Below are 288358 nucleotides of genomic sequence, written 5' to 3' on the forward strand. Positions count from 1 at the left end.
GCTAATAATAGGTGATATCTAACGTATACAGAGAAGGGTAGCACGGGTGGACGCAGGTCTGTTTGACCCATGGGAGTCATAGAGATCGTGAAGAAGCAGAACTGGCAGGCTCTTGAAGAAAGACCAAAACTATCGCTGGTGGACTACTTAAAAAGTTTCAAGAACCGGCCTTAAATTAGGACTCTAGGAATATAGTGCCCTTACGAATCGTGAGGACAAGATTAGATTGACTGCACCAGACGCCAATGCATTTGAGCAGTGGCTCTTTCCACTTCCATACGTGAATGGAACTGGAAGAAGCCATAATAACTGTTACAATGGCAATTACCGTCTCACATGCAGCCAACAGTGATTTGCAGAGTATGGGTGTAGATGTAGATGTGTATGTAGAGTCAACAACTTATCCCCTCATTCACTCTTCCGAACTCCATGTATGGTTGCTCTGTGGGATAGCAGGCAGTGTTAACACTCTTGGAAGAAAAATTATAGCGGTGAAGTGTCCAGCGACCGCTGTATAAATCAAACTATACTAAGCGAAGAAACTGAGTACTATAATCCAGCAGGTATTTACTGAAATGTTACATAAAATGCACACTGAAGCAAGACAGGAAAAACAGATTGGAAAATTCTGAAATATGGTGTAACAAACAGGTGATAAACATTCTACCGAGAAATAAACCGCGTACCGAGGAGATGCCAAGTTAAGGAGAAAAAATATTTAAGAAATTACCTTGCCAAGAAATGCAAACGTGATTAAGGAGATACCTGACGAGTTTTCGCAGAAGTAGTTTTACAGATTAAGAACTAGGAATCAATACAAAGTTTGGTGCGAGCATTGCATATGACACGCAGCACTGAGTGAAATATATGAGTTGAGATGATTGATACTGGATAGAGAGCTATAAAGGACAGTGGAAAGGAGACCAAGTTTTGTTTTGAGAAGTAAATGTGTCTCTCTCTTTTAATTATCTTTTCTAAGAGCTAATATCAACATTTTCATATTCAGAAAAGTATTACGGGGTAATTTTCAACTTGCTGTGTATACCAGCTAGACGCTAATTACTTTTCTTGTTACTACTGACTTCATGGTTTTTAATAGCACAACTCTTGTAAGTCTGACAGCGAAATGAAAGATTAAATAATGCAAAATATGCTAAACTCTACTAATTATTCGCTTCCAGTAGGAAACTGTAGTGACATTGCCAATCGAAACGTAAAAAAAGTTTTAGAAACAACGCCAAGGGAACGTGGAACTGCTAGGCAAGGTTCAGGGAAAACATCTTTCACCATTTAATTTACACACTCAGTTTAAACAAGACCAAAAATTTTTAATAAGAAAACATCTCCGGTGCTTTAAGAAATATAATAACAAAGCTTGAAGGACTTAAATAAAAAACATGTAGCTCAAACTACAGGCCTAGTCAAGAGCTGGGGGAAGATTTAAAAGTGACCAATTCTTAAAAGACGTGTTAACTATTTAAGGAAAAAAATTCGCTTTTAACTCGACTTTGCAAATGTGTATCAGATCCTTTGTAGCATCAATATTCGATAGCTTTATGTGTATTCCGTATAAGTTCTCTGATGGCAATGTACACTAGCGTACCTGCATAGTCAAGATACTTGGTTGAGTAAATAAGTAATGATTATGTCAAGAATTTTGACGTTTTAAGAAATTTATTGTAACTGTACCTCTCCTTTTATATGATACTCTGTGAATGAAAAAATTTTGGCAGTAAAACATTCTGCAGTTTTTATTAATTTTGTGGAGCATGAAGTTTGGTTAGTTTTATGTACAGTAGTAAATGATTTGGGCCACATAATTTTTCGTCTTGAAGTTTCCTAAAGTGTGTTCATAACGAAAACTTTTCATTAAATAAGAAGATGCCATTAAAGTAACCAATGACAAAAATATAATGTTCTTATTGTTGTGACTTGGCAAGACAGCCAAGTCACTGGGAGGTAGCCGAAAGGCACGCGTTTAAGCTCACGCAGGCTGGCGTGAGGTCTGGAACAGGTAAAGTAATTATACTATCAAGAAAAGTACGTAGCTTCAGGAATACTTAACTTTAATCCATAATTGGTGAACATCGGTCTAACTGTACATCCATCCCAAGATAAATAACAAATGATAATGGCGCCTTGCTAGGTCGTAGCAAATGACGTAGTTGAAGGCTATGCTAACTATCGTCTCGGCAAATGAGAGCGTAATTTGTCAGTGAACCATTGCTAGCAAAGTCGGCTGTACAACTGGGGCGAGTGCTAGGAAGACTCTCTAGACCTGCCGTGTGGCGGCGCTCGGTCTGCAATCACTGACAGTGGCGACACGCGGGTCCGACGTATACTAGCGGACCGCGGCCGATTTTAAGGCTACCACCTAGCAAGTGTGGTGTCTGGCGGTGACACCACACTTATAGCTGCCTATAAGTAAAAATTATAAAACGACAGCAGTATTATTTCACTTCCAACAGGTTTGTAAACTTGTTTGTTCCTTCGTATATGTTGTTTTAAAGTAGTTTCTCAAGTTGTGTAGTCAAGTCCAATGAGAGACTAGTTGCTAGGTCCTCTTCTTAACTGTTGAACTAATTTTGCATTATTCATTGTACTTAAAGTTGGTACTACACATATTTGTCATTTTCTTAATTTTGTGTGATACTGGCAGATTAAAACTGTGTGCCGGACCGAGACTCGAACTCGGGACCTTTGCCTTTCGCGGGCAAGTGCTCTACCTGAGCAACCCAAGCATGACTCACGCCCCGTCCTTACAGCTGCCAGAAGTAAAGCTGGGAGGACGGGGCGTGAGACGTGCTTGGGTAGCTCAGGTAGAGCACTTGCCCGCGAAAGGCAAAGGTCCCGAGTTCGATTCTCGGTCCGGCACACAGTTTTAATCTGCCAGGAAGTTTCATATCAGCGCACACTCCGCTGCAGAGTAAAAACCTCATTTTGTGTGATACTGTTTACAACTGATTATGGTTCTTCAAACCATACCAGTTTAATGGACTCCACAAGCTACTTGTATGATAAATGAAAGTAAAGCTCCTTCTGAGCAAGGGTAGCAATCAGTACAATCATTTATTCTGAACCAAAACTTTCCTTATAAATAATAATTGTACTGCCCCTTTGTATAGAGTAACTTCATGTACAAATTTCTGAAGCCTGTAGTAATCACCACTGTTTCAAATCACGATCTTTTTTGTAGTAGTTCATCCCAATTCCAGACTTTGTTAGTAGGTTCATATGCCCTTCTGTATTTGTTCATTATATTGTATACTAGTTTTTGCCAGTAGTAAGTGTTATTGTGAGACAGTGTGTACTGTTGCATTTATTGGCCGTTCTATTTTCTGCATAAGAGTTAGCTGTTGTGTTGATTTCCAGGATAAGTTACTGTATAATACTGAGAGTAAATTTAAAAGAGATTAGTAGGTCGGCCGGAGTGGCCGTGCGGTTCTGGGCGCTACCGTGTGGAACCGAGCGATCGCTACGGTCGCAGGTTCGAATCCTGCCTCGGGCATGGATGTGTGTGATGTCCTTAGGTTAGTAAGGTTTAAGTAGTTCTAAGTTCTAGGGGACTGATAACCTCAGCAGTTAAGTCCCATAGTGCCCAGAGACATTTTTGAGATTAGTAGGATATCAAGTGAGGTTAGTATTCTTAGGTAAAGTTCATTTCCGCTTTGCCACAAAACTTGATACGGCATTGTATAATTAGGATGGTGACCCCATCTATATATAATTACAGTTTGCTTTGGTCTTAGTGGAACGATATTTCAAAACCATTTTGCTTTGCTGTTGTTACTGTTTCGCTTATTTCACGGTTACGAAATTATAGTCCTGTTCCTTGTCATCAGGTACAGTCGCCATCAGGCGAAACCCTTCGCAAGAAGGTTAACATTATCGGCGATTGCCAATTTGGTAATTCCCAGTGAGGGCACAATGCTAAGAAAAATCTTACATTTTTCTCTCAGTTAAGCACGCAACAGAATTCTTTTTAAAGGTATTAACCATTCAGGAAAACAACCATTTAAGAGACCCAACCAATGTGTGCTATCAACTCAACTTGCAAACGAATATAAATTGCTTTACGTAATTACTGATTCGGTGAGCCATTTGCACAACCGTCGTTCCTTGATTGTCACAGGTTCGGGCGTCATTCCACCCCGTCAGAGCAGCATCGACTTCACGCTGGCAAAACTACAACACACTAAGGCGTGTGTTAACGCTCGGTTCCATACCACTTGTCCTGAAGTTGTATTAATAATAAACACACATGGGAGGGGAAAACAAGTCCAGTCCGAAGTACAGCAGTGCATTTGTGAAATCCTAGTCACTATGGAAGCACTGATCTATCATGGGCTCAAAAGGCAACAGGCAGAAAGCCAGACCCGCAACCCCAAACGACTGTATCGAAACAAAACACAAGAGAGAGATTACGGACAACCAGAACAACTCAAAGAGGTGACCAGCAGATGGAAGGTTAACCGAAACAACCGCCCAACTTGGTTGAAATGTGGGATTTAAGGATACACACCCACTACCTCAAAGATGTCAGGAAATATCTAGAATGGAACATCTGGTGGGCCTTCAGATTAATTGGATGAAAATGAAACAACTGCCATCAAGGCGCATTCTTTCGGTAATTAATGTAACCAAACAGCTAAACCATCAGTCAGAGTTTTGTAACAATACTGAGAATTTGTGGACGGGATCAGAACACAACAACCGTTCCACCAAATAACAGAAGTTAAAAAAGATCACTAAATGGTGGAAAATTGATGAGGGTGGAGCATGATCCCCTTTCACCCAACAGAAATACTTGTGGGCCTCTCGTTCTGCAAGGCCACTGGGCCTCTTCCTGTCCATTCTGGCAGGCGTATCCTAAATCATGCTGCCACTTCCGTTCGGCAAGACCCATTCCATCAGACTCTCTGACATCGATCACTCCGCCCGCCGTACTGCCTATCTCGCCCTCTCGCAGCCACCGTCGCTGAAATCGATCTGCCGCCGCGAGGCCAGCGCCTCCACGAGAACAAGGACATCTCAAGTGAACAAACAGAAAACAGGCAGTCCCTGGGACTTCAAAGGAAGTTGAGGCGCTTACATCAACCTCCCTGCCAAAACCGCAGAAACCGCCTGCCCTTTTTTATCTGTTGAGTATTCAGAGAGGAGGCTTGTCTTCCTTAACCTTCGAGACGTGAGCCCCGGACAGCTTACCTGGCTCAAGATGGTGCAGAAGCAAGCTGGCCAAACTCCATACTCACACGATCTCAAAGGGACACAACACTGAGAGTATTTACTTACTAGAACAGTCCTTCCTCGCTTTCTGATTAACACTAGGGTTGAGCACAAAAATCCGATCTCCCACCTTACCGTTAAATTCTCTATGCCCCTGATTATAACGATCGGCCAGCCTCTAATGGAGCCGCTGAGTATTTCGATGTGCCTTCCTCCAATTTTCCTGCAGAATCTTAGCGTCAATACGCTCCAGGAGCAAATTATTAACTGACCACAAACTGGCTAGAGATGAATTAACTTTGTAGCCCAACACAATGCAAGCAGAGGCAGCAGTCAATGGCTCATGTTGGGCGGTATTAAAGGCAGAAGCAAGCCACCCCACGGAGCGGTCCCACTTACTCTGCGAATCAATACGGAAGGCAGTAAGAGCCCCTTCCCAATTTCGGCTAACACTTTCCACAAGGGTTGGTTGAGGAGAATAGGGGGTAGCTGTCACACGATGGACAGCCTGCTCAAGACAAAATCTTCTAAAGCCCTTAGATTTAAAAGCTGGGGCACTATCAGGCACCAGATACCATCGCAGTCCAAAGATGGAAATTATTCCCGGCAGATATCCAATAGTAGTAGGAGCCATAACTCCACAACTAGGAGTTAACGAGCAGAAGCTTGAGGAGTCCACCACCCCGAGTACATACCAGTTACCATCGTAAGTGCAAGACAAAGGAGCAATGAGCCGCGGCGGCTCGGTTTGCTGGCCTAACTACCTCTGGCACCGGTACCGATAGTCACCTCCCTTGTGACTTATCTTTGGTTTTCCTGGTTGAGGTGTGAAGGCTCGGCGCGGCGGAGTGAACTGTGAACGGCATGTGACGGAAGGAGGGGCGCTGGAGCAGCAGGGGGGGGGAGGGGGGGGGTTCGGTTGGGCCGATTTGGGATGGACAACGCCTGTATCCAGCCGGGTCGCCAAGTGACTTGTTGAATGTGGGCAGCCGCTAAAGAAGGTGACGGGGGTCGCGCTCTGGAATTCTGGTGACGGGGGCCTCCTTTTGTTATTTGGAAAGGAGTTAAAAGTATAGTTGACTGCGGAGAGAGTACACAGTAACATACTGTCTATGGAACATCTGGCTCTGTGGTTTAACTGCTTAAAGGAAATTTGGCGCAATATTATTGTCTTGCACAGTGAACAATACGTATTTGTTCCTTCTGCAGTATGCCTTGGTTTGAGAGTGGCCAATGGTTCATAGTGAGTCTTCTTTGAAGTCACGTGGTCCTCTTAATTGGTAAACCGCTTTTGTGCACCCGCTTGGGGTGCGATGTTATGAACTGCAGTGATAATACAGGTGAGTGTGACTGTACTCGGTGGTAACGTCATGGTACTCGGTATGAATTTGAAATCTGAATGTGATTTAGTAAAGTGTATGCATTCTAACCTACGTTGATGTGTTGTAGTCATAACTGAATTACGTAGGGCTACTACTGAGTGAAATTTTCTGCCTTGCTTAAGGGTTTAACTGCAGCTTCTCTGTTTGTACCTGCACTTTGTCAGTACACGTATTGGCTTCTCATCTTGTCTAGACAGACGCGCATGTATTTATTGTGTACGACAAAGCCCATTCAATCTTAGCGAGTTTCGCCTGATCTGATTAAAAGTCTTGTGAAGGCGTACATATACATTAATAATACATACATACATATACACACGCATATTAGTTTATTTATTTAATTTTGGCTTTAAGTATTTGCTTTATCTAAGGTTACGAGTTGTATTTATCCTGCTAAAGCGTGTCTCATCATTTGTGAGTGTATATTTTGTTACTGTTTGACGGTGCTGCCTCGCATGTGATTTATGTTCACTGTTGATTGCAAACCACGCGAGTCTACCTTGGTGTTTGCAGCGGTGGCTTCTGGGCCGCTACCTTGGCGGCATCCTGCCCAACGCAAGGGGTCTAAGTTATTGCCGCGGCGTCGTCTGTCATACCAAGCAAAAGTTGAGTAATTGCCTTGTTCCTTGGAGCTGTACCTGGGTTGAGCGACTGCCGCCAGGGTTGTAGGCTGCGGAGTTTGGCGGGATTAACTCATGAACTTTGTAAATTACGATGCAAATTTCATTTTTACTGTTATAAACTCAGACGCTTTGTACTTATTGAATATTGTTTCGTTTTGCTTATATCGGTAAATCTCAGTAGTTTTTCACTTTATATGTCACTATGATTCTGATGGTTTTCATGTTATTGATCTGGTGAAAACGACGAACTATCTGATGCACGCGTTGTTCCTATCCTGAACACGTTGCCTGGGTTTCAACCAATATAATCGATGAACCACTTATCCATGGGATATGTTTTCCTAGTGAATTGTAGAAGACTTTTACCGAGGCTAAAATTTAGTTTGGCTCTTTTGCAGACTTCACACTCACTCACCACCCGCTGGACATCCTTCTATAAGAAAGGACAGTCTTGGCGCTTAATATTGGCGATGGTTTTGTAGACACCCAAGAGTCCCTCAAACTACCGTATGATGACAGTACTGGAACACAGGCTGGATGAGCTAACTGGGCAAACAGATCTGGAAACCACCTGAACTGCCTCATAACAACCATCCAGGTCTTCATGCATGAATTGACCGGCCACTTGTTACCCATTCAATAATTTATTCTAATTGGCCTTAATGCTGAGATCACTGTCTTGTCTTTGCCTGAGGATTCCAAAAAGTTCTAGGACTTCAGATAGAAACCACCCTACACAATCCTCTGGACCGGACTGCTGAGCCCCAACCTCAAACATCCGACTCAAGGCGTCGGCGACATGATTGTCGGTGACAGATATGCATCACCTTGAATTGTAAAGCCAAAAATTTGAATTGCCCAGCGAGCTATACGACCCGTCTTGATTATCAAAGTCAAAATTCGATATGCTCAAGGTAAAACCTAAACTTTCATAATGCGAAAAGAACCGCAAGCGCCTCCCTTTCGTAGACAGAATGCTTAAGCTCTGCCGGAGACAACCTTCTAGGTCCACAGGCCACTGGTCTACATTCTCCTTACTACTCTTGGAGGAGGGCTGCCACTACCCCTTAAGTAGAGGCCTCAGTTAGGACCGCAAAGGGCATATCGAACTTTGAGATAGCCAGGACGGGCTTCGAAGGATGCCTGGTGAGTTTGATCCCATCGGAAACTAACTCCTTTCCTGCATCACTCATTAAGAGGGGCGCACAGTTGCGTGAAGTTAAGCACATATTTGCGGAAGCTGATGGCCATCCCAATAAGTCTGGCAATTCCCTTTTATTAACAGGAAGGGGAAATTTTCACAGATCCTTCGTACGCTCCTGATATAGCCTAAGCCCTCTGGCAGAGAGTAAGTGGCGTAGGACGGAAATCTGACAGTGGGCCAAGGTAACCTTGGAAGATTTCACCGTAAAACGTACGTCCCTGAACCTCTCTACCACTACTTCAAAATGCCTCAAGTGTTCCTCAAAGTTGGGGCTGTAGATAACAAAATCGTCCAAATAGTTGTATACACGCTTAGATTTTAAGTCACTGTGCACCCTATCCAGCAACAAACCAAACGGAACTCTGTTAAATTCGAATAGATTCCAGTCAGTACATAATGCAGTAATGCGCTTGGAATCCTCTGTTGGGGAATTTGGTAACAGGCTTGGTTCAAATCCAAACCCAGAGAACCATGTGAAACAAAGATGAATATCAGCTGAAGGCACAGATTACAAGGCCACTTTTTGGTTCACCAATCTGTAATCAACTACTCTTAGGTACCAAGATCGTTGGTGATCCGTAGGGGGTGGTAGTAGGTCTTATGACATCTTCACACTACATAGTGTCAGTCAGGGTACCCACGCCGGCTCTTCATCCGGAGGGGGTAGGGGGGGGGGGGCTATCCTGTAGGGTGACTGGTGAACCGGAACATCGTCAGTCGACCGAATTTAGTGTTGGGTGTTGTTAGTCATAAGCCTATTGGTGAGGATTTCAGGAATTTATTGCGCTCGCACGAAAATTTATCCCTTTCCTGTCGCTCCAAGTAACTCAGCTCGTAACACTCATTAACAGGCAAAACACAACACATTGGCAATTAAATATGTCACGAGCATAAACCGATTCGCACACCAGAACAAAATTTACGACAAATAGAGCGTTGTTGATTATCCAACATTAATGCCGTGCGGGATATAAAATGACAGCCTGGGATCAAATAAACAGAAAAATTCGTATTCACTAAAAACTTAAGCGGCCAGGAAAGCTTCACAATACTCTAACTAACCAACCCGCTGACTAAAAGCGATTGATGGCTGCTAATAGATCGACACTTTCGAAAAGAAGTTTCTAAGGGAGCAAACTTGCGTAAATATCGATATTCAAGATACCAACAACAGTCCAGCAGCAATACTGGGCTCCCAGAATCAACATGGATTAAAACTGGTTCATGACTCAACTGAGCACACACACACACACACTACGCCTACAATTCAACATACCCCTAGGAAAGGGAGGTATGAACTCCTTTCTCTACTTCTGACACCATAAACTCTCTACCTCCCCTTTTCGTAAATTGGACATTCACGAAGAAAATGTCGCACATGCCAGCAACAAAAACAGACTTTAGATCGTTGTCGTCGGAGACTATCGAACTTAGGTTGCACCGAACTGCCGCTAGCTCCCAAACAACCGAAAAATTATTGAACTCATTGATTATCAGTGTGACTAAATCTCTCAATGCTCGAAACAAAAGCACGTAATTGGTCAAAGGTAGAAGGTTTGCTAGCAAAGACGATGGGAGGTCGACAATTTCACCCTTCGGAACTTGTATTTCTGAGGCCAAAACATCGGTTCGGATCCGTTCAGTTTATTTACTTAAGGGCACGTTACTTGATTGTACCTACCAATAATGCTTACACTCGAAGTCGTTCCAACAGTGGGACAGTTTGAAATTACTCCTTCAACCTCTTTGCCTCGCGCAAAATGTCGGAAAATATTTGACTCAATATCCCACTAGTTAACGGATACAATAACTGAAGAACACGATCATAAGACAAATTCAATGCATCAGCATGATTCAGATTTAATAGAAAGCCACAAAACTGCCTCGATGTGACTCAAGGAATCAGTGGAGAACTTACCAATTTCCTTCAATAAAAGTACCATTGAGTGCGGTAGTTTGCTGAAATTACTCATAGGAATACACTGAGGAGAAAGTAATACCTGACAAGGATTATTCAAACCACCTTGGGTGTTAGAAACGTGGTCCCGACTCTAACTTACTACACTCCTGGAAATTGAAATAAGAACACCGTGAATTCATTGTCCCAGGAAGGGGAAACTTTATTGACACATTCCTGGGGTCAGATACATCACATGATCACACTGACAGAACCACAGGCACATAGACACAGGCAACAGAGCATGCACAATGTCGGCACTAGTACAGTGTATATCCACCTTTCGCAGCAATGCAGGCTGCTATTCTCCCATGGAGACGATCGTAGAGATGCTGGATGTAGTCCTGTGGAACGGCTTGCCATGCCATTTCCACCTGACGCCTCAGTTGGACCAGCGTTCGTGCTGGACGTGCAGACCGCGTGAGACGACGCTTCATCCAGTCCCAAACATGCTCAATGGGGGACAGATCCGGAGATCTTGCTGGCCAGGGTAGTTGACTTACACCTTCTAGAGCACGTTGGGTGGCACGGGATACATGCGGACGTGCATTGTCCTGTTGGAACAGCAAGTTCCCTTGCCGGTCTAGGAATGGTAGAACGATGGGTTCGATGACGGTTTGGATGTACCGTGCACTATTCAGTGTCCCCTCGACGATCACCAGTGGTGTACGGCCAGTGTAGGAGATCGCTCCCCACACCATGATGCCGGGTGTTGGCCCTGTGCGCCTCGGTCGTATGCAGTCCTGATTGTGGCGCTCACCTGCACGGCGCCAAACACTCATACGACCATCATTGGCACCAAGGCAGAAGCGACTCTCATCGCTGAAGGCGACACGTCTCCATTCGTCCCTCCATTCACGCCTGTCGCGACACCACTGGAGGCGGGCTGCACGATGTTGGGGCGTGAGCGGAAGACGGCCTAACGGTGTGCGGGACCGTAGCCCAGCTTCATGGAGACGATTGCGAAAGGTCCTCGCCGATACCCCAGGAGCAACAGTGTCCCTAATTTGCTGGGAAGTGGCGGTGCGGTCCCCTACGGCACTGCGTAGGATCCTACGGTCTTGGCGTGCATCCGTGCGTCGCTGCGGTCCGGTCCCAGGTCGACGGGCACGTGCACCTTCCGCCGACCACTGGCGACAACATCGATGTACTGTGGAGACCTCACGACCCACGTGTTGAGCAATTCGGCGGTACGTCCACCCGGCCTCCCGCATGCCCACTATACACCCTCCCTCAAAGTCCATCAACTGCACATACGGTTCACGTCCACGCTGTCGCGGCATGCTACCAGTGTTAAAGACTGCGATGGAGCTCCGTATGCCACGGCAAACTGGCTCACACTGACGGCGGCGGTGCACAAATGCTGCGCAGCTAGCGCCATTCGACGGCCAACACCGCGGTTCCTGGTGTGTCCGCTGTGCCGTGCGTGTGATCATTGCTTGTACAGCCCTCTCGCAGTGTCCGGAGCAAGTATGGTGGGTCTGACACACCGGTGTCAATGTGTTCTTTTTTCCATTTCCAGGAGTGTACATCCACTAAAGCATGCCGATTTAGAAGACCTTGCAATTTAGCAACCGGACTCTGCAGTTGTTGACTAACTTGCTCTTGTTCAGAACCGGGTTAAGGATATCCAAGATCACTAACCCAATTTTTCCAACGCAACAGTTGTGTCTGAAGGTGAGAAAGTGGTTAACGAGTGTGAGGAGTGCCCTCAATAGAATAAATATTCTGTCCTAAACTGGGAAACACTGCATTATAATGTGACAGTGTGTCAGCACCTCACCAACAGTTTCACAAACAGATTTTGTTGACCGTTGCAACTAATGTGGCGTCTTGCGACAATCATCCTCATTTGATGTGTAGGTGTATTATCCTCTAATTCCTTTAGCATTACCTTTGTTACGGAATGAAGTATATGATGTTTTCACAGTCATCGCAAATAACGTGGTGGATTGTACGTGTGGAGGACAGGGCAGATGAGTTGGCGGGGTGTGATGGATGATATGAGACTGAAACAGAGTAGATTACTGTGAGTGGAACTTGACTTTGGCTTATAGTGTGAAAGAGTAAGGAAACGTGTTGAACGGAAGCCATGGTGTTTAGTTGCATACAGAGGCAAGAGGTCGAGCTGTTCTAAATGTATTTCATTGTCTATGTGAGGGAGTTGGATTTAGATTCCTTAGCAGACGTCATGGGGTCTGTGTAGATGTAGGTTTTGGGGGGTTTATTGGCATGAGCGAGGCGGCATGCGAAATAAGTAGGAAAACAATGGGTTTCTTGCATAGCATACTAGCTGAGTACCAAGCGCTTCCTGGGTACGTGTGTATTGAAATCTTCTCTTAGTCTTCCTCCTCTTTAACTCTCTCTGCTGAGGATCTCCTCATTCCTTACCTTATCAGTCCACGTCAATAGCACCACATCTCAAATGCTTCGATTCCGCTCTGTTCTGGTTGTCCCACAGTCCGTGTTTCATAACCATACAATTCTGTGCTCCAAACTTACATTCTCAGAAATTTCTTCCTCACATTAAGGTCTATATTTGATACTAGTAACCTTCTGTTGGCCAGAAATGATCTTTTTGCCAGTGCTAGTCTGCTTTTGATGTCCTCCTTGCTCCATCAGTCCTTGGTTATTTTGCTGCCTAGGTAAGAGAATTCCTTAACTTCATCTACTTCGTTACCATCAATCCTGATGCTGTCATTTCTGCTCTTCTCATTACTTTCGTCCTTCTTCGATTTACTCTCAGTCCATATTCTGTAGTTATTAGACTCTTCACTTTATTCAGCAGATTATGTAGCTCTTCTTTACTTTCACTCAGATAGCAGTGTTATCAGTGAATCGAATCATTGAATCCTTTCACCTTGAAATTTTAATTCCACTCCTGAACCTCTCTTTTATTTCTATCATTCCTTCTTCGATGTCAAGATTGAATAGTAGGGGTGAAAGACTACATCCCTCTCTTACACAGTTTTTCATACGAGCAATTGGTTCTTGGTCGTCCACACTTATATTCCGTCTTGGCTTGTATATTACGCGTCTCTCCCCATCATCGTTTATTGGAATTTCAGATTCGTTGCAGCATTTTCCTTCCAACCTCAAACCACAGGGTATTCTTAGTTCAGCAGTTGAAAGATTTGACTTCATTCTATTGGGCTGCTTGTTTTTTATTACGTTCGTAATGCTAATAGTCTCTCAACCTCCGCATTGAAATGAGGCAGTATTAGGATAGTAATCCCATAAGTCACTAGTTCCTCAAATATGGATTCCTCTTGAGCAGCACTGAAATGTAATACAACTTTCCAAAATTTTTATGCATATTTGGTCTCGATCCAGGTCAGCAAATGAATTTGTCGCCACTGAACATTCAGTCTTGCTATAAATTCTACACTTTCATTGAACTAAGCCATTATATCTTTGTTGTGATTAACTGTATGATTAAGTGCATGTTCAACACTTATCGTGGAAATTTTTTTATCAACGTTGAATTATCTGGTGACCTGTTTTTTATTTCTTCGATCAGACTTACTGTAAATGTTATGCACCGATTATGCAACATTTCATCTTCCCATGGTAATCCTTTTTCTCTCATCTCAAGCCAGTGCTTTTCAAAGCGGAATCCCATACATCTTCGACCGAAGAAATCAAGAATATTCTGAGTAAAAATACTAACTTTATTTGCAGGATACGTAACTTTGGTGACAAGCATACATATCTACCATGTTGGCCAACTCAAAGAGTCTGGTGTGATACGCATCTTTCCACTCAAATATTTTATTGACTGTATTTATTTCCATTAATATTGGATATAAAAATTGAAATATATGCGTAATTAATCTCGTTCGCATACATCATGTGCAATAAATTTGCCATGTGACACCTTTCCTGCACTTAAGCTACGGAAAAATGTGTTTTTAGCTCTGACCAATGCGTGTATATTCTTGATACAGCGGATTCTATTGATAGCCACCTTGTCTGCCACGCTTGAACTATTTTAACGGTTTCTGCCCATCGTTGATGGTTTTGTATAGCTCCTTATACAGAGAATGTCTGGAAGAGGAGCGACTAAACCAATCATATGTCTCTTTAATTAAAAACTCCAAATTTCTCGGTAAAAATTCTTTTGCAGCAGCTGAAACAGCCAGTTGCAAGGAATGGCGCAAGAAACGTACTAAAATCAGTTGTGGAACCTCTTCTTTCAATTTCGTAAATATTCCGTTATTTACTCCAACCATGAAAGAAGCAGTATCTGTACCGAAGCCAATTACATTTTCAAGTCACAAATCGAATCGTTGAAGTGTTTTCTTTGTAGTAGAGGCAATAGCTTCAGCATTACACTCGTGCGGTTCAGCAAGGTCAAGGTTTGTATATACTATTTTTTCGTGTAATTTACGGCAATAAGCTATAATCAATTACAAGTATTTATGTACAGGAATATCAGTAGATTCATCAGTTCATAAGATACATCTACATCTCCATGATTACTCTGCAATTCACATTTAAGTGCTTGGCAGAGGGTTCATCGAACCACAATCACACTATCTCTATACCATTCCACTTCCGAATAGCGCGCGGGAAAAACACACCTAAACCTTTCTGTTCGAGCTCTGATTTCTCTTATTTTGTTTTGATGATCATTCCTACCTATGTAGGAAGAGAAAGTTGGTGACTGAAATTTCGTAAATACACTCCTGGAAATTGAAATAAGAACACCGTGAATTCGTTGTCCCAGGAAGGGGAAACTTTATTGACACATTCCTGGGGTCAGATACATCACATGATCACACTGACAGAACCACAGGCACATAGACACAGGCAACAGAGCATGTACAATGTCGGCACTAGTGCAGTGTATATCCACCTTTCGCAGCAATGCAGGCTGCTATTCTCCCATGGAGACGATCGTAGACATGCTGGATGTAGTCCTGTGGAACGGCTTGCCATGCCATTTCCACCTGGCGCCTCAGTTGGACCAGCGTTCGTGCTGGACGTGCAGACCGCGTGAGACGACGCTTCATCCAGTCCCAAACATGCTCAATGGGGGACAGATCCGGAGATCTTGCTGGCCAGGGTAGTTGACTTACACCTTCTAGAGCACGTTGGGTGGCACGGGATACATGCGGACGTGCATTGTCCTGTTGGAACAGCAAGTTCCCTTGCCGGTCTAGGAATGGAAGAACGATGGGTTCGATGACGGTTTGGATGTACCGTGCACTATTCAGTGTCCCCTCGACGATCACCAGTGGTGTACGGCCAGTGTAGGAGATCGCTCCCCACACCATGATGCCGGGTGTTGGCCCTGTGTGCCTCGGTCGTATGCAGTCCTGATTGTGGCGCTCACCTGCACGGCGCCAAACACGCATACGACCATCATTGGCACCAAGGCAGAAGCGACTCTTATCGCTGAAGACGACACGTCCCTCCATTCACGCCTGTCGCGACACCACTGGAGGCGGGCTGCACGATATTGGGGCGTGAGCGGAAGACGGCCTAACGGTGTGCGGGACCGTAGCCCAGCTTCATGGAGACGGTTGCGAATGGTCCTCGCCGATACCCCAGGAGCAACAGTGTCGCTAATTTGCTGGGAAGTGGCGGTGCGGTCCCCTACGGCACTGCGTAGGATCCTACGGTCTTGGCGTGCATCCGTGCGTCGCTGCGGTCCGGTCCCAGGTCGACGGGCACGTGCACCTTCCGCCGACCACTGGCGACAACATCGATGTACTGTGGAGACCTCACGCCCCACGTGTTGAGCAATTCGGCGGTACGTCCACCCGGCCTCCCGCATGCCCACTATACGCCCTCGCTCAAAGTCCGTCAACTGCACATACGGTTCAAGTCCACGCTGTCGCGGCATGCTACCAGTGTTAAAGACTGCGATGGAGCTCCGTATGCCACTGCAAACTGGCTGACACTGACGGCGGCGGTGCACAAATGCTGCGCAGCTAGCGCCATTCGACGGTCAACACCGCGGTTCCTGGTGTGTCCGCTGTGCCGTGCGTGTGATCATTGCTTGTACAGCCCTCTCGCAGTGTCCGGAGCAAGTATGGTGGGTCTGACACACCGGTGTCAATGTGTTCTTTTTTCCATTTCCAGGAGTGTAGATCTCGCCGCGACGAAAAAGTCTTTGCTTTAATGACTTCCATCGCAACTCGCGTATCATATCTGCCACACTCTCTCCCCTATTACGTGATAATACAAAACGAGCTGCCCTTTTTTGCACCCTTTCGATGTCCTAAGTCAATCCCGCCTGATAAGGATCCCACACCGCGGAGCAATATTCTAACAGAGGACGTACGAGTGTAGTATAAGCTGTCTCTTTAGTGGACTTGTTGCATCTTCTAAGTGTCCTGCCAATGAAACGCAACCTTTGGCTCGCCTTCCCCACAATATTATCTATGTGGTCTTTTCAACTGAAGTTGTTCGTAATTTTAACACCCAGGTACTTAGTTGAATTGACAGCCTTGAGAATTGTACTATTTATCGAGTAATCGAATCCCAACGGATTTCTTGTGGAAGTCATGTGTATCACCTCACACTTTTCGTTATTTAGCGTCAACTGCCACCTGCCGCACCATACAGCAATCTTTTCTAAATCGCTTGCAACTGATACTGGTCTTCGGATGACCTTACTAGACGGTAAATTACAGCATCATCTGCGAACAACCTAAGAGAGCTGCCCAGATTGTCACCCAGGTCATTAATATAGATCAGGAACAGCAGAGGTCCCAGGACGCTTCCCTGGGGAACACCTGATACCACTTCAGTTTTACTCGATGATTTGCCGTCTATTACTACGAACTGCGACCTTCCTGACAGGAAATCACAAATCCAGTCGCACAACTGAGACGATACCCTATAGGCCCGCAGCTTGATTAGAAGTCGATGGTGAGGAACGGTGTCAAAAGCCTTCCGGAAATCTAGAAATACGGAATCAACTTGAGATCCCCTGTCGATAGCGGTCATTACTTCGTGCGAATAAAGAGCTATCTGCGTCGCACAAGAAAGATGTTTTCTGAAACCATGCTGATTACGTATCAATAGATCGTTCCCTTCGAGGTGATTCATAATGTTTGAATACAGTATATGCTCCAAAACCCTACTGCAAACCGACGTCAATGATATAGGTCTGTAGTTCGATGGATTAGTCGTACTACCCTTCTTGAACACTAGTGCGACCTGCGCAGTTTTCCAATCTGTAGGTACAGATCTATCGGTGAGCGAGCGGTTGTATATGATTGCTAAGTAGGGAGCTATTGTATCAGCGTAATCTGAAAGGAACCTAATCGGTATACAATCTGGACCTGAAGACTTGCCCGTATCAAGTGATTTGAGTTGCTTCGCAGCCCCAAAGGTATCTACTTCTAAGTAACTCATGATAGCTGCTGCTCGTGTTTCAAATTCTTCGTCTTCCCTGGTGAAGGAATTTCGGTAAACTGCGTTCAATAACTCCGCTTTAGCTAAATGGTAGATCTTTGCAGTCTTGTTTTAGAACGTCAGTGAAATGAAGTGCTAAAACGTTTTTTATAACTGAGTTGCACTTAGTTCGGTACAGCCGAACTTTTTCGGTATTTTTTTCATGACTGGAATTAATTACCTCTTCCAAATGGTCTACTACATGTATACTAGTATGTATGGCTGTGATTAATGCAAGTATTGCTTCTTTTTTTTTCTTATTCCCAATGGGCTGTGACTTAAACGCAGTTTTAGCCTGCATAGTTGCAACCTGCAACAATTTACTTAGTCAAAGAGTGGTCAAAGGCATTAATGAATGGCTAATTAGCAAACAAAAGGTTGCTTACCTTTTTATTTTATAGATGCTTCTTTGACATGCCATTAGACTTCAAATCTCCATAGGAACTCCTTAAAACTGTACCAAAAAATTTGCACTTTACTGCCTGACCCGTAGCACTTTCAATAACTTGAAGCCAATCTCTTAAATGTGGGTCTTGAGGCAAAGAATACAGAAACTTTTGAGTATATTGTGGTTTCGGCGTAATTGTACACGTATGAAGTCCTGAGATAATACCGTACACTGAGAGTAACAACTGTATAGTGCACACCACGAACGACGACAGCCGAATTACTTTTTCTGCGCATATGACGTGACTGACACTACACTGCGTGAGCCACCAAACGCTCAGTGATTTTTCTAAGCGACAGTGAAGTAAGTGAGCACCCATTGTTTGAAGCCGCTTGCTTCCTGCACCTGTGCAAGCCGCCTTCGCTCGTGAAATGAACTATAAGTAGGTGCTACAAAGTACTGCTCATTCTACAGGGAATCCTCGCATGTAGTCTAACGAGTGTGAAGGTTCGTTTCATGTCACATTGTAATGCATCAGTGTTGTCTTCGCAGCAAAAGTTAGATACTCCTGAAATCAAATAAAGTAGAAATAACACATTTCGAAACATATCATTTTCTTACTGACTGAGAGACTGCATTTTCAGTAACTGAAACTGAATTCTACTAAACCACTATAAAATCCAACAGCCACTAAAAACAATATTCCGCCACTAAAAGAAAGGTGTAAACCACCAGTTTTAGTGGAAAATCCACTAAGCTGGCAACACTGCTGTCGGGACAAGGCCGCGAATGTGAAAACTAGAGAGATTCGAGGTCACAGGGAAGGTTAGCAGCAATGGTTTTAAATGCGAAATACTAACGGCAGGAACAAAAAAAAATAATAAATAAATAAAAAAAACAACACGGAAACAGCAGTTTTGCACCAAATATCTACTATTTGTCAAAGAAAATAAAGTGAGTTCATATGTCATCCACTTCTGAGCTCAGTTGTAAGTTTCAAGTCTCTAGTTAATCGAGAAACTAATTTAAAATCAATTGTAAAATCTGTACCGAAAGTAACAGACAAGAAACCGACCTAATAAAAACGTGATAAAAAGTGATTGTTCTTTTATATACACACAAATTTACAGTGCAGCACCAGTTATTAAACTTTTAATACCTAAAAATTATTGATATTTGATGCTAAAAGAATGAAAATTCATATTTCAGTAAGTAAATATGTATATTTTGAACGTACTTTATTTTCAGAAACACTACATGTTAATCACATCTCCTTGAAATAAGATTTATTTGTCTATAAAAAAGGTGTCAACCCCAGTCAAGGTTCATGTACAATGGAAAAGATTGAAAAAGTGTGTAAATAAAAACACTCAAACCCAGTGAGTGGGTGAAAACCTAAATAAAAACACTCAAACCCAGTGACTGGGTGAAAACCATCATAAAACGGCCGCAACCGACGCAGATTGTTTCAGTCTGTTGTCTCATACTGAATGAAACTACTCAAACACGGTGAGTGAGTGAAAACAGTCGTATAACTGACATGCGCGCTGAGACTAGTCTCATTTGGTTGTTTCATTGGACTGAAAAAAACCGACTGAGTGAAAAAACAATCAACTGATCAATCGATTGTTAAAAACAGTCGATTGTCCAATCATTGTCTCTCGCTGACCCTCCCCCTCCCTCTGTCCGTTTCCTCTTCCTCCTCTTCCCTTCTGCTCCTCCCCTCTCCATCCCCCTCTAATTCATCTCCTCTTCCTCTCCCTTTTTATCCATCTTCTCCTTCCCCACTCTCTATCCATCTCCTTCTCCCACAACTCTCTGTACATTTCCTCCTCCATCCTTTCTCCGTCCGTCTCGTCCTCTCCCCTCTCTTTGACCATTTCTGCCTCTTCCCTTTCTATGTCTGTTTCTCCTCCTCTATATCCATTTCTCCTCCCTCTCTCCGCCTATCTCTTCCTGATCTTGTCTCTGTCTACCTTCTCCACATTCTTTTCTTCGACCATCCACTCTCCTTTCTCTGTACATTTTCCTCTCCCTTCTCTCTGTCCATCTCCTCCTATCTGTGCCAGTCTCATCGTTCCCCTCGCAGTCTGTCCATCTTCTCCTCCTCCTTCTCTCTCAACATTATCACGCTTCCCCTCCTCCCCCCCCTTAAACATACAGTATTTTTTTCCAGATTCTTCCTAACATGCTTATAAAATTTGGTTAAAATAGTTGCAGCGGTTTATAATGAGCTTTTACATGTATTTAACATAACTGAATCTCTAGCGAATTTCACCCAACAGTTTTATTTTCACACAACTCAATGTTTATCACGTCATATCTCCTAAACTACGGGCTGTACTATGTTATGATTTCGCAGGTGCATTTCGAGTTACATGTGGTTACTGTCTGCAAAATGTGTTGTGAGCAGAGTTAGTAGTAAAGAAGCAGTAAATTAAAACGTCGTGTATGATGCGGCAGTCATATCTCCTGACCTATGTGTCGTACAATGACATACCTTTGTAGGTACATTCCGCGATTTACATGGATACTGTCTGTGAAACGTGTTGCGAATATAGTAGAAAAGAAGTAATGAACTACAACGTGTTGTCTGATACGGCAGTCATACTGCATTAACATTCTGTGGGTTGTCAGCGAGAAAATGTTTCGTAAAGCCTTGAAATTATGTGTGACGTTTGTTGCAAGTTACTAATTGCTCCAATTCTCAAACACTGGATGACAAAATTGTGAGTATTGGTGCATCATCGGCTGCACTGCTTTTTCATCCTTATTTCTATCCTTTTGATAGGTAGATTGTCCTCACCCCGTTTTTTTCCAGACAGCAAGTGATATGTGTATGAGGTTTGGTTGAAACTAGAGGAGATGCCGAACAATTATACATATACATTCATTTTTATAATATGTATAGATGTGGAGTTTTTATGTGAGTGAGGAAGGCTGAGAATTTGATGGGTCCGTAAGGGATCCATGTCGACGAAGATAAACAGATGCAGAAAGCGAGGTGGAACGCATCTCATTCAATGAGATGGAGGGAGCAACACAGCAGAGCAGATAACTATACTACATTGGTGTAGGAGAAAATATATCAGATTAAAATTTTGAAGGTATGGAGAATAGTGGAGGGGGGCCGCCGCAGAGTTAAGTCGGTTAATAGTTCCAATGGTTATAGTGTGTTCGGAAAAAGAAAAAGAAAATTGATGATGTGTCAGATGACGATCACTTTGGCACCAGAGAAGCAATTCTGACGTTGCGGTTGATAATGGAAGCAATACTTCAGAGAAACCAAGACACGTTCATAGGATTTGTCGACCTGGATAAAGCGTTCCACAATGTAAAATGGTGCGTGAACAACCAAGAACGAAATGCTCGAATTAAAAAAGAGGGTAAAACAGAGATGTTGTCTTTCGCCCCTACTGTCCAATCTGGACATCGAAGAAGCAGTGATGTAAATAAATCGAAGAAAGACGAAAGTAATGAGAAATAGCAGAAATGAGAACAAGGAAAAACTTAACATCAGGATTGATGACCACAAAGTAGATGAAGTTAAGGAATTCTACTACCTAGGCAGCAAAATAACCAATGACGGACGGAGCAAGAGGGACATCAAAAGAAGACTAGCACAAGAAATAAGGACTTTCCTCACCAACAAAAGCCTACTATTATCAAACATAGGTCTCAATTCGAGGAAAAAATTTCTAAGAACGTACGTCTGGAGCAAAGAATTGTATGGTAGTGAAACATGGACTGTGGGAAAAACGGAACAAAAGAGAATCGAAGCAGTTGAGATGTGATGCTACAGAGGAAAGGAATATGTGGAAAACACTGACAAGGAGAAGGGACAGGATGGTAGGAGATGTGTCAAGACATCAGGGAATGACTTCCGTGGTACTAGAGGGGGCTGTAGAGAGCAAAAACTGTAGAGGAAGGCACAAATTGGAATACATCCAGCATATAATTGAGGATGTAGGTTGCAAAAGCTACTCTGAGAGATGAAGAGTTTGGCACAGGAGAAGAATTTGTGGCGGGTCGCATCAAACCAGACAGAAGAATGATGGCTCAAAAAAAACTTGTTGATTGTGGTGTTTCAGTTGGACGGTTAACTCACGAGGGTTTCGTGCTAATTACCATTAGAGCGCTACTCCGAAGAATTTGAGCAAGTTATTTAGTAGCAGTGTGCCTTTATACGAGTTGATGGCATCACGTAGGTCACCAGAAGTACAGAGCAAAATGTCGAAGCTGTCGATACACAATTTGAGGGAAAACTGAGTCAGAGACTGCTGCAAAGTCTGTAATCGGTGGAGGTACTATGCTGTTAGGATACTTTAGACCAAGCGATCCTGGCGTTTTGTTGCAGCACGTGGTACGCCTTACCTGCACACCCACTGTATGTTTCTTCTTTCGTGGAGCCTTCTTCACAGTCGTGAAGTGACGATATGAACAGTTCCATCTCTCGGCACACCTACTGTGATCCATATTTGTTAGCTTCACCATCCTCTTTCTTGGTGACTGAAATACTGAGTGCCAAATGGCCACTACGTGCAGTCATAACCTGTGTGTTCTTGGTCTTTTCCTACGCAGACTGTTGTTGCCACGTTGCTGTATCAGTGTTTCTAGTCGATGCATCGTTTTTTTGCGAAAGTCGAAGATCTATTCAGTTACAGATTCTAGTGTAGTCAAATACGTCTGTGTACATTACTGAATACCTTAACTTCTATAGGTAAAAACAATATCTGTCTTAATACAAACCATACATGGGGCTGGGAACCTCTAGTGTATAGGTCTCTAGTATGTAAGTGAAAACAATTACTTCTTTCTCAGCATAAACCATGTGTTGCCTGGAGGTCTCTAGAGTATATTGTGGGTTACTGGAAATCGGGGTATTGTATTGGAATGTGAGAGTATACATGTTATCCAAATGTAAATGATGCATTGGTACCACATGTTACTTAGACTTTTAAGCTATGATTGTAGACAATGTTTTCTTACATTAAGTGTAGCTGAAAAAATAGATGGAGTAACTTTTACAATACCTTACAAGCAACAGTGAGACTTCCCTGCACTCTGCTACGTTTTCTGCTTTCTTTGACATTTTTGCAGCATTTAACAAGACAGTCAGCGTTTATTGAAGATAAACATTATAGTTAAATTTAGCCTCAAAATAATATTCTTCAGAAAATATATTTTCCAATAAAAGAACTGTCTGTTCTTATCCAGGAAAAAAATTACAACCCCCAAAGAAACATGTTCTGAGGAAACACAGTTATAAGAATAGCTACATGGAAGAGTATTGTTGTTTTAGAAGCTGTTTATTGAGCATTGCGTGAGGATAGAATCTTAGCTCAACATTTCAGTTGCTCCTAATACTAGCCAGCAGGTACACCAACCTCTGTTTACCCATTATCAAACTGACATCAAGCAGGAACTGAAGTTAAAACTTTATCTTGCTTTTAAAAACTACTATATTCAAACGGATTTAGCAACAATGTACTTACACAATATGTTTTCTTATTCTTAGGGATGCGGAATTAATAGCAACTCTATATATTTCCTTAGGATGTTTGTAACAGTAAGTCAGAGAAAGGGCAAGAATTGGAACAAGTCAGTAAAAAGTGTTATGGTTTTATTCATATTTGTTTGATGTATGCAAATTCTCAATACAAAATAACAAGCGGATGCATGTCATTGCATCCATCTAGATTATCCTTGTACTCTTTAACCCATTCATCTAATTATTATAGCAGATAAAACCTAGATTTACGAAAGTTTCATGAAGGCGTTTTGCGATGTAAATGGAAGGTAACATTTACAGTGGCACACGCAGTGAAGTTTACAAGAAAAGAAAAAGGTTCATCACGTATGAGACACAGGGATTTATTAAAAACGAGAAAAGTCTTTTGCCTGGAGACGAAACTTCTATGTAATGCTTCGACTATGATCGTACAAAGCGTGCACCGTATATTAACGGGAATTTAAAAAAAATTCTTGCTTTTCTTATAGTGAACGTGGATCCAGTTCAGTCATGTGATTATTGCACTAAAGAGATGAAGAAAGAGTGAGATCCGAATATAACAAAAATAAAATGTAGCATTAAACTATGCACCCATTTCAACATACAGCACTAGTAGTAAATGCCATTTCCATACCATTATTTATAACAATTAGTCAAACTGAACTGAAAACGAGTATCTTCTGTAGTCCACACAGTGAAATGACCGCATATATAATGTACAAAACCATGCTTGTGGCTCCACTATAATTCAAGTACATGTACTTGGATTGAAAATTATTGTGTTTTCATGTTTTTATTCCCAGATTTACTAAAAAAACAAGATTTCTCTGTGCTTTCCGACTTGGGCAAAGATTAGCATTTGGAGTGTGTATGTATTGCATTCACTCTGTAGACATTAGGTTAGATTAGATTAAGATTTGTATATAGAGCTATTACAGAAAGGGTTTCAGTGAATTAATTCCCTTTAGTGTTAAATACTAAGGCTCTTTTACCAGAAGAAGTCTTTGATCTTAAAGCATTCACAGCACATGTTCACTGAATCAACTATTCATAAGTGGTTCACTCAATTTCTGATAAACAAAGACAGAAAGGGAGAGAGAGAGGGGGGAGAGGGAGGGAGGAGAGAGAGAATTAGAAAGAGAGAGAGGGAGAGAGAGAGAGAGAGAGAGAGAGAGAGAGAGAGAGAGAGAGAGAGAGAGAGCAAGGGGCAGTGCGAGTAAACAGCTGTAAAGCAAATAGGAACTATAATTTGTGAATTGCAAAAAAGTAATTATTTGATTCCTAGCTGCATTTTCAATAAGTTTCATATTGTGTAAATTTCATATTTGTTGCAGGACGTTGTTCTTGTGACAAGGACACCTTGTAACCATCATATCTCTTTTGCTTCCCATTAAATAATTATTGTGACTGATGTTTAAACATATTTCATAAAATTAAAATCATAATTACATTTGTGCACTGGTAGAATGAATTAAGTCCATTTCAAACAAATTTGCATTGATTTAGATTTGAGATTTTTGAACTCTTAAATTGTATTGTTGTTGCTGTTTTTGTTATTGTTATTGTAAGAGCTTATCCCTTACTTGATCCATTCTAAATTACATAAAATTAAGTGAAAGAAGACAAAGGCAGTGAAATAAGAGAAAAAAATGATACTAAGAAAAAAACATTTTTACGATAACTATCCAATACAGGGCAGCCTACGCACAACCAGTACGAAATACACACTCAAAATTGTGCACTCTATGGTGACTAAAAGAAACGGGCAAATACTGAAGAGAAACAAGGAAACGTTATGTTAAAAGAACAACTTAAACTTTTTTGCATAAATATTTAATGGACTCTTAAAATTCAGGTAGAGTTCAATCACATTTCTTTATGCAGAATGAATGACTCATATACATTGTATATGGAATTCACTTTCTTTGATAAGCATGATCTATTTATAATATTTTACAGTATATACAAATTAACATCTATAGCACAAAATACTTCAGTAAAGGCTTTGTCATTTATCAGAATATGTATATACATTTATAGGTGTGAAAGCACCATGTGCTGTAAGCACCATACTTTTACATTGACAAGCAATCTAGAGCCAGCGAACTTCTGTCTCTTTCTCCCCAATAAGTCACTGTCAATCAATGTAGACTTTCATACACAATGTTATGTGAAATTACAAAATGTACAACACGTAAGTCAATAGTGGAAATGTCTTAATAGGTACAGAGTATAACAGGAAAAATTCAGCTTCACTGTCGACTAAACAGCTAACAGAGAACATTTCAACACAGCAGGCCATATCATTATATTCCTTTCTATGAGCCAATAGAGCTGAAGGACAGATGTCAGTACACAACACTGACTTCTAATTAGTGTACAGAAATTATAGTGCCGATTCCAAATTATAATTGCAGGGTCACATGCAAAAGTAAAACGTTGTTACTGGCTTGAGGTATTTTTCAGTCATGAATACTTAAATCTTTAACATGAAGTTGTCTTTGGATGTATTTTCTGCAACTATTACTCTCCAAACCACTTACTTTCATCATGTATATGTCCCATCATGCTCTCCTTCTCGTTCTGCTACTACACACAACCATGAGCTACATTTCCCATCCCAGGAGTCTCGTGCTTTACGCTCATACAAGATAATTTTGAGCAAATGTTACCACTTTTCTCAGGAAATACGCAAAGATTAGAAAGAAGTAGCCTAAATCACTTATGTGCACGGTAGTACAATTATACAAGAAACAAAAATATGGAACTTATGAGAACCAAATTTCATTAGTAGTGCAATATGTCATTTAAAGCTGTGACTCAAGTACAAAGAAGTCATTGTTACATTTCTTGGTAGTGTAGTAGTAGTTAAAACTCTAATGTTTGCTTCAAGCATAAGGCACTCTCTGTGGTTACATTGGCTGTCAGAGCCACTATTTCATATCAAATACTGTATTAGAACTACTGGAATTAATTCTGGGACTGATTTAGATAAGAGGAAGACAGTATCACAAAAATAAAGTTTCAATCTGTTACAAGATGTGAAAGATGTACAGTTGTTTCCTAAAGTCTTTTAACCATAGTCAAATTATCAACATGGAGAGATTTATAGACAGTGATGTAGCACATACAGTATTTCAAATGCAAGTATCCATGTCGTGAAACTGTCACGTCTTTCAGTCTGCTACAGGATGCTGTATCTCTAACATATGACTTTTTTTCGAAAAAGTGAACGAAGGTTAATTTTTGTGTGATTTATAAATGAAAACACTGTAATGATCAAGTCATGAATAGCCAAAAATGATACTTCTTTGCAGAAGGCAAATCTCTTATTACAGTGTGTAGCTGTGAACTACACATTTGTTTCTTGATATCTATCTGTTTTGCAGTATTTAGCCTACTGTGCAATATTTTGTTAACTCAAAGGTTTTTGTTATTCAGTAGTTCATTCCGAGATGTCAACTTGTTCCGAAAGTCAGAACAATAATGAAGTCAGTTTCAAACGTTTTAACAGTACAAACAGAGTACAGGTGGTAATTTTGGGTCCTGAAAGCGTCAGGCAGTCATCAATATCACGCTGCCTTTAGAACGCGAGTGGTAATCGCCAGTTTCTCTGATACGGCTGTCACTTACAACCGGACCAACTTGCGGTACAATCAGTACACTGGACTAGCAACAGTACCCAGCTTTATCCCCCTTATGAACCGAAACGGAACAGAAATGACAAAACAGTCTCTCTACAATGAGAAAAATATTACGGCTGATGAATAACTAAATATTGTAGTATAGCAATTAATTGTAATAGGAATTTCAAATTATCTCTTGTAGGTGTCAATAAATACAAAATATTTCTTTGCTGCAGATTACTGACGCATAAAGATGCTTTTATTCAAGGTAATTTAAGAGGTTACTCAGTAAATATTTTTTCATTTATTTCTCTTTTATTTCATATAATTGTTATAAAAAGATTGAGGGTTGATGCTATGTTGACTTTAAACGATGCATGCAGAAGCAGATGGAGTGACGTTAGAGCTTTATCGTAGCACAATCAAATTTCGTAACGAGGTCAGTACCCATCATCTTTATCAGTCAGTTTCCAGCAATGTGCCCATTCCTTATTTTTGGTCCGTTAGTGAAGTCACATTTATACGTTGGAACAGATAAGTCAATAACGAGTGCGCACGAGACGATCAGTTGCAATACTCTGTACACTCCTGCAGAATGGCCGCAGACGCTGCCGCGCTCGGTCGGGCCGGGCCATCAGAGGTGCGCCAGTATCTCCATCTCGGTGTTGATGCCGCTGCCGCCGCTGTGCCCGCCCTGGCCGGAAGGCGAGGAGCCCGTGACGATGGGGGTGGAGCCGGACACGGTGACGATGACGGGGCTGTCGTCCGTCTGCACGATGGTCACCAGGTTGGCGAGGTCCTTGCCGCCGGGCGCCGCCGGGTCCAGCACGAAGCGCAGCTTCCCGCTGTCCGCGGACTCGCTCAGCGACAGCGAGGGGTCTCGCGAGTGGTCGACGTGCCCCAGGGCGCCGCCCCCGCCGCCCACCAGGCTGCCGCCTCCTCCCCCACCGCCCCCGCCGCCCCCGGGGTCGAGGGTCGGCCGGGTGGAGCTGGTCCGCGACCTGTAGCTCGGCGGCCGCGAATAGTCCGCCGCAGACGCCGCCTCCCGCCGCAATCCTAGAGGCGCCCTGTACCGAAACAAGACAACACTTACAGAATGTCTAAGGGTGAAAAAAGTGAAGCAGTGAATCTCATATTACTTCCGGGGCATTTTAAGTGCATTCTATGTGTACCGAATCGATGAGCAACCATTCACATCCTCATATTACAATGAATTCACAAATGTCATGGGATAGCGCTATGATGGTAGTGTAGTACACAAGTTCTGAAAGGGTAGTCATTTGCACTCAGGTGATTTATGTGAAAACTTTTCCGACATGACTATGGCCGCACGAAATCAACTAACAGACATTGAGGCCGCAATGGCAGTTGCACCTAGACACATGGGACAGTCTAGTTTGGATGTTGTTGTTGTTATTGTTGTTGTTGTTGTGGTCTTCAGTCCGGAGACTGGTTTGATGCAGCTCTCCATGCTACGCTATCCCTTGCAAGCTCCCTCATCTCCCAGTACTTACTGCAACATAAATCCTTCTCAATCTGTTTAGTGTATTCATCTCTTGTTCTCCCTTGACGATTTTTACCCTCCGCGCTGCCCTCCAATACTAAATTGGTGATCCCTTGATGCCTCAGAATATTTCCTACCAACCGATCCCTTCTTCTAGTCAAGTTGTGCTACAAATATCTCTACTCCCCAATTCTATTCAATACCTCCTCATTAGTTATGTGATCTACCCATCTAATCTTCAGCATTCTTCTGTAACACCACATTTAGAAAGCTTCTCTTCTCATTTTGTCTAAACTATTTATCGTCCACGTTTCACTTCCATACATGGCTACACTCCATACAAATACTTTCAGAAAAGACTTCCTGACACTTAAATCTATACTCGATGTTAACAAATTTCTCTTATTCAGAAACGCTTTCCTTGCCATTGCCTGTCTACTTTTTATATCCTCTCTACTTCGACCATCATCATTTTTCTCCCGAAATAGCGAAACTCTTTTACTACCTTAAGCGTCTCATTTCCTAATCTGATACCCTCAGCATCACCCTATTTAATTCGACTACATTCAATTATCCTCGTTCTGCTTTTATTGATGTCCATCTTATATCCTCCTTTCAAGACACTGTCCATTCCGTTCAATTGCTCTTTCAGGTCCTTTGCAGTGTCTGACAGAATTACAATGTCATCGGCAAACCCCAAAGATTTTATTTCTTCTCCATGGATTTTAATTCCTACTCTGAATTTTTCTTTTGTTTCCTTTACTATTTGCTCAATATACAGACTGAATAACATCGGGGAGAGCCTACAACCCTGTCTCACTCGCTTCCCAATCACTGCTTCCCTTTCATGCCCGTCGACTCTTATAACTGCCATCTGGTTTCTGTACAAATTGTAAATAGCCTTTCGCTCCCTGCATTTGAGCCGGCCGCGGTGGCCGTGCGGTTCTAGGCACTTCAGTCCGGAACCGCGTGACTGCTACGGTCGCAGGTTCGAATCCTGCCTCGGGCATGGTTGTGTGTGATGTGCTTAGGTTAGTTAGGTTTAAGTAGTTCTAAGTTCTATGGGACTGATGACCTCAGATGTTGAGTCCGATAGTGCTCAGAGCCATTTCAACCATTTCAACCTGCATTTGATCCCTGCCACCTTCAGAATTTGAAAGAGAGTATTCCAGTCAACATTGTCAAAAGCTTTCTCTAAGTCTACAAATGCTAGAAACGTAGGTTTGCCTTTCCTTAATCTATTTTCTAAGATAAGTCGTAGGGTCAGTATTGCCTCACGTGTTGCAACATTTCTACGGAATCCAAACTGATCTTCCCCGAGGTCGGCTTCTACCAGTTTTTACATTCGTCTGTAAAGAATTCACGTTAGTATTTTGCAGCCGTGGGTTATTAAACTGATAGCTCGGTAATGTTCACATCTGTCAACACCTGCTTTCTATGCGATTGGAATTATTATATTCTTCTTGAACTCTGAGGGCATTTCGCCTGTCTCATATATCTTGCTCACCAGATGGTAGAGTTTTGTCAGGACTGGCTCTCCCAAGCCTGTCAGTAGTTCTAATGGAATGTTGTCTCCTCCTGGGGCCTTGTTTCGACTTAGGTCTTTCAGTGCTCTGCCAAACTCTTCACGCAGTATCGTATCTCCCATTTCATCCTCTTCCATTTTCATAAAATTGTCCTCAAAAATTTCGTCCTTGTATAGACTCTCTACATGCTCCTTCCACCTTTCTGCTTTCCCTTCTTTGCTTAGAACTGGGTTTCCATCTCAGCTCTTCATATTCATGTAAGTTTGGATATCGTTAGGAAATAAAATGTTCCATCATCGACAGCCTCAAGACAATAGCAAACTTCAAGCGTTACCTGTCACCAAAGAGAATGCAGTAGTCGACGAGCTTCACGTAACGACCGAGAGCAGCAACAAAAATGGTTCAAATGGCTCTGAGCGCCATGGGACTTTAACATCTGAGGTAATCAGTCCCGTAGAACTTAGAACTACTTAAACCTAACTAACCTAAGGACATCACACACATCCATGCCCGAGGCAGGATTCGAACCTGCGACTGTAGCGGTCACGCGGTTCCAGACTGAAGCGCCTAGAACCGCTCGGCCACACCGGCCGACGAGCAGCAACATTTGCATACCGTTGTCAGTGCTGAGAGACAAGCAACATTGCGTGAAATAAATGCGGGCTGTGCGATGAAGGTTTCCATTAGAACAGTGCTGCGAAATTACCGGTGACCGACGAGAGCCGCTTTGCTAAAGGCATGTCATCGCCAGCAGCGCATCTCATGGGCTCGTAGCTATATCGATTAAATCCTAGAAGACTGGAAAACTGTGGGCTGGTCATATCAGTCCCGATTTCTGTTGGTAATAGCTGGTGGTGTGGCGCAGATCCCACGAACCCACGGATCGAAGGTGTCAACAACGTACGGTGCAAGCTGATGGTGGCCCCACAAGGTGTGGGCTGTGTCACCTGCCGCGAATTGCTCCGATTGGTTTGGAGAAAATTCCAGTCAGCACGACGGAAACTTTGGCTATTCAGATCGCCCGACGTGGATCCCACCGAACATTTATGGGACATAAACGAGTGTCAGTTCGTGCACAAAATCCTGTACCGGCAAAACTTTCGCAATTATGTACGGTTATAGAGGCAGTACGGTTCAATATTTACGCAAGGGACTTATAACGACTTGTTGAGTCTATGCCACATCGAGTTACTGCACCACGCCCACTAAAAGGAGGTCCGACACGGTAATGGGAGGTATTCCATGAATTTTGTCAAATCAGCGTAGTTCCAGAACGATTTTACGTACATAAATGTTTCAATGCGCAACCATTCACAGGAAAGACCTGCAATAGGGATTGATCTGACTGCAAAATAACTCCACAACCCTTAGGCCGTCCTCATACGGGCCAAGAAAGCGATAGTGAACGAAAACCGGGTCCAGATTTATGACGTCACTGCGTTAAATTCCACGGACCACAGCAGTGACAGACTGAACAAAACAAGTCAGATTTTTTCTTCGTAGAGAGGACTGTGCGCAGTCAGATGCAAGAACGCGTTCTACGTTCGCGTTCGATTTCGTTGGTTTGGATGAAGTTCGTATTTGGTCGGTTTTATATTATAACTTACTTACTATGATGTATTCTGTTTCAAGTCACGATCACGACAAGAAACTGACGAAAATGCGTCGTTATTGGTAAGATTTGTTGTAATTAAGTGATTGGAAAAATCGTACTGGAAGTTAAAGAATTTTCGTATTATAACTTCTCTGTCGAGGAAGTATGTCGTTTGAAGGAAACGGAACTTTAAAGATTTATCAGAAATGAGTCATTCCTGATGCAACCTATTATAATTGAATTTCTGTTAGTAGCAGCAATTAGAGCCTTCGTAACATCGTAACACAAGACACGGCAATGCGTTACACAGGTACAGCGTACTGTTGTGGACTTCAGGTGCGAAGCGGTAGTAGCGTTGTTCGTTTGCGTCCTTCTCTGTCAATTTCTTTATTCGCCTTCGCTTTTTCTATTCTGGGACTTTCTTAGTGATTCACGTGAGTTATGTTCTCTAATAACTGACTTCATGTATATACAGTATAAGAGCGCTCTCTCTGAGGCCTAAGTTTGCTATATTTTGTGAACATACCAAAGAAAATGGATTAAGTAATATGAGATTGTTTTCCACGTCTCTGCCTGATGCAATGGCAATTGAATATTTATTCACCCAGGAAGCAATACACGAAGTACACGAAATGTGACAGTAATATTGCAGCAAATAAATGTTGTTTTTTTTTTTTTTTTTTTTTTTTGTTTATCTAGAACAACGCTTGCACTACTTCCTGTACGATATTTCGCACTTTCTTGTTTCAAATCTTGTATTTCACGTGATCTAACAACTCTGCTGCTGAACAGAAACAATGATCTAGTAAAAACTACCTCAGAGTTTTACTGAAGAGCGAGATTTCATCTCATGTGGGATACTACTGCAGATTTGTATCACACTATATGTAACGACACTTTCACAAACTTATGTCCTTACTGATTACACATGACATTTTCGTTTTTGCCTTGTAAAATGTTCAAGGATATTGACGTTTTTACTTATGTGTACTACAGACAGAACAATGTGACTACCGGGCGCGGTGGCGCAGTGGTTAGCACACTGGACTGACATTCGGGAGGACGACGGTTCAATCCCGCGTCTCGCCACCCTGATTTAGGTTTTCCGTGATTTCCCTAAACCGCTCCAGGCAAATGCCGGTATGGTTTCTTTGAAAGGGCACGGTCGGCTTCTTTCCCCGTCCTTCCCTAGCCCGATGAGACCGATGATCTCCTCCCCAAATCAATCCAATCCAATACAATGTGACTAGCATTTGCGTGTTCTAATTGAGCTAACGCAAGAATTTTACACGAGTTCATCTTCGTAAACAAACTGAGTGTTTTGCAAGGCAGATACAGACGACATCTGCCGATGGAGAGCGCTGCAGTCGCAAACCATGATAAGGAAGACATTCTGTATGACGCAGCAATTCGTTTCTATCCGTGGACGAACAGTGAAGTAAACGATATAAACAACCTCTAACGTGCGTTTAGTGAGATTATTACAAAGTACATTGGTTGGAGAAAATATGGAAACAGCGCCAGAAACACAATCTTGAACATAAACGCAGATGCTAGCCCAGCCTTCACGTTGCGCTGTTCTAATAGACCACATGAGTGCGTTACGTCGAAGCTTGAGAACGTAATAATGGGCAAATTGCTTTTTCTCGTAGAACGAATGCTTCAGTAACCAAAGTAGCCAGAGGGTTTAGTGTTTCAAGAGGCACCACATCAAAGATTTTTACCACTTACAGCTAAGCTTATTATGTTCGAGTATAATGACTTTTCTGGAGACTAGAAATCTACTCTGTAGGACTCCGCATGGGTTTCGATCGTGTGAAACCCAGCTCACGCTATTCGTTCACGGGTTCCCAGGTAGATGCCGTGTTTCTTGACTTCCGCAAGGCGTTCGATACTGTTCCCCACAGTCGTTTAATGAACAAAGTAAGAGCATATGGACTATCAGACCAATCGTGTGATTGGATTGAAGAGTTCCTAGATAACAGAACGCAGCATGTCATTCTCAATGGAGAGAAGTCTTCCACAGTAAGAGTGATTTCAGGTGTGCCGCAGCGGAGTGTCATAGGACCGTTGCTATTCACAGTATAGATAAATGACTTTGTGGATACCATCGGAAGTTCACTGAGGCTTTCTGCGGATGATGCTGTAGTATATCGAGAGGTTGTAACAATGGAAAATTGTACTGAAATGCAGGAGGATCTGCAGCTAATTGACGCATGGTGCAGGGAATGGCAATTGAATCTCAATGTAGACAAGTGTAATGTGCTGCAAATACATAGAAAGAAAGGCCCTTTATCATTTACCTACAATATAGCAGGTCAGCAACTGGAAGCAGTTAATTCCATAAATTATCTGGGAGTACGCATTAGGAGTGATTTAAAATGGAATGATCATATAAAGTAGATCATCGGTAAAGCAGATGCCAGACTGAGATTCACTGGAAGAATCCTAAGGAAATGCAATCCGAAAACAAAGGAAGTAGGTTACAGTACACTTATTCGCCCACTGCTTGAATATTGCTCACCAGTGTGGGATCCGTGTCAGATATGGTTGATAGAAGAGATAGAGAAGATCCAACGGAGAACAGCGCGCTTCGTTACAGAATCATTTAGTAATCGCGAAAGCGTTACGGAGATGATAGATAAACTCCAGTGGAAGGCTCCGCAAGAGGGACGCTCAGTAGCTCAGTACGGGCTTTTGTTGAAGTTTCGAGAACTTACCTTCACCGAGGATTCAAGCAGTATGTTGCTCCCTCCTACGTATATCTCGCGAAGACACCATGAGGATAAAATCAGAGAGATTAGAGCCCACACAGAGGCATACCGACAATCTTTCTTTCCACGAACAATACGAGACTGGAATAGAACGGAGAACCGATAGAGGTACTCAAGGTACCCTCCGCCACACACCGTCAGGTGGCTTGCGGAGTATGGATGTAGATGTAGATGTAAGGTACAGCGCGGACGAAACTGCGTGTTGGGTGACCGTGACAATCAGTGAATTGGATTGTGAAGAATAATAAGTGGATGAGAGCCGCAAACGTCACTACTAAACTGAATGTAGCTCGTGAACGCTATCAGCACTAAAACTACGCATAGGGAGCACCATAAGCAGGTAACTGGAGAGCGAGCTGGAATTCTGAAACCACTCATCAGTGATGTAAATGTGCTTAACAGGAAAGTGTGGTGGCGAAGCCATGAAATGTGGATTTTGTACTGAAAGAAGAAAGTCATTTCGTCGGATGTGTCTTGTTTCGAACTGTTTCCTACTTCTAGCTGAGCTCACATCCCAAAAGTGGAACACTGCTGCGGCTCGGTGATAGTTTTGGGAACTATTACTGCGGTATTCCATGGGTCCCTTAGTTACCCTCGAAGGTCACATTAGAACCAAACGTTATGTGACCATTTTAGCTCTTTAGATCCATTCCATGGTACAATGTTTGTTCCCCAATGGTGATGCTACATTCCAAGACGACAGGGCCCGAGTTGACACTCTCATATCATCGAGGATTGATGCTTTGAGCACGAGGATAAATTACTAACTTACAAACTGAGGCAATCAGAAGTCAATTTAAGCGCACATGAGCTCAAAACAGTTTGAACAAGAATCAATAAAGCTTTTTACAGTTGCGCTCGCCATAAGGCTAGCATATTATAATATAAAATTACGAAGACTTCATTTAACAGAAGTAACAAATATTTGATAATTTAATTTGTCTAAAATAAAACTCTAATTTGCGTCGGTTACCCCTTCAGGTTCAGTATTTATTAGTCGAAATTTGTTCGATTCTGTAACTGATTTTTAAACGTTGGCGCATAGGAACGGGTATTTACGACGTCCTGATCAAGATTTTTAAATCAGATTTGTGTTGCTTTTTGGGGCTTCTGATGACGTCATTAATGAAAGTGGGTTGGTGGTACAGAGGGCTCTCGCTTATCCCAGTAATTCACGAGGCTCTAGGCACTCAGACAGCGATATCGCTGTCATCTCGAGGACTTTGTCCAGATTACTTTACGGCCGTTAACAACTGCAAGTCAGTTTAGTAAAGATGTAATGCATTATTATGCCGCAAGGGGCCAATTATCTGACGAGTGAGTGGCAATTAGCTCACAGTTTTCGCCACAAATTTAAATCTCGCTGTTAAATTGTGGTGGCAAAAATCAGTTCGCTACATTCTAAAGACTGACACTCGAGAGCAAGACGTCTAAAGAATCAATTTGTTGTGAAGCAAATAGAAACTTTTTCCTTGAAAGAGTGTGTTATATTAGATAAAAATATAATAGTCCCCATAAACCTCCCAAATGACTCATTACTTTTAAGGAAATAAAGACAGAAGTGAAAATTAGTTTCCTTCTACAGAATTTTCCACTCTGTCATTACTGCAGAGCTCAAAGTCAAAGTTAAAATATTGAAAATCATAGGAGAAACGTCACAAGAAGCGAAGTCCGCAGTATAAGCAATAATGGTCACGTACGCTCTGTGAGTTGTGCATAGGTCTTACAGCTGAGCTTAGATTCGTAGCATCAATTGCTTTGTTTACTTGGTTGCATCGATATGCTAACCAATTATTATTCGCACAACGGAGTACAATGAAATGTAGCAACAGTTTAATTACACTAAAAGTGCTGTAGCTTCTGTTTCCTACTAGCAAAGACACTCGTCATGCTTCTGTTATGACCAGTTGCTAAGAGTGTCAACACACCTTGTACCGGGTGATCAAAAAGTCAGTATAAATTTGAAAACTTAATAAACTACGGAATAATGTAGATAGAGAGGTAAAAATTGACGCACATGCTTGGAATGACATGGGGTTTTATTAGAACCACCCCATATTGCTAGGCGCGTGAAAAATCTCTTGCGCGCGTCGTTTGGTGATGATCGTGTGCTCAGCCGCCACTTTCGTCATGCTTAGCCTCCCAGGTCCCCACACCTCAGTCCGTGCGATTACTGGCTTTGGGGTTACCTGAAGTCGCAAGTGTATCGTGATCGACCGACATCTCTAGGAATGCTGAAAGACAACATCCGACGCCAATGCCTCACCATAACTCCGGACATCTTTTACAGTGCTGTTCACAACATTATTCCTCGACTACAGGTATTGTTGAAGAATGATGGTGGACATATTGAGCATTTCCTGTAAAGAACATCATCTTTGCTTTGTCTTACTTTGTTACGCTAATTATTGCTATTCTGATCAGATGAAGCGCCATCTGTCGCACCTTTTTTGAACTTTTGTATTTTTTTTTTTTTTGTTCTAATAAAACCCCATGTCATTCCAAGCATGTGTGCCAATTTGTAACTCTCTATCTACATTATTCCGTGATTTATTCAGTTTTCAAACTGATACTGACTTTTTGATCACCCTGTATTTCTGCCCTGATCACCGCTGTCATCAACTCTCAATATCACTGAGTCTTTGTAGTCTAGAGAGAAGGACGCATGATCGTTATCATTTCCACCATCGTTACATGATCTTGCCCCTATTTTTCAGGAAAAATGGTACATGAATCCCTTGAAAACCATAGAAGACCTGTTTTTACACATTACGAGATGAATGGAAGCTGTTCTGAATGCCAGTGGATTTCCTAAATAGTATTATAAGTGGTAATGTGTTTCAGTCGGAGTTTCCATATTTTTGCAAAGCCTGTGTACCCCCCTATACCCTGCACGGCTGCGCTGGAAAGCTGACTGACCTGAAGGTGGAGGAGACATGCGACCGGTAGGTCGGGGGCGGCGAGACGGCGTTGTGTCCCTGCGGCTGGCGGTCGAGCAGCAGCAGGCGCAGCCGGTACTCCTGCATGGAGGCCTGGTACGACGGCGGCGGCGGTCGGTACTGGAACTCCGGGTACATCATGGCTGCAACACACACGACGGGCGCCGCGTCAGTACCGCTGTGTCGTTGGCAAGTGTTACAGCAGCGCTCCCCTTAGGTCGAGGAGGCAAGAGTTCGAACAAGAGGTGAAACATCAGAGGAACAAGAAGCCACAGCCTCCGTATGTCCGTAATATATCTGGGAATGCAAGGAAAAGAGTACACAATGCCCCAAACTATGAGGGAAAGCTGCAGCTAAGGTAACACGTGAGCTGACGGCAGAATTTTGGTGATTTTTGTAGTAAAATGACTGAAATGCGGATGTAACAATTAAATAACAAAATCAGAGGATTGAGTACGGCTCATGAGCCGAGACATAGTCGCAACAAAAATCCGCTGGCGCCCAGGATGGTATTTTTTTATAGTTATTCCAGTTAAGAACCACAATGTTACAAACCAGGTAACTGATTTAGGTCTGTGATGCCTATCATCAGACTTTTAAAAAAAGAAAGAAAAAAATAAGGCAGAGAGTACTTGCCATACAGTATGCAGCTAACGAATTATGGCAATCAGAAACCAATATACTCGTACATGAGCTCAAAACAAAGAAGATTCAATAAAGCTTAAATTGATTTAAGTAGGATATCTAAGGTTGGGGAATTGCACTGGTTAGTAGACACTGCTAGTTCTGTGAAACCTCGTCGTCCCAGGACTGACAAATACTAATGGGTACCTACTAGAGGTTCGCCGAAGACATTGTAATTCTGAAACTTCTTGGCAGATTAAAACTGTGTGCCCGACCGAGACTCGAACTCGGGACCTTTGCCTTTCGCGGGCAAGTGCTCTACCATCTGAGCTACCCAAGCACGACTCACGCCCGGTACTCACAGCTTTACTTCTGCCAGTATCTCGTCTTCTACCTTCCAAACTTTACAGAAGCTTTCCTGCGAACCTTGCAGAACTAGCACTCCTGAAAGAAAGGATACTGCGGAGACATGGCTTAGCCACAGCCTGGAGGATGTTTCCAGAATGAGATTTTCACTCTGCAGCGGAGTGTGCGCTGATGTGAAACTTCCTGGCAGATTAAAACTGTGTGCCCGACCGAGACTCGAACTCGGGACCTTTGCCTTTCGCGGCACATCCCCCAGGCTGTGGCTAAGCCATGTCTCCGCAGTATCCTTTCTTTCAGGAGAGCTAGTTCTGCAAGGTTCGCAGAAGAGCTTCTGTAAAGTTTGGAAGGTAGGAGACGAGATACTGGCAGAAGTAAAGCTGTGAGTACCGGGCGTGAGCCGTGCTTCGCTAGCTCAGACGGTAGAGCACTTGCCCGCGAAAGGCAAAGGTCCCGAGTTCGAGTCTCGGTCGGGCACACAGTTTTAATATGCCAGGAAGTTTCATATCAGCGCACACTCGGCTGCAGAGTGAAAATCTCATTCTGGAAACATTGTAATTCTGTCAGAGACAGCAAAGGACCTGAAACAGCATCTGAACGGAATGGACAGTGTCTTGAAAGGAGGGTATAAGATGAACATCAGCAAAAGCAAAACGAGGATAATGAAATGTAGTCGAATTAAGTCGGGTGCTGCTGAGGGAATTAGATTAGGAAATGAGACACTTAAAGTAGTAAAGGAGTTTTGCTATTTGGGGAGCAAAATAACTGATGATGGACGAAGTAGAGAGGATATAAAATGTAGACTGCCAATGGCAAGGAAAGCATTTCTGAAGAAATTTCTTAACATCGAGTATTGATTTAAGTGTCAGGAATTCGTTTCTGAAAGTATTTGTATGGAGTGTAGCCATGTATGGAAGTGAAACATGGACGATAAACAGTTTGGACAAGAAGAGAATAGAAGCTTTCGAAATGTGGTGCTACAGAAGAATGCTGAAGATTAGATGGGTAGATCACATAACTAATGAGGAGGTATTGAATAGAATTGGGCAGAAGAGGAGCATGTGGCACAACTTGACTACAAGAAGGGATAGGTTGATAGGACATGTTCTGAGTCATCAAAGGATCACCAATTTACTATTGGAGGGCAGCGTGGAGGGTAAAAATCGTAGAGGGAGACCAAGAGATGAATACACTAAGCAGATTCAGAAGGATGTAGGCTGCAGTAGGTACTGGGAGATGAAGAAGCTTGCACAGGATAGAGTAGCATGGAGAGCTGCATCAAACCAGTCTCAGGACTGGACCACAACGACAACAACCTACTAGAGTCATTGTGGAGCTGCAGCAAACATTTTGCCTCTTATGGCGGGATCTATCATGCTTAAACATTTTGTGGAAAGTCTGTGAAACACCCTTTATACCTACCCTAATGACAAAAAATCTACTCCTTCCTTCATGTGTTTACCAGTATTACCAGTCGCTGTGTGTACTCGAGGTAGATTTGAAGAATCGTGTGCAGAGCTGTCTGCCGCCACTCACCTGCGTAGGGGTGGTGCGGCCGGCCGTAGGAGGGAGGCAGCCGCGGCACGAACCGCCTGTTGGGCTCTGCGCCCGCCGAGTCGCCGCCGCCCAGGCCCAGCATGGAGCGGCAGGAGGGCGCGTCGTGCGCAGTCAGCCGCCACGCCACGCCGCTCACCGTGATCAGCACCACGCCCACGCCTGCCGGCATCACCACGTCTCACTCTCAACTCGTCACGTGTTTGTAGCGCCGCCCCATACAGCTACACAAAGTGAAATTAAATATGACGTTTCTAACTCAGCGGACGTCTTCAGGACTGATCAGTTTCGAAGTCCTGAGGACGACCGCTGAAAACCAGCCGAAACTTCAACTCATTTTACTACTTTTTGCAGTATAACGCGGTCATATCCCACGCCCACACCTGGAGACATCAACAATGTCATTCTTTATTGCCGCACGGGTACAGTGCTGCACCACAAAATTACACAAAGTGCAATCAGAAATTACACTTCTAACCGAGCGGACGTCTACAGGACTGAACATTTACGGCGTCCTGAAGATGAGCACTGAAAACCATATTGCAATATCCCACACTCACAAATGACCGCACCAAAATGTGTCACTCTCAACTCATACGGCTTTAATGCCACACAACACATTTAAACCTAGGGAAATCAAAAATGACGTTGTTCGTAGATTTTCCCGGCGAATGAGATCCTTGAAGGTCTCTCGGGCATGCAGCCGGGTTGACTGGTCGTTGTAGAACGAATTTTCGACGGCGTAACGTGCCATCATCATCAGGTTACTCCTGTTGACTTGACGTCCTAGGCCGGCGGGTGGTGTGGTATATATACCTGTCGCCTCTCCCCTCCACTCACTCCGCGTATGGACCGAGGAATGTGCAGGCCGCGGTGGTGGGGGCAGCTTCCGCTGACGATCGAGGATGGGCGCCAGTACGCATGCCGCCTTCGGCGGGTGTGGTACCCCGTTTCCGCTGCTCCTGCAGAACTTTTATTCCTGGATTCCACGCTTGGCTGAGTTCAAACCCGCTCTCCTTGTTAATAAGGTTCTCGTGCAGTCGGATTTCAATTACTTCCTTGTATACACAGTCCCAAAAGCGGGATGTGTTGTGGAGGACTTTTGCGTTCTCGTATTTCATACGACGATTTGTCTCGAGGCAATGTGCTGCGATTGCAGATTTTGCATGCTGTTGGAGATCGGTGTGCCGTTTGTGTTCAGTACACCTTTTCTCGATCGTGCGAATGGTTTGCCCCACGTATACTTTCCCACACTCGTGCAGTATGAAAGAAGCTCCAGTCAACCCGGCTGCATACCCGAGAGACCTTCAAGAAAAATGACGTTTCTAACTCAACGGACGTCTTCAAGATCTAACATCTGCCGCATCCTGATGATGACCACTGAAAACAAGCCGAAACGTCAACTCATGCAACTACATTTTGCGGTATAACGCAGCGACATCCCACATCCAAACCTGGCAACATCGACATGTGTCACTCTTAACTCACTGTGTGCGCATAGTGCCACAACACGCAATTATACGACACGAATTAAAATGTCGTTTCTAATTCCGTGGACATCTGGAGGACCGAACAGTTACAACGTCCTAATAATTTACCGGTGTTTCAGATCACTCTGCTGTAGAATGCGGATGATGCTGTAGTATACTGAGAAGTTGCAGCATTAGAAAATTGTAGCGAAATGCAGGAAGATCTGCAGCGGATAGACACTTGGTGCAGGAAGTGGCAACTGACCCTTAACATAGACAAATATAATGTATTGCGAATACATACAAAGAAGGATCCTTTATTGTATGATTATATGATAGCGGAACAAACACTGGTAGCAGTTACTTCTGTAAAATATCTGGGAGTATGCGTGCGGAACGATTTGAAGTGGAATGATCATATAAAATTAATTGTTGGTAAGGCGGGTACCAGGTTGAGATTCATTGGGAGAGTCCTTAGAAAATGTAGTCCATCAACAAAGGAGGTGCCTTTCAAAACACTCGTTCGACCTATACTTGAGTATTGCTCATCAGTGTGGGATCCGTACCAGATCGGGTTGACGGAGGAGATAGAGAAGATCCAAAGAAGAGCGGCGCGTTTCGTCATAGGGTTATTTGGTAACCGTGATAGCGTTACGGAGATGTTTAACAAACTCAAGTGGCAGACTCTGCAAGAGAGGCGCTCTGCATCGCGGTGTAGCTTGCTCGCCAGGTTTCGAGAGAGTGCGTTTCTGGATGAGGTATCGAATATATTGCTTCCCCCTACTTATACCTCCCAAGGAGATCACGAATGAAAAATTAGAGAGATTCGAGCGCGCACGGAGGCTTTCAGACAGTCGTTCTTCCTGCGAACCATACGCGACTGTAACAGAAAAGGGAGGTAATGACAGTGGCACGTAAAGTGCCCTCCGCCACACACCGTTGGGTGTCTTGCGGAGTATAAATGTAGATGTAGATGAAGAATACTGAACGCCACTCCCCACGATCAGTTCTTCATACACGCCTGGCGACATCACCACGTCGGCCGCTGTGGTCGAGCGGCTCTAGGCGCTTCAGTCCGGAACCACGCGGCTGCTACGGTCGCGGGTTCGAATCCTGCCTAGGGCATGGATGTGTGTGATGTCCTTACGTTAGTTAGGTTTAAGTAGTTCTAAATCTAGGGGACTGATGACCTCAGATGTTAAGTCCCATAGTGCTTAGAGCCGATTGAACCATTTGAGTGTACATAGCGGGATTTGTACTTCACCAGCAGTGAGGCTAACGTGGACTATTATGGAACAGCTTGTACCAACACACATGAACTAGCCCAAAGATAAGTAGCTTTCTGTTCTGATAAACAAAGAACACTATTAATACAGTACAGGTGCATTGTAAAAAGCGGATACCGGCAACCAGACAACATTGCTCCCGCTGGCACAAGACCCTACAGTGTCAACGATGACGCAAAAGTTATTATGCCTCATCCCACATGTCTCTGTTTGGACTGGAATTTAAAGCTGTGATGGTTTCTCATTTTCTGCTCTGTTATGGCCACTAATCAGTTGACAAGGTCGTGCTCAGTCTTTCGTATTTTCGTGTGCAACTTCAATAAAAAAAGGATGCCTTTTCTTATTCATTCTCATGTATAGTTACCGTTCTTTGTTTAGTATCAAATGCAGGGAAATGTGCCAAAATATTAATTTAGAAAACGCAGTTATCGCATGAATTGCTATTGTATGCGAGCGGTGGCGCTCGTTACTGGCGCCAGTCTCTTGGATGTCCATTATCGATCCTTCGATGTTTCTTATCTTTGCTTGTCTTCTTGTTTTCCGCATTCGCAGGGCGAGTGGCACTTGACGTTTGCTCGGGCTACCTGCTGAGACACCGCGAGGTACGAGGTGGAAGCAGCCACGTATATGTGAAGTATATGTGAAGTTGATTGTACCCGGTCTGCCGGTTCAGGATGGGGGATATGTGCTGGCTGCCAGCCTGTCTGCTCTCCTGCTTTTGCTCGCCGTGCCTTGCGACCGCCTTGCTTGGGTTGCTGCCTGGTGTATCCTACACGAGCCATACCGCACGTCCAGCAGAAGTTAAGCAGCCTTGTGTTTCTTTTAAAGAAAAGGAGCAAATGTATAAGACTTTTTGTAACCAAGTTTGGTGCCCTCTGAAGTGTGGCCTTAGCGGTTACTCTGCCTTTGGGGAGAGCTAATTCTTTTAAATTTAAGTAGTTGGGGTTCCCTGTCCCTTATAATCTTTTGGGGGTTTTATTTGAATTTTCTCTTTGGTTCCTTCTTTGTGGTTGGTTAAATTTTTTCTTGTATAGCGGGAAGTGACTCCTGGTTAAAACTCGGAGAAGGTGTTTGATGTTACTGCCGCCTCCGGCATTCGTCTTTTCAATTAAGTCATCTACATCTACATCTATATCCATACTCCGCAAGCCACCTGACGGTGTGTGGCGAAGGGTACCTTGAGTACCTCTATCGGTTCTCCCCTCTATTCCAGTCTCGTATTGTTCGTGGAAAGAAGGATTGTCGGTATGCTTCTGTGTGGGCTCTAATATCTCTGATTTCATCCTCATGGACTCTTCGCGAGATATACGTAGGAGGGAGCAATATACTGCTTGACTCTTCAGTGAAGGTATGTTCTCGAAACTTCAAAAAAAGCCCGTGCCGAGCTACGGAGCGTCTCTCCTGCAGAGTCTTCCACTGCAGTTTATCAATCATCTCCGTAACGCTTTCGCGATTACTAAATGATCCTGTAACGAAGCGAGCTGCTATCCGTTGGATCTTCTCTATCTCTTCTATCAACCCTATCTGGTACGGATCCCACACTGCTGAGCAGTATTCAAGCAGTGGGCGAACAAGCGTACTGTAACCTACTTCCTTTGTTTTCGGATGGAATTTTCTTATGATTCTTCCAATGAATCTCAGTCTGGCATCTGCTTTACCAACGATCAACTTTATATGATCATTCCATTTTAAATCACTCCTAATGCGTACTCCCAGATAATTTACGGAATTAACTGCTTCCAGTTGCTCACTTGTTATATTGTAGCTAAATGATAAGGGATCTATCTTTCTATGTATTCGCAGCACATTACACTTGTCTACATTGAGATTTAATTGCCATTTCCTGCACCATGCGTCAATCCGCTGCAGATCGTCCTGCATTTCAGTACAATTTTCCACTGTTACAACCTCTTGATATACTACAGCATCATCCGCAAAAAGCCTCAGTGAACTTCCGATGTCATCCACAAGGTCGTTTATGTACACTCCTGGAAATTGAAATAAGAACACCGTGAATTCATTGTCCCAGGAAGGGGAAACTTTATTGACACATTCCTGGGGTCAGGTACATCACGTGATCACACTGACAGAACCACAGGCACATAGACACAGGCAACAGAGCATGCACAATGTCGGCACTAGTACAGTGTATATCCACCTTTCGCAGCAAAGCAGGCTGCTATTCTCCCATGGAGACGATCGTAGAGATGCTGGATGTAGTCCTGTGGAACGGCTTGCCATGCCATTTCCACCTGGCGCCTCAGTTGGACCAGCGTTCGTGCTGGACGTGCAGACCGCGTGAGACGACGCTTCATCCAGTCCCAAACATGCTCAATGGGGGACAGATCCGGAGATCTTGCTGGCCAGGCTAGTTGACTTACACCTTCTAGAGCACGTTGGGTGGCACGGGATACATGCGGACGTGCATTGTCCTGTTGGAACAGCAAGTTCCCTTGCCGGTCTAGGAATGGTAGAACGATGGGTTCGATGACGGTTTGGATGTACCGTGCACTATTCAGTGTCCCCTCGACGATCACCAGTGGTGTACGGCCAGTGTAGGAGATCGCTCCCCACACCATGATGCCGGGTGTTGGCCCTGTGTGCCTCGGTCGTATGCAGTCCTGATTGTGGCGCTCACCTGCACGGCGCCAAACACGCATACGACCATCATTGGCACCAAGGCAGAAGCGACTCTCATCGCTGAAGACGACACGTCTCCATTCGTCCCTCCATTCACGCCTGTCGCGACACCACTGGAGGCGGGCTGCACGATGTTGGGGCGTGAGCGGAAGACGGCCTAACGGTGTGCGGGACCGTAGCCCAGCTTCATGGAGACGGTTGCGAATGGTCCTCGCCGATACCCCAGGAGCAACAGTGTCCCTAATTTGCTGGGAAGTGGCGGTGCGGTCCCCTACGGCACTGCGTAGGATCCTACGGTCTTGGCGTGCATCCGTGCGTCGCTGCGGTCCTGTCCCAGGTCGACGGGCACGTGCACCTTCCGCCGACCACTGGCGACAACATCGATGTACTGTGGAGACCTCACGCCCCACGTGTTGAGCAATTCGGGGGTACGTCCACCCGGCCTCCCGCATGCCCACTATACGCCCTCGCTCAAAGTCCGTCAACTGCACATACGGTTCACGTCCACGCTGTCGCGGCATGCTACCAGTGTTAAAGACTGCGATGGAGCTCCGTATGCCACGGCAAACTGGCTGACACTGACGGCGGCGGTGCACAAATGCTGCGCAGCACCATTCGACGGCCAACACCGTGGTTCCTGGTGTGACCGCTGTGCCGTGCGTGTGTTCATTGCTTGTACAGCCCTCTCGCAGTGTCCGGAGCAAGTATGGTGGGTCTGACACACCGGTGTCAATGTGTTCTTTTTTCCATTTCCAGGAGTGTATATTGTGAATAGCAACGGTCCTATGACACTCCCCTGCGGCACACCTGAAATCACTCTTACTTCGGAAGACATCTCTCCATTGAGAATGACATGCTGCGTTCTGTTATCTAGGAACTCTTCAATCCAATCAACAATTGGTCTGATAGTCCATACTTACTTTGTTCATTAAACGACTATGGGGAACTGTACCGAACGCCTTGCGGAAGTCAAGAAACACGGCATCTACCTGTGAACCCGTGTCTATGGGCCTCTGAGTTTCGTGGACGAATAGCGCGAGCTAGGTTTCACACGACCATCTTTTTCGACAACCATGCTGATTCCTACAGAGTTGATTTCTAGACTCCAGAAAAGTCATTATGCTGGAACATAATACGTGTTCCAAAATTCTACAACTGATCGACGTTAGAGATATAGGTCTATAGTTATGCACATCTGTTCGACGTCCCTTCTTCAAAACGGGGATGACCTGTGCCCTTTTCCAATCCTTTGGAACGCTACGCTCTTCTAGAGACCTGCGGTACACCGCTGCAAGAAGGGGGGCAAGTTCCTTCGCGTACTCTGTGTAAAATCGAACTGGTATCCCATCAGGTCCAGCGGCCTTTCCTCTTTTGAGCGATTTTAATTGTTTCTCTATCCCTCTGTCGTATATTTCGATATCTACCATTTTGTCGTCTGTGCGACAATCTAGAGAAGGAACTGCAGTGCAGTCTTCGAGCGACTTGGTGTCACTCCTCGTTAATTAATGCTGGTTTATGTGTACTTAATTTTGAAGTGGTCATTTAAATTAATATTTTGGAGTACAGTATAGCACTAAGGCAACCTCATTGTATACCACCTTGTGCCCCTGTCTAGTACCTTAATTTTCAGTGGCACGAGTTAGCTCCACTACCGGTTTTACTGATGTGCTCCCTTCAAAATCTTGTCTTGTGTAAGTTTGCCCCATGTGTGTCCGGGAACACAGAGATGAGCTTTAGTGTGACTTAAGTGCTAGTCAGTTAATGGAATCTTCATTTTGGCTTGGCTTCCACGGAAGAGTTTGAGTGGAGCTTAGTGTGTTTAATTACTGTAAGTTTGTTTATTTAATGGGGAGCAAGACATTTAGAAACTGTTGGTATTATCTCCCCTAGTTGCTGGGTGTTGCTAATTCGTTCCAAATGGACCACTACTTATTGCATGGCAAAGTTGTTGATTAGTTGGTTACTGTGAGTACAAATTCACAGTATTTATTTGTTATTATATACTATGTATTTATATGTTATTTGTTAACATCGAGTATAGATTTAAGTGTTAGGAAGTCGTTTCTGAAAGTATTTGTATGGAGTGTAACCATGTATGGAAGTGAAACATGGACAATAAACAGTTTGGACAGGAAGAGAATAGAAGCTTTCGAAATGTGGTGCTACAGAAGAATGCTGAAGATTAGATGGGTAGACCACGTAACTAATGAGGAGGTACTGAATAGAATAGGGGAGAAGAGGAGTTTGTGGCACAACTTGACAAGAAGAAGGGACCGGTTGGTAGGGCATGTTCTGCGGCATCAAGGGATCACAAATTTAGCACTGTAGAGCAGCGTAGAGGGTAAAAATCGTATAGGGAGACCTAGAGATGTAGAGATGAATACATTAAGCAGATTCAGAAGGATGTAGGTTGCAGTAAGTACTGGGAGATGAAGAAGCTTGCACAGGATAGAGTAGCATAGAGAGCTGCATCAAACCAGTCTGAGGACTGAAGACCACAACAACACAACATTTGTTGCCGAAATTGTTAAAGTGTCTCTGCCGTGATTCAATCACTAGCTACGTGTTTGAGCTAAACTGATATAAACCTTACACTGCCTCCATAAAATTTGTTGCCAGCAGAAACCCTTAAGAGAACTAGGTTTTGTCATTGCTTAGGCTAACCTTTACTGGGAGCAATATTTCATGTAGTTAAATTTTGTCTCAAAACGCGTATTTCTCTGATGTAATAAACGAGTGATAAAAGAAAAAAGCAAAGGGGCCTGGTCCTTCCTATTGTGTCCGGTTTGTAACACGTATCAGTATGTTCTAATTGTGGTAAGTCATGTTCATTACTGGTAAAGGCAAACTCAAATTTGAAGCGACTACAGTTCCATTCTTGTCCCCCCGCCCCCCACCCCCTACCCCTGCCCACTCTTCCGGTAAACTAAAAGTTAAAATCATCCGTAAATTCAACCGCAGTATCTCATTTACTAAACAAGCTTCTACTGCCCTGCAGCGCTGACGTCCCTATTGTACAGACGAGGGATTCTTTGAAAAGACCGCACATTTCACTGTGCTTTCCCTCAAGACATGCGCTCGAGCGCGTCACTGAATACGGAAGCTCGTCCCCAGAAAACCGTCCCACAGTTCGCTGCGCCTGTAATTTGAGCGCAATGCCGGCCTGTGTAAACCCCGCAGCGAAATTCAGCGCCGGGCGCCCAGTAATTGCCGGACGGACGCCACAGTCGGGCAAAGGGCGACCGGAGAGTGAAAGCGCTCCGCCGACGCTGACGTCACCCCAGCCGAGCATAATAGCGTGCAATAACGAGGGAATTCCCGGAGGTTTTAAATCTTTCAATCCCTCGCAGCGGTTCTCAAACGGGGAAGGGGTGGGGTGGGGGCAGGAGAGTAGAGGGGGAAGGGTAAGGTCTTTTTCCCCGGAGATTCATCTTCAGTACTCGTGCAGAATGCCTTTCTCTTGTCTGTTCCATAATTTCGTCCCCCGCCGGCGTTCGCGAAATTTGATATTCCACAACGGCTTGCGGAGCGCGAGACGGCTCGGGCGAACCCTGCAGAAACTGGGCGGTAATTCTAAGGTGCAAGAGGAGTGTCCCTTTATGTACAAGCAGTGGGGCCACTTACAAAAGGCATTCACGTTTTATGGAGGCGCAGGTTCCCCGGTGTCTGTGTCGGCGTCCCCTGATGCCTTTGCCAAGACCTTCAGGAGGAGGTGTAGGTGTTGGCTGACGAAAAAGGCTCTGCGTCGGAGAGGGGTAGTGGTGGGAAGGAGGAGGAGGGCAGGGGGAGAAACAGAGCGAGGGGAGAATGGAAGGGGGTGAGCGTGCGGCGCGACGGACACAACGACTCGGGGGCGGAATGAGCTGTGGCGAGCTTCGGTCTCATCAAAAGTTTAGCGCGCCGCCTCCGCTTGATGAACGATTGTCCCGCTGCGAACGAACAGCGGGCTTGTTGCCTTTTTAATGCGGAGTTCCAGCGGGCGACGCTGGAGACAGCCTGCTGCCTTCCTGTCGTGCGGAAGCTGGATGAGAGGTGGCGCTGACGGGCCATGGGCGATGCAAAAGGCACAGCAAGTGCGAGAATAACAAGATTTTTGTTGACAATATCAAATTCAATGGTCTTCCACTGTCGGAGGCTATTACTTTGAAAATATTCTTATCCCGTAATATAAACACTGTGACCGAAACGGAATCGGAAGCTTCGAATCTAATACTCCAGTATTCATACGCCTGTTGAATATCTTGATTAATGTTAATCGTTATGCGAGCTTATTTTCACATAGAAAAAGAGTCAGTTCTACAAACCGTAAATGAGGCAAGTACGATATGTACACTACTGGCTATTAAAATCGCTACACCAAGAAGAAATGCAGATGATAAACGGGTATTCATTGGACAAATATATTATACTAGAACTGACATGTTATTACATTTACACGCAATTTGGGTGCATAGATCCTCAGCAATCAGTCCCAGACCAACCACCTCTGGCCGTAACAACGGCCCTGATACGTCTGGACATTGAGTCAAACAGAGTTTGGATGGCGTGTACAGGTACAGCTGCCCATGCAGCTTCAACACGATACCACAGTTCATAAAGAGTAATGACTGGCGTATTGTAACGAGCCAGTTACTCGGCAACCATTGACCAGACGTTTTCAATTGGTGAGAGATCTGGAGAATGTGCTGGCAGTCGAACATTTTCTGTATCCAGAAAGGCCCGTACAGGACCTGCAACATGAGGTCGTGCATTATCCTGCTGAAATGTAGGGTTTCGCAAGGATCGAATGAAGGGCAGAGCCACGAGTCGTAACACATCTGAAATGTAACGTCCACTGTTCAAAGTGACGTCAATGCGAACAAGAGGTGACCGAGACGTGTAACCAATGGCACCCCATACCATCACATCAGGTCATACGCCAGTATGGCGATGATGAATACACGCTTCCAATGCGCGTTCACCGCGATGTCGCCAAACACGGATTCTACCATCATGATGCTGTAAACAGAACCTGGATTCATCAGAGAAAATGACGTTTTGCCATTCGTGCCCCCAGGTTCGTCGTTGCGTACACCATTGCAGGCGCTCCTGTCTGGGATGCAGTGTCAAGGGTAACCGCAGCCATGGTCTCCGAGCTGATAGTCCATGCTGCTGTAAACGTCGTCGAACTGTTCGTGCAGATGGTTGTTGTCTTGCAAACGTCCCCATGTATTGACTCAGGGATCGAGACGTGACTGCACGACCCGTTACAGCCATGCGGATGAGATGCCCTTCATCTCGACTGCTAGTGATACGAGGCAGTTGGGATCCAGCACGGCGTTCCGTATTATCCTCTTGAACCCACCGATTCCATATTCTGCTAACAGTCATTGGATCTCGACCAACGCGAGCAGCAATGTCGCGACACGATAAACCGCAATCGCGATAGGCTACGATACGACCTTTATCAAAGTCGGAAACGTGCTGTTATGCATTTCTCCTCCTTACACGAGGCATCACAATAACGTTTCACCAGGCAACGTCGGTCAACTGCTGTTTGTGTATGAGAAATCGATTGGAAACTTTCCTCATGTCAGCGCTTTGTAGGTGTCGCCACCGACGCCAACCTTATGTGAATGCTGTGAAAAGCTAATCATTTGCATATCACAGCATCTTCTTCCTGTCGGTTAAATTTCACGTCTGTAGCACGTCATCTTCGTGGTGTAGCAATTTTAATGGCCAGTACCGACCGGTACTTGAAAAGACTGAAAGAAGTAAAGCAGAAAGGTTGCAATTACTTTCGGCTCTTCAGGGGTCAACCACTTCATCTTCTGGAATATTATTCACAAGAAATTCGTAACCTGGTCATTGTAGTTTATCTGAGACTCACAGAGGAAGGATTCACCAAGTTGAAAGACGTGGACTGTCTTCATTTTGAAAAGTATATGAATAACGCGATCGGTCAATCACGTTATGATATATGGTTAGTTAAACGCCGGACCTCCTTTTTAGAGACTTTCTGGTTCATTGGTGCCCAATAAAAGAATCCGATAAATCAGCATTTCTTATTACGCCTATGACGCACAAGTGCCGTCCGCCGTGGCACAGCGGTCCTAGGCGCTTCAGTCCGGAAGATCGCGGCCGCTACGGTCGCAGGTTCGAATCCTGCCTCAGGCATGGATGTGTGTGATGTCCCTAGGTAAGTTAGGTTTACGTAGTTCTATGTGGAGGGGACTGATGACCTCAGATGTTAAGTCCCCACAGTGCTTAGAGCCAAGGTCCAGGTAAATGATGCCTTTGTCGTGTTCATGTTCTTGTGTAAACCATTTGAAGTAATTTACATTTAGAATGCCAATTACGTCTTTGGCATCCACTTCTACCAACAGCTGTGTGTCGTTTACAAAATTTCCTATTAAATTCAGTTTTCTTTAGGCAGGTTTCTTCAGTGTTAAATAATATTTGTTCCAAATGATTTATGTATATCTCAGCTATAGTACCAGGTACACATGGCCCCCTCGCTAGGCCGTCTGACTGCTTATAAAAGTTGCCTTCAATGTAAATCCTACAGAACGTTGAAACCCTTTTCTCAGTTTTTTTTCTGTCTCACCGTTAATTCAGAGCTATGGATAAAAGAACTTCCGGAACTCGGTTTTTGCAAACGACATATTTTCATGCTGTGCGTTGTTGTGTTAGCTGGGGGAGTTTCATACAAATCGCTAGATACATAAAGCATGTCTGGGATAATTACATATCAGGCAGCAATTTTGATCAATTGACGCATCAGACATGTCCAGAAATTTCACGAGACAGTATTTGGAAGCTGTTTGCTTTCATTCCACAACTAATACAAGGAACCATCCCGCGATTCGCTTGAAGTGATGCAGGGAAACCACGGAACCTGGATGGCCAGACGGGGGATCGAATCGTCGGCCTCCCGAATACCTCTCTCAGCTTATTCTGTTCCAGTCGTTAATGACACGCAGTAAACTTCACTGTTAGTAACCGTGTGTCTGGGCCGAAATTTCTCTAATTTTAGTGTCCAGATCCTAATTTCTACGTTAAAGGGATTTTATGCGGCTCTAGAGTCATTTTGATAGCGAGCTCTCGAAAGTTTTCGAGTAATCTATTCGTGAAACTCATCGTCTTTCCTATGATGTCTGCCACTGACGTTCATTGCGCATTTCTGTGAAACTCTCGCGCAGGACTGAACGAAACCCTGAAGAACATAGCGCCTTTTTTCGGTGTCTTTTCTATCTCACCGGTTAATTCAACAAACAAAATATTATCCAAACCCGCCTTTTGTAAGCGACATTTTGCATACATGGATTGCGCTTATTAGACTACAACTGATAAATATGAAATTATCGTCCTACACACCTACATTTGAGGGTGGTAGCCCCCGCCTTCCCCCCACCCTCCACCCCTTAAATTGCTTTAGATCCTGCGAGGTATTCACCGTACCCTTCTACAGGTAGGCAAACGTTCCCTACAACCCGCATATACTGCTCTTACTGAGTGGTGGTGTGAACTATTACCCGCGAAAGTGTGAGACATCTGTCGTTCCTCTTCCTGTTTCTGAGTTATGATATTGGTACAATAGCTTTCCGCACATGTTTTCAGTAACATAAACAAGAATTTGAAAAAGTTCAAATCGTATTATTTATGTTACAGCCATTACGAAAACTTTGACGTACGGGCTTATTTTCACAGTACGTGTGATAATTCACAGATCAAAAGATTGTTTTGAAGAGCGAATCATAGTATATCAGCTGAAGATGCGATGTAGTACATAGATAAATAAAAGCACATAAACAAAGCTGTTTCCTACGTTATTTGAGCAACATTCACGAAATGATGTGACACAAACATATAAAGCAAGTCTGACAGTGAGTCATGAGTAAACGTGGTACGTGACGTCGTAGGAAAGAACGGGCTTCTGCTATTTCTGTCCGTTCGACATCGCGATTGTTAGAGAAGGAGCAAATGCTCGGATTACTCATCGGAAGGAGTGATCCTTGGTAAAGTGCAGATCATTTTGGATATTTGCCTTCATCATTTTACGGAGATCATGGAAAACCTGAAAACTGAAACTTCCTGGCAGATTAAAACTGTGTGCCCGACTGAGACTCGAACTCGGGACCTTTCGGGAGTGCTAGTTCTGCAAGGTTCGCAGGAGAGCTTCTGTAAAGTTTGGAATGTAGGAGACGAGATGCTGGCAGAAGTAAAGCTGTGAGTAGCGTACGTGAGTCGTGCTTCGGTAGCTCAGTTGGTAGAGCACTTGCCCGCGAAAGGCAAAGGTCCCGAGTTCGAGTCTCGGTCGGGCACACAGTTTTAATCTGCCAGGAAGATTCACATCAGCGCACACTCCGCTGCAGAGTGAAAATCTCATTCTTGAAACCTGAAAACTGTTTGTCGCATCCGATTCCAGTGCCTCATCCACTGCGCAACCTCGCTCGGCGCATCGTAGCAATGGTTAACGCAAAGAGAATAAGATATGCTAATTTATTTGACTACGGGCTTTTTTTTATCATGTTGACTTCGTTTCCGCTCGAACTTCTCAATCCCAGGCAAACTTGTTTCGAGGATCTCTTCCTTTCCGAATTAGTAATAGTCGACATGAAATAAAACGATATTACGAAATTTTGTTGCAGTTTCGAATATTTTTGTCATCAGCTGTAGCAGTCATGGAAATCATACCCATTGGTGACAAATGAAAATTTCTGCCAGACCGGACTCGAACCCACGGTTTCCCATGCCTGGTACATCTGATGTCAAAAATACTCGCAATGTCGACGGAATTTCGTAATATTACTACAGCTGCAAATCGTCACCAATGTCTTTGTTCCTTCAGACATGCATGCATGTTATTAGAATGCACGTCATGAGAAATAGGGCACAAGCTCTGCACGTTTGGACGAAGAAGGAAATCGGGAGTGCCCCATCAAGGAAACCATCCCGGCATTTGCCTGTACCGATTAAGGGAAATCATAGAGAACCTAAATCTGCATGGTCAGACGCGAATTTCAACCATCGTCCTCCCGACGACAACACAAGTCTTCTAACCACTGTGCCACCTCGTTCGCACAGAAATAAATGTGAAGCGGCAAAGGAGAGATACACAAAGGGGGGAAAAACTAGGCAACAGATAACAATAACGCTTGTCTTGCCGCTCGCAGCAGCTCCGAGCTCACACTGGCAGTAATAATTTCACGAGGAAATTTCCCTTTCAGTTTTAGCCGCTAAGCGCTGGCACGAGCTACACTGAGTAAGGAACACATGGCAGAAAATGAATTCATATTTTTACTGCATGCTACTGCCTACGTTGAAGAGGGAAACTTTGTCGAAATGAAATGGTGAAAAAATGTATGGAATTTTTAAGCGGAGTAAATGTTTCCGATATTTTAAAAAATACATCAAGGGTCCCCAAACTGCTTTGTGGGAAACATCTGCTGCTGGCATCTAGTTCCGAATATTGCGCTCATTGTCTCAACATGGGCTGAAACGAGAGCATGTAACAAAGAGCAATATGGCACCGATAATTAAATTTGAACGTAACATGCTCCAATAACAACACAGTGACATGAGCATCTTAGTTTTCATTCACTTTGTGACTGTAAATAAGACTCCGATTAGTTGCCGACATCTCAAATCAAACAGTTTAATGATGTCATGTTCATATTTGACATTTAACAGATAGAAAATTACAAGCAGACTTTACCTTGCATGCGTTCAATTTGAAACAGAGTTGTCATTATCAAAAGTATGATGGGTTAAACATACAACTGCTAAGAGTTTGTTTTGTGACCTGATTGTGGTTTAGAATATCGTAACTGGCACCACAATAAAGAGATTCACATATGGGCTGGGAGCGCATTAAGCAACATGACTTCGATAAAATACATTACAGCTGTAGAACACCACCCATCGGAAATATTTCACCTCGTAATGACGTATTTTTGGTAAGTTTAAATATGGCTACCTGCTAACTTTTTACAATTGTCTACATAACAGAGAATAATGTTTAGTTTATTAACAGACGTAGGTATGTAACTCCTTTGAACTAGATAACATAAAAGTATATAAATAAAAGTAGAAAGTGCCTAGAACGAGCTTTTTTACCATATTTTCTGTTTAGCTTATCTCCCTGTCAGCAAATTAAGATCAAAGATTTTACTATCGGCTTTATTCGCTAATTCACTAATTGATGAATAAGAGGGGAGGCAATTACTTACCCTAGAATGTAATTTCATGTGACGTTACTAAATGTAAGTAACTAAATGAGGCCAACTTACTGATTGGTAAAAGTGATGCGCTGCGTGTGTAAAAGCTAAAAATTTCACTGTGTATGTTATAAAAACCCACTAAAATTGTTAACAGCGCCTGAAGCGCCTGTTTCGCTGTTTTTCGTGAATACAGACTTCTTCTCCGAGCTCCTTGCTTAGGTTGCTTATTTTGCAATGCCAGCAACAGAATATTTAATGATACTTCTTCTTACCTTAAATGTCTACTTTGGAATAGTGACACAGAAGTTTGCATACCCACAGAACCGACACGTAATCGTGTACAAAACGAACAGTGAAAGATCATCGAAAGAAGAAAATTTCTGAAAGTCACTGGACTGAGGTGTAAGATACAGCCACTACATATCCATTAGAGAATGGAATAATTATTTAAACAAAAATAAGTTTTTTATATACCACGCATTTAAATCGGGCTAAAAAGTATAAAGTAATATCTCCTAATTTCAAAATGATTAATAACCTCAGAAAATTTCTGATTGTGAATATTTAATAGCTGTGGAAATACTGGCAAGGATGACAACGAAAAGTGTGGGACACATGCAATAGATAATAGCAATCAGGTCTCAATCAGTCTCATTCATGTCTCAATCAGTAAGTAGTGTAATAGTAAGGAGCTGAACTATTCATAAATCGCGGTTGGTCCCAGCGGAGGTTCGAGTTCTCCCTCGGGCATGGGAGTGTGTGTTTTTCCTTAGGATAATTTAGGTTAAGTAGTGTGTAAGCTTAGGGACTGATGACCTTAGCAGTTAAGTCCCATAAGATTTCACACACATTTGAACATTTTTTATTCATACATCAGTTATGCATTGGATGCACCCCATGTTTTTCGCCTTAAATATTAAAGGTATTTCCATAGCTATTAAAAATTCATAGTCACAAATTTTCTGGACTATTTGTTTGGGGTTAGGAATCTGTATGTGGCTAGGAGAAATTATTTTATAAACCTCCGAGTGCAGCTTTAAAACTTGAAATATTAAAAATTCATTCTCATTTAAATAATTATTTTCTGTTTTTTAATCATGGGAATGAAATTTGTCATTATATTTCAAACATTTTAAAGAGATTATAAAAGAGACTTGGGATGACTGCACGTTTATTTCAGTTTCTCTTCTCCTGACTCAACCAGTGTATGGCCTCCTCTTAAGTGAAAAGACCGTGAAGGTAAAAATCAGAGGGATTCAAGCTCACATGGAAGCTTACCAACTATCGTTTTTCCTGTGAACCATTCGCGACTGGAACAGGAAAATGCGGGAACTGAAGTGGTACACAAAGTATCCTCCACCACACACCAGACACGGAAATATGTTAATATTGCATTGCCATCCAATTCTGAACTACGTTTAAGGTTTAAAGTCTCTACCTCACCAGGAAGTCAGCCTGTAATAAATTGCAAAATCTGTACTGAACAGCCGGTCGTTGTGGCCAAGCGGTTCTAGGCGCTTCAGTCCAGAACCGCGCTGCTGCTACGGTCGAAGGTTCGAATCCTGCCTTGGGCATGGGTACCTGTGATAGTTAAACTTAAGTAGTTCTAAGTCTAGGGGACTGATGACCTCAGATGTTAAGTCCCATAGTGCTTAGAGCTATTTTAACCATTTGTACTGAACGGACAGACAAGAAAGCGACATCCACTCCCCTTTCCAACTAATTCTGCTCGGCCGTACCCGTCCGCCCTCAAGCCGTCTGGAACGCACATTGATACTACCTGCACAGCACGTCGGTCCTCCAGGGTAAATGTCAGGCGCTACCAACATTTTTCACCTCTATCTCCGCCCCTACCAAACACACCGACAAGAAAGCGAGTTGGTATTGCATCGTCATCCGGATCTGAGCTATGTTTAAAATTTCAAACTTCTTACTCATTAGGAAGTAAGCTGGAAATCAAGCGCAAAATTTGTAACAAACAGATAGACAAGAAATTGACCTAATACAGACAAACGTGGTAACAAGGGAAACATCGTTCCAAGCATCGTACAATATGCTTCATTTTTTAAGTCGCGTGATATGATCAAAACACGAGACTTGCTGCACTATCTATCTCGAATATCATTTCACTATATTTACGTAACAGGCTTCCGGGAAAACAATATCGCCTTTCTACCAGCGATTCTCGTTTGGATTTCGTATGACGCAGACAGAATTGTTAAGAAATTAGCCGCCCTATTACAACCACATCTAATTATGAATTTACTTGCGTCCTGAAGTGAGTCAGAAATGACAACAAGTTCCACTACCACAGTTATTTTTATTTGTTTATTTTCACAATGGTGATTTTGGCATGAGCGCAAATTTTCACTTATTTTACCAAACTAGTATGAAATGTTTTCCTGGTAAGTGCAGATGTTTCTTCAAATTTATTTATTTAGCCGAGCTCAAAGAACACTAAAACACAATATAATTTAAATCTACATTTTATGAGTCCACAGTTCTACCGGGCGGAAGCCGGAGAACTTTGACTGCAACCCTAACGGATAAACTTGCCGCCACCTAAGACACTACAATGATGCAATGAAAATGGCCTCTGTCAGTGCCAGCACTAGTAACAATCTGCAACAATACTGAGGGGTTTTCACCAAAGAAGGTTCCACCCCTAGTAGCAGAGTGGTCAGCGCGACGGAATGTCGTACCTAACGGCCCGGGTTCGATTCCCGGCTGGGTCGGAGATTTTTCTCCGCTCAGGGACTGGGTGTTGTGTTGTCTTCATCATCATCTTTTCATCCCAATCGACACGCAAGTCGCTGAAGTGGCGTCAACTCGAAAGACTTGCACCAGACGAACGGTCTACCCGACGGGAGGCCCTAGCCACACGGCATTTATTTACCAGAGAAGAAAGCACTGATATCTGACATTTGCATGAAACATAAAAAAATGGCTCTGAGGACTTAACAGCTGTGGGACTTAACAGCTGTGGTCATCAGTCCCCTAGAACTTAGAACTACTTAAACCTAACTATCACAGGTACCCATGCCCAAGGCATGGCTAACCTAAGGACATCACACACATCCATGCCCGAGGCAGGATTCGAACCTGCGACCGTAGCAGTCGCGCGGTTCCGGACTGCGCGCCTAGAACCACGAGACCACCGCGGCCGGCTGCATGAAACATAACTTTCTTATAAACTTTTTGATTAAGACCCCCAACAAACATGACTCAAATTTCGCTCGTGGCTTACCTTAATGAGAATGTAATTCTGCTTCAGCACATTACATGTAACAATTTACCTTTACACTCCTACCAGTTAAAAGAGCTCTTTGCATTAGAATGTGATTCTGCTCTCCTCACTGCAGTGAGTTACGAATTCCTTCAAACACTTTTGGATTCTTTCGTAAATCTCGACAATACTGTATAACTGTTGCTCTAGAGTCCAGTTCTTCAAACTTATCAAAGTTCGATATGACCGCAGGAAGAAAATTCCAGAGTATTGAGTTCAGGTGATCTTGGGGCCTAAAGTAAAACCCTGCACGACCAACCCACCTGGGATCATATTGGATCGTTACATGTACGCCAGAGCCAAATCATGCATATGTCACTTTCTCCAACAGTCGGGCATGGGTGAAATTAAGTCCAGTCGAATGTAAACTGTATCAGTGAGTTTATATTTCAAATACATTTGTACTAACTAGGACAACAGGTTGTATTTAGGTTACTGAAGGCTTTCTGTCACATTACTTTTCATTATTAATCGTGATACCAGGTGATTATAATAGAAGTGCACCTACTAACGGAGGTCCAGTGTGGACTGTAATTATCGTACGACAGTGAAACTTTGTAGATATCCTAATATGTGACTGTAGACCAGATTTACGCCGTAAAAAAATTAGTACCAATTTTGGCCATCAGGTGCAAATTTTGCGCTGTGAATATACGTAAGACGTGTAGAAACGTTTCCATATGTAATGGATTAATAGCGGGATGTCGGCGGTAACTGTAAAACAAGTGAGAAAGGAAAAAACACTGATTTTATTTATTAACCACTGCTCACACAATTTGTCAAGTATGAGCACTTAAGATGTCAACGAGATCCTGTATTGAGCACACACCAGCCGTCTGTGAGTGGGTCCACTTTAATCACAGCCATCCAGTACATCTTGTATACATCATGAATGACGTTACTTTCGCCTGGTAGAAGCTGTCGAAATTATAACTAGCAGATCTTAGCGGTATTCCACGGAAAAATAAAGCAAGAATATTACAAATCTACTGGTCCATGTAAGGTTAATAAAAAGTGAGAAATTACAACGAGTGTAACAACATAAAAATATAATTCTCGCTCAAGAAGAGATAGGACATTACTCAACGTTATTGCAGGAAAACACATTAGACTACAAAGAAGCAAACAATATGGAAAGAACTGAGGACGACGTGAGAGCAGCACTTTCTAAAACAAAAGTAAATAAAGCCTGAGAATCAGGAAATACACCAACTGAAGTATGGAGGAAGTATAGTGTTAAGTATGGAGGAAGTATAGTGATAAGATATTTACAGAAACTGTTTGGCAACACACAGGTGGAAGAAAATCCAGCTATGGAATGGAATTTGTCGATATATGAAAATGGCGGCTAAAGAGCAAGCCCAGTTATAAAGGAATAAGTGTTATCAGAGCGACAAGTAGGCTTTTCTCCAGGCTGTCGGCTCGGTGTCAGCTTTAACTGTAGAGCAAAACGGTTTTAGATAAATGCGATCGTGTGATGATAACATTCATTGTAGCAGACAGTTATTGGAAAAAATTTAGATAGCCTATAAAAACAATAGCACATACATGATCCCTGTATCCCTGTGGATCTGTAGAAAGCGTATGGCAATGTCCCTAGAATAAATTTTTGGGGAGCAGTGAGAAGGGTTAATCTCTGAGAAAAATGTATCAGCCTGCTTAAGAAGTTATTCAAGAACCCAATGGAATGTCCCCTATATTGTTTAACTGTTATTTAGAACAAGTGGTGAATGGCTGGTGTAGAATGCTCGGGCATGGGACTGAAAGTTGGTAGCGATACTCTGCACTCTCTTTTATTTGCGGATGACCAGGTAATAGTCTCTGAAGGCGAAGAAGAAGTGGATTACCTGCTAAGAAAGCTTAACGACGAATATGGAAAATGGGGTTTTGGAATAAATGTGAAGAAAACGCAGTGTATTTGCGTGCGACAGGATTGGGTGAAAATGTGTGTGAAATCTTATGGGACTTAACTGCTGAGGTCATCAGTCCCTAAGCTTACACACTACTTAACCTAAAGTATCCTAAGGACAAACACACACACCCATGCCCGAGGGAGAACACGAACCTCCGTCGGGACCAGCCGCACAGTCCATGTCTGCAGCCCCTAGCCCCCACACAGGATTGGGTGCAAATTCACACGGAGGAGGGAGAAATAAAATCCTGCAGAAGCTACAAATATCTGGGAACAAAATAGATAACTTCGATGTATGTGAGAAGGATGTTAGTACCAAAAGAGCAGTGAGGTAGAGAGCTAGAAGCTTTACATGGGATAATATGGAATAATAACTTTGAGTAGGACTCTAAGAAAAGAATATGATGGAGAACATAGTTTTATGTGGGGCTGAGATCTCGCCACAGACAAGGAAAGCTGGGGTCAAAGACGAGTGGAAATGGACTCTATGAGAAGATGCCTGCAGTTAACGTGGAAGTACTAAATGAGGAAGTATGAAGGCGAACGAAGACAACGTACTCCATAACAAAACCTTTGGAGAATAGAGCGGTTTAATGGAATAGGCACGTACAGACGTACAGAGAATGATTAAGCACAGGTAGCCACGGAAGATTTTAAATTGGGAGCCGCTAGGAAGAAGAAAGATAGGTAGGTCAGCGCTAAAATTGGAAAAATACATAGAGGAAGCAATGGGAGACAAAAATGTAGGACTGGAACCAGAGTGGCCTATGAAGGTCGAAAACGGCCAACTAGTGGGGGAAGGGGGGGGGGAGCGGAAGAAGAAGAGGAATAGGGAGATGAAAGAGGAGAAAAGAAATGGAGAGAACACAGAAGAAGAAACAAGTAAACGTGGCTCTGCCGGAACACACCTGGAGGAATTAGCGGCCGGAGCGCTCGCATATTTAGGCTGCCTCGCTGAACGCTTCGGAGGGAAGGCGCGGAGGAGGAACTGCGCCTGAAGCTAGGCTCCCCGCGCCGCCACTGCCAGGCTTGGCAACGCAGCGGCTGAGCTTGGATTACACTGCGGCGGCGCGTCGCACCGCGCCGAACCGACGGACCTTCTTTCGCCTTTTTGCCCAGTTTAGAGGAGCGTGTCGAATTTCTGCCCCTCCTTCCCCCACACCCCTCTCCCGCTTTTCGCCTTTTCGCCACACAGTGGACGCAGAAAAAGAAATCCTGTCAGAAGGACTGCAGCGCGAGAGGAATCGAAGACTCACTGGCCCGCCACCAATACTAGCTGCGGACTCCCCCTGTGGCACAATGGACAGAAAACCTGCAGTCAGCGGCCAGGTCAATATGGACAGTATACAACCTCAGGCTGCGCAAAGATGTACCAGGAAAGCAATTTTTTTTTAATATTATAAGTTATCTTCTACAAATTATACATGAAGAAAAGGACTGCTGTAATAGGAACTATTCGAATGAAGCAGTCCAATTCTTATGACAATACCTCATATTTAGAAAGATGGGGTTTTCTCTGTCTGGTCATCCTGATTATAAATCCAGTCATGGATCACAAAAACTTTACTAACCAAGTAATTAAATTCGACCGTCCGGGACTATCCTCAGGCCTGAGGGAACCCGTACATTACGTACCTAGTGCCATCGCATATACAGCTGGTATAGTCACATTAATCAGCCATACAAGTCTCGTCAAAAAATTTAAAAATTTTCTGAGTCCCACAGAAAAAGAAATTACGTTTTGTGACGAAGCTTGTATGGTTGATTAATGGGACTGTACCACCTATATACGCAATGACACGAATTATGTAACGTACTTGATCCGTTCAGGTCTTAAGATGGTCATAGCCAACCCAAATTAATCACCTGGTTACTAAAATTTTTGTGATCCGTTACCTGGATTTATAGCACAACAAATATTTCCTGGATCGCTGTGAAACGTTGTTGCTAATATGTCGCAATTCGTGAATCCTTACTTAGGTATTTTCCGAAATTATTTCTGACAAATGCCACTACCGCCCACCTGTCCTGTAATCGTAAGCAAAAAATTCCTCATATATTTGATGTGTCTGTATATTTGAGCTATTTATTTCCATTTTGTTATGATGACAAAACATTTATTATCTTCTGATGATTAATTAATAGAAATCTGCTCCTTCCGAAAGCAGTCCAATGGCCAGACCATTTCCCATCTCTCCAGAGTTGTGCAAGAGTTCTGGGGTATTTCCAGCACGAATACAGAATTTGTCAACTGCAGTTGGCTTAAGACACCCTGTATTTTATCTTTCGGTTTCATTCAAGGCATTATCCACAGTTTTTTGTATGTTTTGACGTCTTCCAAAGAGAAAAAACTTATTCTACCGTCGAAAAGCAGGATGCAACGACTGATGTACAATGTTAGGATTGCTGGGAGGAATGCTGTGAAGTAATTCGCTGCCAAGGAGATTAAAACAATACATACGTCTTTCCACAGTTCTGTTCACATTTAGGTTATCGCGGCGGACTGACAATCCAATATATTTTCGGCTTGCAGCCATAGACGTTCCATTTCTTCAAATGATATTTCGGCCTTATAATTTGGCCATGTTTTGGGTGCGTCGATAGACTGAAACTGCAGCTATCGCCTCATTCTAGTACATTCTAGGGCCGCGCCAGTATGCGCGCGGCCACAGACCTATGTATGAACTGATTCTACGGTTATACTTTCGATCCCTGCTGGGATATCGATGCATTTCTAAGGGCTGTTCTGAACCAACGTCTTTGAGAGTTGACCAAAGAAAGCGCCTGATTTCGTGCTTTGCCCACGATAAAACCGCTACCTCTTTTAATTAAATCTTTCGCCAAACGCATTTTTTCACTGTTCCCCAGACTTTCGACGCCAGTTTCGAGGCAGTGCTCTGCGACAGCCGATTTATTTTGCAATGACAGCCGAGTGTATCTTCCGTGTACCATAGGTCTCTCATCGATCGTACATACGTCTGCCCGAAGTAAGGAAGGCCACATCCACCAGAAAGTTCGAAAATCACAGCCTTGTTGATCAGGAAGGATCACCCTCTCCAGACTTCAAGCATTTTCATTGACCGTTTCCTGCAACCGCTAATAGAGCTTCCGTAAGGCGCTGCTTCTCAATGTCGGAAAATACCAACCATCAGGGGAAAAACATGCCTGCCAGAACCCAGTCACAATTCTATTACGAACATTAGGGAAATAAAGTATGGTGACTTCCAGGCTGGGAAACACCTCCTTCCTCCAGATACTGACTCTGGTGAACACAGTGGCCACCTCAAGGGCATGAATGCGCAGACCGGAAATGATACATCATCATCAGTGTCCTGCCTAAAGGCAGATTTCACATGGTGGCTCTCCATGCTCTCCTGTCTTCTGCCATCCTCTGCAACTCCATGTAATTTCTTCTTTCCTCTACGTCGTCTATCATCTTATATCTCCTCCTTCCTCTCAATCTCCTCCCACAAACCATTACTTCCAAGCGTCTGTTAGCAAGCACTCCTATCTCAACGAATGCCCCATTCAGTTCTTCTTCCTTTCCCTTACAATAGGCAGCTGTATTCTACTCTCACCAATCCTTTCCGAAACTCTTTCTTCACTCCCTCCCTCCATCCAGCTCATCCTCTTCATTCTCCTCTACACGCATATCTCTACACTTTCTTCATCCTCGCGTCTCGCTGTTCACGTTTCTGCTTCATATAGTGCCACACTCCAAACAAAACACTTGCCAAACCTTTTTCTCACACCTTCATCTTCAGTGAGGTAACAAAAGTCATGCGACACCTCCTCGTATCATGTCAGACCTCCTTTTGCCCGGCGTAGTGCACCTACTCGACGTGGCAGGGATTCAACAAGTCGTTGAAATTCTCCTGCAGCAATATTCAGCAATGCTACCTCTATAGCCGTCAATAATTGCGCAACTGTTGCCAGTGCAAGATTTTGTGTGCACGAGATGACCTATCGATTACGTCCCACAAATGTTCGATGGGTTCATGTCGGGCGATCTGAGCGGCCAAATCATTCGCTCGAATTGTCCAGAATGTTCGCCAAACCAATCGCGCACGTTTGTAGTCCATTGACATGGCGTACTGACTTTCATTAAAAATTCCATCAGTGTTCGGGAACATAAAGTCCATGGATGACTGAAAGTTGTCTTCAAGAAGCCAACCATAGCCATTTCCAGTTCATTCCATGTAAACACAACACGCATCATTATGAAGCCACCACCAGCTTGCACAGTACCGTGGTAACAAACAGAGTCCATGGCTTAGTGGGTTCTGCGCCATACTCGAACCCTACCATCGCCTCACACCTTCCGAAAACGGTATTCACCTGACAAGGACACGGTATTGCAGTCGTCTAGGGACGACCCGATAGGGTCACGAGCCCAGGAGAGGTACTGCAGGCGATGTCGTGCTGTTAGCAAAGGCACTCGCGTCAGTCGTCTGCTCCCATAGTCCATTAACGCCAAATTTCGCCGCGCTGTTCCAACTGCTACGTTCGCCGCATGTCCCACATTAATATCTGTGGTTATATCATGCACTACTGCTTGTCTTTCAACAATGACATTTCTACGCAAACGCTGCTACTCTCATTCGTTAAATGAAGGTCGTCGGGTACCGGGTACTTCTTGCTTAGAGGTGTTTCCTAAAATATGGTATTCTGGGCAGACTCTCAACATTGTGCATCGCATTATACTGAATTCCCTGTGCGTCTAGCTCCAACTATCAATGTCTGTTAATTCCCGTCGTGCGGCCATAATTACGTCGGAAACTTTTTCACATGTATCACCTGAATACGAATGACAGTTCCGCCAATGCACTGTCCTTTTATACATTGTGCAAGCGATATTATTGTTGTTGTTGTGGTCTTCTGTCCTGAGACTGGTTTGATGCAGCTCTCCATGCTACTCTATCCTGTGCAAGCTTCTTCATCTCCCAGTACCTACTGCAGCCTACATCCTTCTGAATCTGCTTTGTGTATTCATCTCTTGGTCTGCCTCTACGATTTTTACCCTCCACGCTGCCCTCCAGTACTAAATAGGTGATCCCTCGATGTCTCAGAACATGTCCTACCAACCGATCCCTTCTTCTAGTCAAGTTGTGCCACAAGCTCCTCTTCTCCCCAATTCTATTCAATACCTCCTCATTAGTTATGTGATCTACCCATCTAGTCTTCAGCATTCTTCTGTAGCATCACATTTCGAAAGCTTCTATTCTCTTCTCGTCTAAACTATTTATCGTCCACGTTTCACTTCCATGCATGGCTATACTCCATACAAATACTTTCAGAAACTACTTCCTGACATTTAAACTCGATGTTAACAAATTTCTCTTCTTCACAAACGCTTACCTTGCCATTGCCAGTCTACATTTTATATCCTCTCTACTTCGATCATCATCAGTTATTTCGCTCCCCAAATAGCAAAACTGTTTTGCTACTTTAAGTGCTTCATTTCCTAATCTAATTCCCTCAGTATCACCCCACTTAATTCCACTACATTCCATTATTCTCGTTTTGCTTTCGTTGATGTTCATCTTGTACCCTCCTTTCAAGACACTGTCCATTCCATTCAACTCCTCTTCGAAGTCCTTTGCTGTCTCTGACAGAATTACAATGTCATCGGCAAACCCCAAAGTTTTTATTTCTTCTCCATGGATTTTAATACCTACTCCGAACTTTTCTTTTGTTTCCTTTATTGCTTGCTCAATATACAGATTGAATAACATCGGGGATAGGCTACAGCCCTGTCTCACTCCCTTCCCAACCACTGCTTCCCTTTCATACCCCTCGACTCTTATAACTGCCATCTGGTTTCTGTACAAATTGTAAATAGCCTTTCGCTCGCTGTATTTTACCCCTGCCACCTTCAGAATTTGAAAGAGAGTATTCCAATCAATACTGTCAAAAGCTTTCTCTAACAAATGCTAGAAACGTAGGTTTGCCTTTCCTTAATCTTTCTTCTAAGATAAGTCCTAGGGTCAGTATTGCCTCACGTGTTCCAACGTTTGTACGGAATCCAAACTGATCTTTCCGAGGTCAGCTTCTACCAGTTTTTCCATTCGTCTGTAAACAATTCGCGTTAGTATTTTACAGCTGTGACTTATTAAACTGATAGTTCGGTAATTTTCACATCTGTCAACACCTGCTTTCTTTGGGATTGGAATTATTATATTCTTCTTCAAGTCTGAGGGTATTTCGCCTGTCTCATACATCCTGCTCACCAGATGGTAGAGTTTTGTCAGGACTGGCACTCCCAAGGCTGTCAGTAGTTCTAATGGAATGTTGTCTACTCCGGGGGCCTTGTTTCGAGTCAGTTCTTTCAGTGCTCTGTTAAACTCTTCACGGTGTAAGCGATATTATAGGCGTCTGCATGTATAACGCTATCCGATGCCCCTGTTTTTTCACCTCTGTGTAGTTTGCCATCTCCATCCAGTGAACGCTTCCTTCGCGACGGCAATGCGAGTTTTCACCTCGTGATGAGAAATCGAGTCTTTATTAGTCGTACTTCCGAGATATCTAAATGCCTGACTTGGCTAATAATAACTTGCCCTATCCTAATATTTACAGGGATTGCGATAAATTGCTTTGACGGTTCTGTTTACCCACGCGCAGAAGTACTACATAACATTTAAATACGACAGAGAGTGCATCCGGAACACCAGCTTTATTATCCAAATCTTGTATTTTAGATTTATTTCAAAAATGAAGTTCAGTTTTCGCTGTTACGGTCATTCAGTGTACCTACTATCCGGTGGGGGTGTACAAAGTAAGAGGAAGACGAATGGACACCCTAAGTGGCTCCCAGTCCGCGAGGACGATCGAGTGCGGCCGTTTAATGACCCTTGGCGCTGCAGTTAAGCCGTCCGGGGCTGGGCGGTAATCCACGTTACGAGCGCCGCGCATGACTTAGGGCCGCCGACCACACCGCCAGTCCCGGGCCGCAGTTGCCGGCCAGCCGTAAATAATCCGAAGGCAATCGAGCCGGCCGCGACGGCGCGGCGGGCCTCCGCAGACAATCGATCCAGGATGACGGCTGCGCGGCCGGCCGCCTTTGTCTCTGGCCGAGCAGCGGGTCGCTAATTGGAAACGGCGCCCTATGATAATTAACCCATTACTGCCGGCCGGGGAGAGGGGCAATTTAACTCCTTTAATGAGGCAGGCGCGACTACCGCCGCCACCGTCACCGCCGCTTCCGAAACTGCGTACCTCCCGCCAGTAGCATCCAGTCTGCCTGCAGCGTCCCTCGTCCCTGTACACAGGGCCCCTTTCAATCTTACTGCGAGTTAAAGAGAAGACGGGCGCTGGAGACAGCCCGGGCAAACACAGGAGTGGATGATTCTATTTCGGAACTGTCTCCTTAATGCGGGGCCGCAACGCCTCCTACATCTACAAACACACAAAAATGGCTCTGAGCACTATGGGACTTAACATCTGTGGTCATCAGTCCCCTAGAACTTAGAACTACTTAAACCTAACTAACCTAAGGACATCACACACATCCATGCCCGAGGCAGGATTCGAACCTGCGACCGTGGCAGTCGCGCGGTTCCGGACTGGGCGCCTAGAACCGCTAGACCACCGCGGCCGGCCTACAAACACACAGGGTGAACCAGAACTCCGCAGACGGCCATCAGAAGTGGTAATATGCACCAAACGAAGACAAAAAGTCAAGTAAACATGGTACCTCGAGGGCTATGGCAACTTCTTCATCTTCGCTACTGTGAAACGTACAGGGTGATCAAAAAGTCAGTATAAATTTTAAAACTTAATAAACAACGGAACAATGTAGATAGAGAGGTAAAAATTGACACACATGCTTGGAATGACATGAACAAAAAAAAAAAAAAAAATCACAAAATGCCCGACAGATGGCGCTGGACAGCACAACTGCTACCGTGACGGGTGAGAGTTACGCCGATATGTTACAGAATCACATCATCCCCTGCCTGGCTGATAAACACCTGCTGGAACGCACGATGTTTATATAGGATGGCGCACCACCCCATATTGCTAGACGCGTGAAAGATCTCTTGCGCGCGTCGTTTGGTGATGATCGTGTGCTCGGCCGCAACTTTCGTCATGCTTGGCCTCCCAGGTCCCCAGACCTCAGTCCGTGCGATTATTGGCTTTGGGGTTACCTGAAGTCGCAAGTGTATCGTGATCGACCGACATCTCTAGGGATGCTGAAAGACAACATCCGACGCCAATGCCTCACCATAACTCCGGACATGCTTTACAGTGCTGTTCACATCATTATTCCTCGACTACAGCTATTGTTGAGGAATGATGGTGGACATATTGAGAATTTCCTGTAAAAAACATCATCTTTGCTTTTCTTGCTTTGTTATGCTAATTATTGCCATTCTGATCAGATGAAGCGCCATCTGTCGCACCTTTTTTGAACGTTTGTATTTTTTTTTTTTTTTTTTTTTGGTTCTAATAAAACCCCATGTCATTCCAAGCATGTGTATCAATTTGTACCTCTCTATCTACATTATTCCGTGATTTATTCAGTTTTCAAACTGATACTGACTTTTTGATCACCAGGTGTATTATCTAATGAACAAGTGCTCATTGCGGTTAAGGTATGAGTCCATATTTATCGGATGTTTTTTGTCGTTTTGGTCCACACTACCAACTCTCAAAATATGGAAGGCAAAAAGCTTTCAATAGAAGGGAGACATCTCTCAGTAGCGAAGATGAACAGCAGCTCATAGTTCATAATCTCTACAATGCTCGAAATCTGTATCCCCAGAGACTTCTTCCTGAAATTAAGGTCGATGTTTTATACTGTTACACTTCTTTTGGTCCGGAAGTGCTAGATAGCTTATTATGTCCTCCTTGCTTCGTCCATCTATTATTTTGCTTCCAAGATACCATAATTCGTTCATTTCTTCTGCTACAGTGTCCTCAGGCCTGACATTCACTTTATCGCTAATCTCATTTCTGCAGTTCCACAAATTATAAAAATATATATATGTATGTATGCTTCACATCTCCTCCTAAACCACTGGACCGATTTTAACCACACTTGATACACGTATCATTTACTGTTTGAAAAGAATCGCTGTGTGGGGTAAGAACCACCCACCTATCAAAGGTGGGGGGGGGGAGTGTAAATTAAAAGAAAGAGGGGAGAGGATGAAATGGACAGAAAAGGTAAAGAGGAGATGGACAGAGACAGGAGGAGGAAGAGACAGGCAGGCAGATGCGGAGGAGGAAATGAACAGAAAGAAGTGGGGGGAACGAGATGAACAGAGAGAGGGGAGGGAAGGAGATGAACACATTAAGGAAACGGGAGAAGATGAACAGGGAAGGAACAAATGGACAGAGAGGCGAGGAGGCGATGGACAGAGACAGGGCGAGGGGTTCAAAGAGAAGGGGAGGAGGAGATGGAATTAGAGGTGGGAGGAAGACACGGACAGAGGGCGGAGGAGGAGATGAACAGAGGGATGAAGGAAGACAAGATGGACAGGCAGAGAGGACGGTGGAGATGGACAGAAAGTGCGGGTAGAGGAGGTGAACAGAGAAAAAAGATGGTGAAATGGGAAGAGCGAGGTTGGGGTGGAGGAGATGGACCACAGGCGTGATGGATAGAGAGAGGAGGCAGGAAAAGTGGATAAAGAAGGGGTGGCGGGAAGAAAGAGAGGGTGGAGGAGATGAATAGAGAGCGTGGGAAGGAGGAGGTGGACAGAGAGAGAGGAGAGAGGAGGAGATGGATGGAAGACTGAAGTAAATAAATATCTGTGCAACACCGGATTTTTCAGGTAGTCCTTTTATATAGCAACATCCTTCGAACTTGTTGTGTAACCATTCTATTCTCGGAAAAATCCTTTATTGTCTTAGATAATGGTTCGTAATTTACTTAGAAATGGTTGTGTGAATAAAACCTTAACATAATTGACAACTGGAGCGTTTAATTTCAATGGGCATGGGTAGCTGCAACTAAACCACTCCCTGAGCAATCCAGCATACTGCTAACACTTCGTCAGGGATTTAGGCTAGAGACAAACTGCGAAGAGCCCCATTATGTTTTTGCACGGTTATTAAAGGATGCCCATACAGAAAGCAACTTTTGAGTGCAGAATAACATACAAATTTATGGATTAAATTAAATTACATGTTAATGCAATGCATGCTTCCTGTGATTATGTATGAAATATGATATTGCTCAAATGCTCTTCATTACTCTGAAGGTATATTCTCGTTCTTTCAATGAAATCTTACATGACTTTTTCGGTATACATACACCTCTAGTTTCGAAATTACACGCAGAATCTCGACCTAGAGTTTTGAAAGTGAACGTTGTTTGTCGGCGAACACACGAGATTTCCAATACTCCAACAGAAATAAATCACACAGTATTAACTCACTAGATCTCGGTGGCCAGTGTACGTCACCTTTGGAAGAAATTACCCGGCCAGGGAATCTCTCTCGTAACATGTCCGTTGTTCCAGTACGTATGTGACATTGCACCATCTTGTTCAAACCAAACGTGTGCAGTACTCACACTATCCATCTCAGTGCACAAAAACTCTGCTAACATATTGCGGTAGCGTTCGCCGTCCACTGTTAATGCGTTTCCGGCGTCATGTTCGAAGAAGTGGAGACCACGCCAGCCCCTTGAATGCTGATTGCCACGCCCCCATTCAGTGCGGTTGTAAGTGTCGTGGTACCCCACTGTCAGCTACTCTTCCCAACATTAACGTAAATACATCATCCATAACTAGTGTATGTCGTAAAATATCAAAACAAAACGCTTTAAATCTCTTACTATATGCAAGGGATGCCTTAACACTACAAGAAGCAGAAGTCGGTTTAAGTGTGCACTATCAATTAAATAAGTTATGTAAGTAATATCTTGCAAAAATTTTTAAAGCTGGAACGAAGGTAAGGGCGTTCTGTGGAACATAGCCAGACCGAAGTAAAATTGTTTTATGTGGTATGGTCTCAGAACAGGTGTCATCATTCAATTGTTTTTGTTGCCAAAAACGCGCTAGAAGGCATAAAAAGGATGGACTACAAGACTTTCCAAATCAGCTTTCGATTGTAAATCGTATAGCAAGGGAGAAGAGAGAGAAGGAATCCGTGAACAAAGAGCCGGCTCACAAGCCTAATTTATGAACAGAAGTAGGAGGAGTGGCCGAGCGGTTCTAGGCGCTTCAGTCTGGAACCGCGGGACCGCTACGGTCGCAGGCTCGAATCCTGCCGCGGGCATGGATGGGTGCGATGTCCTTAGGTTAGTTAGGTTTAAGTAGTACTACGTCTAGGGGGCTGATGACCTCAGATGTTAAGACCATACTGCTTACAGCCATTTGAACCATTTTGAACCAAGGAGAATGTCATGGTTCTTTGAATACGGGAAGAATGACACGTGTTAATAGATGCTTTTAAAGGATAACAGTGTCTGTACAACGTCAGAATCACAAGTTAATAAAATAAACGTTGACGTGTGGAATCTTTGTCGTCTCTTTGTCAAAGTTAGGTTTTAAGCCAGTCTATTTCGAGAACTCGAATATACACCGCACTTGTTTTTGATATTTTTTCACTATGACAATTAGATGTTCCGCGGCCGGCCATTCTCCTTGCACAGCACGAGAAACGACCTGCTTATGGCATAGGTGATATTCTTCCATTTCCAATGGTACACAATTGAATGCAAGTTCATAAAATGTGACATTCTCCAGTTTCGGAAGACTCCGTAATGTTCCCTGACGTTAGAATTTGCAGCACATGCGAGTACGGCTTTTTCAGTACCTTGAAATCGAATTAGTTTTGTAGATACTACCAGCGCTTTGATCAGCAGCGAATTTTCCGAACGAAACTGGAGCTTGCAAATGAACTGATGCTCTCTTTTATGTCAGCTGTCCGCGTTTTGCGCAAATCGTTATCTTGTTAAGAACAAAAGCTGTCACATGAGGACGGAGCGTGCCAAGTTCCACGCCCCAGTGCCTAATCTCAAATAAGTGGAAGGAAAGGGGGAAGAAAAAAAAAAAGACCAACGAATCCCGGGCTTTACCAATAACCGTAAAAATCGTAACGAAACTGCGCTGCAATCTAGGGCGCAATCTAGTTTTATTGATCGTTGGCGTTTATGTCAGCGCGGGGCTTCGCCGCAGGCTTTTATTTGGCCTTTTTTGCGATATCGCGCCCGCCGCTGCTCTGTGCAGCAACAAGGAGCGGCGCGGTGCAGCTGCGCGGGGTGACGAGAGGGGAGCGCCGTGCCGGCTTCCAGGGCCCGCCGACTGTCTCCCGAGAGCTCTCTCACTGCCCGGGGACACCCCACGCACGAGTCGGGGTTTCCCCGCAAGGAACTACGCCCGAAAGCGTGCGAAAAATTAAACTGGAAACACGGCATACTGTGGAACGCAGGTCCAAAGCGAAGTCAGTAGGTAGATGTCCCCTACCTTTGTATAACGAGAGGTGGGGATAAGGTATGCACACAGGAACACTGTTGGAACACGATCGTCTTGGTGGTCCACGTGTTATGGTGTGGGGAGGCTCAATGATCTGTGCACGTGCTGACCCCCAAATCATTGAAAACGGTACACTCATGGGCAATGTTACTCCTGCCCCACGCGCATCTTTTCAGGGGTGCATTCAACCCTGAAATGAGCGTTTGGCGTCATTGGCCGGCCGCCTTGGTGCAGGTCTTACGAGGTGCATTCAAGTTCTAAGGCCTCCGATTTTTTTTTCTAATTAACTACTCACCCGAAATCGATGAAACTGGCGTTACTTCTCGACGTAATCGCCCTGCAGACCTACATATTTTTCACAACGCTGACGCCATGATTCCATGGCAGCGGCGATGGCTTCTTTAGGAGTCTGTTTTGACCACTGGAAAATCGCTGAGGCAATAGCAGCACGGCTGGTGAATGTGCGGCCACGGAGAGTGTCTTTCATTGTTGGAAAAAGCCAAAAGTCACTAGGAGCCAGGTCAGGTGAGTAGGGAGCATGAGGAATCACTTCAAAGTTGTTATCACGAAGAAACTGTTGCGTAACGTTAGCTCGATGTTCGGGTGCGTTGTCTCGGTGAAACAGCACACGCGCAGCCCTTCCCGGACGTTTTTGTTGCAGTACAGGAAGGAATTTGTTCTTCAAAACATTTTCGTAGGATGCACCTGTTACCGTAGTGCCCTTTGGAACGCAATGGGTAAGGGTTACGCCCTCGCTGTCCCAGAACATGGACACCATCATTTTTTCAGCACTGGCGGTTACCCGAAATTTTTTTGGTGGCGGTGAATCTGTGTGCTTCCACTGAGCTGACTGGCGCTTTGTTTCTGGATTGAAAAATGGCATCCACGTCTCATCCATTGTCACAACCGACGAAAAGAAAGTCCCATTCGTGCTGTCGTTGCGCGTCAACATTGTTTGGCAACATGCCACACGGGCAGCCGTGTGGTCGTCCGTCAGCATTCGTGGCACCCACCTGGATGACACTTTTCGCATTTTCAGGTCGTCATGCAGGATTGTGTGCACAGAACCCACAGAAATGCCAACTCTGGAGGCGATCTGTTCAACAGTCATTCGGCGATCCCCCAAAACAATTCTCTCCACTTTCTCGATCATGTCGTCAGACCGACTTTTGCGAGCCCGAGGTTGCTTCGGTTTGTTGTCACACAATGTTCTGCCTTCATTAAACTGACGCACCCACGAACGCACTTTTGACACATCCATAACTCCATCACCACATGTCTCCTTCAACTGTCTTGATGAATTTCAGTTGGTTTCACACCACGCAAATTCAGAAAACGAATGATTGCGCGCTGTTCAAGTAAGGAAAACGTCGCCATTTTAAGTACTTAAAACAGTTCTCATTCTCGCCGCTGGCGGTAAAATTCCATCTGCCGTACGGTGCTGCCATCTCTGGGACGTATTGACAATGAACGCGCCCTCATTTCAAAACAATGCGCATGTTTCTATCTCTTTCCAGTCTGGAGAAAAAAAATCGGAGGCCTTAGAACTTGAATGCACCTCGTATTACATTCGACGCCACATTGGGCGACCTGCACGCCGGATGGGGATGACATGGTGATGAAGACAGCACAATACCCTGCCCCTGAGCGGAGTTAATCCCCGACGCAGCCGGGAATCGAATCCGGCCCCTTAGGACGGCAGTCCGCCACGGTGACCACTCAGCTATCGGGGCGGACCATTCAACCCTGACTTCATTTTATTGGAGTACAATGCGCGACCGCATCGAACTGCGCTGGTGGAGCAGCTCTTGAGAGGATGTACGTCCAATGGACTGACTTGCCCGTTTCCTTGACTCAGATCGCATCCAGCACATCTGGGTTACGTTGGGAGTCGTACTTCAGCTCGTTCACATGCACCAATGACCATGCAGCAGCTGTCAACCACGCTGGTGGAGTACACACGTGTGTGTGTGTGTGTGTGTGTGTGTGTGTGTGTGTGTGTGTATGTTTCAATTGCACATCTCCTCCTAAACCACTGGACCTATTTCAGCCAAATCTGGTACATATACACCTTACGGTCGCACCGCGGTCGCTACCTGTCATATGAGGGGGAGGGGGGGGGGGTTGGAGTGAATAAGAAACGTAGCCCGTCACTCGTGAATTTCCTGACTTTATTCACAAAGCACTTGAGAATGAAAGCACTCAGTGACTTGCAAAAAACTTTACATAATTTCAAAGCTTTACGAAGTTTCTCTCGCTGACACCCCCTACAAAATGACGTAGGAAAAAAGTTTATCGCTTACTATTTTTCCGCTGTTGATGCAGTAAAAGTACCTCATGAAAAATGACGTTACAGTTTATTATTTCTTTGTTACTAACTGTACTCACGACACATTTTACAGATAGTAAGCACATCAACCGCTGAATGTAAGTCCAAAATTGTATAATTGTACGGCACATCGTTCAGGAGACATGACGTCATAAATAATAACATGCGTGAAGAACTACCGCATCATGCGGGACGTTTAAATTTAGTGTTTTTTTGCTACCAACTCTATTCGCAATAGATATTGCAAACAGTATCTACACATGCCGCTGAATGCACTCACAATATTATATTACTGTACGACATATAGCTCGATGTTGCATCACGAATGAAGTTTAAATTTATTACTTCTTTGCTACCATCTCTAACCACATATGTCGCTGAAAGTTACTGCAATATTGTAACAAAAAAATGGTTCAAATGGCTCTGAGCACTATGGGACTTAACTACTGAGGTCATCAGTCCCCTAGAACTTAGAACTACTTAAACCTAACTAACCTAAGGACATCACACACATCCATGCCCGAGGCAGGATCGAACCTGCGACCGTAGCGGTCACGCGGTATTGTAACACTATATGACACATAGTTCAGGAAACATGACGTCAAAAACAGTGAGATGCGTAAAAAACTGCCGCATCGCGCATGTCTTTTAAAGTTGTTACTTAGTTGCTACCAACTTCATTCACAACCCTTTTTGGAGTCGATATCCACATATGCCACTGAATGTACCTATAAAATTATATCTCTCTACGCCTTATAGTTCAGGAGGTAAGAGGTTTTAAACATTAAACACAAGATCATACGCCGCGCGGGATTCGCCGAGCGGTCTGGGGCGCTGCAGTCATGGACTGTGCGGCAGGTCCCGGCGGAGCTTCGAGTCCTCCCTCGGGCATGGGTGTGTGTGTTTGTCCATAGAATAATTTAAGTTGTGTGTAAGCTTAGGGACTGATGACCTTAGAAGTTAAGTCCCGTAAGATTTCACACACATTTGAACTTTTTGAACAAGATCATACGCTATGTGACAGAGGCGTGAACGCAAAGCTATAAATAGATACTTGGGCATCGCCTAGTTTCTTGCGCTACTGAATGACAAATGGAGAGACGTGTGGAGCATGTGTACTGTACAGGGTGGGCTGGACTACACTAAACAGGTTCAGGCTGCAGGTAGATGTAGGTTGCGATAGTGATGCAGAGAGAGGATGAGGCGTGCACAGGATGAGCTAGGGCTGGCAGTTGTATCAAAAGAAACTTCCGACTGAACAACAGGAAGATGTACTGTTCACTACACGGCTAGTGTGTCGTATTCAGCAAAAAAGAGTTTTAGTAATGTACTGATCAAATTGCATACACACGCAGCAGTAGGGAGCCGAGGTAGATAGATCTCTATCCGAAAAATAGGCCACCAGCGAGGGCGAAACAGAGTCGCAGCGCGTTCGCTTGTGTTTTCTCCGGATCTCGTGCGCTGGCGCTCCCGTCTGTATTGGGATGGGGCCCCCGGCGGGCAAACACTGTGCCGCGACAGTAAACAAAGCGGTCGGTGTCTGCAGGCGGACGCTGTGACGCCCACGGCGCGGAAGCGCCCACCCCGCCTTCCGGATGTCAAACGTTCGGCCCCGAGACGGCCGCCCGTTCAGTTTTATGTCCAGCGCTGCAGGACGTTCCGCCGTTCTCGCTTGTTACTGTGTCTGTTGATGAAACTGTGGATTGCCTCCGACAATCAGCCACTACGTGGTATTGGTTTGTGGGAAACGATAAGGCCAGCACAATTTTATCTTACTAATAAAGGAAATTCCCTAAAATAGTCTGTGATCATTGCGGATATAACTGTCTCTCGCTTAATATATTTCTACATTCACTCTGACGTTACGATTACTGCCATCACCAGACAGCAATTTTGAGCTGAGAGAAAAAAATACAATGTCCGTTGCAATAAAAAATATAGCAAACGTTGAAGTACATAAAGAAATATATCAAGCAACTTTGAACATACCTGTGTGCAGCAACTGTGAAAATATTTTTTATAGTAAAGACAGCCCACTGGTTGCAATGGATTTTATAGTCGAATTGACCATGGTTTCGACTCCTAAACTAAGGGAGTCTTCATCAGTATTTATATTACCTAAATAATGGGGATACAAAGTTAGTCATGAATAAGAAAAAAAAAGAAAAAGAAAAATACAAGACAGCAATAATTAATATTCTTATATAAAGATGTACATTATATACGTAAGAAGTTGAGCATAACAGCTTTCGTCATACAATTTTAACGCCAAAAAGGCCACGTCGCATAATAAAATATCCTACGTAAAAGTTTTACTGTCATTTGCAGTTAAAAATTAAAGATTGCCGCTAAGGGCTACTTGTGTATACTGAAACAGGTGGCATCAGAGAGGGTGGCGCTACGATGTGGACATGAGATGATCTAGTGATGAAAATTGGTAACATTTGCTTTACGTGTAGAAAGGTTACAGCAGTTTGTACAGCAGATGTGTCTTCAACTTTTAAACATTTTATAGTATGAAGACATATTATAATTTAAAAGCAGTAAGAAAATTTTTTTTCAGTAATTTGGTACAGAAAAATACAGTAAGTAATTAAACTCGAGGAAAAATTGACACAGTTGAAAAATATCTTTTAAGGATCCTTCAGTAAAGGTTTGAAGCCATTGAAAAAATTCTTGTTACGTGATTGTAACTGTTGATGAAGAATAAGGTTATCATTGAGAGAGAAGTGTTTGAATATTTCCATTTCTTCAAGAGCATCAAGTCTACGACCTTTTTTCTCTGTGTGCAGAATATTAATTTCATTAATTTCCTTAGGTTTGTGGCCTGTGATCAGCAAATGATCAGCGAAAGAAGAATTATGAAAGTTAGTGCCTTTTTTCCCCAATAGATACTCTTTATATCTGACTGAAAAAGCTCGACCTGTTTGTCCTATATAATATGAAGGACATGTGTCGCAAATGATTTTATAGGCTTCTGAATGTAACAAAGGGGAACGTACTGATTTTAAATTATGAAGTGATTCAGACGGCAATAGTGAAAAACCCTAAAGAAAGGAGTACTTTGAGAAGTCTTTAACGATCTATCAAAATGAATAAAAATTTCTATCATTGTTTACGTTCCTGAATTAGTTCTTTTTTAAGTTCCTCTCGTACTATCTACATACGTGTGTGTCTACAATGCACGAAAGAATCAGAATGTGATGAGGTGGTAGTGGAGCCAGTACTACCCACACTGGGCACCATTCACTGTGCAAACGAAATAGCCTGCTGCTGAACAGTGGTACCACAACTATCTGCACAGAGTGTTCCGTGAGGAATAGTCAGTATTCAGGGTTAACACAGAAACAATCATTCGAAGCTAAAAAGCCAAGCAGACAAGGCTCTGAAACGCAAACCTCTTCTACTGCAAGCTCTTTCCGTGCCATATTTTGGGAGGTGGCACTATGGATCAAAACAACAAAAAATATCCTGTAAGTATGGGTTCTAAAGTCAATGCATTAAGAGCTATGAGTCCTTTCTGATCTCCTCTAGTGTGAAACATTCGTCTTCTACTGAACAGTGCTTTTAGAGCCCAGGCTTATTAGACAATTTTTGACTGTTTTCGTCCATACTACCTGCTCCAAAAAAGAGCTTGCATTAGAAGAGATTTCTTTCACATTATTGGAGATGAACAACTGCTCGTACCTCTTAAGGTATCCATTTTAGAGACGTTGTTTACTAGGCTTTATGCCTCCGAATGGTCGTTCCTGTCAAGTCCCTGAATATTGCCCATTCCTCCATGAATACTAGGTACATGATGTATATGATTACACTGCTCCCAACCTCATGCACAAAGAAGTTTTATCTAGTACTAATATAAGCAGAACATATATATATATATATATATATATATATATATATATATATATATATATATATATATAGGGTGTTTCAAAAATGACCGGTATATTTGAAACGGCAATAAAAACTAAACGAGCAGCGATAGAAATGCATCGTTTGTTGCAATATGCTTGGGACAACAGTACATTTTCAGGCAGACAAACTTTCGAAATTACAGTAGTTACAATTTTCAACAACAGATGGCGCTGCGGTCTGGGAAACTCTATAGTACGATATTTTCCACATATCCACCATGCGTAGCAATAATATGGCGTAGTCTCTGAATGAAATTACCCGAAACCTTTGACAACGTGTCTGGCGGAATGGCTTCACATGCAGATGAGATGTACTGCTTCAGCTGTTCAATTGTTTCTGGATTCTGGCGGTACACCTGGTCTTTCAAGTGTCCCCACAGAAAGAAGTCACAGGGGTTCATGTCTGGCGAATAGGGAGGCCAATCCACGCCGCCTCCTGTATGTTTCGGATAGCCCAAAGCAATCACACGATCATCGAAATATTAATTCAGGAAATTAAAGACGTCGGCCGTGCGATGTGGCCGGGCACCATCTTGCATAAACCACGAGGTGTTCGCAGTGTCGTCTAAGGCAGTTTGTACCGCCACAAATTCACGAAGAATGTCCAGATAGCGTGATGCAGTAATCGTTTCGGATCTGAAAAATGGGCCAATGATTCCTTTGGAAGGAATGGCGGCCCAGACCAATACTTTTTGAGGATGCAGGGACGATGGGACTGCAACATGGGGCTTTTCGGTTCCCCATATGCGCCAGTTCTGTTTATTGACAAAGCCGTCCAGGCAAAAATAAGCTTCGTCAGTAAACCAAATGCTGCCCACATGCATATCGCCATCATCAATCCTGTGCACTATATCGTTAGCGAATGTCTCTCGTGCAGCAATGGTAGCGGCGCTGAGGGGTTGCCGTGTTTGAATTTTGTATGGATAGAGGTGTAAACTCTGGCGCATGAGACGATACGTGGACGTTGGCGTCATTTGGACCGCAGCTGCAACACGGCGAACGGAAACCCGAGGCCGCTGTTGGATCACCTGCTGCACTAGCTGCGCGTTGCCCTCTGTGGTTGCCGTACGTGGTCGCCCTACCTTTCCAGCACGTTCATCCGTCACGTTCCCAGTCCGTTGAAATTTTTCAAACAGATCCTTTATTGTATCGCTTTTCGGTCCTTTGGTTACATTAAACCTCCGTTGAAAACTTCGTCTTGTTGCAACAACACTGTGTTCTAGGCAGTGGAATTCCAACACCAGAAACATCCTCTGTTCTAAGGAATAAACCATGTTGTCTACAGCACACTTGCACGTTGTAAACAGCACACGCGTACAGCAGAAAGACGACGTACAGAATGGCGCACCCACAGACTGCGTTGTCTTCTATATCTTTCACATCACTTGCAGCGCCATCTGTTGTTGAAAATTGTAACTACTGTAATTTCGAAAGTTTGTCCGCCTGAAAATGTACTGTTGTCCCAAGCATATTGCAACAAACGGTGTATTTCTATCGCTGCTCGTTTAGTTTTTATTGCCGTTTCAAATATACCGGTCATTTTTTGAAATACCCTGTATATAGTTTGCTGAAACCATTATCAATTCTAAACTCTAATACCATGTTACAAGAAACGAGATTTATAATGTAATCGGAGGAAAACAAGTTAAGAAAAAGTGACATCAACGTTGCTTGTATGCTTTGTGTGATGATACTCGTACATCTGATGTGTGATGTTTGGTCTCTATGGCGATTACGAACGGCACAGGATGGAGCAAAGATGAATTATGTCTGCCTCCGGCGTACCTTGGTGGTTATAGCTCATCTAAAGATGGCAGTGCCACGGTCTAACATATACAGTTGAGACACTTACCGCTGTGAAAACAGCCAGCGTCTGTTGTTTAGAACGACGCTAGCGTCCCTAGTGCGGTGAGGAAAGCAGCCGTAAAATTAATGTTTGTTTTAATTGTTTTTTATTTTATTAATGAAACAGTTATTATATTTTCCCATCAGCCATTGTTGAATTATCAAGAGACTTTAAAAATCGTGAAATAAATGTCAAAACAGTACAGTCTCACTGATTCAGTGACATAAGCTAGTATTTTTGAATACGCGTATAACTGCAGTTTACTCGCTGGGACGAAGAAAATATAAACACTTATTTCATGAATGAGAAGAACATATTTCTGTTGCTGGCCATTTTTTCCTTCAAACGTAACAATTTTGTACTGAGTCACATTCTTACCGTAACCATAATTACTTTAGCTTCAAAAGCGAACATGTTGAAGGTTCTTGCCGTTTGTGGCTCAGATGTAGCGTCAGCTATGGAATTCAGACTTAAAGTACAGCAGTTAGACGCAAATCTAGATCTGCATTAAATTACGGATTTTTCCGACTGAGTTCTGTCCTCTTTTAAATTTGACTATTCATGGATCGGCTATGCAAACAGGCAGTCCAGTGGATTCCTATTTGCCCGCATCTCGTGGTCGTGCGGTAGCGTTCTCGCTTCCCACGCCCGGGTTCGATTCCCGGCGGGGTCAGGGATTTTCTCTCCCTCGTGATGGCTGGGTGTTGTGTGATGTCCTTAGGTTCGTTCGGTTTAAGTAGTTCTAAGTTCTAGGGGACTGATGACCATAGATGTTAAGTCCCATAGTGCTCAGAGCCATTTGAACCATTTGGATTCCTATTTAGTTAAGCATGGAATTGGTTTCTTCTGTGTTGGGAAACAGTTTTGACGTTTTAGTAGCACACCTGTGTGGTTTTTCCTTCAGCCACCGTTGTGGTGGATTATTTGTTACGTCAAATACTGTGCGAATTGCGTTGCCACATTCACTGATTTGATCGAAAGTGTAGTGAAGAAAACTTCATGTTGTTGGGTGGATACAAGATGTCTTTCTGCAAAAGATCATGTCTTTTGACGTTTACCAGTCTTTTGCGTTCTTAAAAGAAAACGAAATTCTTCAGTAAATTTCGGTAGGCTACGAGAGAATCCTAAACAAACATTCCTGTAATGTACCGTTTCATACATTCCGGGGTCCTTAAGAAACTAAAGCAATAGAATCTTGGAGTAAATTTGTTTGTTATTGGCGCCATTTATACGCTCTCTTTTGTAAAAACTACGTTGCAAATCTATATAAATTGCTATAAATTATACTATTAGCACTCATACGATATCGTATTCAAAACTGCAGCTTACTGACCATTTGGGGCGCTACCGTCGATGTATATAATAGAAATGAGTAGAACTGCGTGACTGTATGTGTTAGACTGTGGTACTGTGGAACAAGGAATTAAGTTCGAAAGAGACTTGGACTGAGTCAAGATTAGTACTTCATCGTGAGTTGCTTAAGTTACCGAGACGTCATGTCTAACATAGTTAATAACACAAATATATTTTAAAATCATTTATAGTTGACTGCGGTCTCCCGTTAATTCAGTAAAAGCTACAGAGTTGACCAAAACACGTAGTAGACAAAAATAGCATGTAAGTGTTGTGATATAATTCTGCTGAAGTCGCCGCTCTTCTGATAAATCCAAATCGAATGCGAGCACTCTACATATCCCAAATCGATAGCCTGGGGTGAAAACTCGTTTTTCATGTACTTCTACGTAGCGAAAACTGGTTCCGATATAACATATCAATTCGATTTTAACTATCCATCCATATAGCGACCTCTTTACTTGTATATACTTTATCATCGTTCTTCATGTGGTAGCGATTTAAGCATCTAGTTAGTCTTTTAGAAATTCTACCGAGCTATACTAACATGTGGTGGAAGTTAATGATGATGACGATGTTTGGTTTGGCTTGTGGGGCGCTAAACTGCGCGGTTATCAGCGCCCGTACAAATTTCCAACCCTTTGCTCAGTTCAATCTCGCCACTTCCATGAATGATGATGAAATGATGAGGACAACACAAACACCCAGTCATCTCGAGGTAGGTGAAAATCACTGACCCCCGCCGGGAATCGAACCCGTGCTCGGGAAGCGAGAACGCGACCGCGAGACCACGAGCTGCGGACATGGTGGAAGTTAGGGGATCTCATTCGCAGAGCGAAATTAGGTTGAAATTAGGTTTCGTGCGGAATGACTACCGTGGACTAATCCTGCAAAGCGTGATATGAGAGCACGGCTAATCCCCTGTTTGACAATTTGTAAAGGGACTCAGGAATTTAAAACCAAGCACAAGGTCAATATACCTCGATACTGATAGCAACTTTCACATGAAAGTCTTTGTTTTAACTACTACAATTAAACGAAACGTTGATGAAGATGAAGCAAGAGCTTCTGTAATACTCTGCTTGTGATCAAACGGAATCGTTTGATATATATTGCAGTAACGTTCTAACTTTTGAATTTTTTCTAGTAATTTTTGATTTTAAGTGTTTTTAGCCCTTCAAAGCGATTCAAACAGTATCCAGGGCTGACAAAATAAAACTGGCCTCGAAAATATTTACAATTTTTACGATGCCACTATGGCTCCAGGATATGAGGACATATTTTTATAAAACAGATCTGAAGATGGTCGTTGATGACCGAAACCGATAGTCTGAGGTCTTACAAGTTCTTGACCATAGTCGTAAACTAAAAGAAATTTATTTACAATAAGACTGACGCAGGATGGGTGGTTGTTAATGGACACCACAGAAGATTTATGGATGTCCATCTTATTGCACGGACGAGGGACTTCATCTGATGATATATATGTGAGAAAAATTGGCACCACAACTGTATCTTGAGAGTGCCTTTATTGTATCATACGACTAGTTTCGGTGGCACATTACCGTCATCCTTACGACTCACCCCTACCAAAAGAGTATTTGATTTGCTTGGCGTATTTGCTGTGGGGTCCTTGCTGCAAGCACATGTTGCCTCCAATGAAAAGGGTGTCAAGTATAGACTCCTGATAAAAGCTGGCCCACATGTGCTAGTAACAAGGATCCCACAGTAAATGCGCCAAGGAAATCACTCTTTTGGCAGTGGTGGAGCTTGAGGATGGCGGTAATGTGCCGGCGAAACTAATCGTGTGATAGAATAAAGACATTCCCAAGATACAGTTGTGGTAGTACTTTTTGTCATATATCACAGAAGTTGTCGGAAATGGCCACCATTGACGTCGATTCAGCGCTGTGCTTGGTTTATAAAGCTGTAAGACATTGGTTAGCAGCTTTATTTGAGGGATAGCAGCGGTAGCGTTTCCAGTGTTCTGCTGCAGTTCTTCTAATGTGTGAGGATTATTTGACCACACATGACCATTCAATTCGTGCAGAAGGTATAAATCACAGGAATGGAGACCAGGAGCTAGAGGTGGCCGAGAGGTTGCACTGCCGTTCCTCTCCTCAGCGAACACCTAATGAAGTCGCGACAAAGTTACCAAGAGGGAGTGTGTGCTGTTGTTTCGTCTTGCTGAAACCATTCATACAATCCTTTATCTTGTATGAGCCGATGGACATACGTATTAAACAGGTTCTGGCCACAAAGGTTTACGTTAAGAGTTTGGTGAAGGAATCGTGTTACGAAACGAACTAGAAACACTGCGCATCAAATACCAATCTCGATATTATGCAATGGCCCTTCAAAGCACTAATGGGGATTTTCTGATACATGTTACGTGAGTTCACATACTCTCTCAGGCTGAACCCTGTCTCATCTGAAGAAATAAAAAGCTGAGGATTCGACAGCCTTTATTCCACTTCACTCAAAAATTCTCGGTAGAACTTAACATGTGGCAGTTCGTCTGCTTTTACAAGTAAGAACTGTAGATTCCTAAAGACGCGGTTGCACGTATTCTCGACACTACGCCTCAAATCCCACTTGCACAGATAAAAAAAATGGTTCAAATGGCTCTGACCACTATGGGACTTAACTACTGAGGTCATCAGTCCCCTAGAACTTAGAACTACTTAAACCTAACTAACCTAAGGACATCACACACATCCATGCCCGAGGCAGGATTCGAACCTGCGACCGTAACGGTCACGCGGTTCCAAACTGACACGCTTAGAACCGCACGGCCACACCGGCCGGCCCACAGATAAACGGCTTTCCTTCACTAGAACAATGTTTTCTGATGTTCGAACTCTTTTCGGACTATGAAGGATTATTTTCGTTGGAGAGTCATTTCGCGGCAATTTGCCTTTAACTTTTGCATTGTAGACCTTCCTGGAAGTTCTGCCAAAACGCTTCCAATATTATGATATTGCGCAAACATTTCTACACACGTTTTCCACGCATCGTGCTTCACATAACACTCGGCAATTAATATGCGGACTTTTATCGTGAGCACAATTTTGTGTTGCATTCAATTGCTCACTAACACGTTTGCTCCTCACACCCACTCAAACGTAATAACACAGCGAATTACTCGGTTCAGAGCATGTGCGAGATGCACTTACGCAGACACGGGACTGCAACTGTTTGGTGACTCTAAATCACGGTTTCCACCTTCTTCTGTTATGGGCAGTTCTCCTCCTTATTAGCAGGCGGCAGTTCAAAGTCTGTCGTATAAATATTTTCCAAGTCCGATTTATTTTGTTCACCCGGCACAACCGACGCACTTCGTTGTCATGCATGACAGCTGTGTTACGTAAACTGTATAAAACTCCTCTCCTATGTCAACCTCTTCATGTCAGAGCAGTATTTGCTACTTACGTCCTCAGTCATATGCTGGATGTGTTCCAATTTCTGTCTTCCTCAGTTTCTAACCTCTACAGTTCCCTCTAGTACTATGGGAGTAATTGTGTGATGTCGCAGGTTCGAATCCTGCCTCGGGCATGGATGTGTGTGTGATGTCCTTAGGTTAGTTAGGTTTAAGTAGTTCTAAGTTCTAGGGGACTGATGACCTCAGCAGTTCAGTCCCATAATGCTCAGAGCCATTTGAACCATATGTCAGTGTTCTCCACATATTCCTTTCCTCTCCCATTCTCTGGAGAACCTCCTTATTCTTTATCTTATCAACTTGCAACACTCTTCTGTAGCACCACATAGCCCATGTCTCACAACCATACAATGTTGAGCTCCGAACTTACATTCTCAGATATTTCTCCCTCAAATAAAGGCCTATGATTGACACTAGTAGATCTGCCTTGGCCAGGAGTGCCCTTTTTGCACGTGCTAGTGTGCTTTTGAAGTCTTCCTTGCTCTGAATAAAATTTTTTCGGGTTTCCAACCGCGTCGATTGCTTAAAACTACACGAGCTTTCGGCCAAGCACTCCTTGGCCATTGTCAAGTGTTATGACTGCCAGTGGGCTGTTGGTGTGCCCTTATATACGCTAGCTGCCGGCTGTGACATTGCCATATATGGGCATGTTTTGAGTCGGCGTTCGATGTGCCCTCTTCAACCGCGCGATCGCTGGATCCCACGCAGCGCTGAGCTGCAAGCCACCGTCTCTATTTAGGGTGTTTGCGCTAGTTTTTATCTCAATAGCTTCCTTTATTAAAATGTCCCAGAAGCCGTTAGTGCGAGCCACGACAGAGGCATCGTGAAATTTTATGTGGTGACCGTTTTCTAACGGATGTTCAGCTAACGCAGATTTCTCTGGATAGTGTAGGCGATAATACCTCTCATGTTCTTTCCTGCGTTGTTCCACAGCGCGCACTGTTTGTGCGATGTACTTCTGGCCACACTCACAAGGTATTTCGTAGACTCCAGGTGTTCTGACACCTACTGCGTCTTTAACTGGTCATAGTAATTGACGGATTTTTGTTGGAGGCCTGAAGATCGATTTGATCCTGTGTCTTTCTAGCAGGCGGCTTATTTTGCCCGACACAGAGCCACAGAATGGCAGCAAAGCAAGTTTCTTTTTCCTGCTCTTCGTCGCTGGTCTTATTCTGCTTCCTTGCTCTGTACGTCATAGATTATTTTGGTGGATCTGCAGCAGAGTTCATCTACTTCGTTATCACCAATCCTGCTGTTAAGTTTGTAGCTGCTCTCATTTCTGCTACTTCTCATTACTTTCGTCTTTCTTCGATTTACTCCCAGATTATGTTTTTTACTCATTAGACTGTTCATTTCATTCATCAGAATCTGTAATTCATCTTCACTTTCACTGAGGATAGCGAATCTTATCATCGATATCCTTTTACTTTGAATTTTAATTCAGTTCTTGAGCTTTGCTTTTATTTTATCACTGCTTCTTCGACATGTACCGTGCTGTCTTGCGCTCTTTTTAGTCCAGGCACTTCGTTCTTGGGTTTCACTCTTAGATTTCCTCTTGGCTCTTGTACATAAACCCGTATTTTCTGTAGCTTACCCCCATTTTTCTCAAATTTCGAACATCTTGAACCATTTGAGATTGTCGAACGATTCTTCCAGGTCGACAAATCCTATGAATGTGTCTAAATTTTTGTTTACTCTTGCTTCTTTTATCAACCGCAACGTCAGAACTGCCTCTCTGGTGCCTTTAGATAGTGTCGGAAGTTCCATGCGGCTTTTCGCGGATGATACTGTAGTATACAGAGAAATTGCAGCATTAGAAAATTGCAGCGAAATGCAGGAAGATCTGCAGCGGATAGGCACTTGGTGCAGGGAGTGGCAACTGACCCTTAACATAGACAAATGTAATGTATTGCGAATACATAGAAAGAAGGATCCTTTATTGTATGATTATATGATAGCGGAACAAACACTGGTAGCAGTTACTTCTGTAAAATATCTGGGGGTATGCGTGCGGAACGATTTGAAGCGGAATGATCATATAGAATTAATTGTTGGTAAGGCGGGTGCCAGGTTGAGGTTCATTGGGAGAGTCCTTAGAAAATATAGTCCATCAACAAAGGAGGTGGCTTACAAAACACTCGTTCGACCTGTACTTGAGTATTGCTCATCAGTGTGGAATCCGTACCAGGTCAGGTTGACGGAGGAGATAGAGAAGATCCAAAGAAGAGCGGCGCGTTTCGTCACAAGGTTATTTGGTAACCGTGATAGCGTTACGGAGATGTTTAGCAAACTCGAGTGGCAGACTCTGCAAGAAAGGCGCTCTGCATCGCGGTGTAGCTTGCTCTCCAGGTTTCGAGAGGGTGCGTTTCTGGATGAGGTATCGAATATATTGCTTCCCCCTAATTATACCTCCCGAGGAGATCACGAATGTAAAATTAGAGAGATTCGAGCGCGCACAGAGGCTTTCCGGCAGTCGTTCTTCCCGCGAACCATACGCGACTGGAACAGGAAAGGGAGGTAATGACAGTGGCACGTAAAGTGCCCTCCGCTACACACCGTTGGGTGGCTTGCGGAGTATCAATGTAGATGTAGATGTAGAATAAAGTCAAACTGATCGCCATCGACACATCCTCAATGCTGTACTCCAGACGTACATCCTCAGAAATTTCTTCCTCAAATTAAGGCCGGTATTTGATATTGGTAGACTTCTCTTGGCCAGAAATGCCTTTTTTGTCATAGCGAGTCTGCTTTTGATGTTCTCCTTGCTCCGTCCGTCATTGGTTATTTTACTGCCTAGGTAGCAGAATTCCTTAACTTCATTGACTTCGTGCAACTTAAAATTGAATAAATAATGGGACATTATTTAGTGAACGACTCTGGAAATTCCGCGAATACCTGAGGCATTTCTGCAGTCAACTATCACGAGCTATGCGGCGAGTGGGGCAGGAACCGCGGCTGTTACCATCCTTCTCAATTAATCAACTTGACTAAGGCCGCTCCCCAGCCCTCCCGCGGTGCAAAACTTGGGCCGGCAGCTGCAGACCCCTCTCCCCGTGGAGGGGGAAGTGGGGTTTCGGGGGGGGGGGGGGGGGCGTCGTTGAGGGGTGCAGACGGGGCTGCTACAGCTGCGCGGCCTACGGTGGGCCGAGACGTGCATCAGCCTAACGAATGGCGAGCCGAACAGAGCGGCCGGGCGCAGCCCAACTCACCGGCTCCCGCCTCGAGCCGGTTGGTCGTTAGGCGGCGGCCGCTCCACGCAGGGCTCCCCTCGGATGCGTCGTCAATTAGGGAGATTCGTGGTAGGCCTCGCCGGGAAAAGTCCTCTCGCCGTCCCGGCATTGGACCGGACGCAGGGGCCGGAAGAGTAAAGTGACAAAGCTGGGCTGCTTAGCTCCAGCCGCAAAAAATTGTCCCCCGTAAGACCGGTATTACACTATCAAGTTTCTTTGTCAAAGATTTGATCAAAGAAGTGATCGAATATTCCGTCAAATATATTTGACAAAGATCTTTGACGTAGCGCTAGAAGGGGTATTACACTGTCATCAAATTTTTCGTCAAAGTTCAAGATGGCTGACAACAACTTGTTATTAACCTCAGCAGTTGCACGTACCGCAAGCATTGAGTGCACATGCGGAAAAGAAGTGGGGGAAAAAAAAGGAACCATACATACGAGGTTGACAGTCTTAAATTCCTGGGATTACAACTTGATAATAAATTCAGTTGGGAGGAGCACACCACAGAACTGCAGAAACGCCTTAACAAATCTGCATTTGCAATTCGAGTGTTAGCGGACATAGGCAACATAAAAATGAAAAAGCTTGAATACTTTGCCTACTTTCATTCCATAATGTCATATGGTATAATATTTTGGGGTAACTCTTTGAGTCAAACAAAAGTTTTCAGAGTCCAAAAGGGTGTAATACGTATTATTTGTGGAGTAAATTCACGGACGTCCTGTAGAAACCTCTTCAAAGAACTGGGTATACTAACTACTGCCTCTCAGTATATTTACTCCTTAATGAAATTTGTCCTAAATAATATATCTCTTTTTCCAACAAACAACTCAGTTTATACATACAATACCACGAACAAAAATGATCTGCACAAGGACTTAAAAGCACTTTCTTTAGTCAAAAAGGGGTCCACTACTCAGGAACACTCATCTTCAATAATTTGCCAGCAAACATAAAAAATTTAGTTACAAATAAAGATCAGTTTAAAGGGAGCCTGAAAGACTTACTAGTGGCCAACTCCTTCTACTCCATTGACGAAATTTTTAATAGAAACAAATGATGTATTGTATTTATTCATATTATTAGTATTGTTATTTCAGCTTTAAAAAAATTTACATGTTCCACATCCACGAGGATCTCCTCAGCACGGATCTATGGAACGGTAAATTAATCTAATCTGGGTGAAGCCGTGGGTTTTACGACGACACGATAAAAGCATTCAACAAAACTTGTTATGTGAGCTTACAGCGGAAGACGTCAAGTCGTACATCAATCACTTAAGAATGGATGAGCATACATTTCTGTATGTGCTCAGTGAAGTGTATCCTCATATCACAAAGCACATTATTCACTAAAGAACTGCTACATCTTCAGAAGACAGGCTCACTATAACACTCCGATTCCTTGCTTCAGGAGAGGGTTATGTTAGGTTAGGTCAGATTAGGTCTCCAATCTTCTTAATATATTTTTGTATTCAGGGTGCCTCACGTTGTAAAGCGCCTCATCAGCTTCAGACATCTCTATTAATTTTGTAGTTGTCGGCACACACCAATTGTATTTACCGGCAATGTTTATAAAAACACTACAGACGACAGAACGCTGCAGCGATGCTAGCGCTCCATGTGGTAACATGTCACATTGCAGTGAACAGAAGACAAGCGATTTCTTTGATCAAATCTACAGCGAGGCCCCAGATTTGATCAAATATTGGACGACATTTGACAAAGTTCCTATTACAAAGATTTTTGACAAAGATATTTGACAAAGAAATTTGTAGTGTAATATCGGCCTCAGAGACAACATAACAGTGTGCCTGTGTGTGTGTGTGTGTGTGTGTGTGTGTGTGTGTGTGTGCGGGGAGGGGGGGGGGGTGGAGGGGAGGGGGTGCCGAGACTGGCTAACGACTCTGTTTATGTGACTTTCCCAGATGTGAAAACGCGATGAGTCGTTTTGTTTCTTCAAGCGCCTTACTGCCTTGCGTGAAGTGCAGTTATTAAGTTTTACAAGCACCAGTTACCCCCAACGTACAGACGTTTTTTTAGACAAGGCCTTTTTTTCTGCAGCTTAAAAAAGTATTCTTGAATTATTTTATATCCTTTGTTCAGAGCACTTATTACCCTACAATTTTGACACCTGTTTCTAGCGCTCTTCCCTTTTTAGTATAGGCGTAACTTGGTCACGCGACCACAATTTCTGAATCTGACATCCGTACCAGTATCTGTTAATTAGATTCAGAAATGTCTGATTTAGTATTCGGCCCCCGGATTTCCATAATTGTCCTTCTGTCCCACCTTCTACTATAGATATGCTATTTTCCATTTCTTTTAATGCTATTTCTAGTTCTTCTAAGATAGAGGGATTCACATTTCCTTAAACCGTATTATCCTTTTCTACCTCCTTTTCCAAGCAGTTGTTAGACCACAAACCTCTATAATGTTGTATGCGCAGTTCTTCTTCGATTACGTTTATATTAATCTCCGATTCTGCTTGTAATTTACATACACGATCAGATTAGAGAATGGGTGTATAAAATTAAGAGCTCCATGTCAGTGTCCGTGGCAGACCGACGCCCGTTTATTTCTGCATTGCGACCTGCTTGTAGGCCTATACGCCAGAATAAGGACACTGTCTACAATCTCATTGAAGGTGATTTCAAACAGCGCATCGTATGTCAAGGTTGTGTGTGTATTTTTCCTTATAACACTGTACCAGCTTGGAGCGATTTATTTTACGCTTGTCTACGTGGGAGTAATAAAAGTGGTATATCAAAAAAGAGGAGTTCATGTAAATAAAGACGTGAGGGCTGGGCTGCAGCTTATCTACGCTGTACATAGAAGAAGTATTGAAGGTAGTGGAAGCTAACTGCGGAAGAGGTTCGAAAGTATGCAAGTGAAATGGATTCCAATGCTGAGGGTCGACGACGACGTAGCCCATCTGCCCGGGGGTGAGGAAAACTTAGACCTGCTTAAAGAGATAGACAAAGCAGAATAGAATTTGCCTTAAGAAGAGACGAAGTAAAACCGGCGAGCTGAAAGAGATGGACAATACAAAACAGAACTTGCCTTAAGAAGAAACAAAGGAAAACCACTGAACCGCAGTTCAAAGGAGAATAAGGACATGACGAACAGGAAAATTCTGAATGATACAGTAGAGACGGTATGACTGGAGCACAACACTGCATGGAAATGAAACGTAACTATGGGAAATCTGGAGAGGAAAATGGAAGTACCTGATACGTGGAGCTATCGACGAATGTTAAAAATTATGTACATGAATGTGTGAAGGAACAGATATCACGCATTCCATAACTGATTCGCCACTATAGCCAGTGAACCACCTTCAGTACGGATACACAATTACGTTCGGCCTACTGCGGAAATCCTAAGTAGTGAGTATGGAGGACATGGGTGAAGACTGTGGATACGTGGCGATCGGTGGGATTGTGTGTCGGCTGGGAGACTAATCGAGACAATACGCGCCGAGGTGGTAAACACTGCGTCCGGGTGGTTAGCGCAAGTGCGAAGTTAAGCGGAGATCACGCGTTCGAATCCCGCTCCGGCACACTTTTTCACTCGCCGCTGATGCCGCATCAAGTCATGGTATAGCTGAAACCATACAAAGAACTGGCGGGAAAATACGACGTTATAGCAACAGTCATAGACTTACATTCTCGCTTCATTGCGATCTACATACATCTTGTTATTCACGGTGGCGCCTGTCTTAAGAGATTCGGATGTTATAACTTGCCAAAAAGCGCACTTTTCTGTCACATTGCTCGTAATGTGATTTAAGTCTGAGCGACGTGAAATCCCAGTGATCTCGTAAAGATTTTTCTGCTTTAGAGCAAATATAAGTACTGCATGATGGTAAAGACTCCACAATCCTGAAATTGAATAGCGTCTTCGGAATGGTGTTCTATTTTGGTATTGTAGTCTACACGTCTGACAGAAAACTTTGCTTCAGAATTATTAGAAAAATTGAAGCAATAATTTTTTACAATTGTTGGATTGTTCATTGGACTTTACTCAACAGATCGAAATATTTGCAACGTAAAAATTTAAATTTTTGTTGATACTGGTATTATGAGACAACGTGTCCATAGAATATATGCTTACGCAGTCGGTAACAACATATTTGTTGCAGAATATTTGCATCATTTCGTGGCAATCACTCGAGAATGTTCCGCTCTGAGACACAATTTACTACTGGCGTCTCTCCCATTTTTTGACAAAAGGATTAAGATATCTGATTGTAAAATGCGACTCATCCAAATCAGCAATAACGTTGCTCGCTTGCGTATAATGATGGTGGCCGTCAAGAGGAACAATCATAGCATCAACTGAAAAAAGACAAAAATCTGTTGTTGTACATTAAGATTAATCTAATCTTTCCGACTTATAGAATTAAAAGTCTGAGATGTGTCACAAAATCGTGAAATAAAAGTGATGGGTGCCAGATGATAGTGTATTTTATTTGATAATGAACGGATACCATAACAATTTGGCGTAAGTTCTATACAGCTGGATGGAAAACTATTCATAAGCTTTAGAAAGAGTTTATTTGCTGTAGCTGAGCCGAAGCCAGTCAACAGTGAGTTACTGCTCGACCAAATGATCATTGTTGTTACCTTTTGAAAAAACTGAAAATTAATATTAGCTCTCAACGAATCTCCATCGGTTTACCAGTTGCATATCAACTGAGGAGCTACTCCACCGAATAGTATCGGCTTCGGTCAAAGAAAACCATCATAACGACAGGGAGAGTGGTGTGTTGACCACACGCCCCTCCTATCCGTATCCTCATCTGAGGATGACACGGCGATCGGATGGTCCCGATGGGCCACTTGTGGCCTGAAGACGGAGTGCTCTTTTTTATCAATCGCATATGCTTTTCGTGTAAAAAAAAATTATTGGATATATGATCTCATTGGACTTGGAAGAGCAGTTGAATGGAATGGACAGTGTCTTGAGAGGAGTATATAAGATGAACATCAACAAAAGCAAAACGAGGATAATGGAATGTAGTAGAATTAAGTCGGGTGATGCTGAGGGAATTAGATTAGGAAATGAGACACTTAAAGCAGTAAAGGAGCTTTGCTATTTGGGGAGCAAAATAACTGATGATGGTCGAAGTAGAGAGGATATAAAATGTAGACTGGCAATGGCAAGGAAAGTGTTTCTGAAGAAGAGAAATTTGGTAACATCGAGTATAGATTTAAGTGTCAGGAAGTCGTTTCTGAAAGTATTTGTATCGAGTGTAGCCATGTATGGAAGTGAAACATGGACGATAAATAGTTTGGACAAGAAGAGAATAGAAGCTTTCGAAATGTGGTGCTACAGAAGAATGCTGAAGATTAGATGGGTAGATCACATAACTAATGAGGAGGTATTGAATAGAATTGGGCAGAAGAGGAGCATGTGGCACAACTTGACTAGAAGAAGGGATAGGTTGGTAGGACATGTTCTGAGGCATCAAGGGATCACCAATTTAGTATTGGAGGGCAGCGTGGAGGGTGAAAATCGTAGAGGGAAGCCAAGAGATGAATACACTAAGCAGATTCAGAAGGATGTAGGTTGCAGTAGGTACTGGGAGATGAAGAACCTTGCACAGGATAGAGTAGCGTGGAGAGCTGCATCAAACCAGTCTCAGGACTGAAGACCACAACAACAACAACAACAACAACAACATCTCGTTGAGCTTTTCTGTCTTATATTAATTTACACAGAATTCGTCCTACATGCCTCCGCAGTCTCAAGGGAATCCCGCTTCGAGAGCAAAAGGTTCCGCATTCGACTTCCGTCACAGGAATAGGATTGTTTGGTTGGTTGATTTGGGGGAGGGGACCAAACAGCGAGGTCATCGGTCCCATCGAATTAGGGAAGGATGGGGTAGGAAGTCGGCCGTGCACTTTCAGAAGAAACATCGCGGCATTTGCCTGACCGATGTAGGGAAATCACGGAAAACGTAAATCCGGGTGGTCGGACTCGAGTTAGAACCGTCGTCCTCCCGAAAGCAAGTTCGGTGTGCTAACCATTGCGTCATCTCGCTCGGTCAGGAATAGGAAAGAGCATTTCTGTGACAGTCCGGCGACTGTCCTCTATAGACGTAAAAAACTGAGAAAGTAGTGTAGTACACTATAGGAAAATAGTATAGGCCTACACAAAGAGAAGCGTAGACGTTAAAACTGAGTAGGTCTTTTATCACACATGCTGTGTCGTTAACGTTTCCGGCTGTTGCACCATTGTGAGTTGACAAAGGAGTAACAGCAGAAACAGGAGTGTAGTGAACAGGGATGAAGCTTAAGTTCCTGATAGCAGCGTTGTTGACACAATGGGTTTAAGTTTTGACAAATTACTATCGCCTGAAAAAATCAACATAAAAAATGATTGACGTAAATATACCATTCATCTGCGATCTATGTCAGACAACCACACAATGCAGATCGATCACTGAGACATCTTGTGCCCTAATCAGTTATGTGGCGTTATCAGTAATACTGAGAGGCTCGTGGTTGGCTCCTGAACCGTTTTAAGCGAGAAGTCATCGGCAGTGCCTGCAACTGAACGCAGATCCTCGACGTGACACTCGTAACTGCTAACAGTTGCGCTAGTTGTTATACAGAAGACCACTGTGCGTTCATCTGTCAGGCAAAGTAAAGAATGAGGAGATACTGGAAAGAGCTGACGATAACAGGGGATGAAGTAATTACAACAAAGGATGAACTGTACTGATATCTGCTTGCAATGATTCCACGGAGCAGAGTGTGATCTTATGTGCTGACAGATATCATAAAATGTAAGACAGATATTAGGTATACAGCTTTGCTTCCGGCGTTTTGTAATAGATAACATTAGCGGAAAGTTTTGGTGCAGGTCGTAGACCGTAATTTTCATACAATAAGCTTAGTCATTGGTAAACATTATGATGATAACGTCCCGTACTCCGAGGAGCGAAGGGGACGATGCGGGAGACCCGCACCGCCGTACTAGGCAAGGTCCTAGTGGAGGTGGTTTGCCGTTGCCTTCCTCAGACCGTAACGGGGATGAATGATGATGAAGACGACACAACAACGCCCAGTCATCTGGAGGCAGGAAAAATCCCTAATCCCTCCGGGAATCGAACCCGGGAAGCGAGAACGCAACCGCAAGAGCACGAGCTGCGGACTTGGTAAACATAGCGCCATCAAAATATTAGTTGATTTGTGATTGCGTCACGAAGTTATTCTGCTGTATATGTCAGCGGGAATTCTAATTTTCTGTTTGACATGAAAACTGGAACAGTGTAAATCGGTTCCACTTTAACGCATTAGCATACCTACCAAGTTTCGCTGTCACACGATAATTACAGGCCGCACTGGATCTCTATCAGTAGTTGCACTTTAATTCTAACCATCCGATGTATCCGTAAATATTTTAATGAGTGTGTTAGGACTGGCGATTATTCTTAGCGGGAAGAAGAGATTGGAGCCACTTTTCATTTATTCTGGGTCGAGGTGTCCCGCAAATAAAGGCCAAAGTCTTTTGTCGATAGGTATTGCTAGTGTGTGTAACAAGATAACATCTATGACATTTGTGTCGAGCACGTGCAGATATAATTGAAATATTGAAAAATTCAGACACCGACTAGTGAAAGAACGTGCAGAGAAAGCGCTGTTAGTTGACATAGTCAAACAGAGAGGACGGCGGTTATGTTAAAATGTGTGGATAAAAATCCTAGGTCGAGACCGCTACAATTCCTAGTTTCAGCTCGTCAGTGAACCGCAATCAATAATCTTCGTACATCCATATTTAAACTGGATGAAGGTGGGACACAGTTGGTATAATTTTTATTAAAAACGAAATTCCTCCAGCTGTACTTAAGGTTTTATATTTACTTCGCTACTAGTTTCGACGTTCCGTCAACGCCATCTTCAGGCCCGTACACTTTGATGAAATCAGTTATGTGTGGCTCAGTCTGATTTCATCAAAGTGTGGCTCAGTCTAGACTGAGCCACACACAACTGATTTCAACAAAGTGTACGGGCCTGAAGATGGCGTTGACGCAACGTTAAAACTAGTAGCGAAGTAAACAAAAAAACCTTAAGTACAGATGGAGGAATTTCGTTTTTAATTTTAAAAAAATGCAATCAATTAGGAAATTTTGGTGATCTTGACCTAGGTTTTTATCCACGCATTTTGTGCAGAGAACGGCTATTTTGACGCCGAAGTCCGGCATGTCGACATCCGACATGCCATTGGAAGAGAGAATGTTTCCGAGCCTACTGACACCGACTTCAAGCAACTGATGCATATGAGCCGAGCACTGAAAGACAAACGGGCGCAGTACTGCGATAGACAGGAAAAGCTGATTTTACAGCACCGTAAAGCACACCTGCAAACATTGAAATGGGAAGTCGTACCCCACCTGCCGTATTCTCCGCTTTACGATCAACGATGGTTCAAATGGCTCTGAGCACTATGGGACTTAACATCTATGGTCATCAGTCCCCCTAGAACTTAGAACTACTTAAACCTAACTAAGGACATAACACAACACTCAGTCATCACGAGGCAGAGAAAATCCCTGATCCCGCCGGGAATCGAACCCGGGAACCCGGGCGCGGGAAGCGAGAACGCTACCGCACGACCACGAGCTGCGGACTACGATCAACGGAACACGTTCTAGCCGACCAGCACTTCAGGCCATTTGAACAAGTGCGCAACTGGACGGATTCATACATCTCTCTAAAAAGACACCCAGTTCCTCAAGCTAGGAATCCGCATCCTGCTCAAAACATCGGAGAAAACAGTGGCCAGCAATGACCGATACTTTGAATCGCAATTTTTTTGTGAGTTTTTCACAATGAAGCCTGGAAAATCGAGATAAAACGGCAGACGCAAAGCTATGTACTGATCACTTTTTAAAAGAAGTAAGAAAAAGAAACTTCATGCCGACCTAAGGCTTTAAAACCTATATGGGAAGGCAAATGTATATCTACAACAGACGGGCGTGGGCCGGAGTAAGGCAAGAGCGGCGTCGGATAGCTATTTGAGTCGTTTCCACTGGTCCAGTACGTTACACGTTGAGGTACCTGATGTTGGACGCTGGATGCGGTGGCCATCCTGTTCCACTGGAGGCAGCGGCGACTGCGCGGGTGACGGCGCAGACAGCAGATTGGACTCGGCTGAAGAGCGCCTCATAAAGGCCTGCGTTAAAGGTGGCCGTGATGAACCCCCACTCCTCGCTGGGTGGCCGCAGCTGAGAGAGGACCCACGAGGTGGTCGGCGGCCAGCCGCGGTGACGCGACAACCCCACACAAATGATGTCCCCCAGTGACAGCCTTACTCACCTGCCACACCAGACGCTAACCTCTGTTTCCTCCATTCCAACACTTAAATGGCCCTGCACTACTGCACTAACTACTGAATTCTTCTTCTCGCATTCGATGGAGCTCAAATCCCCTTCCTGTCCTGCAGGTTTCCGTTCATTTCCCTAAGTAAGGGGAACGGTGAAATGATTTCACATTCTTATTCAGTTCTAGTTTGTGGTTTCTAAAGACTTCGCTGTCCTCAGCAGATCTACAACATATTTGCGTACTTGAGTCCACACTTAAACACCTGACTTGCTGCGCAGGGGAAAAAATCAGCATTAATAGCTTGCTCTTTCCTCCCACACTTGGAGGTAGTAACCAACCTAAAAACATAGGACACGTAATAGCTATAGTTGTCAGTCTGCAAAAGACGTAAATACTGATGTAATATTGTTCAGGACGTCGTCCTAAGTCAACACTAGAGATATCTGCACTTATATCCGTTATACCCTATATATCCATGAATAGCGATGCTCATATATACAGATGGCGTTAGTAACACGTACAGAAGGTATAAAAGGGCACTGCATTGATAGAGCTATCGTTTATGCTCAGGTGATTCACGAGAAAATTTTCCGACGCGATTACGCCGCACGACGGGGACAGATTTCAACGCGGAATGGTAGTTGGAGGTAGACGCATGAAACATTCCTATTTGGAAATACTTAGGGAATTCAATATTCTGAGATCCACAGAGTCAAGGGTGTGCCGAGAATAACAAAGTTCAGGCATTATCTCCAACAACGATCAACGCAGAGCTCGACAGCCCTCACTTTGCGACAGAAAGCAGCGGAGTTTAAAATAGAGTGGTCAGTGCTAACAGACAAGCAACACTGTGCGAAACGACAGCAGAAATCAGTCATTGATTTCTGCGGTCGTTTCACACAGTGTTGCTTGTCTGTACGACGAACGTATCTGTTACGACAGCGCCGCGAAATTTGGCGTTAATGGGCTATGGCAGCGGACGACCGACGCGAGTTCATTTACTCCCAGCACGACGTCGATCGCAGCGCCTCTCCTGGGCTTCGACCGCAGACGACTTGGAAACAGTGAGTTGATCGTATTACTCCAGATTTCAGATGGTAAGAGCTTACGGTAGTGTTCGCGTGTGGCGGAGACCCCATGCAAGTTGTTAACTGGGCACTTTGCATGTCTCTGGTGTCTCCATAACGTTGTGGGCTGTGTTTACATGGAATGGTTCAAATGGCTCTGAGCACTATGGGACTTAACTTCTGAGGTCATCAGTCCCCTAGAACTTAGAACTACTTAAACCTAACTAACCTAAGGACATCACACACATCCATGCCCGAGGCAGGATTCAAACCTGCGACCGTAGCGGCCGCGCGGTTCCACACCGTAGCGCCTAGAACCGCTCGGCCACTCCGGCCGGCATTACATGGAATGGACTACGTCCTCTGGTCCAACTGCACCGATCGTTGATTGGAAATAGTTATAGTTATTCTGCAGTGAACACATGGTGTGTGGTAGGGCGATCACTCTGTTTTTAAAATAATTGAAAAGCCACGATCGCTTCAGTATCGTTTATTAGATGACCGGTTTCAGCACTCTGAAGGTGCCATCATCATATCTGTGAAGGTATAACATAACAGGTTTGAGGGATGGCTTACATGTGTTAACTATATACATTACAATTATTACAGAACCACCTACCTGAAAAGTGGATTAACATTTATAAAACCATATGGACATCGTGGCACATGAGGCAGACCATCTGATAAAATCATTGTCACAACCAATAAAAAATAATAAAAAACTGCTCTCATGGTAGCTCTTTCCATAAAATATAAAATTGAAGTCATCGGATGAAACTACCACTGTTCGCCAAACACCGGTCGGCATCATCACTGCCCTATTTCGCGCAGCCTTACCTGCTGTGATTCTGGCGGTTCACAGCCGGCCACCAGGTAGCGCTGTCCAAGCAGCGCACACACAGTCCCACGGTATAACCACTCATTACTACTAAAACACAACTTTACTGTAACTACTTGTCACATACCCATGCAAAGCCCACTTTTTTTTTTTTTACCTAAGTCGTGTTATGAACAGCTTTCTGTGTCCTTATATGAATAAAGGTAAATTATAACATGTAGTTTTGTAAGGCGCTAACGGATAATGTCTGTGCCTCAGATGCTTTTACTTTGTAATTGACGTACTTTATAATGATTCTAGTATGTACAGCCGACAACTTCTCTTTGTTTTTTGTTTTGTTTGTTTGCTTGTTTTGCACATAATTAGAACCGTATGTCGTTCAGTATTAGTCCATTGTGTACTTTATATCCTTAAAATATACAAAACCCCTTTCATAAGTAATAAAAAATACTTGATTGCTTGACTTCTGTGCTTTTATGTAACTAAAACAATTACATTTGATGCAACTACAGTTTACATGCACTCAGTAGAACGTTTCGTTTTCTGTTAGCCTTGTATAGCACAATTCCCACACTTTCGAACGATGACACATACTGAAGAACGCTGGTTCTATACTAATTTCTGTAGGTTAATCGGCCCTTTATATATCCTCACTCAGTTTTTCGCTTTCGGTTTTACGGGAGTGATCGCACTTGCAAACCAAAGCGTTCAAGATGAGACAACGCCCGTTAGGTTTGCAAAACCCCTAACTTACAGGTGACGCGGTTATGATCTTATTGACCGGAGATACTAGGAAACTGCCATAGTCCACGCGGTAACCTGGAGCAATTTAGGGAACTGAGCGGAAACCTACACATGCATGGCCAGATGGGGGCTTGAAACATCGTCCTCCCTGATGAGAATTCAGTTGACTAATGAAAATGTAGCCTTGCTCGGTAAAAACAAAAGAGAGGAAGACCTACTGGTCTGCTTTTTGCCTGTATTGAAACTAACAGAACAAAAAAAAGAGAAATCGTAGTAGTGACTCGAAGCACATCAATAATGAACTGCAAAGCACTGCAGCATCTCGCCTTACTATTCGTTAATGACTGTATTGTCCTGCAATTCCTACATTTTTGTCCCGAAACCGAATTTCCAAGACAAATAATTGAGAAACTATAAACGAAATTCCAAGTACTGAAAATACCGCATAGGTCTTCTCTAGACGCAATGGAGTCATAATCCATCATTGTTAGCATGAAATGAAAGTACAGTAAGCAAGACAGTTAATAAAAAAAACTTTCTTGCCCTTCACGCAACTGCTGAAGTAAAAGGAAAATTTAATTTCAACATTCCCCATCATCGACCAAGTCATTAGAGAAGGAGCACATTGTCGAAATGGGACACGTTGGAGGGCAAAAAGTCGGTATTCGCACTATAATGGCTGCACGAGGATTTTAAACCAGGTCCTCCAAATGTGAGTCCACTGTCTTGTAGCTGCGTCGCACCGCTCTGACGATTGTCGTAGACAACTTGTCGCCACACCTGTGAGTCGGGGTGAGTAGCCAGGGCCGTTTCTGTCGGCGATGAGTTTGCAAGTTCACGTGCTACTTACGTCACATCCGCGTTAGCCCAGGAGGGACAACAGAACAATGGCGTACCGGAAACAGCTGATCCGCCTGCTCGGCTCCCGCTCGCCACTTTCGCTGCAGGCGCCTTTTCCTGCCAGCTCAGCGCCTGAAAGGCTTCCTTGTCACAGATGTTTACGACTTCTAGGTTGCCAGGCCGCGTCAGTGCGGTAGTTAATGCTTACTTTTCAGTGACATCCATCGTCGTCAGTAGTATAACCGAAGTGCCAAACACTGATAGGTTGAGAAAGCACCTCCTTGTTGTTGCTACTTCAAGGAAACAACCCATTTATTCATGCTGTATTATTTCTAACTACATACATTTCGATGGATTCTTCTTTTTGCAAAGTACGTTACACCAGGTTCGATTCAGGGTTCTTCCCTTTCTTTGCCCGTATAATATTTTATGATAAATAAAAGGCACAAATTTTCATCTGGCACGAGTATTCGTAATACGTGCCCGTAAATTTATATAATAATACACAATTATTCCGGGAGAGTTATTGACATATTAGGCAAAAGTTAGAATCGCTTTATACATCTCGAAGGTCTATTTACCCCATTCTGTTCCGTGAAAGAAGTAGCAACAAATAATTTTCTGGGGTCATATACTGATGAAACTAAAAATAATAAATTGTCTCTCTGCATAAAAAATTACGTTAATATATTAGTGACACTAATTTCCAATTTTCGATGTATAGTAAACAGTACGTTAATGTGTTTTGAAAATTTTACAAAAATTCCATCACAAATGCAAACACACCAACTTCCTTGACATTTTCCGTTTCTCTACGCGGTCAGCGTTGTTAATTTTAGTAACACTTGGTGGCACATTCCTTTTGTGTGATGCACCCCCCCCCCCCCCACCCCCCACCCCACCCCCGGTTACCCCAGAACAGAAATTATGTAGCCCTTGAACGCCCACCTGTTTGCATCTAGAGTCAATCTCATATTCACGTGTGAGTAGCATGTATGTGAGGCCGTTATATACCTAGCTGGATGTGGGAAATAGCCGAAAGCGAGTGTTCCACCTCATTTTGAACGTTCACAGATATTTCGATTACCACTTTCCACATCGATGAATTGATCGAGAGGGATCCATTACTTGACTTGCCCCAACACAAGTTTTGAATCCGATCGATTTTTACCTCTGGCGACATTTAAAGCCCTTGATCTATTTAACTCATTTACTTGTTCTGAGGGAATGTACCCAAAATGGATTTGACCAAATACGACGCACTCCATGAATTTTCATCAGAGTACAGTAAAGCAAGAGAGCAGGTGGAGGTCGCTTCGACCAGTTGTTGTAAATGTACTCTTTTAAATGTTTCCTTTACTTTAAGACGTAGCATAAGTGACATTAGCAATAAATCCATCTAATTCCCAAAGCAAGGATTTTCGGCTCCACTTTTCTAAGGATTTTTTCTAATGTATAGGTGTCAGGAGCAAACAGATTAATCAAGGCAAATAGATTAATCAAGGCGTATGATCAAAAGGCTTTAGAACCCTGACTTCATATACGAGCAGGCCGTGTCCTTAGGTTAATTAGTTTTAAGTAATTCTAAGTCTAGGGGACTGATGACCTCAGATATTAAGTCCAATAGTACTTAGAGCCATTTGAACCATTTTTTAATTACGCACGATTTGGTGACCGCTACGAGTAGAATAGACAAACACGTAATAATTAAGCAGTAAAGAAATAACAAATAAGCTAACGCAAACAACAACTTCAAGACAACAGATGACCATTGGTGGGCGACAATGAGCAGTCTAGTACTCGGGTCCGATTTTTCGTGCGCCACCCTGTACCACTAAAATAATATTGTAGAAGTTATCGTATTCCCTTTACAAAATGTGACACCAGATACTCGATTATGGAGCACGGGCTTCATTCGGTTGTAAGTCGGTCTGCCTTCGATAATAATGAACATGTTGTTTTACCTTGGATAAAAAAAGACGAAAAATGGCCACTCGTGTGTGTCGTGCCGACTTCCTTTGCATGTGTAGTAATAAAAATACTTGCCTTTTTATAGGTATGTCTTTTGCTGTTTATCGAAATAGTGAAGTGAGCTGATATGCCCTTTTGTTACCTGAAAAGATGAATGTATTACATCTACATCTACATCTATCTACATCTATACTCCGCGAGCCACCTTACGGTGTGTGGCGGAGGGTACTTATTGTACCACTATCTGATCCCCCCTTCCCTGTTCCATTCACGAATTGTGCGTGGGAAGAACGACTGCTTGTAAGTCTCCGTATTTGCTCTAATTTCTCGGATCTTTTCGTTGTGATCATTACGCGAGATATACGTGGGCGGTAGTAATATGTTGCCCATCTCTTCCCGGAATGTGCTCTCTCGTAATTTCGATAATAAGCCTCTCCGTATTGCGTAACGCCTTTCTTGAAGTGTCCGCCACTGGAGCTTGTTCAGCATCTCCGTAACGCTCTCGCGCTGACTAAATGTCCCCATGACGAATCGCGCTGCTTTTCGCTGGATCATGTCTATCTCTTCTATTAATCGAACCTGGTAAGGGTCCCATACTGATGAGCAATACTCAAGAATCGGACGAACAAGCGTTTTGTAAGCTACTTCTTTCGTCGATGAGTCACATTTTCTTAGAATTCTTCCTATGAATCTCAACCTGGCGCCTGCTTTTCCCACTATTTGTTTTATGTGATCATTCCACTTCAGATCGCTCCGGATAGTAACTCCTAAGTATTTTACGGTCGTTACCGCTTCCAATGATTTACCACCTATGGCATAATCGTACTGGAATGGATTTCTGCCCCTATGTATGCGCATTATATTACATTTATCTACGTTTAGGGAAAGCTGCCAGCTGTCGCACCATGCATTAATCCTCTGCAGGTCCTCCTGGAGTACGTACGAGTCTTCTGATGTTGCTACTTTCTTGTAGACAACCGTGTCATCTGCAAATAGCCTCACGGAGCTACCGATTGTTGTCAACTAAGTCATTTATGTATATTGTAAACAATAAAGGTCCTATCACGCTTCCCTGCGGTACTCCCGAAATTACCTCTACATCTGCAGATTTTGAACCGTTAAGAATGACATGTTGTGTTCTTTCTTCTAGGAAATCCTGAATCCAATCACAAACCTGGTCCGATATTCCGTAAGCTCGTATCAATCTGCTCGCCAGTGTCTACGGCACTGTGAATTTCTTGGGCAAATAGGGCGAGCTGAGTTTCACATGATCTCTGTTTGCGGAATCCATGTTGGTTATGATGAAGGAGATTTGTATTATCTAAGAACGTCATAATACGAGAACACAAAACATGTTCCATTATTCTACAACAGATTGACGTAAGCGAAATAGGCCTATAATTATTCGCATCTGATTTATGACCCTTCTTGAAAATGGGAACGACCTGCGCTTTCTTCCAGTCGCTAGGTACTTTACGTTCTTCCAGCGATCTACGATAAATTGCTGATAGAAAGGGGGCAAGTTCTTTAGCATAATCACTGTAGAATCGTAAGGGTATCTCGTCTGGTCCGGATGCTTTTCCGCTACTAAGTGATAGCAGTTGTTTTTCAATTCCGATATCGTTTATTTCAATATTTTCCATTTTGGCGTCCGTGCGACGGCTGAAGTCAGGGACCGTGTTACGATTTTCCGCAGTGAAACAGTTTCGGAACACTGAATTCAGTATTTCTGCCTTTCTTCGGTCGTCCTCTGTTTCGGTGCCATCGTGGTCAACGAGTGACTGAATAGGGGATTTAGATCCGCTTACCGATTTTACATATGACCAAAACTTTTTAGGGTTCTTGTTTAGATTGTTTGCCAATGTTTTATGTTCGAATTCGTTGAATGCTTCTCTCATTGCTCTCTTTACGCTCTTTTTCGCTTCGTTCAGCTTTTCCTTATCAGCTATGATTCGACTACTCTTAAACCTATGATGAAGCTTTCTTTGTTTCCGTAGTACCTTTCGTACATGATTGTTATACCACGGTGGATCTTTCCCCTCGCTTACATACGACATAATTTTTATTTAATTTACATAATTATAAAATACATTTTAATTACCGGTCGTGGACGCTGATTAGAATACGAAAAGAACCAGAAGTCCAGAGTTCAAAAAAGGTTTGAAACAGATCTAGAATTGGCGGGCGCAGCGGACGAGACGAACAATAACTCAATACTGAACTGACTATGAGCAGTCGGCAGTGGAACTGCGACGAGTGGCCACGCGAAGAAGGAAGAGTCCTGCCGAGCGAGACCGAGACAGAGACAGACGGGAACGAGACCGAGGCTGGAACGAGACCGAGGCTGGAACGAGACCGAGGCTGGAGCGAGACCGAGGCTGGAACGAGACCGAGGCTGGAGCGAGACCGAGGCTGGAACGAGACCGAGGCTGGAACGAGACCGAGGCTGGAGCGAGACCGAGGCTGGAACGAGACCGAGGCTGGAACGAGACCGGCCGACGTGCCGTAGCGGGGAACGAGACCGACCGTTTCCCGTTCCTGGGAACTACAAGTGGGAAGCCGCAACCGAAGTGAACTATGAAACACCGTTCCTTAGCATTCGTTCCTCGCTCCTTCCGTTCATGTTGGTGAACCGTTCCTTTGCACCCGTTAGTTCGCGAACGACCCACCTCTACTCACATCACAGAGTATACGATTTGTCGACATATGGCATACACAACATTTCCTTCCATTTACATTCTATATTTGTATGTACATCTACTTGCGTACTCCGCAAGCCACCGCGTGGTGCGTGGCGGAGGGTACCAATTACCACTACTAGTCATGTCGCTTTTTGTTCCATTCGCAAATAGAGCGGGGGAGGAACGACTGCCTACATGTTTCCGTACGAGTTCTAATCAGTGCTCCTCGAAAAGTAAGTGGCCTTCCTCCAGTGATTCCCATTTGAGTTCCTGGAACATCTCGTGACACTTGCGTGTTGTTCGAACTTACCAATAACAAATCTAGGAGCCTGCCTCTGAATTCCTTCCATGTCTTCCTCCAATCCGATCTGGTGTGGATCCCAAAGAATGGAACAACAATGGGTCGCATTAGTGACCTATATGCGGTCTCTTTTACAGTTGAACCACACTTTCCTGAAATTCTCCCAATAAACCGAAGTCGACCATTCGTCTTACCCTCTACAGTCCTTACATGCTCATTTGATATCGGATTGGAACGTTAGGTCTTGATATTTAATCGAGGTTGAGGCGTAGCGCCGTATACCGATCCTGCCTTGGAGGCGTTTAAGTGAGAGATGTGTCTCAGAACTGGAGAGTGACAGATGGTGACGCGAGACTGGACGCGCACGCAGTTTATGTATCAGCCGATAGAGGACAGTATTGGATAGGCGGACTGTTATTTACTTTCGACTGTGCCCACTAGAGTACACTAAAGTAACAGAATCTTTTTCATAAACTGTTCTAGTATTTTCATAAAGTGTTATTATGTCTTTTTGTGTATGTATAATGTTATAAATGTGTTTTAGCAGTATGAATGATGCGTTAGTGTGGTTTAAGGTTAATACGAAGATAATTGTTTAAAGAGTTATGTAGTGGGATTTATTGTGGGAACATTTCGAAGAAGTATGGATGTCGACAAAGGGGATTTTTGTGGAATAGATTTGTAAAGTAAGTTTATGATAAAGGGAAAGTTAATTCAGGTATAAATAACATTAATAAATAACTTTACAGATAAACAAAACTTCAGCATATTAGATAATTACGTCGGTAGAAAGTGCAGTCGTTAGGTTTACTATTTTGCTATTGGTTATTGATGAAAAGCGCGGACTGACGCGGGAGAATGTTGTTTTGCTATTTACTCAACAGCAAATGGTAAAGCAATATTCTTCGCGCGCCTTTCTCTGCTGGTAGAGAAGACTTAGAGTATTCTAGAGGGGAGTCGGAGCCTAGCCATGAAACAGTTCGGACGTGTGTAGCAGTAGTTCCGATGGAAATGATAAGTTTCCGGATCTAGCAGTGTTTCATACACCAAGCGTATTGTAAAGTGACGGCATAATTATCCCGATGGGAGTGTAGAAATTTCGGAATTTTTTAGTGAATTTTGTGGCAAGAAAAGACATAAATTCCGCGTGGCGTATTGAGCAGGTCGGTGGCTAAAAACTGTGACTGTATTAGGTACCGACAGACTTAATATTTGGCGAGCATTCTCAATCAAAAACAATCCCTTTTTTTTATAGCTATTACGTTTTCGGGAAATGCAACACCTTAAACTTGCTAACGTGAGTGAAAGGGATGGTAAGTGACTGTGTTAAGACTAGCACGGGCTTGGTAGTGATACTTGTTCACCTAAGTTTCAGAATATATTAATTAAGGACCTTTCATTTCGTGTGAAAACTTCCTCCCGAAACGTAGATTACTGACTTTAATTGCAGCATGGTTCAGGTCGAAGTACAATAGGTTTCGCTCGACTTCCCTACTGATGATATGCTGAGACAATGTTCACAGGTAGGTACAGGTTCGTCGTAAAGGGACGGAAGGAACGGCGCCGCCGCAAAGTGACTTGTAAAGCACCACACTATTCATACGGTATTCGAACATCATGGGTTTATTCTCCACCCTAGTAAAGTGCTGATAAGAATGGTATCTGGCCGGGAAAAAACTCGTAACGTCCTAATAAAAAGGTGATCATGAATTGACGGTCATCATCGCTAAAAAAACAGTAAATCATCGCTCATTTCACTCGAACAGTCCTTACATTTTTTGTCAGTCATCCTCTAACAACGGCCGTCAGTCGATCGCGTTTTGATATGACGTTCAGTGCGGAGTATATTAAAAACAGCACAGAAGCGAATATGGAAGCGCTACATGCGCGACGATACTGTAACGAGGCACGGGCTGGGAACGATAAAATTTCCTTCTATTATTTTATCTCTCCCGTGTACGCAATATGGTCGCATATCATGCGATGTTACGGCTTCTCTTATCGGACGAGCTTTTGGCCAGTTTCTGTGTAAATATGTCACTCTGAATGCGTTGTACCGGCGTTGTTTTATGGAGCGCATTTTTTTTGTAAGTCCATATCTCTGTTCTTTATTAATTCACACAGCTACACTAACAGTATTTCTGCTAAAAAAAAGTGGTATGTCTGTGTGATTCACTGTTCAAATAAAGTGTTTGCGCTTTTTACAGCGTGGATTCATATAAATGAAAGCAAAAGACAAGAGGTGGACCAGTGAAAACTTTTAAACAGAAAGACAAAAATGAAAGTAACTGTCTTGGTATGAAATTTATGTACTCGTAGATAAATTGTCAACCAATAAATAACGTATCGCTTTACGAACAACTAACGCCCTCAGAGAACGCTTTTTACGAACTAGGAACGCCCTGAGAGAATCATATACTAAGGAAATGCAGATTTTCCTTATCAACAAAAAATGAATGACATGGAACGATTTTTCACTGGCTGTGAACTACGAACTTCTCCTTATTTGAAACTACTGATGAAAGAAATGTCTCATAAATTTGGAAAACGTGGTCCAGAGGAGAAAAAGCTGTCTGCTGATACAAATGGGTTGAAACAACAGTGTAGGTCGCAATATTAGTTTTATTAGTTTACATGAAGTCGAAACCGGCCATTAATAAATATTATAGCGAGTAGACTTCTGTTTTAATCAAAAAATGGTTCAAATGGCTCTGAACACTATGTGACGTAACAGCTGAGGTAATCAGTCCCCTAGAACTTAGAATCTCTTAAACCTAACTAACCTTAGGACATCACACACATCCATGCCCAAGGCAGGATTCGAACCTGCGACCGTAGCGGTTGCGCGTTTCCAGTCTGAAACGCCTAGAACCGTTCGGCCACTCCGGCCGGCCTGTTTTAATCCAAAGGAAATGGTTGCCTTAGAATGTTTATACTCCTTCAGAAGAAACACATTCACTACCCGTCGGACACGAGTCGGCACTGACACAGATACAGACTTACAAACAGCTAACGTCAAGATTCCAGTTGAACCTCCTGGCAGGAATTCAAAACTGGCACCTTTGCGAAAGTCTCAGGTTCGTCTCGCAGACCGGCACACAGTTTAAACTATCACGAAGCACACACTAAGATGTTCAGTGAAAATTTATTCTGGAATATTTTAGTTCCTTTACACCTCGCTATCCTGGTTGTAGGAGTCAGGCAACTGAATTCCATTATTACTATTTATTCTGTTAAGTAAATCGCAAAATATTTTACGATCCAACTGAAACATACATTATGCTTCAGTAACTACCTTTCTGGGCCTTTCAGGAACGAAGAGTGGAAAATCAAATTGCCCGTATCCCATTCGCCCTGTAAAAACGGCCTTTAAAGCGTGATTCTGGCACATCTTGAATAGTCTTCTGGTTGATTTATAATATACTTCAGAATTCACAGTGAAAGGAAACACCAAATCTCACTCTGCAGCGGAGTATGCGCTGATTGATACTGTGTACCGGGCAGAGACCCGAACTCGGGACCTTTTCCTCTAACGGACAACTGTTCAGCCGTCTAAGATACCCAACCACGAAACACGACCCGCTCTCGCAGCTTTACTTCTTCTTGTACCGCATTCTTTCTAGAAACATCTCCCAATCTGTGGCTAATCCCTGTCTCCGCTATTTCCTTTCTTCCAGGGCTGGAGTCCTGCAAATTTTTCCTGACAACAAGGCAGGAGTTGAGGTTACGCCACAAAGTACAGCTGAGCAGACAAGTTATTCACAAAGTACCCTCCGCCACACATCAGACAAGAAAGCGATTTAATATTGGTATTTACCATCAAATACGGTCTTCATCACAAAATATTTATTCCGGTGACCGGTTTCGACCACAACTGTGGTCATCTTCAGACCAATGAGGACGAACCTCCTTGTGGTGGTAGTGATTTACCAACAGAAAGAGGTTCTCCTCATTGGTCTGAAGATGACCACAGTTGTGGTCGAAACTGGTCACCGGAATAAATATTTTGTGATCAAAACTGTTTTTTATAGTAAGTATTAGTAATAACACTGATTACTGGTTGTTCCCACAATGTATTCAAAATTAATGGATTTATATTGCACTGTGGTCCAGTTCTGAGCTCTGTCTAAAATTCCTACTTTCTAAGTCATCGGAAAGTCAGTTTAAAATCACTTACAAAATTTATTCGCAACAGACATACAAGGAAGAGAACTAATAAAAACGCTGAAAAAACCAGTCTGTCTCTGGTTTACTCAAACGATATAGCCGCATATTTTTGATGTTCTTTAATAAAAAGAAGACAAAACTGTCACCTGAATGTGTTAAGATATTTCTCAGTAATCTCTTTGGATAAAAACTTAGTAGGGTGCTCCTCCGACCGATAGTGCAACCATATCGGCAGCACATTGGCGAGGCATTCGTCTTCATGGACGACAGTTCGCGCCCCCATCGTGTACATCTTGTGAATGACTTCCTTCAGGATAACGACATAGCTCGGCTAGAGTGACCAGCATGTTCTCTAGACATGAACCGTTTCTAACATGTCTGGGATAGATTGAAAAGGGCTGGTTATGGACGACGTAACCCACCAACAACTCTGGGGGATCCACGCCGGATCACCGTTGAGGTGTGGGACAATCTAGACCAACAGTGGCTTGATGAACTTGTGGATAGTATGCCACGACGAAAACAGGCATGCATCAATGCAAGAGGACGTGCTACTGGGTATTAGAGGTACCGGTGTGTACAGCAATCTGGACCACCACCTCTGAACGTCTCGCTGTAAGGTGGTACAAAGTACAATGTGTGGTTTTCATGAGCAATAAAAATGGCGGTAATAATGTTTATGTTGATTTCTGTTCCAATTTTCTGTACAGGTTCCGGAACTCTCGGAATCGAGATGATGCAAAACTTGTTTGCTGTGTGTATTACATACTAGTTGCATGAAGCACACGTCTTGACGCTGATGAGGATAGTAGGGAAATGGATGAGAGCTTTCTTTAATGATGGCGGTACGAATGTGCATTATGAAGAATAAAGTGGGCGACCTCTAATCATTACTGACTATCTGGTGCAGAAAATTGAAAAAGTGAGAGAGAACGGACGCTTTTCGATTTAGACGCTATGTAAAGAGTTTTCTCAAGTGTGCTTTATGCAGCTGTTACAGAACCCTTCAACTACTGAAAGTAAAGCTCAGGCTACAGATTTCTATGACGATTGGTATTCAAAACTGGTTGTACGTCTCGATAAGTGCTTTAATATTGACGCGAATTGTGTAGAAAATTAGGTCAAAGTACGGGCTTTCACGTAAGAATAAAACTAGTAAGAAAAGCCTAGTTGTTTTATTTTCATTTCGAAACGGTACTTACTTAAAAAGCTGTATAGCCCCATCGTAAGTACTGAGCTTTCTGTTATTACTTGTAGCACGGATTTTTCCGCAGATTACCTTCCACTTGAATCATTATGAATTTCAGTCACTTGGTACTAAGTAACGCACAGGAGCGGTTTCTTGCAGCCAGAATTCTGGCTGGTAACGTTAGCAATGTAGCCAGCTGTGGAAATGTAGTTTTCATTCGTGGAATATGTCCCTTGGAAAGCTCTCATTGGAGGAACATATGCTCTACATTTTTCGTTACGCACCTGTTCGTTCATTGTCACAAAGGCCGCGATAAATTTAAAAGAATCGTCTCGTTTCCACCAGGCTCTTATTTTCAATGAGCACTTTATTAAGTACTACTAAGTAGTTTCGAGCATGTTCTCATCCTCAAGTGTAGAACTTGATGTACAGACACACAGTTACGACGATGATATATCCAAGTTCATTATGGATTTAAGAATGAGCGTACATTCGAAACTAGCTGTTAGTACTTAATAAAGAAGTCATTCCATTTGACGGCCTGGCGGGATCAACATGGTGCTTATCAGAATATCCACGGGTGTACTGCCGGCCTACAGTGTCCAACGGGCACAATATTTCGGCGATCATATATGTCGCCATCATCAGGTGAACTGAGCTCAGTCCGTCAGTTCACCTGATGATGGCGACATATATGATCGCCGAAATATTGTGCCAGTTGGACACTGTAGACCGGCAGTACACCCGTGGATATTTTGATTATCAAACACGCCGGGAGAAACTCAAGAATAACACGGTGCTTGTCGGTCTACTGACTGTGCAGAGAGTCTCCGGGTACTCACCAATCATGAGGAGTGAGACGGTGAGGTGCTCCCTGCCGCTGGCCTTCATCGCGCCCAGGACCGTGCCGACGACTGCGCAGCAGACGCCCACGAAGGCGATCATGACGATGAACCACCGGATGGAAACCGTCTGCGTGACGACGACGCCGCAGCACGATTTGGGCTCCTCCTCGGGCGAGTAGTGCTGGCCACGTGGTGCCCGCCTAGACCTGTAACACAGCCGGTACAGGCGTTACTTACACTCTCAGGAAACTGGGCGACAGTAATTTGTTCAAAGCTACAAAGGGCGAATTACCCTTAAACAAAAGTTGATGATATAACGAGTGAATAGCAAATAAAAACGAGTTTCTGTCCGAAGGGAAGAGAGGAGAAAGAGTGGCAAGAGGAGCGGCACTATGAGTAAAAATATTAAGACCTTTAATTCACTACGAACAACGGCAATAAATTGAGACAGTTGGTCGGTGAGTCAGTGAACACAAGCTAATTACACAATATAACTGAAATTTATTTATATTAATCATTGAGAAAATGAAATATAATAAAAAAAATAAAACCGAACTTCTGATAGGCGACCCACAGTACTACACTACTGGCCATTAAAATTGCTACACCACGAAGACGACGTGTTTCAGACGCGAAATTTAACTGACAGGAAGAAGATGCTGTGATATGCTATTTATTAGCTTTTCAGGGCATTCACACAAGGTTGGCGCCGGTGGCGACACCTACAACGTGCTGACACGAGGAAAGTTTCCAAACGATTACTCATACACAAACAGCAGCTGACCGGCGTTGCCTGGTGAATCGTTGTTGTGGTGCCTCGTGTAAGGAGGAGAAACGCGTACCATGCCGTTTCCGACTTTGATAAAGGTCGGACTGTAGCCTATCGCGATTGCGGTTTATCGTATCGCGAAATTGCTGCTCGCGTTCTTCGAGATCCAATGACTGTTAGTAGAATATGGAATCGGTGGGTTCAGGAGGGTAATACGGAACGCCGTCCTGGATGCCAAAGGCCTCGTATCACTAGCAGTCGAGATGACAGGCATCTTATCCGCATGGCTGTAACAGATCGTGCAGCCACGTCTCGATCCCTGAGTCAACAGATGGGGACGTCTGCAAGACAACAACCATCTGCACGAACAGTTCGACGACGTTCGCAGCTGCATGGATTATCAGCCCGGAGACCGAGGCTGCGGTTACTCTTGACGCTGCATCACAGACAGGAGCGCCTGCGATGGTGTACTCAACGACGAACCTGACTGCACTAATGGCAAAACGTCATTTTTTTGGATGAATCCAGGTTCTGTTTACAGCATCATGATGGTCGCATCCGTGTTTGGCGACATCGCGGTGAACGCACATTGGAAGCATGTATTCGTCATCGTCATACTGGCGTGTCACCCGGCGTGATGGTATGGGGTGCCGTTTGCTACACGTCTCGGTCACCTCTTGTTCGCACTGACGGCACTTTGAACAGTGGACGTTACATTTCAGATGTGTTACGACCCGTGGCTCTACCCTTCATTCGATCCCTGCGAAACCCTACATTTCAGCAGGATAATGCACGACCGCATGTTGCAGGTCCTGTACGGGCCTTTGTGAATAGAGAAAATGTTCGACTGCTGCCCTGGCCAGCACATTCTCCAGATCTCTCACCAATTGAAAACGTCTGGTCAATGGTGGCCGAGCAACTGGCTCTTCACAATACGCCAGTCAGTACTCTTGATGAACTGTGGTATCGTGTTGAAGCTGCAAGGGCAGCTGTACCTGTACACGCCATCCAAGCTCTGTTTGACTCAACGCCCAGGCGTATCAAGGCCGCTATTACGGCCAGAGGTGGTTGTTCTGGGTACTGATTTCTCAGGATCTATGCATCCAAATTGCGTGAAAATGTAATCACATGTCAGTTCTAGTATAATATATTTGTCCAATGAATACCCGTTTATCATCTGCGGTTATTCTTGGTGTAGCAATTTTAATGGCCAGTAGTGTAATAAGGGTTGTGTTGTTGATGGTGGTCTTCAAAAGCCACAAGCTACGTGGAGAGGTCTGAAACCGAAGCAGCCCCTCCCATATACCGTCGACACGAAGGAGCTACAAGCGCAACCAAAACACTGCTCTGCTCTCTAACAGTACAGGTGTGCGAATTCAACGCCAGTCAGCTTATACGATCATCACAGAACTATATTAGACATTGCCCAGACAAATTTCACCTTGAACAAGCAATGGAAACCACTGAATTAAAGACACGTCATGCGTATCCACAGGACATGGGGCCTGTACCTAAAAAAGTATAACGATGATATCTCCACTGGCAAAAGATACACAAACAGTCCCTCATTCGGATCTCCGGGAGGAGACTGCGAAGGGGGAGGTGACCAATAGAAAAAGATTGGATAGCCAACGAATGGACAACGTTCTACAAGTCAGAAGCTTGAACGTCGTAGGGAAGCTACAAAATCTGAGAAGACGAATGGAAAGGCTCAGACTAGATACTGTGGGGGTCAGTGAAGTGAAATGGAAAGAAGACAAGGATTCCTGGTCACATGAATGTAGGGTAACATCAACGGCAGCAGAAAATGGTATAAAGGGATGAATCGGAAGGTAGGGCAGAGAGTATGGCACAGCGAACAGCTCGGTGATACTATTGTTCTCATCAGAATCGACAGCAGACCAACACCGACAACGATAGTTCAGGTACACATGTCGACGTCGCAAGCTGAAGATGAAGAGTCAGAGGAAGTATACGAAAATCTTGAACGGGTAATTAAGAACGTAAAGGGAGGTGGAAATCTAATAGTCATGGGCTCCAATGCGGTTGCAGGGGAAGAAGTAAAAGAAAGATTTACGGGAGAATATGGGCTTGGTACTAGGTATGAGAGAGGAGAAAGTGTAATTGAGTTCTACAGTAAATTTCAGCTAGTAATAGTGAATACTCTGTTCAAGAACTACAAAAGGTGGACGTATACTTGGAAGAGGCGGGGAGATACGGGGTTAGATTAAATCATGGTCAGACAGAGGATTCCGAAATCAGTTACTGGATTATAAACTGTTCCCAGGAGGAGATACAGACTCAGACCACAATGTTGTAGTGATGAAGAGCAAGCTCTTCAAGAGATCAGTCAGGGAGAATCAATACGCAAAGAAGTGGGATACGGCAGTACTAAGGAATAGAGAGATAGCTTCAAGTTCTCTATCGTTATAGATACAGCAATAAGGAATGCCTCAGTAGGCAGTACAGTTGAAGAGAAATAGACATCTCTGAAAAGGGTAAGCACAAAACTTGAAAGGAAAACATCGGTACAAAGAAGGTAACTGCGACAAAACCATGGGTAACAGAAGAAATGCTTCAGTTGATCGATAAAAGAAGGAAGTATAAGATGTTCAGGGAAATTCAGGAATACAGAAATACAGGTCGCTGAGGAATAAAATAAATATGAACTGCTGGGAAGCTAAGACAAAATGGCTGCAAGAAAAATGTGAAGAAAACGAAAAAGAAATGACTGTCCGAAGGACTGACTGAGCGTGTAGGAAAGGCAAAATAACCTGCAGTGAAATTAAAAGCAAGGGTGATAACTTTAAGAAGCCAAAGGGAATTCCACTGTTAAATGCAGAAGAGAAGGTGGATAGTTGGAAACAGTCCTCTATGAGAGGGAAGATTAGTCTGATGTGATAGAAGAAGCAGGAGTCAATGCAGAAGAGATAGGGACCCCAGTATTAGAATCAGAATTTAAAAGAGCTTTGGAAGACTTAAGATCAAATAAGGCAGAAGAGATAGATAAAATTCCAACAGAATTTCTAAAAATTATTGTTGAAGTGGCAACAAAACAACAATTCATGTTGGTGTGTAGAATGTATGTGTCTTGCGATATACCATCTGGCTTTCGTAAAAATAGCATCTCCACAGTTCCGAAGACTGCAAGAGTTGACAAGTGCTAGCATTATTGCTCAATCAACTTAACAGCTCATTCATCCAAGTTGCTGACAAGAATAACGTACAGAAGAATCGAAAAGGAAACTGAGGATACATTAGATGACAATCAGTTTGGCTATCGGAAAGGTAAAGCCACCGGAGAGGCAATTCTGACGTTGCGGTTGATAACGGAAGCAAGACCAAAGAAAAATCAAGACACGTTCATAAAATTTGTCGACCAGGAAAAAGCGTTCGACAACTTAAAATTGTGGAAGATATAAGAAATTCTGAGGAAAATAGGGCTAAGCTATAGGGAGAGACGGGTATTGTATGGTAGTGAAACATCGGCTGCGGGAGAACCGGAGCAGAAGAGAATCGAAGGATTTGAGATGGGGTGCTACAGACGCATGTTGAAAATTTGGTGGATTGATAAGGTAAGGAATGAGGCGGTCCTGCGCGGAATCGGAGAGGAAACTAATATTTGGAAAACACCGACAAGAAGAAGGGACCGAGTGATAGAACACGTATTAAGACATCACGGAATAACAACCACAGTACTAGAAGGAACTGTAGAGGGTAAAAACTGCACAGGTAGACACCAAGGAAGCGATAGAGCGAGGGAACTTTCGTAGTGTCCCAAATTCGATCACATCATGTAAAACTATCAAAGAAGCAAGCATTTCAAACTTGCCATCGATGTACAGTATGTAGTTGACAAGATTGTGAGTTAGTATCGCTACACAAAGAATTGGCTGCATATAGCTACAGCACCAACAATGTCTGTATCAACACCATTAAATTCTGCATTAATTCTCAGTAAGCTTATGCTAGTTAACCTTCTTTTATAGTCGAAAGTGTTTTGTTCTTGGAGTGATGCCATTCGCCCCATCAGGCCGACGCATTAAAATCATAAATTTCAGATGTATCTTTCATCTGATATCAGTTGACTTGTAAGCGAGTCCCGATCATGCTCGGCATTTTATTTATAGATTTCAGTCTTGCTCATATATGCGGTACAATTCACAACGAACAGTTCCGGCTTACTGCTGTCATCAGACCACTAAAAAGTATTTTCACATAAGCTTCGTAGTGAGACGCTTTGTACACATAGGTACATAATAAGTGCTCACTTGACATACATAGGTTCATGCATATGTGAGCCAAAGAGTAGAGGCGACCCTTTAGAGTTGTCGCGTATCAGTTTGTATGGTTTTCCGTAATTTGATTTTGGTCAATCCGTTGCGTACAGAAGTCAAACAAAATTCACAAATCTACGAGTAAGTACGTGAGGCGGGCACCTGGAGCCGCAGGCGGTAAGCCGCACAAAAAACGTAATCGCACAGCATATAAAGCTAAAAAAAAAAAACTAACGGAAAACCGCAGAATCAGTTTTCATCGAGCAGTGCCGACACAGCTGTGTCGATTGAAGGCAGTCTCGATGACCGTTCCCTCTTTTGGGGAGAGGCCAGTGTGGTGAGTGCTATGTCTAGCGATTACTATGGAATATCTATCACCCACCTGTATCTACGCTGCTGCAGCCTGCAGTTGCGGTGTCTTCTGCCTCAGCCAACTACCTTGGACTTTAGTTTCATGTGATTACGGACGTGATGCTAGTGAAAAATAATTTTTCGGGCCATATGCAGCTAGAAGCAAAGGTCATCGTGATTGCGCTGCCTCCTGGTACCCATGACAAATTCGGTCCCGTAATGTACATTTCAGCAAGCTAGCACACACACCTTTTCATGGTAAACAAACAATGAACGTAAGGCACAAAGATTATTTACAAAGAGTAAATATTATTTGTACGTACGTTCAGAGTTGTTTACTGTGAAACGAAGAGCACATAGACACTGACCGAGCACGGATGCGCGTACCTGTGTGTGTGTGTGTGTGTGTGTGTGTGTGTGTGTGTGTGTCTGTGTGTGTGTGTGTGTGTCAGAGAGAGAGAGAGAGAGAGGGAGAGAGAGAGAGAGAAAATGGTTCAAATGGCTCTGAGCACTATGGGACTCAACTGCTGTGGTCATAAGTCCCCTAGAACTTAGAACTACTGAAACCTAACTAACCTAAGGACATCACACACATCCATGCCCGAGGCAGGATTCGAACCTGCGACCGTAGCGGTCGTGCGGTTCCAGACTGTAGCGCCTTTAACCGCTCGGCCACTCCGGCCGGCACTGAGAGAGAGAGAGAGAGAGACTAAGCTGTCATGGATACCAAGAGGCAGTGCAATCATCTAGCGTCCAGCTACAAAGCCCAGAAAATAATGTTACAGTAACTGATCATGAGCCTGCCGTGGATTCCAATCTAATTAATGGTACGATCAATTACATAAAAAGTGAGTGGTTGCATATTATACCTACATAAACCGCCAGTTTAAATCACAACTGTGGAATAAAGAAATGTGTATTTTCCGTCACCACAGTGACGGGACTAGTGTAGTTTGTCTTATTGTGCATTTATTAAGCCCCATAAATATCGCCGATACAATAGGAAGGAATTCTGATATAAAAATACTCTAAAACTATTTAGTGTCGGATTCATAGTTTTGAAGATGCCTGGGTTGTCTGGTGACAGTGACAACGACATTAAAGTTGAGGGTTTATTGCAAAGAACTCTTAGAACTTTTTGGACCTTCAAGGCGAAATAAAACGCCCCAGAAATAATTTACTCTCTGCTGAATTTCTTTGTTTTGAGTCATCAGTCTTCCGACTGGTTCGATGCGACCCACCACGAATTCCTCTCCTATACCAATCTCTTACATTCACAGTAACATTTGCAACCTACGTCCTCAATTATTTGCTGTATGTATTCCAATCTCTGTCTTCCACTACAGTTTTGACGCTCTAGTACCGTGGAAGATATTCCGTGACGTCTTAACAGATGTCCCACCATCCTGTCCCTTCTTCTTGTCAGAATTTTCGACAAACTCCTTTCCTCGACGGTTTTGCGGAGAACCTCCTTACTGTTTAACTTATGGGTCTGGGATACAGCTAGTAAAGTGACAAATTCTGTTTCTGACAGGTAGAGGAATGTATTCTCATAGAACTAGCAAATCGCTGTTTGGTAATTTTGTAAGATGGGATGATGGAAACCATTTTTATCGTTTTAAGCAGTTCGAAGTTGGGCGTTTAGTGTCGTAGTGCGTCAATGGAGTGAACAGATTGTAGACTGAACAGAGACAGAGTAACAAACACCTTAGTGGCTTTCGTGGGGAAGCTCGCAGTGCAGGTGAAACGACCGGGCAAATCGTTCCTAATGCGAGCAGAGCCGGCCCTCCGTGGTCAGCGGTCGGCTGCGCAGAGGCCGTGGATCTCAATAAGCGCGGGCAGGCGACACTCCCGAGGGAGCGCCAGCGGAGACCCTGCTTGTGTACAGAGCCGCCGCTTCTGCAGAGAGAGAGTGCTCTGGTAGCTGGCTGCAAGGCACCGGGCAGCCGCAGCCGCGGGAAAAGAACGCCCTGCTCTCGGAAAGGTGCGTTCCACACGCTAGGCGCTCGCGCTGTATAAAGGATTCAGATACAAACTAAGGCCTGGATTACGCAGCCTCACCTTATGTGATGTTTATGTCACTCCAGGACACGTATCCCGACGGCGTTAATTTGTAAAAGGTAGCCCGATTTCGTACTTTCTCTAACTGCAATACAAATATTTTGGCTATTTTCCACCTTCGTGATCACGAGGACCATACTTGGATGCAGAGGGAAGGGGTACATCTGGTCCCAGTAACTTATGCTCCCTTCTCCGATTCATTCGTGAAATGCGTGTGGGAAGACACGTTGTCGGTAACTGTGGTGTGTGTACTGTAAGACCTTCGGTACACACACCATCAGATTATTTGATTTGTCGCTCTAACGAAGTAGGTGAGTGTCAGCAATATGTCTCGTGGCGCGTTTATCTTCTGCCGTTAGGTCAGACGATAGAAATGCCACTTGCACGCTTAGAGTAGCGTAACTTGATTCTGGATGCTGTTTACAACTGACAATCTGAAGTTCCTTTGGTCTCGATACGTTAATCTAATTCTCACATAACTCTGACAGTTGACAAAGTGTCTATTCATTTATCTTCATGGCTATGTACAGGAATACGGTAATCTTATTAGGCGCAGACTGAAACTTGACTATAGACTGGTACAGACAAATGCAGACTAATGTAGACTGACTAGTCGGAGGTCTGTACACTCGTTACAATACCTCGACCGTTCAGGTATCACTGCGCGAGTGTGATCCGCGAGGAGAAAAGGTTCTACGTTAGCAGCAATCTCATTGGCTGCGTGACATATTAATATGCGGATCAGCGGAAGCAGAATTTGGTCTGTCCCTAAGACAGCGCCATCTCGTAGTGCGGAGACGGACGAGGGCTCCGCCTGCGCTGTTGTGCTTAGCGGGTCGCGCTCTAGTGGGAAAGTTGTGTACGCGCTGGCTACGCGGAACTATGTACACAACAGTAACCCTCTGTGTCAGCTCTGATTTCTCAAATTTTCTGCTCATGGTCATTTCCCGACACATGGAAGGAACCAGTACGTTGTCCGACTCTTCCCGGAAATTACTCTCCCGAAACTTCAGCAGTAAAAACCTCCCTGTGATGCATAACACCTGTTTTGTAGCGTCTGTCACTGAAGTTCCTTCAGCACCTTTGTAATCCTCTCGCATCGGCCTTAAGTCCCATGACGAAATACGTCGTTCTTCGTTGGGTCTCCCTTCTCAGTGGCCGAGCGGTTCTAGGCGCTTCAGTCCGGAACCGCGCTGCTGCTACGGTCGCAGGAACGAATCCTGCCTCGGGCATGGATGTATGTGATGTCCTTAGGTTAGTTAGGTTTAAGCAGTTCTAAGTCTAGGGCACTGATGACCTTAGATGTTAAGTCCCATAGTGCTAGAGCCATTTCTCCCCTCTCAGTCGTACCTGGTAAGTGTCCTATATTGAAGAACAATAATCAACAATCGGTTGCTCAGCTGCCTTGTAAGCAAGTTCTTGGGTGGATGAGTTATATTTTTGAAGATTCTTCTTATGAATCTCATTCTGATATCGGCATTTCCCACTATTTGTTTTATGTGGTCATTCCACTTAAGTCGCTCTGCATAGTTACTCGTAGATAATTTCACAACAGATGCTGTTTCCAGTAATTTGTCATTAACAGTGTAATTGCAGAGCAGTGGATCTGTTTTTCGACGAATTCGCAATATGTTACATCTATTAACTTTCAGGGTCAGGGTCAGCCCTCTGCAGGTCATTCTGCGAATCGATATCGTCTCCCGGTGCGGCTACGTTCTTATAGACAACCGCATCATCTGCGAACGGTCTTAAATAGCTTTCGACGCTTTCTACTAGATCATTTACATACATTGTAAACAGTAACGGTCTTGGGGTACTCCAGAAATTACCTTCACATCTGACGATTTTATTCCCTTAAGAGTCACGATTTGGGTTTTATCTGCAAGGAAGTTTTTATAATCTAGAAGCAAATCTGATCCGAGACTGTGAAATCGTATTTTTTTCATCTAATTGGCAGTGCGGGAGTGTGTGAAATGCCTTCCTGAAATCAGGGGATACGGCTTCACCCGAAGCGACATTCTATACAGCGCTATGGGTCCCACGTAGGAATAGTCTGTTGAGTTTCGCAGACTCTGTGTTTGTGGAACACGTTTTGATGTTTATGAAGGAGATTTTTCAAACATTCAACCTCAACATTTCGATCTTCTTTACGCCTTATTGTTCAGGACAAATTTGGAGGACAATAAAAGAACCTGCAGGCGATAATAAACGCCACAGAAGTTTAAACAAACACGTAAAATCTGTGGTACGAGAACACCTGGAAGAATGTTACCACGATCGATCCTACCCGAGGAAAGTAACATGTATAGAAGGAAGGTCCGGGAATCCGTTGAAATATGTAGGGTTGAGTGCAATCTCAACAACAATGTCTCTTCTGGTTTTCTTGGCTTTTATCAGGAATGCACCTCGATGACATGACAACAATAATATTTTGGTAACATTCTTTGTTTCTCTCACCACCTGGTGTCACTACCCAATGACAATGGCCGACCAACGGTAGTCCGAATAATTCTGTCCAGTAAATCCAGTTCCTCGAAAAAGGGAGGGAAAACATTTATTAATAGGTTGATGCGTCAATGATGCCCATCTGTCTTCAGCCATCCGTGGACACTGGAAGACCTCTGAAGGAGAAGAGGGGTCAAAGAGTCAAGTTGTGATATATAGAGAGGTACACGATGCGTCATAATCTGCCAGAAGATTTTGTCTTCAAACAGATACTATATTTCTGGATCATATTTTCATACTCATTTTGCCTTGTGTTTGGCTGGCTCATTTTACCGCACGAAGCTAGTAGGATTTGACGAGGAATGCAATGATTACTTTGTTGACCTCTAGCTAAAGATAGCATTGGTAGGTGTGGAGGCCGGGATTGCTCTCTCCGACATCAAGATGTTCAACTCTTCTTTTACGGTCTCTCTGCGTTAGACGCTCGCTTCCACCACTGATCACTACTCGCCCTTGTGCTGCTTCTATTACATAGGCACAAAATGGATATGAAGAGCTCGTATGAGTGTGGTTTTAAATTATTTACTTCACGTTCCCTAGTAAACATCTACACTACTGGCCATTAAAATTCCTACACCACGAAGATGACGTGCTACGAACGAGAAATTTAACCGACAGGAAGAAGATGCTGTGATATGCAAATGATTAGCTTTTCAGAGCATTCACACAAGGTTGGCGCTGGTGACAACACCTACAACGTGCTGACATGAGGAAAGTTTCCAACCGATTTCTCATACACAAACAGCAGTTGACCGGCGTTGCCTGGTGAAACGTTGTTGTGATGCCTCGCGTAAGGAGGAGAAACGCGTACCATCACGTTTCCGACTTTGATAAAGGTCGCATTGTAGCCTATCGCGATTGCGGTTTATCGTAGCACGACATTTCTGCTCTCGTTGGTCGAGATCCAATGACTGTTAGCAGAATATGGAAGCGGTGAGTTCAGGAGGGTAATACGGAGCGCCTTGCTGGATCCCAACGGCGTCGTATCACTAGCAGTCGAGATGACAGGCATCTTATCCGCATGGCTGTAACGGATCGTGCAGCCACGTCTCGATCCCTCAGTCAGCATATGGGGACGTTTGCAAGACAACAACCAACTGCACGAACAGTTCGACGACGTTTGCAGCAGCATGGACTATCAGCTCGGAGACCATGGCTGCGGTTACCCTTGACGCTGCATCACACACAGGAGCGCCTGCGATGGTGTATTCACCGAAGAACCTGGGTGCACGAATGGTAAAACGTTATTTTTTTCGGATGAATCCAGGTTCTGTTTACAGCATCATGATGGTCGCATGCGTGTCTGGCGATATCTCGCTGAATGCACATTGGAAGCGTGTATTCGTCATCGCCATACTGGCGTATCACCTGGCTTGATGGTGTGGGGTGCCATTGGTTACACGTCCCGGTCACCTCTTGTTCGCATTGACAGCACTTTGAACAGTGGACGTTACATTTCAGATGTGTCACGACCCGTGGTTCTACCCTTCATTCGATCCCTGCGAAACCCTACATTCCAGCAGGATAATTCACGACCGCATGTTGCAGGTCCTGTACGGGCCTTTCTGGATACAGAAAATGTTCGACTGCTGCCCTGGCCAGCACATTCTCCAGATCTCTAACCAACTGAAAACGTCTGGTCAATGGTGGCCGGGCAACTGGCTCGTCACAATACGCCAGTCACTACTGTTGATGAACTGCGGTATCGTGTTGAAGCTGCATGGGCAGCTGTACCAGTACACACCATCCAAGCTCTGTTTGACTCAATGCCCAGGCGTATCAAGGCCGCTATTACGGCCAGAGGTGGTTGTTGTGGGTACTGATTTCTCGGGATATATGCACCCAAATTGCGTGACAATGTGTTCACATGTCAGTTCTAGTATAATATATTTGTCCAATGAATACCCGTTTATCGCCTGCATTTCTTCTTGCTGTAGCAATTTTAATGGCCAGTAGTGTACATGACTGGGAGATTTCGATTCCAATGATATATAATGGTGTGACGATCTTGAAAAATGATTTTCTTATCTTTTACGTCTGATGATCACCTGTGAGATCGTGATGAATATTCGCCATGATGTGGTGCTGTGCACAGCGGTATTCCTGCCCTGAGGACAATGCGTATAATACCGAAAATTACAATTGAAGAGTGGTAATGGAAAACATTCTAGGTGTCATTCTTTGTTGCAAAAACCCGTTTTCAGTGCTACTGTATGCTCGGTACTCTGTTTCATGTCTTTTCGAAGTGTCAAATCATGGAGTAAATCTTTCAAACATTCGTTACTAGAGGCTGTATTGTCTTTCTGCCAAGTAGTGCTTCCCTCAGGAGTTCCAAATGCCATTCTAATAAATGCAACTGTCTGCTTTGATTTTAAAAATGCTGCTGAAACACTGGCAACGCAGATGAGTAAGATCTCCAAATACAGTGCGAACAAAGGGTCTCACGTCCATCTCAGAAAGCTATTAAAAATTCTTATTGTTTAACAGAAGAACAAAGAAATGTCAGTGAATCTGCATGGTTCATTTGGGTCAAATGTCCATAGAAGACCAATCGCCTTTTCCTCGAGATATGTGTTCTTCGAGATGGTACTACTCACTGTTGTCTCTGATGTTGCAGGTGACTGACTACCTCTTTTCTTATTGGCCCTTTTAATAGGCGAGCACAAAATATTTCAATGTGATCCTTCGAGCTTCTGGAAATCCTTAATTCAGCGCCTGAACTCAAGGTTCCCAATACGAACTTAATACATTCTTAGGAAAATAAATCCGTGGCTTTCGCAATATCACAGTTTCTGTTTTATCATTAAAGCGTTTAAAAATACTGTAAAATATTCGGAATAATATATCAAACGTCTGCAGTACGTTCGCTTCATAAACAGAAAACCTCTAAATAAAATGTATCGCTGTCGCTTCCACTGTAAGCGGTTCCAAACAAAGCATAATTCAGATGAAGGGTTTGACAGTTCCTACCACGCCCATGCATTCTGTTAGCTGTCACATATAAGGAATGGCCTGCACTCAAACGCCCACGGCGGAAACAGTCACACCTTACGATTTACATATTCACAGACCTCCCTTTAAGAAGCATACTTGCTCACAGATAAAACTGTAAAACAAGCATAAGGGTGGAATACCATCAATTTGTCAGTGTGTGTCACTTTAAAATGGAGTTCAATAACCTAGCAATTTACAGCACTAACATATGCAGTCGCATATAATCATAAGGACAAAAGAGATCAATATTGATTTATCTTCCAAAAAATAAGGAACGCTTTGATCCGACGAGCGACGCAGCTCTCCTTCCAACTTCGTCGCCTTGCGTAGATCTCCGAACCGTTAGCGCTTCTATGACTAACAGCGAGCACGAACGATCGTCTCTGTTATTTTTAATATGTGTGATAAAATTTTATAGTACTGCTAGTTGCGAAGACCGTAGCGTAATACGGATTCTAACCCCAAAAAAAATCATCCTATCGAAACTTACAGTCAAGTGAAGTTTATGGAAGCGTGACGAACGAAGTTTCAGTTAGAAAATAGTGCTGCATCGTGTTTAGGTATTATACGAACGAACATTCATAATGAAGAACGAACAGACCGATCTTTTAGTTATGACTGACTAAAGTCAAGGAACGAAAGAAAATTCAACAGGATAGGCGATTTTCACTATTAATGAACTGGGTATGTGATTTTCCGAAATTTCGGTACTAGATCTTCATCAAATTGTTAACCGTGATTTGAGCTAAGGAAGACGATGTCCTCGACTTTTGACAGATGTACACAAATGACAATGAATGGGCTCTTCCCCTTCAGATACGGCGACAAATAATAAAAATGACCTCGTATTACACTGAACCGTCAAAGAAACTGGTGTAGGCGCGCTTATTCAAATACAGTAAACAGGCAGAATACGGCGCTGCGGTCGGCAACTCTTATATAAGACAACAAGTGTCAGGCGCAGTTGTTAGATCGGTTACTGCTGTTACAATGGCAGGTTATCAAGACTTACGTGAGTTTGAACGTGGGTTATAGTCGAGGTTATAGTGGGGCACACCATCTCCGAGGTAGCGATGAAGTGGGGATTTTCCAGCACGGCCATTTCACGAGTGGCAGTCAATATCAGCAATCCGGTAAAACATCAAATTTCCGACATCACTGCCGCCGGAAAAAGATCTTGGAAGAACGCCCCCCCCCCCCCCCCCCCGGTTCTCTTACGGTTTTCGGACAGCCCTGCAGGATTCATGGTTTCAATTCCCTCCAGCACTACTTCAGACATTAGTAGAGTCCATGCCACGTCGTGCTGCGGCATTTCTACGAGCTCGCGCGGGCCCTACGCGATATTACATAGGTGTAAAAGTTTCTTTGGCTCTTCAAAGTATATGTGATGAGCGTTAACACTAATATATATGTATGTTTTGGTCCATAACATTTTATGTTATTGGGAAATGGGCAAACAATTATATTGTGCTGGGTCAGGACCGCACTACAGTTCCTTCTCTAAATTCTCGCACGAATGAAAAAATGGCTGACATCGAAATAAGTGTCCAAGGAATAGAAAAGCAACTGAAATCACTCAACAGAGGAAAGTCCTGGACCTAACGGGATACCAATTCGATTCTACACAGAGTACGCGAAAGAACTTGCCCCCCTTCTAACAGCCGTGTACCGCAAGTCTCTAGAGGAACGGAAGGTTCCAAATGATTGGAACAGAGCACAGGTAGTCCCAGTCTTCAAGAAGGGTCGTCGAGCAGATGCGCAAAACTATAGACCTACATCTCTGACGTCGATCTGTTGTATAATTGTAGAACATGTTTTTTGCTCGCGTATCATGTCATTTCTGGAAACCCAGAATCTAATCTGTAGGAATCAACATGGATTCCGGAAACAGCGATCGTGTGAGACCCAACTCGCTTCATTTCTTCATGAGACCCAGAAAATATCGGATACAGGCTCCCAGGCAGATGCAATTTCCTTGACGTCCGGATGGCGTTCGATACAGTTCCGCACTGTCGCCTGATAAACAAAGTAACAGCCTACGGAATATCCGACCAGCTGGGTGGCTGGATTGAAGAGTTTTTAGCAAACAGAACACATCATGTTGTTCTCAATGGAGAGACGTCTACAGACGTTAAAGTAACCTCTGGCGTGCCACAGGAGGGTGTTACGGGACCATTGCTTTTTACAATATATATAAATGACCTAGTAGATAGTGTCGGAAGTTCCATGCGGCTTTTCGCGGATGATGCTGTAGTATACAGAGAAGTTGCAGCATCAGAAAATTGCAGCGAAATGCAGGAAGATCTGCAGCGGATAGGCACTTGGTGCAGGGAGTGGCAACTGACCCTTAACATAGACAAATGTAATGTATTGCGAATACATAGAAAGAAGGATCCTTCATTGTATGATTATATGATAGCGGAACAAACACTGGTAGCAGTTACTTCTGTAAAATATCTGGGGCTATGCGTGCGGAACGATTTGAAGTGGAATGATCATATAAAATTAATTGTTGGTAAGGCGGGTACCAGTTTGAGATTCATTGGGAGAGTCCTTAGAAAATGTATTCCATCAACATAGGAGGTGGCTTACAAAACACTCGTTCAATCTATACTTGAGTAATGCTCGTCAGTGTGGGATCAGTACCAGGTCGGGTTGACGGAGGAGATAGAGAACATCCAAAGAAGAGTGGCGCGTTTCGTCACAGGGTTATTTGGTAAACGTGATAGCGTTACGGAGATGTTTAGCAAACTCAAGTGGCAGATTCTGCAAGAGAGACGCTCTGCATCGCGGTGTAGCTTTCTGTCCAGGTTTCGAGAGGGTGCGTTTCTGGATGAGGTATCGAATATATTGCTTCCCCCTACTTATACCTCCCGAGAAGATCACGATTAGATTAGATTAGATTAATACTTGTTCCATAGATCATGAATACGACACTTCGTAATAATGGGGAACGTGTCAGGTTAATAAAAGATGTCTGTAGACGATATTACATTACACAAAATATTGCATGACACTAATGTTTAAGTTGCTGTTTTTTTCCCTTAATTTATATCTAAAAATTCAGCCAATGAGTAGAAGTCATCTAGAAATTCTTTTAATTTACTTTTTAATATTAGTTGGCTATCTGTCAGGCTTTTGATGCTGTTTGGTAGGTGACCAAAGACTTTTGTGGCAGCACAATTTACCCCTTTATGTGCCAAAGTCAGATTTAACCCTGCATAGTGAAAAAAATGGTTCAAATGGCTCTCAGCACTACGGGACTCAACTGCTGTGGTCATAAGTCCCCTAGAACTTAGAACTACTTAAACCTAACTAACCTAAGGACATCACACACATCCATGCCCGAGGCAGGATTCGAACCTGCGACCGTAGCGGTCGTGCGATTCCAGACTGTAGCGCCTTTAACCGCTCGGCCACTCCGGCCGGCCCTGCATAGTGAAGATCATCCTTTCTCCTGGTGTGATAGCTATGCACACTGCTATTACGTTTGAACTGGGTTCGATTAATAACAACAAATTTCGTAAGTGAATATATATACTGTGAGGATCCCTAGATCCTTAAATAGATGTCTGCAGGATGACCGTGGGTGGGCTCCAGAAATTATTCTGATTACACGTTTTTGAGCAATGAATACTTTTCTACTCAACGATGAATTACCCCAGAATATGATGCCATACGAAAGCAGTGAATGAAAGTAGGCATAGCAAGCTAATTTACTGAGATTCTTGTCACCAAAATTTGCAATAACCCTAATAGCATACGTAGCTGAACTCAGACGTTTCAGCAGACCATCAATGTGTTGCTTCCAGAGAGATTCGAGCGCGCACGGAGGCTTTCCGGCAGTCGTTCTTCCCGCGAACCATACGCAACTGGGACGTAAAAGGGAGGTAATGGCAGTGGCACGTAAAGTGCCCTCCGCCACACACCGTTGGGTGGCTTGCGGAGTATAAATGTAGATGTAGATGTAGAAGGAGTGATATAAAAATCAAGAATATTTCAGCTGCTTTACCCCAGGCTGCAGTGAAATACTAAAATTTTGGCGGGAGTGTTCCGCTCGAGGTAAGGCCGCAAATGCCGCCGCAACAGCTCTCTCTCCCCCCCCTAGCAGTGTTTACAGCGTCTGTGGGACAAGTGTCGCGGCTGTCGCGGCAGGAAAGTTCGCCTCGTCGCCCACTAAGCGGGGCCGTATATTCTTAGCAACAGATGGCTGACACTCTCATAACAGAAACAGTGTATCACCTCACAAGTGGAGCTAGGAGAGGCGCTACAAATCGCCCCCCTGTGGGCAGCACACGTTGCTCCCGACAGCAGCTGTCGCCTCGGTCTCACCGCACCCGAGTCGACGAGGGCCCACACTCGAGTTATTCACGCAGAGGAGGGGCTCGGGTGAGCAGTCGACGGCTGCGTCAGCTCCGGCCGCGTTTACAGCGGTCGCTGGCCGCAGAGTGCGGGCTGCGCCGGCCGCCGGCGGCCGTGTTTTATGGCGGCTCCACTCGCGTCGCGCCGGCGCGTCCGTCAGTAATAAATCCGGCGAGAGACGTCAGCCGGCGCTCTGTGTCTGACCGCCTTTTGCTCGTGCGCGCTGCGCTCTCCCTCCCCCTCTATATCTCTTTCTCCTCGGGAGCACTTAAGCTCGGGTCGTTAACTGACAATGATGGGAGCTCGAGGGCTCTTAAGCCCGCGGAGAAGGGGTTGGAGGAGGCGGCTGGAGATAGGAGGAGCGGCATTACGAGGTCACCTAGGCCAGCGCACGTCTCCTAGCGAGGGACATAAATGCCGTGACAACCTCGACCGGATTCTGGCCTTGTCTTTGCTCAAGACGGCCCGTCTACACGCCGCAGCCACAGACTAGTATTTGGTGAAGTGATTGAATACCTTCTGCCCATTTCAGTTTGTCTTAATTTTCCCCGTGTCACCTCTACATCTACATCTACATACATACTCTGCAATCCACCATACGATGCGTGGCGGAGGGTACCTCGTATCACAACTAGCATCTTCTCTCCCTGTCCCACTCCAAAACAGAACGAGGGAAAAATGACTGCCTATATGCCTCTGTACGAGCCCTAATATCTCTTATCTTTGTGGTCTTTCCGCGAAATATACCGGGTCATCAAAAAGTCAGTATAAATTTGAAAACTGAATAAACCACGGAATAATGTAGATAGAGAGGTACAAATTAACACACATGCTTGGACAGACATGGGGTTTTATTAGAACCAAAAAAAAATACAAACGTTTAAAATATGTCCTACAGATGGCGCTTCATCTGATCAGAATAGCAATAATTGGCATAACAATGTAAGACAAAGCAGAGATGATGTTCTTTACAGGAAATCCTCAATATGCACACCATCATTCCTCAACAATAGCTGCAGTCGAGGAATAATGTTGTGTCCGCAACTCATGGTCGTGCGGTACCGTTCTCACTTCCCGCGCCCGGGTTCCCGAGTTCGATTCCCGACGGGATCAGGGATTTTCTCTGCCTCGTGATGACTGGGTGTTGTGTGATGTCCTTAGGTTAGTTAGGTTTAAGTAGTTCTAAGTTCTAGGGGACTGATGACCATAGCTGTTCAGTCCCATAGTGCTCAGAGCCATTTGAGCCAATAATGTTGTGAACAGCACTGTAAAGTATGTCCGGAATTATGGTGAGGCATTGGCGTCGGATGTTGTCCTTCAGCATCCCTAGAGATGTCGGTCGATCACGATACACTTGCGACTTCTGGTAACCCCAAAGTCAATAATCGCACGGACCGAGGTCTGGGGACCTGGGAGGCCAAGCATGACGAAAGTGGCGGCTAAGCACACGATCATCACCAAACGACGCACGCAAGAGATCTTTCACGCGTCTAGCAATATGGGGTGGTTCTAATAAAACCCCATGTCATTCCAAGCATGTGTGTCAATTTTTACCTCTCTATCTACATTATTCCGTGGTTTATTAAGTTTTCAAATTTATCCTGACTTTTTGATTACCCCGTAAGTTGGCGGCAGTAAAATTGTACTGCAGTCAGCCTCAAATTCTGGCTCTCTAAATTTCCTCAGTACCGATTCACGAAAAGAACGCCTCCTAGAGACTCCCACCCGAGTTGCTGAAGCTTTTCCGTAACACTTGCGTCATGATCAAACCAGCAGTAACAAATCTAGCAGCCCACCTCTAAATTGCTTCTATGTCCTCCCTCAATCCGACGTGATAGGGATCCCAAACGCTCGAGCAGTACTCGAGAATTGGTCGTATTAGTGTTTTATAAGCGGTCTCCTTTACAGATGAACCACATCATTCCAGAATTGTACCAATGAACCGAAGACGACTATCCGCCTTCCCCACATCTGCCATTACATGCTTGTCCCACTTCATATCGCTCTGCAATATTACGCCCAAATATTTAATCGACGTGACTGTGTCAAGCGCTACACTACTAATGGAGTATTCAAACATTACGGGATTCTTTTTCCTACTCATCTGCATTAATTTACATTTATCTATATTTAGAGTTAGCTGCCATTCTTTACACCAATCACAGATCCTGTCCAAGTCATCTTGTATCCTCCTACAGTCACTCAACGACGACACCTCCCCGTACACCACAGCATCATCAGCAAACAGCCGCACATTGCTATCCACCCTATCCAAAAGATCATTTATGTAGATAGAAAACAACAGCGGACCTACCACAATTCCCCTGGGCACTCCAGATGTTACCCTCACCTCCGATGAACACTCTAGCGATGTCTTGCCCACATCTTTCCCGAAATTCTTTTCTTCACTGGAAAACAACCTTTGAAATTCTGGAGGTAGTTGTGGTAAAATGCAGAGAGCGAAATGCTATTTATAACCTCTACAGGAACCAGGCGACAGTTATACACTCCTGGAAATGGAAAAAAGAACACATTGACACCGGTGTGTCAGACCCACCATACTTGCTCCGGACACTGCGAGAGGGCTGTACAAGCAATGATCACACGCACGGCACAGCGGACACACCAGGAACCGCGGTGTTGGCCGTCGAATGGCGCTAGCTGCGCAGCATTTGTGCACCGCCGCCGTCAGTGTCAGCCAGTTTGCCGTGGCATACGGAGCTCCATCGCAGTCTTTAACACTGGTAGCATGCCGCGACAGCGTGGACGTGAACCGTATGTGCAGTTGACGGATTTTGAGCGAGGGCGTATAGCGGGCATGCGGGAGGCCGCGTGGACGTACCGCCGAATTGCTCAACACGTGGGGCGTGAGGTCTCCACAGTACTTCTCAGGCAAACTGGTTTAGAAAAACTTCCGCTACCACTCACAATAAAAAATTATTTATGTTGTCGCCAGTGGTCGGCGGAAGGTGCACGTGCCCGTCGACCTGGGACCGGACCTCAGCGACGCACGGATGCACGCCAAGACCGTAGGATCCTACGCAGTGCCGTAGGGGACCGCACCGCCACTTCCCAGCAAATTAGGGACACTGTTGCTCCTGGGGTATCGGCGAGGACCATTCGCAACCGTCTCCATGAAACTGGGCTACAGTCCCGCACACCGTTAGGCCGTCTTCCGCTCACGCCCCAACATCGTGCAGCTCGCCTCCAGTGGTGTCGCGACAGGCGTGAATGGAGGGACGAATGGAGACGTGTCGTCTTCAGCGATGAGAGTCGCTTCTGCCTTGGTGCCAATGATGGTCGTATGCGTGTTTGGCGCCGTGCAGGTGAGCGCCACAATCAGGACTGCATACGACCGAGGCACACAGGGCCAACACCCGGCATCATGGTGTGGGGAGCGATCTCCTACATTGGCCGTACACCACTGGTGATCGTCGAGGGGACACTGAATAGTGCACGGTACATCCAAACCGTCATCGAACCCATCGTTCTACCATTCCTAGACCGGCAAGGGAACTTGCTGTTCCAACAGGACAATGCACGTCCGCATGTATCCCGTGCCACCCAACGTGCTCTAGAAGGTGTAAGTCAACTACCCTGGCCAGCAAGATCTCCGGATCTGTCCCCCATTGAGCATGTTTGGGACTGGATGAAGCGTCGTCTCACGCGGTCTGCACGTCCAGCACGAACGCTGGTCCAACTGAGGCGCCAGGTGGAAATGGCATGGCAAGCCGTTCCACAGGACTACATCCAGCATCTCTACGATCGTCTCCATGGGAGAATAGCAGCCTGCATTGCTGCGAAAGGTGGGTATACACTGTACTAGTGCCGACATTGTGCATGCTCTGTTGCCTGTGTCTCTGTGCCTGTGGTTCTGTCAGTGTGATCATGTGACGTATCTGACCCCATGAATGTGTCAATAAAGTTTCCCCTTCCTGGGACAATGAATTCACGGTGTTCTTATTTCAATTTCCAGGAGTGTATATAGAGTCGAATGGCATGAAAGGTAAGCAACGACTGAGTAGAGGGTGACACAGGGTTGTAGCCTATCCCCGGCGTTATTCAGACTACGCAAAAGGAAACCAAAGAATAATGTGAAGAAATAATCAAGTTCAGGGAGAAGAAATAAAAACTCCAAGGTTTGTGTACGACATTCTAATTCTGTCACAGAGAGCAAAGGGCTTGCAAGAGCAGTGGAACAGAATGGACAACTTTCTGAAAGAAGGATATAAGACTAACATTAACAAAAGCAAAAGTCGAATTAAATCAGTTGATACTCAGGAAATTATATTAGAAAACGAGGCACTTAAAGTAGTAGATGAGTTTTGCTGTTTGGGCTGCCAAATAACTGATGATGCACTAAGAAGAGAGGATACAAAATGTGGACGGGCAACGGTAAGAAAAGCGTTTCTGAAGAAGCGAAATTTGTTAACATCGAATACAGATTTAAGTGTTAAGAAGTCTTTTGTGGCTTTGTCTTGAGCGTCGCCATGTGCGGAGTAAAAAGTAGGCGATAAACAGTTTAGACAAGAAGAGAAGATTTTGAAATGTGGTACTACGGAAGAACGCTGAGGATAAGAAAGATCACATAACTAATGAGGAGGGACTGAATAGAATTGTGGAGAAAAGAAGCTTGTGGCACAACCTAACTAGAAGAAGGGATCGGTTGACAGGTTACATTCTGAGACATCAAAGGATCGCCAATTACGTATTGGAGGGAAGTGTGAGAGGCAAAAATCACAGAGGGAGACAACGGGAGGAATACAGTAACCAGATTCAAAATGATGTAGCTATTCAGAGACGAAGAGCTGTGCGTAGTATAGACCAGGTTTAGAGAGCTGCATCAAACAAGTTTTCGGACTGAAGGCCACAACAACGACTGCATGGACATTATTTACTGTATTATTATCCTTACCAGTCACTTACGTTTCCACAGTACTCGGTGTCGATGGTGCAAGAAACTGTGGGAAAGGAAAAATATTCAAAACATATTTGTTAATTATCATAAGCTTCGGGAGCTAACATCCACTGGATGAACTGTCACAGTCATTTTATACACTCCCTTTCAAGGTCTTTGGAATTCTAGGTGTACCTTCCCAGTAACTGATAGACAATAATTCCTTTTCCATCGATGCCGTTTTCTTAAAGGTTTATTCAGTACTCTTTGCCAAAGGTTTTTGTTTGTAGTTCGTGGCCGGAACAGACAGATGAGTGTTGATGTCGGGATATGTGGTCACATGGTTGACTTCGTCGTTTTGCCCGTCGGAGTGGCCGAGCGGTTCTAGGCGCTACAGTCTGGAACCGCGCGACCGCTACGGTCGCAGGTTCGAATCCTGCCTCGGGCATGCATGTGTGTGATGTCCTTAGGTTAGTTAGGTTTAAGTACTTCTAAGTTCAAGGGGACTGATGACTTCAGAAGTTAAGTCCCATAGTGCTCAGAGCCATTTGAACCATTTGAACTTCGTCGTTCTTGTTGACAAAACAAAAAAATTCCATATTGACTCGATGAAATTTGCGAACTGGCTGTGTTATCTACGCTCTGAGGAAGCCCACTCTTTTGCTAAGTTTTCTGCTGAAACTTTTAGCGCATTTTATGACCAACATAGTTCGTTTAGACGAAGCAGCTCCTTGAAACTTTCACAAGAAGCTTATTTTACGTATGAGTTATTTATCTATGTGTTCTTCCGACTTGTCTTCTGTGAGCTACAGAAAACTAACAATAGCTCTCTACATATTTTCAGGAATTGGTGCCCCACAGCTCTCATATGTGAAATGTCATACTACCGCCTTGAGCTGCTGATAAAATGCTTTATTTATGCAACCAGTTTCACTCGCCAGACCATCAGCTCCATAAAAATACGTAAAATCCTTATCGTCAAGTGGTAAAACCATGACAAACTTTCATCATATCATAATATAAATTATGTTGTCACTCCATAAAAACTGTAATCGGCGTTGATGCTGTGAACAGATTCATACCACGCAGAGGCGACTCAAAAGCTGGTCATTGCTTTGTAAATATTTCTTTTATAGCCATATCGGTATTCTGTATTTTATTTTACGTTCTCTCGGGACATATCTTTTCTTCGCTGGCTAAATTCCATTCGCTGTGCACATATAGACTCAAGCATACACATAACATTGGACATCGGTAAATTTTAAAAAAATATCACAGCTTCTGCAAACTAAAATTGTAATATTGCTCGGAATTAATTATCGATTTGCTGCAAAATACTTCATATTTTAATTTATCGCTACCTACACGGTATCGTGGTAGTTATTAAGTCGGGTTGTTCATAATTAAATACCCGTGTTCCAGCAATACCAAATACATACATTAACTCTTCAGTCGGTTTCACTTGCGCATTTTCTTCTAAACAGATATATTTATTTTTTTATTTCCATAAGAGAAGGATATCTTTCAAGTTGTATTTTGATTCTTGCTCTATAAACGTGACTCTGTATCCACTTTTGCTGTCTCTGCGGGTCTATTTCTTTCGCTGTTTAAAGATATATACAAAGAGCTCTTTTTGCCTCGTGACATATGAAGGCGGTGACTGATGCTACAGTCTCTGCCTTCACTGATTTTTCTACGCTGATGTGTGGCCTTTCTTGAATTTACGTGAATGTACACTAAAATAATTATTGACGCTCTTCTCAGGCAAACTGGTTTAGAAAAACTTCCGCTACCACTCACAATAAAAAATTATTTATTCGTCACAGTACCTATTTCGGCCTTGGGCCCATCCTCAGATGCTTATTCATTCATGTATATGTTTATATTGATGAAGATCACTGTATAAATACAGTGGATTAGTCAACTGCAAATAATTTTCTTTGTATTATTAGTCGCCAGCAAATATTTTTTGTATTTATAAAGTGATCTTCAGCAATATAGACATGTACGTGGATGTATAAACATCTGAGGATGGGCACAAGCCCGAAGCCAGTCGTGCCACTAATAAGTTGTTATTTTTCTAAACCCTACAAAGGAACAGCCACGGAGTTCAACAGCGTCCACTACGGATGAAATTCACAAACTGGTTTGAATCAAACAGCCTTTCTGAAAAAATTCGAGATTACCTATGAAGTGACATGCAAGTGGGATCACCGGTTTTCGCTTACATTTAATCGCAACGCCTGAAATATAGTTACTTAGGGGAAAGCTTCTATTAAACAGGAAAGACACACAAAACAATTAGAAGTGCCATGCCATCACGAATAAATCTGTCATTTCTCACCATGATTCAGTAAAAGCCACATTCTTCCGTCATTTATAGCTTACACATATGCTCATAAATCGCTTTCAGAATCTCACAACTGTAATCTCTTGGAATAATTAATTCTTTACTCCACCTTGAGTCGTTCTGAATCTCATTTTCATAGATTCGATGTTCAGAAAATCTTGCGCCATTACTCACTGTCCTTCAACTGACCGTTTCTCTGATTTGAGACACATATTAATCTCTCTGGGCGTAACACCTACACAACAGAAGATACATGTACAACGTAATTTAGATATTTATGGTAACAAGATGGTACTGAGTACAGAAAAATAAAGAAAAAATGTAAACAGACACTACAGAAAGATTCTGCCAACGTTTGTGTGAAAAATGGTACATGAAACTTCCATTCTTTTCAGTATTATCGGTACGTCGTTGTACATCCAGAACATTACGTACGAGTAAACGACTCTAGGGCAAGAAATGAAGTTTTCGGCAAAAGATGGCACACACATCAAGTATCTCTTCTCTCGACCAAGCGACTGAAACAACTATGAATCTTTTTAAGTGGAACGACATACATTTTTTATGACCTTAGAAACGTCTTAGGAAGAGAATTTCAAGGTTATAACATTCGATAGGGTTTGCAAATACAAGTGCAAAGCAGGCGACAAGCACTTACCGTATTTGCTGACGGCGTGTTAACATTGCTAAACAGCGTTCAGCCCGATGGTATGCACAATGCATATGGGTCGCTACCTTCTATTGTGTATGTACCTGTGCGTGAAATATGAAATTCAGTAATGAAGAAAACTCGATATCCCTTTGGATATCGTTTTGTGTGCGGCAGGTACACCATGGACGCCTTCGCATTGTATGGCTGCATTTATGTAAGCAAACGCTTAAAATTACCTAGCTATTATTGCAAAAAATTCACTGCTATTAAAATTTCCTAGAGGAAAAAAATGACGTTTGTTACCCATTGTTAAAGCTGTCAGTGGTTCAGAGAGGAGTCCAATATGTAGTAATAAAAGTTTTCGATCATTTGCCCAATAAAATTAAATATCTGACAGATAGCGAAGCAAGTTTTAAATCTAATTCCATATATTTTCTCCTGAACAACTTCTTCTATTCCACTGACAAATTACTACTTACAAACTGTTGGTCAGTTACAAAAATTGTTTTTAATTGTAAATGCACGACTAGGAATAAAATGATAATATGTTCATCAGGGTTAACAGTAATCAATAATCATGTACACATATCGTGTAAAATGATTCGTTCTGCATAATTTCAATAAAAGAATTGTTCGAAGGACCTATGGAACATGTAACTAACTAAGGTAACGATTTGCTTCAATATCTTTGTAGATAAGACATGCAAGTTATACCAGTAAAAAAAAATTACTCACACTTTTCATACTATATTTTCTCAGAAATGTTGTTCGATGCCTAAAACCACTCACGAGACGTTCAGGTTCTGCAAGTTAAGCTGTCCGCCTAGTTCAAATACAGGTTGAACAAGAATTACAGTGACAAAATTTCGGACGTTTTCAGGGATATTTTCTGACACTGTCCGAGGCTCGTTACGTTTCTCTTGTATTCTTACCCCCATTTGCCTTTTTATTTTACTGAAAACAGTTCATTCACTCGCGGAACTTGCTGTTGGACGTTTTTCCTGGCGCGTGATTCTTTTCTAATTTATTACTGGCTTTTGAGCATTAGCCATACAACTACCCTCAAAATGAGTGTTTATCGTTTAAAAGAGTAATAGCCTGAACCGTTAAAAAACGAACAACTCTCCGTTACATTCATTAAGTCAATGATGCAAGAAAAGTAATACGTAGTACGAAAGAAGGGTTGACAACACAAATCGTAGACTTTAATTTACTATTTTATAATGTAAAGAAATTGAAAAGTCACTATTCGTGTAATCTTATATCTATCGCTTGCGCCTTTGTCCCGCACTGTGCGCGGAGTTGGCGTGGTTAATTCGGATTTGGCATGTTAATATGAAGGGGTGGCCGGATGCCCTTCCTACCGCCACCCCGTACCCCCCCGGGACGGAATCAGAGTACCCCATCTGTCTGCGACTAGTGTAAATAATGGAAAAGTGCGGATGTCAGTCGTGTAATTGAGGCGGGACGTGGGGACCAGCCTGGTATTCACCTAGAGGGATGTGGAAAACCGCCTAAAAACCACATCCAGGCTGGCCGGCACACCGGCCCTCGTCGATTATCCGCCGGGCGGATTCGAGTCGGTGCCGGTGCGCCTACCCGAGTCCAGGAAGCAGCGCATTAGCGCTCCCGGCTAACCTGGCGGGTCTTCCTGTAATCTTGTATGTCCTTCTGTATTGATGTAAGTCGGTTCCCGTCATATCACCGAAGTTAAGCCCTGTCGGGCTTGGCTAGAATTGGAATGGGTGACCGTTCGGTCAGCCGAACGCTGTTGGCAAGCGAGATGCACTCAGGCCTTGTGAGGCAAACTGAGGAGCTACTTGATTGAGAAGTAGCGGCTCCGGTCACGAAAACTAACAACGGCTGGGAAACCGGTGTGCTGCCCCTCCATATTGGCATCCACTGACGCCTATAGGCTGAGGAAGACACGGTGGTCGGTCAGTACCGTTAGGGTCTTTCGAGGCCTGTTCGGACGGAGTTTAGTTTTAGTATTAATTTAAGAGGGCATTAATTTCGTAATTTCTTGATATCTTCCGTCGCACCGGAAGAAACAGTAGTTAACATCTCCATCGCTGCGCATTCACACGAAGAATTTTGAGGTGGTAGAGAATTTGCCGTAGATCCCCGTGATAAAAACGAAGCCGTGCCGTTGCCACACTACGACGTTTCTGTCGTTTTGGTACTAACAAGGGAACCTCCCCATCGCACCCCACTCAGATTGAGTTATAAGTTGGCACAGTGGATAGGGCTTGAATATCTGAACACAGGTCAATCGAGAAAACAGGAAGAAGTTGTGTGGAACTATGAAAAAAAAAGCAAAATATACAAACTGAGTAGTCCTTGCGCAAAATAGGCAACATCATGGTAATGTATGCTCACGAGCGCCGTGGTCCCTTGGTTAGCGTGAGCAGGTGCGGAGCGGGAGGTCCTTGGTTCAAGTCTTCCCTCGAATGAAAATTTTAATTTCTTTATTTTCGCAAAGTTATGATCTGTCCGTTCGTTCATTGACGTCTCTGTTCACTGTAATCAGTTTAGTGTCTGTGTTTTGCGACCACACCGCGAAACCGTGCGATTAGTGGACGAAAGGACGTGCCTCTCCAATGGGAACCGAAAATATTTGATCGCAAGGTCATAGGTCAACCGATTCCTCCACAGGAAAACACGTCTGATATATTCTATACGACACTGGTGACGGCACGTGCTTCACATGACAGGAATATGTTGTCGACCCACCTAGCTTGTACACTTGGCGAATGGGTAAAAAGATTCTTGTACCTTGCCCGATTTAGGTTTTCTTGTGGATGTGATAATCACTCGCAAAAAAGTGATGAAAACATAAGAGTTTGTCACATAAACTGTAACAAATGAATGCAACAGTTTCACAGTTGCACAGTTTTCCCTGTGCTATGTCAAAACATATGTTTTTAACGTTTTCAAATTTTTCCGTGTGTAGACCGTCAAATCCTGCATATGTCCAAGCAAATCTGAACATATCCTGGAATTTTGGAGAGCGAAGTTAATTATGTGTGAGTGCCTGAACTTTGATAATTGTCTGAAAACAAAAAATTAAACTTTTCACCCGAGTAGACTTGAACCAAAGACCTCCCGTTCCGTAGGTGCTCACGCTAACCACGGGACCACGGCACTCCTGAGGTCAACGTGTCCTTGATGTTGCCTATCCTGCCCATGGACTACTCAGTTTGTATATTTTGCTTATTTTTTTCATAGTCCCACACAACTTCTTCCCGTTTTCTCGATTGATCTGTGTCCAGTTTTTCAAGGCCTATCCACTGTGCCAACCTATAACTAAGTCTGAGGGGGGTGCGATGGGGAGGTTCCCTTGTCAGGACGCGACGGGAGATCACGGAGGCATAGTGTCTCCCATTAATTTCAGAAGACACATGGAAGCTGTGCGTCAGCAGTGTGATATGTTTATCAATGAACAGTAGCACGATATGCACATCATGTATCAATTCACTCAATCCAATGGAAGAGAGCTCCAGTGGCAGCGAGCTGCTCACGGAGTGTTAGCGACTTCTTCCATATTAGGGTCGTTGCATTACTCTGTGTTATGCGTTTTGGTGATTGCAAATTAAGGGTAGTGAAGGAGAAAGGTGATAGGGACAATAATCCGGATAAATCATAATTACATTATCTCTCTGTCACGAGCCGCCGGAAGCCATCGGTCCCTTACACCAAAACACACGGGAAATATCCCTCAACGACCCACGAAACTTTATTGCTGTACTCTTGTTTTCGTTCTATGTACTTATTATAACTGTCGATGTGAATCATGTCGATTGTACGCATGATCTCTCGCGACATCGTTTGTCCAGTAATTGCACAAGGTCGTTTACCGCCGGTCCCCAGATTTAATTCAAAAACTTCTCCGTGAAGAATCTCTGCAACTGAATACGGAAGCGAGGCTCAAGTGATGGGGGCGCGACGTAACGTAGGCGTTTGATGGTTCTTGTGACGAACTCCAGAGCAGTTCGTCCCGCTGGGTCTGGGTGGGGTAAACACAACAGGTCAGGGAGGAGCGCCAGTAAACAGGGGCGATGCGTTACTTGTAAACACTGGGCTGCCGCGTGCCAGAACACCCTCTCCGCCACAAACACTGTGTTTTCACACTCACTCATCGCGCTCGCACACACACACACACACACACACACACACACACACGCACACACACTATAAACGGACACGACGCGGACCGTGGGGCAAAACAAGGCCTGTCCTAATTTCATTTCACACCACTCGACGTTCCATTTCTGGGTTCATTATGTATATTAGAATACGTTTCAAAAAGATCTCAAGATGGTTACTACAGACCAAAATCGATAGAACAACGAAAATTTTTCTGCTCATGGACTGAAATTAAAGAAACAATTTCTATACTTACTGGATCAATGTCACTATTCGCAACTATTTCGCAGGTTGGAAGACCTCTATAGGCTCTGACAAAATCGTAAGAAACATGATCTGTAGAAGGAATATTGTTGTTAAACGCGGTAAGAGGCCATTTATCTGAAGTACTTGGATTTAACGAATGAATGAGTTCATTGAGCCATGTTCCGTGGTTCGATTAGGTCGAAGTAATTTATATTATTATGTAGCAATAAGAATAATATTACAGTTAAAGCCGCCTATTGAGGCAAAATACATAAAACTACACGGTCCAATCACGTCACTGTGACCACTGCTTATCTTCGACGTCAACGTGGAGTAACCACTCATAGACGGCAGGTGGCAACAATGGAAGTGGGGCGTATATAAAGCGTTTCAGGGGGATGCGGAAAACAATGCACTCGTTCTCGTAACGCGGAAACGGAACGATTTATCTGATGTCCGAAAGGACGTGGTCATTGGCTTTCGGGCGAAGGGTAGAAGATCTTTGATACGGCTAAGTCTGTGAACTGTTCGTGTGCTGATATGGTTAAGGGGGGGGGGGGGGGGGGTAGGACGTCAAGCGGGCCGACTTGGAGCAGGAGAGGCACCACAGGACATTATAATTTCCACTGTCTATACTTTTACAAGTAAAGTCATAAAACTTTGTCAGCATGACCAGGAAGGAGTCACGATTCACACTCGTAGCAGCGGAAGTTCAAAAACATAACAAAATAATTTTTTTTTACATGTGAAATTTCATCATTCTTTTCACTTACTATTGGCTGCATTTGTTGCTATAGGTACACTTTTCTTCATAAGTAAGAGAGACTGTTCGATGAATTTTGCACAGCATACAAACCATACTTACAGGTGTCTGAAAATCTAGAATCTATTTAATTTATGAAAAATGAATGAGCTGTTACGTTTTAAACTTTATGTTTCGAAAAAAATCAAATTTTGTAGTTAATTACCTCAATTTTTACCACAGTTTTTAATAGATTTGGAAAAGTCTAGAGTTTCATACACCTGTAAGTATGTTTGTATGTTTTGTATGCTGTGCAAAATTCATCAAAGAATCTCTCTTACTTGTGAAGAAAAATGTACCTATAGCAACAAATGCAGCCAACAGTAAGTGAAAAAATGATGAAATTTCATATCTAAAAAAATTTTATTTCGTTATGTTTTTGCACTTCCACTGCTATGAGTGTGAACCCTGAATCCTTCCTGGTCATGCTCACAAAGTTTTATGAATTTATTTGTAAAAGTATAGACAGTAGATAATACAATGTCCTGTGGTGCCTCTCCTGCTCCAAGTCGGCCCATTTAACGTCCAACCCCCCTTAAGTTAACCCTGAATGGCAAAATGGCGCTATTTAAGTTCGTTAAGTGATATGTATTTAATTCCCACTTAAGGATAGCGCTAGAGCGCAATCAGTTTTCATTGTATTTTTTTCTGTCTCTTTCTCCTCAAAAGCTTCTAGTACTTACACTGTGCTTCTTCTTCCTTTTTTTGTCCAATTCTTTCCTGTCTTCTTATTTCTTCTGTGTATTTTTTCTCGTCTGTTCTGCCCTTCTGTGAAGATGTTTAGTTTCCTGAGGTCTTACATTATTCCCACTCTCCACTTGTTATTACTGTATTAGTCGTCAGTACGTTAAAAAACTTCTTGGTCAGTCTGGTTTCGTTCATCCTATGTACGTGTCCATAGAACTTTGCCTTTCTTTTCCTGATGTTGTTCGTAATCTTCTCTGTCTGTTCGTACAGATTTTTTTTGTTGGTCACTTTATCCAGATCCACTGTCTCTGAGCCGGCCCATACCTCCTTCTCAGTATCTTCCTTTCTTTTTTCCCATCTCCTTGATTTTCGTACTTCCCTTGACTGCCGCTGTTTCTCAGATGTACAAAGCCTCTAGTACGTCTAAAGTATAGCAGTGTCTTAATTCGGTATTGATGGAAACATTTCTCTTGTTGTAATGGTTCCATGTAACTCTCCATGCTTTTTGTAGTTTTGTGATCCTTTATGCGGGATGTCTCTCCTACGAGTGTTCACTCTCATCTTCCCTAACGCTTTGGCAGATATTTGCAATTTAGTTTCCAATGTGCCGACGCAGCTCATCGCGTGTTTAATTCAAGCCCTCTGTCAACGGGAACTTTCGGTTGAATCCCTTACAAACAGACATATTTTTAAAGTGGAATTTTACGTTTCCATTCTATAGAGCGGTCCCATATTACTCTACAGCGAAATGTCTTTTATCTGCAAGTACTAACAGTGACAGTAAAACACGAAGAATGAATAGTACATCAGGAACGACTGAGTAGCGGTCCTGCATGGCGGTAGCAGTCATCGTGGGTTAATGCGGTGCTGTTGCTGCTCAAAGACTGGTTGTCGTTCGTGTTTTACCATCACTGTTGATACATATCGATAAAACGAAAATCGCAGTAGACTGTTTTGGTACCGCTGTATCGAATGGGCCGGCCGAAGTGGCCGTGCGGTTAAAGGCGCTGCAGTCTGGAACCGCAAGACCGCTACGGTCGCAGGTTCGAATCCTGCCTCGGACATGGATGTTTGTGATGTCCTTAGGTTCTTAGGTTAGTTAGGTTTAACTAGTTCTAAGTTCTAGGGCACTAATGACCTCAGCAGTTGAGTCCCATAGTGCTCAGAGCCATTTGAACCATTTTTGTATCGAATGGGCGGGTAAAATTGGGCTTTAAAAATCATTTTGTTCCTAGCGCGAAAGAAACCGATCCTTTCCGTTGACACTGGGCGTCACATGGAGGACGTGATCAGCGTTATTTGTCTCCAGCTATACACTGCAAAACCGAAATTGCAAATATCTCCCCAAACACTAGAGAATGTCTGTTAGGAGAGAACACCCATACACGAGGGGCGTTTGAAAAATCCGTGCAAAGTCCGAGAGATGGCACCACCGGCGAGCATCGAGGTCATGTTTAGTTAGTAGCATCTTTGGAAAGAGCGCACACCAAGTTTCAGCCATATGGTCTATTTCTTTGTATTTGGCATTCGTGTGAATCAAAGAAGTCGAGTGATTGTCAAAAAGTATGTAAGGCAAAACGCCTCAGCAGACTAAAGAGAAGCTTGATAAACATTACGGTGACTCTGCACCTTCGATTAGAATAGTTTATAAGTGGTTTCAAAATTTTCGGAGTTTCCATATCGGCGCAAGTGATGCTGAACGTTGTGGACGCCTCGTGGAGGTTAGGACTCCATAAATCATTGATAAAATTCATGATATGGTGATCGACGACAGAAGAGTTACAAGTACGTGAGATTGCTAGTGCTGTGGGCATCTCGAATGAAGGAGTACATAATATTTTGCATAAACATTTGCACATGAGAAGTCATCCGCAAGATGGGTTCCGTGATTGCTCAAGCTTGACCAAATACGGAATCATGTGAAGTGTTGCAAGGATGGTTTGAAGCTGTTCGAGAAGAATCCGCAGAACTTTAAGCGTCGTTTCGTCACTGTGGATGAAACACGGATACATTACTATACTCCTTAGACCAAACAACAATCTGAACAATGGGTTACCAAAAAAGGCTAAGGCCATTCCTTCGGCTGGAAAGGTTATGCCGTCTGTCTTTTGGAATTCGCAAGGGATAATCCTTAGCGACTATCTGAAAAAGGCTAAAACTATTACAGGTGCATATTATTCATCGTTAATGGACCGTTTGAAAACCGAGTTGCAAGAAAAACGCCGGCGATTCGACAGCAAAAAAGTCCTTTTCCATCACGACAGTGCACCAGCACACACCTCAGCAGCTGTAGTCGCAAAATTAATGGAAGTAGGATTCCACCTCTTTCACATCCCGCCTATTCTCCAGAGTTGGCTCCGACGGACTACTAGTTTTTCCCCAATTTGAAGAAATGGGTGGCGGCACAAAAATTTTGTTCAAACGAGGAGGTGATTGCAGCAACTCATAGCTATTATGCAGACTTGGATAATTCCTATTATTCGGAAGGGATCAACAAATTAGAACAGCGTTGGACGAAGTGCATAAGTCTAAAAGGAGACTATGTCGAAAAATAAAAAAGGTTTACCCCAAACACGTAAGTAGTTTTTATTTTTGCACGGACTTTTCAAATGCCCCTCGTATACAGGGTGTTACAAAAAGGTACGGCCAAACTTTCAGGAACCATTCCTCACACACAAAGAAAGAAAATATGTTATGTGGACATGTGTCCGGAAAGGCTTAATTTCCATGTTAGAGCTCATTTTAGTTTCGTCAGTATGTACTGTACTTTCTCGATTCACCGCCAGTTGGCCCAATTGAAGGAAGGTAATGTTGACTTCGGTGCTTGTGTTGACATGCGACTCATTGCTCTACAGTATTAGCATCAAGTGCATCAGTACGTAGCATCAACAGGTTAGTGTTCATCACGAACGTGGTTTTGCAGTCACTGCAATGTTTACAAATGCGGAGTTGGCACATGCCCATTTGATGTATGGATTAGCACGGGGCAATAGCCGTGGCGCGGTACGTTTGTATCGAGACAGATTTCCAGAACGAAGGTGTCCCGACAGGAAGACGTTCGAAGCAATTGATCGACCTCTTAGGGAACACGCCATTCTCCAGGGCTGCATGAGCGCATCAGGGATTCCATGCGACGGAGGGTGGATGCATGTATCCTCGCTAACGGAGGACATTTTGAACATTTCCTGTAACAGTTTGAAGTCACGCTGGTACGTTCTGTTGCTGTGTGGTTCCATTCCGTGTTTAATGTGATTTGAAGAGAAGTAATAAAATGAGCTCTAACATGGAAAGTAAGCGTTTCCGGATACATGTCCACATAACATATTTTCTTTCTTTGGGTGTGAGGAATGTTTCCTGAAAGTTTGGCCGTACCTTTTTGTAACACCCTGTATATAATTACTGGATCTAGTGAAGACATAAGCCGAAATCTGTCACTAATGTAATCTAAAATAATTTTTCATATAGTTTGTTTCAAAGCGTACATTTCTTTCACTATAAGGATTTCCGTAAGCGCAGTCGCCCTTCCACAGCTGTTGTTAACGGTAAGCACCAAGACTTGAGTATAGCTACAGTTTAACTTCCAGTGGGCAGTTATCCTCCGACGCAGACCTCCTACATAATTCTTTTCCCTCCCTGTGTGTGTTCTTTGTTCTCGTAGCAGCCGCAAAGGAGCCATCATCGTCCTCCCTCGACTCGTCTTCCTCTTGTTGCAAACAGCGAAATCTATGGCAATGGCGTAATTGCGCTTGTTCTCTAAAATTTAACGCTAATGAAAAAGAGTAACTCGCGGCCCATTACCAGTTTAACTGTTATTTGTTCTCGCAGCGCCTCTGAAATAAGTTGCCCGTAATTGCCCAAAGCGTGCGCCTGCCAGCGAAGGAGCTGGCCAGTACTCGGCGAAGGGCGCCGCTGAAATTGCCGGCAGACTGGCGGCCGCTGAGGCTGAGTACCCCTAATGGCGGCCGCTTTGTCGTCTGCCGGCGTCGCGTCGCCGCCGCTACGCGCCGCGTACATCACAGGCCGATGCCACGCCTCCGAGGTCTGACACGTAGGTCGCCGCCGTACGCTGATGTACATTTACCACATCTTCATATACATTCAGCGAGGTACTGCAGAGTGCATGGGGGAGGAAACCTACCGATTGGCGAATAGTGCACGTCATCCCCATTTTGAAGGCCTACAGGCTGAGTGCCCTTCGTTATCCGTGTGTATATTTATAGCAGTTATTTACAAGCCCATCTTCTCCTACGCCCTCTCTGCTCATCTAATCGTCACTCATCACCCCTGTCCACCTTCTCTACCCTCAACTCTCTATCTATATCACCCCAACTCTCTTTCCATTTCCTCCTTCCATTCTCGCTGTCCATCACCTTCTCCCGCTCTCCCTCTCTCTCCATGTCTTCCTTCCCCTCGCACAGTCCCTTTCCTTCCTCTGTCGATCTTCTCCTCGTCCTATCTCTGACCACCTCCTTCTCCACCCTATCACTTTCAAACTCTTCCTTCACCTTCTCTGTCTATCCATATCTCCTAAACCCTTCTCTTTTCTCGTTATCACCCCTAACACAATAAGAGGTTCCTCGTTCTTACGCCCTCGCTCGCCCCCCCCCCTCTCTCACATACAGTATTTACAGATATTACGTAATATGTGTACCAAGTTTGGCTGAAATCTATCGAGAGGTTGAAGAGCATCTTCTTACACGAGCCGTTTCTCACATATTTGTACACGAATTTCACCTATATCTCTACGAGATTTCGTCCTCCACTTTCGTTTTCATGCATCTCAATGTTTATGACGTCAAAAAAATGGTTCAAATGGCTCTGAGCACTATGGGACTTAACATCTATGGTCATCAGTCCCCTAGAACTTAGAACTACTTAAACCTAACTAACCTAAGGACAGCACACAACACCCAGTCATCACGAGGCAGAGAAAATCCCTGACCCCGCCGGGAATCGAACACGGGAACCTGGGCGTGGGAAGCGAGAACGCTACCGCACGACTACGAGCTCCGGACTTTATGACGTCATATCAGCAGATATCTGTGTCCTGCAATGATGATTAGAGGTACTTCCAGTGGTATATGTGGAAACTGTCTGGGTAATGTGTTACGAAAATAACATGTGCACCACATTTGTTTGAAATCGATCCAGAGGTTGAGAAGCAGAATTTAACCAAACCTTTGCGTGTGTTCGCATGTCACACGTATTTCACGTATTTTTAACATACTTGTAAACCAATTTCATATGCCCATATCTCCTGAGCTTTTTTGTTGTACAACGATGGTTACAAGTGTATTCAGTGGTGTATGTGGATACTGTCTCCGAAACATTTTGCGAAAAGAAATAGTAACAAAGAAGTACTAAATTAGAACGTCATGCCTGCTGCGGCATTTTTATTGCATGAACAGTAAGAATGTAGTAAGCTAGAAACACTTTGTGGGAGCTGTCAGCGAGCGAAAGTCTCGTAACGCTTTGAAAGTACGTGTAAAGTGTGCTGCAACTCATTAAGTGATCTCATTCTCAAACAATGGACGAATATAGTCTGGCTATTTCCGCATAGTGATCTACGCTTCTTTTTCCGCCCCCTATCCCCACCTTCCCGTGCGGTAAGTGGATCTTTCCAGAAAGTAAGTGATATGTGTACCAACTTTGGTTGAAAACGACGCACTGCTTTAGGAAAAAGATTTGGGACATACATACTCATGTTAATGCGGTGTTCCTTTACTTCGGCAGGGCATTCGGTGCAGTGCCGCACTGTCGTTTAGGAAACAAAATGTGACCTTATCGAGTGTCAGGTCAGATTTGTGACTGACTATAGAATGTAATGGACAAAGATATGTAAACACCAAAACAACGCAGTACTGTGCCTACTACGGTACAGGAAAATCGGTGGCGTTCACAACAGTTTCTAATCGCCTCGGAATGGAAAAGTATGGTTTTGAGGGGAATATTACGCCGTTGTTCCTACAAAATATTGGCACGTTCAGGCAACGATGATGGAGTGTGATACCAACCATGCGCTCTGCTTTCCAATCCAGTCCACAAAGGCTTATGAAAAGATCTGCTCACTCTGGTAGCCAGAGGACATGCGAAAGTTCCTCCACGTGCTCACAGAAACAGTCACCTCTATTTCCTGTACCAAAATTTTACTTGTTGAGAGTACCCCATTAAAAAGCAATACCGAAGTTTAAAATTTTAGAAAGCACTGTGTATTTGGATCACAGCGGTCGGTATAAAGTGATAAAAATCAAATAAAAACAGTCTGTATCTAGCTTTCAGATTTTTTTATTTGTTAGCAAAGGGTTTCGATGCTTTCCTCAGCCGATATTCACGCTTTACCTCGCCACTATTGTTCCTCTTGGCTGCAGACGGAGCGAGATCCGTAGAAGTAAGGTTGTAAGCAGTGACAACTTCACATCTAGCGATCTCGCTCCGTCTGCCGCCACTAACAGCCATTATGGCGCGCAAAGGGCCGAAACCGGTTGCTAACAAATATTAAATTCTGAAAACGCGATCGAGACTGTTTTTATGTGATTTTTAGCAATACTGAAGGGTCTGTCCAACGTGGGTCTCGTACGACACTTTCATCGTGAGTGACCTACAATTCCCAACGATTTTCCAAATGAATTTCGGTCTGACATTTGTCTTCCCCACGAATAGTCGAACGTGTTTCTACCACTTCAAATCGCTCTGTACGCTACTAGCATACGTTTCATGGATGTGGCTGTTCCACTGATTGTTGTTCTAATCTTACTCATACAACAACGGGTATATTCGCATATTCCACCCTAATGGTAGAAAAAATATCTCGCTAATCAGTGGAAGAAGAAATCAAAGCGTGTGCGTTTATTGATCCTTATCCTTGAGACATGAAGTCCGCATCTATTGTAACAATGGAAAACTGCATTTACTGTACGGAAGTACGAGAAACTACCCTATGGTTATCGTTTTTTAAAATAAATGCCAACTTTCATTTGAATTACGAAAGTTAATAAAAACCGATCTATCTCTACAATTTAATGGAAACCACTTTCTTTTACTTTTTGCCAAACTAAACAGGTATCCATTTGTCTGAAGTATAAACAACACTCAAAAGCTACGCAATTAAATAAGACAATATAAAGCTATGGTATAGAACACTTAACAGTTCATAACAGTATTGTCGCAGACAAAGGAGAGGCGGGACTAACAAATGGCACAGTTAATAACGAGACAAAACGGGAGTAGAGATTGACCTACAACACGTCTGCGCGTGCCCTTTCACATCTCTGGGTTCTCAACGCAAGCAACGGATCCCATACGGCAGGCATAGAGAGTCAGTACAGTTTCGCGGGTAGTCGCCTCTATACGATGTCGTCCACTCTTTCTGGCAGATCACAGATTCACTAATACTTCTCTGATTCCAGCCACCACAGCATTAGAGCGATAAGTACGGAATAGCTGACGTAGAAAACTGTTGAAACAAGCTACAGTATAGGCTCTCGCGGCCGATACGAACTTCACTTAAAACTTACGGGCTGACAAGCCGAGATCGACACGTATAACTTTCCCCTGAAGTTTCGTGTCCGGCTGCGAAATACTCGTCATGTGTGAAGCAGCGAACTGCAATCAGAATTCGACGGAGCACAGGATATATATTAGCGGTGCAGAGGAAACCACAGTCCATCACGTGACGCCGGCCAAGAGACCACGTCTGGTGGTACCAACATTCTCGATCGAAAGTAAATGATCATTATTCCTTCGAAGCAAAGAGGATATCCATATTTTCACTAATTTTACTCCTTCCTCTTTTCTATTAAAATTATTACGTAGTGTATAAATCTCAATAGCCTCTCTATCATGCACGCAAGATAAGACGATGTTTTCGATATGACGCTCGCCTCACTGAGTTTTATTTCATGATTACTCTCTTGGCATACATGTTCTACTATGACTGATTTATCCTTATCTCCCAGGTGGTAATTACCCAACCCTTCTTTTCGTAACGCCCATATAAACCCGGTGTAGCCACAGGATGTCGGATTACCTTTTCCCATTCATAAATACTGTTTTAGTTTCCTGGTGAATCATAGCCGGCGACACGTGATGGACTGTGTTGCCCTCTACACTGCCCACATATCCGGCGCTCCTTTGAGTTCTGAGTGCAGTTAGGCGCTTAACTCTCGAGGATGCCTCCCGCAGATGGGCACGAAATGACCACCTCTGTCAGCCTGGAAATTTTAAGTGGACTATTGTAAGAGCCGCTTCTGATAACAGTTTCACACTTGGAAGAATAACTGTAAACGCTACCACAACCGAGAAGAACTGAACAATGAGCATCAACAGGAAAAAGAGTACTGACCGTTTGCGACACAAGTAAAATGGCCCACATATCCGTAAATATTTGTTTCTGGACATACGTTTGTAAGAGTCTTTATTTTTGCGTATATCTCATGCAAGAAAATAGGAGATCACACACACACACACACACACACACACACACACACACAGAGAGAGAGAGAGAGAGAGAGAGAGAGAAACGCTTCCATGACACCTAATCTGACCGGTGGCCATTCGAAAACTTCCTGTGCCGGCTTGGCCTGGCTGGACCATTAGCTGGTGCTCTGCCAGCTGCACACGGCAGAACGGACCAGACAAGTGCTAAGCGGACAGTGGAGAGGCAGGAGGATATGGTAATGCGGCGCCACCTCCCCGCTTATCTGCAGCGCCAGGCGGACGCAGCGCGCCGCCGCCGTCTGCTCGCCTGCCCTCGCTGTCCCCTGGGAGTGCCCCTGTACGTATGCCTCCCCCACTGCACGCCGGGCCTGCTGGCCGCGTGGCTATCAGGGACTCCCAAATCTCTCGCCTCCACGTGCCTCGTTCACAGAAAGCGCTTCCGTGTATCTTCTCTCACTTTTCCAACAGTTTCATTTTCGGCAGCTAATAATACGCTGGCACGAATATACAGTGCTACTTCATTGTCCATTTATCGTCCGCTGCGAACTATGAGTCTTCTAGTCTCCGTACGTTACGATCTTCAGCAGACTTTCAAGACGATGTTTATGTTTACTTCTGAAAACAGCATTCAGTTTCCCAATTAGTGAAGTCGAAGCTATTTGTACCCCGCTGTTCATTTCTTCAAGCATCCATCTGCTTGTTACAGTTGTCACGTGGATAAAAATTCCAGAACTATTTCAATAACTTCATCAGTAAATTATGAAATGTTTTCGCAAACTGCGAACACGTTTATACAGCAGCGGATCGGGACGCGAACCCGGATTTCCCGCTTATTACGAGCGGTCGCCTAGACCTCTTCGGTATTTAAGCACGCCCCAGGACCGACCAATGCCTCCATATGTCCTAGTGTCTTGCATTCATGTCCGATGGAATGTTGCATGGAACTAAATAGACGCCGTAAAATACAGACACTGCGCCACTGCATTTCATGCCAAAGCAAGGAAACCTGATGAGAATAACATCATATCACCCTATGTGGGATCTCTTGTTTGAGATAAGGTATCATCTTTTCTAAGTCTTCCTCCTTAGCAGTTTTCAATCTGGCTGTTAGTTCAAGCTGCGGTAGATCTAGGCCTTTTATGGTTTCCATCTTCACATCTTTTTTGAATACATTCGTTCGCGTGCACGTTTCAACCATCAATGAATGTTTTTTTGAAAACACTATTCCTGAGTTGGGTTTGGAAACTTTGAGCCAATCGGCCTTGGCAATTTCTAACTTTTTTGTTATGAGGTGTTCTTAAGCTACTTTGGAGACATTATAAAAATCATCACCGTTCATCATACTGATTAGAAAAGGAGTTTTGCTATTTACATTACACAAAACTCTCACAAGATAGAACGAAACTTCACATTTTTCTACTCTTTTTCTTTTTTCAATTAGAGAAAAGTCTCGCCTACAGAGATGACATACTTGTGGTGAACTTCGTCAAAGAAATCATTACAGACCAACTATATCCACAGGAACAATGCCATTTGATATTTGTCGTGGCCGCAGTTGTTGCCAGACCACACTATTAACTTATTTTTCTGGGTAATTTTACTTTTAATCCCCCTTAACACACAGCTCGCTATTTCATTGTCTCCCCTGCAACTCATGCCCTCGTGCCAAAGAATCACAAAACCTTTATTATTATCTGCCAAATGCAATCCCAAATAGTAAGAAGAAAGTTGAAGTAAATAATACATTTGGCAGTGCGACAATGTTGGCAAAGTAAAACTTGTTGTAAATCTATGGATATTGAGCATGTGGTAGAATGTACATGATCACGCTTCATCCCTTCTTAGATTTTTGAGCGCGTCTATGATGAAATTCTAGTGAAGTACGATGTACAGCTCTATTGGTTGTGTCATTCAACATTTTACTTTTAAGCAGATCACATGTGTTACAGGTATCTTTCCTTGGGTCGCGAAATCTGAGTTTGCGAAAATGTTATTTCAATACTTTTTTTAGTACAAATATCTAATGTTTGTGTTTGGATAAAGCGTAACAAAAGCCTCATACATTCTTCTGTAATTTAAATCTTGGCTTAAAAATAGAAAAGAGCTTTTAGCCCTTGTGTAATGGTTTCCGTCCTTGGGGAAGCTTTTGATGTGCTCAACAAAGTGATTAACATCAGCAGCTGTATATTTCCTTTCTTTGTTCTTATTTCCCCCACGTTCAATGTAACATCACCATTCTTTTTTTTACTTTTACCAATGTTTCCACTCTTCGCCTGGTAATTTTGTGTATTTCCAGAAAGGTTTTTTTTCAAAACTTGAAAATGTCCACTTTCGTCTTTAGAAACTCTCCTCGGGTTCTTCGTAAGAACCATGAAGCTTTCTTCTAACTTTGCATACACTTATGTTTCCCATCAAATAAGATTTTTCCTTAACATTATCACCTAGTTCATAGAACTGATTGAATATGTTTAATTTGTGTTCCAATGCAATTTCTCTATACTAATAGCAGCACCGGCATGAAACCTACAACAAACAAACACGGGAATTAGAGGCATAAAGTAATTTGTAACTGCCACGAATAACCTGTTTGTTTGCTGCTCTGCACAGTTAGTAGGTCTACTATAGTCCAGGAACCAAGAGAAACATAACCTAACATAGGTTAGCTTAAAACGCCACAAAAAAATCATAATCACGCGAAGTTCTTCAAAAAAGAATACCTTTAATAAGTAATATGTTGTTTTGAGTGAAAGGGTTTGGCGTCTCAGACTCTTAATGTAAATGGTACATGCTGATCGATTCTTGTGGAAATTCATGTGCCTTAATTTCCAAAATTGGTCTTTTTTTCTCATATAACGTTCCAAAAGTAACGTAAATAGTCTGGAAAAACTAACACAATTTCTCTGTGCATTTAAAAATTGAAATCGATTGTCCTAACAACTCATTTGAATTCAATCTGTTACACCTGCATTTTCCTACGTAGATAAACAAAAGCTCTTTGCAAAATATGCTCATCACTGATCACGCTACACCAAGTAACTGTTATTCTCAATTCGTTACAAAACTTTTTTTTTTTTCAGTTACATCCTTTCCTTGTTTATAGCACAAACCGATGTACCATACATTAACATACAAATTTCCTCGTATTTCCCAAGATACATTCTGCAAACGTCTCGCTGAAAAATTCTTGATTCTCAGTTTTTCAAAGGCACACATTGTTCTAAAAGCCTTGCATGGCACATTTCTCAGATTCCGTTCTCTTCAAGAGGTTTCATAGCGTTAATGAGCGAGAACACAGAATATCCGACCGTAAGACCCCCCCCCCCCCCCCCCTTCAGAACTGCTGCAGTTTCTTGGCACTTATGTTACTTGGCTCAGGAAACTGAAAAACATATCACACATCCCAGTGCTTTCAAAATCAATTCACTCAAATTATAGACGGCACCTACCCAAAAACACCTCACCCGCGTTTCACACACAGTTCGGCACGTATCAGATAGCCCGCATTTCCTTAACGATGTAATTGTCTGCTGGATTTTTCTCCATTCTCTGTAACATAAACTATGTCCAGGTTTTTGAGTCTTCTGACTGGTTTGATGCGGCCCGCCACGAATTCCTCTCCTGTGCCAACCTCTTCATCTCAGAGTGGCACTTGCAGCCTATGACCTCAATTATCTGCTGGATGTATTGCAGTCTCTGTCTTCGTCTACAGTTTTTGCCCTCTAGAGATCCCTCTAGTACCATGGGACTCAGTCCCTGACATCTTAACAGATGTACTATCATCCTGTCCCTTCTCCTTGTCAGTGTTTTCCAGATACTCCTTTCCTCTCGGATTCTGAGCATAACCTCCTCATTCCTTACCTTATCAGTCCACCTAATTTTCAACGTTCGCCTGTGGCATCACATCTCAAATGCTTCGATTCTCTTCTGTTCCGGTTCTCCCACAGTCCATGTTTAACTACAATACAATGATGTGCTCCAAACTACATTCTCAGAAATTTCTTCCTCAAATTGAAGCCTGTGTTTGACACCAGTAGATTTCTCTTGGCCACGAATGCCCTTTTTGCCAGTGCTAGTGTGTTTTTGATGTCCACCTTGCTCCGAACCTTTGCCTAGGTAGCAGCATTCCTTAACTTCATCTTCTTCGTGACCATCAATCCCGATGTTAAGTTTCTCGCTGTTCTCATTTCTGCTACTTCTCATTACTTTCGTCTTTTTTTCGATTTACTCTCAATCCATACTCTGTTCTCATTAGAGTTCCCACTCCATTCATCAGATCATGTAATACTTCTTCACTTTCACTCAGGATAGCAATGTCATCACCTAATCGTATCACTGATGCCCTTTGACCTTGAATTTTAATTCCACTGGTGAACCTTTATTTTATTTCCATCATTGCTTCTTCGATGTACAGATTGAACAATGGGGGCTAAAGAGTACATCTCTGTGCAGTATTAGGATTTAATCACACGAGATGGTTAGTTGCGGAGAACAGGCTCGGTTTAGTGAAGCATGGGGAAGGAAATCCTTTTCAAACTAACCATTTCGGCATTTTATTCGACGCTGTGACTTTTTGTAAAGCGCTAGGAAGCCATTTACTTCTTTCTGTTTGGAGGGGATGTAGATCAAAAACAAAGTGCTCGGGTTAGGAAGGATGTGACACAGGGTTGCAGTCTTTTTCTCCTATTGTTCAGCGTAGTACCAATGACAGAAATAAAAGATAAGATCACAATTGGGATTAAAATCCATATCAGTACCAAGATTTGCTAATGACTTTGGTATATTCACTGAAAGCGAGGGAGAGTTGCAGGTCACACTGAAGGGAATGTACTATCCTATGAGCACAGAATTTGGAGAGAGAGTAAACCGGAGGAACTGAGACACGAGATTACTGATAAACTTATTTCAAAACTGTCGTCAACGAAGTTAAGGAATTCTGCTACCTGGGAAGCGAAATAACGTTTGACAGACGAAGTAAGGAAGACATAAAAAGCAGACCAGCACAGGAAATGAGGCCATTTACGACCAACAGAACTCAACTAGTATCGAACACTGGCCTTAATTTGAGGAAGAAAAGAGATTGTACTTCCGGAGCACAGTGTTGTATGGAAACGAATAATGGACAGTGTGGAAATCGGAAGCGAATTGAAGCGTGGTGCTAGGCAAGACAGAAATTTTAATACATCAAACAGCTGGGACGTTGAGATTAACAGGTTGGCACTTAATGAGTAAACCGTGGCGGTCGGCATCAAACCAGTCACAAGAATGATGACTCGAATTAGAAATATGAACACTTCTGTAATTGTTCATAACGTTCTACATACATTCGGCAGATACTTCAACTTCTGACAATGTAATGTTTAGTTTGTCTATAGTGTTCGGAATTTAGACACCACTTACTACTTCGCCACTCGAACTGTCGTCCTATGGCTCTACCTCATTCCTTGCTAACATTACTGAGGCTGTCCTGAGAGACCACTGGGTCTAAGGTTCAAATAGTTCAAATAGCTCTGAGCACTATGCGACCTAACTTCTGAGGTCATCAGTCGCCTAGAACTTAGAACTAATTAAACCTAACTAACCTAAGGACATCACACACATCCATGCCCGAGGCAGGATTCGAACCTGCGGCCGTAGCGGTCGCTCGGCTCCAGACTGGGTCTAAGAGAAAGGATATTGCGATAAATTTAGATTACCCACGAGTTCAGAGGTTTCAGTGTGGGAGGAACGCTTCACTAGTTAAAGCTACGAATCACTCCAGATTGCGTTCTGCCTGCGAAAGCAGTGGATCCGTACTCAGATCGCTACCCATTACACAATTTTAGCTTGTTATTGTAATTTTCAGGCACACTTCTGTTCTGTCGCTTCTACCCATCTCTCTTGCCCCCCCCTCCCCTTTCTCTTGCCCGTCATCTGTTTGTATCAGTAATACCGAATACTCATGAAACAAGACAGTACAATCATTGAAGTTTGTCCGGACACTTCGTCGTTGTGTTGTTATACAGTACAACGTTTCGGACACAGTTACAAATGGCTTTCATCATAGTAGTGTGTTTACGAGGCCGCGCTGGAAATGAAGACCTCCGAATTTTATATTTATTTCTCAGCACGGTCACTTTGCTGATGAACCTTTTTTTCACAATGAGAGATCAGTTTGTTAATACCGACACGGTAGAATGTTTGATTTTGTTGACGCAGCCACGACATCGTCTCTGCTTGCACCGCTTCATCAACGTCACAGTGATGTCCTCGAAGGTTCTGGGAACAGATGAAAATCGGATGGGGCCAAGTCGAGACTGTATGGGGGGTGACTGATGACAGTGAACGCAAGGCATCGGTTTGTTGCAGGTGTTGCAGGGCTCGTGTGCGGTCGGGCATTGTCATGCTGAAGGAGTGGGAGCCCCATGTGTGGACGAACTCTGCTGGTTCGAAACCCGATTACAGCAGCTGTTTCTCACGCCCCGACGTAGTTACGTTACACACAGCCATGTTACACGCTACAATTCTGAGCCCTCTAATGGTAGATGGTTGCAAACATGTAGACGTGAAGAACAAAGACGTTGTATGTTAATAACGTTTATTTTATTTAAAAATCCTTAAGAGTTTTCACATAAAAAATTCGAAGGCATTACCTTTCAGCACATCCTTGTACTTCAGCATCAACACTGGCAGGAACATTGGTCTATATAACGAACGGATGAAACGATCATATGCACGAAAAAGTTTTACTGACGACAACAACAGTAATGAAAGCTTAGGCTCGTACCAATCTGTGTCAAATCTTTATTGATCCGTTAAGTCTTTTATTTTGGTGATGACAGCACACCGTACGTATTCATTGGCAAATGGTCATTGATCTTGTTTCCCCTACTTCCCTATATAATTTTTCATAAGTCCATCCTGATGTCAGTCCAGGTTACATGGTCAAATCTGGACATATGAAACCTTGTCTCGTGGAATTCACGGTCAAAAGATCTACAAACAAAGGCATTCCATCATTTCTGCGCCTGCACACCACTTTCTGAGAATTTCATTCTCAGGATGTCAGATGCCACACAGACTAACATCACTCGAATTCACTCGCAGCGTGGATTAGCCGCGCGGTCTAGGCGCTGCAGTCATGTACTGTGCGGCTGGTCCCGGCGGAGGTTCGATTCTCCCTCGGGCATGGGTGTGTGTGCGTGTCCTTAGGATACTTTAGATTAAGTAGTGTGTAAGCTTAGGGACTGATTACTTTAGCAGTTAAGTCCCATAATATTTCACAAACTTTTTTTTTTTTTTTTTTTTTTTTTTTTTTAATTCACTCGCAGCAGTAAGCAGGTTCTCGACTACGTGCTAGATTTCAGACGCTGTTGCAACATCTGAAGATAAACTTGCGTACAATTTTGAAACGCCTTGCGTCAAATAAGTAACTCTTTCAGACCCTCTGGCTACTATTGTGTACCTTAGCTTTTACAGTCTTAGCTGCAACAGAAGTATTTTTTCCCAATGGAAACCTGAGGTACACATTTGTGAAAGTTCAACCTTTCCATGATGCGCAAGTGCTGCCAACTATTGGGCATAACTATGAAAATATCAGCAAGTCAGTTTAGCGGTGCGCTGCATCTTGTGGCTACCAGTACACACACATGTGGTCGGTTTGCTATATTTCCCTGTATAACTGAATACTGTAACTGTTATTTTGCATTGAATGGTCGCTTTACTACTTATTACAATCGAAAATATTTCGTAAACAGTTATTTTAGTCCATAAAATGAAGCCAAGTGTTCAAATTATGTTTTGAAAGCGGGTATATATTTTTGATTAAATCTTGCATCTAAAATAATTAAAAAGTCACCTACTAGAATTATCACAGGAATGAAAATTATCCTTCCTCCAGAAAAAATTCAGGTCTGAAACGTTTAAGTAAGAAGCTGCTCCGAAGTGGCAGGTAACAGTCTGCCTGATACTATTATTATTGTTTGGTCGCTATAGAAAACGGTCAGTTAGCTCACTTGTGTTTTTTTTCCTATTTTCCCAAAAAATCTGCATCTTAGAGCTATGTGTGTGCCGTTTACTTAGTGTGAGTGTGTCTTTGAGGGTCAGGCTGCTTTCGGTTAGTTGTTTAGACCTGACTCAATAAAGAGTCCATCTTCTGTCTGCGTGTAGTCTACGTAGTTTGATAAATATACAAAATTAGATCATCAGCCACCTATTAGAAATCAGCCGCTTCCATTTTTAATATCTGCGTTATTGTGTTAGTACTATTAGTTAAAAGTTTTAAAGAATTAGTTGTTTATGGCATGTGCTATTGTTAAGACCTTAAACCGTCCTCACACGGAACACGAAAGCGAACGTGGACATGGACCTGGACCAGTTTTGTGACGAAACAACGTAAACAATTCACGTTGCGCAGCATACCCAAACGTGAAATACAGAAACGGACGCTTCGAAAACTTTATGCGTGAACAGGAACGTTGCCAATCAGACGTGTAAGATGGGTTTCCGCGTCACAAGCACACCTTAGAAGACACCATATTCAACACTGACAATTGTAGTTTAAGCACGCATTTGGTGTGTTTTATTTTACAAATTATCTACTGTGATTATATGCTGACTCAAAGCGATAGAAGACTGAGGAACTTTCGGAGGTACTTTGATTCTAGAATTACTTGTTACAACAAAATAATTGGAAACAATGTACTGGTTGTAAGTATTTCGTATTGTAACTATAGAAGTACGTCTCCTCAAGGACCGGTGCACTGAAGATTTGTAAAAAAACACATCATTTCTGGATGATTTTGTTGTAATTAAGAATCAGTGACATAATGGCGGTTAAATCCTTTCGGAGGTTGTAAGATCAGACGCAGACTCAGATAACATTTGTCAACAGCAGTGTAGCGGACACACTCGCGGACTGTGCCTGTCGTCATTACACTTGCCGCAATCTGTTTTTTTTTTTTCCTTCATTTGACGTTTTTAAGATTCTGGAGCTTCCTCTTCAGGAGTGAGTTAATTTTATTTAATGAATGTGGCCAGGTGACATGGACAAACGAATTGCAACATCTCTATCTATGCCACCTGTTCAGTACAGACTAGTATACGAACATAAATGACGTATGCATTTTAACAGAGTTCGCGTAGCTGTTTTAGAAGCCCGCTTGTTTCGTAAGTAACTGTGTGATTGCACGCCCGACGAAGTCGACAACTCCTGCTGGAGAGCACTGCGTTCCCAAATGACGACGAGGAGCAGTACGTTCTTGAGTGTGCACCAACCGCGATGGAAACCACATTTGGTGTGCTTCACGTTGAGAAACACATCCCGTGTGAGGACGTCATTAGCAGCTCTTTCAAAAGTAGTGTCACTCGCGCTACATTATCGAAACCCTTTGCTCCATTACGTATCGTCTACGACAGGGAATTGTGTGAGTGAGAGGCACAAATTACATAGTATTAGCACAGCCACCCGTTCACCCACCGTCCCAGCCCCCTTGGTTTGGTTACATTACCTCACACTGATATTGGCGTGGCGGCATAATGATGGGCCCAGAAGATATCGTCCCGCCTGCCATCTGAAAAGTACATAAAATATGCGAATCTGAGTTCTCAAGTCATAACATAGTAGGGCAGTGGGAGAAGAAACATAGTTTTCGAGAAAATTATCTTGATTATCAACGCTGAATCGATCTGTAGACTATGTACTGTATATGTAAGAAAATCTTTCATATAAATGAGACTTGGCAATGAAATTGCTCTAAACCATTTATGGGTGTCCATGAGATTAATAGTAAAATATTTTGTGGAATTAGAATAAACTGTAACCTGAACGACAAAAAATACTGTAATACGAAATATTAATTGCATTCATTTATTGAATATACGTTTCTTAACATTTTATCTATTTATATTAGATATTTATTTATAATAAATATTTTATATTGTAATGCTCTGTTCAGAATCAACAAAAATTCAGCTAATGTTAGAAAATACACTGTTTAACTTAATGAAATATTAATCATTCTCAAAAAGACTTCTTGGATAGAAAACGCCTAATCCAGTGCCCTCACATCCAAAATATATCAACTGATAAGGCAGTCATAAGTCATAATTTGGAGGAAATGACCAACTTTGAAAGAAATTCTGTATTCGGAGGGTGGTTTTTTTTTGTTTTGTTTTTTGTTTTTATAGAAAACTGGAGAGTCCAAAATTTAGCTCCCAAAGTGACTGTACCGGGAAGTTTATATCGGTGTGCTATAAAGATGAATTGGTGGTAGGCATGTTAAGACAGATGAACGAAAAAGTGCCAAACAGGGAAATGCTGTCATCGAAATCGATACACTACTATGCTAACGATTAAAAACTGGATTGCAGTTTTTATCTCATCACTAACAACACGACGATTATGAACGAGCACATGAATGAAGAAATGAATCTGGAACCATATATGCCTGGTACTAAAATAAGCAATTTTGAAAGTTTCTCTGAAATTCAGTTACGATAAGACTAAAGTAATGTAGAATTAATACACCGAAATACAAACATTTCAAACTGACACCGAAGAAATTGTTTTTTTTTCCTTTTTTTGCATGGACGAAATGAAGAAAATAACTGGACGGGCGTTTAAAGAGAACAAAATTGGCTAGGAGTGCTTTTGGTAAGCAGGCTTCGAAAAGGCTGCTGCCAGTGTGTCCTTATTGGTTAGTTTACACTCAGTGTGTTATAAAAAGGGGATGGTGATGGGCAGGTTGTGGCAGCCAATAAAAATCTTTGCTGAATTGTAAGAGAAGAGAAAAGACAGAATCGATTACCAAATGCAGTGTGGATACACGATATTAGCGAACATACAAGGACCATCGTCAACGGCCTTGCCGCGTTGGATACACAGGTTTCCGTCATCTCACCGAAGATACAGAGCGTCGGGCGTGGCCGGTGCTTGAATGGGAGACCATCCCGGATCCCGTCCGATGTTTGCACCTTTCCCTTCGTCTTAAAAGCAAAAGAGAGGAAAGGTGGTGGTACAAAGTTGCTTATCACGTTTCTTTGCGCTAATGTCCCGGATTAAAATTTAAATCTCTCCACAATGTGTCATAAAATAACAAACGGCACTGTTGACAACGATTTATCAGTCGGATGGGAACGTTAAGCTGGGTGTTTCCCTTTGCGCCTCTGGAGAGGAGCAGGCTGGGTCGCGGCAACACGTTTCACCCACTCCCTGCCCCTCATCCTACGAATCCAGTATTAAACTCTAGTCTACACGCACTCTGCCGTCATCCACACAACACAGACACACCTCTGAAATTTCAAAATACGTCAGAGGAAAACAGCAATGAACGGCAATGCAGGATTCCAGGTTTAACTCCCCCAAGCTTCATACCCTGCCAATGCGATCACTTTCTGACAGGACCATCAGGGACTCCAGAGCATTTAGAAATGTAGTCGAGCCCTTCATTCAGCATTTCCTAGATCGCAGTTAAATGCTGTCGCCGAAATTGATACACTTTTGTGGTAACGATTAAAAACTGAAACGCACTTTCTGCTACCCTTATAATCAGTAACATGGTATTTATGACAACTTATACCGCCGGCCGGAGTGGCTGAGCGGTTCTAGGCGCTTCAGTCTGGAACCGCGCGACCGCTACGGTCGCAGGTTCGAATCCTACCTCGGGCATGGATGTGTGTGATGTCCTTAGGTTAGTTGGGTTTAAGTAGTTCTAAGTTCTAGGGGACTGATGACATCAGAATTTAAGTCCAATAGTGCTCAGAGCCATTTGAACCATTTGAACAACTGATACCGATACGTATCAAATGATACACAACGTCGATGAATAAAATCTGGAAACATCTGCGCTTGTTGCGACAGGTGACGGGATAAGCATGTGAGCTGGGCCTGGTTTGGGAGAACAATAACCTCGGCGGAAGCCAGTCCGTGCCTGAAATGGAAAGTTAGCGCAGAGGCGTGATCCGAATGTATACGGCACTACGACAGACAGCTGCTCGGGCCTGAGGTGTACTAACGCGAGTGAGTATCTTAGCAGAGACAGTCCACTAAGATAACGAGATAAGTGGGGGTGATAAAACTTGAGGGCGAGTCTAAAGGTCGTGCGATACTTAGTGCTGGGTGGGCTCAACAGCCAAAATTGGAAAAAGTTTCTTTTATTTCCAACCACTGGCCACCATCTCACTGTGCGGAGTGAGTTTTGTGCGTATGATTTTATTTTGTATAGGTTACTGTAACGAGAAGGTATAAACTGTTTTTACTGAGTTTGGTTTCTTGACGATGAGGACGAAAGAGAAAGGGGAGGGGGCAACTTGGTGCGGGTTCAAATGGTTCAAATGGCTCTGAGCACTATGGGACTCAACTGCTGAGGTCATTAGTCCCCTACAACTTAGAACTAGTTAAACCTAACTAACCTAAGGACATCACAAACATCCATGCCCGAGGCAGGATTCGAACCTGCGACCGTAGCGGTCTTGCGGTTCCAGACTGCAGCGCCTTTAACCTCACGGCCACTTCGGCCGGCCCTTGGTGCGGGCTCATGACCCAGTTCTCTCGAACAATACCAGCACATCAACAGTGCCATACGCCTTCGCAACATGAGATACAGTACCGAAGTTAGGTATTAAATCCAGGACACTGGCGAAAAGTCTTCTGATTACAACTTCATTACTTCTCCTTCCTTTGCCGGTCTAATATTGGTCTGAAACGTACTTCATCACTACTATTTAACTTGGTCAAGTTCATCACGAGACATTTATTTGAATTCTGGACTTCAGTCATTTTGAATCATAAGAATGAGATTAATAACAGTGCACCGTAAACACACTAAACTCCAGCACGTAGCATATGTTCGGAAAGTTGGCTAAATCGGGCTCTGCTCCATCATCTCTCAACGACGAACGCTCATAACTTCTACGAGATTTAAGGTCAAGATTACGGAAGCGATAGAGGCTAATAGACTACATACATCGAGATAAGGAACCAATGTTCTAAAATGTATATATAATTTTCCACTGATATATACAACTTACCCATACCCATTATAGCAACAGTTTGTCCAAAGCGACGACCACCCGTCTCGAGGCATACGTTGTAAATAACCTACTGACTCTGGGATCAAAATCATCTTGACTCATTTGTTGCACACTTTTTTTTTTTGTTTTTTTTTTTTTTTTTTTAAGAAAGGAGTGTAATGCTCCTCCAACAGGAGTCTCCATACTAAATGATTCCAACTCCTTGTAAGTTGGAAAGTTTAGCTATTGGTGGGTCCAGAAAGTTATCTTTGCTAATAAGAACAAAAGGGTACAGCTCTCATCATTTTCTATGGTTTCCTCCTAGAAGGTTGACTCTTGTATTGTCAACCATGTGGTAACATATTCATTGATCTTGTCATTGTTGCTACATTTTTGACTACCAAGAAACATTTTCAAGTGCAAAAAAAGATTAATGTCACTGTGGGCAAGATCAAAATTGTGCCGATTGTGGTCAAAGCTACTGCAGCTGAAGCCCAAAGTCCTGTCGGAGTTGGCACGTTCTGTAAGCAGTGTGAGAGCGGGCATTGTCACGAACCAAAATAATACCGTTTGTGATCCTCGGGCGGTGCTTATTCCGTTTCGCGCCAAGCCGTTTCCTAAAGGTCTCGTAGTAAACATTTGCACTGATTTTTTACAATTTGCGGTAGAAAATGCTACTGTTGAATGCCATGACTATCCCAAAGGACTGTGCACACACCTTTCCGAGCTATGAAGATTTCCTTGACTTCTGTCTTTACTGGTAGCGCAGTGTACCTCCATTCCACTGACTATCGTTTCGACCGATGCCTTTCGTAAGCAACTCATGTCTTCTCCCTGGTATCTATCTTGGTTAGAAAATTATAACCATCTTTGTTGTAACATATCAGACAGTCAAATTGTGTTGGTCTGTAAGAGGTTCTGGCACTCAACGAGCACACAGCTTTAAAAACTTCAAAACTAAACTCCTCCGGAGCAGGCCATGAAGGCCCAACGGTACCGACCAGCCGCCGTGTCATCCTCAGTCATAGGCGTCGCTGGATGATGCGGATATGGAGGGGCATGTGGTCAGCACACCGCTCTCCCGGAGCCGCTACTTCTCACACAAGTAGCTCCTCAGATTGTCTCACAAGGGCTGAGTGCACCCCGCTGGCCAACAGCGCTCGGCAGATGGGATGGTCACCCATCCAAGTGCTAGTCCAGCCCGACAGCGCTTAACTTTGGTGATCGGCCAAAAAAACAGATCCTGTAAACTTATGGTTTTTCTTTACAATGTTTTCAACTGAACGAAACACTTCTTCATTAACCAAATTTGGACGTGCAATTATGTCTTCATCGTCCACTTTACCACGTCCTTCAGTGAACTGTCGGTGTTATCTCCTTAGCATTGAATTATTCATGGCATTTTCTACGGAAAACTCGCAGATCTGTCAATGAATATCGGCTGGTTCAGTGTTCTTCCCATTCAGAAAACGAACTTCATATCTAAACTCACAAGCGGCGGTATTTCCAGTTCTGGTCACCAGTCTAAAGAAGTGCTGCACAGCATAAACAACACACTGAGAACTGGTGTCATCTCCTTCCCCTTGACTCAAAACAACTACTGCATATGCATCTGTCTACGATAGCAGCTATGTTCCGAAAAGAAATTCAAACGTAACTTTGTTTCTGGACGTACCTCGTGTTCACAGGGGTACGTTTCTTCCAATCAAGATGACGCTACTTGGAAGACTTTGCTCTGTACATTCGTTGGACTTTTCGGGCGGTGCATCCTGCTGCACACATTAAATGAGTACCTGCATGTAGTGTCTTCGACAAACTACGTTCATCAGTTGACATAACCACACAGAGGTTCGCAACTTCCTTTCTTTATCTCGTAAGTTTATACTTAAATCTTATAAATATGTAGTCCCCTGTTTTGTGTGGTATTACAGTAGTGGCACCCCACACGAACATTCGAAGACTCGATCAGCGCCAAGACCCATAAGAGCCTGAGTGCACCGAGTAGATTACTAGTTAAGCTGCATAGTTCAGCGTGCACAACAATGGCAGCAGGCAACCACGAAGCCTTCAACTTGCATACAATAGAAACAGAAGAATAGTACACAGGTGTGGTTAATTTCCTAGCTTCCGTGGCTGTAATATTTAACCAATTTTCTTTCATTTCCTTCTGTTGTAGTCATTATGACATATTAAAAGTCTCTGTGGTTGCATATTGAACAATAGTGGGTTTTAATATAGTGTCACTTGCGTGTCAAACCTCCCAGAATACAGGTAAATGCGGTCAAGAAAATTTGAACGAAGGTCAAATTGATCACAGCAATGTAGTAGATCAATTGCACTCAGAGAAATTCTAGACTCTGACAGTGGGACTCGAAAAATGAAACACAAACAGAGTCCATTACGCTGGGCCGCCGGCCGTTGTGGCCGAGCGGTTCTAGGCGCTTCAGTCTGGAACCGCGCGACCGCTGCGGTCGCAGGATCGAATCCTGCCTCGGGCATGGATGTGTGTGAGGTCCTTAGGTTAGTTAGGTTTAAGTAGTTCTAAGTTCTAGGAGACTGATGACCTCAGATGTTAAGTCCCATAGTGCTCAGAGCCATTTTTTTACGCTGGGCCCTAGAAACGCCCTCAGCCATTTCAAAAATCAAAAATTCTCGAGATGTGAGTTAAAAGACACGAAGGTCAAACAAATCATGCCAATTTCAAAAACTCCATTATAAGGCTTCTAATTTAAAACACCAACCAGCCACAGCTTTGGTTTAAGAAGGTGTATTTAAACCAAACTGTTACCGGCTTCGGATTTATTTCAAATCTTTCTTCAGGTTCTTTCGCTGCTTATATGAAGGAGGGACACGTTTCGTAAATGTTAGGTTTTTGAAATGTGGAACATATATGCTGGTATGAAACGGAAAATACTGTGTGCTCAAGCAGTTTCCCGAGAATTTAACAACACTCACATAGAGCTAGAGAAAAAACATGGAAATTTTAAAATGTTTAATAGAAGTAAACGACAAGTTCATGACACAGAAGTATACATCACTGCAGAAAACGTGTAACGACAGCAAAACGAGGCCCCCAATAAAAAAGAAAATAAAAAAAATCTGTAAGAGCCTTCTGAAGATACTTGGGTCATAATTAAAAGTCCAGTTACTCACGTAGGTCCAGTATGGGCTGTAATTATCGTATGGCAACAGAACTTTGTAGATATGATCATGCAATGTGTGCAACCAATTTACGCTGGAAAAAAATTAGTTTCAGTTTTGGCCACCGGGTGCCAATCTGGCGCTGTACAACAGCTCATCGACGTCTCTTGTGCTCATATTCAAAAAACTGTGTGGGCGGCGATTAATAGTAAGATGATCATTATGCCTTTCTCAATTTGTTAAAATTCATGGTGAAACCTTCAGCTATCATTTATTTGCATAATTCCCTATAAGTTTGGGTCAATAACTATTATCAAGGTTACCTGGCAAGAATGGCAGGAAATTTATAGCATAATTTGTTCAAATTTGCAGCTGAATATGCGACCTGCAAACATACCTTCCTCATTTGTTTCTCCATTTTTGCCTATGTCCCGTTCCTAATCCATTACATCTGGGAACATTTCTGTGCGTCTTTTTTGTATTGAGACTAACTTTTTTCAGCGTAAATCACTTCTGCATTAACGCATTAGAATATTTAGCGTAGCCGGCCGGAGTGGCCGTGCGGTTCTAGGCGCTACAGTCTGGAACCGAGCGACCGCTACGGCCGCAGGTTCGAATCCTGCCTCGGAAATGGACGTGTGTGATGTCCTTAGGTTAGTTAGGTTTAATTAGTTCTAAGTTCTAGGCGACTGATGACCTCAGAAGTTAAGTCGCATAGTGCTCAGAGCCAGTTGAACCATTTGAACCATATTTAGCAAATTTCTCTGACATACGCTAACTACAGCCGACAGTGGACCGCTGTGAGTACCTGCACTTCAATTATGACCTCTCGGCACAATTTTAATCAATCTGAAACCGATTTGAGACAAACAAAATTTGTTACATCATTATTTGTGTAATGCAGGCAACAGGCTGCTATAAGATTTAACCAGACTGTGGGTGTCGTCATCACAAAATACAAATACAGTTACGATTAGTGACAAGTGAAAACAGATTTGCAGGTCACATGCCCTGGTCATAAAAAATAACTTCTAAAATCACATTTAAAATCATATCAAAATTACAGGTATTGGAACTGACAAATACCATCGTTATGTTGTTCCAGTACCTGTAATATTTATATGGGTTTAGTTTTACGAGTAAATGATTACGGTATTTTGGTAGTAAATCTATTTTCCGCTGTCACCGCATGTAATTGTCTTTGGTTTTCTTCTGATGAAGACACTTAGTGTCAAAACCAGGTCGGGTGAAATCTTGTTGCAAGCTGCTGGCTGTGTAATATAAACCATACGCTTGCACGGTTGCTGGCAAGGAGTTATGCTTAAAATCGTTTCTTATACCATATTTGTCGCTGGCTGCTGTTTTAAATTGTAATTAGATTACAGTCATCGTTCTCATAAAGTCTACTTTCGACAGGATAGCATCAAATATTCCAGTTTCCACAGGAACAATATGGTTCGCCCCTACTTCAACAGAGCTCGCCAAGTGTATGTAACAAACTGAGTGGAGCTCGGTCCTTTAGAGGAAAGAATCCGGTGTAGTCGGCCTTTCCCGGTGCGAAGACAAGCCCACTGAGCTGAAGCGCGATTCGCGGCGCACAAAGGCGTCGTTAATAAGGCCCTCTGCGGCGGTTCCCGCGAGCTGAGTGACTCCACTGCCACCCCCACCCCCAACCGACACCTCTGGCGGCAAGCGGAGGGGTGGCTTTGGCCTGGCGGACTAATTTGGACCGCGGGGGCGGCGGCGGCGGCAGGGAGAGCGCCCCCTCGTTATAAGTTTTATTCGGGGCGGCGGCGGCAGCGGCGGCACACACCCTGCTTCCCGCCCCCAGCGGTGTTGACTCGCGGCCCCGCCAGCAGCCGCCGGGACTTCCCCGTCGCCTCACACAGGCGAACCGCCGAGTTTACTCTCCTCCCCGGGCGCCGGCAGCCACCGGGGTGCGGCGTGTCGCGGTCTGCGCCGGCAACTCGATGCTGCTGATGGGGCACGCCGCTTGCAGGTCGGGTGTCGCGAACCACGAGTAATGTGGCACCGTCCCGGCCTTCACCTTTAACGTGGAGAGCAGCACTAGGAGTGAACAACTCCCTACACCTCCTGAATCCATTAAGTGCCTCACAGAAGTAACGATAAAGGCTGTTGCTATAGTAATGCGATTTACTTTACAGTAGTGATGGACTCATCTGGTTCGGTTACACCTATTTTTTGTTGTGATTCATAACAGTCTTAAAACATATTTTACAAATTTACTGTGTCTATTTTATGTTATACCTCTTACTGCTGTTCTCGCAACAGCTGTTAGGGTGGATAAAATGCACTACTGGCCCTTAAAATTGCTACACCACGAAGATGGTCTGGAGCCGAGCGACCGCTACGGTCGCAGGTTCGAATCCTGCCTCGGGCATGGATGTGTGTGATGTCCTTAGGTTAGTTAGGTTTAAGTACTTCTAAGTTCTAGGGGACTGGTGACCATAGCTGTTAAGTCCCATAGCGCTCAGAGCCATTTGAACCATGGCTGAACCATGGCTGCGGTTACCCTTGACGCTGCGTCACAGACAGGAGCGCCTGCGATGGTGTACTCAACGACGAACCTGGGTGCACGAATGGTAAAACTTCATTTTTTCGGATTAATCCAGGTTCCGTTTACAGCATCATCATGGTCACATGCGTGTTTGGCGACATCTTGCTGAACGCACATTGGAAGCGTGTGTTCGTCATCGCCATAGTGGCGTATCACCCGGCGTGATGGTATGGGGTGCCATTGGTTACACGTCTCGGTCATCTCTTGTTCGCACTGACGGCACTTTGAACAGTGGACGTTACATTTCAGATGTGTTACGACCCGTGGCTCTACCCTTCATTCGATCCCTGCGAAACCCTACATTTCAGCAGGATAATGGACGACCGCATGTCGCACGTCCTGTACGGGCCTTTCTGGATACAGAAAATGTTCGTTGCTGCCCTGGCCAGCACATTCTCCAGATATGTCACCAACTGAAAGCGTATGGTCGATGGTAGCAGAGCAACTGGCTCGTACAATATGCCGTGGTATCGTGTTGAAGCTGCATGGGCAGTTGTACCTGTACACGCCATCCAAGCTCTGTTTGACTCATTGCCCAGGTGTATCAAGGCCGTTAGTACGGTCAGAGGTGGTTGTTCTGGATCTGATTTCTCAGGATCTATGCACCCAATTTCCGTGAAAATGTAATCACATGTCAGTTGTAGTATAATATATTTGTCCAATGAATACCCGTTTATCATCTGCATTTCTTCTTGGTGTAGTAATTTTAATGACCAGTTGTGTAGAACTGGCCCGGAAAATATATGTGCTGTAGGTGAGACAACCCGAACATCCCACAAATGTTCAATGGGATTCATACCAGGTGATCTGGGTGTCCATATTAGCTCTATTCGTTCAGAATATTCTTCAAATTAATCGCAAACAGTTGTGGCCCAGCGACATGACATCCTATGCATGGAAGAAAATGGTCTCCAAAAAGCCAGTCAATGATCTGTTCTGTTGGACCGTGTAATCACAGCCCACACTATTATGGAGCAACCAGCACTTTGCACAGCACCTTGTTGACAACTTGGGTCCATGGTTTCTTGGGGTCTGCGACACGCTGGAACCCTACCATCGGCTCTTACCAGCTGAAATCGGGACCTATCCGATCATGCCATGATTTTCCAGTCGTCTAGCGTCCAACTCAAGTGGTCACGAACTCAGGAGAGGAGCTGCAGGCTATGTCGTGCTGTTAACGGCAAAGGCACTCGCCTCGCACTTCTGCTTCCATAGCCCACTAACGCCAAACTTCGTCGCGCCGACCAAACGGATACGTTCGTCGTGCGTCCCACATTGATTTCCGCGGTTACTTCACGCCGTGTTGCTTGTCTGTAAGAACTGACAACTATACGCAGAGGCCACTGCTCTCGGTCGTTAAGTGAACGTCATCGGCCTCTACATTTTCTGTGGTGAGAGGTAATTCGTGAAATTTGATATTCGCGGCACACTCTTAGATCTCGGAATACTGAATTCCCCAATGACAGCTGTTAATATCGATAAAACTGAACTAGCCCGGAAAATATGTCGTGCATCATAAGAGAAGCAACACAACTAACTTCAACATTCACGCCGAGAGCAAGTGATGTAAGTCGGAGTACCTACACTCCTGGAAATTGAAATAAGAACACCGTGAATTCATTGTCCCAGGAAGGGGAAACTTTATTGACACATTCCTGGGGTCAGATACATCACATGATCACACTGACAGAACCACAGGCACATAGACACAGGCAACAGAGCATGCACAATGTCGGCACTAGTACAGTGTATATCCACCTTTCGCAGCAATGCAGGCTGCTATTCTCCCATGGAGACGATCGTAGAGATGCTGGATGTAGTCCTGTGGAACGGCTTGCCATGCCATTTCCACCTGGCGCCTCAGTTGGACCAGCGTTCGTGCTGAACATGCAGACCGCGTGAGACGACGCTTCATCCAGTACCAAACATGCTCAATGGGGGACAGATCCGGAGATCTTGCTGGCCAGGGTAGTTGACTTACACCTTCTAGAGCACGTTGGGTGGCACGGGATACATGCGGACGTGCATTGTCCTGTTGGAACAGCAAGTTCCCTTGCCGGTCTAGGAATGGTAGAGCGATGGGTTCGATGACGGTTTGGATGTACCGTGCACTATTCAGTGTCCCCTCGACGATCACCAGTGGTGTACGGCCAGTGTAGGAGATCGCTCCCCACACCATGATGCCGGGTGTTGGCCCTGTGTGCCTCGGCCGTATGCAGTCCTGATTGTGGCGCTCACCTGCACGGCGCCAAACACGCATACGACCATCATTGGCACCAAGGCAGAAGCGACTCTCATCGCTGAAGACGACACGTCTCCATTCGTCCCTCCATTCACGCCTGTCGCGACACCACTGGAGGCGGGCTGCACGATGTTGGGGCGTGAGCGGAAGACGGCCTAACGGTGTGCGGGACCGTAGCCCAGCTTCATGGAGACGGTTGCGAATGGTCCTCGCCGATACCCCAAGAGCAACAGTGTCCCTAATTTGCTGGGAAGTGGCGGTGCGGTCCCCTACGGCACTGCGTAGGATCCTACGGTCTTGGCGTGCATCCGTGCGTCGCTGCGGTCCGGTCCCAGGTCGACGGGCACGTGCACCTTCCGCCGACCACTGGCGACAACATCGATGTACTGTGGAGACCTCACGCCCCACGTGTTGAGCACTTCGGCGGTACGTCCACCCGGCCTCCCGCATGCCCACTATACGCCCTCGCTCAAAGTCCGTCAACTGCACATACGGTTCACGTCCACGCTGTCGCGGCATGCTACCAGTGTTAAAGACCGCGATGGAGCTCCGTATGCCACGGCAAACCGGCTGACACTGACGGCGGCGGTGCACAAATGCTGCGCAGCTAGCGCCATTCGACGGCCAACACCGCGGTTCCTGGTGTGTCCGCTGTGCCGTGCGTGTGATCATTGCTTGTACAGCCCTCTCGCAGTGTCCGGAGCAAGTATGGCGGGTCTGACACACCGGTGTCAATGTGTTCTTTTTTCCATTTTCAGGAGTGTATTTTACCGCTGCAGTTGCTGATTATGGGTCTAAGTGCATTACACTTCAAAGGCCATTCTGTTCCACACCCCCACCGCACCCTCCACACCGCCGGAAGTACGGAAGTAACCAATATACCTCACCTGTCTGCGTCCAGAGTAAATCCTACGTGCAAGTGTGAGAAGTTTTCCACATCTTTTCGTAGCGTGTATACGAGATGGAACGTGTGTACTAGCTGGTGTTCTAGAGGGATGTGGGAAACCACCTAGAAACTACATTCAGGCTGTACAGTTCACCCGCCCTCTTTCTTAGTCAGTTTCGCACAGCTTTAGTGCATGAAAAATTTTCCTGCTCAGTTTTATTTTGTGTAGCCTCTTCTTGTTTGTTAAATGTTGTACACACAAGGTGAGTAAGGAGGAAAGGCCCATGCCTTGAGGAGCGACAGTATTAGTGATTCTAAGCAGAAAATCATTACATGAACTATTCGGAAACTGAAGTCCGATCGGGCGCGAAATGGGAAGCACAGCGAAAATCCTATGAAACTTTGCACAGGTGTATTCGACAGTGTCTCCAGTATGACTGTCGATCGCGTTACGTCGCTCTTTTCAGTTCTGAGCTCAACGTAGATAAATAGCGTCTCCCACCAAGTATGAGGACCTGTTGAGAGATTTCGCCTAATGTGATGCAACCCACATAACATAACTGTCATGCGTTTCCTTCTTCATGACAATTCTCGGCCATACAATGCAGGGGCGATCAAGATCCTCCTGCAGCGTTCTCAATGGGAGGTGTTCTATCACGCACAATGCAACCCGCAATTGGCTCCCATTGAGTTTCATGTCTGCTCACATGTCCCGCTGGCTATGAAGACAACATTTTTGCACAAACAACGAGCTGTAGCCCAGCGTAGGGAATTGGTGGAAAGCAAAGGCGGCTACCTTCGATGACGAGCGTAGTGGAACGTTGGTACAACGCTACGACAAATGTCCAAGTCGGAGCGATAACTATTTTCACATTCGTTTCCACTTCGCAACCCATCGGACCTTACTTTCCGAATAGCCCTCGTATGTCCTTAACAGTTTCGGAGGAAATCAGGGTAAAAGGACAAACACAGATGTGAAAAATTGTGAGCTAATGTTTTGTTTGTGTTCATTTCCTCGCAAAAGGTGCTCAAAAAGTCCACTAGCAGCTGCAGTGTATTTTACAGAGAGCACACTCATGTAAAATACGAGCGAGAAGTTCCGTGTAGTAAGGAATATCTTGGCACGTCCGTAATTGGCGTTGCATCAATCTAACTGGTGACAAGTCAGTTGCCGTGAAGACATATCGGAAGCCTACTCCTGGAAGCAGCGGGCCCACTAAGTGAATTTGTTTGTGGGAAAAAAATGTGTGGTTTCAGAAAAATTACCTTTAGTCAGTAAGGAGCCTAAAGGATATACGACAGACGCCCATGATTTTCAAACAGTTGCATGTCCGATAGGATTACGTAAAGGTTTTATACGTTAATTTGTAGTTTTCTATTCAGAATCACCAAAATTATCACGCCAAAAAACACGTACCTTTCCTCCTGACTCGCGCTGTACAGATGAAATAAGAAACTGAGATCCTTACTACAAATGAGATGGTTGATATGGTATATGTATTGTATCTGCGAGAGCTCAACTGCCGTGGGGAATGGCAGAACAAGCGTTTCCTCGAGTTGCTCATGTGATGTGACTTCTTGCACTTTAGCAAAGAATGTGACGAGCGTTCAGGTCGGACTTCAATAGGTTTCCACGTGGCACTGCCAACACTGCGGCAACGTGCACCACTCAACGTGCAATCTCTCATTCAGCTTAGTCAGTTCGGGTGCGTTGCACACTGAAACGCAGGTGACATAGAGAGATAATTAATGTAAGTATTGTCCCAGCTACAATAATAAAAGTTTCCATGTTACTACGTAGTATGCTTGTTGTACTGCAGAAAATAAATTACGCATTCCATACAAAAATTAGTATTTGGACCACGAGTCTTGACGTCAAATACGCCGCAAAATTCGCGGAATATGAATGGGCATCTTAAATTTCTTTGAACCTGATACGTAAAACAACTTTTTCCCGCACAAACTGCATTTCATATATTCTTTATCACAAGCTGCGTAATGATTCAACAACTCTTTCGTCCGCGATCGGTTAATGTCGGTAGCGACAAGAAGTAAACCATTGGACAACCGGAGAAGATGTAGACACAAGAGTTGAATCTCTCTTTCGTCCTGTGAATCTTAAAATATTCTGGGAAATCTATAGTGACATAGGGTTAGTGCATTCATTCTCAACCATGTATAAGACACGGGCCAGAGATTCGCTTCTTCGACAATAGGTAGGTTACACATCTATATCGAGGCACACTAGTTTTTAGAAGTACGCCGTCGCGCGGGATTAGCCAAGCGGTCTGGGGTGCTGCAGTCACGGACTGTGCGGCTGGTCCCGGCGGGGGTACGGGTCCTCCCTCGGGCATGGGTGTGTGTGTTTGTCCTTAGGATAATTTAGGTTAAGTAGTGTGTAAGCTTAAGGACTGACGATCTTAGCATTTAAATCCCATAAGATTTTTAACAAAAAAGAAAAAGAAGTACGAACTCCGGGTAACAGATGGTACACAGAACTGGATTTTGGAATACTGCTTTCAGCTGTTGTAATATTGTCGATAACAGTCGAAATAACATGCAGTGTAAATATTGCAAAACAGATAGCGCGCAGTCTTTTTACTGGATTCCCAGCCAAATACTGATAACATTTTATAAATAACTTGTTATTTGTAACTCTTAAGTTACTCGTATTTCTTCCCAACCCTACTTCAGACTAACTATTTGCTACCGTGTTGTCTTGAGAAGCAAATACATTTCTGTACGAAACCAGTTTCGTGTTGGCTTACATATTCGCGATGGTATCCACGTATAAAAATCTCGCCCTCTAGCAGCTCCATATCAGAGTTTAAATTCGAGTTTTTTGAAAACATCTTCTTCTTCAAGATCTGATTGCTGGGTCTGATGAGCGTGTTTTACTTGACGTCGTTCTGTCTTGGTTATTTTTTTATCAATCTACTGTCGTTAATCATTAGCTTGAATAAGCCTCTTATTTTTTTATGGTGCTGTTGATAATGACTAGTCAATCAAAACCGGGTTAGCCATTAAAGAAATTGGGGAAACATTTGGCTGCAGTAAACTTTTATTGTTAAAAGTAAAATACTCTCTGTCAACAAAATGGAATATGAACAAATTAGTAGAGTAACTCCTGGAATGGCATCTGCTTGCGCAAATTGCGGGAAATGGACAGTGAAGTGAGTGCCACTTCCATGACCCCCCCCCCCCCCCCCCCCCGCTTCAACAATGCCTCCGGACCAGATTTTCGGTAGAAACAATCACTTTTGACTTTTTATAAACGCTACATGACTGGCGCACGGGCCTGGGCTCCACTAAAATTATAGCCACTGTCTCTGTACAGTTTACCGAAATTCTACAACTTTTTATTATTATTATTCTAGCGTAAAGGTACAGGGAAGCATCAAATAAGACCTGAGGAAAGAAATCTACGAAGAAGCCTTAGAAGTTAAAGGCATAGATTAGTGAGACGTCAGCTGCAGTATCCTGGAATAGTATTGGAGCTGTCGTGAGTGGTAGGTAGGGGGAGGGGGGTGGGTGAGGGAAATGAAGGAGGACCTTTCAAAGAATAACAACTTTAAGAGAAAAACCTGCGATAAATTTTCGCGTCGACGTGTAGTCACGCTGCTAGCGCCGGAACGGTAGCGGCAGGAGGCAGGCAGCGACACAGCGGCAGCTAACGGAATCCGCTGGAAGTGGATGTCTCGTCGCTGACCACAACTGTCAGGCAGTTCTCCGCAAAAGACGCGCGCGCGGTTCCAGCACAGAGATCCAGGCCAGCGAGTCTCCAGGTTCCGTTGCGGCAGTACTCGCCTCAGTTAGCGACACCTGTCACAGCTCGCCAACAACTGCCAGCACTGCAGTGGAGCACGTAAACGGTGCACAGTTACGCTAACCACCTGCCACTATCCAAACCCTTCGGCGACAAACTTGAGTGCTGTAACAGGTGTGGACGACTTCGAAGCTATTAAATGTTCTTTATACTGCCAGGCACTAAGCGATATGTGTTACTCACGGTAAAGAGTCCCCAAGACACTGTCTACCCTACTACTTCGAAGCGTTTCGGGACACGGATGGTCAAAACGGTTTCCATGAAGATCGATCCTCAGTAAATCTTAGAAGTAATCTTTTCCGTATAGCAAATGACAGGAAAATACGTGTTTTTGAGTATTCGACAGCATGCGACGAAGTAGACTGTGAGAAATACTTCAAAAGGCTTCCAGAACACCTGCTGCAAGTTGTTGAAAACCTATACCTCACCTATCTCTCAGGGAATTCCAATGATGAGACGGTAAGGCCTATAATAACCAATCAAGATACTACACAAGGTTTCTGGTTATCTCTGTCTTAATCATTCTGGACCTTGAGGATATATTACAATATGTGCAAGTGATATTCGAAAACGTTGAGTGCAAGTGCTACTCTGAAATGAAATAACTGCCACGTCAGAGTTGCAGCGAGCCGCATCCGACCATTCACAAGACTGACGAGAAGAAAATCATAGACGACATAATGGAACAACAGAAACCATTTTCTCCATCTGGTATTCAAAATCAATTGTTGCCTCACTCGTTACAGATGATCAGACATTTTTCGCTCCCTCTGAAGATACAGAATGCAGTCCATCTGTTGAACAGTATAGTCAAAAGATGCAACTGCGAATACAAGAAAAATCGAAGCACATATGCGTAAATGGCTCAACAATGTCCTTCGAATGGACAACGCTACTGAATGTAAAAGGCAAAAGATGTTGATGTTTGGCTTGAGGGACGCTAAACTGCGCGGTCATCTGCGCCGGTACAAATTCCCAATTTTTACACAGTCAAATTTTTACACAATCCAATCCATCCACTGCCACGAATGATGATCATCATTAATGAGAACAACACAAACACCGAGTCCCCAGGCAGAGAAAATCCCCAACCCGACCGGGAATCGAATCCAGGAGCCCTTGATCCAGAGGCAGCAACGCTAGCCACTAGACCACGAACTGCGGGCAAAGGCAAAAGAGAAAAAAGATGGTTCGGAAGACCGAGAAAATGGTGTACTGATAAACCTGATTAAATACTTTAACACAATACTGATAAGGTACAAACATCTCTCGCAATACTGTAATTGACTCACGGCGCCCATCCGACAGTCGTAAGTCCCAAGGAGAGGAGAGTAACACAGGATTTACCTGACGGCATTGCCTGCATTCGTCAGAGGAGAGAGGTTGGGTTGAACTTCTTTATTTGTGGTATGGCATCGGGGTATGCGGGATCATAAAAAGGAAATCATAGGGACGGAGCTGCAAGCAGCGTTCGCTTGGTGCACCCCCGGGTACTCAGCGGTCGAGGAGTGCAACAGGCCGCTGACAGCGGTCACGAACATCTTGAGGAGCGCCAACGTCTCGAATGAGGGGATTGGCAGAGGCGTGCGACCGTCGGTAAAAACGGCTGGCAGTCTGCTGGGTGCGGAGCATCACTTCCAATTCATCAGCTGCGTGGTGGAAGCAGCGATGCGGGAACTGCGGGTGACTCACGGCGGTGTGTGTTCTCGCACTGCCCTGCATGAAACTGCAGTATGGCTTTTATCTTCTTGTCAGTTATCTGAACAAAAATTCAGTGCATTGATACCTACTCATCACAAGTTGAGAGGAAAATATTGCTCCAATATTCTTGTTCCACTAATTTCACACTAGAATCCTGATTCCGCTTGATGTAGCTGATGAGTATTTTTCGTCAACAACGTCGATTGTTCGGCGAGTTTTGCATGCCCAGATAAATATACCCATGTTTCGTCAGGAAAAGAGCGTTTCAGGATCGACCTCTCCACCATGCAAACGCCTGAAGAGCCAGCTGAAGTACCGATGTCGAGCAACAGTATCCTGAACTTGTAAGCAGATGCACTATCCTTACTTTGTAAGGTCAGAGTTTGTACACACATCTCTGAGCTACTGATACTTTCAGCTGCTGACACTCCAGTCTGAAGAGCTAGATTGTGCAAAGAGTTTCTTGACTTTCCTCCCATGGACGGTCCTTATTCGTCTGGTGCGACTGAAAGCGTTATTCCACCCGCTAAGTTCAAGGAAGTATGAGACGGTCAGACCCTACATTCTTGAATAGGAATCAATAAATAAATAGGTATAATATAATCATATTGTGCCATTTAAGGGAATCGGTTAGGTAATACAAATTTTAAGCTTTTTTTCTATTTTTCTTTCTTTTGCACTTGACACGTTCCACATCAGTCCGTGAGACTGATCAATGAAACACCTAACTAACTAAGTAACTACTTTTATACTAGCAAATCCACTCATCAAAGCCTATAGGGTACTTTTCTTTGACCTAGAGTCATGAAATTCGGCAAGGAGCAAGGTTTCACGGTACAGCTAAAGGAAAAAAGCTGGAACTTGTTAACTTGTGATTGCATAACACTGAAAAATTATTTTTTTGTCATTTGTTATCCGACTGTGTTTCTGTCCGAAATTTAGTCTCAGTACCCGGTTGATGCATCAAGTTCACTTTCAGGTTTCATACTAACGTCTACGGTCCGTTGACAGTGTAAAAACTTTAAGCTTCTAAGTCAATGAAATCAGAATATACGGTAATTTATGTCACATATTCTATCCTATACCATTCTTTTGAAAACAAGTTTATTTTCCAAAATCGCTATATTTACGCAATTACTGGATTATTAGTATCGGCAATATGATTGCCACCTGCAGAACCATAAACCCGGGCAGTGGTAGTTACATCATACTGTGCTTCTAGCACTCTGTCAAGTGAGGACCACACAAAACAGTCACGTTATTACAGTAACTTTTTATGTCTGTTGTATAAATGGTTCAAATGGCTCTGAGCACTGTGGGACTTAACTGCTGAGGTCATCAGTCCCCTAGAACTCAGAACTACTTAAACCTAACTAACCTAAGGACATCACACACATCCATGCCCGAGGCAGGATTCGAACCTGTCTGTTGTATAGTTCTTATGTGATACGAGTGGTGCAAGCATTGTGTCATGTAACTACCACTGTTCGGGTCTATGGATCCGGAGATGGCAATACATATTGCCGAGACCAGCAATCCAGTAACTGTATTAAAATAGCGATATTCGCAAATTAGTTGATTTTCAAAAGAAGGCTGTAGTACAAAATTACAGATCGCTTCCTTCAGTGAATGATGATGTCCGGTAACCTAATATACATTTACTCGCAAACTCACTCATTAAAGCAAATAGGGCAGAAGGATTGAGAGGGAAAGGCAGAGATCATGGCGGTCTTGTGTTTGAAATGAATGCTAAAATTTATGAGAGGCAGAGATCAATGCAATACTGGCATAGGTAAGGATGAGGCAGATAAGGTTCTTACAGGAACGGAGAATGGAAGGGAGACTTAGTCCCCATGTTCGCCCTGTTAATAGTTTTGGTAGTTTTAGAGTCTATTGTGGGCTATTGGATAGCTAGCAAATGGAGATTTCAGGTTATTTTCGAACAGAGAGTTAGTCCAAGGTATTTCATTGTGTTATGGCAACGGCGGTGGTGTACTTTGAGGTGAAGGACCCAGAGACAGAACGTTCGGCTGCTTTTTCCTATGATTAATGCCTTGGTATTTGCTCGACTGCTGGAGAGGTACCGTATAGGCAAGTAGTCATGTGTATATCTGGTATAAAACACTTTCTAAGTACTAGCTGAAAAGAAAAAACTGTTCATTGCGAGACAATTGCAAAAGTAACATTGACAATCGTCTAACAGGTAACAACACTAACAACTAAGTGCATCGTGAAATGTGAATCCTGAAACTTTGTTCTCGTTCCAGTCAACGGCAATTCTGCCGTCTCCGTCCAAGAGAACTGAACTGCGTCCAGTGGTACTATTTTGAGTGCCGTAGCGGTACAGTGCCTGCAGCCCGGAAACGATGCGCTCTTGCACCACTCGAGTCCCCTGCGCGCCGGCCTTGGAGATCTCTGCGCTTAGTACAGTGCTCAAGCACCAAACAGGTGGCGCCTGGCAGGTAGGCTGCCTGGCAACGCAGCCGTGTTGCGGCGGTTCAAGTGCGGTCGCGGCGGGCTGGGTTAGACTGTGGTGGGCTGAGCCAAGCAGTCTCCTTGGCCGAGTCTCCGCAGCCACCGACAGCCGCGCCGCTGTGGCAACTCGAGTCACCACTGGCTGCCCAACGGCGACCTGTTTCGCACGCCGGCTTCGCCACGAGCTCCTTTCTCGACAGCTCTATGCGTGCGAAGCTCACCAACATCTAGCCAGGTCAGATACGTTGCGTAACTAAGGAAGAGAAGCACCCACAATGGGAGGTATAAACGAAATAAAACTTCTCGGGTCTCGGGATACGTGACGTTGTATCAGTGATTACAATCTTGAGCCATTTACTAAGAAGTTGGCAGTACGAGCCCATTAATCAGCATGACGTTGCACTCCATCCAACCACTGGGGTCGGTTTTGGAGGATGTTGTAAATCTGTTGTGTCCTGAGACAACATGGCCCACAAGTGTTTTAACTGGACCTCTGTATTCCGAATACTGCCAGTGAGACAGAGTTGACGTTCGAGCTGTTCACACATACATTCCCTCGGGGACAGATCTGGAGATCGTACTGGCCACGAGAGTACCTCAACATCGTGAAGACATTTCATGTGGACTGGTTCAAATGGCTCTTAGCACTGTGGGACTTAACATCTGTGGTCATCAGTCCCCTAGAACTTAGAACTACTTAAACCCATCTAACCTAAGGACATCACACACATCCATGGCCGAGGCAGGATTCGAACCTGCGACCGTAACGGTCACGCGGTTCCAGACTGAAGCGCCTAGAACCGCACGGCCACACAGGTCGGCTCATATGGACTGTCCTGTTGAAGAATGGCAATACGATACTGTCACATGAGAAGTAAAACTGAAGACTGAGGAGTTCCCTAACGTGTCGTTGTATCAGCCGTGACCTCAAATCATGCCTCATGGCCTCCAACACGTGTTTTTGAGAGGTGCATATGGCTTAAATCTAGTGTTCCACAGCATGCGACGAAGTAGACAATGAGAAATACTTCAAAAGGCTTCCAAAACACCTGCTGCAAGTTGCTGAAAACCTATACAAGTACAGCATCTTCAGGGAATTCCAACGATGAGACGGTAAGGCCTATAATAACCAATCAAGATATTACGTAAGGTTTCTGGCTATCTCGGTGTTATTTGTTCTGTACCTTGACGATATATTATAATATGTGCGAGAGATATTCGAAAACGTTGAATGTAAATGCTACTCTGAAATGAAGTGACTGGCACGTCAGAGCTGCATGAAGACGCATCCCACCATTCACAAGACTGACGTGAAAAAAATCATAAGAATAACACCGCTATCCATCTCCAAACCACAGGAAAAACTGCCCATGTCGCCGCCATACTAGCCGATCATGGTCATATGCTGAACACAGCAATACGTGTTTCACAGTCACAGCACCACTCCAGGCGCAGCAGTTGGTGTTGTTGTGTTAACATGGGACAGTAATTCCCTAGCCCGTCTCCTGCCAGTCTCCAATGGTGCGGGAAGACACAGAATTTCGCAGGGAGTCCATTTCCTGTTCTGAGACAACAGGCGCAAATACGGAGTGATTACGATGTGCTCGGTGCACAGTACACGACCCTCCCTCGTAGTAGTCCTTGACAACCTTGACAACGAGTACGCCTGCCCTCACATCCCCATGCAGTCCAACAAGCGGACACTGTCACATCCGAATACCCCGCAAATCTGGATAGCGTACGATAAGAGCAACCAACCAAATGGAGACGCTTACTGACGACCCCTTTCAAACTCTGTCAACTACTGAGACGCGATATTGGTTTATTGAGAGAAGTTCAAAAAAAAAATGGTTCAAATGGCTCTGAGTACTATGGGACTTAACTTCTGAGGTCATCAGTCCCCTAGAAGTTAGAACTACTTAAACCTAACTACCCTAAGGACATCATACACATCTATGCCCGACGCAGCATTCGAACCTGCGACCGTTGCGGTCGCGCGGTTCCAGACTGTAGCGCCTAGAACCCCTCGGCCACAGCGGCCGGCGACAGAAGTTATTCCAGTCAGATAATGCGGTGTGTGGAAGCTGTAATATTATTTGTGAAGTATGGGTTCAGTTCAACTAAGCGACAGATGTTGCGTCGTGATTACACTTGTGAAACGAGTGAGCAGTAAGTTTACTCCTCTCCCGTTGGCTATCTAGAGCACATTACTGTAAGGAAGTGTTGCTTTCCCTTGGCCTCTCGTTGGTTGGCATTCCACAACCGAGCAGAACGATCTGACACGGGGTGGAGTCAGCCTGAGAGACAACGTGCAGACGGAGAACCATGTGTAGTGCGAGAGCGTGTTGGAGTAGTATACATTTCATTCTAGCTCAGTTGCATGTCATTGTTATTAAAAGTGATTGTGGTTATGAGTGGTTAACATTCGAGGAGAACAGTTCTCGTAACAAACAAAAAGTATCACGGTAACCTTATTGTAATACTCATTGTGAGTAGCCTAGCAGCCTATAAAAATGAGGCGTGACATGGTCACCTTGAAGATAACAGAGATAAAAATTTTGACAATATGTAAACGCCAAAACAACCCGTGATCGTAAATATTTCAATAAAAAAAATACTAGCGATCACAGAGTGTTTTGACTTTTACAGATAGCCTATTAAACTTATAGCGGACCTCACAGCTGCCACGGGGAGTGTTGTCAAAAGATTCAGGAGCCTGCGATATCGTGTGCGAAACGTAAACAGCTGTAGAAAACGCTAGCTGCGTGGGAAAGACATTCGTGGCGTGTTCCTGCGGCGTACATGACGACGTGCAACGCCTACGGCAACGTCTGGCTGTTACGTCCAGGACACATCACGAATGTGGCAGTACTGAGGAATCGTTTAATACAGTGTGCCAGTCCTATCGGCTTGACAGTTACCCTCTTTATTTCAGCGTGACTGATGTTTCCGACATCATCAACGAGCTGTCTTACAACCGTATACCAAGCAAATAAGATATTGACCATAAGAACGGGCAAAAATGTCTGGAAGATGACGGTCAGTATGGCTTTAGGAAAGGTTAAGGCACAAGTAAGGTTTTCTGACGTTACTTTTGGTATTGTAAACAGGCCATAAGCCACCCTCCTAAGATTTTGCCGACATAGAAGAAGAGCGCAACAGTGTAAAGTGATGCAAGAAGTTTTGATCTCATCAGGTATAAGCTAAAGGAAACAAATAATACACATTGCCGGCCGGGGTGGCCGAGCGGTTCTAGACGCTTCAGTCTGGAACCGCGCGACCGCTACGGTCGCAGGTTCGAATCCTGCCTCGGGCGTGGATGTGTGTGATGTCCTTAGGCTAGTTAGGATTAAGTAGTTCTAAGTTCTAGGGGACTGATGACCTTAGCTGTTAAGTCCCATAGTGCTCAGAGCCATTTTAATACACATTATGTACGAGAATCGAGAAGGAGCAATAAGAATGAAAGACATAGGGGAAGGACAGGAAAGCAAATTTTCTCCTCTACTGTTCTATTTTTATATCGAAGAAGTAGTAACGGAAATAAAGACTTAGGAGTGATTTTGAAGACGAAAAGAAATAAATGGTAAGATTCGTTGATGACACTTATTACTCTGTCGAAGTGAAGAAAAACCGCAGAAACTGTTGGACGGAATAATCAGTATGCGAGCACAGAATATGGATTGACAGTAAACCAAAGAAAGACGAAAGTACTAAGATGCAGCAGAAGTGGGATTAGTAATTGAGTACCACACAGTAGACAAAGAGTCAAAATTCTGCTACGATGGAAGCCAAATAACACATGACAGACGAAGCATGGATGACGTAAGAAGCGAAATAACACAAGCAGAAAGAAGACTACTCCCTTAAAGAATTCTACGAGTATCAAACACAGCTCCTAATTTCAGAAAGAAATTTCCTTGGATGTAAGACAGGAAGAGCGCACTCTACGGAAGTGATTAATGGATTATGAGAAATCCAGAATATATGATAATCAAAGAGTATAACATGTGATGTTAGAGAAGATTGCTGAGAGTCAAGTGGACTGATAAGAAATAAGAAAGTTCTTCGGAAAATAGGTAAGTGAAAGGACTATCTGGAAAAGGCTATCTAGAAGAAGACATAAGATTATGAGACATGTGTTACAACGTCAGGGAATAATTACACGGTACTAGAGGGCTAGGATTTAGGAGAATACAGAGATTGACATGTGTACAACAAATAAATAAGGACGTTGACTATAGGTGCTACGTGATGATTGGCATTTGGGTGAAAATCGTGTTGGACCTATGACCAAATACGATAGTTAAAAAAGGAATAGGCCTGACCCCAACGATCTCCCTATCACAATTGGTTCAACTATAATTTTTAGCAACGTCTCATAGTATGTGCTCATCCATTCTACCTCTTGGAATCACTGTGTTTCATGAGGCTGCTTTTTTCGTTGATTCGTTAGTAGATTTTCTTAATTCCTCACCAAATCAATCCATTTCGTCTTCTACATTCCCATGCAACACTGCATTTCAAAAGACTGCCTACGTTATTTGTGTTATTTGTGCACGTGAGCAGCTCTTTTTTTTTTTAATAGAAAGCTCTTTTACCTAATGCAATCGTTGTTAGTATGAATTTCTTGCACCATCTTTCTGTGACTGTTCTACTTCCGAGGTAAAAAGAATAATTCGGCACTTCAAAGAATCTCTTGCAATACATTCAAACAGAAACATCGCCGCTAGTAACATCGTTCTAACTTCAGAAACAATTCACGCATGGATTTGCATACCTTTAACCTGTCACAAAAATTATTGTGATTTACGTTCGATGATGCAAACTAGTACTAAGACTTTTCCACTCCTACAAATTGTAAGCATTTCCAGCTGTGAAAATGTAGAATGCATAACACAATTTGAGCGGAAAATGCAGAATACACAACACAATTTGAGCAGAAATAAAGTGCTTATGAACAGGAAACTGATGAGACTTTCAAAGAGGCACTAAAAATGTTGTTCCACTTCAGACTGTACTTCTGTAATTTACTTGCTGTATCAGTTGCTATCAATTATTAGTACGAAGGTCACAAATATTTCCTTCATCTTACTTATTGAAAGAAAAATGAAGTGATTAACCTGAAGGATGAGTTTTAATATCATTGGACATAATCCTATTGCAAACATCTACAACGATAAAATGTCTATCATCAGCGCTAGTGAAAATAAAATTTAAGAAAAACTCATCCTCTTCTAGATGAGAAATTCATTTTGGAGGTAGGAGAAGTTCTACGGAATTTTTAATCTAGAGAACAGGTACTGTTTGAATTCAAGTTGTGAGTCGTGCACGGTAAGTTAGACACGAAAAATATTGACCAAGAAAAGACAAGGGTCCTAGTTCGAGTCCAAGTCAGGCACTAAATTTTAACCTGAGAGGAAGTTTCGTGACTGTTTACACGCAGTTACACAGTAAAACATTCATTCTGGAAACAAATCAGTCACTATAATTGCCGCAAGAGAGACTGCGAGTTACATATTAATAATGGGTTTTGCTTTTCACTATTTACGTCGACTGTTTCGAAATATAAAGTCAGATAAAATGTCTGCAATTGCGGTGGATTATTGCCTGTTAGAATGAATCCCTACGTTAATTTAAAACATTCCTGTCCTGTTGTACGAGTATCACATGCGGTTTTCGGTCAGGCCGGTATTCCGTGCCGCTAAACTTTTTAATTCTGAACGTTGACCGGACTGCATTTGCCCATGGAACAGTGACGTAAAATTCGATGTGTGTACACAAGCCGACATGAACGAATTTTAATCTGGAAATTTCAGGTAGTTGTTTTCGGTCCGCAAATTTGCCCGTGAAGTGTTATTTGTCTCTTTATAAAGCGGTTCGGTGGAATAAAAATAGCATCTTTTTTATTAAATTCGGGGACGTTATTAAATGACGAGGATTTTTTTTCTTCTTTCATCGACATACACGGGTTAACCGTGGCCAAATAAAATGTAAATATAAATTTTGCAAATTTGTGGAAATGTATTTTATATTTATTTATTTCGTACACTTTATTAGCTTAGTTACTTGCAACGAACTGCGTTAAAACAAACGAGGGACCTTCCAACCTAATAACACATAATTACAATTATGTGCTGAAACTGTCCCACAAATGAATGAGCCTTCAAACAGACTAGGGAAGCAGTTCCAGGATGTGGGCACAAAGTGTGACATCGTTTGCACCTCCATCTAAAAGTACCTAAGTTTTCAAGAATGTAATAATGTTCACTTTTAAATGTGACTGCTAATTCCTGTTTTGGTGTTTAGCATGTGGTTTCCACATTTCCCATAGCACGGTATTTTGAATTTCAAAGGAATATTAGTGTCTATCGTTCAAAGCCAAAGACGGATTTTGGATTGTAGAAGAATGAAAAAAGGAACTCGGCAGAGCGCCATTCAAAGGAACTATCCCGACATTTACCATTAGTGATGGAGGCCACCACAGGATACCTAAATATAGATGGCGGGACGGAGATTTGAACCCTAATTTTCCCAAATGCGAGTACACTGTATTGCTTCAGTACGACCTAGCTCGCTAAAGCGGTTTACTGCCTTCGACGAGTACTCTATTGGGTTATGGCGTATTATGCATCACATGTTTACATGTGCTTATAATTCGTTTTTCACTTCTGCATTATTTTCATGATCTCTGTATGAGTGATTTCTAAAGAGCTGTAGGGTACTTCAGTGAAACTGGTTTAACTGCTTTCTAAAATAAGCTATCGCAAATGTTCTTCCATGTATAGAACTCAGAATATGAGTATTCTAGTATCGCGTAATTTAGAGAGCTTATCGCTAACTAACAACAGCTCTCTTCTTAAAATAGACAGTTGAAATGAAGAAGGAAACGCAAAATGTGATATACGATTACGAATATTTTAAAATAACAATGCCGGCTACATGAGTCACGACAAGGGCGTCTAAATAATAGTCTAAATTCATCTTTTCTTTGCTTGTAACAAAAACTAAAAGAACGGTGCAAAAATAGCTCATCTGATGCCTAAAAGGAGTTTCATCGTCAGAGGAATAAGTTTTTGCTTATAATTCACGATACATGACGTTCAGTTCCTACCTTTTTCCCCCAAGTACCACGGTTTATCTCTGGAGTTCTGTAGATGTCGTAGAAATGCATCGAAAAGTGAGAACGCACGTCATTCTATAATGAAAGGAACGTTTAGACTTTTCCTACTCCGTACATGGAGACTATGAGTAAGCAATGTTACGACTGTAGGTACCCTTCATGTCTGTTTTATCTAAACATCTAAGCACACCGGAAGATACATAGCTTCCGAAACATGTATTGCGAGGAATAACTCATCTCAGTGGCTTGAAAGGGTGATCTGTACGAGTTTTGTTCGTTTAATTTCTATGTCCTACATATCTGTATAATTTCGTGATTGATAGTGCGTCACTGAAAGGGGGATTTTCGCGTCTTCTGCACTTTTAGCACGACGGTTCACGTTACATGATTTTGTGTACGGTACTAACCAGCACCTCATTGTTGTCACAGTTGTTGAACACTGTGATTCTCATTCGGTACTGACGGCAGCCTTTTACGATTTGCAGTTGAAAAGCTGGGAACAGTACTTTCAGTTGTCAGGGATCTTCTCGTAGAATGGAGAATAGACTTGTAGGTACCAGAATATTACGTCCATCACATCATAGAGTATGAATCAGCTGAAATGATGTGGCACACGGCACAGACAAAAATGTCCTCCTTTCACAATTTTTTGTGTTTGAGTCTAATTTCTCTGTCTATTCTGACAGCGCCAGGATACGCAGCATATCGGATAGCATCTATGATTTTAAGGGAGTGAGTAACGAAAAGCAGTTTAAATGGTAAATCGTTATTTGGCAGCTACACTCGGTCACACGCCCAGAAAACGTGACGATCTTTTCTTTTTTAATGTTGTCATATTCTCTGCCTTGATGGATCTCACAGTTGAATTCATTCACGTAACAGACATTTTTATGTTCGTTAATCATGCAGACGCTCACGTTTTTACGATACCATCCTTGTCATCGGCTTTAGCCTCTGCTACGTTGGCTGGTACATTTTCGGTAATTAGGTGACAGTACACGAAATGCATATTTCATACGCAGGGAACTAAGCAGCTTGGACGATGCGAATTGGGCACTGGGCTGAAGATTATTTCATTTTCCTCACCTCTAATTTGCTGCAGACAGCTCCCAGGCGGTGAGTCAGCATAATTCTCGCCAGAATGTCAGAGTAACAAAGGACGACGGCCGGGTGAGGCACTGCGTCGTCGGAACGAATTCTTCCCAAAGCCGGATTGCGCTAGGCGCGAATTTTTTTCAAAAGGCATGGATCGAACGTATGGAACAGTAGTAATCTGTTGATTTCTATGTAATCGATATGTAACATAAATGAGAAGCTTGAGATCATTTGATAAGGACACTGACACAATATCCCGTGAATTTCCAGGAAAGAAAGATATGATACGGCATGAGAATTGAAACATTACTTCCCCTCCCCCCCCCCCCTATTTATCAGACTAAATATATATCTCTAAATGCCCGTTTTATTCATATTAAATAGTAACACTATGACATATCAGTGTGAAAGTAATCCACGGAACAATAAAACTATCACGACTACTAGTACTATTAATAGGAATACATTGGGATGTCAATGGTAGCTGTGACGCTCCTTAGACAAGATTTTTCCAGTTTAGTCGCAAGATCGGGTATAGTTGTCTGGCTTCGCCAATTAGCCTCATTTGGGCATCATCATTACCATCATCGTCATCTTCTTCATCATTATCATCATCACTATCAACATCAACATCACCAACATCATCATCACTATCAACATCAACATCACCAACATCATCATCATCATCAACATCAACTTCTTGCACCAGACCCTTCACCCTGTTGTAAATTTCATACTTTCCGTCTTCTCTTAGGTCTTCCTACTCTGTCGAACCATATAGGTTTATGAAACTTCCTGGCAGATTAAAACTGTGTGCCGGACCGAGACTCGAACTCGGGACCTTTGCCTTTCGCGGGCAAGTGCTCTACCAACTGAGCTACCCGAGCACGACCCACGCCCCCTTCTCACAGCTTTACTTCCGCCAGTACCTCCTCTCCTACCTTCCAAACTTTACAGAAGCTCTCCTGCGAACCTTGCTGAACTAGGTTCGCAGGAGCAATACTTCCATTATCCATATTCCATCCATCCACTCGTTTTATACTCTCTGCCCTAGGTAGCTTGAGAATGTGGCTCACGCTCGAAACTTGTCAGCCAACAAAATAAAAAGTAGCTTTGTTTAGTTCAAAATTAACTATGCAACCCTGCCCTGACGGTCAGAGGCTGTTGACCGCCGTCGTGTCGCTCTCTTCCTTAAGGCAATGTTTGTCTACGACTGGAGAGCCATGTGGTCAGCACACCGCTCACATGACGTGTTAAATAAATCACACATTTTCGACAACTCGTGTGTAGTAATATCCGTACTTATATAGTGATACAGTTACACGATCGTTTCAGGACAGGTAACTCCACTTTATGTCTACGAAATGCTGAAGTCAAACATATCTCCCCGTAATTCGTCGCATATGGTAGAAAGACGTGGACAGTTCACTCAGTAAGCACTACTTTGAGTTGGTAATCTGCCATAACAGAAAGCTTGCTACCACCAAACCGCCACCAGACTGTCTTATTACACTTGTAGTTGATTGGTCAGTATATACAGCGGAGGGTTTCGATCTCTATAGCACATACATGGTGACTTCCCGCCTTGTAGTAAAAATGAAACTAGATAATGCTGAATGGAATAGAAAATTACAGGAATTCATTTACATCTACATCTAAATGATTACCCTGCAACTCATAAGTGCCTGGCAGAGGGTTTTTCGAACCACCGTCAGACCATTTCTCTACCAAAGTGTGGAAAAAACGAACACTTAAATGTTTCTCATTTCCCTTATTTTATTACGATGATCGTTTCTCCGGACGTATACGGGCCGATCAATAAGTTTCCGTTTGAGGGCGTTGCTGTAGTATATTTGCAACGTAACGCGACTTCGATTTGGCTTTATAAGGTCCTAAATGTAGGCAAGGGATTAGTGCGGCATTTGTGTCTTTCCGACGTGCGTGCAGTAAATGCGGAAACGTAAAGTATAGCGACGTTATTACTAAATACATCCAAACAGAACCAACACGCTGATAATTTTATCTTAGCGCTCGAAGGACAAACACCGGTAGAAATGCATCGAAGAATGGAGGATATCTATGAGGCAGCACGTCTCTCGAAAACCACCGTTCTTGGATGGCGCTCCACGTTCACAATAACGCACGTCCCTGCATCGCAAATGTCGCAGCACAAAAGTTACACCAACCCAAGTAGGACACACCCAAGCTAGAGTTCTGTCTCCCCAAGCAATTATCACGTCTTCTGTCCCTAAGTGGTACAGAGTGTGGACCGGAAGATTTGCTTTCTTTAAATGACTTAAGCTGCTTCACTACTCCGAGGATACGAGGTGCATTCGAGTTCTAAGGCCTCCGATTTTTTTCTAATTAACTACTCACCCGAAATCGATGAAACCGGCGTTACTTCTAGACGTAATCGCCCTGCAGACGTACACATTTTTCACAACGCTGACGCCATGATTCCATGGCAGCGGCGAAGGCTTCTTTAGGAGTCTGTTTTGACCACTGGAAAATCGCTGAGGCAATAGCAGCACGGCTGGTGAATGTGCGGCCACGGAGAGTGTCTTTCATTGTTGGAAAAAGCCAAAAGTCACTAGGAGCCAGGTCAGGTGAGTAGGGAGCATGAGGAATCACTTCAAAGTTGTTATCACGAAGACACTGTTGCGTAACGTTAGCTCGATATGCGGGTGCATTGTCTTGGTGAAACAGCACACGCGCTGCCCTTCCCGGACGTTTCTGTTGCAGTGCAGGAAGGAATTTTCGTAGGATGCACTTGTTACCGTAGTGCCCTTTGGAACGCAATGGGTAAGGATTACGCACTCGCTGTCCCAGAACATGGACACCATCATTTTTTCAGCACTGGCGGTTACCCGAAAGTTTTTGGTGGCGGTGAATCTGTGTGCTTCCACTGAGCTGACTGGCGCTTTGTCTCTGGATTGAAAAATGGCATCCACGTCTCATCCATTGTCACAACCGACGAAAAGAAAGTCCCATTCATGCTGTCGTTGCGCGTCAACATTGCTTGGCAACATGCCACACGGACAGCCGTGTGGTCGTCCGTCAGCATTCGTGGCACCCACCTGGATGACACTTTTCGCATTTTCAGGTCGTCATGCAGGATTGTGTGCACAGAACCCACAGAAATGCCAACTCTGGAGGCGATCTGTTCAACAGTCATTCGGCGATCCCCCAAAACAATTCTCTCCACTTTCTCGATCGTGTCGTCAGGCCGGCTTGTGCGAGCCCGAGGTTGTTTCGGTTTGTTGTCACACGATGTTCTGCCTTCATTAAACTGTCGCACCCACGAACGCACTTTCGACACATCCATAACTCCATCACCACATGTCTCCTTCAACTGTCGATGAATTTCAATTGGTTTCACATCACGCAAATTCAGAAAACGAATGATTGCACGCTGTTCAAGTATGGAAAACGTCGCCATTTTAAGTATTTAAAACAGTTCTCATTCTCGCCGCTGGCAGTAAAATTCCATCTGCCGTACGGTGCTGCCATCTCTGGGACGTATTGACAATGAACGCGGCCTCATTTTAAAACAATGCGCATGCTTCTATCTCTTTCCAGTCCAGAGAAAAAAAATCGGAGGCCTTAGAACTTGAATGCACCTCGTATCTGCGTCTACGTTACTCATGTTGGCAGCTATTCTTGATTCGAATTCTGGAATATTTACTTCGTCTTCTTTCGTGAAGGCATTTCGGAAGGCTGTGTTTAGTAACTCTGCTTTCGCAGCACTGTTGCCGATAATATTTCCACTGCTATCGCGCAGAGAAGGCATTGATTGTGTCTCGCCGCTAGCATACTATGTATACGAGCAGAATCTCCTGGGATTTCTTGCCAGGTTTCGAGACAAAGTTTCGTTGTGGAAACTATTATAAACACCTCGCATTATTGTTCGCACTAAATTTCGAGCTTCTGCAACAGGTTGCCAATCTTGGAGATTTTGCGTCCGTTTAAATTTGTTTCTGCAAAGCGGCCATGTTATTTATGGTCGTCTCTACACGTCGCCTCTTCCGTTATGGACACATGAGAAACGTAGGCTGACGTTAAGCGAAATACAGTGCTGGCAGGTGGTTTAGTCGCTGCTGCTCGAGGTTTTTCAAGCCGCAGGTGCCGGCAGCGCCTGGAGCGGTCCTCTGTGACACGCGCGGCCATCTTCGTCACGCTACGGCTTCGTCTGCCTAGCTAGCGGCTTCCAGCACTGGGTCACCGGGCGGCACGGGAAACACCGTTGGCTCACCCCTGCCGTGGAGAAAGGTTGTTCCGCACAGCTCGTAAGTATTTGAAACACATTTCAACCGCGAAGAGCTACATCTATATCCTTGTGGATACTCTGCAAATCACAATTAAGTGCCTGGCAGAGGGTTCATGGAACCACTTCACAAAACCTCTCCATCATTTCAATCTCTACTAATTCTTTACTAATAAAACTGGTTCGATCTTCACTTGTGTCTGAGGTGACGGACAACGGAGCAGGCGTTTCGAACTCTACGAAACGTCAACTGCTTTCTTTTTTAGGTATCTCAAAGTAATACACGGTATTTGATTAATATAGGTGCAAACGAAAGGGAGAGTACAATTAAACGAGCAAATTAAACTAAGAGACTTAGACTGGAAACCATCTGTATCTCCGATAACACATATGCACAAGTGCAGTCGTACCAGTGATGTTACACTGTTTACGTCGAAGCCTACCTTCATCTCGAAACACTGCAAGTGATGTATACATTACAAAGGGCCCGCCGGTGTGGCCGAGAGGTTCTAGGCTCTTCAGTCCGGAACCACGCTACTGATACGGTCGCTGGTTCGAATCCTGCCTCGGGCATGGATGTGTGTGATGTTCAAATGGTTCAAATGGCTCTGAGCACTATGGGACTTAACATCTGTGGTCATCAGTCCCCTAGAACTTAGAACTACTTAAACCTAACTAACCTAAGGACATCACACACATCCATGCCCGAGGCAGGATTCGAACCTGCGACCGTAGCGGTCCCGCGGTTCCAGACTGAAGCGCCTAGAACGGCACGGCCACACCGGCCGGCGTGTGTGATGTCCTTAGGTTAGTTAGGTATAAGTGGTTCTTAGTTCTAGGGGGCTGATGACCTCAGGTGTTTAAGTCCCATACTGCTGAGAGCCATTTGAATCATTACAAAGTGACAAACTGCTCTCGTCTGATTTTATTACCAGTGCTGGTAAACAGCTTTTCCACAACCACTTTATCGACCGTAGCTCGGCACTACAGTGCACTTCCTGGTCACCCGACTTGAATCCGTTGAATATTTTGCGTGCGCGAATATTTAAAGGCTCTGATGTAAGACAGCCCTGTTGAGAGTATCGAGCTCCGGCAACGCTCTGTGGATGGTTGTGAATGCAGTCAGAAAACTCACATGACTTGTGAACGTTTACGGACATCGATGAGGGGACGTGCTAAAGGCCGCCTCCATTGAACGGTCGCCACGTGGCACACTTGTTGTGATTTGTTTGTCTTCAAGTGCGCATCTGCAGTTCGGATCCTTGGATGAGGTATTCACGTATTCAGTCGTAATACGTCGTACTGGGGATATGGATTATGTACTTCTTTCACTGATCTCTATTCGTCCCTTTCATTTTTATAGCAGCAGCAGTTAAACAGCGCGTATATAACAGCTGTTATGACAATACTAGACTTGTGGCTATCATGCGTCACCGCCGTTAGCTGTAAAATACATTACATAGTCAATACATAAAATGTGCGCCCAAGCTTGTTCCATCTACACACGAAAAATAGTCGCACAGGAACATTAAGAAGCAGTTTCCCGTTTAGGCGCAGGACAGCGTGAATCATTTATGTAGATTCTGTTTGTGTGTGTTTCTTTCGTTAGTCACTAACGTACTAGATTTAGTTATACATATATATGCAGGTGTATCCAAATACAGAGAGTTGTAAACAGGCAGAATACTGTGCTGCGGTCGGCAACTCCTATATAAGATAACAAGTGTCTGGCGGAATAGCTAGATCGGTTGCTACAGCGAGAATGGCAAGTTATCAAGATTTAACTGAGTTTGAACGTGGTGTTATAGTCGGCGCACGAGCGATGGGACACAGCATCTCCGAGGTAGCGATGAAGTGGTGATTTTCCCGTACGACCATTTCACAATTGTACCGTGAATATCAGGAATCCGGTAAAACATCAAATCTCCGCCATTGCTGCGGTCGGAAAGAGAGCCTGCAAGAACGGGACCAACGACGACTGAAGAGAATCGTTCAACGAGTCAGAAGTGCAAGCCTTCCGCAAATTACTGCAGATTTCAGTGCTAGACATCAACAGCTGTCAGCGTGCCAACCAATCGGCGAAACATCATCGACATGGGATGTCTTCTGTGTCCTCGATGACTGCACGACACAAAGCTTTACGCCTCGCCCCGGCCCTTCAATGCCGACATCGGACGGTCGATGACTGAAAGCATGTTGTCTGGTCGGACGAGTCTCGTTTCAGATTATATCGAACGGATGGACATGTACGGATAAGGAGACAACCTCATGAATCCATGGACCCTGCATGTCAGCAAGGGACTATTCAACCTAGTGGAGACTCTGTAATGGTGTGGGCCTGCACAGCTGGAGTGACATAGTATCCCTGATACGTCTACATACGACTCTGACAGGTGACACGTACGTAAGCATCCTGTCTGATCACCTACATCCATTCATGTCCAGTGTGCCTTCCGACGGACTTGGGCAATTCCAGCAGGACAATCCGACACCAACAAGTCCAGAATTTTTACCGAGTGGCTCCAGGAACACTCTTCTAAGTTTAAAGAACTCCGTTTGCCACCAAACTTACCTGACATAACACTATTGAGCATATCTGGGACGCCTTGCAACGTGCTGTTCAGAAGAGATCTCCACCCCCTCATACTCTTACGGATTTATGCACAGCTCTGCAGGATTCATGGTAGCGGAGGATGGAAGAAAGTGGAAACTCAAATTGTGTTAAAATTGGACTCATTCTGACGAATTTTCAGTCACATGCAATCGTCCAACTTATTCAAGCAAAATTTGAAACTAAAATGGGTTATAAAATCTCTGACGATACTCAGACTAAAGGCAAACTACTGAAACAGGAAAGTACTTCAGGGCCTGACATCTTGAAGTCACCATAATCTGTTATGTCAATATCGAATTCTCCTTATTTTTTTCATTTAAATAGTTTCAATCACAAATCATGTGATAGACCTGCACAACAAGAGAGATGAAAGCCCATTACATTTACTCTTAATCATGTTAGTAAGAGTAACCTTACCGAAATTTTAACTACTAGAATGTTCTGACGCAGCCATCGATTAAGACATATTTTTGAGCTGCTGATAATGATTACACATTCGAAACTAGTATTTTTACTAAACTTTTTTGGTGGGCATCAACGGCACTGACTGAAATAAATATTTAGCGAAAAGTAATGTGCTCACTGATACACTCAACCAGAACATGACAAGTATGAACAAATTCATAACACATATTACAAATATAGTGATGCGAATTTCACCCTACTCTTCCTCCAGAACACAAACCCAGTGTCTTAATAAATGCGCCACATCTCTCGGTACGATATATTTTTACGGTACAGAAAGGTCCGAAGGGGCAACTTCCGTTGGAAGATGTTCCCAAGTAAATTTCTTTCGTTGGTTATTTAAGAGAATGTTGCAACACCATAAGAAACTTAATAATATCTAAAAACAAAAACAATTGTAGTGGAACGTAGTCAAATTAAATCAGATGACGATGAAGAAATTAGATGAGGAAATATGACGGTAAAAGCAGTAGATGGGTTTTGCTTTTTCGGCAGCAAAATGAGCTGACGATGGCTGAAGTAGAGACTAATAAAATGCAGACTGGAATTTCACCCAAAAGCCCTTTTTAACATTTAATGCTTTAGAAAGTCTATACTGAAGATATTTGTCTAGCTTTTGAAGGATAGTCTTCAGGAGGGTAGAGGAGATAACTAATGAATGTATTCTGATTCGAATTGGGAGAAAAAAGAAATTTATGGAACATCTTGACTAAAATAAGAGAACGGTTAACAGGATATATCCTGAGGCGTCAAAGAATAACTAATTTGGTGAAGTGTAAGGGGGTAAAAACTGTAGAGGGATGTCAAGGCTTGCCTAGAGTATGGGTGTTCAGCTGGATGTGAGGTGCTGCAACTATGCAGAAATGAAGAGGACAGCCTAGCGTTGAGAGCTGCACCAAATAAGCCTTCGAACTGGAGATTATAACAACTACACTTTTAATTCTGCAAAGTGATAATGAAATGAAGAAGCTTATTTACATGTGTGTATCGTACGACTTGACCGCGAATCGTACGAAACATTATGAGTTAGTTAGTTAGTTGGTTGCGTGTTCCAATGATCACACGCACTGTACAGCAGCCGTTATGATGTGGAACGTGTCAAGTGCACAAGAAATGCACATATGAATGAATATTTTTTAATATATGTGTATTACAGTACAATGTTAAAGATTAATTTTTCTATTACTTACCCCATTCCCTTAAATGGCACAACATGCATATACTACATTTATAGATTTATTTATTCCTATTCAAGAATTCATCTATGGTATAGAAGGAGTTTTCAAGGAGATATGATTTCAATTTATTTTTGAAGCTATTACTGCTGTATGTCAGACACTTTATCTCATCTGGTAAGTTGTCAAAATTTTTTATAGAAGCATATTTTACCCCTTTCTGTGCCAAAGACAGATTGGATAAAGGATAGTGTAAGTCTTTCTTTTTTCTGGTATTATAATCAAGAATGTCGCTGTTGTTTTTAAACTGGTCCATGATGTTGAGAACAAATTGCATTAGTGAGTAAATGTACTGTTAGGATGTTGTAAGAATTCCTAACGTTTTAAAAAGATGCCTACAAGATGTGCGACTATGAATCCCACACATTATTCTAATCACTTTCCTTTGAGCAGTGAATACTCAACACCTACACGCCATACAAGCTTACAGCACTAAAATGTTCCAGCGAACTCGTTAAAATAATGTGAATTATCTAACTGGATATAAAATTTACGTCCTTTTCCATGAAATTAATACGCCGACCGTGATAATTAATCTGTCATTAAATAAAGTAACACGGGGTAATTGTGACGGTTAATTATTCGCCACACAAATGGTGAAATCCAGAAAATGCGAATACGAAACTTGGCTGCATTTTACGCAATTGTAGCACCAATTAATAATGCTGGCCTCTGCGTTAAGCAACCGACTTATTTCAAAATGGGCGACAATGCGTATTCGTAGGCGGAATTGGGATGGTTTGTAACATAAGGGATTAACGAAAGATGGGAAATGATTGCAAAGAGCTTTATTACCCATGTGGAGTGACTCACGTCTTCGTTACAAAGCGATAACTATTGCAACAAGTTCACATTTAGTCCTTCCCTTTCCTTCTCCTCACAATTCATTCGACAGCTTTATAATAGTTCATCATCATATTCCTTTCACGTTAACTTAGTAACGAGATCACATTCGATCCGTTTCATATTTCATCTTGCTAGAGCTACGGACGTCTCGCGTGGTGCCAGTTGTGTTCCGCGGGAGGCAGGTCTGCTAACTTGGAGACCATCACGTCCGTGGAATGTTCCTTAACACAGCACGAAAATATGAAATTCAAAGATGGTTGGCTAGGGTATTGTCCTGCTGTTCATCTGTGTGGTACTATTAGACTATCAGAGGAACAAATGGACGCACATGATCGTACATCTACATCTACATGATTACTCTGCAATTCACATTTAAGTGCTTGGCAGAGGGTTCATCGAACCACAATCATACTATCTCTCTACCATTCCACTCCCTAACAGCGCGCGGGAAAAACAAACACCTAAACCTTTCTGTTCGAGCTCTGATTTCTCTTATTTTATTTTGATGATCATTCCTACCTATGTAGGTTGGGCTCAACAAAATATCTTCGCATTCGGAAGAGAAAGTTGGTGACTGAAATTTCGTAAATAGATCTCGCCGCGACGAAAAACGTCTTTGCTTTAATGACTTCCATCCCAACTCGCGTATCGTATCTGCCACACTCTCTCCCCTATTACGTGATAATACAAAACGAGCTGCCCTTTTTTGCACCCTTTCGATGTCCTCCGTCAATCCCACCTGGTAAGGATCCCACACCGCGCAGCAATATTCTAACAGAGGACGAACGAGTGTAGTGTAAGCTGTCTCTTTAGTGGACTTGTTGCATCTTCTAAGTGTCCTGCCAATGAAACGCAACCTTTGGCTCGCCTTCCCAACAATGTTATCTATGTGGTCTTTCCAACTGAAGTTGTTCGTAATTTTACCACCCAGGTACTTAGTTGAATTGACAGCCCTGAGAATTTTACAATTTATCGAGTAATCGAATTCCAACGGATTTCTTTTGGAACTCTTGTGGATCACCTCACGCTTTTCGTTATTTAGCGTCAACTGCCACCTGCCACACCATACAGCAATCTTTTCTAAATCGCTTTGCAACTGATACTGGTCTTCGGATGACCTTACTAGACGGTAAATTACAGCATCATCTGCGAACAGCCTAAGAGAACTGCTCAGATTGTCACCCAGGTCATTTATATAGATCAGGAACAACAGAGGTCCCAGGACGCTTCCCTGGGGAACACCTGATATCACTTCAGTTTTACTCGATGATTTGCCGTCTATTACTACGAACTGCGACCTTCCTGACAGGAAATCACGTCGCAGAGAAACGATAGCAGACATATTAGTGCCTTCATTTTCTCCACGTTAATATCCCCCACATCAGAATAACTCTACCTTCTACCTGAAGCGTACCCTGTTCGCTAGCATGGCGAGTAGTCTTGATGAAACGTCTAAATGCGATTTTCGGCGTACCCTTACCCTCTCAACAGCGTGGACCAGCGCATACCACAATTCAACAGCCAATGCGATCTTGTTACATGTTTAGGGTTTCAACTTGCAGCGTTCCTGCAACTGTATGGAATGATAAGCGATGAGCACAGATGCACGCTTGGGACTGTTGATTCTGTACTGTATAGGTCCATATTTCATTGTAAAGTAACTTCATCAAAAATCTTTACAAACTACCTTTTAAGTATTTGACGATGTACTGGAGGGTTTTTATCATACTATATGATTTGCACGGCGGCCACAGCTTTCGTATGGCATTGGTCGAAGGTCTCTGGCAGTGCATTACGAGCCACAGCGAGGAGATTGGTGAAACTGTAAGCGTCGTGTGACTAGGACCTCCCGTCGGGTAAACCGTTCACCAAGTGCAAGTCTTTCGATTTGACGCCACTTCGGCGACTTGCGCGTCGATGAGGATGAAATGATGGTGGTTAGGAAAACACAACACCCAGTCCCTGAGTGGAGAAAATCTCCGACCCATCCGGGAATGGAACTCGGGCCCGCAGGATTGACATTCAGTCGCGCTGACCACTCAGCTACCGGGGGCGGACAGGAATTAGGTCAAGTTGGTATATTTGCTCAACGCTTGCTGCTGCCCGGAAATGAATTTAGTGATCTTATCAAACGTTGTTAGTCGTTTGATAGTGACCGCGGTTTTCCTTCGGCAGGGGTACTAAAGAAGGAGGAGCATCGAGGAAGGTAGGACGTGAAAAAAAAGTACTGCTGTACCACATAGATAGAAAGATGTCAAAACAAACACTTTGCAGTCGTATAGTTTCCAGACTCATTTTATTTGGCTACCAGTTTCAGATACTGCTACTAAACTGCTCCCTGAATGCACTCTTGGTTGCGATGACCGAACGGCCATTGGAAAAATATGTCGCCATGGCGAACGCTCCTCTCTCGTCCACTATAGGATCCCCACTAAACTACCCTTTAAAATAACGTTAGGTCCCGCCTTTTGCTCTCAATGAGCTGAACCCCACACACGAGGCGTGACGGCCGCTGTGTGACGCACGTTTCAAATAAGCAAGCTCCCGCATCGCACGCTGTATGTGACTGAATGTGGCAAAAATTTCTAACCCAACTTCACTTATCTTATGAGTCTTGCGAAATTGTTCCGTTGAAAATTTCTCAAATCTGTTTCATTAACTGCGACAAAATTTGCAACGTACTGAACCCCACACACGAGGCGTGACGGCCGCTGTGTGACGCACGTTTCAAATAAGCAAGCTCCCGCATCGCACGCTGTATGTGACTGAATGTGACGAAAATTTCTAACCCAACTTCAGTTATCTTATGAGTCTTGCGAAATTGTTCCGTTGAAAATCTCTCAAATCTATTTCACTAACTGCGACAAAAGTTGCGACGTACTGAACGCATCAGGAACAGGGTGCATTGTACTAAAATGTGATCGTGATCAATCTTTACGTCTTTGTCAGTAATACGTAAATTACAAGATCCTCTCTTCGGCAGGCGAAAATATTCTTCAGTGGCAATGCCACCTACAGAGCAGGCGCGAACCGAACAGGTTAAAGCGATGAGAAAGATTTTGTTCACAGATGTGGTTGCGGGTAAAAGGACTGGCGGTACGGAAATGGTATCTGCGTATCCGGATCTCAACCCTCATCTGCGCACGTCGTTACTCATGAGTTTATAGAATTAATGATCTGGGATGTCTATACCAAAACGAAAGGTGTTATTAGGTGATGTGGTGTTGCGATCTTGAGGCTACTGGAGTTACTGATGGAAATAAGAGACTGCAGTTTAACAGACACGGTGTCCGTGAAAAATGTTCGCAGTACCTGCTGTCTACGAAAAGTCAGTAGCAACTCATCCGTAATCAGACGCCAGAAGGTGGCTCGTTTTTTGCACTCTGCGCGCCCGCGGCTGGGGCAGCGGCGCCTAAAGGCCGTCTCCGGAAGGGCGTCGGAGTTCTCCACGGGCGGGCGAGCTCCTGGAATCCGTTCCAGCGCGGAAGTGCGCCTGTTACACTCTGGGCGCGCCAGCCCCCCTGAGGAACTCCAGCCGGCGAGCTCGCATTCCAGAGCTGGCTGTGCTGGAGGCATCTCCAGGCGCCGTCTTACGTCTCGAAATTAATTCACTGCCCTTATCTCTCTTTTTTTAATACTGTTTCTAGCGCCGACAAAGATTCCTTCAACCGAGCACTTCGATTTAGGAATTTAGGATATTTTCATTCGCGCTACGTAAACTGCAGCAGAAAATCGTAAATGATAGCTTTATTTTCGTTAATAGTGTGTTTCCGGGTATTCTGCCGAGTTGTTGTTTCCGTTTTATAGACAACATTCCGAGGACACGCCGAGCCACCGTCTTCAGGTACTGCGAGTTTTGCTTTTATGTGTACTCTCTGCCTTTACTCCAAACAGTAAAACTCGCAGCACTTGAAGACGACACTCGTTGGGTCCTCGGAACGTTGTCTATAAAATGGAAACAACAATTCTGCAGAATACCTGGAAGCAAACTATTAATCAATCACTCTGGGAAAAGCTGAGATATCGCATTTCTTTTCGTCACTGGCCTACATTTTTTGTGTTTCGGTATCTGGTATATGGTAAGAACTGGGCTAAACATGTTCAGCTGCTAACTTTCTACTGGCAGCTTTTTCGAAAGTCGAGCGTCCCACGTTCCGACAGCAACTTGCGTGGTGGAATAGAGCCAAGAGGCAAATTATCGTCTTCGCGCACTTTTTCTTTTGAAAGCCAGTTGGGATATTTTACTGCTGGCAGTTCGTGTGTCATATAGATATGGCACTTTCTAATTTTCTAAGTATTTCAACACATTAAGACGCTATATGTCGTCTGATTGTTTGTCAAATAGTCTCGTAACCACGTGCAACAAGGCAGTAATTTCGTTGTGTAGTGTAGCGATATTTTCTTAAACGGTACATCGCATAATTGTCAACACAACACAGAGCGTGTGAGCTAGCAGCGTGAGATAATGGACGCCATTTACAGTTTTTTAGCTTTATTTGCTGTAATGTTAACTTCTCCTTTCTTTCCATAACAAATCATCTCAATGAAGCGCCTGGAAACTTGCATTCAACGAAGCTGCACAGTAGCAGACACACTGGATTAGGACTGCGGTTTATAATCCCTGTTCAAATGGTTCAAATGGCTCCATGCACTATGGGACTTAACATCTGAGGTCATCAGTCCCCTAGAACTTAGAACTACTTAAACCTAACTAACCTAAGCACATCACACACATCCATGCCCAAGGCAGGATTCGAACCTGCAACCGTAACGGTCCCGCGGTTCCAGACTGCAGCTCCTAGAACCGCTCGGCCACACCGGCCGGCTTATAATCTCTGTCTGTTAACTGATTTCTATTTCTCAGCTTTTTCGTACAAAAAATCAGATGAATTCATAAATAAGACAAAGTTCGATTTATCTTCCGATCATTGTCCGATTAAGCGAGTGCGCCGTTCCTTATGACCTCGCTGTTCAGTAGACATTATAAATAAATCTTCAGTTGTGCAATCGTTATGAAGAATAGAGAGAGCAAATATTAAAAGACCTCAGGAGCACTCAAGAGCCTGAACGTTTGTTCCACCACTGCTGCAATAGAACGATGCATCTACATCTACGACCACACAAATGCCCCGCAAGCATCTTGTTCCGCTACTAGTCTTTTCTCTCTGCTCCACTCGAAAACAGAGCGAGGGAAAAACGACTATCTATAATTACTTCTTACGAGCCGTAATTTCTCGCGCCTTATCTTCGTGGTCCTTACGCGAAATGAAGGCTACCCATAACAGAATCGTTCTGCAGTTAGCTTCAAATGCCAGTTCTCTAAACTTTCTCAGTAGTGTTTCGCGATAGGAATGTCATCTTCCCTCGACATATTTACAGCTGAGTTCATGGAGCATTTTGGTAATACTCGTGTGGTGATCGAATCTAGCGGCAATTCGCCTCTCAATTTCTTCAGTTTCTTCCTTTAATGCGACTTAGTGGGGTCCAAAAAACTGAGCAGTACTCAAGAATGGGTTACACTAGTGTTCTATATTCGGTCTCCGTTATGCACGAGTTACACTTTCCTAGAATTCTTCCCATAGACTGAAGTCGGTGATCTGCCTTACTTACTACTGACCTGACGTGCTGTGACTGTCAGGCAGCACACACCACTGACACTGTATTCGAAAATTAGCGAACTGTTTTCCATCCTCACCTGCTTAAACTTACATTTTCTACACTTAGAGCAAGGTGCCATTCATCACACTAAATATGAATTCTGTATCCTCCTACACTCTCTCAACGACGAGACTCTCCCTTACACGACAGTCTCATGGACAGTCGCAGACCGCTGCTCATGCAGATAGTAATGGTATCTCCTAGGTTTCCTGCAACTATGACCTTACAGTTATAGAAAGACCCGCGATGTCAACTGGAATTTCTTAGGTAGAATGATGAAGCCTGACATTAATGAGACACCTAACCTTGTTGTTTTAGAATTCTGATACGAACTTGATGCGTAAAACATAAATAACTACACATGTCATCAATTACAGCCCAGTCTGCTTATGAGGACCTACGTGGAATCCGAGAAAAGATCTTAGGCCCCCAAACATTTTGAAATGTTTTTGTATATCCATCCTTTTAGCAAGAGGTCTCTGGGTCGACGGCCGTTTACTACCGTGACAAATAAAAACACCTACAGCCGTCCTTATGATTTTATTTTATTTTGTCGCTACCAGTTTCAGCGCTTCAGTGAGTTGTCCGTTGATGGTTGGAGTGCTGGAAACTGATGTGTTATGCGTGGTGATCATATCAACCTGTACCGCGTCAACAAACCTGAAGATGACAGACAAGCGTTGAAACTTCTAGCGACAAAATAAAATAAAATAAGGACGTCTGTAGGTGTTTTTATTTGTCACTTTTGAAATGTAGTTTGGTACTTACAGTACTTTCTTAGGTGGCGAGCCACGCTGAGCCGTTATTATTCATTGAAAATATGTAGTACACGTGGAAAAATATAGAACATAATCAAGCATATTATGGGAAATATCAAACCGCTGTGAACAGATCAACTGCTGCAGTATCACACACAAATATTTTCGTTTCTTAGCAGCAGCTTACGCTCTTGTTCATCGTAACTGTCCTTTCGGAATACTACACTATTATGTTACTGAGACATAAAACCTTACCCCACGCACCGATATACTGGAGTACTATAGCCGACGATGATGCTGACATCAGCATGTCCAACGAAGACTTTACCAGGGACTGGGGCTCTACAGTTAGCAGCTCTCGGAAGAGCATAGAAGCTACAGACAAATACTTCCATTTGTTTGCTTTCCTTCGGAATCGATGGCGCTATAAGCGTCTCTTCACCGCATGCTTTGACATTATCACTGGTATCAAATATAAATTAATCTACTTGCACCTCTGCACGAATTTAGCACTACGTCATTCGGCAGTGATGTATGCGTAAAACACCATCTCATAGTCAATTTCGATAATCAGCTCTTGACAACAACGATACAGGTAGTCGTCAGGAGCTTGAAAGACCAAACTGCATTGATCATTCATGCCTAACACGACAGAAAAAGTTCGAAAACATTTAATTCCAGAACCAACGCTAAAAGCTGTGTTCCTATATAACAGGAAATTTATTATGTAGCTTCAAACGCGCTGTTCGGAGGAATATTAAAATGGAGAGTGTTTGGCTCCACAGCACGTAGCTCTGTACCAACTAGGAAAGCTACCGCACGTAATCCTTCATCTTCTTATTACTTAAACCACTGGAAATAACCACATTCGTCCTCATGCGGAGCCTGGGAAAGCTAATTGAAACTCATCAGGTTAGGCAAGAACATAGGTGCGCTTTCGCCCATTAGTCGGTACGTTTTCACTTTCACGTCCACTTCCTGCGTCTCCGCACGAACGAAGAAATCGCAAGTTGCACGACTGCTTCTCGGCTCCTGTGGACAGATTTCCTGGTCATACTCGAGGCGCGACTGCCTGCGTGTATCCATCTCGACAGGAAAAGGAACCTGCTGGCGTGTCTAACGACAGAGCGGGCGCGCTCTGCGAACCACGCATCTCTCTGTTGCGTTACTCGCAGAACACGCGGCCCTTTCACTCGCGAGATTTTTACGTTCCACATACGCAGTAAAATTCATTCGTTGCATGGAGACGTTGAACTCACTTCGGACAGACTGCTACGCCAATATTTCATGACCTGAAAGGATATGACAGACTGTGATCTTGTCAATAGAAAATTCTGCTTATGGATAGAGCGGGTTAGCAAACTGTAGACGTGATGAAAGTCGTTTTTAATCCATAGCAGAGCATACACAGAGACGAACAATTGTGGCTATTTGAATGCGTGTTGATAATATTTCTTATCCTCGAACTAGCTTTGGACATATTTGGGTTCTTATTCTGAAAGTACATGAAATATCATTTGATACACTGTGTATAGTCGGAAGTTGCTCGGGGGTGAAGAGAGTTTATGTCGAGATGAGTGCACAAATCCTACATGATTTTTCTGCAGAAATGAAACTACCAGGAGAAAGTCAGTTATTCGCAGTGATAATTATTTGAAATCTAAAGCATACATAATTTTTCTCGTAAATATAGATTGCTCAATTGCTCTCATGCACTTATTCCAGCTATGGTCCAACAGCATCCTCAAAGTCGATGATAATTAAATCCGCGACGCAGTGCCGCGTTCTCACATTCTTATATTTATTAAGACGCAAAAGAGTTCATCGGTCTTTCTTTCACAAAAAAACTGGAGTTTAATATACGAGTACATATTTCTCCTGACTTATAACAAGTGAAGGGACTTTCTCGAAGGTTATCTTTTTATGTTATCGAACGCTTTTAGATAATTTGTGAAGAGAAAGTGCATCTATCGATTGCGTCCTCTGTATTTCTCATATAAATTATAGAGCTGTAGTCTGAGACTTACTAAAACAAAGTGAATCCTTCCAAGCGAGATCAATTATCTACAATAATAGCCTCTTTTCGACTGCATAATTTGCTAACTACATGTGGAAAAAGACTGTGATATAACTGAAAAATAAAGCGAGGAGAGAGATGTAAAATTTCACAGAGTCATGGCACAACCTGTGGACCTCTATTGGCAATGACCATTGATCATGATTTCTAACTATAGAAACAGTGTTCAGCCATCCATATGTGATTTTTAGGAGGGTGTTTCACCGATAGATCATGTGAGGAATGAATCTGTTTGAGACCATATCGAAACGCATCATCACCTTCAAGGATTACACCCAGTCCCCTGTTCCAATTCTAGTTTGCTTACGCCATATTTCTAATGTGCGTCTTTGGTTTTTCTTTCGGTTATACTTCAATGTCATCTCAGTAATTCTGAAGTGTTGGCAGAAGAGCCAACACTGTGTTGCTAGAGGAGGCCGAAATGCACGCGTTTAATTACACGCTGACTGGCGCGAGGTCTGGAACAGTTAAGGGAATTAATAGTAGCAAATAAAGTACGTAGTTGATATGATACTTAACTTTAATCCACAACTGGTGTACATCGCTCTTGACGGTACATGTTATAATCTCAATATCAAATGCTCTGGCGCCTTGCTAGGTCGTAGCAAATGACGTAGCTGAAGGCTATGCTAACTATCGTCTCGGCAAATGAGAGCGTAGTTGTCAGTGATCCATCTCTGGCTAAGTCGGCTGTACAACTGGGGCGAATGCTAGTAAGTCTCTCTAGACCTGCCGTGTGGTGGTGCTCGGTCTGCTATCACTGACAGTGGCGACACGCGGTCCGACGTATACTAATGGACCGCGGCCGATTTAAAGGCTACCACCTAGTAAGTGTGGTGTCTGGCGGTGACACCACAAATTCTAACAGCTGTTGTTCGTTTGACGTCATCTGTATGGTATATTTCGTATTTGTATTGTATGCAACTGGCTCTACTTCCCATCTGAAGGCTGAATTTTCGTCGTTGTACTTACGCTATCAAATACGCAAATGTCGTTTTGAGGGTTTGAACTTGCCTTCGTTAGTCATAGATTAAGGTCCAGCTTTCTCATCCATTCAGCAGTAAAGGCAGGACAACAATCTTACCTTACATCAACTGTTCAGTACTTACGTTTTGTAAGTCCGCCGTATCGCACCAGTCTAAGATGGATCATTCCAATATCTTCCGATTTTGTGCTTTTTTTTTTCAATTCCCTCATTTGATCAATAATTAGAGACTCTGGAAATGAATCCTCAAATCAAATCTGTTTTAGTTCTTCAAGTGATCATATCTTGGTGACGTACTGGTTTCATTTCTGCACAACCTCGTATTCACCCTCGTCAGTAACCAAATTAAACAGCTTTAGTGGTGAATGTATCGTTTATCGGTTTCAGAAAACTGTTTACAAAATTCGTCAGTATAAATATCACAAAATGTGGGTACGTCAAACAATGTCTTTCAAATCATTTACTTATACGCAACACGTCGCTGGCGCGGTGCAAAGACACTGTGCGCTGAGGTTCTCGTTTGCTAAAGCATGCTACAGCCTTTGGCTGCCTGACGAAGATATGTTTATAAACTTTACTTCGGAGGAAAAGCTGACTGACCAAAGGAGTCCGCAGGAAGCATACGAAGACTGCAGTGACCAAGATATTCTGTCCTCTGCATTCCCCGCTTCTGGTTCGTGTCTGCTTCGTTTTGTTTCCGACGTCTGTGATACTATATGTCTCACGAGGATGTTCCTCTAGTTATAAGATGATTTCTGTAACGTTACATTTCGATAGTAACTTCCAAGCTAGTTAATTTTGTGTTCCACATATCATTTGAGCCATTCTTTAATCGAAATGATGTGGAACGAGTCAGTTTACAGGATATGTGTATTAATAAACACATTGTTATCTTTAGTTCTACTTTTTTTTCTGCAACGCATCGGAATTTGTGGTGAGACCCGTTGCTAGGCAGGGCAGCTTGGCTTAATGTTCTGTTTCAGAATTTAACCTACGGGAATGACATCAAGTAAAGTGTCAGAATGTTAAAATAAAATTACTATATCAATTGCTAATTCTGTGGGGTACACTTTTTGTATTGATTTTCAGGTTCGGTGGAACTGTATTCCATGTGGTCGGTTGAAGGACGACTATGATTTTGACATTTTTATTTCTTACCAGATTCCTGAACAACAACACGAAATCATTCAAAAGTTCTCTTCGCTTGCTTGCGTCCCATAAGCATTTATGAAATTTGGAATGCTTTTACATTTTATTTCCACATATTTCCTTAATTCTGCTGATGTGAGCACAAACTGTTAACTGCATTTTACTTTATTCAAACAAACTGCCATCAGCAGCAACATTTCTTATCTTACAGCCGTGTCAAGGTAACTTAGTGTTATATAGAATTTCAAAGCTTCATGCTCATCCTTAATATGTTTGGAGTAACTACTGTATTTCGTGTTCATTTGCGAACATGTCTACAAAGTGAGGTCTTAACATCCTCATAGAGCGTGTTCTTTCTACAAGATAGGAAGCAAACACACCCATATGTTTAGGAATATTTTATGGAGGTGGTGGTGTACTTGAATGTTAAGGACTGCACTATGCGATACACAGCTGTAACTGTATATTTTATTATAGATGATCGATTTCGGTCTAGGATCAGACCATCATCGTGTCCAAAAACCGTCTCAGCTGCGCACATGAGTAACTGGAATAAAATTTATCAGATGTACATTGTTCTTTCATTGGTATAAGCTATATATACGTAAAGTTAGGTATGTACAGCTAATATCAATGATGGAACAACGTACATCTGATGAGTGTTATTCGAGTTAGGCAAATGCATAACTGAGATGGTTTTTGGACCCGACGGTGATTTACTTATAGACCGAAATCGGTTGTCTCTAATAAAATATACCGTTACAGCTGTGTATTGCATAATACAGTTCTTAACCCTTGCTAGGAAATTAGGAAGTCTAATCATAATATTGCATTTAAAACATGTTTCAAGCCACTCTTACATTCTTCGCTGCGCCGTGAAAGTTCTACTTACTTCCTTACGTATCAGTCAAATCGGAGTCACATCGCGGTAATATTCATTCTTGCGTCAAATCTTGCAAAAAAGGCGTCTTTTCAGCTCATTTTCGCTCAAGTGATACCAGTTGTGCAATCAGTTTGGATCAAAAAAGAAGTAGGAGGCTTCTATGCGGACGGTCCTTACAAGGCTCGCGGCAGGAATTTACAGTTGCCATTCTATTTCTGTGTTCCAGTTTGTTATCTCAGTAGCAACCGCCCCGTCAAACACTCTTGCTGCGTGCTATGTAGTCCTAGTGCATCAGATGTTACAAATTAAATAGCGTGCTTGTGGTAGCTTGTTGCAGCAATGGTTTACTAACCACAAAATACAGTTCGTGGTAAGTTGTTTGTTTTCACAAGTACTAAGTTAAGGAGGATATAAGATGAACATCAACAAAAGCAAAACGAGGATCATGGAGTGTAGTCGAATTAAGTCGGGTGATGCAGTGGGAATTAGATTAGGAAATGAGACACTTAAAGTAGTAAAGGAGTTTTGCTATTTGGGGAGCAAAATAACTGATGATGGTCGAAGTAGAGATGATATAAAATGTAGACTGGCAATGGCAAGGAGAGTGTTTCTGAAGAAGAGAAATCGAGTATAGATTTAAGTGTTAGGAAGTCGATTCTGAAAGTATTTGTATGGAGTGTAGCCATGTATGGAAGTGAATCGTGGACGATAAATGGTTTGGACAAGAAGAGAATAGAAGCTTTCGAAATGTGGTGCTACAGAAGAATGCTGAAGATTAGATGGGTAGATCACGTAACTAATGAGGAGGTATTGAATAGGATTGGGGAGAAGAGGAATTTGTGGCACAGCTCGATAAGAAGAAGGGACCAGTTGGTAGGACATGTTCTGAGGCATCAAGGGATCACCAATTCAGCATTGGAGGGCAGCGTGGAGGATAAAATTCGTAGAGGGGGACCAAGAGATGAATACACTAAGCAGATTCATAAGGATGTAGGCTGCAGTAGGTACTGGGAGATGAAGAAGCTTGCACAGGATAGAGTAACATGGAGAGCTGCATCAAACCAGTCTCAGGACTGAAGACCACAACAACAACAAGTTAGTGCCTTCTTAACGGACACGTGCACGTAATGAGAAGCCAAGGGAAACCCGCCGTAGACGGAAACTGCGGTCCTGCTCTCGCAGAGAGAGAGTGAGTGCGTGGGCGGCGCCGCGAGGCGCGGCGCGGCGCGGCTGCAGCTGGCGCGCGGGTGGCCAGCGGCGTGTGCTTCCTGCGCCAGCTTCCGCCGCTAGCGGGCCAGCCAGCCCGCACGGTGACGTAGCGCCGCAGCACAGCGGCAAACGGCAGCCTGCCGAGGCGGTCGTCAGGGCACAGTAGCGCCTCACGTGGACCAGTTTTACCAACCGAGGCTGCTTCGTGTTCGAGGCGGGGTACCCGCGTTCAGCTCACCCACTGTCCACGTTTAGTTGTCTTGCGGCTTCCTCACACCACTTTCGGTAAACGACAGAGTTTTTATTTTCTCATACTTGAGTGCGCAACGGCTTCAAATTTTTTGAACTAATTAATTTTCCTGCTGGAGGGAGTCCCCGCCCCCCTCCTTTTTCTTATTAGAAGTAGACATTTTGACATCAAAGTTTTCTGGGTATGGTACCGCGTCATAATGTAGAAAACTATTGCTGCTCGAGTTTTATACATTATGACGCGGTACCATACCCAGAAAACTTTGATGCCGACTGACTCTGGCCGCGGAAGCCTACGCAATCATATAAGTAAACATTATATTTCATCTCATTAGCGGTTAGCTAATTTCGTCACCTCACACATTTTCAAGTCGCATCATACAACAATTATGTTATTCTTACTGCACGGCTTGATATATAACAAATAATTCACTAAAAACATAGTAGGCACAGGCACAATTATCAGATGTTATTGTGATCTTCGTTCGGAAGACTGGTTTGAAGCAGCTCTCCACCCTATACTGTGCACGTCTCTTCACATCTGCCTCCACATTAACCTACTAGCCGTTTCCGAGATTGACTGCTAGTCACTTGTATAATGCAGACATCAAAAAAAAAAAGTTTGGCATCACCTTGGTTCCGAGAGTTCCGGAACCAGTACAGAAAATTGGAATAGAGATCGACACAAACACCTCATGAAAACCACACATTGCATGTTGTACCACCATACAGCGAGACCTCCAGAAGTGGTGGTCCAGATTGCTGTACACACCGGTACGTCTAATACCCAATAGCACGTCATTGATGCATGCCTGTATTCGTCGTGGCATACTGCCCACAAGTTCATCAAGCCACCGTTGGTGCAGATTGTCCCACTCCTCAACGGCGATTCGGCGTAGATCCCGCATCGAACAGAGCAGGTGAAGGAGCTCTTACAGCGAGATTATATTCAGGGAATATCAGCTTACATTCCATCAACTTTGAGGAAATAAAACATTCTGTACGTTTTACGTGTTCGTTCAAATGTTCACAAGACGCCTAAGCACACGGCACTGCAGTTGATCTCGAAACTGGTCAAAAGGATCGCAAGCATTATGGTCCTATTAAAAGACTGAACAATTACACCCACAGTCGATGATAAATGTCACACCTCTAAGCCATCAAAGCCTCAGGAACCACTTCATGCAGTCTGTGGTGCACTTACGTCTTTACCTCATTGCGTAACACGCAACAGGTGTCGTTATTCGCAGTTTTGGAAATTTATGGTAAGGACTATGGGACCAAACTGCAGAGATCAGCGGCCCCTAGGCCTACGCACCACTTAAACTAATTTACGTTAAGGACAAAACACACACCCATGCCCGAGGAAGGACTCGAACCTGCGATGGGGCAGCCGCGCGAACCGTGGCAAGGCGCCCAAGACCGCACGGCTAGCCCGCACGGCCGTGTCGTTATTGACACTGTTGCCGGCGGAAGACATATTTCACAGAAAAATAAATAAATAGTATCTTTCTTACAGCTCTTTTGAATTAACTGTTTGTAATAATTTCATTTCACTGAGACTACTAGAAGGGGATAATATATCTAACACTTCATAATGAAAACAACCAACTATCCCCTTGAACTTAATACTGGAGTAATATATGTTACTGCAAATAATTCGTTTTTATCACGTGTGTGAAACACGCTATAGGTGTCTAAAAATTGCCTGTGATGTCATCACGCAAAGTTATTACAGTTTTAAAGAGACCATTTCAATTAATTCAATATTAATTAAAATGTATCTCTTCTCTCCCATCGGACTGCCTATAGCAACGTAGTTTCATGTCCTGCATCGTTCGCCATAGTATTTCTTCTCTGATATGTTGTGCAATAGAAATCTCTTATCCTTACGTATCAGGTGTTGTGACAGCAGCGTAAATAAGTAGCCTCCATCACAATGCCTATTATGCCACAGTGAGATATCGTCGGTAATATTTGTAACGTACACGGTGTCAAATGCAGGAACATGCGGCATACGGGCGATCCTGTGGAGACAGTGAAACCCGCAGTGGGTGTTCTGTGGCCTCCTGGAAACACGACCCAGTAAACATCGCAGACTGATGACTGCGCTCCGTTTCGCTCTCGTTTCTTTGATAAACAAGGCCGTAACTTACACCGGGAGACGAAAGTTTCTCAACTTCCTCGTACCGGGGGGGGGGGGGGGGGGGGGGGGGGGGAGAACCTGGTTCGCTTCCTTTACCAGCAGCCATGCTTCTTCTACCAGCAAATAGATTACTATTTGAATTACAGCGTCACAAAACGATTCTCCTCTCATGGGTCATGTATTCTATAACCTACCTCCGACGCCCTATTAATTAAAGTTTATGAGGACTTAGTTTACGATTATATCTCGTTTAGTTTAAACATCCAGCTGGCACAGACCTATTGTGTAGTACATACTCTTCCATTCTGTGTTTTAAAGTGAAGTTTTGATTCGTAAATCGCAGTGGGTTTCTAGGCAACGCTCCTATTGTAAGTGGTATATTCTTGCTTTCCACCAACCTATGAACTGACTTACCCTCCTACCTTCAAGGAGACCTTGTTTTGTAAGTACTCCCAACCAACTTAGCATTACTGCCAAAGGTAAGCGATATGTGAAAGAAAAAGTCCTAGGACCGAAGAAGATTGAATTCTGGTCCTTCGAATAACACTTTTAACCGATGAGGAAGGGCGACAATGTTTACATAGGCACCGAAAGCTGATTCGGCTGGATTGGTACATATTCCTTTAACCAGAAAGTATGTAATTTGTGACTGTTGCCACGTATTACAAGGAATTAGCGGATTCTGGCCACTGACACGCACGAGACTTCGCACGACGTTACGAAGAACTAGGGAAGGAACATTTCAGTGGTTCCGACAGATTAGGAAAGAGTATGATGAAGTCAGATTAAAGCGAGAAAAAATTTCATACTGAAGAGTCGTGTTGGTAGTTTGAAAGCGCGTATCGAGAAAAAACAGCTGAGCGAAAGTAATATGGTGAGAGATAAGTAATGCTGACGTCCTAGCCAGGAAGGGAGTCTTCCAGTGCCATAGGCAGCTCTCTGGGGTAGGTTTAGTCAGGAGCCAACGTCTGAAGTGGACCAGATTTTTTTGTTATAGAATGAAAAGTGGCGGTGGCACTTAGTTTTTTTTAGTTCCATTTTCCTAAGGGGCTTTAAAATAGGAGAGAAAAAAAGGAAAAAAGGGAAAAAATGCGGGAAGTTGTGCATTGCTTCAAATCTCCACACAACGAATTTTTTCTCGTTCAATTTGAAGAAAAACAAGATAGTCCGCGCATTTGCAATTGCAATCAAAAAAATAAAAATAAAAAATAAAACAAAAAATAAAAAAAAATAAAAAAAAGTAACGTACGAGTATAAATAATGGAGCACATCTGCTTAAAGTGATCTCCAAACCTGTGGGAGGTCAGCGATCATTTAGTTCAGTGCAATCGAAGCACTCCGCTTGTTGCCATCAAAATAGTTTCCGCTATAATTCGCAATCATGTGTACGCTTTTTTTTCTGGGCCTATGAAATCTACATTTTCACACACCGAAAAACTTTAATTTTAAAAGTTGTCATTACGTTCAAACTTAGGTTCAGTCATTTTTGCTGTATAAGACAGTAAGTTTCATGTGTTTTAGAAATAAAATGTACAATTGAGGACGGCGAGTTATCAATGAAACTACCTTTTGGATAACAAACAAAGTGTTTCTTTCCACCCGGCTTATACAGTAACCTCACATTCGTTTTTTACAGAACGATAAATGGGAGAAGAGCTAAAATTTATTATTATTTGCAGTTACGGTACAGTCTTGATTGCACAATCAATTCCTTGACATGACTTTATATATTTCCGTGCTTTAATCATGATCACAGTCTGTGGTGCAGTTAAGTAACAAAAAATCGGTAAAAAGTAGTTAAGTGAGCACCGAAAATCATAAATGCTGAAGTCAATGAAAATTGAGACTTGCGTCGGAGAAAGTAGTGTAAAACATTAAGTATAGCTAATTGCAATATGAACTGCGTATATGCTCCTATGAACTACCTGTAATCGTTGTATGCGCACTGTGCCCCACTGCAGACTGTCAACGGAGGTATCAGCTTGCGAAATAATTTCCAAAATATATGAGTAGCCCGAAGCCTTATTACGTAACAGAACTCAGTATGTTGTCGTCGACGGCAAGTGTGCATCGGAGACGAGGTGGGCGTGTGGAGAGCCCCACTGAAGTGTGATAGGACTTCTATTACTCCCTATGTACGTAAATGATGTGATGGATGAGGTGAGCGCCAATCAGCAGGTGTCGTCGTTGAGTGACGGTAGGGGAATACAAGATCATTAGACAAAATTTCTAGTTGGTGTGATGAATGGCAGCTTGCTGTAAATGTAGACAAATTTATGTTAATGGAGATGAGTAGGAAAAACAACTGCGTTCCGTTCCAATTCAGCACTGATGGATTGGTGTGCTGCTTTACATTGATTAAATATATAGGTGAAACGTTGCACAATTATTTGAAATAAAAGAAGCATTGAAGGCGGCGGTAGGGAAACGCGAATGGTCCACTTTGGCTAATTAGTACAATTTTCGGAATTTGTTATTTATCTGTAATGGAGACTGTATATCGAACACTTGTGTGACCCATTCTTAAGTACCACTCGAGTGTTTGGGATTCCCCATGAGGTCGAATTAAAGGAAGGCCTCGAACCAATTTACCGCTACGGTCGCATGTTCGAATCCTGCCTCGGGCATGGATGTGTGTGATGTCCTTAGGTTAGTTAGGTTTAAGTAGTTCCAAGTTCTTGGAGACTGATGACCTCAGAAGTTAACTCCCATATTGCTCAGAGCCATTTGAACCATTTGAACCAATTTAGTGGCGATCCGCTAGATTTGTTACCTGTACCTGCTTAGCTAAGTGATAACGTGTCTGCCTGCCATGCAGCAGGCCCAGGTTCGATTCAGGGCCGGGTCGGAAATTTTCTCCGCTCGTGGACTGGGTATTGTGTTGTCTTCATCTCATCATCACCGACACGCAAGTCGCCCAGTGATGCGTCACCTTAAAAAAGAGTTGCAGCCCGCCGGACGAACTTCCCCAGTTGGAGCCTCCCGGTCATGAATGCCATAGGATCATTTCATTTCATTTTGTTACCTCTAGGTTCAATCAACACGCGAGTATTACGGAGATGCTTCGTGAAGTCAAATGGGAATCGCTGGAGGGAAGACGTCGGTCGCAGAACTATTGTACTGCCGCGAACGTAAATTTCGCATAAGAACCAAGAAGACTGGACGATGTCACTATGGTTACAGTACGTTAGGACATTGTTTTTATAAAACAGATCTGAAGATGACATGTGGAATACACGGGTCTACTGCCGGATGTTTGTGTCGCTCTGGCACAACATAACGGCCACGTAACTCGTTGCCTTCTTCAGGTGCTACCTTTATGATGTCAGTCTCGTGTAGCACCTAAAGAAGGCAACGAGTTACGTCGCCGAAATATTGTGCCAGAGCGACACAAACATCCGGCAGTAGACCCGTTTATTCCACATGTCAAGATCTCGCCGGGAAAGGCTGAAGAGTTACAGATCTGAAGATGGTGATTATAGACCGAAACCGGTAATCTGTTGACGAAAGGTTTGTGACCATGGATGTAAAGTAACGGAAATTTATTCTGTATTCAGGTCACTGCTTTGTTGGCGACAATGTCGCAGCTTGTGAAGTAAGGGCTCGTTCGGAAACGTATAGAAAGTCGTTCTTCCCTAGCTCTATTTTCGAATGGAACAGGAAAGGAAATGACTAGTAGTGTTATATTGTACACTTCGTGATGTACCATTTGGTGGTTCGTGGAGTCTATATGTCAATGAATATAGGAAATGTAAGGCATCTGCTCCACTGCAAGGTCGTGCTTGAAGATTATTTATGAACAAGGAATAACTAAGAATAAAATATATACATCTCTTGACACAATGTTAAACTTGTTTAGCTTCTGCTGCCTGGCTCTGAGCGCTATGGGACTTAAATTCTAAGGTCGTCACTCCCCTAGAACTTAGAACTACTTAAATCTAACTAACCTAAGGACGTCACACACACGCATGCCCGGGGCAGGATTCGAAGCTGCAACCGTAGCAGCCGCGCGGTTCCAGACTGTAGCGCGTAGAACCGCACGGCCACTCCGGCCGGCTTTACTGATTAAAAAGGCACATAGAACTACGGACCGCTACACCGTTTTCTATTGTACTTTCGTAACGCGTACGAAGGCTTAATGAACGTTACGCCAGCAGCGACCCTCCCTCCGCTACATTATGATTCGGTACGGTCGGTCGCACGGCCGTAAACGCATTGCGTAAGACGGTACGCGCTGGCACGAGCGTTGTCGCCGCTCTTGCGTATGCCGGGGCCGAAGGCGACACGTCCGGCGTCTGGAGAGAGTGAGGCGCTCCGAGTATGGCGGGGGCGGCGGCGGCGGCACCGCGGACAAGGACGCCGCCCCCGCTTCCGTCCACTTGTCGCCAGCCAGCCAGCCAGCCAGTGCCGTCCTGTCGCTGCGGGACTTACTGGTGCCCCGGCGACGGAACACGACTGCAGAGATAACCCTTCATCCACGTAACCACGACCTACACTACGCTACCAAAACATGTCCACCTGGAGATATATTCTTAAGCCTACAGTACTGAAAATCGTATAATTAAAATTAATGAGTGGTCTGCACTAATTCAGATGTACAAGAAAAATTCGAAGTAGGTATTAAAATCCATGGAGAAGAAATAAAAACTTTGAGGTTCGCCGACGACATTGTAATTCTGTCAGAGACAACAAAGGACTTGGAAGAGCAGTTGAACGGAATGGACAGTGTCTTGAAAGGAGGATATAAGATGAAAATCAACAAAAGCAAAACGAGGATAATGGAATGTAGTCGAATTAAGTCGGGTGATGCTGAAGGCATTAGATTAAGAAATGAGACACTTAAAGTAGTAAAGGAGTTTTGCTATTTGGGGAGCAAAATAACTGATGATGGTCGAAGTAGATCATCATCATCATTTAAGACTGATTATGCCTTTCAGCGTTCAGTCTGGAGCATAGTCCCCCTTATAAAATTCCTCCATGATCCCCTATTTAGTGCTAACATTGGTGCCTCTTCTGATGTTAAGCCTACTACTTCAAAATCATTCTTAACCAAATCCAGGTACCTTCTCCTTGGTCTACCCCGACTCCTCCTACCCTCTACTGCTGAACCCATGAGTCTCTTGGGTAACCTTGCTTCTCCCATGCGTGTAACATGACCCCACCATCTAAGCCTGTTCGCCCTGACTGCTACATCTATAGAGTTCATTCACAGTTTTTCTTTGATTTCCTCATTGTGGACACCCTCCTGCCATTGTTCTCATCTACTAGTACCTGCAATCATCCTAGCTACTTTCATATCCGTAACCTCAACCTTGTTGATAAGGTAACCTGAATCCACCCAGCTTTCGCTCCCATACAACAAACTTGGTCGAAAGATTGAACGGTGCACAGATGACTTAGTCTTGGTACTGACTTTCTTCTTGCAGAAGAGAGTAGATCGTATCTGAGCGCTCACTGCATTAGCATTAGAAGTAGAGAGGATACAAAATGTAGACTAGCATTGGCAAGGAAAGCGTTTCTGAAGATGTAAAATTTGTTTACATCGACTATAGAATTAAGTGTCAGGAAGTCGATTCTAAAAGTATTTGTACGGAGTGTAGCCATGTATGGAAATGAAACGTGGACGATAAATAGTTTGGACAAGAAGAGAATAGAAGCTTTCGAAATGTGGTGCTACAGAAGAATGCTGAAGATTAGATGGGTAGATCACATACCTAATGAGGACGTATTGAATAGAATTGGGGAGAAGAGGAGTTTGTGGCACAACTTGACAAGAAGAAGGGATCGGTTGGTAGGACATGTTCTGAGGCATCAAGGGATCACCGATTTAGTATTGGACGGCAGCGTGGAGGGTAAAAATCGTATATGGAGACCAAGAGATGAATACACTAAGCAGATTCAGAAGGATGTAGGCTGCGGTAGGTACTGGGAGATGAAGAAGCTTGCACAGGATAGAGTAGCATGGAGAGCTGCATCAAACCAATCTCAGGACTGAATACCAAAACAACAACAACAACAAAGAGAAGTGGAGGAAAATCGGCGGGGGGCCTTACCAAAGGATAGTCCATAGCCCATTGTCTAGTAGATCGACGAGGTGGCACCACAATCACTGCAACCTCCAGTCCCTGTCGGTCATTATAGCGTTTCTCGTTGACTATAGTCACTTGATGGATGCCTTGCGTTCTACACGATCGCCTACGACGAGGAAATATTACCGCCAATCACGAAGACACCAACCACACCAACGTGGTTGAAAGACGCTACTCTGGCGTAACCTGGAAGAGAACGTGAAGTGCGATGCATCTACCCTTTCTCTCCAGGGAAGTGCAGGCTTCACGGTACGTGATACTGAATGACAAATTCGCTAATTGGCAACGACTGCACTCTATTCGTCTGGTCAATGCGCCTGTGTGTCCGCTTTACGCGGTAATTGATTCTGACGCACATCAGTTGACATGTGGTACAGCGGCTACATTATTGGCTATTCACACAACGATGTAACCCCTACCCTTGCGACGGCCGGCCGCGTCGACTGATTTCGAAGCTCTATTCCACCTGGATGCCGTCTACTTGCCAGCCGTCACGTCAGATGCAGTAACTTAGATTAAAGGAATGGCGCTGTACTATTTTTTCCGCGAAGCTGTCAAAGACGAATTAGGTAACTGGTTCTTTTTGCTGGACAAATACATGGACTTAAAATGCCGGATGAAATACCGGTCCTGTTTTGCCAACCATCAGCGTTCGCTGTTAATGGACCCTCTGGCTAACTGGGGTGCTCCAGATGCGCGAAGAGATAGCAGCGGCGCACTGTAACTCAGAGGAAGGTGTGGCCGTAGGCCGCATTATGCTTGGTCGCTTCAGCAGGTAGCACTTAATCACAGAAATGTGATAGTTTTGTGGTATCTAAACATCAATGATACGCCTCAGCTGTATTTGGTATCCTCTTCCTCGACGAACTGAGGCCATTATCACCGGTAGAGGCGATGTTGCTCAATATTCCCACGATGCTTCTGTAGGTAGCTTACGTGTGCTTACGGGAAGAAACGACCACACGAAAACGCCACTGAAGACGCTACCAAATAAAACAAGTGAAACGGGTCTGGTAACCAGAGGACTTGCTACTTTGTCGCAGGTAGGGAATTTATACAGAAAGAAACACTAACACCGGTTCACGGGTTGCAGAGCGACGTGGGGATAATTTGGTGTAATGTGGTTTGGGCTGGGGTGTTGGCAGCTGTTGTTTTTTTGCGGGCAGTAGCAGGCTGTGGACGCGCTGTGGGCACCTCTTGTCAGCTGGCCACTAAACGTGGCACGGCGCGGCAGCTGGCCCCCTAGCCGTCACCAACGAAGGCCGCCGACCATGTCCTGCACCCGAAGCGTGACAAGCAGCTGCTGGCTGAACTTCGACACGCGCTCGTAAAAGCATATGGTACCCCGCCAGTAAAAGCATATGCCACCTAAATGTGTGCCCGCATGAGCCGCCATCGAAGGTAGAGACAATGACCAACTTCCGGAAGTCGTTCCTCGTGGGCCAAGTGATAACTCGTGCCTTTCCTGTGATACTGCACTCGCTACTGAAACGACGACTGTCTCTGTAAGTAGGTAACAACCTCCCACTTGTGACAGCTTACTCAAGTCTTCCTCTTCTTCGGTTGAACAAAAAAGAAAGGAAGCTCTCGCGTAAAATCCTACATATGAGTGCCACTGCTATTGCCCAGTTATAAAGAACGATCAAAAAGTTTCCGTCTCAGGACGCTGCAGCAGCGTATATCCTACGCAGCGGGACTCTGAGGACTTCAGCTTCAAATTTGTCTCGAATGCGACGAATCGTTAAACGTGTCGGTGACTCTGTTTGATACTCATTTCGCCATGCCGTGCCGTTGAACCTCATTAATGTTTTCGTACTTAAAATACGACTTCAAAACTGACTTCCTTTTTCCTTTAATCGAATGTAAGCCTTGCGCCAGCCATGTTTACTCCAGTAACTAGGTGCAACTAAGAACAAAACACTGACTATCTGTCGAGTACAAGAGTACATAAATGAAAGGTAATGCCCACAAGCAAAAGAGAGAATACGGAAGAGTACAAGCAAGAGCAGAACTGGTTGCAAGGCCAGTAAAATCTCAAAGAATGTTTAATATTTCAGATGAGAGGCTGTACAGTCCAGAATTTATATGCCAATGAGGAAAAATCATCTCAGCGACGTGCTAGGTTTCAAGATACCAATGTGGTAAAACACAGTGTCCTGCTGCGTGAAGATGTTCCCAACTGCCTGCTGCACATTCCCGTCCGACAGGAATAGTCGACACTTCAAGGACATTTTTAAGGGACCGAAGGGTCTGCCGATTTTTGTCCGTCGAAAGCCAAGAAAAGAATACAACACGTTGGTCTTGTTTGGATGAATCTGGTAATATCGTCGCCATAGTTAGCGTTTCTGCATTTAACGGACACATGCCGGAAAGACGAGAATAGCACACTGATCCTTGGTCTGCATGTCGATGCTTGTATACCCGCAGCAGGAAGTACCTACGTTGCATATATTCTGCACCAACGTCTTCAAGCGGGAACTTTTTGATCACCCCTTGTAGCAGAAAAGGCGGATGCAAATCACCTTGTTGGGAGGATTCCACGAAAATGTGGAACATTCGTAAAGTAACCCACAGATTAGACGCGAGTGCGTCGACTTCTAGAGTACTCTTCCAGGGCTTACAGTATTCATCTAGTAGGCACACGTCAGTAGACATTCCTGCTAGGATCATAAAAATTTGAAAACACTTTAATGGGAACCTTCTCTGTGGGATAAATTTAGAGACACAGTATTTGAGGTAAATTCAGTAGTAATTCTACTGGCTCCAGCAAATATTGAGTGTGGTGATCTTATAACGTAAGAGAGATTAGGGTGCGTGCTACAGTGTGTAAGGTGGCATGGTCTCCTGACCTTCATTTCTTACATATCCCGTCCTCACAATCGTATTCTGCACATCACGACGCTTCATTCAAGCCCAAACTCGATAAGGCAGAGTCAATTTTGTACGAATTCATGTAAGCGATATGCAAATCTAATAAGTAAATAGCAAGTGCGCACCGAGGTCGAGGCTGGCGTACACAACATGACGGCCACAAGAATTTTGTTCTAAAGAGGAAACCAGCCCACTGGGAAGACTGTCCCTTCAGAAGGCTGGGTGAACGACATACCTACTTCGGCCGAAGCATCCGCCCAGAGAGAAGACAGCTTTTGCTGGAGCGAAGGGATAACGACCCCCATGTTTGACTTAAAAGCAAATTCCGCTACATTGTGTGGGAGCGCCCAGAAGACGCACTTTTTCACGGACCGAGTGGGTACTTACGGAGTTCTCACTGGAGGACAGTATACGCCTAACAGAGATGCTATAGATTTCCACATTGGTCGACTTAAACGAAACGTCATTCTCGCGTTTAAAAGAGCAACGCTGATTGGTGGGATATTTCTGACGCAAACAGCCAGAGGAGTGAGGGAAGACAGTGAATGATATACCGTTGCAACTTTTCCAGAAAAAGGGGCCGTTCCATTGTCACTCTTGGAGCAGGAACACATAACGAGAGCGAGTGCACTCATACGCGTACGCAAAGAGCGAGGGACAAAGTCTCTCCTCAGTACTTCACTGGAAGAGCACCTCTGTCGTTAGCGAATTGGAGTGACACTCTATATTGAGTCGCTCGCGATTAAGCGTTGTTCACTGTGTTGGCCGCCACACTTATTGTGTGGTGTGAACACAGACAGAGTACTAGGTAAACGCCTGTGAGCGAGTATTGAGTGGGATCGTGGTGGACTGGTTATCTGACTTGTGTACCACGCCAATAGTTAGACTAGGGGCGGATAGGAGTCCGTGACTTCATCAAGGCGTAGGGAGAGTTTAATTGGCGGAGGTCAATCCAGACAGAAAGAGATAGTTGTGTTATTTGTCAGCAGCGAGCGACGCAGGCAGCAGTCGTCGCAGCTCACGGTATTGTGCGCTACAGCATATGTGAGCCCCACCTGTCCTCCATAACAGTACACTCCATTACATTTCTCACGCGACAGCCTTGACTGTACCTAGAAAAGTTGTGTAGGCACGGCTCTCAGCCATTCTGCTGAGTAAATAACATTCTTAAAGAAAAGGGAGAAAAGAACCTTTCCATACTTTGTAAAATAATAGCATTCCTGCCCATAGGAGGCAATCTACTCTTCCGAAAAGAACCCGGAAATTCTTATATTTTTTGTATATAAGAAAAAGCTTCAATTGATTTCTCAGAATTTTTATTGCAATAAATAATATTTTTCGTTCGTTTAATGTTTTTCTTACAGTAACTAGCAATACTCCTGTAACCAAGTATTCCACTAGTTATGTAAGAACATAGAATATTTTTGTGTCTTTTCCTTACAGCGGACGACTCCAGAAGATATTTGTTGCTGAATGTTTTTCAAGCAGTTCTTTTTGGTACATTAGGAGCGTCTGTCTCACTTCTGTAGTAGTGTGGGGTGGAAATTGTTTCTTGCAGGAGCCAAAGGGTAGTTGTTGGATCAATCCATTGCGCAATTTGACAGAATAAAACCCACACACTCACAAGCGTATGGATAGCATCACTCCATTCGCAACTGGAACAGGAAAAAAAGCACCTAGTAAAGCCTCTATAAACATTACAGTTTTTCCTATTAGTATATGTATCCGACAAGGCATCCCAGCAGTTGACATGTCTGACATTTGCGTCGTGGAAATGTACTGTAACGTCTGCGTGCTACCTGAGCAGAGTGTTGTGAGGCTTCAAACGAACGATGGCGAAATACAGCCCTACAAACAATCGAACTATGACGGTGGCTGCCCTTTTAGGGCCTCTGGAAGCACCCAAGTCATTCTATTCTGTCTATTTCACAGTCCCTCAGTCCCTCCCACAGGATTGTATTACCACTGCAACCTAATCTTATTCTCAGCGGACGAGCGTCGGGAGCAGGAATCCTCCATTGGAGGCAGTTGCGAGCACGGGGTCTGGTAGAGAATACGAGGACCGTCCCCGGACGGCGCGCCTCGCCAGATAGACGACCATTACAAAAGGAGCGCGCCGTATAAATAGAGGCCGAGTCTGATCCGCCGTCAGATATCGGCAGCGGCGGGCACGGCTTTTCACAAAGCCGCATTGTCCCGTCAGCAGGCGCGCAGAAGTGCCTGCGCGGCTTCTTTGTGCTTGGCTGGCTGGCTGGCGCGGGATGAATAGACTGGCGCCAGTGAGCGCCTGCCCAAACTTGCCGCGCGGTGCCGCCTCGGGCCGGATGTGCACAGGGAAGGTCGCGCGAGTGCAGTAACGCCGAGCGTCGCACCCGTGGGACTGAATACACACAACTTAGCACCTCCGAATCTGGTCCCTCAGTTTGCCTCGTACGGAAGCAAATTCCTAAACTTCATATTGTGGAGTGTAACAAATAATACCGAAAAACTTCGAGGAATCATTGAGGATGTCCTGAAGAACAAATTCAGGATACGAATCCATGACCAGAAACATCATACACCCACGCTACAAAGCGTCCAAGCTATAGGACCGATGAAACCATGGCTAGAAAAGGAAATACTTAAACTGATCGACAAAAGAAAGAAGTTCAAAAAAGACAGGAATACATCAATAAAATTCAGGAAGGGAAGCAGTGGTTGAGAAGGGAGTGATACAGGGTTGCAGACTATCACAGCTGTTTTTGAATCTGTAGATTGAGCAAGCAGTAAAGGAAGCCAAATAAAAATTTTGAGATGGGCTTAATATTCAGCGAGAAGAACTAAAAACTTCCGAGGTTTGCCGATGACACTGTAATTCTGTCCGAGATAGCAAAGGACTTGGAAGAGCAATTGAACGAAATGGGCAGTGTCCTGAAAGGAGAATATGAAGGTAAATGTCAACAAAAGCAAATCAAGATTAATGGAAGGAAGTCGATTTAAATCTTGCACTGCTGAGGAAACTAAAAGTAGATGTGTTTTGCTGTTTTGGTAGTAGAATAACTGATAATGGTCAAAGCAGAGAGGATATAAAATGTACAATGGCAATTTGGTAAAATCGAATAGAATTTAAGTGTTGAGAAGTCTTTTCTGAAGCCATTTGTCTGATGTACAGTGTTACCTGGTACGGAAGTGAAAGGTACATGATAAGAATAAAGGCTTTTGAAATGTGGTGCTACAGAATAATGCTGAAGATTACTTGGTTCAAATGGCTCTGAGCACTATGGGACTTAACATCTGAGGTCATCAGTCCCCTAGAACGTAGAACTACTTAAACCTAACTAAACCCAGGGACATCACAACCATCCATGCCCGAGGCAGGATTCGAACCTGCGACCGAAGCAGTCGCGCGGTTCCGCATTGAAGCGCCTAGAACCGAAGATTAGTTGGGTCCATCACATAAATAACGAGGAGGTAGTGAAAATAACTGAGGAAAAATGAAATTTTTGGCATAACTTGACTAAATGAGGGGATCGGTTGACAGGTCACATTCTGGGCATCAAGGAATCATCAATGTAGAATTGGGGTTAAGTGTGGGGAGATGAAAACTGCATAGGGGTACCAAGAGACGACTACGGTAAGCAAGTTCAAATGGACGTGGGTTGCAGCAGTTATTTAGAGATGAAGAGGCTTGCACAGGTTACACTACTGTGGAGGGCTGCATCAACCAAGTCTTCGTTCTGAAGATCACAACAACAACACTAGTCACTCAGGAGTGGAATGAAGAGAAAATGTAGGGAAGCCAGAGTGGAACGCCTGCAGGAAAAAATGTGAAGAAATGGATAAAGGAACGGTCGTGGACAGGAGTGAGTCCACATAGAGAAATGTCAAAACAACCTTCGGTGAAATTAAAATCAAGGCTGGCAGTATTAAGAGTGCGAAGGATATTCCACTAATAAACGTTAAATTTCCTACGAAACGGTACTGCACATCTTTTTTCTGTAGGTCTAATAGTTGGTGCACAGCGAACGTTAGAAAATGAAAATCTCGTGTGTGGTTTTCGGAGTTGCGGATTACATAAAACGTATTGGTAGGGGCATCAAAATCAGCCTGTGTGTTTATGATCTAGAAGAAACGCGGCAAAACTTTCAGGAAACATCTACCTTATACAGAAGAAAACGTCGTATGAAAATATTAGAATTATGATTTCATAGTAAATTAATGAAGGGAAATACACAGTAAAAGAACTTATCAGTATACTATACGTATTCGTGAACATTGAGCAGGCATTGTTCAGGTGTCTCCTTGCACCTGTGTAGATATATTACATCCTGGGAATTGTTGTTGATGTTACTGGCTCATTCAGAAGAAGATGCAGTGTTCATTCAGTGAACACTATGCAGAAAAACTAAACATGCTTCGATAACACTAAGCGTTGTGCAGAAGATGGACACTATTCAGCAGGTTTTATTTTCAGTATGATTCTAGCAGATCTGAAATAACTGAGTGATAAAGCCCAAGTATTCAAATTTAAATTGTGGCCACTGCTCCTATTCTGTGCAGGAGTTCCTGGCGGTAATTGAGAACTTTTCTCAGTAATGCATTATTTATCTATATACTAACACAATTTTTCATGTTTTATTAATTCTTACGTTGATAAACTTTCTAGTCAACATTCTGCAAACTGTGTTACTGACATTTCCATGACCAAGCAGCTTTGGCTCACAAGGTCCCACGAAACCTGATAAGTAAGTAAACATCACTGTGACGAAACATACACTGCTGAGCCGAAATGCTATGACCACCTGTCTAACAGCGTGATCGTCCAAATCTGGAAGGTGTGGTCGCGGTGGCATGGAGTCTACAAGTCCGTTCTACGTTTCTGGAGCTGTGTGGCACCAGACGTTCCGTATGTGTTCCATCGGTTCAAATCAGGCTAATTTTACGGCCACGACATCAGTGTAAGTTCACTGTTATGATTATGCTCCTCAAATGCTGCATCACATTTTCGAATGAGACAGGGACAGTTCTCCTACTGGATGATGATGTCGCCATCGCAGAGACAACAGGCAAGACGGGTGCGGGTGTTCAAGTAATCCACAGCTGTCATTCTGCCTTCCATTACTAGCACAGGTACTACGGAGCAACTATAGTTCAATTCTTTTATCTTGGCGGCTCGCGCATGCCCGCCCAGACGCGGGAGATTGCTGCGTTGCCAGTTGTACACGACGCACGCGCCAATAGAAGCAGCGCCATAGTATAGCGTAGTTCGCAAGCTTACGTTTAGGGGGGAACGGGCAGTTCATGAAGTAAAGCCACCAAGGCCGCATTAACCCTTTTGCTGCTACAAAGACGTGCTCCCTGCATTCCGCGCTGTGCGCGATTTTGTCACTGCACTGCTCGCCTGTGCAGACACATCCTGTTCCGACTGCTTTGACACTCTTATGATTCGATTCCACAAAAACTATTTGCCTCAAAAATTAGATTTTTACATGTCTTCTTGAGTGATACCTTCCCCCCGTAAATGACTTAATTTTGTTTCGATGTTCAACGCAGTTATTATGCAGCATTAAATATAGTAAACCATTGCACGAAATTTTGAAGAGTTTGCAGAGGTAAAAGTCCATTGAGTATACTTTCTGTATGGTCGATTTTAGTTGCCACAATGTTGAGAATGAAATGTGGACAAGATACCTGAATTTCATATAACATTACTACATGTAATGCTGCATAATAACTGCGTTGAACATCGAAACAAAATTAAGTCATTTATGGGGGGAAGGTGTCAGTTAAGAAGACGTGTAAAAATCAAATTTTTGAGCCAAATAGTTTTTGTGAAATCGAATGATAAGTGTGTGAAAGCAGTAGGAACACCATGTGTCTGCACAGGCGAGCAGTGCAGTGATGACAAAATCGCACACAGCGTGGAATGCGAGGAGCACGTGTCTGCAGCAGCGAAAGTGTTAATGAAGAGACAAAGCACTAGAAATTTCAAAAAATTGCATTCAAACGAATATAATTCGTGAAGTAAGGCACTTCGATATTGTTTTTAAATAATGAAAATATTAAGCAGCGCACAAGGTTTGAACTCATAACCTTTCGCCTAGAAGCCCAACACCTTAACCTTTACGCTAACGCACCTCGTCTCTCAACATAACGCCACGAGGACTGTAACACGTCATGCAAAATACTGACAAACACTGTTGGTATGGCTACGAATTACTCACGCTTCGTGGTAGTACAATAGGAAATAAACAATTACCGCTGTTCTTTATTGCGAAAAAGCGGTTCGTGAGATTGATACAAACACTTTTCCTTGCTATCGCCTGAATTAGGAGTCTTATTGCTTGTTTGGTTTAATTAACTAATAGAATATGAAGCAACTGGTATAAAGAATGCTTTTTCCAAACTTTCTATCAAAGAAAGTCTGCTATCAAGACATTGCTTCTGTTCAATTACTTTATTTATGACTGAACGTTTCTAAAACTGAACACACTCGTCCTGCTATGCACTGCAGTCAGAGACCTGCCAACGTCGTTCTCTGTTCATTGGCTGACTGTGTTTTGTGACGTCAGATGCGCAGAACGCACCTAAACTCGGCCGCCAACATAAATGACGCGCACTTTAAATGTTCCCCATAGGACAATACTGCACCTATCGGCCTGCATCCGTGGTGCTGTGCGTCTTTTGAGTAGACCTTCGACCGAATGGCGGCGATTCTGGACGTGACCACCGAAAAGGTGTAACAAGAAACGTGATTCAGCCGACCAAGCGACACGTTTCCGTTCACCTACGTTCCCATCTTGATGTTCTCATGCTAACTGCAGTCGTCACTGAGCATGTCTTTGGGTCAACGTGGGATCACGTAGGGGTCGTGCGGTTTCCCATGTTCAACAATGCACGCTGAAAGGAGTGCTCCGAAAAACTTAACGCCTGTCGTCGGAGACCCCACCCCTGCTTTACAGAGCAGCCCATCCTCGACATCCACGTTTTGCAGTGCGACGTGGACGTCAAGTGCCCCATTCTGGTTTCTCAGTGGTTTCGCAGTTCTTCAGCCACTTTGTACATACGCTGATGACGTAGCACGGGAACAACCGATCTGATTCGGCGTTTCCGAGATGCTCGTTCCCAGGCGCCATGCCATAGCACTCGGCTCTATGTAAAAGCTCCTTATTTCAGTGGATTTCACCATTTGGGACTCGTATCGTTGGTAGGAATATTCCACGTTCAAATGGCTCAAATGGCTCTAAGCCCTATGGGACTTAACATCTGAGGTCATCAGTCTCCTAGACGTAGAAATACTTAAACCTAACTAACCTAAGGACAACACACACATCCATGCCCGAGGCAGGATTCGAACCTGCGACCGTAGCGGTCGCGCGTTTTCAGACTGAAGCTCCTAGAACCGCTCAGCCACACCAGCTGGCGTGAATGGAACAGGAAGAAACCCTAATAACTGGTACAGTGTGTCGTACCCTCTGCTATGCACCTCATGGTGTTTGCAGAATATAGATGTAGATGTAGAAGTTCATGTGGCAAGTGCAAGCTGTTAATCCTTATTATTCAGCAACAGATCACGTGTTGAAATGAGCACACGTGGACGCAAAACGGTGAATCTATACTGATAAGACACTGTGCGCTTAATTGTGCAAAGAACATCGGGTGGTAAGTTATATGACGTGTTTGTGGGAAGACTGGTAGATGCAGAGGAAAAACGACAAGGTACCATCATAATATCTGACTTGTACCCCTAACACCACGTAGAACTGCGTAGGCTTCCGTGGACAAAGTCAGTTGACATAAAAGTTTCCTGGGACGGTGCCACGTCATACTGTAAAATACTAATAGCGCTTAAACCAACATTTCGGCCACGGTTACAATAGCTTTCTTCTGGGTCACATTGTATTATAGCAATTTCGAAGTTTCATCATCGGGAAAGTTTGCCCTATTAAATGAAGATCTGCACTCCAGCAAATCCAGTTTATATTCCTAGCTGCGTCTCTTAAATGCGTCCTTATGTGAACATGAACTTGCATATGTGTGGGTGGTGATTTAATCAAGCAAATGTGACGAAACGTATTAACTTCCAAACTGATTACACAAAAATATTTTTCTATTAATTTGTACAATTGATACTACTTTCCTCTATCACGAGCATCTGAATCTTTTTACATCGTCAGCATGTAACACAGAAGAACCCTGTGTCGGTGCTGGGTGAAATTTATGTACGTGGCTGTGTCCGACTAATGTGTAATAACAACACATCTCTTTCATTCCATCCGTAAACTGCTCTGGAGGAAGATATTTAACCCTAGGTATTTGTATATGATCTTGTGATCAGTGCCGATATACGCACTGGGCCATGAAATTCCTACCTGTATTTTCCTGAAATCAGATTATATTTCGTAGCTCGAATCTAATCCCGTTTAGAAAGATACTGTAGAAGTGAATAAATATCAGATGTCTTCGGCTTGTGTGGCTTCAGCTCTCGCTATTGGAGTATTGCTTTAAGGTGAGGTATTCCTAGCATTAGGCTGTAATTTCGCCATGCTGCATAAACTACGAAGCATAAACTCATACAATTTAATCAGTAGTCTGAATTTCATTTTAACGCAGCATCTTTATCAGTACATGTACAACTGAGGTAAAGGATCAGACACTTGTAAAACAGAAGAGCGCTTTTAAATTTTTGTCAAAGAGAATAATCTTCAGAATGACGGTAATACATGTGAAATGATACGCCGTGGGGTAATCATAGAATGACTTTAGGATAATGCGAAAAGGGAAAGATTATAAGGTAGTGGATTGAAGGGAAATCAAACAAAGAGAGGAATTTCATTGCTTGACTGAGATAATCTGATGCATTTCTCACGGGTAAAATAGATCCTTTCTGTGAAATAAGAGCTAACAGGAAGTAGGGTCAGGGGAATTTCCGGTATAGGTGAAGGAGAGAAAAAAGGGTTAGAGCTTAACAGGATGCGGTTATCGATGTCACTGCAGATGGAAGGTTAATTAGTGTCATTGAGTTAAAGGAGGGGAATATCCATATTTTAAACCTGTCCCTCCCAGAATAAGAGTCCACTGTCTTAACCACTGCGTCATTTTTCTCGGCTCGATTGCAAAAGGGGGCACGAAGAAATACATTTCGAACCGACATGTATCCTGATTAAGAACTTCCACTATGCATGTGTTTCAAGTCCTGTTATGTGAGAAGTCACACAAATCAATACAAAACTCCGAAATTTTCTTAAAATAGTCACATAGCACAAATAAAATTTCAGTTTTTTGTTCGCGCTTGAAAATAAAGTCGTCAACACTGATCCAACATCAAGTTCTGAAACCAAAACAAGTAATACATTCATAAACCTATCCATCTAGGGAAGGTGGAATGTTGAGGACTGTGTCAACTTGACAATAAGTAGTGAAAAAACCAACGGTCAGTTTCTGCCACTATGAAGTAATTTTCTCACCACACGGCGTGTTGCAGAAGTATAGTTTCCATCACGCGTGGTAAGGTGAACAACTGAGCCTTGTTTGCGTGTGTGCGGGAATAGTTTACGCACATTGCCATATCTCTTGCTGGAAGCTATACTTCTGAAACAAATATAGAATTTTGAATAAATTAATTCAAATGGGCATAAGATGAAAATTCCATTTACTACTGCCGGTCACAAAGTCCGGATCACAAACTAAGCGTCGACCATCATTAAGAGCGTCCGTTTAAACATTTCTGACTACAATGAATGGAAAACATAAATGGTTGTGGATGAAATAACACAGCATAATCTTCTAATAATCTCACAGTAGGAAGGTTGCAGAGGCAGTGCACGTAATCGAACCTGTTGCAACTGCCTCCTTATATGTGTGTGTGTGTGTGTGTGTGTGTGTGTGTGTGTGTGTGTGTGTGGGAGGGGGGGGGGCGCACCGGCGCACATGACTCGCTAATGACGCCATTGTGTATGACGGCGAGAGTGCCTGACCCAGATTTGGCGGGGCTGTCGACGGCAGCCACACGCCTTATTGCACCGCGAGCTTTTGAATTCCGACCTCTCCGAGCAGACAGCAACTCCCGAACAGCTGAAAGTTTCGCCTGATCGAAGAGACTGCGTGGGATCATCTTCAGGTGTATGCTGATTGCAGCAGGTCCACCTGTGTCTTCCGTTTTCCATTCAGTTAAGAGCCTATTGAAACTTAATTGACAGGTACATCTAAAGAAAAAGTGCAGTAATGCATAAGAAGGCATTTGATATTGCCAAAGAAAGTGACATCAGTTGCCAAAATCACAGTTACTTAGGGACTGCGGAAGCACATCAAACAGCTGTTTTAATACCACTTTGTAACATCAATGAAAAAAGGTATCCACAAAAACAACAATAAATCTATTGATCAATATGCGACAAAGGAGTTTTGCTCTCCCGAATCTTAGTTCTTGGTTTTCCACTCTTATTATTCCCTCTTGGCTCTTGTATATTATGTATATCACTCGTCTTTTCCCATAGCTTACCCCTATTTTCTTCAGAATTTCGTATATCTTGCACCATTTTACGTTGTTGAACGCTTTTTCAAGTTCGACAAATCCTCTGAATGTGTCTTGATCTTTCTTGTCTTGCTTCCATTACCTACCGTAACGTCAGAATTACCTCGATGACGCCTCTACCTTTCATAAAGCCAACCGATCGTCACGTAACACATCCTCAATTTTCCTTTCCACTCATCTGTGTATTATACTTGACACACAAATTGTACGCATGAGCTGTTAAGCTGATTTTGCGATAATTCTCGCACTTGTGTTGATGATATTTTTCTGAAAGTCAGATGGTCATGTCGTCAGACTCATACATTCTACACACCAACGAGAGTGCTCGTTTTCTTGCCACTTCCCCCAATGGTTTTAGAAATTCTTATCGAATGTTATCTATCCCTTCTGCCTTATTTGATATTAAGTCCTCCAAAGCTCTTTTACATTCTGATTCTAATACTGGAACCCCTATCTTTTCTAAATCGACTTCTGTTTCTTCTTGCACCACATCAGGTAAATATTATCTATCATAGAGGTCTTCAATTTACTCTTTCCACCTATACACTCCCTACTGTGCATTTAACAGTGGAATTCCTGTTACACTCTTAATGCTGACACCCTCGCTTTTAATTTCACCGAAGGTTGTTTTGAAACTCCTATATGCTGAGTAGGTCCTTCCGACAATCATTTATTTTTCGATTTCTTCACATTTTTCATGCAGCCATTTCGTCTTAGCTTCTGTGCAATTCTTATTAATTTCATTCCTCAGCGACTTCTATTTCTGTATTCGTGAATATCCCTGAACATTTTTGTACTTTCTTCTTTCATAGAGAAACTGAAGTATTTCTTCTGTTATCCATGGTTTCTTCAAAAAATGGTTCAAATGGCTCTGAGCACTATGGGACTTAACATCTGAGGTCATCAGTCCCCTAGAACTTAGAACTACTTAATCCTAACTAACCTAAGCACAACACACACATCCATGCCCGAGGCAGGATTCGAACCTGCGACCGTAGCGGTCGCGCGGTTCCAGACTGAAGCGCCTAGAACCGCTCGTCCACCATGGTTTCTTCCCATTTACCTTCTTTGTATGTATTATCCTCAGTAAATAGGACGTAGCCGACATTGTAGTTACATACAACTTTCTTAGTTACTATAATTCTAAGTTGCACTTGATAATGATGTTATTACAGCCAACAGTGATTCTTTAGTGAGCATGATCGAAATTACGCTTACGAGTTAGTAACGATGGTATTATAGGTAACACTGTACGTGATCTGAAGATGGTTGTTAACCAGCAAACTGTGATTTACATTTATATTCCGATGAGAATTAATTTTTTTTAACTCTCGAGTCAAACCCCCGACGGCCGTGTGACTACCTTCCAACATTTGATCCTCCTCGGTAGATTCATCGTTCGCTGACCACAGCTTTGTAAGGTTGAATCCTGTGGCACCATTAACATTCGGCACTTTCGCCTACTCATCTACACTGCAGGCCATTACAACTGCGGCAGCGTGAAGATGACAAGCGGTCAACACGAAATGGCAATTACGTGTAGGAGTTAAAAGCTTGGATATGGAAATCACTTTCAATCCGGCACAATCGCACAAACTGGGTGGGGGTAATTCCATCCACATTCTGTCCTTAAGAAAAGCTTACTTCCACAGTTGTTGTTGTTGTTGTGGTCTTCAGTCCTGAGACTGGTTTGATGCAGCTCTCCATGCTACTCTATCCTGTGCAAGCTTTTTCATCTCCCAGTACCTATTGCAACTTACATCCTTCTGAATCTGCTTAGTGTATTCATCTCTTGGTCTCCCTCTACGATTTTTACCCTCCACGCTGCCCTCCAATACTAAATTGGTGATCCCTTGATGCCTCAGAACATGTCCTACCAACCGATCCCTTCTTCTGATCAAGTTGTGCCACAAACTTCTCTTCTCCCCAATCCTATTTGTTATGTCCTAGCCAGTAATGCCACCCGAGCCCGCTGCCAAAAGGTTGGCAGCATCAAAGTCCGGACGCCGTCCGCATAAGCAGCGCCAGCGAGACAGCAAATCGCCGCAAGTCTGCGCGCGCCACCGCTGGCTTCTGGCTTCTTAAGCGCTGGAGTCGCGAGCGCTAGGACAGTTCTGTATTCGCCGCTCAGTTGTATACTCGCCACCGAATTGTGTACTTGCTAGTCAGTTGTGTGTTCATCGCAGCAGAGTTGTTTGTCGTCAGCCGACGCTGACCTAGCCGCTCCGACTCGAACTAGACAGATCTCTGTAGACACGGAGTTCACTATTGTGTTTCTGTATCTTCGACAATAAAGATAAGTACCGACTTTTATTTAACCAGAGTGTTTGGGTTTTCATCTTTCTGTTCACTGTTCCAGCGGACCGGTCGGCCCGCTATTAAAAGCGTGGCAGTGACTTCGTAAGCCGTTTCTACCGCGAATTGTTTGTCGCTACGAACACCGCCACAAAACTATTCAATACTTCCTCATTAGTTAAGTGATCTACCCATCTAATCTTCAGCATTCATCTTATTAATAAAACGCATTTTAAACGTTGGTTGTTTATGAGAATATCGTTTTATGGGAGACACAATAAGGAGAAACGTCGACATGGAGGCTTAGTAATTCTACAGTGGGGCTTTCCGTCTCACGATACTGTTGCTTAGATTACCCGTGATCCGGGGATACACGAATATTGCATCAGTGGGCTCAGCTCGTGCAGGTTCTCAACAGCTCCATGGGGATAGCGTCATGCTTTTCGATAACATTGTTGGATCGTACAGCCACGTTATATTCCTTGAGCTAAGAAATGAGCTTGTTTGCACCGACACAAGAACCCACAAATCGACGATATCTCAACCACCACTGACTCTCAGCACGACACCACAGTCACGGCCTCCCTTGACTAGTCTACAGAGGAAGGCGCCAAAGAGAACGCTGGACACAGAAATCGCATCACGTCCCAATTCTTACTACAGCGATGGACATATCAGTATGTGGTACTCCCGAGTGCCCGAGTAGAACAAGCATAGCCAGAATGCAATCGCCATCGTCGTTCGGGCCAGACTCCTGCGGTGACTGTACGTTAGTGGACAGACAGCACGACTGTCTCAGACCTGGTAATTTGGACAGCTGCAGATATATTTCTGACTGGCTCTATCTTCGAGGTATCCGTGACGTTATATTTCAACAAGACACCGCAACATTGTATGTTTCCCGCAATGTTCTGACTGACTTTGAAACTGACCGTGTCCTGGCTAGCAATTTTGACCATTGAAAACATTTGGCCTTGAGTTGCCGAGAGATTGGCAAGCTACCAAGCGCTCGCTATTAATGAACTCTTGCATAAAGTTGAACCAGCGTGGAATGATGTACCAGTATTTTGTCAGTCAAGCTGAGTTCCACTTGATTCCAACAGGGTTAGAAACATTGTTGGTTTCAGATGTGTCAGCACTGCGTGCTAAATTCCGTATCCTTTGTACAAAATGGTACGAGAAGTACGGAACTGAAATATCTAAAGCAGTTCAAGGCAGCTTCCAAAAATTCTATAGAAATTCGAGTTTGAAGTTTTCCGAGCTCCCTTCATTCCCTAAAGCAAGATTGCCTATCTGATGGTCTGTATGGCTCTGTGGTAGAATGATCATGTATCAACTGGGTAGCCTATGTTCTATTCTCATCCACGGCATAATTTTACCCAAAGATTCATATTCCATGAACTTTTCAGAGGAGAGTAAAATTCACGAGGATGAAAAAATAATTTGTAATATTTTTTAATTCAAACAATATTTTATAAAAAGCTGTTATTTAACAATTCATATTTGCAATTAAATTTAGATTTTTCTGTGGGATATATAATCAGAAAGTAAATGAAATGCATTTTTCATAAAAAAATACATTTACAAACTCGATTTTATATTTAAATGAGATAGATATTTGAAATTAACGGCCGGCCGCGGTGGTCTAGCGGTTCTAGGCGCTTCAGTCCGGAACCGCGCGACTGCTACGGTCGCAGGTTCGAATCCTGTCTCGGGTATGGATGTGTGTGATGTCCTTAGGTTAGTTAGGTTTAAGTAATTCTAAGTTCTAGGGGACTGATGACCACAGATGTTAAGTCCCATAGTGCTCAGAGTCATTTGGATTTTTTGAAATGAACGAAAAAAGCAATGACCAAAATTAAACCATGCAGCGTTTAATCGTCTCGACCATTACTGATTTTTTCCATCTTCATTTATTTTAAACTTCACCGGAATGTTAGCCGAACATGCATCTGCGTTAAAAAATTTGTGGCGCCCGGCAATCGAATATAAGCCTTTTACGTGGCCGGCGATCGTTCTGCCACAACGCCACGCTGCCTGTCGCGAAAAATTTACCACACTTTAAATTGCTCAAGATGGTCACAAGACTTCAAAGTCGATTTTTGCGAAAACCACCGACTATGACAGAATCCGCTACAGTTGTAAAAATTATTTACTTCTGAAAATGGAAAGCAATACCGGGTTTCAAAATGGTTCAAATGGCTCTGAGCACTATGGGACTTAACAGCTGAGGTCATCAGTCCCCTAGAACTTAGAACTACTTAAACCTAACTAACCTAAGGACATCGCACACATCCATGCCCGAGGCAGGATTCGAACCTGCGACCGTAGCAGTCGCACGGTTCCGGACTGCGCGCCTAGAACCGCGAGGCCACCGCGGCCGGCACCGGGTTTCAAGACGCATGTCCTATCTTCAGGTGCATATTAAAATGTGAAGCCACAAAATACGCATAACTAAGGTTAAAATACGTTAAAATAGTGCGTACTTGCACGATACATGCAAGAGAATATACTGTTCCATTAACTTTCGGCTGTGCAGCAGCAAGAATTCTCCTTCTTCTAATATTTCGGCCGTATAACGTTCAGCCATCTTCAGAGTGAGCCGCAAGACTGCCGCTCCAGTGCTCGCTTCTTCCCATTATCGTCTTCAATTCTAGGTCTGCCAGGAAGCCTCTCGCAAAGGGCGGCAACAGCCCACGCTTAGCAGCACGCTACACAGGAATCCGCATGACGAAGACAGGCGGTCCTTAGAACTCAGTGCTTCGTAGACACCCGTCAGAGCAGTATGAAGCGCAACCCAGAATTGAAATTTGTAGTGGGGCCCTAATCCTGGACCGTTGTTCTCCTCTATGAGAGGCTTCCTGGAAGACCTAGGACTAACGAGAATATTCTCTTGCATGTCACGTACCAGGGACCCACTATTTTAGCATACTTTACCTCATTTGTGGACTCACATTTTTATTAGGACCTGCTGATGGGGGACAGCTCCTGAAACCGGCAGTGCTTTCCTTTTTAGAAATAACTAATTTTTACAGCTATAACGGATTTTATCACTGACAATGAATAACAGCTGTGGATACCCTGAAAAAAAAAAATGTGCTTACTGATATTTGAGCTAAGAACTTCCCGATCCATAAACATACAGAAATTTAAAAACGCCGTGTAAGTAAACTGTTTGCTATCTGTTGTGTACATAGTTCCGCGTAGTCAGCGCGTACACAAGTTTCCCACTAGAGCGCGCCCAGCTAAGCACAACAGCGCAGGCGCAGCGCTCGTCCGTCTTCCCACTACGAGATGGCGCTGCCATAGAGACGGACCAAATTCTGCTTCCGCCGATCCGTGTATTAATATGTAACGCAGCCAATGAGATTGCTGCTAACGTAGAACCTCTTCTCCTCGCGGATCACACTCGCGCAGTGATACATAAACGTGCGAGGTATTATAACGAGTGTACAGACCTCCGATTCGTCAGTCTGCATTTGTCTGCACCAGTCTATAGTCAAGTTTCAGTCTACGCCTAATAAGATTACCGTATTCCTGTACATAGCCATGAAGATAAATGTATGGACACTTCTGTTAAATATCAGAGATATATGTGAGAATAAGATTAACGTGCCAATACCAAAGGAAGTTCAGATGGTCAATTGTAAATAGCATCCAGAAACAAGTTAAGTAATTTTTTTGCTTGTTATTATTTTAATAAATGTGTGTGAAAATTAATCAAGTTCTGTTTAAAGTTGGTCACTGTCAATCTGCTACTCTAAGCGTGCAAGTGACATTTCTATCGTCTGACCTAACGGAAGAAGATAAACACGCCACGATAAGACCACGAGACATATTGCTGACACTCGTCTACTTCGTTAGAGCGACAAGTCAAATAATCTGATGGTGTGCGACAAGTCAAATAATCTGATGGAGTGTGTACTGAAGGTCTTACAGTACGCACACAACACTATCCCTTCTGGAGTTGCAATTGAAATGATCACCAATGCGTCTGCTTAAGATCCAATAAATATGGTACGTTAATTTGTATTCCGTATATTTTGTACGTACAATTTAGTAACAAAAACTGTCCTGACTCTACTTCGCCAACTATCGGCTTCACACTCCCTCAGCATTATTTACTCATTAGTCTACACTTCTAAGACAGACGACAAACCGGCTTAAAACATCCATGCCTTCTGCTCTTCTACATAAATGGAAATGTTTACGACACACCCACGTACGTAGTGGAGAACGACCGCCTGTAGCACTTGACAGCACTTGACAGCGCTCTAATTAGGAACAGATGTCACCGGAATTTCGGCTCTGTCCGCACGCCGTCATCTCGCAGCCACGCCTTCCTGAGGGCCGCCCAGACGCAGCTTTGTCACAAAAGCACGCGCGCCTATCTCACGGACGCGGACACAGGCGCGGCCTATCAGTTTCCGGGCCGCCGCTCTGTGCTCGGTCCGTGGCGAGCGGACGCTGTCACACCGGCCAGACGCGCGGCGATACCGCGCCACCCCAAACCATTGTTTACAACCCCTGTCAGCCCAGATTAGAGCTACGAATGCGTTACCGCCGCGCCGGCCACTATGCCGGCCGCACATCTCCGCTGGCGAGGTTGTCACGTGACCTGTCACTTCAATTACAGTCACCGAGGTGCATTTTACACCCTAAACTGTGATATACACTTAAAACGCACCTCCCTGGGCTTCTACGAGTATAACCGCTCGGAGATGAATGTGATTTCATCACGTGGAGCTCCTGCATAGGAACCTGCGGAAAAAATTTAATAAAGTTTACTCCAAAACAGGAGATTTTTATGTGGAATTCCAGGATCAGCGTAGTCGGTGAGTAGGTCTCGTCGTCGTCGGCTGATACTCGTATCCGATTTTTCATTTCTCTCCTGAGTGTCGTTGATGGCTTAGCAATCCAATCCTAGCGTGGAACAGGCGGCCACAGACATTACGGCTGATGGAAGGTGGAGGACGTGGCTGAACCTGGAGGAGTTTATGTCTCCGGCGTTCGTCATTCTCCATTCTTCGACGTTCCAGCTCAAAGTTTTGAAGAGCATTTGAGGTAACTGAGCGCCAGCGACTTCGATCTTCTGCTATTGTGGACCAGTTACTCGGATCGATGTTCAAGTTTTTCAGATTTTTCTTGTACTGATCCTTATAACGTTTGAGAGGGTGAGTAGGTCTAAGGAATGGCTTACCACAGGGAACTGTCTTTCACCAATCTTGTATAACATCTGTACCAATGACCAACCGATTCTGGCGATGTGGTATTAACGAGCCAAGGGAAATCTTTTGAAGACGTCGCAGCCCACCTGAGAGACGCACTGACAGTGTTTACAACCTATTACTTGGTTCAAATGGCTCTGAGCACTATGCGATCTAGCATCTGAGGTCATCAGTCCCCTAGAATTTAGAACTACTTAAACCTAACTAACCTAAGGACATCACACACATCCATGCCCGAGGCAGGATTCGAACCTGCGACCGTAGCGGTCGCGCGGTTCCAGACCGAAGCGCCTAGAACCGCTCGGCCACACCGGCCGGCCCTATTACTTAGGTCTTGTACATATTGTATGTTATCCGTCTCTCTCTGTAGATTGCCCCTATTGTTTTTGAGATCCTATAACCGATAATTTAAACTGCATGTACGGAAATACAAGAGCTGCAAATCCAAAAGCTGAAAATTATATATTTGTATCTCTGGCGTTGGGATTTTGCAGATTTTTGGAACATGTTTTATGCTCTCGTCTTTCCCGTGATCCTCTGCAGGAAATAACATGAACTGTGGAAACAACGGTGGTGCGAAAGTCAGTTCGCTTTGTTCGTCAAAGTGACCCAGTAAAAGTTCGACACAGTTTCGCACTGATTCCTAAGGAACAAAATACGAGCGTACGAGTATCTGACCAGTTGTGTGATTGGACTGAATACTTTCTGGCGAACAGAAAACCGAATGTCATTCTCAAGTCTTCAAAGGTAACAGAAACTTCTGGCAGACCCTAAGGGAGTGTTATACGACCACTACTTTCCACAACATATATAAATGACCTAGTAGATGAAGTCGATACGTTGATGAGGCTTTTCACGGATGATGCTGTTGCATACAGAAAATTCGCGGAGTTAGAAAACTGTAGCGAAATGCAGGAAGAACAGCAGAGGAGAGATGCGTGATTCAGCGACTGGCAACTTACACTCAGCGTAAAGGAATAAAACGTATAGTGCGAATAAAAAGACCCATTATTGTATATCCGAAAGAACAGACACCATATGCATATAATGTGTATAGTTCTGGCAACACCGGCCATGACCTTCTTCGGATGCACACTTCCCCGAACTCTTACGGGACTTGGTAAGAATGTCTTCCACTACGAATGTAGTGTGTGGACATACAAGGTGAGAATGTGCGTCTCGCGGGAGGTGTGCGCGAGACAGTCCCTGCAGTCGCACTATACTCTGCACCCTCGGTGGCTCAGACGGATAGACCGTCTGCCATGTAAGCAGGAGATCCCGGGTTTGAGTCCCGGTCGGGGCACAAATTTTCACCTGTTCTCCGTTGATAGGTCAACGCCCGTCAGCAACTGAAGGTATTAATACAAATTCAAATTACTAGAAGTAGTAACATCCATAAAATGAAAAATTGAACGTCCGCTTAGAACTAATCGTTGGTCTGGCTGATGCCACACTGACATTCACTGGAAGAATGGTGAGAAAACGTAGTCTATACAAAAAGGAGCTATCTTACAAACAGCCGGCCGAAGTGGCCGTTCGGTTAAAGGCGCTGCAGTCTGGAACCGCAAGACCGCTACGGTCGCAGGTTCGAATCCTGCCTCGGGCATCGATGTTTGTGATGTCCTTAGGTTAGTTAGGTTTAACTAGTTCTAAGTTCTAGGGGACTAATGACCTCAGCAGTTGAGTCCCATAGTGCTCAGAGCCATTTGAACCATCTATCTTACAAACACTTGTTCCTGTAATACTTGAATATTGCTCTCCAGTTTGGGATTCGTACCAGATAGGATTGAAAATTAGAGGACATCCAAAGAAGAGCAGTGGGTTTCGATGCAGACACATTAAGTAAGATGCTCAGGCAACTGCAGTGGCAGACGCTGCAAGAGAGGTATTCTGCATCACGGTATGGTTCACTGTTCGAAGAGCGAACGTTCCTAGAATGAGTCAAACAACATACTGCTCTCGTGAAAAGTTAGATTCGAGGCCACACGGAGGCTTACCTGCAACCCTTCTTATACTGAACCATTCGGGACTGGAACAGGTTCGAATCCTGCCTCGGGCATGGATGTGTGTGATGTCCTTAGGTTAGTTAGGTTTAAGTACTTCTTTCTAGGGGACTGATGAACTCAGATGTTAAGTCACACAGTGCTCACAAGGGGAGGCCGCCAATTGTGAAATTCAGATTCGATTCATACTGCGCATAATAAAAGCTCATGGGCAGAGGTGTAATGTGGCAAAGCACCAAGATGCACTTCTCAGCCGTTGTCGAGAAAATCGACAGTTAAAAGAAATCGTTGCGGTGAAATACTCTCTACGATTAACAATTTTCTACAGCTTCGTGGCGCAGCGGTAAGCGCTCGGGTTCGTAAGCCGAAGGTCGCCACATCGAATCTCGCGCCATGCAACCTTTTTTTCTTAGTATTTGTTTTTTGTAATTCAAATATATATATACATATATATATATATATATATATATATATATATATATATATATGTGTGTGTGTGTGTGTGTGTGTGTGTGTGTGTGTGTGTGTGTATGTATTTCACAAATGTGATTAATTGTCTTCATAATGTTAACCACGTATAGTTAACGGAAGACGTAGAAACGATATTCCGAAACGAATACGTATAGCGTAAGTCAAACGTTCGAATTAGAATAGAGACCCCACGAACACAAATTTGCTGTGGCAGGTATGTAATATAAACTCCGTTACTCGCTCGTTGCACTTGGTGGACAGATGTTGAATGGGCCGAAACGATCCGCCGCATAACAGCGTAGTTGCCTGCTAACTTCGAAAGAAGGTAGATGTGGTCCCTAGCGTAACTTATACCATCGTCGAAAATCAGTGCGGACGCGAGAGCTTTGGTACACCCTGTTAAAAAAAACGGAAAAATGGAGGCGGTACAATTGGAGAGCGATCCGCCTTCACCAACATGCATATGCAATTCATTAATATATATATATATATATATATATATATATATATATATTTGAATTACGAAAAACTAATAATAAAAAAAAATTGCATAGCGCGAGATTCGATCCGGCGACCTTTGGACTACCAACCCGACAGCTTACCGCTGAGCCACGACGCTGTAGAAAATCGTTGATCGTAGAGAGTATTTCACCGCAACGGTTTCTTGTAACTGTCGATTTTCTCGACAACGACTGAGAAGTGCATCTTGGTGCTTTGCTACATTACACCTCTGGCCATGAGCTTTTATTATGCGCAGTATGAATCGAATCTGAATTTCACAATTGGCGGCCTCCCCTTGTCAGAGCCATATGAACCATTTTGAACTGGAAAAGGAGGAAATTACAGTGGTACACGAAGTACCCTCCGCCTCCGTGAGGTGGCTTGCGGCGTATAAATGTAGAATGCTGTTTCTTGTGAAGACTGTTCCATGGACCGGGACTCGAGCGCATAGACCCATGTTGTTTCTGAACAAAACAGTTATCAGCGCGCGATTGCAAAACACGTCCTTGAGCAGCCTCTTCCGTCGTACGAGAAGTGCCACCTGCGTGCCACCGAACGAGACGACGCCGGGCGGTGTGTTTGAGAAGCTGCCGTGCCGGGCTAGCGGTGCGTCAGTCTCGAGGCGCGGACGTGTGCGGCCGGGTTGACGCGGGCACCGCAGCGAGCCGCGGCTGACCGCCTTGGCTGCGTCCCGGGCGCGGCGCTCGCCGTGTACCGTTGCCCGCCGCATCTGGGTCACCCAGGCAACCAGCCAGCCGGGTCTGGCCTCGTGCCTTACCGACCGCCGCCCATTGTTACGCCCACACTTGCCCCGATACAGGTTCCGCCGCCGCTGCGCCACCCGGCGTGCGTCCTCTGACTGGACGTGCGAAAGCATTTGGCTGCGAAGAGCAGCTCCTTGCCCAGTACAGCAGATAAATCTCCAAGACAATGGCTGCCCTTGCAGTTTATTATAAGAATCCAGTTCCGAAGAAAGCAGGTGCCGAGAAGTGTGAATATTATCCAACTTCCAGTTTAACCCTTCAATAGGTAAAATTAATTTACCATTTTTTTGAAAAGTAAACGGCCAAAGACTGTCTTTGTGATAAATTATACACTTCCACTACCCAAAACATTTTAAGCCGAACGCTTCTGATGTTCGGTGATGTGGGACACATGTTAGGGACAGGAAAAACCGACCGTTTAAAACCGATATCAGTATTTTAGTTCTGAATAATCAATAATCAGTATTTTCGGTATTTGTTGAATCTCGGTTATAACAGGTATTTCTAACATATGTTTGTTTTTGTTTTTTACTAATCACCGAGTTAAAAAAAATCAAATATCAATTAGCCATAGCAGTAGTGCTAAAAATTTTCGTTTTTAAGCAGTCCTGTTTTACAAAAGGAGTAGCTATTATTTGTCCAATTTTCACTGGTTTGAAATATTGCGTTATTACGACAAACGGGAAAAGCCATCAGTGCTATTTTAGCAACAATGTGACTGAAACGAGCACCAAACACATGGCATAAGGACTGGTACAGCATTGCTGAGCCAATTTGTCTGCCATTTCTACCAATTAACAAAAGAGGACGGAAATTATAGTAACAGTAATAATTAAAAATTTAGCAAGAATTCATTCACAGTGTGAAATAAAAATAGGAGGTAGCTGATCAGCCGCCGGTGTCAACATAATATGCCTTTCTCTGCTTATTGCGCTTGAAAGTGGACCAATTAACACGAAAAACAAAGTTCTACACGGAGTGGCCGAGCGGTTAAAGGCGCTACAGTCTGGAACCGCACGACCGCTACGGTCGCAGGTTCGAATCCTGCCTCGGGCATGGATGTGTGTGATGTCCTTAGGTTAGTTAGGTTTAAATAGTTCTAAGTTCTAGGGGACTTATGACCACAGCAGTTGAGTCCCATAGTGCTCAGAGCCGTTTTTGAACAAAGTTCTACAACCTGAGCATTCACTCTTTAGCACTGACTATTCGTGATGCCCAAACAGTGGTATGATCCCTGATGAGCAGAGTTTCAAAGAGTTAGCATGAATAGGAGAATATTGGTGAGCTTTTGTACTATTCCACCACTTATCACTTTTCGAGAAAAGCAAAGAACCGTGGAAGGAATAAGTTTCTTGTATTTGCCTATTTAATTTAATGTTTTGGTTCTATGTATCTTGAAGCTGAGAGTCATAATTTTCCAGTCTTTGTTCGATTTCTATGTTTAATACCGGAAATAATAAGAATAAAAAACCGGAACTCGGTTATTTCAGAAATCCGTTATTTTCAGCTGTTTGAAGAGTCAGGTTAACCTGGCGTGGAAAAATACCGATATAACCGAAAACCGGTTGTTTCAGCGATCCCTAACACAGGCATCCAACGAACCTAGCTAGATCCATATTTTCACGTGAACGTAGGGCTTTCAGAGTTAAATTTTTAATTTTAGTACGATTTTATCAGGATGCTAATTATGGAAAAAAGGATAAAAATACCAAAACACATTTATTCTCCCGGCAATGAAAAACAGGAAATATCATACACATGTTTTCAACATAATTTTTTAAGTTGGTTTCGACATATCACACACCAAAGTCTCGCACATGCCATAAAGTTGTATAGAAAATGTAAGACCCGTTACATGCAAATAATGTGCAAACCAGTAGAATTATTGAGGCGTGAGACAATGTTTCAAGGCAATGTTTCTGATGAATAAGAAAACGCAATAAGTTACTTCAACCATTCTTAGAATGGATAAGCTGTTCATTCGATATGACGTTCGTGAAATAAACGCACTCTGTCACACAGAAACACACGCCGCCCTTTTTAATACCTCACAGCCTTTTGTATATCGACCCCATGGTCTATAGAATTGTTTTCCAAGTTCCGAAGGCATCTCGTTACATGTTAGCACTAGATGAATAAGTGATACAGACGTCCCGACGCTCAAAACTGCATATTCCTTTAGTGGGACATACGTGACCCATCGACCACGATAGGGTTAATAAACCGTGGTTGCGAAATACTTACATAAATTGCAGAAGAATGGAGAGATTGGTGGAAGCCGATCCAGGGAAGACTACTTCGGATTCCGAAGAAACGTAGGGACGAGCGAGGTAACACCGACTCTATAACTTCTCTTAGAAGAACCGTTGATAAAGGCAAACCTATCTTTACAGCATTTATAGACTTGGGGAAAGCTGTTCAAAATGATGACTGGAATATACTCCAAATTCTAAAGGTAGCAGGGTTACAATAGGGAACTAAAAGCTATTTATGACATGTACAGAGACTCACAGCAATTATAAGAGTCGACAGACACGTAAGGGAAGCGGTGGTTGAGACGGTAGTGAGTAGTCAGTAAATACTGTGAGGAAGCTATAAAGGAAACCTAAGAAAACTTTGGAGATGGGAATAAAGTTTAGGGAGGAGATTTAAAAACTTTGAGGTTTGCCCAAGACATTGTAATTCTGTCGGAGACGGCAAAGGATTTAGAACAACAGTTAAATCGAATGGACATTGTCTTGAAAGGAGAGCATAAGATGATCACCAAAAAAAGCAAGACATGGATAATGGAATGTAGTCGAAATAAATCAGGTGATGCTGAGGGAACTAGATTAGGAAACGAGACATTAAAATTTGTTTCGCTATTTGGGCAGTAAAATAACTGACGATGGCCGAAGTACAGAGGATAACGGCAAGAAAAGCGTTTCTGAAGAAGAGAAATTAGTTAACATCGAAAATAGATTTAAGAGTAAGAAAGTCTTTTCTGAAGGTGTTTGGAGTGTAGCCTTGCGTGGAGGTGAAACAAGGACGGTAAACAATTCAGACAAGAAGAAAACAGAAGCTTTTGAAATTTGATGCGCCAGAAGAATTACTGAAGAACTGATGGTAGGTCATGTAATTAATGAGGAGCTACTGAACAGAACTGGAGAGAAAATGAAGACTAAAGGAAGGACTCGATTGATAGAACACATTATGAGACATCAAGGGATCACCATTTTAGCATCGAAGGAGAGACTAAGAGATGAATACAGTGATACAAAGAGATGAATACAGTAAGTAGGTTCAAAAGGATGTAGGCTGCAGTGGTTATTCGGAGATGAAGGTGCTTTCAGAGGATAGAGTAGCATGGAGAGCTGCATCAAACCAGACTTCGGAATGAACACCACAACAGCAACAGTTTACCATAGGAGAATGCAATTTGCGGTTTACGATTGCGACGCACTTTAATTGCCTAAGGAAACTGGTATACGCAATCTAACGAGTGTGGCAGAAATATCTAAAACTTGTTTCCTGTAGCGGACCTCGAAACAGAGTCGTAGAAGACAACAGCGCACAACATGGGATCCTGATAATGGTAGAGAAACTCCAAAGCTGTGGACGCACACTGAATCTAATGGATATAAGGACATATCACCGCCTTAGCGCCACGTTGTCATTCTTCTATTAGAGCGAAATCGCGACATCCAACAAGCGACTGAGAGATACCCTTTCATACTAACGTATACTCTTTCATCTCATCTAGAAACAACAAAAAAAACTTATCTATTTTCCACGGGGTCCATAGTCTTTTAAAACTGGTGGAGAGGAACATTTCCAACTTTTACTGTTTTTAATCATTACTATTCCAACTGTCACATGTAAGATTTCGTGACCACGCATTTGAAAAAAGTATTCTGACACACAATAATGCGTATTTTATGATGTATAAGAGTATAGCATGAAATTATTATTTCTGCAAATCACTTTTTATTTTTTTCAGATGCACAGGCACGAAAACTGTACTTGAAAAAATGACCATACGGCTGAAATTTTAATCAAGTCAATTGAAAAAGGCACGCAAAGCCGAAAATATTGTCCTCCTAAAGTAACAACTAGAGAAACAAAAACCCGATGTATGTAAACTTCGATGGGAACCCAACCTCTTCTCTGTCGAAATTTAGCAATAAGCGACAAAATAACAATGCACGACAACGTACACAATAAACAAAAAGAGTATGATTAACGCCAATACTGGAAGATAAGGTCGATATAGCCCACCGTTATACTTGACGAAATTCAGTCTTATAACAAAAATGCTGAAGGTACAACAATAAGAGAACAACAACAAACGCCGTTAACATCACCGGATGCAGGTAACATTAAGAAGTAGGCAAGTCAACAATAGTTCACTCTCAAGTAATTTACCACTCTTCTTCACATTTGTGTAGCAGTAATCTACATGTTTCTATCTACTGAACTCGCACAGTTGTTATGCGATGTTCTTTTTCTGGATATGAATTGAGCAAGTGAAAGAAACAGGGATAAAAAGGACAGGCGAACATTCAATGGTCTAATAAGGGTGAACTGAGGCAATTATAAGGAGATCGGTAAGATAGTATTAGAAATACAATGTACCTTATAACTGCATCAGAAAGATAGGTCACAAAATAAAATGAACCACTACTACAACTATGCCTGTTTTATATTTTACCCCTATCTTATTTTGTCCTTACATACAACACTCTCGCGTCACCTAAACCCATTTATTCCAAGTTCAATCGTTGTTTTGTCATTACGGCAATGAATTGCTGTCTACGATTATGCGTAACTGTTTACGTGTTTCGTCTAAAAACTAACACCCCGAATTTCGTTTCTTATATGATTGTGCACTACCCCTTCCTTCATTCTACCGAGTGTTCGGATAGTGGTGTCCTGTCGGTGTTTATATGCGTAGACTCTGTGAAACATTAGCAAATCCACGTCCTTCACTCCGCCTTTTTGGCGAGAGAAAGTGACACACGGCAGAACACGGTATGCATTGTTAAGCGCCCACTCCGAATGGGACTCGTTACCAGTTAAGTCCTTGGCAGCAAATCACACGTACAGTGGTTTCACAATTGTATTTCACGCACGTACTTGTGTCTGTTGGTGGCAAATGGTAGCCGGCCTCCTAATCCAGAGGAGACCATACTTTGTGACAGAAATGGTACGGTATTAAGTGAGTGGTTCGTCAGAAGTTGACCGTAGAAATACATCAAGAGCCCGATCACAATCACTGAATAAATTAAGAGCCAGTATATGTAATTTCCTTGACTTCCCAAGGTACCTAATCCAATGGATAACACTGGAATGTCTAGTGGCCCTATGTGATTATGATTACCACAACATCATAATTATCGTGTTACTTGCAGGTAACTTGACTGGTGACTATCAAGCACGCCTGCGCCTTAGTTGTGTTTGTTAATTTGGAATTTTAATGTCTAGGGGCATGAATTTAGTTGGCTTCTTTGCACGATAAAGATGTGAGCTCAACTGTTGGCCGAGATAAAATCTGTGTGGCAAGTCCAATCCCGACTTCTAAAATGAAGAAGTTTCTACCAATAACTGGACACGTTCGTTCAGACAAGCTGGAAGAATTTTTACGGGCGAAATCGATGGCACAGCTCCAAATAGCAGACGATAATACCGAGGAGGTGCAAGAGGTGTTTTCAAAAGTTCTCAAGAAGCGTTTCTGTGTCGTCGTCGTCGTCGGGTCCTCTGCCAACAAGAAAGACTGCACAAAGTTCTTCAGCAACGTTTGCTCCTATTCTCTAAGAGCCGCAATTGTTGCGAAATGTACAGCGGAATGACATGCCACGCTTTAGACGTAAGAGATGCTCCTGCTTCAAAAAATGGCAGCCCAATGACAAGCTGTCTTTCAGATGTACTCAGAAGACTGAGTGAGGTAAACAAGCTTCCGTCACGGATCTTTTTGAATGACGATTCAACTTTTTGTGTTTCTGAGCAGGCTGTGTAGTTGATTGAAATCATAATGAGGACAAAAATTGGTATTAAAAGCCTTAAATATAAGGAATGATGTATTAACTTTACAAAGAAGTGGATTGTGTTTCTGTTTCACGGAGCGAACCACGTGTGATAGATTACAGACTAGATGTAACAGAGAAATTCATAATTACTCAGGTTCAGGATGTTCCGAACCTAAATTTCCAGCAAAACGGTGCAGTTGCCTCCAGCATTAGAACGACTGAGAAAGTTCATACCAACGCATGCCAATCTTTGGATCGGGCGAGGACCTTTTTCTTGCAAATTTGTGAAGAATGTAATCTCTAAGATAAAAATAGCAGGAGGTCAACGTTCTCTGACAACGAATCAGTGCAGCTTTTTGAATGGTGCACTTGTGTAGACTCACTGACCCTGTTACTATGTAATAATTTGGCATATTTTCAAGAAGTGTGTTTTCATTATTTACCGGGTGATCAAAAAGTCAGTATAAATTTGAAAACTGAATAAATCACGGAATAATGTAGATAGAGAGGTACAAATTGACTCCATGCTTGGAATGACATGGGGTTTTATTAGAACCAAAAAAAATACAAAAGTTCAAAAAATGTCCGACAGATTGCGCTTCATCTGATCAGAATTGCAATAATTAGCATAACTAAGTAAGACAAAGCAAAGATGATGTTCTTCACAGGAAATGCTCAATATGTCCACCATCATTCCTCAATAATAGCTGTAGTCGAGGAATAATGTTGTGAACAGCACTGTAAAGCATGTCCGGAGTAATGGTGAGGCATTGGCGTCGGATGTTGTCTTCCAGCATCCCTAGAGATGTCGGTCGATCACGATACACTTGAGATTTCAGGTAACCCCAAAGCCAATAATCGCACGGACTGAGGTCTGGGGACCTGGGAGGTCAAGCATGACGAAAGTGGCGGCTGAGCACACGATCCTCACCAAACGACGCGCGCAAGAGATCTTTCACGCGTCTAGCAATATGGGGTGGAGCGCCATCCTGCATAAACATCATACGTTCCAGCAGGTGTTTATCAGCCGTCCTGCGGATGATGCGATTCTCTAACATATCGGCGTACCTCTCACAGATCACGGTAGCAGTTTTGCTGTCCAGCGCCATCTGTCGGACATTTTGTGAACTTTTTTTTTCTAATAAAACCCCATGTCATTCCAAGCATGTGTGTCAATTTTTACCTCTCTATCTACATTATTCCGTGGTTTATTAAGTTTTCAAATTTATACTGACTTTTTGATCATCCGGTACATATGCAATGACAGCTAGTGAGAATCCGCATTGTTGACTTTTGCTTTCAAATCCATGGATGCCAACGTTTGGGTTACGTGACAGTAAAATGAGGCTTTCTGGACTTTTAAAAATGTAAAACTGCTATAATTTATCCTGCTCTCGCACTCGTCCCCACCCCAAAGCGATTATTTTATTTGTGTGGCCCTCGATCAATTGCACACATTTTTAGTTGGCGCTGTTTCGGTAACATGGGGATTCCGAACTTAAGGTCCACATCCGACGGACGGATTATTATCAACGGTGTCGCATACCCTCACACCATGGGACATTGCAGATTAATTTATGACTTAAGCTAGTGGTCAGGAGACTACTTACCAGTTTTGAAAGAACTGTGACAGGAGCCCGAACAAGAAGGGTGTGACGTACTAGGATAGGTATTGAAACTATGAAATAATGCATTGATAATGGCTTAGGCACTCGGCGAAATCTAGATTTGCATCAATAAAACCTGAAAGGAAAGGACGTCTGACTGTTGTGCTCCATCATATTGAAAGTCATATCACAGTCGTTGAGTACATTCCACATTCCTAATGAAACTTTTTTTTTTACGAACGGGCTTCGGACTGTTCATCTGCTAGTCAACCTGCACCACACCCGAATGCGGTAACGATCTCAGGCAGAGAGGCAGTTTATTCAGCTGTTTATTCCAACAGCGTCAGATGGTATGTGGAACTTTTATCACCGGAATTTGGTGGCGAGATTGTGCACCAGTTGCATTACAGCGTCCTCGTTGCTCCTTTAAGTCTAATCCCTTAGGAAACTTTGATAGTGATCGCTTCACCGCCGGTCAGTGGTATTAAACTGAACGGCCTCGTTAAGGCATTTCTGGTTGACTCGACTGTGCGGCAACTAGTTTTTCCCTCTCCTTTCCTTTCACTTCCTCGCGTCATATTTGTAATCGTGTTCAACTTAAATTTCTCCACTTTGCCCTACTCAGTACTGCCTATTGTGAAGAGAAATGCGTGAACTATCCGCAGGAAAATTCTACATTAGGCACAGCGTTGACAACTTGAGCGGCCACACTCCGTAACTACAATCGTTTCCTTTACGGTTGCCCCATATGCGTACACCCAAAAGGCTGATATATAATGAAGAGTTCAATTATCATCAATTATGCGTCTTGTCTCCTTCCGTCTAAGGCAATGTCCGAATAAGGAACAGAAGTGTCGGTAACAAACTCAGGTCTTACGCATATTAGGTAGCAATAAACTTCGCTAATGTGTATTTCCATAGAAAGAGAGCTACAGGCAGTTAAATCTGAGCAGTTAAAGTCTATTTCTACGTGATAAAGTGCTGTGAATGGGTAGGTCGTGCATGCCATCTTTTTTCACAACAAATGTATTACGAGAAACAGCAATCTCGAAACACTCTCGAAGTAGTTATCCACAAACATTAAAGTATCCGTAAAACTACTCACGTTCCACGAGATGCATGGCAGGCAGACCAGAACATACCTGGAAATAAAAGAAAAATCGTACTATTACTACAGCTGCACCAACTAAAATGATCGTTTTCTTCCGTATCATTATCACAAAATAGGATATGTTCTACAAGTTAAGAAATCAGATATACATTCTGTGTTGTACAAGGAATAGACTATTGTAAAGTAATTAGAAGACAAACTTGCAGTAATAAAGATGCAAAACAGTAGTCGTACCTTAAAGCCAGTGATCTTTAATTTTTTGTCCCAGAATGGATTCAAAAATAAATAATAATATCCAAGAAACAATAGAAATTAAAAGCGGTATAAGATTCCATGACACAAAAATTTTGTGGAAAACCTAAGTAGTAGCAGAACTGAGGACAATGACGTACATAATCTCCTTTTAGTAGTGTTACACGAGATACTCGAGAGGGGAAATCATCTGAAGCTGACTGGCACAGGCGACAAAAGCTTCCTTAAACGAGAAAGGTGCGAGGCTATCACGCACTGTCTTAGAACTGGGGAAGTGCTTTCCCAAAATGATCAGCGTTTTCAGGCACTTGACAACATTTGCTACGTTAGTATGTGTTGATGGTGTCATACTGTCGTAATTTTTACATATTGTATTTTATCTCCTCGAAGTTTCTTGAACGCCACATAACAATTCAAACAGAAAATAATTTCAATCAATTTATTTCCCGTGTACCAAAATCCTTCACTTACTGATAATATTAATTTCCGTTCTTAGAATACAGGTTCAGCACTCTACAGCAGAAGACGGAATAGATACTGGGATACTTAGAGCAGGTTTGCTGACTGTAATAAACTTCTAATATATCTGTTGTCAAGAGCATTTGTTAAATCGCCGCTGAGTGGAAGAGAACACCATATACAACTCAAAAATATTAAATCAAATTCTTCTCTCTTAATGTTATCTTCGAATGCCTAAATAAGTCACCATCCTATGGTGGTACGTCCCATAAAAATTAAAACATACTCTTCCCGTAAAGTTAATTTACGTCTCATCCAGAACTCAATATATTCAAATCAGGAGCAACTATTTCTTTAGCTTTCAACCTCTAATAAACATCTGATAAAGCTGAACTCAATTGAATGTTAGTACCATGACGTTATGTATTACGATAAAAGTCTCGGGGAAAAGACAGGGACAGTGCGTGAGATTTAATATAAGGGACGAAGCCCTTGGGCTCGTTTCAGTTTGTGACCAGATATTCGAGAGCGTGGCCCGTCTTCAGAGGCGCAACACGTTCTCCCGAAGATTAGCCGTTACATGAATAGAGAATAATATAGTTTCTGTAATAACAAAGCCTTATTTAAACATATGATAAAACACGAAAAACAGCTTGACATTGGGTTGGCGACTATAGGCAGCGAGAGACTGTCACGGCTTGTTTCTTGACACTCGAGTGTGTGAGGGTTTCTAGACTCAACGCCAATCCTTATGCTAAATCTTTTTGTATTTTTACGTTTCCTTGTCGTACCCAAAGTACGCAAGTTGTTGTTTGTGAGTTATTTCTCAATGTTTTTCTTCAGTCACGAAAAGAAGAGTGAAGCGTTTGTGATAAGTGGTTACGAACTAGTAAATGTTTTGGTCACGATACTATGTGGATACCGCCGGGTACCAACTGCCTTACATATTAGCATTCTTCGTGTCAACTACCGGTTCACGCTTCATGACGTTGAGTAGTTCCACAGTTCCTACATTACACACGTGGAGTTACTGCAAAGATAACTTTCCTCTTCCCCAGATATATTGCCAGATAAACACGTCTGGATGTTACTGACCTTCAAAGTTCCAATGGTTTTTGGATATTTATTGATTTACAGGGTTATTACAAATGATTGAAGCGATTTCACAGCTCTACAATAACTTTATTATTTGAGATATTTTCACAATGCTTTGCACACACATACAAAAACTCAAAAAGTTTTTTTAGGCATTCACAAATGTTCGATATGTGCCCCTTTAGTGATTCGGCAGACATCAAGCCGATAATCAAGTTCCTCCCACACTCGGCGCAGTATGTCCCCATCAATGAGTTCGAAAGCATCGTTGATGTGAGCTCGCAGTTCTGGCACGTTTCTTGGTAGAGGAGGTTTAAACACTGAATCTTTCACATAACCCCACAGAAAGAAATCGCATGGGGTTAAGTCGGGAGAGCGTGGAGGCCATGACATGAACTGCTAATCATGATCTCCACCACGACCGATCCATCGGTTTTCCAATCTCCTGTTTAAGAAATGCCGAACATCATGATGCAAGTGCGGTGGAGCACCATCCTGTTGAAAGATGAAGTCGGCGCTGTCGGTCTCCAGTTGTGGCATGAGCCAATTTTCCAGCATGTCCTGTAACGTTTTTTTCGCAGAAGAAAAAGGGGCCGTAAACTTCAAACCGTGAGATTGCACAAAACACGTTAACTTTTGGTGAATTGCGAATTTGCTGCACGAATGCGTGAGGGTTCTCTACCGCCCAGATTCGCACATTGTGTCTGTTCACTTCACCATTAAGAAACAAATGTTGCTTCATCACTGAAAACAAGTTTCGCACTGAACGCATCCTCTTCCATGAGCTGTTGCAACCGCGCCGAAAATTCAAAGCGTTTGACTTTGTCATCGGTTGTCAGGGCTTGCAGCAATTGTAAACGGTAAGGCTTCTGCTTTAGCCTTTTCCGTAAGATTTTCCAAACCGTCGGCTGTGGTACGTTTAGCTCCCTGCTTGCTTTATTCGTCGACTTCCGCGGGCTACGCGTGAAACTTGCCAGCACGCGTTCAACCGTTTCTTCGCTCACTGCAGGCCGACCCGCTGATTTCCCCTTACATAGGCATCCAGAAGCTTTAAACTGCGCATACCATCGCCGAATGGAGTTAGCAGTTGGTGGATATTTGTTGAACTTCGTCCTAAAGTGTCGTTGTACTGTTATGACTGACTGATGTGAGTGCATTTCAAGCACGACATACGCTTTCTCGGCTCCTGTCGCCATTTTGTCTCACTGCGCTCTCGAGCGCTCTGGCGGCAGAAACCTGAAGTACGGCTTCAGCCGAACAAAACTTTATGAGTTTTTCTACATATCTGTAGTGTGTCGTGACCATATGTCAATGAATGGAGCTACAGTGAATTAATGAAATCGCTTCAATCATTTGTAATAGCCCTGTATGTACACTCCTGGAAATTGAAATAAGAACACCGTGAATTCATTGTCCCAGGAAGGGGAAACTTTATTGACACATTCCTGGGGTCAGATACATCACATGATCACACTGACAGAACCACAGGCACATAGACACAGGCAACAGAGCATGCACAATGTCGGCACTAGTACAGTGTATATCCACCTTTCGCAGCAATGCAGGCTGCTATTCTCCCATGGAGACCATCGTAGAGATGCTGGATGTAGTCCTGTGGAACGGCTTGCCATGCCATTTCCACCTGGCGCCTCAGTTGGACCAGCGTTCGTGCTGGACGTGCAGACCGCGTGAGACGACGCTTCATCCAGTCCCAAACATGCTCAATGGGGGACAGATCCGGAGATCTTGCTGGCCAGGGTAGTTGACTTACACCTTCTAGAGCACGTTGGGTGGCACGGGATACATGCGGATGTGCATTGTCCTGTTGGAACAGCAAGTTCCCTTGCCGGTCTAGGAATGGTAGAACGATGGGTTCGATGACGGTTTGGATGTACCGTGCACTATTCAGTGTCCCCTCGACGATCACCAGTGGTGTACGGCCAGTGTAGGAGATCGCTCCCCACACCATGATGCCGGGTGTTGGCCCTGTGTGCCTCGGTCGTATGCAGTCCTGATTGTGGCGCTCACCTGCACGGCGCCAAACACGCATACGACCATCATTGGCACCAAGGCAGAAGCGACTCTCATCGCTGAAGACGACACGTCTCCATTCGTCCCTCCATTCACGCCTGTCGCGACACCACTGGAGGCGGGCTGCACGATGTTGGGGCGTGAGCGGAAGACGGCCTAACGGTGTGCGGGACCGTAGCCCAGCTTCATGGAGACGGTTGCGAATGGTCCTCGCCGATACCCCAGGAGCAACAGTGTCCCTAATTTGCTGGGAAGTGGCGGTGCGGTCCCCTACGGCACTGCGTAGGATCCTACGGTCTTGGCGTGCATCCGTGCGTCGCTGCGGTCCGGTCCCAGGTCGACGGGCACGTGCACCTTCCGCCGACCACTGGCGACAACATCGATGTATTGTGGAGACCTCACGCCCCACGTGTTGAGCAATTCGGCGGTACGTCCACCCGGCCTCCCGCATGCCCACTATACGCCCTCGCTCAAAGTCCGTCAACTGCACATACGGTTCACGTCCACGCTGTCGCGGCATGCTACCAGTGTTAAAGACTGCGATGGAGCTCCGTATGCCACGGCAAACTGGCTGACACTGACGGCGACGGTGCACAAATGCTGCGCAGCTAGCGCCATTCGACGGCCAACACCGCGGTTCCTGGTGTGTCCGCTGTGCCGTGCATGTGATCATTGCTTGTACAGCCCTCTCGCAGTGTCCGGAGCAAGTATGGTGGGTCTGACACACCGGTGTCAATGTGTTCTTTTTTCCATTTCCGGGAGTGTATTTATTTGCTCCCATTTACAAACGATGTCCCACCTTGTTACTAAGGTAGGTCGTACTTTCACCATACGAACTTATTTGTTATTTCTAATTTTTAATAAGGGTTAATAATGCTGCACCTTTAAATACTTGTAGACTTAAAAGTAATTAAAAAAGGAAACCCTTAAAATTAACGATTTATGATTTTAGGACTTTAGGACGACGGAAGAGGCTATAACATATTTTATCTTTAAGACGTATTAAAAATTCGGCAAATTTTTCTAAAATAAACGTGATTCTTGCATTTCAGAAGGAGATTTAAAAAATAATAAACATTTGTGAACAAAATTTTGTAAAACTGAAGTATAAACCAAAACTGTATTTTTAGGAAGAAGAAAAACAGGAGGCAGGAAAGGTGATAATGGAAGAACGTTCCTTCACCAGGTGTGTATGTCAGTGAGTGTCTTGGAATTGTTCACCAAGCCTCCAGCCGCCAATCAGAACTCTTCATCTAAATCTAACACCTACCCTAGATTTCATAATAACTAAACCCTAACCTTTAACCATTCTCTTTACAATATGTAGTCAGTATGTAATTTTTCTTCTTGCATATAGAATTATTTTCATTTAAGGTCGTATCGGGACTAGTATCATCACATGATTCCATGTCGTAACCACTGCTGTTTTCCACACTGTGGATGGCTTCCTGTCCTTGCATATAGGCACGTTGTCTGGCTTGACATACTCCCTATAAATCGCTTTGGTTATATTCTCAGTGAGTGAGTTTAACATGGTCCATTGGTCTTCGTCTCAGAGCATTGCGTGTACGGGCTCTTGAATATTGTTGAGTGTAATGTGTGTTTGATGTTGGTATATTGTCCGCAGAGAAATACGATGTGTTCTTCCCCGAGACTGGAAGCATATAGGATACTCGGATGTACAAAGCTTGCTGTTACGCAGATGTGGCAAGCAATATATGAGACACACGTTCAAAGTCTTTTTGATTTGATGACTGTATAATGCTGACTTGCCACTAAATCTGGCCAAGTAGTGCTCCTATATCCCTGCATAGATTCAAGTTAGTATTCCGTTATGTATTAGATTTATACTTTATGGATTACCTCATGAATTTGATGTACATATTAAAAACACTAGACAGCCATCTGCAACGTTTATAGGTGTACACGAGAAATATAATACAACCGCCTAAATGAGTAACAACAGCCACAAACTTGCGCTGAAGGCTGCAAATAAGCTTGGCATTCGAAATAAAGTCCGAAAAAGATAATATGTAACGAGTCATATCTCAAAGATCTTATTTATATAGGAGAAAGAATTTCTTCTTCACGACTTGTAATTCAGCAACCATTATTACATTTGTCGTCATATCGCACCGAACGCTAAGTTGCATTCGTATAGCTGATTCTCTCATTACCTGACACGGAAATATTTGGTTCTCCTCTCCACGTTGTTTCAAAACATTTTTTAACAGTAACCTACGTAGTTGACAGTCCGTGTCGATACATCCATGTAAAAGAAGAATAACTGCCACATCAGTTAACAGGCGATGACTACTGCGCTGTTCCCTCAATTAAAAAATTGAACAGAAAAATAAGTCAAAACCACAAATAATCATAACCCGCATAATAAAACCAATTTGTTGTGACGCCAGTCCACAATCCAATTTGTATAATTATTTTTTTTCCGAAAATGTCGTAAGATTTTTTTTTTTTTTTTGTTTTCATGCATCGACCGTTAAATTACAATAAATCCTGTTTCACACAACAAGTCGTTCATGTTTCTCCGGGCGTGTATCATGCAATGTGAGATATTATTTAAAGAATACAAATCTTGCAAATAACTAAATACTGTCTTCGTTATTGGTTCCGGTTACTTCTCCTTACTAATGTGTGCAGCAGAAAGTTTACGTTCCTTCGTTGCGTAAGTTTCGTTTCTTCACAGAATCCGCTCTTCTTACTAGATACCGAGATATTTTTGTGACCAGGGATGTATCATATTGCCACATTGAAACTTACATTAGCCCCACGTGAGAGAAACTTCTACGCAGCTAGTTTGCAAGCAATATAGAATTTTATCTGTGTTTCCTGTCTGGTTTGTTTTCGTGTTGACTTCTGAGGAGCAGGTGAAAAACTAATCCCACATTTTCTTACAACCCTTATAGCTACATCTTTTGAACTTGACACCCATACTATTTAGCGCACCATTCCAGCAGCTGATACTAGTATGTGCAAAGTCGATTCGTATGTAGAGTTTACTTGAAAGATGTACCAGCAAGCAACGTAGAAATAGACAGTGTAATAAAATTACTCAGCTGGACAAGTGTAAGGTATTTTACCCTTGCCGACAATGAAGCAGAGTGACATTCCATAATTTATTTTTGTTATTAACGTTACAGTAGCCGAGGTAACCAGGAACAACTAACGAAGCGCCTTCCCAGTCACGTCGTATTTGTAAAATTACAGATGCAATAACACAGTAATTCTGGTTTTAAGATAGTTTACTTTTGACTGAAACTCAAGCGAAATTTTAAGGAATAGAATTCAACAATGAGAATTTTGTAACTATGCAGACTGTGAAAATACGTAGAGCAGAGACTATATAGGAAGTAATATTATACAAAATCAAATTAAACCACTTTTAAAGAGGGTGTGAAATACACTGAAAAGCTTCTATTGCAAACAGACTTTGGTAACACAACGTAAGTTTAGGATTTAGCAAGTTAGATGTTAATTATATTCATCAGCTTTGGATAACTAGGAAAAATATGGAACGAAAACCATAAGATACAAGATACAGTTTTAGAAAAACTGCAGACTACACTCGACGGAAGGAATACACATCGGGATTGCTTACTGAATTACGCTTGTATATTAAAAGTGCAGCGTCAATCTATTCAGTACAAACGGTAGATGCTTGTACTGAATCTTCGTAAAAGTACAATTTACATCAGAACTATTCGCAGATCTTAGTTTAAGTTCGTTGCTTTCATATTGCAATAACGCAGATTGCCATTAACATCCACTGCTCTATTTAAGTATTTAGTAACGTTCAGACCTGGTTGTCATTGTTTTTATGTCAAAGGTAAATACCCTCTTCGAAACATTTGAAGTAACACATGTCAACTGAAGTTTCCCATTTGAAAAAAATTTTCAAACACATAAGGGCAAAGTCGTATTTTGGATAAGCCACGCCTTATATGAACAACATATGGTTAAAAATTAAGCAAATTTGACAACAACGATTTGTCCTCTTTAGTCCCGTGGGTTCACGTGCATAGACGCCGGGATTTCACTTCGTAAAATTAGTAAACGATTTCCACCAGCCGAAGACCTGTAATACACAATCGTGTAGGCTGCGTAGGTTCCGTTGTTGGCGCTAGCTCGCACCAAGTGAGTCGGCAAAAAGTGTCTATTAATTTTACGATGTGGAACCTCGGAGTCCACATACGTATGTGTCCGCACGGACTGAAGAGGATGAACAATACTAGCGAAGTTGCAGCGTATCGTCTGGCCTCTTGGAACTGCTGCATCATCCATAATGCAAGCCATTTTCTTAGTCAGCGGTGTCCGTAAAAACAACGTCCACTACGCCGTACCCAGCACCCCACAGTGGGAAGTACTGCGTCACATTTCCCGAAATGTATCGCATCACAGTTTCTGAGCACTCGAACACTACGATAGTCATGCTAATTAGCAGGTAGTATGTTCCCTGCAAACTCATAACAGACGGACACTTTAAAAGAAATTTTCACGCAGATAAGGGCAAAGTTGTATGTTTGTTAAGCCACGCCTTATCTCAACAAAATATTGAAAAATTGAAAATTAATCAAATTTGAGAACAAAGATCTAATACAGACAGTATCTGTACTAAACATATTACAGATCCAACTGAGTCGAAAATGGTGTCGTTATTGTCAGACGACTTCTAAAACCTGTGAATATTTACTTACAGGTAGGTGAATGTAGTACCTTCACGTATCAGACCGTAAATCCCAAGGATTAACTTCGAAACCAGTTTAATAATGTGTTTCCTAGCGCTTCCAGCCTGTTAAATTCTTGAAAACTTTTTATGCTTGCAGGATAAAATATTAGTCTTCTTCTTCTTCTTCCGTAATTCAAGAATTAGGTCTTTGTCTGTTACCATGCTAAAGTCAACCGCATACAAGACTACGCTGTTCGCTTTGGAAAAAGGTCCATAAAACTCTTTTTATGTAAAGTTACGATGCTGTTCTCTCATAGGTCCATCACAGGCTATAGTTGAACCTCCAGAGTCCCGTTCTTATTGCCGGCCAATTCGTAAGAAGCGCTGGACTGTTATCTTATGGCTAGCTACTTCAGTCGAATCGCTACTCCAGTCGAAACTGCGAAACTAGAGATTTAGAAACGTAATCCTAAAGAAGGGATTAAATGCGCAGCCACACTTCTCGATTTGATGCAAGAATTTGAAAATCGATTTCAACAGTTTCTTAAAAATAATCAAATGTTTTGTATTTCTGCAACACCTTTTACAAACAGTATGGGTACGTTGCCACAAGATTGTCAAATGGAATGGACAGAGTTGCAACCTGTGATTCAAGTGAAAGAAAGATTTTATCATGTTTCTTTGTTGGACTTTTGCAAAACATAGCTGCCCAGAGACAAAATAATATCCCTTGCCGCAGTCATGCGTTATGTATGTCATCTTTGTTTGGATGCTTATACGCTTGTGAACAGTTATTTTCAAGTGTAAAGCACACAAGGAGTAAAAATAGAACCAGAATCTCAGATGAGTATATTAAGAACACTTTGAGAATTGCAACCATTTCGATCTAACATGATATTGATACATTAGTTTTCAAAGTCAAACATCACATTAATTTCAAATTTTTACAATTACACAAGTGTAAATTATCCGTGAAACCTCATACATAAAATTTCAAATTAACTGCATCTCGCTTTTTTAAGAATTAAAGAATCATAAATTGATAAATTCTAATTTACATAAATGCATTAAGCACACACTTTTTTCTCGGCGGTTATTGTTAGTGTTAAGTATATTATGTGCTGTCTACAAATATTCGTCTTCTTCCAGTGCAGCCCAGGTAAACTAAAAGGTTGGACACCCCTGCTGTAGACTGTTTAGAGCTGGCACTGGACGGTCATGGGGTGACACTCCGCCGCTTAAGTAAGCCATGGCAGTGAAGTCATGAAGCGTATGTGGACAATCAGCGCAACACAGGAAGACTGGTCGACAGGCACTTACGTGGTTCTCCTCGTGCTGCGTGCTGCGGTCGTTCGCTCCAGCACGGGAACCCAGGATCTGTTTAGCTTGAGGCTCTCCTCTTCCTTGTTGTTGCTGTTGACATATTTGTGAATTTTTGGAGGCTTCACGGAACAAGCTCTTCTCCACAGCAAGGACTTTCGTGCCGTTGAATTTTACTTGGGACGTTAAAAAACGATTAGCACAACATTTTCTTTATTTTTTTATGTTCAGAGGAACCATCTACTGAAAAACCGAATATGGATGTCTATGTACTTTTGCTGTCGTTCTGCCAGCTTCCGTTTTTGAGTAGCAAACCTTTCTTTGGGCGGGTATCCTAGCGCTAACAGTGGACAACTGGATGAAGTTCGGCATTGGTGGTGAACTTTCTACCCCGTATGACCTCTCTTTCACTGCACTGAATAAGGCATAGTCGCTAGGCGGCAGATCCGACAAATATGGATGATGTGGCAGCACAGTAAACCCTAGTTCACGCACGGTGGCAATGGTCTGGAGACTGCCATATGGCGGTGCGTTATCGTGTCGGAGCAGAACGCCACGGTCCCATTTTCCGTGGCCGCGTTGTTGGGTGTGTCCGCGGAGTTGGTGTTGTGGTCTACAGTACAGACCACTATTGAGAGTACAACTGCCATCGGTTTCTGCACTAATAGTCCCGGCCGTAAGTTCTTCGGACGAGGGCTCCCACTATTACTCCACTTCATAGACTGGCGTTTCTTTTCTGTGGAAGAACCATGACACGCCGCCGGTGACCCGACGCTCAAAGAACTCAGCTGGATCTGCACTGCACTGTTGCACCTACTGTTGGCATGTCTGCACACGCTTCTGTTTCTGTGCTACACTGAGGGAATGTGGCACCCATTGTATACAACCCTTCTTCGTCTTCAAATTCTTATGGATGATAGTGTACAGGGTTCGCCGCGATAGATCTGTTGCCTTCTCCTGTTCACCAAAAGTGATTCCCCTATAGCCCATTATCAAGTCACTGACACGCTGGACGTTTCTGGTTTGCGTGCAGTTGTTTGACGCCCAGTGCTTTAGCGTTTTCCTACACAGTCTCTGCCATCTATGAACTCTTGTTACCCAACGACACAGGTCTTGGTGCTGTTTCCCCACATATGGGCAGTAACCTCTTGTGGATTTCTGACACAGTCACTCTCTCCCTCCTGAGGAAACCAGATAGTACGTTGATACACATACTTGCCTGCTTCCATGTTGTCTTATCGATGTCCACTACAGTATCGTCGCAAGCTGGAACAAGTGCCGCTGCCATTAGCCACCTATGGGAAGCAGCAAAACCATCTGGTGGCGGTAGAAAGTACTGAAGTCCATCTTCACACATACCTCGAATCACATTCAAACTTCTACTTTGCAGCAGCTGTATCGGGAGTGCCAATCAATACTGAACGAACTAAACACTATGTGGTCGCGGTTGCGCAATGCATGCTCCAATACGGCCGATTTCCCCACCTGTCCCAGCCTGCAATGCGTCTTTTGCTAGGTTATCCTGGTATTGATGGATCGTCCAGTCACTTCCGCATAGATTTTTCCACACGTACTGGGTGTGTAATGTGTTCCCAACACTGCAAGTGGGTCCCTTTACATCTTTTGTCCATCTTAGATGTTCTCTGATCTTCTTGGTCGGACTGCAAGTAGTGTTTACGCCGTGTCTGCGTAATATACAGCCGATTCTCTCCGTCACCCTGGGGATGTTTGGCAGCAAGGTCGTATCAGATGTTTCTGCTTCCGACATGCTACGTGGAAAGTGTTAGATTTAGTGACACTTCTTATGCAACGGGCGGAGTACCCGTCGTTCCTCACAACATATTCGAGTTGCTGCGTCTCGCGTCCAAGGCGCTGCGGCTCACATATTCGTCTTGTGCGCGTTGCAAGCACATTAATCACACCTTTTTTCTCCGTCGGTTGATGGATTGTGCTTATACAGCGTGGTCCATTGATAGTGACCTGGCCAAATATCTCACGAAATAAGCATCAAACGAAAAAACTACAAAGAACGAAACTCATCTAGCTTGAAGGGGGAAACCAGATGGCGCTATGGTTGGCCCGCTAGATGGTGCTGCTATTAGAGCGCCTTTGTCACAAAGCGAAAAAAGTGGTCCAACTAAAACATTCATATTTCTTTACGTACTACACGAATATGTAATAAAAATAGGAGTTACTATTTTAAAAAAAAACGCAGTTGATATCCGTTTGACCTATGGCAGCGCCATCTAGCGGGGCAACCATAGCGCTATCTGGTTTCCCCCTTCAAGCTAGACAAGTTTCATTCTTTGTAGTTTTTTCGTTTGACGCTTATTTCGCGAGATATTTGGCCCGGTCACGATCAATGGACCACCCTGTATTGGTCCGATAGTTTGTGTTTTCGATACATACTTTGTCGCAGGTTTTCACCAACGTCGGAGAAATCGTCAATATGTCAATCAGTGGCCACGAAAACCTCAACAATTTTGTAAAACAAGGGACTGTTTATTCCAATAAATATTAGCAAAACGTTCTGGAACTTTTGTAAATTTCTCCCCTCAATATGAAAATATGCTTTTGACTAAATTTGCCGCGAATCATTTATTTCTTGTTGATTACACAATAAAGCATAAAAAGATGTCGTATTATGACCTTATGCAGAGGAGACACAAAACAGAGAGAAAGATTCACTCGACACATCCACAACAGAGCTCTGAGGTGTGCAAAGTTGCTTCCGAGCACTGGACTGGTTTGCTTTTTCCTACGTACGGTAACTCTATGGAGAGGAAGAGCCGGAAGTCGCACGCCACGGCGTGACCTCTGAGGGTGGCCCCGTCGCGTTTCCACCCCCGCAGACGGCGGGCAGACTGGCAGGGAGGCGACGTCAGGGCCGCGGAAAACTCTGGCAGCCGGCTGCCGTCTGGGAGCCACTTTATCCGGTGCTAAAAGCCAGGCGTGCGTAGGAAGGGCGGCCTAAACCGCTGTCCGAGGAAGTGAGTCAGCCGAGTCGGGAAACGGGGCGGCTTCATCACTGCCCTAATAGACACAACGACGAGGATCCTTTGTCAAGTTGAGATTTCCTCTTTATACTCAACTAAAAAGTCTCGTGTGGGCCGTTACGCAGGAAATTCCAACTCTATGTGCGGCTAATGCCCCTCTAAAACACACACAGGGAGATGAGAGAGAGAGAGAGAGGAAGACAATGTACTGCGATTTAACCCACATTTGTCTGTATCAAGCTTAGTGCTGGTCATAGAGTTCACTGAGGCTTTTTGCAGATGATGTTGTGGTGTATCGAGAGGTTGTAACAATGGAACATTGTACTAAAATGCAGGAGGATCTGCAGCGAATTGACGCATGGTGCAGGGAATGGCAATTGAATCTCAATGTAGACAAGTGTAATGTGCTGCGAATACATAGAAAGATAGATCCCTTATCATTTACCTACAATATAGCACGTCAGCAACTAGAAGCAGTTAATTCCATAAATTATCTGGGAGTACGCATTAGGAGTGATTTAAAATGGAATGATCGTCGGTAAAGCAGATTCCAGACTGAGATTCATTGGGAGAATCCTAAGGAAATGCAATCCGAAAACAAAGGAACAATACGAGAGCCCACACAGAAGCATACCGACAATCCTTCTTTCCACGAACAATACGAGACTGGAATGGAAGGGAGAACCGATAGAGGTACTCAAGGTACCCTCCGCCACACACCATCAGGTGGCTTGCGGAGTATAGATGTAGATGTAGATAGAGTACATGTTAGCTACCAGTATTTGATCATTGTGAGGAATATGGTTGCCGAACGTTCGCCGATGACAGGAGCTAGGGTAACTCAAGTGTCCTGAGGATAAATTTCACAGCAAAAGGTTCAAATGGCTCTAAGCACTATGGGACTTAACATCTGAGGTCATCAGTCTCCTAGACTTAGAACTACTTAAACCTAACCTAACCTAAGGACATCACACATATCCATGCCGGAAGCAGGATTCGAACCTGCGACCTAGCAGCAGCGCGGTCCCGGGCTGAAGCGCCTAGAACCGCTCGGTCACAGCGGCCGGCATAATTTGCACTATGGGACTTAACATCTGAGGTCATCAGTACCCCTAGAACTTAGAACCACTTAAACCTAACTAACCTAAGGACATTACACACATCCATGCCCGAAGCAGGATTCGAACTTGCGACCGTAGCGGTCGCGCAGTTCCAGATTGATGCGCCTAGAACCGCTCGGCCACATCGGCGGGCAAGTATCTCGAAAACTAAGTGCAAGAGTGGTATGTTTACTGTGATAGCTGTAAGAATTTTATATAGAAGTTACATTGAAGTTTGGAAATTGTTCTTAAAGCTGTTAATAGATGGTGCTGCAACCGCAATATGTAGTGCCTACAAGTAGTTCACCGCAGCTCAGAGCGATTGGTTCCACAGCTGAAACATGAAATGAGGTCAGCGAACCGAAAGAAGACATTGAACACGAATATTTTATTGAAAAGCGTGTTTTTTCTCGTACTGTAATACCACAGGTTAGAACAAACTCCAACGCCAACAAGGTGCAGTTTTAAAACGAGATTTAATGTTCTAAAAATACCAGATGCGAAAATCATTCACAAGCTGAAACTCCCTGGCAGATTAAAACTGTGTGCCGGACCGAGACTCGAACTCGGGACCTTTGCCTTTCGCGGGCAAGTGCTCTAGTCCTGCAAGCTTCGCAGGAGAGGTTCTGTAGAGTTTGGAAGGTAGGAGACGAGGTACTGGCGGAAGTAAAGCTGTGAGGACGGGGCATGAGTCGTGATTGAGTAGCTCAGTTGGTAGAGCACTTGCCCGCGAAAGTCAAAGGTCCCGATTTTTTCATCTCGGTCCGGTACACAATCTGCCAGGAAGTTTCATATCAGCGCACACTCCGCTGCAGAGTGAAAATCTCATTCTGGAATCATCCCCCAGGCTGTGGCTAAGCCATGTCTCCGCAATATCCTTTCTTTCAGGAGTGGCAGTCCTGCAAGGTTCGCAGGAGAGCTTCTGTAAAGTTTGGAAGGTAGGAGACGAGGTATTGGCGGGGCGTGAGTCGTGCTTGGTGGCTCAGTTGACAGAGCACTTGCCCGCGAAAGGCAAAGGTCCCGAGTTCGAGTCTCGGTCTGACACACAGTTTTAATCTGCCAGTAAGTTTGAATGCAACCTGTCACACAGCTCACAACGTACATGGGTGTTTCGAAGAGCAAGCTGGAGCGTTTATGGTACTCCCCGGCTATCATACTTGCCGTATTTAAAGCCAGTCGAGAATCCGCTCCATTACTCGGTTACTGACTAGTTATTAACTGTCTGGACCCTAAAATAAGCACCAATTAACGATGGAACTATATCGAACTCACTAATGATGGCTCAGGACAGACAAGACAGACGCAACACTACACTCGTGATATACTAGCGACAATTACCTACAAAATACTTAAAACAACTGTCTTCTCCTCGAAGGGAAGGAAACGTTGCCTGCGTGACGTCTCCGGGCAGGACATTTGTAAAATCTGTGTAATATATGCAAAAAACATTTATGTTTTCTTATATTTCATTTCTGTATGAACAGTTGTCGACTATGTGGATTCTGTATAAAAGAAATAATCATTTTGCATTTTTATGTTTGTATAATATTATTAAGTCAATGTTGCAAATAACGTCTGTGGTCGGCGAGTGTGGAAATCGCCGCATACAAAGATAACTAAATATAACAAAGATATATACGAGCATATTAAATTGCTTATAAATAGTGCAGACTTAGACATTACTCTCTCTGTCTTCTCGCAGCCGTGAATGTTGTGAGAGCCTGTGACGCTATCTCGAACGCTTAGTTTCTTTCATTTGTTTTTTGATCGAGAAAGACGCCATTGGGTACTGATGTATAAAAAAGGTGTGTACTTTGAATTTTGCGCTAATTCTGAATATAAAAATTGTTAAAAATACTTGCAATAATTTGTAGCTTGCTTGTCCAGTATTTCATCCCACATTTTTAGCCCTCAGCATTTTTTTGTGACGCATTGCTTCGCCACGATCGCGGGAGCCGCTGCCGCGGCAAATTCAAACTATAATTGAATGAAAGCAGTTTTCCCGCAACTAGGCGGGCAGGTAATTGTACATTAAAATTATTTTTTTCGTCTTCCCGGAGACCACAGAGGAGGACTGCAGATTTTATTATGTCATTTTCAGAATGACATGGGCAACTGCTAGTACAATATTAGTGACGGGGAGTTAAACTTTACTTGCGCGAAATCAAAGACTGCTGTGTTGAAATCTGGTCTGGCTAATAATATTAAAATCATTTGCATTTTTAGTTTCATGCTCTTGTTCAAAAAAGTTCAAATGTGTGTGAAATCGTATGGGACTTAACTGCTAAGGTCATCAGTCCCTAAGCTTACACACTACTTAACCTAATTTATCCTAAGGACGAACACACACACCCATGCCCGAGGGAGGACTCGAACCTCCGTCGGGACCAGCCGCACAGTCCGTGACTGCTGCGCCTTAGGCCGTCATGCTCTTGTGTTAGCCGTGGCTATCAACAGTGTTCAAATGTTAAAAAATCCACTGCAGCTTTTATGTCTGACAAGCACTGCATACTGTAGCTTCTGTGCGTGTAATAACAGTAATTTTCAGTACATTTCAGAGACCTTAAGTAGAGAAAGACATGTTGAATTTCGTAATCAGTTACAGTAATGATACATTGTTTCATTTCTAACACGCCAGATCAGAGTTGTGAGAACATATTTTTGCAAATTAACGCTCATACATTCACAACAGGAAATCTTTTAGTGTAGTGCGTATCCCCACATAATAGGTCAGAGTGCACAAAGTTAAATTTTCAATTACAGAAACCAGTAGTGAGAAATGCATTTTATCTTTTGTGTTTGCAACGATAATCAACATTTGGTTTGCTTAAAGTGCTATATAAACTGCTATATAAACTGTATTATAGCCAAAGATCATAAAAGTTCAATCCATGATTTTATTACTACCAAGCAAATGAATAACATTCTATTACATTCAATCAAAGTGCACGGTGATACGTAACACCTGTTAAAGGAAGAAGCACATATCTATGTCGACCGTTGAAACAGTTTTATATATATCTCAAGATGAAGAAATACGAATGTTTTTACTAAAATTACTTATCATTGTCTCTTGTGGGTCGCTAAGTGTCCGACTAAAATAAGTGCTCGTTGTAAGTCCGAAGACAAAGCTACTTTCGAAGTATCTTTTGCGCGGTGATACCAAACTCTACTCCTTTGCAGCAAAAAAAAAAAAAAAAAAAAAAACAAAAACATTTGAGAACCGGACCGACGGCAGGAAGACAGGACGGAGAAATATGTGGAACAAAGGGAGGAGTGCTCTAAAAGCCCTCCCAGGGCAGGGTCCCCCGTCCGCGCAATAAGGAAACGGTTCCACGCTCCCCGGCGGAAGAGAAACACTTCCCTCAGAGGGCATGGCCAGGGTAGGGGCCGGCGCCATGGCGAAACGAAGTTTTCCCTCAAGAAGGCGGCGACGGCGGCGGCCTCTCCGCTAATCACAAGTTTCTTTCGGCGGGCGCAGACATCAAAGCGGGGCGGCTCAGCTAATTAAGTCCAGCGACAACATCCCACCCCACCACGCCGCTGACTAATCCAGTTTTTCTCCCTTTTTTTCCCTTCCTTTCTTTACCTCCCCAGGCGCACACCAGAAAGGAGCGGAAGGCGGTTCAAGTTAGGTAAGGTTCTTTTAATTAAAAGGGACACGAGCTACAGATAGATCTCGACGCTCTGACAGCGATGTCTCCCTATTTTTAGATTGCCGGGTGTAAACTGAAACACTTAATTCTAGCGGCACTGACTTAACTGCTAGCAGAGAATGACCGAGACTTTTCTTTGACTGTCCGAATCGGACACAAAATCTTCTACTGCCACATCTGGTCAATGCGTAAACCTACATCTACATACATACTCCGCAATCCAGCATACGGTGCGTGGCGGAGGGTACCTCGTACCACAACTAGCATCTTCTCTCCCTGTTTCCCTCCCAAACAGAACGAGGGAAAAATGACTGCCTATATGCCTCTGTACGAGCCCTAATCTCTCTTATCTTATCTTTGTGGTCTTTCCGCGAAATATAAGTTGGCGGCAGTAAAATTGTACTGCAAGTTTAGCCTCAAATGCTGGTTCTCTAAATTTCCTCAGTAGCGATTCACGAAAAGAACGCCTCCTTTCCTCTAGAGACTCTCACCCGAGTTCCTGAAGCATTTCCGTAACACTCGCGTGATGATCAGACCTACCAGTAACAAATCTAGCAGTCGGCCGCAGTGGCCGAGCGGTTCTAGGCGCTTCAGTCTGGAACCGCGCGAACGCTACGGTCGCAGGCTCGAATCCTGCCTCGGGCATGGATGTGTGTGATGTGCTTAGGTTAGTTAGGTTTAAGTAGTTCTAAGTTCTAGGGGACTGATGACCTCAGATGTTAAGTCCCATAGTGCTCAGAGCCATTTGAACCAACAAATCTAGCAGCCCGCCTCTGAATTGCTTCTATGTTCTCCCTCAATCTGACCTGATAGGGATCCCAAACGCTCGAGCAGTACTCAAGAATAGGTCGTATTAGTTTTTTATAAGCGGTCTCCTTTACAGATGAACCACATCTTCCCAAAATTCTGCCAATGAACCGAAGACGACTATCCGCCTTCCCCACAACTGCCATTACATGCATGTCCCACTTCATATTGCTCTGCAATGTTACGCCCAAATATTTAATCGACGTGACTGTGTCAAGCGCTACACTACTAATGGAGTATTCAGACAAAAAAAATGGCTCTGAGCACTATGGGACTTAACATCTATGGTCATCAGTCCCCTAGAACTTAGAACTACTTAAACCTAACTAACCTAAGGACATCACACAACACCCAGTCATCACGAGGCAGAGAAAATCCCTGACCCCCCGGGAATCGAACCCGGTTCAAATGGTTCAAATGACTCTGAGCACTATGGGACTTAACATCTGTGGTCATCAGTCCCCTAGAACTTAAAACTACTTAAACCTAACTAACCTAAGGACATCACACACATCCATGCCCGAGGCAGGATTCGAACCTCCGACCGTAGTAGTCGCGAGGTTCCGGACTGAGCGCCTTAACCGCGAGACCACCGCGGCCGGCGAATCGAACCCGGTAACCCAAGCGTGGGAAGCGAGAACGCTACCGCACGACCACGAGCTAAGTATTCAGACATTACAGGATTCTTTTTCCTATACATCTGGATTAATTTACATTTATCTATATTTAGAGTTAGCTGCCATTCTTTACACCAATCACAAATCCTGTCCAAGTCATCTTGTATCCTCCTACAGTCACTCAACGACGACACCTTCCCGTACACCACAGCATCATCAGCAAACAGCCGTACATTGCCACCCATCCTATCTAAAAGATCATTTATGTAGTTAGAAAACAACAGCGAACCTACCACACTTCCCTGGGGCACTTCAGATCATACCCTCACCTCCGATGAACACTCACCATCGAGGACAATGTACTGGGTTCCTAGTAAGCACTGGAAATAACTAAGAAGGTCAGCTACTGCTATGAAATTTTTATGCTCAAACGCTTGGATTTAATATTTTCCACAATTTGTAATCAATTTCAGAGCCATCCTCAGGCACGTAATGCGAGAATATAACATGTCGTCAAAAAATTCTGCATAGACTTGTGGCCAAGAGACGTTATCCGTCCACCGACGGGTATGACCTCAGCTGGTCAGTGTGGGATGTCAGCTTCTGCGACATGTTTACTGCTATTCCTAAGAGCATGCCTAGATTATTCTTAGCATCACTGTGCAACAACGCACGAGAACTGATAGGTGCTTTTCCACCGCTGAGTCATTTTAACCTGCCGTGCAGCTTGTAGTGAAGCTTCCTGGCAGGAACAGGACTCGAACGCAGTACCTTCGCTATGGGAAGGCCACGGTCTTAGCGACTGAGCTATCCTGCCACAAGTCACGACCCGCCCTCACAATTTTTAAATTGTCAGTACCTACTTCCTGCATCCCAAACTTCAAAGTTTTTCTACGTACCTCTCGCAAGTAGCTCTTATGGAAGAAAGAATATTACGAAGGAAATGGCTTAGCCACAAGCTAGAGGCTCGTTTACGGAATGAATCGGTGTGTGCGCTACTTTGAACCTTCAGTACTGTGAAGTTTGCAAGGACAGAGGATTCCAGAATGAGATTTCCACTCTGCAGCGGAGTGTGCGCTGATATGAAACGTCCTGGCAGATTAAAACTGTGTGCCCGACCGAGACTCGAACTCAGGACCTTTGCCTTTCGCGGGCAAGTGCTCTACCATCTGAGCTACCCAAGCACAACTCACGCCCGGTCCTCACAGTTTTACTTCTGCCAGTATCTCGTCTCCTATCTTCCAAACTTTACAGAAGCTCTCCTGCGAACCTTGCAGAACTAGCACTCCTGCAAGAAAGGATAATCTGCCAGGAAGTTTCATATCAGCGCACACTCCGCTGAAGAGTGAAAATCTCGTTCTGTAAACACCCCCCAGGCTGTGGCTAAGCCATGTCTCCGCAGTATCCTTTCTTTCAGGAGTGCTAGTTCTGCAAGGTTCGCAGGAGAGCTTCTGTAAAGTTCGGAAGGTAGTTGACGAGATACTGGCAGAAGTAAAGCTGTGAGGACCGGGCGTGAGTCGTGCTTCGGTAGCTCAAGTGGTAGAGCACTTGCCCGCGAAAGGCAAAGGTCCCGAGTTCGAGTCTCGGCCGGGCACACAGTTTTAATCTGCCAGGAAGTTTCAAGGACAGAGGTAGTCGCAGAAGTAAAGGTATGATGGCCTGACCGTTAGTCAAGCCTGGATAGCACAGGGCGCACAGTTTTTAATCTCCCAGGAGGTTTCATAATAGCGTGCACTCCGCTGCAGAGTGAAACATTCATTCTTAACTTTAAACTACCGTTACACTTTTTTGAAAATGTATGGCATCCTGCCCTATTCAGAAGACTGAAAAAGATGGACTGCCTCTGCTGCCTTAGCAGCTTCCGAGATTACTGCATAGGCAGGCAAGTGCTGATGGCTCTCGATCTTCCACCATAATCGAGTCCATCAACATGAGGTGGCAAATATGGGGTAGCCAAGGAGGTGGAAACGTAGTTCTACTATGGCAAGACTGCTTGATAGCTACAACAGGAAAACACAATTAATTAGCAGGAGAATGATGATGATGATGATCAAGTCCCATACTCCGTGACGGAGCGTAGGGGAACGATGCGGGAGACCCGCGCCGCCGTACTAGGCAAGGTCCTAGTGGAATGATGAAGATGACACAACAACACCCAGTCATATCGAGGCAGGTGAAAATCCCTGACCTTGCCGGGAATCGGACCCGGGACCCCATGCTCGGGAAGCGAGAACGCTACCGCGAGGCCACGAGCAGCGGACGAGTACAAAATAAGCAAGTATTTAGTACTTAACTTTGTTGTAGTCCATGATCAGTTGGTTGCCAATTATAGAAGACACGTCTAGACTAAGCGTCTGTAGAAATAATTTACAAGTCACAAATCCTGCAGTGACGAATTAATCGGTCGCAATCTTGAATGCCGAATCCAGTGAATTTGAAGACTAACTTGGAACGGAGCTACAAAGACCTGATGGCAGCAATGATCGAGAGAATCGCATCCGGCGGATCGATCTCTCAGGCGGCGGTTTGGTCGTATGACTGGCGACATCACAGGTGCAATTAGAATGTCTCGGAAAGAAAACTGTGAAAAATATCACCGAAGTCTGCCTACAGGCACTGTTTGTCCTCCAAAGTTCTGGGACGTTGGCATAGAGCTATTACTGCGTAAGCTTCAGAGTACATCGCCTACGCCGACGATCTGGAACTCAACGGCTAATTCGAGGAAAGTAGTAGGGTAGTTCCTGAAATACTGGTGCATAGGAAACAAACTAACGACAGCAGAACACAAAACAGTTTATATGTTACTGAAAGGAAGTCTATGAAGAGCGCGAAACATCACGATCAGCATAAATTACCAACCTGCGAAAAGAAAGAAAGTATATAGGTACTTCGGTATAAACAGTGATGAAAAGCAAAACTTTCACTCATGTAGAAAGCGTCCATCAGAGAGGCATTAAAATTCTCAACTAAACACAACAATTGGCCCAAAAAAGATTGAGATGCCAATAACTGCAATAAGAATGTACCACAGCACTATCGTAATCGCTATTTTGGGCTACGGGTCGACCCTTTGGGCTCACAAAGCCAGAGAGCTATGATTGAGCAGGATCTACGGCGAGCACAGAAAGGTGTACAAAATGGCTCTGAGCACCATGGGACTAACTTCTAAGGTCATCAGTCCCCTAGAACTGAGAACTACTTAAACCTAACCAACCTAAGGACATCACACACATCCATGCCCGAGGCAGGATTCGAACCTGCGACCGTAGAAAAGTGTACATCTGCACCCGACAGGCGCATATAGAGCAACATAGACTGAGCCGCTGCTTGTTGTGACAGGTGCACAATATTGGCTCAAGAAGCGCGAATATGATATGGTAAATAAGATACTGGGTAACGGACGCATCCAATAAAGGCGTGCACTGACGGAGAATGGCAGTAAATCTGGGACAGGGCAGAAACAGGAAGGACAGCTAACCAGTTCTTTCCTAACGTAAAAGAAAGAACAAGAACGACGTACTTACTTCCGACCAGTGGAGTTATACGCTACCTATCGGGACATGGTTCGTATCGCAGCTACTTACTAAAAATACGACAGCGCACCGCAGACACTTGTGACAGTGGTGCAATCGGCAACTCGTGTCACATCATCTGGGAATGTGCCAGACGTTACTGACCATGACAAGAAGCGTTTCCTAATGGAATAGTCTATAATTAATAAGGAATGAGGAACTGTGGCGTAAGCTGAACTGGCGAACTGCAAGGCTGTATTGCTGACCGACAAGTATGAAGATGCCATACATCGTGATAAAGAGCCACATCATTTCAGGACATCTGTCTACAATCTTCCGGAATCAACGAGGAAATGAGCCTCGCGGAGGGCCAGGAAGGATTTCCTGAGACCCTGACAGCCATCTCTCAATCTCTAGACCTTGAGTGGCACAGCGACTAAGACCCTGTGAATTATGAATTGCACCTCAGCGAGCCGGAGGTTAACTAGCAAGACAAACGAGGAATCCAGCTTGGTTATGATACCAAGTGAAGTAGTGTAATGTAGTGCTGTGTCGTGTAGAGTTGTGCAGTAGTGCAGTCCAGAATTATAAATTACAAAATTTGTGACCTACCCATGTAGCTTAGTGAAGCAGGCCAACAGCAAGTGCCTTTTCGATCCCGGATGAACATATGGCCGTGCGCCAGGTAGTCATCTGACATTAAAGTTTTCTCTTGTCGGTGTTTATACCGAGGTACTTATATACATCACTTAAATAAGTCACAGCTGCAAAATACTAACGCGAATTCTTTACAAACGAATGGAAAAACTGGTAGAAGCCGACCCCGGGGAAGATCAGTTTGGATTCCGTAGAAATGTTGGAACACGTGAGGCAATATTGACCTTACGACTTATCTTAGAAGAAAGATCAAGGAAAGGCAAACTTACGTTTCCAGCATTTGTAGACTTAGGGAAGGCTTTTGACAATGTTGACTGGAATACACTCTTTCAAATTCTAAAGGTGGCAGGGGTAAAATACTGGGAGCGAAAGGTTATTTACAATTTGTACAGAAACCAGATGGCAGTTATAAGAGTCGAGGGGCACGAAAGGGAAGCAGTGGTTGGGAAGGGAGTGAGACAAGGTTGTAGCCTCTCCCCGATGTTATTGAATCTGTATATTGAGCAAGCAGTAAAGGAAACAAGAGAAAAATTTGGAGGAGGAATTAAAATCCATGGAGAAGAAATAAAAACTTTGAGGTTCGCCGATGATATTGTAGTTCTGTCAGAGACAGCAAAGAACTTGGAAGAGCAGTTGAACGGAATGGACAGTGTCTTGAAAGGAGGATATAAGATGAACATCAACAAAAGCAAAACGAGGATAATGGAATGTAGTCGAATTAAGTCGGGTGATGCTGAGGGAATTAGGTTAGGAAATGAGACATTTAAAGTAGCAAAGGAGTTTTGCTATTTGGGGAGCAAAATAACTGATGATGGTCGAAGTAGAGAGGATATAAAATGTAGACTGGCAATGGCAAGGAGAGCGTTTCTGAAGAAGAGAAATTTGTTAACATCGAGTATAGATTTAAGTGTCAGGAAGTCGTTTCTGAAAGTATTTGTATGGAGTGTAGCCATGTATGGAAGTGAAACATGGACGATAAATAGTTTAGACAAGAAGAGAATAGGAGCGTTCGAAATGTGATGCTACAGAAGACTGCTGAAGATTAGATGGGTAGATCACATAACTAATGAGGAGGTATTGAATAGAATTGGGGAGAAGAGGAGTTTGTGGCACAACTTGACAAGAAGAAGGGACCGGATCGTAGGACATGTTCTGAGACATTGAGGGATCACAAATTTAGCATTGGACGGCAGTTTGGAGGGTAAAAATCGTAAAGGGAGACCAAGAGATGAATACACTAAGCAGCTTCAGAAAGATGTAGGTTGCAGTAGGTACTGGGAGATGAAGAAGCTTGCACAGGATAGAGTAGCATGGAGAGCTGCATCAAACCCGTCTCAGGACTGAAGACCACAACAACAACAACAACAACAACAACAACCAGATTTCTGAACAACAACACGAAATCATTGCAAAGTTCTCTTCGTTTGCTTGCGTCCAATAAGCATTTATGAAATCTGGAATACTTTTACAGTTTGTTTCCAAATATTTCCGTAATTCTGCTGATGTGAGCACAAACTGTTAACTGCATCTTACCTTCAGCAGAATCGTTATTCAAACAAACTGCCATCAGCGCCAATATTTCTTCATTCATTACGTGTTTCTTACTGAAGACCACGACAGCAACAACAGCTTATAAACTCCCTTTCGTTTCACAACTTGGTCACTTATTTTGATCGTGGCGTCTCTCGTTCTTGATAATGTTCCTTTCAGTAACATATGAACCTTTTTCTGTGCTGCTTTCGTTTGTTTTCTATGCACCAGTTACTTGGTCTTTCAAGAACTCCCCCACTGTCTTCCTCTAATTTAGCCCTTGAGCTGGCAGATCTTCCGAGTAGGCGATGGAGACTCGAGCGTTTGTTATCCGAGAACTGAGAAGCTGGATCAGTAATTGCTCTGGACCACAAACAGAGCCATGTGGGCAGTCTTTTTAATTGACATGACAGTCTGTGCAACAATATTTTAGGCTGTGATAGAGACACCGTGGACAGTGCATCTGTTTCGTTCTTTTATGTAGACCTTTTTCTCTTTAAAAGTATTCTTTTGTATAGATTTTTCCATTAAACACCACAATGCTCTATCTAACACACTTCAGGTGAATCATTTGGACTGTTCTATGTCTAAATAACAGACTAAAAGAAAATAGCAAATAAATAAATACACTCTCGAGAAATGGACTTACTGCGCCTGACTACACCTCCTCCTACGTGATTTACGTTAAAAACTTGGGTGTAACTTTGGATGAGCATCTCAACTGGGTGGAGAATACAGTCGCAGTGTGCCGGAAGACTTCTGCTTGCCTCTATGCTCTCAAAAAGTTTCGGAACATATTTCCACAGGACTTGAAACGCCAGCTCGTGCAAGCACTCGTTCTACCGAACCTCCACTATTGTGATGTAATTCAACAAGGCATGAGTAGTGAAAACAAAAGACGGCTAGAACTAAACATGAATGCCTGTGTGCGTTACACCTGCAACATTCGCCGATATGATCATGTTAGTGCTTCATACTGCGAGATAGGGCGGCTGCGGCCGGACAAATTGCGTGACTACCACACACTATGTCTACTTCACCGACTCCTCGTCGCGCAAGCACCCCAGTACCTTGCTTATGAGATTAAACACCTGTCATGCCATCATAATCGAAACACGAGGTCACTCTTATTTGGTATCCTAACTGTGCCCACTCACAAAACAAAAACTTTTGCAAACTCGTTCTCAGTTGTCGCTGTCCGCCTCTGGAACAAACTGCCCCTTACCTTGCGCAAAATTCAATCCCCTGCTGCTTTTAAGAAGAAGCTGAAGCATTTCCTACTATCATCCTCATAACGTTCTCCACAAAATTAATGTACAAGGCCAATCCTCTCATTAGTCAAATAGCAAAGCTAGCGTCTCCTATCTTGCTCCTGAGATGCTTTCCTCTTCATCTATCTCTATTAGGCCGGTATTACACTATCAAATTTCTTTGTCAAAGATTTGATTAAAGATGTGATCAAATATTCCGTCAAATATATTTGACAAAGATCTTTGACGTTGCGCTAGAAGGGGTATTACACTGTCATCAAATTTTTCGTCAAAGTTCAAGATGGCTGACAACAACTTGTTATTAACCGCAGCAGTTGTACGTAACGCAATTGCATTGTGTGCACACGCGGAAAGGAAGTGGGGGGAGGGGGGGGGGGGGAATGAACCATACATACGAGGTTGACAGTATTAAATTCTTGGGATTACAACTTGATAATAAATTCAGTTGGGAGGAGCACATCACAGAACTGCAGAAACGCCTTAACAGATCTGTATTTGCAATTCGAGTGTTAGCAGACATAGGCAACATAAAATGAAAAAGCTTGCAAACTTTGCCTACTTTCACTCCATAATGTCATTTGGGATAATATTTTGGAGTAAGTCTTGAAGTCAAACAAAAGCTTTCAGAGTCCAAAAGCGTGTAATACGAATTATTTGTGTAGTAAATTCACGGACGTCCTGCAGAAACCTCTTCAAAGAACTGTATACTAACTACTGCCTCTCAGTATATTTACTCCTTAATGAAATTTGTCCTAAATAATATATCTCTTTTTCCAGCAAACAACTCAGTTCATATATACAATACCAGGAACAAAAAGGATCTGCACAAGGACTTAAAAGCACTTTCTTTAGTTCAAAAAGGGGTCCACTACTCAGGAACACTCATCTTCAATAACTTGCCAGAAAACATAAAAAATTTAGTTAGAAATAAAGATCAGTTTAAAAGGAGCCTGAAAGATTTACTAGTGGCCAACACCTACTCCATTGGCGAAATTTTTAATAGAAACAAACGATGTATTGTATTTATTCATACTATTAGTATTGTTATTTCAGCTTAAAAAATCGACATGTTCCACATCCACGAGGATCTCCTCAGCACGGATCTATGGAACGAAAAACTAATCTATTCTGGGTGAAGCCGTGGGTTTTACGACGACACGATAAAAGCATTCAACAAAACTTGTTACGTGAGCTTACAGTGGAAGACGTCAAGTCGTACATCAATCACTTAAGAATGAATGAGCATACATCTCTGTATGTGCTCAATGAAGTGTATCCTCATATCACAAAGCACAATATTCGCTTAAGAACTGCTACATCTTCAGAAGACAGGCTCACTGTAACACTCCGATTCCTTGCTACAGGAGAGGGTTATATGTTAGGTTAGGTCAGGTCAGGTCAGGTCTCCAATCTTCTTAATCTATTTTTGTATTCAGGGTGCCTCACGTTGTAAAGCGCCTCATCAGCTTCAGACATCTCTATTAATTTTGTAATTGTCGGCACATACCAATTGTATTTACCGGCAATGGTTATAAAAACACTACAGACGACAGAACGCTGCAGCGATGCTAGCGCTCCATGTGGTAACATGTCACATTGCAGTGAACAGAAGACAAGCGATTTCTTTGATCAAATATACAGCGAGGCCCAAGATTTGATCAAATATTGGACATTTGACAAAGTTCCCTATTACACTATCAAATATCTTTGACAAAGATATTGGACAAAGAAATTTGATAGTGTAATACCGGCCTTAGCCACGCAATCTTCTTTTCCTTTATATTTCCTTAATTATGTTTCATCACGTCTCTATTCTTTTCCTCCCTTCAGCATCAGTCTCCCTCATACTCCCTGCTGCTAGCACTCCTATTTAAACTCTGTCTCTTCAATAATGTCTAATTATAACAGTACTTAAGATCTACGAATATAAACTCTATATGTATGTATTTTTCCAGGTGTGCCTTTGTAATTGTTTATTTCACTTTTTGTACTAGATGTAGTTTAACATGCCTACTAAGACATATGAATGTAAAATAAGTAGAATGCCTAGTCAGATGTAAGAGAGGGCCTGATAAATAAATTTACGTGTGCAATCAGGGCCGAGAGCCGTTCATTAGGAAAAACCAGACCCGGACGGTGTCGTGACGGAACACTTTGCTGCGACTAGCGCGTCGCTGAATGGCGGCGTGTGTGCGGCATTTAACCGAGCACGGCGCTGCGCGGTGCGGTGCGGCTGGGCACGGTGGATCCATCTGCGCAGGCGACTTCCCGTGTTGTGTCCGGCGGGATGACAAGGCACGCACGTGTCGCGGGGAGACGGCACCCACCCCGGCCCACGCGTCGCATGCAAATGAGGCGGGCCGCCACTACTGCGGCTGCGTCCTGCTCTCGCCAGATAACGGCCGCGCTGACGGCTGGCCACTGGGGCACAGGGCACGTCCACACCGGGGATTCCCGTCCACTTGCAGGCGCTCACGTGCTCCCCAGAGCAAAGCACTGCCTTAAAGGATCTGCTGCGAGCACGACGCTTACCGACTATAGTGCGCGTCATTTACGACGGCGGCCGAGTTTAGGTTCGTTCTGCGCATCTGACGTCACAAAACACAGTCAGCCAATGAACAGAGAACGACGTTGCCATAGCCTGACTGCAGTGCTGAGCACGGACGAGTGTCTTCAGTTTTAGAAACGTTCAGTCAGAAATAAAGTAATTGAACAAAACCACTGTCTTGATAGCAGATATTCTTTTATAGAAAGTTTGGAAAAAGCATTCTTTATATCAATGGCTTCATATTCTATTAATTAATAAAACCAAACAAGCAATAATCCTCCTAATTCAGCGACAGCAAGGAAAGGTGTTTGTATCATTCTCACGAACCGCTTTTTCGCAATAAAGAACAGCGGTAATTGTCTATTTCCTATTGTACTTCGATGAAACGTGAGTAATTCATAGTCATACCAACAGTGTGTGTTGGTATTTTGGGTACCATTTTAGACCCCTCCAGGAATTCCGCCGAATGACGAGTTGCGTTAGCGTAATGGTTTAGGTGTTAGGTTGCCAAGCGGAAAATTCTGAGTTCAATCCCTGTTCGGTGCTTAATAATTTGATTATTTGAAAACAATATCGAAGTGTATTACTTCATGAATTTTATTCGTTTGAATGTAATTTTTTTAAATTTCTAATGCTTTGTCTCTTCATTATAATCATATAAGTTTTCGGTTTTTCACAGCGATTGACAACAATGAAACGTAAGGCACATACACAATAATACTCATGTTCTCTTTCTTGTTTTTGTTCCACAGTCGCAGTTTTACCAATGCTACTGAAATATATTCCTCTTCTGCAACTGTAATAGGTGCCTTATTTAGACCAGACGCGTTTTTCTCTTTTGAAGCATCTTCAGTGGACAGTATTTTGTCTCCTCCACTGCCAAGTCACCTTTCGTAGTTTTGTGCTGCGGTAACACAATATTCAACGTTTGTATCGGTTGTTCAGTGTTTTAGCAAATAAATGCTTTTTGTGTGTGCCACACACAAAAATTATTTGACGTAGCTCAGAGCACTTCACTGATACACAGTATATTCAAGTCCTAATGTTTTTGTAAGTCCACAGTTTTGTTTAATGTATTTTGTCTGCTTCCTTTTGATTGACTGAAGTGCTTTAAAATAAAGCCAAACGCGCCCAGTGTACATAAAAGTTTTATTACGGTCGCGAAAGACGGAATATTTCTCAGTATTACATACGACCCCTTTCTGGTACTTAAATTAAATGGTTTTTTTTACAGTAAATTGTATATGAAATTTAGGTATTTTTTCCACATTTCATTCTCAACATTGTGGGAACTAAAATCGGCCATACGGAAAGTATACGCTACGGACTTTTACGTCTGCAAAATCTTCAACATTTCGTGCAATGGTTTACTACATGTAATGCTGCACAATAACTGTGTTGAACATCGAAACAAAGTCATTTATGGGGGGAAGGTATCAGTCAAGAAGACGTATCCAATTTTTGGGTCAAATAGTTTTTGTGAAACCGAATGATAAGTGTATCAAAGCAGCCGGAACACCATGTGTCTGCACAGCAGAGCAGTGCAGTGATGACGCCGGACGGAGTGGCCGAGCGGTTCTAGGCGCTACAGTCTGGAACCGTGCGACCGCTCCGGTCGCAGGTTCGAATCCTGCCTCGGGCATGGATGTGTGTGATGTCCTTAGGTTAGTTAGGTTCAATTAGTTCAGAGTTCTAGGGGACTGATGACCTCAGCAGTTAAGTCCCATAGTGCTCAGAGCCATTTGAACCATTTGAAGCAGTGATGACAAAATCGCGCACAGCGCGGAATGCGGGGAGCACGTCTCTGTAGCAGTGAAAGGGTTAATGCGGCCGTGGTGGCTTTACTTCATAAACTGCACGCTCCCCCCTAAACGTAAGTTTGCGAACTATACTATACTACGGCGCTGCTTCTCTTGGCAAAAAAAAGCACTATGGGACTTAACATCTGTGGTCATCAGTCCCCTAGAACTTAGAACTACTTAAACCTAACTAACCTAAGGACATCACACACATCCATGCCCGAGGCAGGATTCGAACCTGCGACCGTAGAAGTCGCGCGGTTCCGGACTGAGCGCCTAGAACCGCGAGACCACCGCGGCCGGCCAAAATGTTCAAATGTGTGTGAAATCTTGTGGGACTTAACTGCTAAGGCCATCAGTCCCTAAGCTTACACACTACTTAACCTAATTTATCCTAAGGACGAACACACACACCCATGCCCGAGGGAGCACTCGAACCTCCGCCGGGACCAGCCGCACAGTCCATGACTGCAGCGCCAAGACCGCTCGGCTGATCCCGCGCGGCTTCTCTTGGTGCGTGAGCCGTTTGCAACTGGCAACGCAGCAATCTCCCGCGTCTGGGCGGGCATGCGCGAGCAACCAAGATAAAAGAACTGAACTATAGCACCTTACATTTTTTTTAAAATTCGGCCTAGTAACAGCTAACTGACGTTACAATGACCCCCCCCCCCCCAAAGTAGGATCGGGCAAGGCGCACCGAACTAAACGCAAGCGAGATGAGCAGGCCGCGTCAGTGCTACCTAGACTGAGAACGCCTGTGCGCTGCCTACGAACAGCATGTTGGGTATACCAACAGTAGTCATAACGAAAGGAAGCGACTTGTGTTGCGCCGAGCAAAGGCGCGCGTGAATGCTACACAGTGTAACTGTTCTATAATGTTTTCAGCTTTATTTCTGTTATACGCAGTGTTAATTTGTGTTAGTGAGAGACAAAATGCCGTACAGATGTTGAGTGACCGAGTGTAAAGGTAACTTTCGCACAGGCCCAAAAGCGCAAGTTTTTTCGTAAATTGCCTTGTCGATAGGGCCTCCCGTCGGGTAGACCGTTCGCCTGGTGCAAGTCTTTCGATTTGACGCCACTCCGGCGACTTGCGCGTCGATGGGGATGAAATGATGATGATTAGGACAACACAATAGCCAGTCCCTGAGCGGAGAAAATCTCCGACCCAGCCAGGAACCGAACCCGGGCCCGCGGGATTGACAGTCTGTCGCGCTGACCACTTTTTTATTATTATTATTATTATCAAATCTCATTTTGTCCGCTTTTGTTCGTTGCACCTGCTCGGGGCAGACGTCGTAAGACATCCGTTTAAGTTCGTTGTTGATCGATTAGCTCAGTTCTTTTTATTACAGAGGGCTGCTAACCTTCTGACCGAACACGCTGAGCTACCGTGCCGGCTTCGCGCTGTACCGAGTATCTCCGAGAAGTACCGAGCAAAGACAAACAGGCCGAGCCTAGCCCCGCACGCGGCCAAGCCACCTAGAGAGAAGGCCTGTGCGCTGAGCAGCTTGCCTACCAAGAGTAGTCATATAGGTCTTTCTCCGTTCAGGGACTGGGTGTTGTGTTGTCCTAATCATCATCATTTCATCCTCATCGAGGTGCAAGTCACCGAAGTTGCGTCAAATCGAAAGACTTGCATCAGACGAGCGGTCTACCCGACGGGAGGCCCTAGTCACACGACATTATTATTTTTATTCGCTATTTGTTCGTGGCGTAAAGGGCGTTCACAGATCCAGTGGCTGTTTGCAAAAAAAGAGGCAACCTAGCGGTCCACCGTCAGACGCCCTTACAAATGAATGATACTGACAGAAGAGAAGCGAAAGATTTCTCAGTGACTGTCGAGCAATATACAGCCGCATAATGGACGCGTGCCGCAGGTATGCTACACAATAACACTGCAACACCATGGAGAGGCAATTAGTTGACGATGAAAGAGCAAAAATTTACAGCGATAGACAAAATTCATCGTTCTGTATATGAAGTAATAACTTTGTGCTAAATTTGCAAGCCTGGAGCACTTGATGAAATTTATGGTACGAGTAGCAAATTTCCTGAAGTCGCACGCATTATTCTACAGTCAGTTGCGACAGTTTCGATTGATCTGAAAAAAAAATGGAGACTTTATGTGTGGTGTCACCGCCAGACACCACACTTGCTAGGTGGTAGCCTTTAAATCGGCCGCGGTCCATTAGTATACGTCGGACCCGCGTGTCGCCACTGTCAGTGATTGCAGACCGAGCGCCACCACACGGCAGGTCTAGAGAGACGTTCCTAGCACTCGCCCTAGTTGTACAGCCGACTTAGCCAGAGATGGATCACTGACAACTACGCTCTCATTTGCCGAGACGATAGTTGGCAGCCGGCCGCGGTGGTCTAGCGGTTCTAGGCGCGCAGTCCGGAACCGCGCGACTGCTACGGTCGCAGCTTCGAATCCTGCCTCGGGCATGGATGTGTGTGATGTCCTTAGGTTAGTTAGGTTTAAGTAGTTCTAAGTTCTAGGGGACTGATGACCACAGATGTTAAGTCCCATAGTGCTCAGAGCCATTTGATAGTTAGCATAGCCTTCAGCTACGTCATTTGCTACGACCTAGCAAGGCGCTATAGCATGTGATATTGAGATTATAACATTCCAGACCTCGCGCCAGTCAGCGTGTAATTAAACGCGTGCATTTCGGCCTCCTCTAGTGACACAGTGTTGGCTCTTCTGCCAACACTTCATTATGTATTACTGCAAAATACGTTGGTTAAGTCAGTGGGCATGCCTGAAATGATTTTCGATTTAAAACCTGCTATTGTTGAATTTATGAAGCGAAAAGGAGCGCAGGAACGAAAATCAGAATCTTGCATTTGAAGTGGACTTGGCTGCACTCTGTCCACAGTAAGACACCGCAAGGTGAGAAACAATTTCTTTCTGCTTTGATG

General features: G+C 43.7%; 1 protein-coding gene across 1 annotated transcript; it reads right to left on the minus strand.

Annotated features, from left to right (window-relative positions):
- Positions 1 to 25525: 25525 nt before the first annotated feature.
- On the minus strand, positions 25526 to 204106 carry LOC124596640. The gene is made up of 7 exons (XM_047135868.1): positions 203843 to 204106; positions 171091 to 171230; positions 162541 to 162603; positions 113518 to 113726; positions 40189 to 40368; positions 37646 to 37808; positions 25526 to 28395 (listed from the first exon to the last, which is right to left on the minus strand). Exons 1-7 carry the CDS (start codon positions 204104 to 204106, stop codon positions 27963 to 27965), a joined length of 1452 nt encoding a protein of 483 aa, XP_046991824.1. The 3' UTR covers positions 25526 to 27962.
- Between the last annotated feature and the right edge of the window lie 84252 nt (positions 204107 to 288358).

Source organism: Schistocerca americana, chromosome 2 (genome assembly GCF_021461395.2).
Source record: "Schistocerca americana isolate TAMUIC-IGC-003095 chromosome 2, iqSchAmer2.1, whole genome shotgun sequence".
Lineage (NCBI taxonomy): Eukaryota > Metazoa > Arthropoda > Insecta > Orthoptera > Acrididae > Schistocerca > Schistocerca americana.

Excerpts from the sequence above, each read along its gene's own strand:
- LOC124596640 (XM_047135868.1), bottom strand. The coding sequence starts at position 204,106 with ATGCCTCCAGCACAGCCAGCTCTGGAATGCGAGCTCGCCGGCTGGAGT. Across the intron at positions 162,604-171,090 it reads GCCGGCGCCCGGGGAGGAGA|ATGGCAGGCGGGACGATATC; the intron begins GTAAACTCGGCG and ends TGTACTTTTCAG. Across the intron at positions 28,396-37,645 it reads CATGTCTCCTCCACCTTCAG|GGCGCCTCTAGGATTGCGGC; the intron begins GTCAGTCAGCTT and ends GTTTCGGTACAG.